The following is a 272943-nucleotide window of genomic DNA, read 5'->3' on the forward strand; positions in this document are numbered from 1 at the left end:
TATCAAGTGTGATACAGGTCTGGGGAGCCTTCCTTAGCAGACCCCCTAGGGTCCTATGTCACTGGTTTGAGGAATCTACAGCATGCCCTAGCCCTGATCTTTGTAGGATGCCCACCCCTAGAGAGGGGAGCAGCAATGCTGAATTTCTTCCATTTCTAAACTTCCTGCCTGCTGTCTGAGCCTTTAAAATCCTTTTGTGACCTTTTCCGCTCATAATGAACAACTTTTCTTCTGAGGTCCTCTGAAATCTCATCTGATTGAGCAATACTGCACTTAAACATAATTCTGTTGTGAATAGCAGGTAACCAGAATTGTGTGTTTTCCTTTATACAGAAGGGCAGGTCAAACCCACATCGGAAATGATTGGAACACCTGACTCCAATTACCCTCTTTTCCAGAGGTCATCACCCTAGAGGTTCACACACTTTTTTCATCAATGATCTTCATTGTTTGAACTGTTTGTTCAATTAAGCTATGGCAGTGCAAAATGTTGTTTATTAAATAAGACTGTCTTCATTTATTATAATGACCACACTTTATGAAACTTTCGTGCAGAAATCCAGATTCCCAAACTGTTTCTCACAACTGTGTCAGTTTGTCAGCAGGGATTTTTGCGTAATGGTTTTGTAGTTGACGTGAAGTGCTCTTTAAATATTTTTGTTGAGGGGGAAGAAAATCTGTAACTTCCTTTCTGTTTTATTTGATATTAACACGTAGCTGATCCCCACATGGTGTTTGCTTGTTAGTTGTAGCCCATTTCATTAGTGTTACAACTGAGCTTGTTTATCAGGAGCAACCAGTCAGGATGAACCTCAGTTATTTCCCAACACCCCTGACCCCCAGTTGAACGGAAATGTTTTATCTGATTATCTGACAGAAATAAAAGTCAGCACCCCCCCGCAACTGTCAGTGTGCTTGATCCACTAGTCTATTTGGCAAGACTATTTTTAAGTGATGTTCTTGCTGTAAAAAAAGAACTGACATGAAACAGGCCAGAACTATTTATTTCACCCTGTCATCTCTGATACTCCGGGTTCTCACCGTTCAGATAGGAGTGATCCTACATTTTCTCTGGAATGATGTGGCCGATGTGTCAGATTAAATGTATTTTCTTTTTTATATATATATTTGGCCTTTGAATTTTATTGTGTCTTTTAGGTTTTTGGTTTTTTCGAGGTAAGAACCACAGCATAAAAATTGTTTTTTAAACTTTGTCGAATGCCAGAAGGCATTTTTACCTGAGCAGATAAAATGTGTAAAAGGATGAATCAAGCTGTTTTTCATGTGTTTCATAAAGATGGTTTCCTTTTACAGAAGGGACTATTATTGAATTGATGGGGAAATATGGAAAAACTCAAAGCGAGCTGCAGTGAGTATGCAGTTTGCACTAATATTTTCATGAAATGATGATTTTTTTTTTGTAAGAACGTGAACGTGAGTCAGGTTTAATTTCATACTGAATTGGAGTTTTTACAGATTACTCCCCACCCCTGCAATTCCTGTCAAATCATCTCCTCAGATGCACACCCTGATTGCAAGATCCTGAAGGGTTTGTGAGCCCAGTGTGTCATTTGGAAAACAACTACCTGACTGCTTTGTGGTTCTTAATGAAACGATTTGGGCAAGAATTAAGTCGATGTAGCTGAGCCCCTGTGAGCACATAGCTAAGAAAGAATGTTACGTTTACATTGTTTACATTATTTAATTTTTTTTACATCGTTTACATTGTTTACATTGTTGCATTGTTACACGGTGTGCAGCACTATTACATAATGCACTGTTGCACATGCATTAAAAATACTCCTTTGTTATTCCCTGGACTCACATTTCAAATTTACATATGGTTACTTTTAAGTATTGTTTATCACTAGCTGAGTCACCAAGACAATACTTGAATACAGAGAGTAGGGTCACAATTAAAAGGGAAATGACCATGAAAGACAGGAGGTTAATGCAGGAAAGCCTAAATTGCTAACCAATCACATCCCCTCTGGTATAAATGAAAAACAAACACGACATTCCAGTCACATTCAGGTCAGCATGAGAAATCAGCTGACTCAAGCTGTCTCTGACTCTTCTCCAATGTAATATGCAGGGTGCAGGATTTCTGATGTGATTTACTATGTAAAGCAATCTAACTGGTTTACCGCTAAAATAAAGACATCACATATAGCCCAAGGGACTAATCTGAAGTGGCACGACAGGATCAAACAGCTATATCTGATGACCAGGGAGGAGTTGATTGGCGTCGTGACGATGACGACTGGGGCTCCCCGCAGCTTGTGTGGGAATGAAAAAAGGGTCATGGGGGGGAGGGAGGGAGGGTAAAGACGCAGACCTGAGCTGTCAGGCACAGTCACCGGACAGCCATGTGTCCACTTCATTGACCAGAATAATGATTAACTATCTATACTGCTTATTTACACATTCAGCCAAAAAAAAATAGGCAGCTTTGGCAGTTAAGGGCACAAACTTCTTACCTGAAACTCTCACCTGATATAGTTCGCAAGAAGAGCTTTGATATATGACCCAGTGCTAGTAACTTAAACTAAATTTCTCCAATACAATATCCAGCATATAGGTCAAAATGTAAGCTTTGGATAAAAACCAACATAATAATACTAAATAACAGAAAATGAACAAAGACATTTACAAAAACAATAGGGATCTAGCACTTCTGGTGCCTGGACCCATAAAAATATACTACAAAAAGCCATGTCAGAGTCTTCAAATGCCCTTTTGGCTGGGCAGTTTATAGTTAGAGGCTGTGCAAAGTTGGATCCAACCTTTGATTGCAAGCAATCTCTTCGTTTAGCTCCCTGTCGTAGTCCTGGGGCCCAGGCTGTTTGGAGGGGTCCCTGAGGCGCGGAGAGGCCCTCCTCTTCGTCACCCAGTAGCCGAGGAGGACAACTACCACTACCCCCAGCAGCACACAGCCTGCCAAAGCACCCCAAACTACATACAAGCTGGAGCTAGCATGGCGGGCAGTGACCTCGCCCACATACAACAAGTGATGTGTTTGGCTTGCGATGCAGATCTCTTCGAAACCGCTGTCTGGCAGGTAATCTAGATCATAGCTGAATGGGTAGTCGCCATCGTCCAAGACTGCGCAAAAATACTCACCATGGTCTTCAACAGACAGATTGGAGAGTGAAAGCGAAAAATCGAGTTGGGACACGGTCACTCTGCCTCTCAGTTCCTCAGGGACCTGTGGATCCTTTGTGTCCAGAAGCAGTTCATCCATCTCTGGGCCTCTTCTATGGTACCACTGAACTCTATGTAGCTCCTTCAGGCCAGGATTGCAGATCAGAACAGCCTTGTCCCCATGCATGAAGGAGGTAGTGATGGGCTTTATCGTAGGGCAAACAGTCAAGGAGTATTCCTTGACTGGCAAGGGGGAGAAGCATTTATACTGCCCAGAATGTTCTTCTGAGAGCAAGGGGATGACAAAAGCGTAGTTGTCCTTATCAAATTTGTATGTCTTATGTATGCTGTCGGGGTCGTCTCTCTCAGGCATTTTGCTGGTCGCAGTCCCTGACTCCCAGTCAATAATTCCTAATGGAGTGTCCCAGAAGAGCAGCTCCGGAATGGTGTATTCAGAAGAACATGAGAACATGACTTCCTCCCCAGTCAGGCGGAGCACTGTTCTAACATCAGGTTCATTGATTAGTGGTAGCTGCATTTTTTGATAACTGAGGCAGTTGTCTCCCTCCAGCAGCATACAATAGAAATTCTTGCTGAACTTCAGTGCAGTGCTGGAAATATGTAGAGAGGAGCCATTGTTACACACCTGTAAATGGCCTTTTAGGTCCTCTTGAAGAGGTTCCATGGATTGACTTGTGTCCAAGAATAGAGTCCTTGTAAATTCGGGGTATGTTTCACGATACCAGCGGATAGTTCTTCCCTGACTGTTCGTTGTGTGATTGCAAAATAGCTCGGCATTGCCTCCAGGCAGTAGTCGGATGTCCAGAGGATCCATCTCATGAAGACAAACCGTCAGGTGATATTTCCCCTGTCTGCCGAGCTCCTCATCCTGCCAGCATTCTCGTCTGTAAACTCCGGAGTCAGGCAGTCTGAGGGAGCGGAGCTCCAGGCCGAGGAGTCCAGCGATGTCCGTGGTGAAGCTGACTCTGTCGCTCATGTTAGCGGGCAGCAGGGGCGAATGTCTGCGCGGCTCAGAGGAGTTGGCCAGCAGCAGGTCCCCATCCGAGCTGGATCTGTAAACCACAATGTAGTCCGCCCCGAAGCAGAAGCCCATTTCTATGGACCTACCCATGATTCGGAATGTTGGTTCTGGCTCCTCAGTTGCCTGAACTCCATTGAGCAGGAAAACCAAGAGAAGTCCCACCTGGTTGACAGTGTTCATGTTGTTTTCAAGTCTCGGTCCCTCAGGTGTGTGACACGTGCTGGAACTGTTTCTCTCCAGTGTCAGTCACTGCCACTTATGCGCTACAAACTCCACCCATGTTATGTCTCTCTCTCTCTCTCGGTATCATTCCTCCTGCCCGCATCTTTTATTCTGTGCAGTGTGTGTGTGTGTGTGTATGTGTGTGTGTGGATTAAGTTTATATTACATTGTGGGGAGCAAATTTCCTGAACAATGTAATAAAAACCGTTTTTTTTTGTTGTTGTGGGGACCATTTTTCAGGTTCCCACAAAGATCTGTGAACGCAATCAAATAAGTAAAAATTCCGAAAGTCTTGTATTTTGTTTGATTACTTATGGTTAAGGTTAAGGCCGGGTAGGCGTTAAGGTCGTCATGTTGTGATAATAGTTTTACCCATAGAAATGAAAGGAGAGTCCCCACAAAGATATAATTACAAACCTGTGCATGTGTGTGTTTGCGTGAGCGCATGTGTACACGTGTTCACTTGAAAAGTAGTAGCGTGCATATGTGCGTGCGTTTGTGCATGCATGCATTTCAGGGTGGGGTGCCATTGCGTGTTAGCCAACTGATATTTGTCAAAGTGATATTTCGCTATCTGGCTGTATTTCAGTGCTTGTGTAGGAGGCGTTCAACCTTACACGATGCAGGAATTATTTCATTTATGCTTATATTTTACACATGAGGCTTGAAAGCCTGCAGAGAACTTTGCAGAAAGACAGTTTCCCTAGAAAGGTTTGGTCCTGCCTCTAGATTTAGCCACAACATATCATAACATTGGCTGGTGCTTTTCTGGATGAAAGCACACACAAGGAAAAAACACTGTAAGTAGGACTAGAGATACAGATCAGCATCTTTCACAATCCAAAGCTGTTTTTAAGTTAATATGAGTTTACTTCTAAATAAATTTGTATTATGAGAATCTGAAGCTTTCTTGCATTATCAGAGAAGTGTAGAGTGACATTGTAACATATTTTCCTGATTTCAAATTATGCGTAAAACTGTATAAATGTAAAGAACAAAATCCTAGCATATTAAATAAACGGACTGCTATGTCATATATGTAATAAATGTTTACTGGTACAAAATGACATTCTTGGAGAAAGGTCCAATTCATCTAATTTTATGTGGCTAACTAAATATAATTAATCACTACAAGAGAATAAGGGAGGAGCTTGGATATTTTTTAGGTATTACACCAAAAAATTATACATTTATCTGTAGAATTAGAATGTTAACTAAAATACACTAAACTTCCGGAAGCTGATCCTGACCAAAGAGTTAGCACAAATCTCACCTCTGGGATGAATATATCTGAATGCACTAATTTATTTTGCAAATTATTTCAGAGTGATTTCTCTGTTTTTATGGAGGTGTAAATTACAGGTGTTTCTCTGTAAGCAGGCTGAGAGCAGAACTTGAGTAAGAGAATTTCCAGAATCAGCCACCAGGACTGTGATTAAATCCAGACTGTCCAAATATGTTCTCCGCTGAATTTGATTGCCCACCCTAATGCTGTTTATGGCGTTCAGCTGTTTGAGAATGGAGTCTTGGCAGTGTGGTCTAATTACAAGGAATCATTTATGGAGTGCTGTGTAAATCATAGCTTAATGGGGGTGGGGGGGGCTACTATGAGTGAGGGGACGAGGCAGTGGCTAGATCCCCTGCGACGGAACCACAAACCCCCGCAAAAAATATGCGTGACTGCAGATGCTGTGAGAGGTAACTGGAGGCGTCAAGCCTGAAATGTTTCCAAGTCGACCGTAGAATAAACACTCAGGAGCGTGTGCACACGCTCACACACGCACCTGTTCGGCAATGGCACGCCATGCAGGACTGCCAGGTAAACCCTCTTTAATGAACGCTGTCAGTCGCCTGTCACTTAAATCCCTATGATGCAAAAATAATGTTTTCCCTACACTTATTTAGCTTAGTTCAGGGAGACACTAATAAATCAAAAAAGGATACACTGGAAATGAATAACTAATAAGACCTGGGCGGGAACCTGTCAAGATCACACGGGTTGTGGGGGGGGGGGCTTGCACTTAACCTGGGTTTCATCAGGAAAAAATATTGCACTGTATACAGTAAACGGGCAAAAATATGAAAAGACTCTTTGAATAAAAGTGTCAGCTGAACAATAAAATAATAATAATGTCATGGCTGGTCTGGGAAGGTATTACTTTTTTATTGCCTGAACGGTGGGGTGTGTGTTGGGGAGGGGGGAGGGGTTCCTTCACTGCAAACACCTGCTCCTCATTCCTTATTCAGCAGTGGCCCGGTCCCTAGGTGTCTGTGCTTCTGATAACTAATAACGGTGGTCGTTACCATGACCACGTGTGCTTATCGTCTGTCACCATTATGAATATTTCACAACGTCCTCATTAGTACATTCTTTCCTCACCTGGTTTACTTTTTTTGTTGTAGCTTTCTTCTGAAGTCACTGTGTGCTGAAGAAAGTTTCAGATAACGGTACTGTTTTTTTCTTTTATATACAGATTCCAGGTTACCTAAGGTGACAGTAGGATTGGGGTTTATTGTTGAAAATCCCCTGTCATACATGTGGCCGTTTTAATTGCCAGTGTACAACCTTCCTAATATCTGTGCCACATCTAAGACATCTAAAATGTAAACTAGTTGTTGTTAAACAATGGCACGGTGGTGCATGTCGATGATCCAGCTGGGGCCCTGTATTTGGACCATTGATCACAGAACTTAATTGAAACTTACTGAAACTTAATCAGTCCAGTAGATCCATACATTGTCCGACCAATTACCAAGTACAGGGCTGCAGTGAGCCTGGAGCTTGTCCCAGGCAGCATAGGGCACACGGCAGTGGAACACACCGACCACACCGGGCCAGTTCATCACCCACAGACTTACATACTACAGGCCAGTGGTTATCAAATTATGGTACGTGGGGTCCCCTCTAATGGTGCATGAAGATATCAGTGTATATATGTATCTGTCTTTTATCTATCCCAGTGGGGAAATTCCCTCTTCATCTACCCCCAGTCGCCAACTTTTACCATTGCTGCCCTCATCCCCCACCTACCTCCAGTTGCCAACTTTTACAATGGGTACCCCCCCCCCCATGCACAGCCTAATGTTTTCTGAGGTGGTATGTTGTGTGAAAGATTTAAGATCCCACACTGTAGGCAACCTAATCACATTTTTTTACACTGTGGAAGGAAACCAGAGTACATGGGAAGAACATGCATCATGGGGAGAACATGTAAACATGCAACATGGGGAGAACATACAAACTGCATATACATGGAAGCAAAATTCATAGACATCATAATAAACTATCCATTGAGCCATGCTGATCCAGTAAATCTCATACAGGATAAACTGGTAAAATCATTTTGAATATTCACTGAAGTAAAATGAAATATCCCCCTGCTTGTTGTATTACTTGGCGTGGGCTGGTGTATCCTAGCTGGAAAAGTTACCTTGATACAAAGTTTTCCCCTCTGGCACTTTCTGTATCCGTATTCTGGCAGCCATCCCTCTTTCATGACGACCTTCGCTTACTATTCAGTGAGCTCCCTCTACCCCAGCCCTTTCCGTTTCATCTCCTCTGCAGGTGGGAAACAAGGGACTGGGGCCCAAACGTGCCCATTGCGGGATTTTACGTGTCCTGACGGCCTGCGCAACTTTTCAGGTCAACCTGCCCATGCCCTGGGGACTGAGAGAGCCGCATCGGGGCCTTGTGTGTTTTTCTTGCCGTACCGCGATTCCGTCTGTGCACCCCCTTCAACCAGCACCTCAGTCAAGAGTAATTAATCCGACAGAATGAAAAGAGACAAACATTACTAGACTGCGGCTCAGTAATGCTGGACTGGGAAGCCAGAAAGCCAGTCTGCCTCTTATAATTCAAGTGTTTCTTTAGCTATCATTAAATAAATGGAACTTTTTAATTTTTCAGCTGTAATAAGCATAGCTAGCTATGTAATGGTGCTGCTAAGCTAGTATGATGCTTTTTTTTCCATTTAAAAACTATAGTAGGAGTCAATAGCCATATTTAATCCAGCAAGAACAGAATTTTTGTACATCAGTTTATCCTCCAAAGCCATTTATCCAGTGAAGGGGTCTAGTGGGCTTGGGGCATCTCCCAAGAAGCAGAGGGCAGGGGTGCAGTCTGGTTACGATGCCAGCCTATTACACTGCAGACACACACTCACAGCTACATGTTATTGGAACACAAGAGGAAAGTATAGCCAGGAAATTAGAATCAATTCCAAAGCCTAAATGTGAGAGGCAACAGTGCTAGCTATCCAGCGATCTGCGGGTGCTGGCATGAACATGTGAAATGCAAACTAAAATACTCAAATCCTGAAGTGACACAGACCTAACCTCCTTACTGCCCTTTCTGTTTTTGTTTTTGAGAAGCTTACTGAGTGTCACGTCTCTGGTTTATGGAGAGGCGAAACAGGCACAGAATTCCAGGGAGTCGGGTGAACATGGGGTTTATTCAGGTAAGACACACTCAGGAGCACAGAACAACAGGATGGAATGACTTCAATGGCCAGACACTCACAGAAACTCACTTAAATACACTAGAACCAGCTGACAACACGGCAATTCCACATGAGGTAAATGAGGGGGCGTGGCACACAGGAGGATTGGTACGATCGGGGCATGACACTGAGGACTGGAAAATTTTCATTGAAGATCGAGACATTCAAACATTCCCTTATGTAACTTTCAGTGTATTCAAGGAAGTGTACACCATACATTACTCTAATGATCTAATGTTTGCAGTTCCTTTTCTAAATAGCCCATAAGAAGCACATGTCTTGGTATGCATATCAAGATTTTTTGGACAATTCTATGCTTCCAACGTTGTGGGAACAGGTTGGGGAAGGCCCTCTTCTGTTCCAGCATGACTGTATCCCAGTGCACAAAGCAAGGTCCATAAAGACATGGTTGAGTGAGTTTGATATGGAAGAACTTGTTTGGCCTGTACAGAGCCTTGACCTCACAAATGCTCTTCTTGATGAATGGGCAAAAATTCCAACAGACACACTCCAAAATCTTGTGGAAAACCTTCCCAGAAGAGTATCAGCTGTTATAGCATCAAAGGGAGGACCAACTCCATATTGATGTCTATGGACTTAGAATTGAATGTCATAAAAGTTCCTGCAGGTGTAATGGCCAGGTATCCCAATACTTTTGTCCATAAAGTGTATGAACAACCTCTCCCTCCCTGGACTTACTGCTTGTATAAACCCAGTATTAAAAATGATCAGTATATGTTTTCTGGTTTGCTTGATGGACCTCGTGTGTATTATAAATGATTATGAAGCGTATTAATACACACTGACGGGTCTTAATCCTAATGACTTTTTTAGAGTAACTGCCAGCTGGGTGGGTTATTATTAGAGATGAGTAAGTAAGTAAAAGTCTATCACGAGAGCTGTATCTGGACATGTGAGACATGTGAGACATGCTTACGTCCTGACTGCTGCTCCACTGCAGATCCTCTTTATGCCTGTGGAGATTTTTTTTTCTTTTGTTAATGTAACGTCTCTGTCTCATGAGCTGTTAGGTTTAAAGATGAGAGGATTCGCTCAGTGTTCTGTGTATCTGCTGACCCCCACAGAAATCTCTGCTAAATAAAGTTAATGTATTCATGCAGACTCAAGCTGTCAAATTTTATTACTGAATGAGATTGATAACTCTACTGTAATTTTCTTAGTATTATCTGCCAAAGCCTTCTGTGGACCGTTGTGCTTCTTGCTGGGGATCCTACTTAAGAAGTGATTTCTCAGTAAGGCTCAGGGGCGCCTTATGTCGATAGTCCTAAAGCACCCGGCAGGTCCAAAATCACTGCGCACTTGAATGACCATGAGTGTTCGACACTGGTCAAGCAGGGTAGAATATGCAGGTTTTCATCTGCCACAGGAAATGCTGTGGGTTTAATAAGTGAGCTGAATAAGGCAGGGTTGCCCAATCTTATCCAGAAAGGCCTGTTGTGAATGTGGGTTTTCGCTTCAACTCCCTAATTAGATTACTAAATAGAGGACTGATTGGCTGAGGAGTTCTTATGCCTGGGTTTGAACAGCTGACATAAAGGTGATCCCAAAAACCTGTATACACACTGGCCCTTTGCGGATAAGACTGGCCGCCCCTGAAATAAGGGGATGAATCTGTACCTTCTTCACCTTAACCAGAGCGTGGCACACTTTCATTTTGCCCAGGTCACCCACAAGTCTGGAGGTGTCATGTTCTGATAGGTAGTTCATTACCTGGACAAACCATTCCGTTAATTTGCTACCAATTTCTCAACCACAGTATATGACCCATTTAAATAAAGGATGAAAAGGATTAATATATATATATATATATATATATATATATAATTTTTTTTTCCCATCCTTACTTTGTTTTATTTGCCCTCTGGCTTTTTCAAATTAACTAGATTCAATGTGATCAAAGCTGTATCTGACTGTGAAAGTGGAACTGGAACATGAAAGTTGAAAAGATTTTCTTTAGTCTGGAAAAAGAAAAGTTTTTCTGAAAAAGTATAATCGCAAGACTGCAATCATGGCCTGCTCTTCTGGAAAGTGTGGCTTTGTGCTTCCATATGTAGGGGTCTGGACTGATTCAGGCGTCCATTTCCATCCCCTTGAGCCATTATGGACGCTCACTCTCCCTCGATAATAGTGCTGGCCTCCCAGAGGGCCATGTGTCACCGTAACTCGCTCACTGACATTTCTGTCGTGCCACCTTCTTACCTTCGCATGTCGGCGGGGCCCTCTCTTGCCCGCGAGGAAGGCGCTATGCAATTTCTTCTGCTTACTGACGTCAATCATGGTGACAGCCCCCCCCCCCCCCCCCAAGCGAGGACCCTCACAGCACATGTAAGAGATGTGTTTTGTTGTTACGTGCTTGGATATGGGTGTGTAGCTCAGTGGGTTGGACTCTGTGCCTGTGATCAGAAGGTCGTCGGTTTGAATTCTGTGATCAGTGGAATAGTTTCATTAGGCCCTTAACCTGGATATGGTGCCAGATAAATGAAGTGTTTGATGCTTCACTCTGACCTGCATGTATGTTTATGTCTTAAAGGAGAGCGAGACGGAATATGCAAAAACTGTCAGTAGTTCCAGAATACTTGTGCAATTAAAGGATCATTTTATATCCCTGTGCAGAGGGGCTTTCTCAGGTTTGATGTGGGGGAGTGCCGTGTGAGTGACAGGCCTGACATTGCCATGTGTAGAAGGTACACAGCTTGTACTGTGTGCCACAATTGTGCCAATGGCACCAGAATCCCGCCATCCATGCCAGCGACACATCTGGGCCCTGCCTGAAACCACCCACGTCTTGGCAGCCAAATAAAGATCGGGCTTCGATGTGAACTCTAGACCGGCACAAACACGTGCCATGCCCTTGCAGAACAATCAGAGCATGTGCAGACACACCCCACCCCCTTTGGGGAGCAATCGGTCTTGAACAGGTTATGTCAGACACACAGTGCTGTGTTCAGCCTGTTTATGTGGGAGAATAAGCCTAACCGAATAAGCCTAACCCTAACCTATTATCAGACCGCTTATCCTGAGCAGGGTCACGAGGAACCAGGAGCTTATCCCCAGCAGCACAGGGCACTGCGCTAGTCCACACCCTGGCCGGGACGTCAGGGGGAGAATTATTGCTTACAAATAAGTTTCTATACAGTTAAGGAGAAAACTGTGATTATAACAAAGAAATGTATATTGTATATGTACATATAATGTATGTAATAAAAAGCTCAAAAATCTGTGTCTGGCAAATGGAAAAAGAACATTCTTCATAATCCCATAGCAAAGCAGAAATGTGCCACCATCCGCTTTCCCTGGGGTCTAATCAGCACAAGAGTGACAGAGAACCTGAAGCCTGTCACAGGAACCCTCTGAATGGGATGCCAGTCCAGCTCAGGGCACAGTGTCACAGTATTAGCAACGTGGAGGTACCGATTAGCCTACCTACTCGCACAAACATGGAAGGAACATGCAATCACCACACACATAACAGGCAGGAATCGTACCCCTTATCCGGGGTGGGGGGGGGGGGGGGGGGGGGAGAGCGGAGTGCAACCCGCCTGGGTGAAAATAATTTTCTCCTCAAATTACTAATGCCGATTAAGTATAAGCAAGTTATTTAAAAAGACCTTCCAGACTTCCATGTGAGCAGCCTCTGTTTTGACAGCGGGTGCTAGTTTTAACAGGTTTTACCATAGCACTCCTAGACTGGTGTTCTCAGTGTTGACACGGAGACAGGTACGGTGCTACACTACATTCTCAGCATTCCTGAAAGGTTTTTTTTTTCACATGGCCAATGAGAGGCAACAAACAGGAGAATCCCACAGCCATACAAAGGAGTATTGGCTGCTTTTCTCAGGTGAAGTCATGGAGAACATCATTAATTCATACTAATGTAGTCTATACCCACCCCAGTTTACTGATTGACAAGTAGCTCACTAAAAAGGGTGTGAGGATCTCGCGTTCCTCAAGAATGGTCTGAACATTGCAAATTTAATTTTCACGCAACTAGCTTTTTATAAAAAGACATTGAGTACTGTTTTTTTTTTTTTTTTTTTTAAAAAGAGACAGTGCTCATCTACATTTTCAGATGCATTGTTGCTTATCTCTTAGGATTCCCTTACAGTTAACGTTTCTCGCATTGGCACCAGACTGTCCAGTTTGCATTTGCGCATGCATCAAGAGGATGCCCAGGACTTGGATGCAGAGATGCAGGAAACCCAGGATAGATTAATTCCCTCCAGGGAGTATTTAAAATGGGATCGAAGAATCAATAAATTCGCTTCTCAGTGCTTTGCAAATGTCTCCAGGTAAATTTTCAGTATTAGAAAAAAGTTTAAAAAGTTGTGGAAGTTCCTCCATGGCAGAATTTTAAGAAAAGACTTTAAGTGAGAGTTTTTAAAAGTTACTTCAGGGGAAGGGAAGTGCTTTTTAATTGGGCCACAGAAGAGCCGCTAATGCGTGAGCAGCTGCGAGTCGAGTCACGCAGACACATCTAATCGCATTTTTATTAGCGCCTAATGAAAAGTTCCCCGACTCAGCCAAGGCGTCGTGGGGGGGGGTGGGGGGGTGGATAATGCTTTTATCAGTTTGACTCCAAGTTCCACGGTGACATTTGCCAACATATTATTAAGCTGTCACTTAAAAGCTTCACCGGCCCTGGGATGTACTCTCAGGTGCTGAGACCCCCCCCCAGTTATTACCACCCCTCCTTAGAAGGACAGGTTTCCCACAGTGTGTCATTATGGGATACACAGTGTCTCTACTCTCCTTAGACTCCCTTTATTCGCTTGGAAGTTCCAGTATGGATGTGTGAGTTTGAGACTCAGTGCTCTGTGTTAGTGTGCAGTGCATTTAGAGAGAGCACAGGGAATTCCTCCATGAATAAACATCCGATTGACATTCCACAGCACTGCTATACTGTATATACTCATCATGTACAGTACTGTGAAAAAGTCTAAGAAAATTATACTTAAATGATCTTCATGTCAGTGTAAAACAATGATATTATGTCTGTCAAAGTGTGTCAGCTTAGCCACTTAAAAATCTCTACTAAAGTACAGCTCACGATGAACCCGCAGCATACAATACATCCATGTGTTTTTTTGACTTGACCACTACCCCACCTTGTATAGCTAATCAAATGACTTGCTTGAACTAATTAAATTAATTAACTGAGCTGACTGTGAGATGTAACAAATACATGGATTGGCTGGTGTGCCCCTGAGGAGAGGTTTGGGAACTGAAGTGGTGTTCATCTAACCATCCAACAAGTTATCAGTATATTTTTTGAAGAACTGGGGAAATTCATGTTAGTGTTTGTTGTTACTTTTAATTTTCATATGTTGTAATGTTAAATTGTGTTTTTCGTTCCAAGCACATGTACCCTTACTCCTTAGATAAATTACTTTAAACATTTCCTTTGACTGCCTAAGACTTTTGCATAGCATCATACATTTAAATACATGCAAATTCAGTACATGTTGATTCTGGTTTCCCAGTGAATGAGAAAAACTGACAAACAGGGAGGCAAGGCCTTGTGACTCAACCCACCATTCAGCATGTGGATTCTTCTGACATACAACCAGCCCATGCATGCAGGCTCCACCAGTCCATATAGAGATGAGGCTTAGGAGTTCCCATCCTTTGGTCATGTGGTTTATCTAGACCCCCACCCCAAAACACCATGCATCTACAGTGTAGGAAAAGCCTCCCTGGAGAGCTCTACATTTATAAGCCCCCCACCCCGGTGTGGGCTGCAATGTCCCAGTCTGCCTCATTCTCAGTTCCTGCCCTCTCGGCTGCCTCAAAAACTGAGAAAAGTGAGAGATGCATCTGGATCCAGAAGCGACCTAGACGGCAAGACCAGAAGTGAGAAACTATTGTACAAGACGAGCTGTGATGGATATAGAGTTGAAAGTATATGGTAATTAACTGTACTGATTCAAGCAGTTAACCATGTCAATAGCAGTTAAAACCTAAAAATCAATGACAGCTACAGTTAATTGCTAGATCAAACGCTGCCCCTAAGACAGTCTACAACTTAACTGGTCTGCATATTTTATTTAGTAATGCATTCTTAAGACAGTTTGTTTCTATTGACCTCACTATAGTTTATTTCATGTATTATATTGTGGCTTACTCACTTTTCCCCCTGTTTGGATATCACATTGTTTAATTACACATGCACCATAATCTGTCTTATTTGAGCTGCACCAGCTTCCTCCTGTACTGCTTACCAGAAATTTTGTTTCAGTTGAAGAACAGAGAATCCTGTTTACTTCCACGATTATCCACTGCATACTTTTATTCTGAGGTGTGCCAAGAATATTGTGCTAATGATTAATCACTGAGGCATGTTATTCTGTTCTAAGCCTGGCGCCCTAGGCTTGGCATTAAACAAAGATTATCCACGATTGTCTGCGAAGCATCTCCAATCGTTCACTTACACTTTCTGACTAGCTGTTTGTCATACTGTCTGGATGTTGCTGTTAGAGCTGATTGTACTTAAAAAATAGAAAAAAAGTGGTTCATACTCCTGTGTTGGGCATTTCATATGAAATGTGAAAGATATGGGCTGAATCCCCGTGGTGGGTGAGGGAAATGAGTAATCTGATGTGCAGATGAGTAGAACCGAAAAAAGACATAGAGCTGAGGACTTGGCGTTTTGTGCATAAAAACTGAGCAACGGAAAATTACCTAAAAGTGTATCATTATATTCCCATGCTGTAAGTCTGCAATTTCTGCTGTTATTCAATCACAGCTTTAGGATTATGCATTCAACCTCATCACATTTCACTTAAATAGGATATAGAAAATACTGCATTTTCGAATCTGAGGATTTATTTGTGTTTTGATGACGTAGCTCTGAGGGATTCTTTGGGCAGCTTGCGTGCAAAGCGGCTTACGGTTTTTACACAATATAGTGCAGTAATTCAGGTTATTTTTCTCCTCTCTTTTCACTGAATCTAGATTGGCTAATTACATTTCTCACACCCACAGAGGATGGCTGGGGGTTAGCGATCGGCGGCCGGCTTCTCATCACTCGGAAGGGCACGGGGCTCGCAAAGAGATGCGACACGCCACATGCATGATTCCACAGGCAGCATCGCAACACCCAGCTAACAGCAGGAGTCGCTGTGGAGGGACGGAGGGGGAGCCTGAGAGAGGGAGGGAGGGGGCTGCAGTGGCCTAACCCAGCCAATGTAGCGCGAGCAGGTCTTCACCTTCACTGGGCCTCTGTGCCACAGACGACTAATGTGCTGCAGCAGATCGTGGGGCTGCCTCCAACCGCCGAGTCACGAGGGAGACCCCCACGTTTCTGCTCTAATTGAACAGATGTTGCGGTTTCACTGCTATGCCGATCGACTGATTTCCTCCCCGCCATTAGAGATGCCCTATGCTGGGTGGATGGCCGGGCTCGTCAAACAAACGTGGAGGAAACCACAGGAATGCAGGACTGGGGTGTCTATTTGATAAACTTGGGAAATAAACAGAAAACAAAGAAATCTGAAAAATACTAAAAGGTATTTATTAAAGCAGAATCTCTCTTCTCTTTCTGACTCTTGATGCAATATTTTTCCATTTATACTCCTTTATGGGATTCACTTTCCTTCTTTGTATCCTCTCTCTCAATATATTGCCATTAGTCTTGTGATTAGAGAACATATGCACTCTGTCTCTCTCTAAGTAAAGAAAATACTCCAATAGGCGGAGCGATAACAAACAAAGGCTGATTCATCCATGGCAGCCTAATGAGATTTCCTCTGACAGGGGCATGCTTTCTGAGAGCAAATTCTAGCCAAAATGCTCCTTGATCGGGGGGGGAGGGAGGTGGCTGGTGTGACATGTGACAGAGCCGACCAGGATTTCGGCCTTTTTGAAAATGGCCCCCATTTTTCATTTTCCCATTTTCCAGACACACTCAGCCAGTCGGCTGGTCATGTAATTCTTCAACTCCGCATGAAAGACGCCACAGTTCCAGTTAGTGCTCAGAATGAAGAGGAAGGTGCCTCCTGTCGGACCGTCGATACCTCCCGCCTGTTAAGCAGGTAATTAGGAAACCCCCCCTTGCCTTTTGATGGGGGAGCCACTGGGGAAATGCTAGCTGTTTCAATGCCTCAGCTATATGTGACCATTTGTCAATTAGTGGGAGGTTCTCCGATAAAGAAACTCAGTGTTCAACTGCTGTCTGCAGTTAGCATAGCGGACACATTCCTCCAAGGTCCTCCGGAAGAGCTCATTATCGATCAGCATTTATGTAGAGCTGTCATTTGTGGTCATCTATAATATACAGTAAAGATTACATCATTCTCAACAGGGATGTGCCGAAGTTTTGGGGGGGCTTTTCTCCCTATTTTCTCCAAATGATTGAAATTGTTTCCCTTTTGAGGCCCTGACTCCTGAGTGCCTTTTTGTGATCACAGACGATCACACAAATTTTGCTGAAGGCTCCCCCAGTCATCACTGAGGTGCTGAGGGGAACCTCCCCCCCCCAGTCAAGCACCTGCCCAGTCAGTCATATATTGCCCTGGATTGATCCTTATATAGTCAGTTTTTTCGTTCATTGTAATGACCCATCAAATCGCAGCAACACAATCTTCTGTGATGGTGAACAGACCCACTAGACAATGGGATTGGAGATGGATTTTATGAGCACCCTCAGGGTAATATTGGCAGGCAATCTGAACCAACAAAACTAACGGGGTAAATTGTGAAGCCAGGAAAGCCAGACCACTACTTCCGGTCACTGTCTCTAACATATGCACCTTTAGACAATCAATTAGAAGTGAGTCGACCAACATTATCATCCCCCAAAATATCCACACCCGCCCAGTGTCGCAAGCCAAAACAATGTATGAAGAGATTCAGTTAAGAAATCTTTGTCCCCAACATTGCAGATCATCTGGTTAACAAGAGTTTTTCCAAATAATAGTAAAAAGCATAGCGTTTGGATTAAAAACCCTCTCTGAGGGAAAGTACAAGCAGAAAACAAAGACTCATACTGACTCCATGAGAGAGCAGGGATCTGGGCTTGTGGAGAGGAAATGGAGCGTCGGATGAGGTGCGGAGGTGGGAGCGCAGAGGCAGGGAGTCCTCGGGGAGAGGAGGCGTTCCTCCTTCTTCCATCTCCATCCCAGTTCCTGCTCGAAAACGGGCCTGTTGTCATGGTGAATGCCTGGCGATATGGAGACGTGCTCTTGAAGGTCAGGCTGGGTGGGATTGCATGGGAATATGAGAGGCTCTTCATGATGTCAGCAAGACGGTGCCTGGAATGAGCTAAAGTGACTCCTGGCCTCTGCACAGAGAGAGTATCTGCAGTTGCTGTAGGATACTTTCGGCATTAACCCTTTCAATGCAAATGGCCCTTTCAATTAAATCCCTATTCAAAACATTCTGGACCCTTTGCAGGTGACCAGCCACCAGTCTCAGGCACATGAGTGTTCATTAACATGCGTGTGCAGGCCCAGAACATCCCGATATATTAGACTGCAGAGTCTCAAATTACGGACTTGTCGGAAAGGCTGTAAGTTCATTGGCTAAACAAAAAAAGGGAAACAACAGAGATCCTGCAGGTGTAAATGACCTATATGAGGCGAAGATGAAGATCAGCGCTGTCTGAGCGGGCAGGTTTAGGCAGCCAGGAGGAGGAACACGGCTGGGGGGTGGGGGGGCGGCGTAGCTGGTAGGAGACATCTGTCACTTTAACCTGGAAAATCACGAGGCGGAAAGGTGCCCATTCGGGCGGCTCGGCCAAGAACACGTGTCCATTTACCACCTCGCTTGGTGTCACAGCAGACTTGCACGCTTTTCTGTTTTCCTCAAGCTTAGCTACTCCTCTCTCCTTAGTCAGCAGTAGGTGATCCTCGTTAGTGCTTCATATTTACATTAACGAGTCAATTAACCGCTCATTATGGCACCATCATCACTTTCCGTCGAGGGACATTTCTTACAGTGCTGGGTGTCATAAATCCGGCGCGTCAACACTTCTCCTGACCCCGGGATCCGTACCGGAAGTGAAAATGCACACAGAGTGCTGCTGAGAGAGCACGAAATGTACAACAATCCTGACAGTTTGCAGCAGCTCATTTGGAATTTTTATCACCCGCCTGTTTTTCCCCCGTTACTCAGAACATTCTGGTCCTTCAGAATACTCCAAGCCAGGAAAGCTTGAGGCCACGGGTTACCTGCTGAGGTCATGATGAGAACATAGCTACCAGTGATGGTCTGAACTTCCAGGGGTCAACCATTTCCTTTAGGCTGCTGAAGTTGAAACCACAAAAAAGTGGCTTTTCCTACGAAGAACCAGAGGAAAGAACCATGCGGTAATGGCATAATGGACAGTGTTTCCTACCAGTGAAGACGAGGGAGCACAGCCACTGTCAGTCTGCTGTAACCTAACCTAGAGCGACAAGCATTTAAAACTGCCACGTTGCATCTCGCACACACCAGGCAACAGGTCATTGCTTCTATTGCGATGACCGATCTCCTGTGAGCAATGAATCTTAAGGCACTGGAGGTTAATAACTGGAAATAAAACATTCTCTTTTTTAAAATTTAAACGCAGCACGAAGTATTATTACCAAGTGTTACACACTGGTTTAATTGCACATAACTCAATATGAAAATACAGGACACGTGCAATTAAAGTCTTAAATTTTCCCCCAGCAGAAAAAGCACTGTATTAAGGTGGTAAATATTCTATCTTCGGGGTCTTAATGCTCTGCTGAAATCGATCACGTAGCTCAACAGTTTCTCGCAGTTGGAGGGGCTGGGTCATGGTCACAGAGGGTTCTAACCCGTCAAACGGTGTCTCGCGTCATTGCTCGGGTTTTTGTCCCTCCAAAAAAGTCTAGAAGTTATCCGTGGACACTTAGCATTCTCGGAAAGGCTTGTGGAAATGCTCCGGATGAAACAGAGACCCCTGGGGGGGTTTGGCGACACGTGTTGGTGACACAGAGCGACTAGACGGGACCTACTGCGTCACTGTGTGGAAAACTTCACAACCGTGCAAGATGCCTTGAATAGAACATCACACCCTGCTGGGACCAAAAGAGACACAGCAGATACTGGAGAAATACAAAGGAACCATTGCAGGTTCATCCTATGAACCAGCCATCCTTCACTCCATTAACAAATTCACTTATCATTCTTACAACTGAAACCACTCCAGTGCTGTAATCTACACCCTATCTTCCATTGCCGAACCAGCAACACTCCAGAACTGTCGACTCGATTCTTGTGAAGTCAGTGCTTATAAATAGGGTGCAATCCTCGTTGTTGACTTTGTCCAATTACTGGGTTTAGGGTAAAGCGGATAACTAAAGATGGATCGAGAGAAAACAGAGCCTGACAACATGACACATCACCGATGACGGAAATGACTTCTGCTGACACACAAATGAGTTCATATGTTTGCCTCCATCTCTGCCGGTGTCATTTCTCTCCTAATTTACGGTTCACTGGAAATTGTGAACCTTACAGTCAGTTTTTTTAATACCTAATTCAGACAGTCATCTAACAGTATAAATCAAATAATAGCACATGCACTGCACATATGTGTACAGGCCTTCTGTCACGATCTATTTACATTCATAAGCCTTGCAGCTCATTTCAAAACAGTCACAGGCAGAGCCACTGATCTGGTGCAAGCCGCAAGAAAGCAGATAGGGAGGTGTGACTCCGCCCCCCGCCCCCCCCCCACTCCGGCCGATGCAGCACCGCATGGAAAGAGATGCTTCATCCCAATAGATCTGAGACCTTCAACAAGCTATTGAGGAATAATAGTGAGAGCTCTCACCTCCCACCTCACCTTAGCTCGCCATTGAGGTCCCAACCCCCCCACCCCCCCATCCGACTCCCATCCTCGTCTCGCTTCAATGCCCCCCCCCACACCCCAGCCTAAGGGCAAACCTTGAACCTCTGGCACATCCATCTCCCTCAATACCCTTCAGCTCCACATCATTCCTCAAACTGTCCTCTCTAGTAATATTGCTTATGAAATAGGCTAGTAGAAGATACATACTATATATATATACAGTGCATTTATAGAGCATATAAGAGCGTATATAACAAGTACATAGTCCCCAGTTTTAATTTCTCCAGTCTGTTGTAAAGATTTCGCAAAAAAATGGGCACAAGTGTTTTCACTTTTTATTTTTAAGCACTGTTGCATCACAGTTCCAAGGTCATGGCTCCAAATCTAGCTGGGTTTTCATAGCGGATTCCGCCTACAATCCTAAGGCATGCTGTGGAGAACTGGCAACTCTAACTTTCCCTTGGTGTGTCACTCCATGTGTATGTGTGAATATGTGAGTGCCCCGTGCAGTCCGCTGAGACTGGGAGCCAGATTACTGTAATCCAGACTGGAAATCTCTGGATGGATGTATTCTTGTAGTTCAGATTTTGGCCGTGGGTTATTTTATTCACCGTGTCTGATGTGAACTGGGCCTGGAGAATAACATTTACACGTTATGCTGAGAGCATTAGCATAATTAAGGCTCTCAGCACTATCGATACAACTGGCAGGTGAAGTAATCTGACAAGAAAGTGTGGACGTCAGCCACATTGGAGACTAAGATGCAATAGGAGTAAATGGATGAGCAAACAAGACTGCAGGACAAGCACCATCATTACTGCAGGGAATGGCTCTCTTCGGGAGATTACTCAAGAGCACAGACAAAAACTTTTAAAACTGGAACATGGACGAAAAACACGTATTAAGTCAATAAATTGTAACAAAAAAAATTATAACATAAATTAAAGGGCCAATGGTAGCAATTAATCTTCCCGGCCTGTCTTGGTCTTAAGCATTTATGCATTTTTTTATTTAATAGTGCTCTGAAAGTGTGAAAAGCCGCACTAAAATGTATTAAAATAGACAGGCAGAAGGTTAAATGTAAAAGTGACAGTACAGTCAGGTAAAAAAAAAAAATTAAGCTGTGGATTCTAGCTATAAAATCATTTATCACCCACGTACTGGAGTAGTTAGCAAAACACTTTGAATACTGATATAACTAACATTCCACAACTGGTTTCTCCGTGATCATACAAACTTCAAATTTCCATTCCACCCATATATCACGATAAGATAAGATAAGATAAGATAAGATAAGATAAGATAAGATAAGATAAGATAAGATAAGCCTTTATTAATCCCACAGCTGGGAAATTTGCATTGTTATAGCAGCCAGAGTCCTGCTGTAACAGGCAATGCATATTAAATCTGAACTGCATGCAATCCCACAATCCCATTTACAGCACCTGAGGGTTACAGTTCTATACATATTCACAGACGGACCTTATACATTTTGAACAACCCCCTCCTCCCACCCCACAACCCCACCTGCTGATGAAAAAAAAAAATCTTCATTCATTCCTTCATACATTCTCAGGTGGTGTAATTTGCACCTCACTAATCTATAATTGCATGTGACAGAAAAATGCATATGTCCTAAGTTCTATTTATTATCTTTGAAATTTTTACATTCAAACACCATGTTGTGAGCTGTGGTTTCAACTAAACCTGAAACTTTTGTCTGGAAGTTTTCTCAGCGCTCGTCAGACCTTTTAAACGCAGATGTTACAAAATATATAGCTTGGCGCCATCTAGTGGCGAACCGCAAGTACAACGACAAAGAAAGAATTCGCTTCTTGGATGTAGAAATCGTTTCACTGAACTAAAAATCGGGGGAAACAATATTTGTAGTCACCCTGGTAAAAACCAATAACAATAACCAATAACACGAAAATGGAGCCGAATCAAAATCACTATCACATTGATTCGACAAGCATATTAACCATTCATTCATAACGAATTTCCCTTGTGGTGATAAACATACAAAGTTATATATAAACATATAAAGTTATATATCAAAACATGTGGTATTTATTTAATCCATTGCTTTGCACCAACAGAACAAACTGGTATTATTATCCTCCTGCAAAAGTATATATGCTATTAAACTGGTGCAGAAGTTGTTTTGCTATGTATAGAAGAGGTTATAATTTACAGTAGTCTATACAAATTCTAACTACTTATCCTGGTTCGCGTCACACGGGGCCCCAGAGCTCATCGCAGGTAGCACAAGGCGAGGGTACACCGGGGACAGAACGCAGGGCAGTCCACCATAGGTCACACAGATGTATATCCGTTATCAGGCTAATTGCATGTCTTTAGCCTACTGGAGGAGCATTCAAACACTACACACAAAGACCAGATGTGGGACTCAAACCAGCAGCCCGGCTTCTATGAGGCAGCAGTACCACCTGCATACTGCATTCCACCCCCACATACTGCACTCCATATATGCACAAATTAGTAAAAAAGAAATGTTCCTTTTGCGGTGATGGGTTTAATGTGAGCAACAAGCATGCCATAATCCATGTATACTGTATAAACCATGAACATATACCTGGTAGTTGCATATCTAATTCTTTAATCACATTCCTTTACATTACATTGCATTCAGTTACTTGCCCTGGTTAATCCCATTGTTTCTGATGCTCAGATGAATGAAGCACCTGGAAATAGTGTCAGGGCACATTTTCCCATTTACCGTAAAAGTTAGATGGTACATTTATGATATTAAAATATCACGATGACAATACATCATTTCAAACATACTGCAAAATCAATCACCCAAGTTCAGCTTGCAATAACAGCCACCGTAAAAATTATTTTGAAGAAAAAATAATGTATGCAGATATTTATCATGCATGACTCATTTTTTAAGCATTTTAAAGTGTGCTGCTTTCTAAAGGCACCTACTGTTTAATTATTCAATCACACATATTGCATTAGTTATAGAATCTTTATATTACAAATATTGGTGCTACTTACTGATTGTTGTTTCATTTTCTGTAGTCTTACTGAATTCCCACAACAGTTGATCTTGGAGCTGGTATTGGTCAGTGTTTATATGAAAAGCTAAATCAAGGTTTTTTTTATAAGTTTTATTTTTTGAACTCTGAACTGCAAAGAATGTTTTGTGGGCTCCTCTTACTGTACACTGGATTCTGTTGATCAGTCTCAGTATTGTGTGTGATGCCCCAGTTACACACACGGCACCCCACAAACCACAGGACAGAACCCAGCTCCGGCTGAAAGTGCACTCCTGATTTTACCATAATTTACTGACCTCTAACTTTTGCAGGTGTTTCATAAGGGTGATTTCATAGGCCAGTTTCTGTCGGTATGTCAGAGTTGTTTACTTGTTGCTTTCTGGCTTACATAGACTCTTTTTAAAATAGCATTTTCATCCCCCCCCCCAGTCCCAAGGCCCTCCATATTCACCATGGAAGGAGACATTTAAAACAGAAATCCAGAGTGCTCTCTGACTCCATCACCGATTCCAACTTAGTAGCTGACAGCCAAAGCCCAGTTCTTCCACAGCTGGCACGCCAACCCCTTCGAACAGAAACAGCCAGAGACGAGTGGCACAGACGTTTAGGTTACTTGAATCCACAGTGATGTAATCATTCTCTTCCTCAAATGATGAACAGCGGCTGCACTTTCACAGACCAATTAGGGCAAGAGAAAAACACCGAGCTGTGCAGCTTTACAAGGTCCAGGTCAACAGACACTAAGATTTTCTCCAACGCCGCGATGTCTGATGTCTACTTCAGCACTTTCCACTGGAAACAGGTCTTATTCACTGGCCCTTTCGGTTAACCCTCCAACACCCAGTGCTGAATTTCTCCCAGTCTCCTCCAGGATACATCCTTTATTATCTACAAGGAATAGGAAGGCAATAACTAGCATTTACTGTAACTAACATTTGGCACATTTTCAGTGGCCCAGTGAGTAGAACAGTAGCCTCACACCTGCTCCCAGCTCTAGGTGTCTCTAGATGTGTAGCATTTGTTTGTTTCTCCGTTGTTGTGCAAGTTTCCTCCTGCATCACGATGAGCTGAATTTTGGTCTGTAAGTTGCCTATAATGTCTTTGATAGAACGGTATCTCATTGAGGTCCTTTCCTAGTTAATAGGGGCAGTGTGTGGCTTAGTGGGATAGGATGCTGTGCCTGTGAATGGATGGTCTCCAATTCAAATCCCCTGGTCAGCAAAGAGATTGACTGTTAGGTCCTTGAGCAAGGTGCCTTAACCACCGATTACCCCAGGAACTGGCTGGCCCTGTTTTCTCAATTGCATGTTGCTTTAGATTAGAGGCTTTGCCAAATAAATGAAATGTAACATGCAAATGTAGCCCGGCATAGGAGCTTGGGTGTCACGCCCAACATATTCTTTTCCCATTGTGGCTTTAACAAGCCACACCCGTTGCTAATTTGTCTTCCCTCTCGTTTCAGCCCTCGTGCCCTCAGCTCTGCCTGTCTCCTGAGGTGTCCTTTTCAAGAGGGTCCCGGTGAATTTCACCCATCTCCTAGGGTGTCTGAAATCCGCCCATCCCCCGAGGAGCTCCACCTACCCGCCGAGCTCCAGCCCGTCTCTAGTGCTGGCTGCCAATCTACCTGCTGACTCTCTGAAGCCCCCCGTTAGCTCCCGCTGCAGAAAGTGGAGACTAAGGGGGAGGGTGGGGCTGTGAGTGAGGCCTTTGCCTTCCCACAGGTGCCCCACTCTGTTTGTTCCTGGAAGCCCCGGTTCTGCACTGCCTGCCTCCAGAGGCACCCATTGAGCTCCGCTTGCCTCCCGACATCCCGGCTGTGCTCTGCCTGCGGCTCGCCTGCGGCCGCTGCCTCATCAGCCAACAAGCCTGACCCTCCACTGGCCTCCAGCCCTGAGCCCAACTTTCTGACTGCCTCCTACTCCGATAGGGTGAACCCTCCAGATGACCTGGAGTGGGACCCCTCTGGTCTGGCCCTGAGTTACGCACCGTGTACCCTGGTTCCCATCTCGAACCTGAACCACCCCTGTCCTCTGTCCCGAGGTGGCCTCCGGTGTCAATGGGGGTCCAAGAAGAAGACAGGGACATGCCATCCATGGCCATCGGGCTGGCCCCTCAGGGCCCTCTTGCCCAGCAGGCCCTCCCGGTTCCTGCCCCTTTCCCTCCTTCCTGCTCTTCAGGTTCCCCGTTACCCTCAGGTTCCTGCCCTGTGGTCCTGGCGACACCCCCTTATTCTACCCTGCAACTCCAATAGTGCCTCTCGACCCCAGTCCTACTGTCCCCTTGACTCCACCTGATCCTACTGGCCTCCCGAAGCTCGGGGGGGCTCATGTCCCAGGGTCCCAAGGGCCTCCTAACCCAATCCAGTTCCCCTTTGCCCAGTTTCACTTTTTGCCCCAGTACCCTGTCCCATCTTTCCCTCTCCCTGGTTTGTGGCTCAACCATGGCTCTTTATTTCTAACCTTCGTTCACTTGTCCTCCCTGTTCTGTTCTAGTCCTTGTTGTGTTCCATGGTTTCCGTGCTGTCCTTGGTCCCCTGTCTTGTCTTTTGCTTCTCCTGCTAGTCCCTGATCCTGCCTACGCCCACCCAGCATCTTTTCAGGTTACCCGGTCTCATCTTGGATGGGTTCCTCTCTGTCTCGTCCTCTCATGTCTGGTCTTGTCCTGGTTGTCACTCCACCTGTCTGTCCAGTTCTTGTCTGTGTTGTCTGCTGCCCCAAAAATGTAATTTCCATGCAGCGAGCGTATAGCATACCACATGCTGTGTTTACCTGGAACCAGGGTTTATGCTGAACACTCCATTTCTCCCTGCTCTAAAGAGAATGGTTATTTTATCATTTCTACCAGTTTGGGTGGATTACTGTAAGACGGAGTTTCACAACCTAGTCCTCAGGGACCCCCATACAGTCCAAATTTTTACTACCTCCGGGCTCCCAACACACCTGAATCAAACAATCAAGAACAATGAATATTTCATGCAGTTTTTGGAGCTGAAAATGAGTAAAAATGTGGACTGTTGAGGGGACCCCGAGGACAGGGTTGAAAAACACTGCGGTATAAAGTAGCCGCATACTTCAAACAATCTATGGAAGCGATGTCGCTTTAGCGATACGACATCATACGAATGGTGGTGATCAGTTTCAGCGCACCTACTGTGTAGTGCAGGGTCCCCCAGGCAAACCTTTTCATTTGTTCTAATCCCACCCACTGTCCACAATTGGCTGCCATAATATGACGCCGTAGGGTTGGACAGCAGGACTAATTATGCAGTTAGACATGATTTGCACCACATCACCCTTTAAATTAATATGTGTGTTAGTGTGTTTCTGCAAATAGTAAATATCATAACCATGCGATTGTGGAATGCATGTGTTTCATTAGCTTGTAACCGTGAAGATCGTGTAAACTGTTGGCTTAACTGTCTGTGCCGCTGCTAGTATTAAACCAATAGTGGCTGTTAATAAAGATGGAGACTTCCATTTTAAATGAGCTGTCATCTCCTTTATTAAAATGACTCTCAAACTCACCACAGTGCATTTATTTGCATTCAGTATGTGGGTCTGCTGCATCAAACACATTCTGCGCCCTCTGGGATTGTGGCGTCAGTGGTGCCCCCACCTGTACTCCAAATACACACACTGTGTATCCTATCTGCAGGGCTGGATTAAGTAGGAAGGAGGGCCCTGGGCTAGTGAATTTTTTGGGGCCTTACCTACACAGAATATTTTTGGTGTTCTACATATTAACATCAAGGTCTCAGAGTCAGTCAGAGTAAAATAAATGACTACTACAGAGTTTTAACTTTGAAACGAATGGCTGAAATCTGAAGCAAGGAAAAAATATGTATGTACTGTCTGAAATTATGAGGGACAGATATGCTGTATCAAAGCTTATATCTTTAATTAGCCATTGCTGCGCAGACCACAAGTGGCCCTGAGCTGCTAAACCATTACAAAGCCTATAACAAATTATCGATTTTTTTTCATTAAGCATGTATTTTAGGAGTGAAATGAGGATGAGAGACAAGGGTAAAAAAATTTAAATTATCATATGTATAGTATACTGCATAATAAAATTATATCTAAGTCATATTGTTTGGTGCTTTTAAAATTTTTATCACCATTTTCCTAGTTAATTATTGTTATAACCTTTTTATCACCATTTAAGCTGCTGAGACACAAACGGATACGACTGTACTGTATGGTACTGCGGACAATAGCCTGAGCACGAGATGAATTATGGTGCACATATAGACGGGGAAACGCTCGCGCTGCCAGACTCGGCCACATACTTGCGGTCTCGAAACGGTCGTAAGAGCGATCAGTCGCGATAAGTCGCATAGGTCATAAATCGACGACGACACGTAGTGTTTTTTGATAATGTAGCTTTTTGCCATGCTATATCGCTATTTGTAAAAAATATATACTTACAGTATATTTTTGCTGGAAGACCTACAGCTTTTTACAAGTAGCCTACTAGTACAGTAGGTCTATAATACTGATGATCTACTGAAAAAATGGAGTTAAGTTAGTAAAGTCGCTAATTGTATTATCTACTCCCGCCTTTTCAATAACACAGCAAAGAACACAAAATATTTGCATGCAAAAAATGGTCATTAGAATGGTCACGTTTAACTGCACCATTTTCAAGTAAATAGACCTACACTTTGAAATCCGCGTTTTTTTTTGTTATATACGGCAATTTTGAAGGGCTGTTTCTCATAATTTTCCCACAAAGCATAAACAAGTTTCATACCGTCTGAAAGGCAATTTTCAAGGTCAAACTTAAATTAAAAACCCAATGTGCATAAAACCATTAATTTCACTGTACATTTACTTTAAAAGTAAATTTAACCATTTTTTTCAGTACATCGCCTAGGACCTTGCCTTTCAAACAGTATACGACTTGTTTGTATACATTACGGGAAAATTCTGAGAAATGGCCTGCCAAACCTGGGACATTGAAAATGGTACAGTAAAAGCTGACCAGATTTTGTCTGGAAATAGCACAGGACCTTGCATTTCAGAAAGCATAAGACTTGATTATGCATTATATGGGACCGATAAGTAAGAATTTCATTGTATTTTAGTACATCGTGTACTTCATACATATGACAAATCTTGAACCATTTTCCTGTGCACGATCGCTTAAAGTCTATCATTTTCCTAAGTGCGATCTGACCGTAATTTTATGTCTATATGTGCACCATACATTTTAAGCGCGGATGATTTGACCATCATGTATTGGCAAAGCGCCTACTGCTTGAACGAAATTACCAGGCACAGTTGACAAGTCCTCATATTATTTGCGCTTGTTTTTCTGTAAGATCGCTGCAGGACAATGGCAAACCCGGGGTATTCTACACACCGCGATAACCACAACAGGGAAATTCATATACACAGTGCTTGAAGTGGGAAAAAATAAGTGCAGGAACTCTAATTTTCTCGGGCCACTGTCGCTGCGTCGGATCAGTTTCAGTAAGTACCGGAACGCAGAAAAAAGTGGCGGAACCCAAAAGACGAAAATACAGAAGTTCCGGAACTGCGTTCCGCTGCGTTCCGGCCCACTTCAAGCACTGCATATACATAAAGTGGTGACTGTGTGCAGTGTTGTCTTTTAGTTTCTGTTGCCCCCTTTCGACTTTTTTTCTTTAATTATTTAGAATTTAAATTTCGAAATATTTATGCATTGGTCTGTAACCGAAATATTGCGACTTTATTCTCGAAATCTATTCGCCTACATTTTTATAAATATATACATACATATATAAATATATATTTCACTAATACTAATATGAATCAATACACATTTAATATACTTTATACGCTTTAACCGCAAATTACACGAATATCATTGAAATATTACGGTTTGACTCGTAATCCGCGCATCACTGGTATGTACACCATGAAAGAGAAATCTGCGGGCGCCCCTGTGTGGCGTCACATAGAATGAGCTAGGTGGCGGCGTCCTTTTAAAAATGCGGTATTGATCATGCTGACGTGTTCGATTTCGATTTGTCTGAAAGTGTGCGGCCGCTTTAAGAGAACACACACACACACACACACACACACACCACTTTAAGACAACACGCACTAGGGACCTAGGGGCCCCAGGCAAAAAAAAAAAACAATACCCATGGAGCCCTCCTATACATCCCACTCAACTTGGTAAAAATCATGAGCATTATTTTAGCATACAATCTAGATTAATAATATCAACAAAGAGAATTTAATGAACACAATTGCCTGTCTTGTCCTATGGGAAATCTTGATAATTCTTATTAAAAAATTTACAGGGCATGATTAGCATGCTCACAGATGTCTGATGTAGTACTTACAAGTGCAATGGTGTTGTGATACAGAAACAGTCTGGCTTTTTTGTCACTGTCAAGTCAATTTCTAAATGAGTACATGGAGCCACACAATATGCTTACAAAATGTATCATAAACCAGGATGACTGCTACTAGGCCTGAGCATTTGTATTAGCATGCCAGCTAACTCAATGAATTATATCTGTATACTGAAGGTTGTGAGGTTGAATCCCATAGGTGATAGAATAATAACAGCACAGGTATAAATGCTCCAGGGAAGCTGCCTGACTGCTCTCTGACTCCAAGGTATCCTCACTTTCATGTGACTCTGATCAAAGAGTACCTGCTAAATTAATGTAAATGCATAAAGATGAACATCCATAGAAAAAGATACTGAAAATGGCCACTGAATACACTATAGTGCCAAAAGTATTGGGACACCCCTTCAAATCAATGAATTCAGGTGATCCAATCACTTCTATAGCCACAGGTGTATAAAATCAAGCACTTAGGCATATAGACTGTTTCCACAAACATTTGCGAAAGAATTGGTCGCTCTCAGGACCTCAATGAATTCAAGAATGTTATTGTGATAGGATGCCACCTGTGCAAAAGTCCACTCGTGGAATTTCCTTGCTACTAAATATTCCATGGTCAACTGTTAGTGGTATTATAACAAAGTGGAAGCAATTGGGTACAATTGCAACTAAGCCATGAAGTGGTAGGCCACTTAAAATCACAGAGGGGGTACAACGCATCCTGATGTGCACAGTGTGCAGAAGTCATCAACTGTCAGCAGAGTCGATAGATAGATAGATAGATAGATATAGAACAATAGGACAGCCAATAAAAATGAAATACTTCTTCCCGATGCAAAAATAATAAATAATCAATTAAACGTAAACGAAGAAAATGTACCTGGAACTGCACAATTAGTAATAACTCCTACCACCTTTCACAGCATGCATGGTCTCCCCCATCCTATAAGCTCTGATTGGCTCATCGACCTGTGACTGAGAAAGTATATCTGCCTCTCAATATGTATACATTAGGTAAATACCACTTATAAATCATACTTTGCCATACAAAGTTAGAAATCAATATTAAATATTAAATCAATAATAAATGCATTTAAATATTTCATCTTTGAGTTTTACAATGAAAAAAATCCATCATTGTTGCCTGTATTATTGTTGTGTTAGTGGTACACTTCATCCAGCTATCCAGCCAACACCAATAAATAAGAACCTCTGCAACACTTTTATGATAATAATTTATAACAAAAATAAACTGGCTCTTAAAAATCAGCAAATACACAGTATGTTTCAGATTGTAATTGTTTCACTCACATACACATGTTAAATGCTTCATCACACAATAGTAATCTCAGGAAAGCTACGATTAAATTAGCCAATGATAGGTAAACAGGGCAGGCTGTTTTTTTATATTACATTAGTGTCATTTATAGTCTTTTCACCGTGGTCTTCAGGCTGTACACTGGTCTGTAGTCCATTACTATTCACTTCCTGCTTTGATCTGTAGCCCAACTCCTTCTTGAAAACTTGGAATTTGTATCTGATGCCACATTCCTGTTGACACTCATCAGGTACACCTGGAAAACTACTCCAAGAAAATGGAGAAGAATTAGAAATGCAGTCAGTCCCCCCACGTCGGATCCATGGCTGGTTTTAAACACCTATCCCAAGTTAAGTGACAGTAAACTGATTTGATCTGAGGTGTTAGAACCCACTTTTATTCAAGGACAAAAAAGAAAAAGCAAACAGAATTCAATCATTTACTTTTAAAATCCAGAATGCTAGGTTTTATTTGAACATTTCTGCTATTTCATGGCAATGCAAGTACAGTGGTACCTCAGAACTCGAACTTAATCCGTTCAGAACTCCGGATCGAATCCTAAAAAATTCGAGTTCTGATCGAATTTTCCCCATAAGAAATAATGGAAAACCAATTAATTGGTTCCCGGCCCCAAAAAAATGACACCTAAATATGTTTTTTTTTTAGCATTTAAACACAAAATGAACAGGATAAAACAAGAGCATATACCGTACTAAACACATCTAAGCACATGTATCGAAACAGTAATTTGTAAAGTAAGAAAATAAATGTATCCAATGTGTAAAGTTAAAAAAAAAAAAACAATGTGTCCTGCTCCGATTGTCCACTCCTTCCGTGTGCCACGCCCCCTCATTAACCTCATGTATAATCCCAGTGTGATCAGCTGTTTCTGGTTGTTGTCATTAGTCCTCTGTATTTAGTCCGCGTTTCAGTTTGTTTCCCCAGTCTGGTCATTATATTGTCCGTATGCGTTTTGACTGCCTTACCTGTAATTAAACCCCGTATTCCCCGATACCCTGCCACCTGTGCCTTTATCTCCGTTCCGTCCCCGCTCGGCAGGACAATATTATTATAATTAAATGTATTAACGGTTTATTATTAATATTAAAATAATTAATATGAAATCTTTGTTTTTAAATGTATTTTATTATATAATATGATTACTGTTACTGTCTATCATTGTCTAAATGTATTTTTACTGTCTATATATATGTATTCAGCTAGTGTAAATATGCACGATGCAATCACAGCGAATGCGAGGCTGAGACTGAGGTGTTACCATATGTTTCCGCTGAGAGACGTGCCGCGTGACTCATTTCCCTGCACGTACAAGTTATCTTAGGTTGGCGTTCACGGTTCAACTTCTGAGATTCAGATCGAGTTCTAGGTAATTTTTTTTTTAACTGGTTGGTTCGACTTTTAGGAAATTCGAGTTCTGAGTTTGAGAACTGAGGTACCACTGTATTTAATACAATGACTGTCTGAATTTTTAAAAACAGAATAACAGCTCAGTTACTGTTGGACATACTTTTTACATGCAAGATGCTTATCAAAGCAAATTCTGACAAGATCAACGGAGGAACCTGAACACCGTCTGAAAGTGCGGAAGACGGACAGAAATGTTAAAGAGATGAGCAAGATGATGCAGATGAGAAATGAGAGAAACAGACAGAAACTTACTGGTCTTGCAGTCTGTAAACATTCCGGTCAAACCCTGGGAAGAAGGTATCACAGTCGAAGTTGGCCATAATGTCGGTGAGGTAGATCAGGTCACACCAGGGATGTGCCAGCGCCTTCTGTGCCAGATGAAGATCAGATGCACATCTGCTGAGTGCAAAGTACACCTATTTATGTACTATAGCTATAAATCCTGGACAGGGTGAGCAAGGTCACAAACAAGAGGCATCACTCACCATATGCATTGTGTAGAGTTCAAAGTAAGTTTTTTGGGTTATGTTTCAGTGTGAAGGTTCAAACGATGCGACAGATGAACCAAATCTTGCAATTAATGCTGTAGTTTTCACATTTAGCCACAATAAATGTGCCATCTACAGTATGATTTTTGTGGCATCAATGTCACCTTATTGTCAATGTACTGGAAGTAGTTTTACTTAAACAGATGACGTGGAACTGAAGACGGATGTTCACCTTGTAAATCTCGACCCCACCTAAGATCCAGATGGTCTCTACCACCTCATTAAGAGGCGGACTGGTGGCCAGGAGGACTGCGCTCTCAAAGTTGTTACAAAGGTAGTGTGCGTGCTTGGGTAAGGTGCTGAGGAGAATGAAATCATGGGTAGGTTCAGAAGCAAATCTGGGTTGTTTATGACATGACAAGAGGGCAGCATTAATGATTAATTCAATGGGGTTTTATAGGTTATAGTTTTAGGTTATTTTCTTCAATTAAAAGATACACAGACCCAGACATGCAATCAGCCAGGACAATTATTAGTGCATCCATTTGTCCACCATCTGCCACTTCCATGGCCCAGGTCACGGGGGCAGCAGTCTAAGCATGGATGCTCAGACCTCCCTCTCACTAGCCACCTCTTCCAGCTCCACCAGGGGGATACCAAGCTGTTCCCAGGCCAGCCGAGAGATATAATCTCTTCAGCATGCCCTGGGTCTGCCCTGGGGTCTCCTCCCAGTAGGATGTGCCTGAACCACCTCCCCAGGGAGCCGTCCAAGAGGCATCCTAGATAGATGCCCGAACCACCTCAACTGGCTCCTTTCAATGTGGCTCTACTTTGAGCTCCTCCTGAATGTCGGGGTTAATAGGTACTGCTTTATTTGCTTATTTAATACTCCAGATTGTTTTTTTCTTCCAACTTTAATCCTGCACACACATACAAGGTATCCACAGCTACAATCCTTCCACTGCAGACCAAAGAGACAGTAACAGGATTTTACCTGATTGTTCTGCTCAGAACCACATTGACAGCATTATCGATGGGGTGCAGGTTCTCAGGGGCGGAGAACCAGCAGATTCTCCCCCACACCAGCAGGTTCTTCTTACCTGCAGAAGAGGAATTCTCCTCAAACATCAATCAAAATTCTAACTGATTATCCTGGTCAGGGTTACCTCCAGCCTATCCCAGGCAACAAAGGACAAAAGGCAAGAGTATACTCCAGCCAGAATGTTACCACAAGGTACATACACACACTAACACACTATGGCAAACTTAGGGATGCCAGTTATTGTAAATGCATGTCTTTGGACTGTGTGTGGAAACCAGAGGATCCAGAGAAAACCCGCAAGATTCAAAAATGACATTAAGTGTTGGTGTGCAGCTCAATGGGCTAGGCCATTGTCCTTGGGATCAGAAGGTCACTGGTTCAAAGTCAGCCTCGGTTAGGGGAGAGTGGGGTGATTTGTGCCAGGGGGGAAGTTGTGCCACCCCCTGTTTCTAGGGAACCATAGAAGAAATTAGTCATGTGACAACACATTTTTGAAGGGTCAGTCATTTTACTCATCCTGCAAAGAAGAGAGCGTAATTGCATGAGAGGTAAACACATTTAAGTTCAAAAAACTGTTTTTTGCCTTACAAAGTAAAATTTCTATGATCAAGGTTTTTTGATTGTTGCGTCTGAACAGTTATACACAAGTTTTAAAACATTTCACACAAGCTACACTATGAGTCTATACAGCTAGCATGATGTTAGCTGAAAGCTGCTGGATGATGCATTTTTTCCAAAAGGATGGTGTTGGGGTGATTTGTGCCAAAGGGCCTGGGTTAAGTTGTGCCAACTTATGAATATTTTAAACATATTATTTTATTGTAATTGTACATTGTATTCTTACATTTTATCACTAAAACTATGTGGCATTCTTAATTTTATACCAAAAATAGAAATAGACCATCATGCCACGGAGTTATAAAAGGAAGACAGGCAGGGCTCCCACTCCTCTAGATGAGATGGACAGAGCAGTGAAAGAGGTGGAGAAGGGGAAGTAATGAGGTCTGTGGATGGAAAGCCCATCTTCACTTTCAAAGAAAACGATGAAGGACTCATCCCTATAGAAGATGCGCATAAGAAACTACCCACACCACAAAAACTTGGTGGTACAGCCAGAAGGGAGCAGAAATTTATATTCCCCTATAGCTTCAACAAGTGGGATATCATGTAGTAGTCCAGATCTGTGAAGAGAACTGCAGTCAATTTGGTCTTCATTTGAATTTCATTTTATTCTGAACATGTGCTCATGTGGCGCAATAGGCTTGTAGAAAATTGACCTTTGATGTTGTAAAATAACTTTAAATCAACCTTAAATGAGCAATTTTGTTTTGAATTTGTCTAGCTTTTATATAGAATTACAGTTTCTGAGATCAAAATATACTGTTTTACTTAAATAATCAATGGCACAATTTACCCCAATGTATTCTCTCCAAAGGCACAACTTACCCCACACCGGGGGCAAGTTGTGCCATGGGACCACTTTTTTTCAGAAACCTATATTTCTTAAATACTGTATTTCAGATCCAAAGTGATTGTTCCCAGGGATGCACCACACCCTGAAATATATGTACATATTTTAGTTTGAAGTATTACTGTCATGGCCTCGCTTTTAAGTCACTTTAAGTAAAAACTGGCACAACTCACCCCACTCTCCCCTAAGTATTTTTTTGTCTGTGGCTCATTGGGCACCATAGGGTAGTGTGACCTTCAAGCTTCTTATCACCTGTATAGAGAGCTAGGTGGGGCAAGGCATAGATGAACTTTCCCCACAAGGATTACTGAAGTATCTGTACTCTATTCTACCTCCATACACAGAGAACCTGTAGGTGTGAGCCAATGTGCAACCCCTATTTTCATCAAAATAATTTCATTGTTACCTTAGTATTGGATTGCAGGGTCTGCTTTGAATTCTGTGTATAATTAGCTGGAAACTAGTAAAGATCTAAAGGATCATAAGTGTTTCAAACTCCTGTAGAAACACCAACCAAGGTGAGGTGTGTTATCACATATCTCTGCTGCAAATGAGCCTTTGGATCAGATCCCTTCAATGCCATTATATATATTTCTGCATGTGACCAATTTCCTCAAAGCCCCTGACAGACTCCACAGGAAAGCACATTAGATAGGTGTAACAGTGATCAATTTTATATAGTAGCATCAACGTGGCAAAGAACTACAGAGAACAGGAAACAAAACCTGCTGGTAAACTGGCTGCCACTGCCCAAGATCACACAAACCTCATTCAACTCCAATATTGTTATGTAGGTGTTGATAGATCTGAAATTTGGATTTAATTAATTGTCTTCTGTTGAACCATCTGTAAGGACATCCATCATTAGTTGGAAAATCATCCGCACATTTGTCTAGTAAAACTCATGACAATCCATGCAACTCATTCAAATGCCTCTGAAATACAAACATCTGGATGCTGGCAATTTTATGCGGGGTTACGTTGACAGTTTTGGAATCTGCTGAGCTGTATACAGACGTTCCAAAAAGACAAAAATATGCCAAGGGACACCTGAGGCGGGTAAGTTACCTGGCCTGGAAACACTAGAGATCTTGTCCAGTAAGTACTGAAACTCCATCCTGTATATACGTGCAGGGGGGGAAACACAGGTATAAACACGTGTTCTGTTTGCTTGGTTTAAGGTCTGAAATTCAGGGGTTTTTACAACAGATATAACACGACAATTCTTTGTGTGTAACACTGGGTGCAATACAAGGTGCAGTAACAAGGTGGATAAGGGATATTAAAACTGATTCCGTCATAATCCTGCAGGGTTTCTGGCTCAGCGTTCAATGGACCCGCCTTTGGACTTTTACAAAACAATATAATAATCAATTGCACAAGGGAGCGAAATTAAAACCATGTGTCTCATCTCGTAGCCATTTTCGTTTTACACCGTATTTGACTTTGCATATTTCATATTTATACTGATTAACTTTATACGGTAAAATTTGTTAATATGTTGTTGTCAATTTGTTGTTAATTTTAATCTAAGATTCGTTGCTTTCTGTGATAAGTTACTGTAACAAAGGCGAAAATATTTTTAAATTCAATCCATCAACCGTTTATATTTTACATTCTTATCACTGAACTCTCCTCATAAACATCGCTGGATTCACGACAGGCTATTAGATCTTCTTCCCTCCAGTTGTAAGCCGATTTATCTCTAGAACATATCGGTGCAGAAAATGACTCACGGTAAGGTCCATGGAAGCCACCCGTTTTTGCCGATCCCCATGTTTTTGCACGCAGCGGCGATAAGCCTTATCGGTCTCCCTTGAACTTTCTCCTGACTGGCAAACATGTTTCCCGATCGTCAGCACCCAGCCGAGGTTTGCAATGTGTCTGTCCTCTTCCGCTGTTCATGCTGCTTTATACTCCCACAGATGAAACGCCCTTTGTATAAACTGGGGCGTATTGCATAACATCGCCAAGAAGGTTACAGTATATGCAAAAATGTCGTCCGTGGACCCCATATTCAAAATGATATGACACAAAATAACCACGATGAGCCGCTCTCTGTACCGTTAATAAAGTAAATATCTCCTTTTCATAAAAGACATCAAACCACACTCAGGTTGACAGCTAAGGGAGCATCATAAAAGTCCCTATAATCTAGTGCAACGTAGACGCTTTATTTTGCCAGTTTTAATTTAATAAATATCGTAAATGTATATAGTTAAGACATAACATATGTTATTAATAATGTCTGTAACGGTATAGGTGTATAACAACTACATTACCAAGAATCAGTAATGCAGCTGCATTCAGTTTACTGGAAAACAGAATTATCCAATGTCACTGTTATGTACATCATAATCAAGTGGTCATGTTCCACTGCAGTTCAAAGTTTGGGTCTTCAGCCTGAATTATAAAAACCTGGATTATAATGTATGAGGTTGATAAGGACTGTACAACAAAGTGGAGGTAATTGATAGTCATATCACAGACGAAGGCAGGAATCGGCACCAGACTCCCATAAACATCCACTTGAATTTGGCTTTTAGTGATGAACAAGGGCCTCTGTTGTTTTTGCAAAAGGCCCATTGTACCACACATCTTAACCACTCACTTTGCATGGCAGCAGCACATTTTTAAGGGCTTAATAGGCAATTCAATGGATTAAACTGTCTGGCACTCGAGCCAATATAACACCCAGCATCACAATAAATGGCTTACAAAACCAACAGCCATACGTGTGTCTCCAATCATAGTTATACTTTATGGATTCCAAAGGGAAAATGTAAATATGAACAATATACGTGGAGCCTGCAGAAAATGCTGGGGGGGGGGGGGACTTTGCTTTCGGGTAGCATGGTGATGCTATCTAGTCCTTTTACCTCACACCTCTGCAGACCGGGTTAGAGTCTCTGCCCTGGCTGTGTGTGTCGGGTTTCCTCCCCCACCCCACCCCGAAAAGCAAGACCAGGTAAACTGGAATTACCAAATGTCTGTCTGTGTGTGTGTGTGTGTGTGTGTGAGTGTGTGTGAGTGTGTGTCCACACGCCCTGCGAGGGGTTGGTGTCCCATCTTAGGTCATTCCTCGTTTTGTACCTGTAGCATCTGAGAAAGGCTGCAGAACTCTGTATAGCACAAGCGGATACAGAAAATGGGTGGAAATACATACTGTATTTACTCAGCCTGTCATTTTGCAACAACAAAATGTATCTTGTTCAGTTAATGGCAGCCTTGTATTCACTGGTTTTCTCCAGGTCACTACTGACAGTTTGAAAGTGACGTACTATGGAAAGCACTGCAGACTGAATACTAATGGACAGTGATATCGGTACCAAAGACAGGTGAACTGGGGCCACATGATCATAAAAGTTAGTTATGTCTTCTTTGTGTGGTCTTTGGCTGTGTAGGTTAGGACTTTGCCCGTGATCAGAAGGTCACCGTTTCTAATCCTGAGATTCCACTGCTGGGTCCTTGAGCAAGGCCCTTAACCCAAATCTCTCCAGGCACTGGCTGATCCTACCTTCTCCATTGTACATCATTTTGAATAAAAGCATCCATTGTCCTTACGTCTAAATGGCTATATTTTCACATACACCCCCCTCCCCCCCAAAACAAGACAAACCAAAGAAGCCATTTAATAACCCATATTTTAATAAAACAAGCACAATGTGAAAGGACAAAAAGCACAAAGCGCTGCGTTACATTCCGGCAGAGTACACGGTAACAGCGATAATACTGCGCAGAGACTACGGAAGAGAGGACAGATGGACACACAAAGACTCCAAACTTCCAGTACACTGACCAAGTTCGCCATCGATCAACCGTCTGAAAATATTTCTTATCAAAAATATATCAACAGGTGTATGACTACACATAAAAAGAAATGCATACAATAGCAAATATTTACAATCCGTATGAGAGCTGATTTAATCAAAGTCCTATATACACAAAGTTTGGTAATGTTTAAGTAATGTACAGTTTCAAATTTTCAAAAATAAAATAAAAAATGTTTACAGAAAGGACCACTCACTCCAGGGTAGCAAAGGCTGTTTCTCCTCTCTGAACATTAACTGACTGATTAAAAAAGAAAGAAAATAAACCATCAGAGGTCGTCTTCTACTCTACGTTGCAACATGATTCGATTTTCCAATGCCTGCAAGACAAAAAAAGAAGAAATGCAGAATTTTACAGATATTCAAGCACCAAGAGATTCCTTATACCAGTTTGTAATAAATTTAGCTATTCATAAAGCTGGATATTTTACGGTTCAAACAAATGTATAATTTTTTTAAACAAAAAAGAAAAACACATTACAAATACAAATAAAAACTGTTCTCTTTCAATATTCTATCAACTAGATTAGATTAAAACAGTGGTGCATCAATAATAATAATAATAATAATTATTATTATTATTATTATTATTATTATTATTATTATTATTATTATAAACTAGATTAGATTAAAACAGTGCTGTATCAGACAGACACCCTTGGTCAAAGGCACAGAAACAGTTCAGGTGCCTTAATCTGGGACCTTAAGCTTAGTGCCAGGGAAATTAAAACCAGGGAAATTAAATTTAAAGTAACATAATGTACATTCTGCTGGCGGCTTATGGGCTGCTTTCAAGTCAAAAAGCGAATGAATTAAGCATCATTATTTTTAAATACCAGGTAGAATGTAAGAGTGACCTCAAATCTATGAGTGTACAAAGAAGAACAGAACAGTTCTGAAACAGTGGTGCTCATACCTCTGATCAGAATAAAGTCTGATAAACCACATGTGGTGTAAAAACCACTCAAGTAGTTTGGAAACTGAAAATGATTAAAACGATGATCTAATGCAACACCTGTACAGTTAAGTCAGCAGCTAAACCGAGAGTTTTCCGTTTGTACCCCTGGGTATTTTTCTGAAGCTGTTCAGGATAGGTTCCTTCTTACGGGCACAGCAACCTCTGGGTGACGGATCAACATGATTACAGTTCCTGTAAAGTTCTCAGTTCCGCAGGGCCCCTACTCAGTGCCCTTGGCTGATGAGGGCTTCTTTTGGTGGGGGGCGGGGGGGCATACAGATCTTTGACTCCCATCCCATGGCCCAACACTCACCTGCTGGGCTAGTTGCTGCTCTGTCTCTGAACTTTGAAGACGACCCCCGGTGCAATCTCCTCACTGGGGCGCTTCACGGAGGTCAGCACGCTGCTGTGCTGACCACGTCCTGGTGGGGTGGGGGGGGGGGTCACAGAAGAATCACTTAATATTGCTGGTAACAATACAGGGACTAATATGGAATGGGCGGAGATCCTCACCGGGCTGCGACCCGGCCGTCTGTGATTGTGGACGCTCCTGATTGTAACACATGCTGAGTCCTGCAGGAACATCTGCGGAGAGACAGACAGGAAACGGATTCAGAAAAATAATGACACACAAAATGAACACGGTTGTGGTTTGGGGCTATCTGTACAGGAACAGCACTGCAGGGGGTCTGAGTTCTGACATTTGGCCAAGGCTTTATAGATCTTTAAACTGACTGTCCCCCCGCCCCCGCCCCCTCCACCCTGCCCAAACCAGCCAGTGTTCCCTTATGACCCAATGGTAGGAGGTGTACGGAGGGGTGTAACATTGCACACACTTTGCTGCGCCATGCTGCTGCTGCCCGGCTTGTTATCTCCCTGGGGGGGCGGTAGCATGCCAGCACACCAGTCTCCTGCAGGGTTTACAGGCACCTGGTACCCTATAAACACAGACACACAAAGCACCATGTAAATGCTGCCATGTGGATTTCATTCCACACCCTTAAGCCACATCTCCCCTTTATACCTTATCACAGGAAAACACACAGTGTATCTGTGCCCAGTCCACCAACTCATGCAGGTCTGATGGCCTGATCAGGTACCATCTGACCAGACGGGGAAGGTGTTGGTCCACAGAGAACATTGCAGAAACTCAGTTACACCTAAGGTCTAGCTGGAAGCTCCACATACCGGCATGAGCAGCGCTGTCCTGAGCTCCCTCGCGGAGGGGAAACCCCATGGCAGCACCGGCCTCATCGTTGCCACCACTGGGAGTGGAGGGAACCGTCGCCAGGAGCCCTGAAGAGGGGATGGGGAGATGCGCCCAGTCAGAGCCACCAGCGTAATGATTAGAAGGGACTAAGTCTCATTCGGTCCATTATCCCAGGTATTCTAACACTATGTCCTTACAACTCCTCATTGACTAGGCACGGTCATCATGGCATCTGTATCATCACAAACTATCCCTGAAGCAGAAGTCCATACACGCATTCCAGAGATCTTTCTCTCACACACATCCAGATACTGGACTATAGAGGTGGGAGAATCTGGCATCTCCATATTCTTCCTACAAAGCAGTGATGTTTCAGCATAAGAGTCTCCTCCCAGCTCTGAGAGTGGCTCCAGAACTCACCCAGGCCACGGTAGCAGGACAGCTGCTGGTAAATCTGCTTCATGCGCTCAATGTTGAGCCGGCTGGCCTCCGCGTGATGCACCATGGGTTTGGGGTAGTGTACGCCAATGATGCACTTGGCCATCTTCTGCACGCCCTCAGGGGCATTCCAGGGGTCGTAGATGTACTTTGCAGGGAAGCCTCTCAGGACTGGCAGGTAGCGTCTACAGACAGGCGGAAGCACACATTCATAAAAGACTGTTTTAATTACAATTGATTCATGCGTTGGTGAAGTATGGGCCTGCAGATTTGTTAATCCAAGACTTGATGTTGACTCTCAGAGACCATATAGACAGAATTCCACCAGGACTATTCATGTTTCCCCATGTCATATACATTGACTTACGTTCGAGCCCATCCATCTCATTGCTGCTCATCCTCTTCTTTTTCTACCTTTAACTTTTCCAAGCATTATGGTCTCTTCCAAATAAATAGGTCTTCTCATAAAGTCCCCAGAATATGCGTTTCAATCTGACCATTGGGGTTTCAAGTGACAGTTCAGTCTTGGTTTGGCTATACCTTGTGGTACAAGGTATCCTTAAAAGCTTACACCAGGAACAAAGTTCAGAGTCATCAATACTCTTCCTGTCCTGCTTCTTCAGTGGCCAGATTCCTCATCAATAAAGGCTCTGTTCACACCTGGCATTTACATGCATCTCCACTTGTAATCGGATCTCACTTTCCCACAACTTTAGATAAGTACGCAAATCACTTCCGTATGCAGAATCTGCCACGCATTAAAAGTAGGAGAAGAAATCAAAAGCTCTTTGCGCATTTCAGGGTAACCAAACTGTCTAAAATGTTTGTATGGAACACCATAATACTCAAAATGAAATTAAATTATCTATAAAAATAAATAAATATATATTTAAATAATTAATGTGTCCATTAATTTCTAAATAATTCCTAAAGGTAATATATTTCATAATGTTTGTCTTCTACGTATAATCTTTAAACTGTATTTCATAATAATGTTGTGATTTTCAATACAGTCATTATTATGAAATATGATTTCACATTGAATGTGATGACTTAAAAGAAAATCAAACTATAGGCTATTTCACAGTAAAGTTTGACTTTTCATGTCGTAGACATGTATGTAGGTGTGCGCACCAGTACATGTCACATAGTAAGAAGAGCCATAACCAGAGCCGAAGAGAAGAGAGACTGGTGGAGCTGCTGACCTGATGTAGTCACCGTTGGGGTCAGTGCGGCGGCCGAAGCCCACGGGGCAGTAGCAGTGGAAGAACTGCTGAAAGAAGGAGCTGCAGGAGAGCCACATCCAGCTGCCCGCGTTCACGCTCCAGTCGGCATCCAGCAGCAGCTCCTCGAACACCTTGGGAAAAGGGGGTGTTTGGTTAGCCACTGATAGAGACATCCGGTTACTGCATTCACACTCCAATCAACATCGCACAGCTCCTCAAACACCTTGGTAGGACAAGATGTTCATGTAGCAGTTAAGCAACACTGGCAGCCACATCTAGTTACTGTGTTCATGCTCTAATCAACGTTCAGCTCTGTATCCTGCAACCTTTTGGCCTCCATCCTCTGTTACCTTGACTTCAATCATAAGCCCTCTCCCCACTCCCCTCTCTCGTACCTTCATGCCCTCTTCCCAGCTGATCCACAGGTCCCCCCGGGTCAGGAAGCAGGCCACAGCGTGCCGGGCCAGGTGGTGAATCCAGCCCTCCTGACGCAGCTGGGTCATAATGGCATCGATCCAGGGGAAGCCGGTGCGCCCCTCAGCCCACTTGGCCAGGGCCTCGGGGTTGCGGTCCCAAGGAATCTGCACGCAGATGGGGTTTCCCTCCATCTTGTCGAAGCGCGGGTTGTTGGTGGCAGCGGCATAGAAGAACTCACGCCACAGCAGTTGGCCGTAGAGAGACAGTGGGGGGGAACTGTTCTTCTTCACCTGCGACACAGAGCACAGATGGTCTGAGCCTCGACTCATTGGCTCGAGTACAGAGACTACAGTTGTGGACATCCAGTCCCAAGCTTCAATTTCAGGATGACGACTAGACTGTTTCTCAGTATTTAGCGGTCAGTTTGAACACCACACCCAGTGGATAATACCAGGCAGACATGATTAAAGGCAAAGGAAACATTTTTAATGTGATGTCATTAGCATTAGCAGGTAATCCGAGTGCATTAGGATGAATTCACGGACGATTACATCACCCACGTGGAATGGAATTAATCCTTTTATTATAATGGGAAGTTGTAATTGTGGATTAATTCTGAAAGCGTGTGGACTGATCATCCTGAAATTCAGATCAATCGTCCATAATTGCTGAGGTGTTTTTTTCTGTTCCTACATTATACTCCCTACTGGAGTACAGTCTGGGGGCTGTTTTTTTTATTCTCCTCTTCTCTCCTCATGTAATTCTGTTTTCTCTGTTCTTCCTATATCCCCCGTCTTCCTGACCTGTCTACCCCCTATAATGTGATGTTTATATATGTATGGTCGGATTGATGGCCAGTTTTCGCTGGTACTTGTGACTAGTGACATGGTGTATTGCAACAGCAATAAAGTGTCATTCCATTCACCCCGAATGTTACCAAACTGCACGAACATGTTATTTACCGATCCCCTGTAAAAAAACCTATTTCACCATAAATAACAAATAAAAAGAAGCCAGGATGCAAATCTGGGCCGTTAGATCGGCATGCAGGATGCTTATCTTGGTTTCGGGAGACAACACCCTATATTGCCTTTTGGGGGGTAGGGAGGCATGGCGCAAATAAGGACATCGGGCGCAAGGACGCCTATCTTACTATATTATAGCAAGCAGCATCACTCGGACAAAAGGGGGAATTGGAGTACATATTGCCTGGCCAGCTTACCCCCTGCCCGCACGCAACACTAAATTTAGTATAAAGGAAAGGGGAGATCTCAGTGTTGACCGGAGCTCAGCCGTGGGATAAAGCATCGCCCGGCACTTTCTCGGGACTCACGTGTTGGTCTCCTGCCAGGGCTGAAAAGGGCTCCCCAGTCCGTGGGTGAAGGTGGGTGATGATGGTACGTCCGAGTGTAAATAGTTTTGCAGCTGCTTATGCGTTTATTTGATTACGGGGATTGATTATCAATTCTCGTGATAAAAATTAGCATTTTCTATATTTTATTGTTTCTTTTCTATATATAATCGTTCGTATGATATATATACGATTCTATATCCCTTGTAGTACGAGGTTATTTTGTATTACATTCGATACGATAGCTTGGTATTGATGTTAATGCGAGGTTATTTTGTATTACATTCGATACGATAGCTTGGTATTGATGTTAATGCGAGGTTATTTTGTATTACATTCGATACGATAGCTTGGTATTGATGTTAATGCGAGGTTATTTTGTATTACATTCGATACGATAGCTTGGTATTGATGTTAATGCGAGGTTATTTTGTATTACATTCGATACGATAGCTTGGTATTGATGTTAATGCGAGGTTATTTTGTATTACATTCGATACGATAGCTTGGTATTGATGTTAATGCGAGGTTATTTTGTATTACATTCGATACGATAGCTTGGTATTGATGTTAATGCGAGGTTATTTTGCACTACTTATTAGTGTTTTTTTGAGTGAACCTAAGCGTGCCTGTTTGTTCCTTCGAGAGCCTTATATCCCTCTCTCATCCAATTTTAATACATCCGAGACAGATGTTCATGCAGTGATGTGCCTGTGGATAAGGCGCCCCCTGCAGTTCACACAGCATCCTGCAACGTACCTTCTTGTAGAGGTCAGTCAGCTTGAAGTAGAAGAGGCGACAGGAGAGACAGCCGAAGCGGAGGTAGGGGCTGAGGCCGGTGGGGCTGGCCAGCAGGGAGTTGGCATTCATCCGAGGCCTCTCAAAGTTGGCCACCCAAGCCTGCGAGGGGAAAGCCCAGAGCAGAGCCACCTCAGTTCACACTTCAGCAGGGCTGAAGCAGCAGGCCTTATGGCGCTTCCTGGAGGTTTACCGTGATGCATTTATTAAATGCACAAAAATAAGCATTTATCTTTTTGAAACTTTACTAAGGATATTAATGGAGGTTATTGTAAAGAAACTAAATCCTCAATGGTGACAGAAAATACCAAACTGTATTAAAAAGATTTCACCCATATTTCTCCCATAAGTACAACAACAACCTTATATGGCACAGATAGACAGTGTAAAGCCAACTATCTTTGTGCAGGTCATACAGTAAGGAATAAGATATCTGTAATGAAACTGGCAACTAGTGTTAAGAATCCCACCCCCACAACCTTACACAGGATAAGACGTTTGTGATGGGTGGATCATCCTGGAGTCAGATGGAAAGGTGAGTCCCTCCCTTTATTTAGAACATACTTAAGCAGTAAAACTGTAGCTAAAATGAAATAACTGGTGATATAAAACACCAAACACAAAAGCTGCAAGCTGCAAATATTGATGATCTAGCTCTCCACTGCATTTTGGGTGCTGTGGGACATTTATATGCTGCTGGATTAAACGTGAGACATTTTAACAACCCCTTAAGGGTACAGAAACGTTTCTTAACTTCCACTTGTGACCTTCAGATGGCAATGTTGAATCAGTAAGGACTGCACACTGATGCATAACTGCACAACAGTAATGATTCAGCTGTATTAAGTGTCTATTTATTTTAATGTCTTATTTAAAAATATTCCTCTGCCTTTGTAAAGCACTTTGAATTTCATTGCGTCTGAATAGTGTTATATAAATAAACTTGCTTTGCTCATCAGTTTAGTGCACACAACCATTTTTATAAACGCTGTTCTTTATAATGTCATACAAGGTTTACAATAATTCAGTCATCTACCAAGCATTTATCCCACTCAGGGCCTATCCCACGCAGCACTGGACACAAGGCAAGGGAACACCAGTCCATCACAGGACACACATACACACATATGTAATTATACCTTTGTGGGGACTCTCCATTCATTTCTATGAGGAAAACTCTAATCCCAACATAACGACCATAACCCCTACACAGCCCTAACCTTAACCATAAGTAACCAAACAAAATAGCCTTTTTTGATTGCATTCACAGATCTTTGTGGGAACCTGACAAATGGTCCACACAATGAGAGAAAAAAAAAACAGTTTTATTATATTGTGGGGGACATTTGGTCCCCATAATGTAATATAAACATAATCCACATACACACAAACACAACTCAGAAATTCCAATTAGCCACGGTGACAATTTATGTTTAAAGAAGTTGTAATTGTGCCAGATAGTTAGCATATTACTCACTATTGATACTATACTGTGCTATGTGTCAGTATATGATGGTCAGCAATGACACAGGTGAGGGTGTTCAGTGAATGAGACTGCCCTCTGCTGTCACATACACAACCATTGGTCACATGACTGCTTCCCACTGGATGACAGCAGGAAGTGATTGACAGCACTCAGTAGTCCCACCCGCCATGGGATCTGAAACCACGCCAATACAAACGGGGGCCAGCAAGCCTGTGGAGTCTCACCTTTCTCTCTAGATGCCTCTCCAGCCGAGTGAGTGCCTCAGTCTCCCCTCCTGGCCACACGGCCGTGGAGAGACCCTCCGTGTTAAAGCCTGCAGGGCCAGGAAGGAGGCCCAAGGTTAGCATCAATACAGACGGCGAGAACAAGGCTCCAGCTCGAAGACGATCCATACGCACCAAGCTCCTCCAGGGAAGGCACCCCAAACTTGTCGTCATGGTCGTCTGACACGGGCGTGGCGCACTTGGCCACAACGTCGGCCGTGATGGGCTCCGCTGGAGTCTCCACCGCCTCCATGCAACTGATCAGGCTCTGAAAGCGCTTGTAGGTCAGGGGCGACTGCCCTCCATTCAGCTCGATGATCCTGCGCAGGGATTCGGCAGGTGAGGGGCCTAGCAAACAGCTTCTGGGCGTCCAGGGTCCGTTTGTTTATTTTTATTCACTGTCGGAATCACTCCCTGGAATCGTTTGTAAAACTAAAATGAACTGAATTTGAGCGATCATGACTTTCTCCTCCTGGAGACTCTACCGGTCTGCTCATTGACTCTCTTATTAGAGCTTGTTTTGACCCATAATTATGCAGCACTGCCGTGTTCATATGGGGAGGACACCACACCACACAATCTTCTGAAAGAACTATTGTGTTCATATGGCAGTTAAGCAGTAAATCAGTTTCTTTTCCTACAAAACTAAACAAAACCAGCCTGATTCGTCGTTGTGGAAGAAAGGATTTTTTTCCACATGTGTACAAGTATAAAATTTCACACTAGTCAGTGAGTGTACATGTGTTTATACATGACATATTGAAAGTCAGTGCATTATCCACCTTCAATGCCAGCGAATCACAGCCCACAGGGGGCGGGACTACGACTGAACTCACTTATCCAAATCGTAGAGCGTGTGTGAGATCCGCACAGTGACCTCCACTCCAGCCTCGCTGGCGAGCTTCCTGATGGCCGCGTCGCGCTCCTTCCCAAACGGCTCCGAGTCGTATTCGTACGACAGGCGGCTAATGTTCCATTCCTGAAGGGAGACGGGAATCAAAACAAACATTACATCGAAAAGAAAGCCTCTGATTCTTCAGCCATTTCTTCTATCTGTTCCATATTTATTAGGGGTGCACCGATCGATCGGCGCACCGATCGATCGGCCTCGATCACGTTAATTTGAGGGGATCAGAAATCGACCATATTCCCATGAGATCCACCGATCTTAGTTATATGCTTTTAACTCTTTGGGATCGAGTATGTCGTCGACGACATCGCGTACTTTTCGCGTACTTTTCGCGTCTATTTCAGTTTATAAATATCTCGCTGAAATCTTAATGTATAATCATGAAAAAAACGCTGGCTAAATCCGTAATCTGTCTTCTTTTCAAAACGTCCATTGGCGGAAGTATTAAAGTTTTTTTAATTAGGTTAAATCGGCAAAAAAGTAAACCATGTCATCTTACTTTGTTTTACCTGCATCGGGGGCGTGTAGTACCGCTCTCACCCGAAGATCGCTATTCACATTCTAAATAGCCGCATTAGCGCGTATTCAAATCGCATTCGCATGGTAATTTGATTAACAGCGCAACGGTGAAACGCGATCCAGATACATCCCCTTCAGCGCCATAAAAGGGGGTTGGGGACGTGGCCAGGTGACAATGGCTCATTCATACACATGAAAGTTGCTACATATTCAATGAAAGGAGCCAGAAATAGTTACATGAGTTAGGTTTTTCTTATTTATTTATCCAAATTAATGTTGCATCTACACCATTTAGTCATCTTCATGTAGCCAAGACTTTGGTGATCAGATATCTGGGATCAAAACAAACTGCCAGCATTGCTTACTATGTACTTTTATAATGTTTCTGCAAGTGTTCCAAACTGCATTTTGCAATGTCTATACTTTGATGTCAAATTTCAAACTTAACAAAAATCTGACATATTTACAATATATATTAAAATAAAGATGAGTGTAATGGCAAAACAAATATATAAGAAATAATTTATTTGCCATGAATTAAGTGTGATGAAATGTGTGATCATGCCCCAGTCAGTGAAAGTGTGTTTCCTACCCCTAGGCCCCAGAGGGTTAAATCAGCCTTTTCTCCCATTCCCAAGAGAGGTGCAGTGCAGGCTGCCTCCCTCCCTATTTTTTGGACAAGTGTGTCATAACAGCTATATATATATTTTTTTTTACAAAATTAGAGAAATTAAAGTCTGGAAGAAAAAATATGATTTTGTAGTTCAAACAGCAATGCTCATTTATATGTTCATTTATATTTGAGGACACTACCTCATGTTTTGTGAGTATTCATATCAATTTACTCAATAAAAATGGAAACATTGAAGTAACTGTCTTTTAGTTATGAAAGAAACAAGATCGGCAAAAAAAAATCGAGATCGGCAGGTAAGGTTGCCTAAGGATCGGTGATCGTTGATCGGCCAGAAAACTGCAATCGGTGCACCCCTAATATTTATTCCATGAAAACATCTCTCTGCAGCTCCTAGTACTGTCTACGCTGATGTTTTGCGAGTACCTTTGTTGTCTGCGCTATCAAATTCTACTACGTTACTGACTGGATGGCAAGAGAAAGAATTCCTCTATTTTGATGTACAAAAGGCAAATCAAGAATCATAAATCTTTATTTAAAAATGAGTAACTGATAAAATTTTTGTCTGCTAAAGCTAACAATATCTGAATTTTAACATGGGCGCCGAAATTTAAACAAGCCAAATCTGGAACCTTTTCTGAAAGTATTATTTGTGACAATTCCACCGATTCCACTATATAACATTACACTTATTCAGTAGATGCTTTTAACCAAAGTGATGCACATTTTTTGTGTGAGAGCGAGGTTAAACAGTTCCTGACAAATTTTAACTGACAAACTTCCAAATACATGCACAATGTCCAAACCCACTAAGCTACACCCCTGAAATCTCTCTCCCATCACCTTAAACAGCCTGGGGAAGACATCAGTCGGCTGGCCCCGGATGACAAACAGGCGTGAGTTGAGCTTACGGAGGCTGGTGTCCAGGTCCTCTAGACACTGCAGTAAAAACCTGGGAGGGTAGGCAAAACAGGGGAGGAGAGGGTTAAAAAAAACACCACTTCGAACCAATCAAGCCACCCCAGTACTTCCACAAGCTGTCTCCCATAATGTCACACAGAAACTCTCAAAGAATACCTCACTATCCCTCCTGTTTGACGCAGCTCTGTCTCTTTAAGACCTCTGAATTCAATCTAAGCATAGCTGAAATGGTACCAAGTTCAAAGATCCAGTCTGAGCAGTGAAACCGGATCGTACAGAATGTTCCAGGGCCTGAGAGGCATGGTGTACTCAAGGAGATGGCCGTGACGTGGAGGACATTTCTGAATGAAGATGAGAGCGCTCAAATCATGGGTGGGATGAGGGAGAAACCGGTAACACACAGCTTGAATAATGGCACGTCACCATGGAGATGTTTGGTGCTGAGTACAAAAAAAAATAACCTTGTTATTCTGTCTCAGTTCTCCTGAAGGACTGATTTGTTACCTGCTTAAAGTCAGCTTAGGGATATTAGGACTCAAAAGTATTATTTACTACTAATGCATCAGAACTTCCAAAGTGAAGAATCTTTTTTTAAATAGGAGAACCTAGCCTTTGGTTTGAGTGAATGCTGGTTATACAAGAGTAATAATGACACCACACATCACTGAACATGCTCCTCTTTTTGCGAGGAAAAGACTAAGCCGAGGCTTTAAAAAGCTATTGCAATAATGAATCATCCCACCATGAGTCAACTGACCTAGAAACCCAGATCAAGCTAGGCCCAATGCTTGTCACCACTCCTGGCACCCAGCAGGGGGCGACCAACCATGAACAGCATCAACTGAGGCAAGTCACTCCCACTACCTCCCATTGCCTTTTCACTGAAGAATACAAGGGAATTGTCTTCTGTTGGTGTTCTGTATGTGTAAATTAATGTAACTTGTTATGAAACTACCCACAAGACCAATGGGATTCAGTTGTATGTTATAAAATGCTGTGGGTGGCGCTACAGCTGCTAATTTGCTGTGCTCTGTTTGAGGCGCTCCTCTAATCTGAAGCCAAGCGGCAGCCGCAGGCCACTACCTCCCAGAGACGGTCGCTCGTCAAAGGCTGGCCATGATCCAGGAGCATGTGCGTCACCAAAAAAAAATTAAAAAGATGAAATAAAACGCATGAGTCAGTGAAAATTAACCAGGGCTGGCCAGGCCAGAGGAGAGAACATGCCAGTCTTACAGGCATGCAGTCTAGGATGGGATGGGACGCACGCAGGCAGAGGACGGCGTGGAAGAGCGCAGGTAAAACCGCAAGTGAACACCCAGCCCCAGCCGCAACTTTGTCATTTCCACAATAACTAAGATGGGCTCATCACTCAAGGACTGTGTAAAAACAGCTGTTTTTTTTTTGGAAAAACGTCCATATGGAACGATAAGAGGTAGGGACATGCAAAGACTTTACGACAGCTTTGGGTGTGTTCAGCTTTAATGGCAGAAAGCCATTTCATACAACAGAACCCCCCCCCCCCCGCCCCCATAACCCTCCTCTCCTCTGGCAGCAAACAGACATACGATCGGAAGGCCGCAGGCGCTGTACCAAAGCCATGAAGTACACACACAATGGGAGTCAATTCAGAAGAAACAACCAGCCATATAACTGTACTATTTCAGAGCAAAACTGTACACCGTGTTCCAGGGCTGCAGATTAATATGTATAATTATATCATTCACTTGAATATCCTGTAATCAACTCTGCTCTGAATGATCTGCTTCTGGTTTTAACGGCAGAGAGGAGAAGTCCTACAGTGGACTGGAATGCCATCCGGGGAATCTCCAATCCTGTGTCCCTGTAACAACCCTGTACTGATAAGCTGTGTTTAAAAGGAAGGATATACATATAAATTTAAGGTCACAAGCTGGGAAGGGAATACATGAAAATAGAGCAAGCAGGTTAAGCATCAATAAAACTGAACTATTATTCAGTAAAAATAACAAATACTATTTGACGGATTGGGTATCGGCCATGCGTGAACGATCCACATCCTATACTTACTTATTTAGTTTTTAGTAATCTCCAAATTCATAAATTTCATATTAAATCTATTTGTACAATCAATCGCACGCCAGCTCTTTCCCATTTTACATGTGTTTTTTGCGGCATTCAAATCGAACGCTATCGCTGCCCCTCAGTCTTTTTTGCTACTCAGTGGGTGTGAGGACAGTGACTTCCGCCTGCTGTGATGTCATGCGCATACCCTTCGCAGTACGAGGAGCGTAAGATAAGATGTGACGATCTGGTAGTATGTGACGCTTTTAAAAGAAACTAGTAGCACAGCGATTTGCAATCTTTGTAAAATTAAGTTTTGAGTCGTGGAAATACGGTTTAATGGACAATCCCACTTAAAGCGCACACAACTGTGCAAGACAAAAAGAGCAATGGATGATTTGGGAGTCCTAAACTTGGACTGAAAAAATGTGGATCACCCATCTCTACTAAATACTACAACCCAGTGTCCTCCCCCAGAAAATCTGTTAATGTTTTATCACAAACACCAACTGAGAACCAGATTAACACCAAATTAAAACATAACCAAAAAAACTCAAACAAATGACTGCAGAGGTACAATTCTGAGACTCCAATCTAGAGCTGGGCGATATGGCCTAAAAATAAAATTTCAGATTTTTTTCACAATAAATCCGATTTTCGATTTTAATCTATTTTCCCCTCCCCTACTCAAAATGTCAAACCATGACAAATACATGGTTCAAAACAAGTTTTAACTTTAACTCTCAAGTAAAAAAAATAAAATAAAAAAATAACTCACCACTGCAAGACTGAACAGAGCTCAACCGGAAACTGTGAAAGCTTTTTATCTAAAATCCTTCACTCAAAAAGAGACTGTAAATGGACTACAATATATAATGTATACATATTGTCTGCATGAGGTGGGAAAGTTTTCTGAAATGCCTGATATTTCATTGTATTGTTGCTTACAAAAATTCAATAAAAATTGTTGATCAAAAAGAAAAAAAAAACAAAGTGCAATCTGACAAGCCAAAAAAGATGCTTGTAAATGAGATGGAAGACCACGCCATTGTAAACACTTTTAGAAACTTGTAAAAACTTTTAGCATGTTAATGAATCCCGGCTTTTCCACAGTATGTATGGGCACCATGTCTTTTGCAATATACATCGCGACAGCGTTTGTTATCGCCTTCCACTGTGCCCGATTCTTATCATACGGCACATAGTTCGAAAACGTGTCAGGGATGGTTGCTTGCTTAACTTTGGATGTTGTGCTGGTGCTGCGGCTATTTTAATTTCGCTGGGAGCTGCACTTCTCCCACTCCGCTGTGTGCCTCTGCTTTAGGTGCTGGAATAAATTTGTCGTGCTGCTTCCTTTGGTTGCAACAGTTTTAAAACAGACTCTGCAACGAGTACTTGTTTAGTCTGTGTGTGACGGCGCAAAACCAAACCATTGCCATGTGGCAGTGGTGGCTTGATGGTTAGGGTAGCGCACTTGTAATTGAAAGATTGCAGGTTCGAATCCCCCACCAGCAAGTCACCACTGAGGTACCCTGAGCAAGGTATCGTCCCCAAGCACTGCTCCCCGGGCGCTGAATTAGCTGCCCCCTGCTATGTCACGAAAGTCACATATGGGTCAAATGCAGAGGTCACATTTCGTTGTTGCGCACTGTGTGCTGTGGTGTGTTGACAATGACCACTGATGACTAAATTCTAATTCTAATGTTGTTTGTGAATCCGCTACAGTGTTTGGGTGCGCTGCACTAATTTACCCATGAAGAACGGTGCTTCGCATTAGTTCCGCTTTTGGCGCTCGCGTGTAAAATAAGTAATAAAATCGATTTTCATAAAAACACATCGCCCTGAACTGTAAATTCGAAGTAATCGATAAAATCGATTTATCGCCCACCTCTACTCCAATCCTAAAAATTGCAATAAGACACTTTTGTTAAGAATAAACTCATTTATGGTTGAGTGCAGATGTGACATAAAACATTTAGCCACAAATACACCTTAAGAATAAAAACAGGTACTCTTCAGTCTTATTTAGTGGACAGGTTCTACACAATGAAGCCTGAATTAAAGAAAAAAGTTAGAGATGTCCTGATCCGATCAATTCAATATTTATATCTGCTGATTTTGAGTCTCAATCTGATCTTTTAAGTAATATTTAAATCTACATAGGCATATAGTATAGGCAGCGGTGCAGTCTTCATCTGAGATTCCACAGTATTCTTCCTTATGATGTTTCTGCAGTTTGTAGTTAAAGCTATGTGCCTCAGGTGTACTGCACAACTGCTAAAAAATTGCGTGGAAGTGGGAAATTTCATAGATCGGGAAGTGGGAGTGACTTGCCTCAGTTAATACTGTTCAGTACATTGGGGCCCATGTAGTTACAGTATTGTGCAAAAGTTTTAGGCAGTCGAAGAAAATGATGTTTAAATTATCTTCACGTTGGTGTAAAACTATGATATTATGTCTGGGCGAGTGTGCTAGCTTAGCCGTTTCTAATCCCCTCCGTCACCCCTGTATTTGCAGCAATCATCCTATTTTTTGACTCAACCACAACCGTACCTCATATGCCTAATTAATACTTCACTGACATTTAAAAATAATTTACTTAATGAATGAATGAAGTGAGCCGGCTGAGGTGCCGCTGAGCAGAGGTTTAGGAACCGAAGCAGTGCTCCTCCAGCCAAGCTATCAGCAACGTTTTGGAGAACAAGAAGTTCTTGTTTGTTTTTATTGTGTTACTCTTCATTTGAATATGTTCCTATGTTAAATTGTCATTTATATATACAAATATACACTGACTAAAATGTTTTCTGACAACCTAAGGTTTTTGCACAGTACTGTACAAGTGCTACTAGGCTAAGCGTGCAATGGGTGACTAGTAAAAAGTGCGAGTTAACTATAGGAATGAGAGCCATACAAACACTACATAAAAGCTAACAGACAAGCCATGCATATAATGGCGCTTTTCCACTGCATAGTACGGCACGACACGGTTCAGTTCAGCTCACTTTTGGGGGGTTTTCCACTGGGAACAGTACCTGGTACCTGGTCCTTTTTTTAGTACCACCTCAGCCGAGGTTCCAAGCGCGCCGAACCGTTACCAAAACGTGACGTGTAAACTCTACTGGTCACTGATTGGCCGGAGAAAATCGTCATTACTGCGTCACTGAACTTGCGACACGAGACACAACAGACCCGCTAGATTTTTAGCACAGCCAGCGAAGGTTCGGACGCACCATTTTGTTTTAACTAAAAATGGTCTTGCTGTTAAAAACATCCACATGCCGAAAATGAAGAACACCATTCCGTCGATATGCTCCATTGTTGTGTGTTTGTTTGTGGCGCATTTACGATGATGTCACGGCAATAGAGGCGGCGCAACTATAACGACACGTGAATAATCCCGCCCACTCTAAAGCGGCACTAAACTGCAGTCGAAATGCAAACTGAGCCAAACCAAGGTGAGCTGTACTGAACCGTGCTGTGCCGTACTATGCAGTGGAAAAGCGCCATAAGTAACAAGAAACACCAGCAGGAAACAGAGTAAATGATGTACAAAAACGGAGAATCCAGAAGAACCTCTTCCTTTCTTGATCTTAATCCGGTGATTAAAAATTACATTCAGCTTCTCATTGAACTGCTTCAGGCCTTTCTATGTAAGGGTCTGTATGGAAAATTTTATACCCAGATAAATGAGGAGACCCACTCTTTGTAGTGTTTGGACGGCTAACATATTTCGGGAATCTGAAGCACAACAGCGCTTGCAATAGGTCAGACCGTAACCATTTATATTACCACTGGAGGACACACATGCCACACCATGTGACCACCCAGTCAGCATCTGTCACACTTCAGGCAGAGGTAAGTCCTGTCTGAACAACATGTTATCCATAACAGCGGCGGACGGTGAGGGGTAGGGATTTGGCACAGACCAGGACACAGAAGGCGAGGTGGGAGCACATAGGCTGTGTCTGGGGCAGTGGGTCATGATGTACTCATGTAACATCACAAGCTCAATCCTCAGTGTACGTGAAACTTATGCAAGACAAGGGCTTGACCCAGCGTGGTAACAGAACATAGGTTCTGTTAGGGCAGATTTAAGTAGAACTACAGTACTATAAGCTATTTAATACTCTACTAGGCAAAACAGGATCACTCAAAAAAAATGCTCCCATTTCACAAAAATGCAGGGGTGTTACATTAGCTCCGTGGGAAGCCCAATTACCTCACATCTATAAAACTAACTTCATGGCTAGAGCAGAAAGCCTTTCTGTCTAACTTCAGCATTACCCATCTATGCTAGTTTGCATTTCATCTCCATTTGATCGCTATAGAAACATCAGTAGTCGACCAGCATCAGCACACAGTGTACTGCAATTCATTATTATTAAAGCTGGAAATGCCACCGGGTTTGTACGGTTGAAGTACAAGATAGCAGGTTTCACATACAGAATAAAAGGAGGATCCATCTGGTGCTGGGGAGGGGGGGTGTTCTCCAGTCCCTGGCACAGAGGATGATGTGGAGGGAGGTAATCAGAGGTCATCCCAAGGAGATAAAAGTGGGTCAGTGATAAAACCTGCTGTTGAGACCTGTCAGCACAGTGCCCTAGTTTCCCCATCAAAGCAGAAGGGAGGGAAAGACTTACATCACCCTGTTATGTAAGTGAGCAGCCCCGCCACTCCGGAGTCCCCTCCCTAAACTGCAATGCACGGGGACGTCACTGGAAGGAAATCACGACGAAAGGCGAGGTTTCAAGCTGCGCCGCTTCAGTAAGCTTCTCAAAACACACCCCACGGCAATATCCACACCCTCCTGCAGCTAAAAGCTCCACAGACATTCAGCTATACAGTCTTTGATGCCCAAATCCGGATGTCATTCTCTACAAGAATACATTTTCACAAATACCTTTCTCAACAGTCACATACCTTACAACAAAGCTTCATAATCATTAGCTGGAACAGGGAAAAAAATGACGTTTCTAGTTTGCTGCTATCTGGCTGACTTTCACTTTCTTCTGGAGCTGAACGTTTCACTGGAGCAATTGAATAAGCAAATAGTGGTTTCATGTCACAGAAGCCAAAATTTTATGGCACAAACTTGCAAATTCAATTAAAACAACACATTTTTTTTAAATGCAATCCACTCCTGTTCAGTGCACTAACTGCCATATTGCATTTGTACTGCTAAGGTAAACGTTTATTGAACAGTAAAAAAAAAAAAAAAAAAATGTGGTTTACTGAAAAAGACAATTTTGCTGCATTTAAGTCGCTTTTTGAATAAAGAAAATTGGCTGAGGTCAGGTTAAAAATCATAGTAGTAGTATTAAAATGTGCACATAAAATATTACTCAGACCAAAACCTGACGTTTATTGCACATCTCTGCTGTCCACACGACAGTCCAGAACAAAAATTTAAATATTTAAAAATATGGCAATAGATACTATTCCCATTTGTAGTTAGCAGTTATCTGTTGCTGCGATCATAATTAGCTGGTAACAGTTAGGTCCCCCAGTTTAAGGAGGCACTGTATTCAGCAATATTTTAAGATATTCATATTTTTACCATACCAGTGCTAGCAGACAGAATGAGAATTTTGCTGAGTGAGCAGCTTGGAACCTTCCAAATTTTAATGTCATTAAATGCGTTTCATTCCACACATTTCAACTTGAGAACTCACACAATAAATGTTTGGTTATGTTTGCACTGAATAACATTTTAATCTAATCTCAAGTTAAAATGCTCCCATGCTATTGATAGTTTCTGCCGTTTTCTATCCATCGTCTTTTTGCTCTTCCCCATTTCCGTTTCCTTCCATTACTCTTAACAACAACGCACTTCTCTATGAGAGCTCCGGTTAATATCATCCATGCATGAATTAAAGAGGACATGAATTCAAGCCAACTTGGTGGTAACAAGTGTAGTGATTGCAAATCTCTTCATGGATTGGGTCTTTTTTTGAGACATTACTGCACATCAGGTTGGGGGTCATTAAGAGGCACATTGGCTTTATTTTTAATTGTTTTTTTTAAGGTTGAGAGAATCATTGCAACTAATAATCCGAGACAATCTAATATTACAATAAATGAAAGCCAACAGATTTTCATAAGTTATGATCCCATGTAAGATAACTGGGTCGACGTTGATTAAAAAGAGACCCAAATCAGACCTGACAACAAACGGATTTCAGAAAATGAGTAGTGGTGCTATCAGAAGTTTATACATACTGGACACTATGGTTATGATCGGTAAAGAACGATACGAAAAAAGATTAATAATAATCCGCCTGGAATGTAATGTCTTTTACAAGTTTTATTAAAACATCACTGTGCAAAAATCATTTATATACTGCTAAGAGAAAAACATGGGTTTGCAGGATGCTAGTCTATAACGAAAGGTAAGACTCTCCAGGTGGTTCTCGGATATGCTGCCACCAAAGGGATGAATAAAAAACGCTGCCTTATAAGCAGTGAGCATAACGGCGGCACTTGAGCTCCGTTGCCCAGTTACAGGAAGTGCGGCGTTAGGAAATTTGCCACGTGTCTCTCCCATCTACACGAATGTGAGGCAGCTTCCCCACCATTTGCACTCTACTACTGCACAGAGACAATTACAGCATGTGTTACCCTCGGTACTACACATGCATACAATGAGTGACAAGCAGAGAGTTTCACAATACTTAAGTACATAGACACAGGACAGTGTGAAACAGGGGGCTGGGATAAGCTATTAATATGTTAGTTTCAGAGCTATTAGACAGGATCAGCCCTTGGCTGACAAAGCGGGAAGTGTCCCTGTGTGCCCTGGCATGTCTGGGACAGCAGGTCTCGCAGAGACATTGTGGGACAGAGGAAGACCCTCTCAGCACAAGGCACCTGGATTGGTCAAGGCCGAGAAAGCTCTTAAACAGCTGATTGTCAAGCAATTGCTATTGCATCCAGAAATGGAGAAGCCTGACTGTTCACGTTTTGGTTATCGTCTGGGTTATATTTATCAACTGCCATGAACAGAAATTCATGGCATGCAATGCCAGGATGAGAGGAGATATTATCCAGGCCAGAATTTAAATGTATCACACCCATTCTTCCTCTAATAGGCTAACAATGTCCCTGACATGCATGATTGCTACGGTCTTGTGGAAACTAAAGAACTGTAACCAGTTCAGAGTCAATCAAACATTAGTTTCAAGTCATGCATTACATACAGCCTGGCCCTGGACTGAAATCGTGTTTGCCAGAACTGCCAACATCACTGCAGTATCGAGAACAGAATCCCGGACCAAGAAGCCGGTCACAAAACTTTAATTCGTATTGAGCGGCAGATTGCCCAGGGAGCAGGACACACTGTTCTCACCAGGATTCCCAGCTGGAGACAGTGATTAGGGGAGAAGGACAGCTCTGGATCTGTCTAAGCTTGTCGTACCAGAACATGATGTGTACCGTATAAGGTGAAATTAAGAAAGCTGTGAAAACCAGACATTTGGTTAATAAACTGCGGTTGTCAAAGGAGTGTGCAAGGTGACACTGGCAATGACCCCTATGTCCAAGGGTTAGATAATCACTTGCATCACGAAGCCGTTTAGTATCACGGAAGTGAAAGTTTGTGGAGCTTTTTTGGATGAGATCATAGCCCTCTTCTTCATATCTCCTACTTACTCCTAGTCACATCCATGTCAAAAGCCTAAAGTAGAAGTTGTACTTGGGGGGGCGGGGGGGTGTTCAGTCCTAGTCTCCATATCCTTTTCAACTCATTGTTTCTCGACACAAAGCCAGCCATTGTTGTGTTATGAGATCACAGTACAGCAGCAGGCAGAATGGCATGCGAACACCATCCATTTTGTAAATACACATTAACTGTCGAAAGGCCAATCTTTTTTAGGCAAAGCATCCATGATTCAAGCAGTGCTGTCGAATGCACATCGTTTCACAAACAATAGGACCAGTCCCCCTAAAAGACCCAGGCACTGCAAATTATGCAGATCACCGTTATGTTGTATAATCTGAGGAGCCAAGTCTGACGCAAAAGGGCCGACTGAAATACCCTAACCATCATCTTTAAGCATCATAAAGCCCAGCTCCTGAAGCCTATTATAAATACTTTTTACAATTTAAATATAAAACTTATACATAATTGTAAAACACCCACATGCCAATTCTCGATAGTAGAGTAACGATACAACCAGCCTACATAACTTCACTAATGAAGTAACAATTTACTGCGTAATTCCAGTATGGATAGCTGTGAAAAGGTAAAGAATGTGGGTCAAAAGGCGTGACTATATTATATATAAAAATAAACGAGTATGCAATCGTGTAACCATTAGGATTTCTCCCGCTTACCTCCACCTGTTGATGCCAACGTTGGATGACCCCGCAAACCACGGATCTAGGATGTAAACGCAGCGCACGGTGTCCGCGCCCTGGATGGATTCTCTGAGTGAAGGATTGTCGTGGAGCCGTAAGCCCTTCCTGAACCAGTGGATCGTGTTTACTACCATTACTTACTGCAACTATTCCTTCTAGGGTGTACAGTCAACTAGTCTCCTATGTGGCAACTTCTGACCTCTGTCTAACAAGAACAATACAACTCAGCCACCAAAATCCCTGCAATAATTCACAGGTGTCTCGTCTATTATTACGCCCCCGGTCGAAAATGTTGAACTTAACCCTGCTCCAGAAGGACTTTCTCCATCGTGTTGAAGCTTTTGTATGCGGAGAGCTGCAACATTTGGACACGTGAACAGAGTGATTCCCTTTAAGACCAATACACGGCGGGTTTTAGGGCCTGGGCGGCGCACAAAAACGATCGTTGTATAACTTGCTTTGTCGAATAAAAAAAACTCAAATGCGAGATATGGAAAATCTCCTAAAAATACCGTTACTAATGACTGTAGTTCAGCTCAGACCCTACGCAGTATTTCTGACCGTTTACTCTGAATTACTGTTTCCTTTTCGCAACAATGCTTTCAACCCTACCGGCTGACGATTTACTCTACGGCTCCACCCGATCACGAAGACACGATTGCGGGGATGTTTTTTTTTATATCCGTAATGTAGATATCTTGGTGCTCCTCTTCATATTAAATGGAAAATATTCCGTCACGGCGTTAGCAACTACACGTCCAACGTTAACAGACTCCGCTTTAGAAACAGGATTATTCACTGGCCACGCCTAGGGGCGTCACGCGCACTGTAGTGTGCGCTGAATGGACGGAATTTCTACAGACGTCAGTGCCCCTCAGTCACGTTCCATTAGTGTGCTAACTGTCCATTCGCATTTTTTTCACAATTTATACATACTATACAAATCACTACAGTATGATATATCTTCTGGCAATGGAGAACGGTACACATTAATTCTACCGCTTATATTACAAAAAAAATGTTCTTCGAACTAAAAAGGTGACCGCCTGACTTGTGATTCGTTTGTGCACTCCCCCTTTTTTGATTGGTTAATCGTGGAGGACCCGGATGGTCACATGAAGGAAGGCAAGGAGAATCCACTAGAGCATCACGTGCGTTCATGTGTGCGTAGTAGTGCGCTAGGTGGCTGGTCGTGTTTTCTCGAGCTTTCAACATTTTAGTTGGAATAATCGTTCCTTCCTGTTTTTGTTTCCGGACGAACTGTAAATATTTTAGAGTTATCGGATCCGAGCTGAATAGTATTGCAAATCAATATTTTAAGTACAAACAAATTCACATGTTCGAATCACTTGCATAACTTGCATAATGCAAGTTTACTGTTGTACTGTACTTTAAAGAGTCTTCTAATTCTTAACACAAGGGGAGCCTCTTTATCTGTCATTGGAAGGTTGTCTGCTCAACATATGTCCTCAACAGAGTAGTTACATGCATGGGCGTAAATTACGGGAGGGGGGTTGTAGCCCCCCCAATAAATCAAAACCAGCTAATACAACGCCCCCAGTAATCATTTTTCTCCCGTAATGGGTGTATACCTCAACCCCCCCAATGTTCCAGTCAAAGTTACGCCCTTGGTCACATGACCCTGGATCCCAGAGTAAGGCCCTAAACCCCAGCTCCTGGAGCACTGCACACTGGCTGACCCTGCACTGTAACCCCCCAAGTCTGATGTCACCTGTATGCATCTCATGGAGTGCATGATGGGGAAAGAGAAGCATTCCAATGTACTTGTGCAAATGGTAAATAAGGGATGGTTTCATACTGCACATGGTGATAACCATGTGTATACATGTCTGAGCCTTTATAATACAGTGTCTCCCATTCCAGATTTATTCTTCTGTATTTTTTTAAAAATGAAACCTTTGCTCTGTGGTAATTTAATTACCATTTGCACATTTACATATTAGGTAGTTTTTTATGTTTTATGTTTATAAAGTTGGCTTTTAATTCTGTAACAATTTATTTACAACTAGTATTTGTGCACTTCAAAACTATATGTCAATGTCTTGACCACAGTCTCAAGATTCCAACTCCTGGCCACAAATAACTAAAACGTGAGCACAACTTCATGAATCTGAGAGCTCGAAATAGCATATTGAGAGCACGAAAAGAATAAATCATATGCACATTTTAGGGATTTTGCAAGCTTCATTTTGTGAGTCATGGGCACATTAAATAAATACTATATCATGCATGCATTGCATAGGCATTTGAACTGAACTACAAGTTTACCATTAAACTGAAAGAGTATTATTAGGTAGGTCCATTTAACTGTGACATTAATGGCATGTAGGGTTGTCATCCCAACCAATACTACACACCCTGACTCAGGCACAGATCATACTATTTTGGTAAAATTGGGACATATTTCAACTTTCATTGTGAATTTGTTATTTTGGAAATTCTCCACACTCATGTTAGTCAACACTCATCTTTCTGGAATAAAAAAACAAGGCTTCATTGGTCACCCAATTTTTATGCACCTTATGCTCAGCATTGATTGAATAAACAAAAGATCACATAACGGATTTACCCACTATTATTTATAGCAAACGGCAATTAAAACTTGCTGCAAGTGGAATTTTTTATTTTTTTTCTCAGTCATACATCGGTAACATTATTAATTTAATTATTTTATTTATTTATTTATTAATTTATTTTTCATTCAAGACCACGCTTTATTAGATGAAGCCTTCATTATCTTCTGAAAACTGATTTTCATTGCATATAAAATGTGTTTCTTGAATATTAGCATAGCAGTGCTATGGTCTGTCACATATCAGCCTCTGTCATCACCCCCCTCCCAACTTTCACCAGTAAAAGAGAAAAAGTAAAGTTATTACAGTATTTGCCTGTCAGACAGAGGTGTCATGCCATCTCACTTTTTGGTCCGTAGGTGACATGGTAGACGTTAATGCTGGGTGTTATATTAATATTGCAGTCTGTCTGTATCACTTAAGGCCTGTGGTGTTCAGGGTAGTAAATGCAACATTATCATTGGGTTTAAAGTTCTTTGTACCCCTCAACAGGATAAGTTGTTGAAAGATGAATGGATTGATGGATTGATTAACGCTGCCAGTGTTTGTGTATAATGTGCGGTCTCTGGTGTCTGGCAGTGATTCCTGGGTTTCTGGTGTCCCAAAATTTTTTTTTTTTTATTGCCCACCACCACCCCCCCTCTTTGGAGGACAACTTTATTTTACATTACATTCAAGAGCAAAGAGTGTGGCCGCTCCGAACTCACCGGTACCGTGGAAAAAGGAAAAAAAAAGAAAAACGGGGGGGGATACAGAAACAACAAACGTAACAATAACAGACATCAATCACCATGGGGAGACGGGGAGAAGAAAAGAAAAAGGTATACAGAAATAATAACACTAATAATGTAGGTGGGATGGAAAAAAATTAAGTATAGGGGAATACAGAATACAAACAACCATAAGAAACATAACACTCGTCAAACAACAAAAATTATAACAACATCAGTGATAATAATAATAATTAATACTATGACAAATCGGTATTATATATATGTAGCATACACACACGTGATCGTACCCTTATATATGTATATTTCAATTCCTAAATCTATAACATACCCTAAAAAGTAATAATAATAATGATATTGATCGCTCAACCATTCTTGTATGTATGTGCAAGTGTAGGTGTGAACTGATTTGTCATTGGATGTGCTGGCATTTGATGCCGTCAGGGGAGGTGACAGCACCCCCCCCACCCCCCACCCCCAAGCCCAAGACGAAGGCAGGAGAACCAGGCAACCAAGGCCACCCTAACGCCCCCCCCGGCACAAGGGCCCACAGCCACGCATCCCCGAGACAACCACCCGCCCAACCCGAGAGGGAGCCCGCGAGGGACTAAGGGGGCGCCAACCCCCGCACAGGGAGGCCCGCAGAGGGAGGACGGGCGGCGAGCCCCCCAGCCCCACCCGCAACCCCCCCACCGAGGCAGGCAAGTGGAAATTGATTCTGTACAGATCATCTTCCACATTTCTCAGCAGAATTTTTGTACTCTGTGAAACAGCATATATATATTGGAACCACGTTTAATCAGAAATCACTTACACCATTTTAAAATCTATTTTCCTCTTGTAAATAAACCATGACTGCATGGAGATACTGATAACCTGATTGGCTAGGCCAAACAGCAGGGCTGTGCAGAGGCATTTCGAGGGGGAGGTGCGTGATTGCCAGTGATTGAAAAAGGGCAATCAGGACCTCAAAGGGAGATACGTTCAATCGTTCAGGCAAAAATCCCTGTCAAACATTACAAAATTAACATTTTGGGCTAATCCTTTACCACTTTTAAAATCATTTAAGAGCTCCTTTTCCTGTTTTGGGCGCTGTGGGTCGGGGCTGGAAGGGCTTAAAATTTTCTTAAAGAAGGTCAGTTGAGGCTCATTTTTAGCAGAGCCCCTAAGCAGCACAATTCTCAGACGTCAAACACTTCACTGCTTTGTCTGCATTGTCTGCACACCCCAAAGCTAAAATTTTGAATCTGGGACCCAACAAAGTTCCCATTATAAGAACCGTTACAGACTCCATCCTGCATCATTTCCTTAAATTCTTCTGACAGGTATTACATACTATTTAGCTGTAATGTAGTTGGGCTTGGTGATGCATTCTGAAGAAAAGAATCTGAATATGTCAAATGGGAGGCACTGGGAATTTCTCTAGTCCTGGAAGTACTGTGGAGTTGATATGATACATGAAGTGTGTGTTTAATCTAATTATAAGCAGCTGGTGCAGATAATGTAAATGTCAGTATGCATACAGTGTATCTGCTCTAGTCTATGTGCTCCAGATTAGAGGTCCAGCGATTATAGTGATGGCTTCCTCTTGTGGCCACTAGAGGGCCACAAAACTGTCACACTGTATTAAAAATAGATTAATTGTACAGTACCAGTAGCTTGCAATGAGTTGGCCCCCCTGACCTGGGTTGTTCCCAGCCTTGCACCTATTGCTTCTGGGATATGCTTCTGCCCCCTGGGACCCTGCACAGGACAAGTGAGTATGGAAAATAGAAGGATGGATGGAGGAGTAGCTGTCACCCCCCACCACCAATACCAGGTCAAACAGTTACAAGAAGGTTGGATTTACATTACTACCATAGAAATGCAAGTGCTTAGCAAATCAAAAATAAAAACAAAGGAGTTAAGGTTTTCCGTATATCCTAAAAAGCCCATTGTCCTGATTGTTCAGTGGCATAGTATCACTAATGCATGGGGGGAAAATAATGGGTCTTATTAAGTAACCGGTTTCCATCCCCCCCCCCCCCCCCCAAAAAAAAAAAGGTTGTCCATGTAGTAGGCCTATAATGTAAAAGTACTGATGTGTCCACTGAGCACGTTTTGAATTAGTTAACAAAAGTCAACGAAGTATTGATTAGCCAAGGAGGGTGGGTTAATGATCAAAAGAAGTAAAAAAAAATCATGCATGGGAAAAATTAGCCCAAATAATTTCTGTCTCCACCAATATGTAGGCAAATCAATCAAGTAATTAATTATTAATATTAATTATTATGGTGAAATGGTTTCTTTCTCCAATGAACAATATTATGGAAGTCCCAATTGGTTTCAGTTACTGGAAGAGTTTGTTCCAGGATATGAATGGAATTCATTAATTACAGTGTAACTACTTAACCTGGATTAGAAAGTTCGTCCCGTGAACATAACTCTCCCAGGTATGTAGGAACTCTACACAGTGAAACTCTGCTCATGGTTGTAGAGTGAGTCTTGTGATACTTGAGGACAAGCTTGGGACTTCAGAAGTTTAGTAGCAATTTCGCATCAGTTTGAAACTACTTGATTTTGAGGCAATCATTCAGCCGGAGAGTCACAATGCATAAAAGGCACGAATTTATTTCTAACACTACAACTAACACACGACAGGCATTACACTTAACATAAAACCAACACAGAATAACAGAACAAAACAATAAAAATCAAAGAGCAGGATGGAATATGAGAAGGCAGTGACTTAATTTAAATGGGTACCCCTGAAGGTTAATACTGTTCTGCTCAGCATGCCCTTGATCCTAAAAGCGTGACCCAAAATTGTGAATCAGATAAACATTGTAGTGTATCCCGCGAATGTGTGTGTGTATATATGCAATGCCCACTAGATGGCAACGGTGTGTTCGAAAGTATTAAGATACAGAAGAAGAGTGTCATAATAGATCTGGCTTCGCAGAAAAACGTGTGCACCAGCAGGAATTTAATTAGTTAAAAAGTTTCACTTAAAAAAATCCTGCGACACTGCCCGGGTTATTTCAACATGACAGGTTAGATTAGATGGAGTTTGGGACTGGGGGCTTGGTCTAGAGCAGCTCTTTGCGCGGGGTGTCTTCAATGTCTTGTGGCTCCTTCTGTAGTTTTCGGGTTCCTCCCCCCTTTCTGTACAGCTGGTCTAAACGCAGGTACCCTCAGTTTTTCAGTTCTGCTCCACTACTAGAGTAATCCAAGGTGTGTGATTTTGAAGTCTAAATTAAGTCATTGATCATTCGGAATTCGACACCCGGACCAAAAACCGGGAACATCCGACTGGAGTCCTGGTCTAGGGGTCTGTATAGCGGTCCGATGGATTTACGACCCAAGTAACTTTAGAGCTGATTTCAATTAAAGTATTTAACTATAGATATATGCAATTACGTGATAATCCACGATCATATACGAGAATTTCTCCGTCCAATTTGATACCAGACATCATTGGCGGAGCGGGGGGGTGGCTTACGGGGCTTAAGTTAGCCTCATATTCGATATTCAGTTTTCTAGCTTCAATAACTTTTCACGGAAGTAAGGTGGGGCGTTTTTAGTGATAAAATCGTGTTGTCCAGTCCACAGACAACAATGCACACCGGTTATTTTGTCGCTTCAAACCATTTCGTGATTTGTGCAAAATCGCGTTAATAGCTCATAAAATAGGTCCTGTCAGCTGTAATGATATGGTCGGTTAGCATTTTGGGCTCATGGCGACTGTTGCACACCCCTTTGTTTCCCAGATTGCTTTACGTACGATTTTTAATTAATTTTTGAATGTTCGAACGTATCCGTATAATGTGCTATGGGACAATACATGAATGGGTTAATAACTTTAAAACTAGACGAGATAGGCACATCTAGTGAAGTGTGCTTTTATCAGTGGACTACAGGGAACAATGCACACCCCTTAGATTTTCAGAATAACTTTCACTCTAACAGTTATTAATTAATACATTGTATGCATATTACATGGCATAGGGGCAATGCAATAAAGGGTTAATAGCTCTGGAACAAGATGGGACAGCCATGTCCCATGAAGTGTGCATGGATCAGTGGACTCTGGGGGACAATGCACACCCCTTAGATTTTCAGAATAACCTTCTCTCTAACAGTTATTAATTAATACATTGTATGCATATTACATGGCATAGGGGCACTGCAATAAAGGGTTAATAGCTCTGGAGCAAAATGGGACAGCCACATTCTACCAAGTGTGCATGGATCAGGGGGACCTGGGGGACAATGCACACCCTTTAGATTTTCAGAATAACCTTCTCTCTAACAGTTATTAATTAATACATTGTATGCATATTACATGGCATAGGGGCAATGCACTAAAGGGTTAATAGCCTTGGAACAAGATGGGACAGCCATGTCCCATGAAGTGTGCCTTGATCAGGGGACTCTGGGGGACAATGCACACCCCTTAGATTTTCAGAATAACTTTCACTCTAACAGTTATTAATTAATACATTGTATGCATATTACATGGCATAGGGGCAATGCACTAAAGGGTTAATAGCCTTGGAACAAGATGGGACAGCCATGTCCCATGAAGTGTGCCTTGATCAGGGGACTCTGGGGGACAATGCACACCCCTTAGATTTTCAGAATAACTTTCACTCTAACAGTTATTAATTAATACATTGTATGCATATTACATGGCATAGGGGCAATGCACTAAAGGGTTAATAGCTTTGGAACAAAATGAGACAGCCATGTCCTGTGAAGTGTGCATTGATCAGGGGAACTTGGGGGACAATGCACACCCCTCACTTTTTCAGATTAGTTTTGTCTGTAATAGTTATTTTTTAATATATTGCATCCACTTAAAGTGCAATGGGGCAACACACTAAAGGGGTAATATCTCTGAAACAAAATGGGACAGTCATGTCCAATTGAGTGTGCTTTCATCAGTGGAGTCTGGGGGACAATGCACACCTCTTGGATTTTCAAGATCACTTTCTGTCTAGCAGTTATTAATTATTACATTGCATCCATTTTACATGCCATTGCTCCATTTCATACATATTGACAGTTAATTGATAACACAAATTTATCCATAAGTAAGTTGTAAAGTGTGAATTAGGCAGTGCACCGTGGAACAAAGCAAATGTATCGCAGCTGAATTGCTTGATTACGTGTTTCGTCACAATTAATACATTAGCATTAAGCATTTATCCATTGAACAAAAAAGAAAACAATAATTAAGGAGGGTTGTTTTTTTACTGAATGCTCTTCATCTGAAACTGAAGAAATGGAACGGACTTCATACTCAATCGTAGCATCCTGAGACGACCCCCAAAACAGGAATGGTTTAACAGGTGGGGGCCACTAACATTTTTCCCTCCTCATCTTTTCTGACTGTTTTTTCACTAGTTTTGCATTTGGCTACGGTCAGAGTCACTACTGGAAGCATGAGGCAATACCTGGTGAAAGCACACTCAATTGGACATGGCTGTCCCATTTTGTTTCAGAGATATTACCCCTTTAGTGTGTTGCCCCATTGCACTTTAAGTGGATGCAATATATTAAAAAATAACTATTACAGACAAAACTAATCTGAAAAAGTGAGGGGTGTGCATTGTCCCCAAAGTTCCCCTGATCAATGCACACTTCACAGGACATGGCTGTCTCAATTGGTTCCAGAGCTATTAACCCTTTATTGCACTGCCCCTATGCCATGTAATATGCATACAATGTATTAATTAATAGCTGTTAGAGTGAAAGTTATTCTGAAAAGCTAAGGGGTGTGCATTGTGCCCCAGAGTCCACTGATCCATGCACACTTCATGGGACATGGCTGTCCCATTTTGTTCCAAAGCTATTAACCCTTTAGTGCATTGCCCCTATGCCATGTAATATGCATACAATGTATTAATTAATAACTGTTAGAGTGAAAGTTATTCTGAAAATCTAAGGGGTGTGCATTGTCCCCCAGAGTCCCCTGATCAAGGCACACTTCATGGGACATGGCTGTCCCATTTCGTTCCAGAGCTATTAACCCTTTAGTGCATTGCCCCTATGCCATGTAATATGCATACAATGTATCAATTAATAACTATTAGAGTGAAAGTTATTCTGAAAATCTAAGGGGTGTGCATTGTCCGCCAGAGTCCACTGATCCATGCACACTTCATAGGACATGGCTGTCCCATTTTGTTCCAGAGCTATTAACCCTTTATTGCAGTGCCCCTATGCCATGTAATATGCATACAATGTATTAATTAATAACTGTTAGAGAGAAAGTTATTCTGAAAATCCAAGGGGTGTGCATTGTCCCCCAGAGTCCCCTGATCCATGCACACTTCACTAGAAGTGCCTGTCTTGTCTAGTTTTAAAGTTATTAACCCATTCATGCATTGTCCCATTTCGCATTACACGGATACATTCGAACATTCAAAAATTAATTAAAAATCGTACGTAAAGCAATCTGGGAAACAAAGGGGTGTGCATCAGTCGCCATGAGCCCAAAATGCTAAAGCACCATGTCATTACAGCTGACAGCACCTAATTTATTAGCTATTAACACGATTTTGCACAAATCACGAAATGGTTTGAAGCGCAAAAATAATCGGTGTGCATCTTAGCCTGCGTACTGGACAACACGATTCTGTGATTAATAACGCCCCACCTTACTTCCGTGAAAAGTTATTGAAGCTAGAAAACTGAATATCGAATATGAGGCTAACTTAACCGCGGTCTTAAACCCGGGTTGCTGTTTCAGAAGCCCAGGGTCTTTTGGAGAGTAATTTGTTTCATAATTAGATGCCTGACTGACAACTGTATAAAACAAAAACTACACACAATATTCGAAGCACATAGCGCACAGTCGTAAATTCCCCCTAATTTTGGTATGATCCGAGCTCAGGCACTAGGCGACTGAGCACAGCACTTACGCATGTGAGCTAGGGGGGAGAAGCTGCTGCCTGCGAATTTGCCGTAGGAGAAGTGCAGACAGGCAGACAGAGGAGAGCTTAAGTTTGACCAGGTACCAAAGCAAATCATTCCTACTGTACAAATAATGTAAATATGACGGTGTATCACAAAAGATTGATATCAAACTGATCACTTGACCCATATTACGTTACTTGCTGTTCGTGTGAATCAACAGATGGCGAAATGAAAAGCCGAACAACAATGCTGTTTTTTTAGAGTCTTTGCTTACATGTGTGTTTATTTCATATTTTCAGTTGTTACCCTCCACGGCTAAATAAAGCACTCTAAATTGGTTTCAGTTATGTACTGATGTACACAACAATGGACATAAGGGGCTTCTTTCAAAGAAAAAACTCAGGTAAATGTTATTTTATATATTATGCTTTGTATGTTATTCAATATATTTCTATGCAAAACAAGAGGAATTTCAATACACAGCAGTATATTCACAGTTGAAATCAGATATTTACAACATACACTTTAGGGAAAAAACATAAAAACATTTTTTTTTACTGTTAATCATCAAACTGTTTTGTTTTAGATAAATAAATATTGAAATATCTTTTGAATTAGTTAAATGTCAGAATAAAGAGAGAGAGAGAGATGTCTATTTTTTATCACTTTCATCAAATTTAGGAGTATATATACACTACGTTTATTGTGTCTTTAAGAAAACTCCAGACGATTCCATTCTGAGCTTAAGAAGCTTCTGATAGGTTAGTAGAGTCACAGCCTAATAAATCTTCAACTTCACAGCATGTTTTTCAGTCATTTCTAACCGCCCCCCCCCCCATTCCACATGCATACTACCCTTTGGGGCTAAGCCCCGGGTGTATAAAATGTCTGGCTCCGCCTCTGCCAGACATGACATTACATTCTGGAAGTTTACACATTGTACAATCTGGATTAATTAATTGATAATTTATATTACATCATACATGATGGTTAATTGCATTGGTTCATAGTGTTGCCCTCCCAAAGAGACACAATTCTGTCCTCCTTTTGGCCAGTTTATTATTCCCCGTTCAGCGCTGGAGTTCACATGAAGCACACACTGCTCACATCGATGTTATCACACTTTTTTTTCTTTTCCTCGCTCCGCACAATGACATCACACTCCACCTTTTTAACAATTCCCCCTTAACAGCTGCATAAATTAGAATACCTTATAAAACACTTACAAAATAAAAATACATTGAAAATAGTTTCCCTCCTGGACTTAATTTCTTTGAATTTATTTTTTATTTTATTTTTTTACTATAGGTAAGGGTATAAATTATGGGGTCGCAACACCCTCCCCCACTAAAAAAAAAAATGTTGCCAAACATTTTCTCTCCAACTATTCGACAATTCTGAACAATAGAACGTTTGGTGGAAAATGGGTAATCAAAGGAGTATCTTCACACACACTACACATCTCAGGATGGTCAGGTTGTACCATGCTTCGAGATTACTTTATCCATTCTTGACAAGTCTTTCATTGTCACAATACAAGGCTAAGTGTCTATAGTCATTCGTATTGCAGGGTGGATAGTCCACAGAAGTATTGGTGGGCCCCCCAATCTTCACAATGGGACAAGGAAAATACCACATACACCTAGCATTATGTGAATACACATTTTAGAACCATGCATTCAATAAACCCATAGTGTACTCACTACTGTCTTAACTACTGTCCTAGAATGGTAACCTCTTTCCGTTTGTTGTTGAAACAAATGCTCAGAGTACCTGTTTCTATTTTACTGTAATATGTGTCAATACCCAAATCACCATGAACTTTAACTTATATTTAAAGAACATTAAATTAAGTTATGAAATTCTGTGCTCCCTTCTATATCGACTCATCCTGAAAAGGATACATAGATGGTAATCTGGTCAAGGAGTTCCCGAAGGGGTGGTCACAGTGACATTGCAGGTCTTCAACTGGTGGAAGGTTGGCTGGCCTAGCTGGTCATATGCATAGACACGCCGGGGCTGTCTGACTCTCTTTAGCCTGTCCCTCCATGTTTCAACATTGCTCTGTTCATTCTCCGGCCCATCAGCTGATGCTTCAGTCTCTTTCTCTACCTCATGTCTCTCCTCCACCTGTTCCTCTTCAGGGTGCCCCTCGGTTTCAAATGTCATCTCCGGCCTCTCTCTTAATGATGCCCTCCTAGGACAGAATTCTTTTGCCTCAGCATTGAGGGGTGGATCAGCATGTGTGACTGCTCTCCACATGTTACATTCCTCCTCACTGGAACTGTCTGTGTCTGTCCGGTACATATGATGTTGGGTTTGATGATGTCTTGTTCCCTGTTTTTGTTTGCTCCCACCATTTTTCTTTTTCGGGTTGTTGTTTTTCTCACCAGGTCCACAAACCTCTGGCTTTTCCACCAGGTAAGGACATGGCAGAAGTAGGTTACGATGTAACACTCGCTTTCTTCCTATCCCCTGCAATGGCTCGACTACATATACTGGACTGTCAGAGCCTTTCCTTCCCCTGACGACATAGATCATATCTTCCCAGTAACTACGCAGTTTCCCAGGACCCCCTCTGGGTGTGAGGTTTCTCACCAGGACATGGTCACCTGGTTCAAGGGTAGAACTCCATGCGTGCCGATTGTAGTTTTTCTGTCCTTTTCTTGCACTCTTCTTCATATTCTGCATTGCAATAGTATAGGCTTCCTGCATAACCTCTGCATAACACAGCAACACACCTGAGTAATGTAGTGTTCCATCTCCTGTCTCATCTTAGGCCAGAAGAAGCGCTTCCTGGCAAGAGCCACCATCCGGTCTGCACCTAAGTGTCCCATTTCCTCATGTAGGTGTTTATAGACAATGGGTTTTAGCGAATCTGGAACAACTAACTGTCTTCTTGTTGTGGTCTCTCTTCTAAGAATTCCATCTCCATCTATCTTCAGACGAGGCCACTCCCTGAGAAGCTGCTTGACTGTCCCATCCTCTGCCAGCTTGTCCCTATACTTCAAGTAGTTATGTGTTCTTTTCAGGACCAAAACTCTATTTATGGCTAAATCCGTGTTCTGGGCATCTCTGATGGCTTCAACTGCAAGATGCTGAATTGGCTCTGAGATGCTACATGCTTCTGGTAGTGCATCTATATTACAGGTGACAGCGGAGATCCAATCAACTTCTCCTGCTCTCTCTCTCTCTAGAGCTTCCCCAATGCATTCAATTACATCCTGTTGCCACCCTTCATTGCACTCTTCCATGATTTCCTCAATGGGATTTGCTCTTCGGGACAAGAAATCTGCATCTTGATTTGCTGTTCCAGGCCTGACCTTGAGCGTGAACCGATAATCTGCCAACTCCGCCACCCAGCGGTGTCCAGCTGCATTGAGCTTCCCTGACTTTGTGACATATGTCAGAGGGTTATTGTCACTATATACAGTGAAATGAGGCGCATGGAACAGGTATTCACGAAAGCGTTCTGTTATGGCCCATTTCAGTGCAAGGAATTGCCAGAGTGTAACTTGTAATTCTTTTCTGCCACTGTCAATGTCCGTGACCCATATCCTATGACTCTAAGAACACCCTCTTGGCACTGCTACAAAACTGCACCTAAACCGTCTTCTGAGGCATCCACATGCAGCACAAAGGGTTTCTCTAGATCTGGATATGCCATCACTGGTGGGTTCGTCAGCTGGTTAACAAGTTCATTTAATATTTCTTGGTGGACTATTGTCCACTGGACTGGGTGGGAGGGTGGTCGCTGTGCGAATTTACGGTTCCTCCCCCTTTTCTTTTCACTTTGTTTTTGTTCAGACAGGTTTTGCCAATAGTTCATAAAGGGGTTTGGCTGTCCTGGAGAAGTCTTGTACATAGGCTCTGTAATAACTGAGGAAACCCATCAACTTTCTCACTTCTCTCACGGTGGACGGTCTCTCATGCTTCAGTGCTTGCACTGCTTCCATTTCTTTGGGATTCATTCTGTATCCCTCAGCAGAAACCCACATAACAGACCTCCCGTTTGAAAAAGTCACACTTCTCTGGCCTTAGCCTGATGCCACATTCTCTTTGTCGCTGCAATACTTTCCTCACATTTTGGAGGTGTCGGTCGAAGCTAGAGCAAAAGACGAGCACATCGTCCAAGTATGGGACACAAACTTCATCTCGGAGATCCCCCAGGCATCCCTCCATGTAGCGCTGAAAAGCTGCCGGTGCGTTAGTGAGACCAAATGGAATCCTTATCCATTCATAGAGTCCCCATGGTGTTATACAGTAAATGCGTTAAAGGGTCTGCTTTTCTTGCTCATGAAACCCTGGTGATAAGCCTTCCCTTGATCCAACACTGTGAACCAAGAGTTGCCTCCCAAATTTTCCAGGATTTCCTGTATCCTCGGGATTGGATGCCGGTCAGGCAGTGTCTTCCCATTCAGCAGTCTATAATCTACGCACAAGCGGAGACCTCCATCTTTCTTCCTGACGCATACCACAGGTGAAGAATATGAAGAACAGGACTTCTGAATCCAGCCTCGGTTGAGCAAGTCCTGTATATGTGTTTTCACTTCTTGATAAAGATGCCTAGGGATTGCGTTGTATGTTTTTTGCAGAGGCACATTGTCCTTTAGCTGTATATCCGTCTCCAAATCCTTAATGCATCCTGTATCCCAATCGTCCTTTGCAAAAACATCACATTCCTCTCTGAGCATTTTCTTTACCTGCTGCTGTTGGTCGTTCGTCAAGTGACACAAGTCCACTGGTGGATCCCAGGGCTCAGCTTGTATCATCCCACTGGACTGCTGGCTATGTGGGTAAACACTACTGTCCGATGACCAGAGCACCTGATTCTCCACGTATTTTGATTGCAGTGGGTAGATGGCATCAACCTGGTGTAACCAGCCCAGTATAGTGCGGCCACAAAGCATAATGTCCCCATCAGTCATATTTTCAACAGTCACCTCAACTCCAGGAGCCGACACCTAGAGCTTAGATCGGGCCCAAAAAATTAAACCCGACCCTACCCGAGCCCGTGCACCTTGTGTCCGAGCCCGACCCGGTCCGACACATTAACTGTAATTATGAGCCCGAGCCCGATTTAAACCCGACTATTTTTTAATACGTGAGCCGTTGTAACAGACGTTCTCAACTACAATTCTAAGTTGTTTGAACTACAGAAATTAGTTTAGATTTATCTTAATGAAAAATGCAACAAGGACGAAGCATGTAAACTGCATTGTTTGTTTATTCAGAATGGATTTTTGAGACACGTTTAGAAGAAAAGCACGTTTTCACTTATCCAGTTCGCTTGCTGCTGGAACCAGTTTGTGTGCTCGGCATCGAACTTTAAGTAAAGGGTTAAGAAAAAGGTTAAATCCTTCCGTAAGCAGCCAACGAGGTATGTGTTAATTAAGTTTTAGTTAAGTTTGTTGTATTTAGCCATGTAAATGTAAATGCTAACTGAGGTTCGTGTTAACTGTATATGAATTCTCTAAGCTGTCTTTATTGTTATTTATGTTTATATTTCATTTGAATTTCAATGTTTGTTAGCTAATATTGTAAGTAAATGTGCTTGATTTTGTGTTTCCGTATCTGTATTTAGTTCTCACGTCTGCCATGATGGTGATAATAACGAAGCCACTGTCTTTCGAATAAACCGTCGGCTCAGTTAAATGCAAAGGACTCTTGTGCTCGTGTCTTACGGGAGGGAGCTACATTTATAATTATGGCATAGCTCTCCACCCAATTAGGCTAATTAAGTAATGATTTAAAAAAAAAAAAACCACACACAAATGCTTGATCATGGCCCCGCCCGGCCCAGCCCGGCCCGAAGATAGTGGCAGGAAATATCGGCCCGACCCGGCCCACGGGTCGGGTCGGGTCGGGTCGGGTCTGGGCTCGGGCTCGGGCAGAGAATCTAAACTCTACCGACACCTTATCGTGGTGGAGGGGTTTGCGTGTTCCAGTGATCCCAGGAGCTAAGTTGCCCGGGGCTTTATGCCCCTGGTAGGGTCACCCAAGGCAAACAGGTCCGGGGTGAGGAACCAGACAAAGTTCGGCTCAAAAGACCCCATATGATGAAAAAGATTTTGGAAACACGTTTTCCCTTGCCCGGACGCGGGTCACCGGGGCCCCCCCCCTGGAGCCAGGCCTGGGGTTGGGGCTCGATGGCGAGCGCCTGGTGGCCAGGCCTATACCCATGGGGCCTGGTCGGGCACAGCCCGAACAAGGCACGTGGGTCCCCCTTCCAATGGGCTCACCACCCGTAGGAGGGGCCATAGGGGTCGGGTGCATTGTGAGCTGGGCAGTAGCCAAAGGCGGGGACCTTGGCGGTCCGATCCTCGGCTGCAGAAGCTAGCTCTTGGGACATGGAATGTCACCTCTCTGATGGGGAAGGAGCCTGAGCTGGTGCGCGAGGTTGTGAAATTCCGGCTAGATATAGTCGGGCTCACCTCGACGCACGGCTTGGGCTCTGGAACCAGTCTCCTTGAAGGGGGTTGGACCCTTTTCCACTCTGGAGTTGCCTGCGGGGAGAGGCGCCGAGCGGGGGTGGGCATACTTATTGCCCCCTGGCTGGGCGCCTGTACATTGGGGTTTACCGCGGTGGACAAGAGGGTAGCCTCCCTTCGCCTTCGGGTGGGGGGACGGGTTCTGACTGTTGTTTGCGCTTATGCGCCGAGCGGCAGTTCAGAGTACCCACCCTTTTTAGAGTCTCTGGAAGGGGTGTTGGAGAGCATTCCTTCTGGGGACTCTCTTGTTCTGCTAGGGGACTTCAATGCTCACGTGGGCAATGACAGTGAGACCTGGAGTGGCGTGATTGGGAGGAACGGCCCCCCCGATCTGAACCCGAGTGGTGTTCTGTTGTTGGACTTCTGTGCTCGCCACGGATTGTCCATAATGAACACCATGTTCAGGCATAAGGGTGTTCATATGTGCACTTGGCACCAGGACACCCTAGGCCGCAGTTCGATGATCGACTTTGTAGTCGTGTCGTCGGACTTGCGGCCGCATGTCTTGGACACTCGGGTGAAGAGAGGGGCGGAGCTGTCAACTGATCACTACCTGGTGGTGGGTTGGCTCCGCTGGTGGGGGAGGAAGCCGGCCAGGCCTGGCAGGCCCAAGCGTATAGTGAGGGTCTGCTGGGAACGTCTGGCTGAATCCCCTGTCAGGAGGAGTTTCAACTCCTACCTCCGGCAGAACTTTTCCCATGTCCCGGGGGAGGCGGGGGACATTGAGTCCGAATGGGCCATGTTCCGTGCCTCCATTGTGGAGGCGGCTGACCGGAGCTGTGGCCGTAAGGTAGTCGGTGCCTGTCGCGGCGGCAATCCGCGAACCCGCTGGTGGACACCAGTGGTGAGGGATGCCGTCAAGCTGAAGAAGGAGTCTTATCGGGCCTATTTAGCCTGTGGGACTCTAGAGGCAGCTGACGGGTACCGGCAGGCCAAGCGGGATGCGGCTTTGGCGGTCGCTGAGGCAAAAACTCGGGTTTGGGAGGAGTTTGGTGAGGCCATGGAAAACGACTCCCGGACGGCTTCGAGGCGATTCTGGTCCACCATCCGGCGGCTCCGGGTGGGAAAGCGGTGCAACATCAACACTGTTTATGGTGGGGATGGGGTGCTGCTGACCTCAACCCGGGACGTTTTGGGTCGGTGGAAGGAATACTTCGAAGACCTCCTCAATCCCACCGACACGTCTTCCGATGTGGAAGCAGAGTATGGGGACTTGGGTGTGGACTCCCCTATCTCGGGGGCGGAGGTCGCTGAGGTGGTTAAAAAGCTCCTCGGTGGCCGAGCCCCGGGGGTGGATGAGATCCGCCCAGAGTTCCTGAAGGCTCTGGATGCTGTAGGGCAGTCTTGGTTGACACGCATCTGCAGCATCGCGTGGACATCGGGGGCAGTGCCTCTGGACTGGCAGACCGGGGTGGTGGTCCCCCTCTTCAAGAAAGGGGACCAGAGGGTGTGCTCCAACTATAGGGGGATCACACTCCTCAGCCTCCCTGGTAAGGTCTATTCGGGGGTTCTGGAGAGGAGGGTCCACCGGATTGTCGAACCTCGGATTCAGGAGGAGCAGTGTGGTTTTCGCCCCGGCCGTGGAACAGTGGACCAGCTCTATACTCTCCGCAGGATTCTGGAGGGTTCATTGCCCAACCAGTCTACATGTGTTTTGTGGACTTGGAGAAGGCATTCGACCGTGTCCCTCGGGCAGTCCTGTGGGGGGTGCTCCGGGAGTATGGGGTGCCGGGCTTCCTTTTAAGGGCTGTTCGGTCCCTGTATGACCGGTGCCAGAGTCTGAGCGGCAATAAGTCGGACTTGTTTCCGGTGAGGGTTGGACTCCGTCAGGGCTGTCCTTTGTCACCGATTCTGTTCATAACTTTTATGGACAGAATTTCTAGGCGCAGCCAGGGCGTTGAGGGTGTCCGGTTTGGTGACCTCAGGATTAGGTCTCTGCTTTTTGCAGATGATGTGGTCCTGTTGGCCTCATCAGACCGTGACCTTCGGCTCTCGCTGGGACAGTTCGCAGCCGAGTGTGAAGCGGCTGGGATGAGAATCAGCACCTCCAAATCCGAGACCATGGTCCTCAGCCGGAAAAGGGTAGAATGCTCTCTCCGGGTCGGGGATGGGATCCTTCCCCAAGTGGAGGAGTTTAAGTATCTCGGGGTCTTGTTCACGAGTGGGGGGACGATGGAGCGGGAGGTCGACAGGCGGATCGGTGCGGCGTCCGCAGTGATGCGGGCGCTGCATCGGTCTGTCATGGTGAAGAAGGAGCTGAGCCAAAAGGTGAAGCTCTCGATTTACCAGTCGATCTACGTTCCTACCCTCACCTATGGTCACGAGCTGTGGGTAGTGACCGAAAGAACGAGATCGCGAGTGCAAGCGGCCGAAATGAGTTTCCTCCGCAGGGTGGCTGGGCTCTCCCTTAGAGATAGGGTGAGGAGCTCGGTCATTCGGGAGGGACTCAGAGTAGAGCCGCTGCTCCTCCGCATTGAGAGGAGTCAACTGATGTGGCTCGGGCATCTGATTAGGATGCCTCCTGGGCGCCTCCCTGGTGAGGTGTTCCGGGCATGTCCCACTGGGAGGAGGCCCCGGGGAAGACCCAGGACACGCTGGAGGGACTATGTCTCTTGGCTGGCCTGGGAACGCCTCGGGATTCCCCCAGAGGAGCTGGAGGAAGTGGCCGGGGAGAGGGAAGTCTGGGTTTCCCTGCTGAGACTGCTGCCCCCGCGACCCGACCTCGGATAAGCGGGAGAAAATGGATGGATGGATGGACCTCAACTCTACTTTTACCTTCTGGAGGCAGCTGAATTAACTGTTCTCTGATGGCTAAGCCCGTTGGCCATGGCACCTCCTGATTTGGCTCCAGCACTACCTGCGGTGCGTTCCACACCCCCTTGTTCAACTAACCACACTGCACTGTCGTCATTTTGTTCTTCGGGATGGTCACTGGTCTTCCGCCTATTCTGGCCATGTGGGGTTGGCTTTCAGGCTTCCGCCTCTTTAAGATAGATAAGATAGCTCTTGCGGTCTTGCATCCCACTTCCAGTGTGGAGCACAATCTCTTTATCATGTGACCTGGAGGGGTACAGTCTTCAGATGTGCCATTTCGTAGTGCTAGTTCTTCAATCACATTAAATCCGATGATGGGCCGTTCAATTTCACCACTGGCAACCAGAATGGGGACCAGGACTGGTTTGTCGCTCATTCCGGCCACAGCATTTTTAAACAGGGTGAATTCAGTCTCCATCCATCCTTCATACGGGATTGTCTGTATGTTCCATTTGCAGCTGAGATCTCCAATGCCCCTTCCTCAAACAGCTCCTCCACTGGTCTCACCTCAGCATCAGGCAGGTACTTCTTCTTCCAGTTCGTTCCCACTATTGATACTTGGGAGCCGGTGTCCCACAGTATTGTAGTGTCAACGCCCCCCAAGGAGGCACGAACTAGACACCTCTTCCCTACCAACTTAGCCGTTTGTCGCTGTTTACCAGTGAGGGGTGCTCCAAGGCAGAACAGGTCTGCTTAGTCCATCTTTTCTTCCAGATGAGGCAGGATTTCGATCTTACCTGTACTGGCTGAGACATTTTTCATTCGACAACCTGATGCCCAGTGTTCTGTACTGCCACACTTTAAACAATGATCACACCTCCCTTCCGGGTTGGACAGTCTACACTTCTGGCATTGTTTGCCATTTGTCCTCTTGGGCAGTGATTGATGTTTTCTGTCTGACTGTTCACTCAATCTCCTAGGTGGGAACTTAGCAGTTTGGTGAAGAGTGGCAATTTCAGTGGTGAGGTTCTGGATAGCTTCACATATAGCGTTGTTGCCTTGGTCGACCTTTTCCATCAGCGTATCTCGTTTTGTTGCTTCACAGTATTTGTTCTTACTGTTTGGTTTGTGCACGCAGTTTTCCCTTCCGATGTCCTCATTTTCTTCCCTTACTGCTGCAACTTTAATCATCCTTGCCTTTGACATAGCTGACAGCTTATTCTTTCTTTCCATCTCCAGGCTGTATGCAGCCGTCATTTTTTCCAGAAGGGCTTCATCTGTAACCTTGGGATTTTGTAAGTATGGCCTTACGTCTGCTCGGATGGTGTCATCATGGAGGCCAGTGAGAACAGTTTGAAGAAACTGATTCTGGATGAGCTCTGTACTATACTTCAGACCTGACTTAGCTCTTTCCGAAGCAAAGATGATTTGTTGTCTCAGGTCCATAGCCCGCACCAGAAATTGAATGGGTGTTTCTTTTGACTCTTGTACAGCTTGTGTGAGGGAGTGGTACAACTCTGTGGCATCTTTCTCAATGTAATGAGTCCGTAACACTTGCCTGAGAGCTTGTAGTGTCAAATCAACTCTACTTTCTAGATAACTCTTTAGTTTTGTGCCCGGAGCTATAGCTTGAATGACTGCCTCAACCACTTCTCCTTCATCATATCCCTTTTTCAATGCCCTTTGAATTTGTCTTTCCAGGCTGGTGTATGTTAAGTTGTCCTTTTGATTAGATTCTCCAATTTGTCCAGTTATTTTCAAATCTCTTCGGTACAGTGTGTGCATTAAAGGAACACTCTGTCTGGTGACCGGAGCTGCTTCTATTACTTTTGGTACAGAAACATTCAGAATACTGGAAGCGATTCCACTTTCATCCACAAGGTGGTGTTCTTGCGGTACTTGTTGAGGCAAGAATTCGCTACTTTCGCTGTTTTTCTCTTTAACTTCGTCAATTTGATCATTTAGCTCTAATAACAGAGACATCCCTTCATCTTCCAGCGAAGTAATATCCTCTCCCTCTAAATATTGGAGAATACGCCGCCTCAACTTATGAGGTAAATCTTTCTCGCTTTTATCCACAGTTACACGGAGTACTGCGCAGATATCGTTCAGATCTGGTACTGATAATGTCAGTAACTTTCCTTCTATCTCCCCAATAACTTTCTCCCAGTCAGGCGACATTTGTTGTATTTTGGACATGACAGAAAACTTTTACCTTCTCCACTTCGCTCGTTGCCTTAATAGTAGTTCTGTCGACGTCGGTGTTCGTGATTATCAGTTAGCGGTGGCTGATCACTTGTGGCTCGTCTTGCTTCACGGTGAAACAAACTCCAACCGGGCGGAAACACCAAGTTTATGTTGCCCTCCCAAAGAGACACAATTCTGTCCTCCTTTTGGCCAGTTTATTATTCCCCGTTCAGCGCTGGAGTTCACATGAAGCACACACTGCTCACATCGATGTTACCACACTTTTTTTTCTCTTACTCGCACCGCACAATGACATCACACTCCACCTTTTTAACAATTCCCCCTTAACAGCTGCATAAATTAGAATACCTTATAAAACAATTCCAAAATAAAAATACATTGAAAATAGTTTCCCTCCTGGACTTCATTTAAATTTTTTTTTTTTTTTACTATAGGTAAGGGTATAAATTATGGGGCCGCAACACCCTCCCCCACTAAACAAAAAAATGTTGCCAAACATTTTCTCTCCAACTATTGGTTATGTTACACATCATCAGATATTGACACTTTCACATAAGTTTTATGGAAGTTCTATTGTAAATTGCAAACTATCATGGTCAGTGTTAGAGCCATTTTTTTGTGCTGTAATTATATATGCACATTTGATTGTTTGAGTTTGATATTTTAGTAATAGTTGAATTTTGAGTTATATTTTTGTTATAATGTAGAGTTAGGAACCTTAGGACGTAGTTGCCACGTGATGCAATTTGATTGGCTGCTGAGTTTGTTATAAAAGCGTAAGGACGCATAATACAGCGGAAGCCTTGTGTCCAGGAGCATCACAGTTTTTGACCGTCACATCGTGTAATGTATTTTTATAGAGAGTGGGAATTCGCCTTTTGTTTTGTTAGTTTTAAGTGTACAGTAAAAATATAAGCCATACGAAAAGATCGGATTCAAGACCTTTTATTTATTCAGAGATGATGCCACCATGCAGTGATGGCATTGGAGATGTGTCGCGTATAAAAATTACTTCGAGGTCAGCACGCTGCACTCACATTCAAAGTAAAAAACACTTGCTCAAAGTTAAAAGACGTACCTTGCGTCGGCTGAATCAAGCTTTCCCCGAACCAGGTCTGATATTCTCTCCTACTTTATATTAGCCTGCGGGCAACGCTAGCTAGTTAGCTAGCCAGCGGAGGAACGGAAAGTAATTATCCAGCCCAGAAAGTGAGGGAATAATTAATAAAATAAAGGGAATGATTCTATAAGGCTGTAACTAATCAAAACAAGAACTGACTGGCGCCCCGGCAAGGCAAGGCTACCTAATCGGAACAGATAGGGAGGGCGACAGAGAATATCAGCGGCCCCTACTTATCTTTTAGCCTTCCAGAAGGACAACTACTGTACGAGCCGGCTAGAATCACACATGTGGTTGTCACGTAGACGGAAGGTACCGAGAAGGGGGGGAGAGATGCCCAAAGGGCTTTAAAAGGGATACAGCTGATACATATGGCAGAGCCTCCTCCTGTACATGCTGAATGTATGTCAGACGGCCGCTCCCTGATTATAATCAGTCAAGACAATAAACCGGTGATTTGCAGCTTCTCCCCGTGTCAGCTGTGAATCTCTTCTCATCCACGGACCCGGTGGAGACGCCGTGCTCCAACAATTTCGGGGCTCGTCCGGGATCCCCAGGAGATTCGCAGGATTCGGCTAAGGGTTGACGCGGCCTACTTGGACACAGAGAACTGCAGGGCCCAACCAGAAGAGGTGAGCAGAGCCTGTTATATCAAAATCTGCACATTGGATATGTCAAATTGAGCAGTTTGAAGTGTCCAGGGGCCCGTCGATAAATTAAGACGGAGGAGAGGTTGCACGCACTGTGTTTATATATTGGGTATGTCTATGTATTGTGTATGCATTGGGTCTAGGTATCGTGCGCAGAGAAATAGAACCTTAAGCAGCGGAGGGTACGGGACCCCCGCAGGGAATAGAACCTTAAGGAGCGGAGGGTACGGGACCCCCGCAGGGAAATTGAATTTTAAGGAGCGGAGGGTACGGGACCCCCGCAGGGAAATAGAATTTTAAGGAGCGGAGGGTACGGGACCCCCGCAGGGAAATAGAATTTTAGGGAGCAGAGGGTACGGGACCCCTGCATTGTCCTTAGTGGGGCAACCCCACTATTTGCTGACGAGCAGTAGAAAAGCTGGGTGGGAGACCCAGGGAATTCAGGACCCCGAACTCTAGATTGGGAGGAGGGAATAAGGTCCCCCTTCTCTAACTAAAAAATAAATAAAATAAAAAAAAAGAAGGGGTGAATCAAAGCACCAGCTTGGGTGCAGTTGGACTGCTCTCAACAGCGCCCCCGGCCCATATGTGCCCCATGATTAATGTGACAGGAGGAACCCTCCACATTCGAACACAGGATACTCAGGAAGTCTCAGACTGTGCCCAGTCTGGGAAGACAGAGGAGGAGTCAGACAGGGACTCAGACGTAGGATCTGAGTGCTCTAGTCAAGTGAAAAGAGATAGGTCAGATGTCCATGAAAATACAAGGGCACAAGAGCAGCCAGTATTTGGTAACAGAGTATTGAGGGAACAGGCAGAAAACCTAGGGGGAGGGGGATGTGCTAAACCCGTCACACCAGGGAGAGAGCTAGGCCCCAGCGGCCGGACGCAGAAGAAAGTAGAGGTGCTGGGCCAGTTGTTAGGGTTACTTGAGGAGGAGGAGACAGAAGTGGCCCTACAGATAGACGGACTCAGCGAGGAATACATAGAGGGACTGCCAGGCCCGTCTGGAAATAGATACGGCCTGCGCTCCAGAGGCAAGCAGCTCCCCCTATTGGGGGGAGCAGGCAGTGGAAGGGAAAGGTATAAACCTTTCTCTATAGGAGATGTGCAGGCCTTGGCAGATGAAATGCCCCCCCCCCGGCAGAGGGGGGAGGACAGTGGATGGAGAAGTTAGACCAACTCACTCAGGGTATGACGCTTGCACTGGGTGATTTCCGGGCGGTGGCAGCCCGCTGCTTGAATAAACATTCCCTACAGGGCGTAGAAGACAGAGCAGGGACTATTACATAGACAATATGTGTCTGACGATGGTGGTGATGCGCTTGGGTGACGCCATGCGGGAGATGTTCCCCGCCCCTAGTGGAGCAGCCGTCCCAAAGTTTACATGGGATCCTAAGGTTCACCCTAGAGAATATTTGGATAAATGTAAAGAGGATTGGACCCGTCGAACCGGGTGCCACCCGGGGCAGGAAGGGGTACAGCGGGAGTGGTTTAGGCGGGCAGTAATGGAGGGGGTCCCAGAGGCAGTTAGGTCAGCTATACTGGGCAGCCCGGAACTCCCGGGAGCAGACTCCCATGTGTGGGACCGGCATGTACTACACCATTTGCAGAGGGCACAAGAGGAAGCAGAAAAGGAAAAGAGCGACCTTAAGGAACTACAGACACAATTACTGAAGCTGCAGGTGGGCAAAGCGAGGCAAAAGGCTAATGAAGCTAAAAGGAAAGAGCAGGGAAAGCAGATGGTGGCGGGGGTGTCCCCAGGGGGACCACCCATATACCCGCCCGGCCATTGGAACGGGCCACCCACCTCCCAACAGGGAGGGTGGGGCCAGCAATGGGGAAGGGGCCGAGGCGGTTGGCGCCGGGGATACAGGGCCGGGGCTGGGGAAGGGGTGCTCCACAAAGGGGACCGCCGTCAGGTGTCTGTTTCAGGTGCGGGGTGGAAGGACACTGGGCCAGGACTTGCCCAGCAGCGGTCCCAGCCAATGTCCACGGCAGGGGAGGCCCTCTTGGAAAGCAGGTGATGGCCCCCAACCCCCAAGCGGCTCCCACAGCAGGACAATATCCGGCAGTGGAGTGGGACTGGTACCCCTCCTCACCATGACGGTTCCCGCGAGCGGCCCGGGACGCAAGGGAGGCAGACCCTATGCTGTCCCTTATGGTCATGGACAAAGAACTGCCATTTCTGGTAGACACGGGAGCCACGTATTCCACTCTTAACGTGGTGCCACAACAACATCATCTGTCTACCTCAACAGTGACCGTTGTGGGCTTCTCGGGGGAAGAACAGAGACTGCCAGTGACTAAACCGGTGAAGGTTGCGGTGGGAAAACAGACCTTTCTCCACCCGTTAGTGGTGTCTTCATCTGTTCCAGTGAACCTCCTGGGACGGGACATGCTGGTGAAGCTGGGGGCCTCGATCCTGTGTAGTGCAGACGGACTGGTGGTCACCCTGCCGGAGGGCACTCGCCTGCGGTGCGACGCCCGCACCGCAGGCACGGGACAGTGGCTGGTACAGCCGGTCCAGAGTCAGGCCCTAGCAGACATCTATTGGGGCCTACTAGAACCCAGCCTGGCTGGCATCCTGGCGGCCTACTCAGCGTGGCGGCCCTAGATCTCGCTCCTAGAGCCCTATGTACCCCCACCTGACCCTCTTCATGTAACCCTTTCCTACGACAGGGATAGTACTGATTGGTATGAGGAACTGTTTGCTGAGCAACTAGAAGGCCAGCAGTGGCAAGTTGCCTCTGAGAACTTATATGTGGGTCCCGAAGGGGTAGCCTCAGCCACACTGCTCACCCCAGAACAGCTGCCCTGGTACATGATGGGACAGGAGGCTGTCCCACATGTCTCTCTGGCCCTCCATCCTAAACACCAGGCCAAGGATTTGGGCCCGATGGTGAAACGGGCCAGAGAAACTGAGGACTGGGTACAGACCCAGATCCCACAGGTCTCCTTCTCGCCCTCCTGCAGTACCTATCGCATACAGGTCACAACAGAGGACACAGCCCTCCTGCAACATGAGCAGATAGCTAGAGATCACGGGTGTGAAAAGATGGACCACCCAAAGGCGGCGGCCCTTCTGGCGTCTCTGCCAGATTCGCTGTGGTCCACCAGCCCCACAGATGTAGGTCTAATAACCTGCACGCCAGTGCAGTTCCAACTTCAATCAGGGGAGGGTCCCCTCTGGCTCAAACAGTACCCGCACAAGCCGGCGGCGGAGGAAGGGATAGCTGAGACTATAGAGGGCCTCTTGCGGGCTGGGGTGTTAGAGCCCTCCACGTCTCAGTGGAGCACCCCCATCCTCCCAGTGGCAAAACCCGGCACAGGCAAATATCGGATGGCCCACGACTTACGCGCCATAAACAACCTCCTGCTGACCCCTACTGTTCCAGTTCCAAACCCATATGTTGCCCTAACTAATCTGACCCCGCAACAAAAATGGTTCACATGCATTGATCTAGCAAATGCTTTTTTCTGTTTGCCCCTAGCAGAGGAGTGTAGGGACATATTCTCATTCACTTACAGGGGCTGCCAGCTGCGGTACACCCGCCTGCCTCAAGGGTTTGCCCTTTCTCCAGGTATCTTTAACCAGGTCCTGAAGCAGGCTTTGCAGGGGTGTCCTCTCCCGGACGGTGTCACCCTCGTCCAATACGTGGACGATCTTTTGATCGCGGCCCCAACAGCGGAGGCGGCCCTACAGGCCACCCAGTCAGTGCTGCGCCTTCTGTCAGAAAAAGGCTTTAAGGTCAGTAAAGACAAATTGCAGATTGCTAGGACAGTAGTGACCTTCCTAGGACGAGTGTTGTCGGGGGCAGGAACAGGCCTCTCCCCAGCTCATCGGTCGGCTATCTTGCATTACCCAAAGCCCATCACAGTAAAAGACATGCTATCTTTCCTAGGGCTCACATTGTACAGTCGCACCTACATTCCAGATTACACGGGACTTACACAGCCCCTGAGGGCGCTTGTCCGAGAACACGGCCTACGTAACCTCAGGGCACCCCTTAACTGGGACCAAGCATCTGAGGAGGCGTTTATCACCTTAAAGCAGAGGCTAGCACAGGCCGCAGACCTAGCCCTCCCAGATTACTCTCTCCCGTTTCACTTGGATGTTTCGGAAACAGGAGATGTTGTAAACGGCATCCTGTTTCAGAAAAAAGGGGGGGAGAGGAGAGTGCTGATGTACGTCAGCATAAAACTCGATACTACAGAAAAAAGACACCCCGCATGCACAAGGCACGTGGCGGGAGTGGCCAAAATTATTCAGAAAACAGCACACATAGTGATGGGACATCCGCTGCACATTCTGACCTCGCACAGTGTGGTGGCTTATGTGAATTCACAGACGTTTATCATGACGTCACTCAGGCAACAGAGACTTAGTAAAATACTAGAGGCACAATTTTTCTCACGAAGGGATCAACATGGCAGACCACATGAGCGGGGGAGAACCACACGAGTGTGAGTACCGAGTTCAGAAGGAGGAGAAAGTCAGACCAGACTTAGGGGCAGAAAAAATAGAGAAGACAGACGATTGGTTTACAGATGGGTGTTGTTTTAGAACAGACACAGGAGGTTTGCAGGCAGGGTATGCAGTGGTGGCCAGACAAGGCCAGGATTATGTAACCTTGAAGGCAGACAGGCTGGGGGGAGCCCAGTCAACCCAGAGAGCCGAGGTGATAGCGGTTATCGAGGCCCTGAAATTAGCAGAAGGGAAAGAAGTTATCATATACTCAGACTCAGCATACGCTGTAGGCGCAGTGCATGTGGAACTCAGCCAATGGCTGAGGGCAGGATTCTTGACCGCGGGAAACAAGCCAATAAAACACGAAGCAGAAATGAGGGAATTGGCAAAGGCCTTGACGCTTCCCAAAAGAGTGGCAGTGGTCAAGTGCAAGGGACATGAAGGGTCAGGAACAATGGTAGCGAAAGGAAATCAGGCTGCAGATGAGGAAGCAAAGAGGGTCACAGGGTACGTGGTGTCCAAACAGATGATCACAGTAGAGGAGGAAGTTCACCAGAATTACCGACTGACCCTAGAGAAAGTTAAGCACGAACAGGACAAGGCCTCCCCAGAGGAGAAAACGATGTGGAGAGAGAAAGGGGGGCACAAGAAGGAGGGGCTATGGCAGAGTAAGGAAGGGAAGCCAGCCCTTCCCCCAGGCCTTCGCCAGACAATCTTGGCAGAAGGCCACGGGGTGGGTCATGCAGGGGTGAGACAAATGTTAGAGAATCTGACAAGCTGGTGGCATCCATTTATGAAAGAGATGGTGTGGGGATATGTACGGAGTTGCGCTACCTGTACCTTGTATAACTCGCGACCCACAGTCAAGCCTGAGAAAGGACAGTTTCCAATGTGTACCAGGTCAGGGCAAGAAATCGTTATAGATTATACAGACATGGTGATTCCAGTGAGAGGGTTCAGATATGTGTTGATGTGTGTGGACGCATTCTCTGGGTGGCCAGAAGCATGGCCCACAAAGAAGGAGGATGGGGTATCCGTGATAAAGTTTCTGATTAATCAGTATATACCACGACACGGGTTTCCCAACAGGATTCGGTCAGACAATGGATCCCACTTTAAGAACGAGGACCTCCGGACGGTAGAGAAAGCGTTGGGATTGAGACATGCGTTTGGAACTGTGTATCATCCGCAGTCCCAGGGAAAAGTGGAGCGAATGAACCAAACAATAAAACAAAAATTGGCAAAAATCTGTGCACAGACCAAAATGAATTGGGTTGACGCTTTACCACTGGCAATGATGTCAGTGAGGTGTTCCATAAACAGGGGGACCGGGTTCACCCCCTTTGAGCTCCAGACAGGCAGGCAGTTCCCAGGACCCCAGAAAGGGTTAACCTGGACCCCCGACGAGGAGGGGGAGCAAAATCCAAGGGCATATTATGATTGTTTGCAAGGTCTCGTTGCAGATTTTTCTAAACAGATCCAGGAGGCGAGACCAGAGAACAAGCCAGCCAAACCACACACGGCGGAGTGGGTCCTCCTGAAAGTCATCAAACGGAAGTGGTCAGAGCCCAGGTGGATGGGCCCCTTTCAGGTCACTGAGAGGACGTCACACGCGGTTCGTCTGAAAGGCAAAGGCGACACGTGGTTTCACTGGAGCCAGTGCACGGCTGCGGAGGAGCCAGGGAGAACCGCGGCAGAGATCCAGGAGGCCCTGAGGGAAGGAATCCAGGGCGTCAGTTCGGCTGAACTAGACGCAACTCAGGTCTCCACAGAAGGGGCAGAATAATCCCCTGACCTGAGCAACCGGAGCAGGGTAGTCCACCCCTGCTCCAACGACCAGAAAGAACAAAAGCACCTCATCCACTGCCAGACAACACTAGGACCAGGATGAAGATCAAGATAAAAAGGGGAATGTTGGGGGAAACAAGTGTGTTATGTGTGATGCTTAAAATGCTTAAAGTGTTAATGATTAGTGGTTTGTGAGCCATGCCAGCCATGGACCCCGCGCCTGTGGCGGGCTGGGAGTGGAATTTCCCTGAAGCTCAGGGTTTTTGCCCTCCTTCCTAGGCTGGATGGACAGGATTGTGTGTGGAACTCTTTGGAGTCCTAAAGGGGGGAGTGTGCACTATGTTCGAGGAAGTATGCTGTACTTACATTCCCAATAACACAGCACCAGACGGCTCAGTGACCAGGGCACTCGAGGGTCTCCGGACCCTCTCCAGAACGATGCATGCACACTCCGGGATCAATAACATCTGGGATGCTTGGCTGACCTCAGCGTTCGGACAGTGGAAAGGCTTAATGGGCTCGCTTTTATTATCCTTTGCTACTTCTGCTGCAATTTTAGTTACTTGCGGGTGTTGTTGTATTCCCTGCCTGCGCGCACTGTCAGTTCGTCTCATCACTACCGTGATAGAGAAGCGGGATGGCACCTATGCGCAGATGATGCCTCTCCTGCCTGTCGGCCCGGAAAGGGGCACAGGTCATTTGGACAGCTTTGAACTACGACTCCCCCACCAATAGGGTGATCTCCTTGCGGAGACCAAAAGGGGGAATGCAAAATTTCATAAATAAGGGAAAAAATTACTAATCAACATAATCAGGGTGATCTGCTTGCGGAGATCAAAAGGGGGAATTGAGGGAATAATTAATAAAATAAAGGGAATGATTCTATAAGGCTGTAACTAATCAAAACAAGAACTGACTGGCGCCCCGGCAAGGCAAGGCTACCTAATCGGAACAGATAGGGAGGGCGACAGAGAATATCAGCGGCCCCTACTTATCTTTTAGCCTTCCAGAAGGACAACTACTGTACGAGCCGGCTAGAATCACACATGTGGTTGTCACGTAGACGGAAGGTACCGAGAAGGGGGGGAGAGATGCCCAAAGGGCTTTAAAAGGGATACAGCTGATACATATGGCAGAGCCTCCTCCTGTACATGCTGAATGTATGTCAGACGGCCGCTCCCTGATTATAATCAGTCAAGACAATAAACCGGTGATTTGCAACTTCTCCCCGTGTCAGCTGTGAATCTCTTCTCATCCACGGACCCGGTGGAGATGCCGTGCTCCAACAAAAGCCATTGCGTTTTTTATGTCAAACGATCCAACACATCCAGTAACCCTTTTTTACAAGTGGCTGTGAATTTATTGGAAGAATTTAGAAGCCATGAAGAATTGGTGGAATCGTCACGGTTTATATGTGTAGATCGCGATTGAAATAAAATGGCCGAAAAGGATGTGGGTGCGTTTGTTGACCACAAGAGGGCGCCAAAGCCTACGGAAAAGGCTCTAGAGGAGAAAATAAATAGACTAAAAGGCGAGAGAAGGGGAAAGCTGGCAGTTAACCAAGGAAAGGAATGACATAAAAAAATCGAAGCAAGATGAATGCAATGTTGATATCGTTAAAGAAGAAGCTTTGCTGAAGTTTGAAAGATATTTTGGAGAGTATGAACGTCTTAATGAGGAATTATGTGAGCTGTTGAGTGAAGATGATCGAAAGGATGATCAGGAAACATATGAAAGCAGACATGCAGACTTAAAGGTGTTCATACAGGAAACCAATAAATGGATTGCCAATGTTAAAAGAGGCTTGCAAGAGGAGGAAGATGATGTTAGACCTCATGATAGTGTCTCTAAAGCCAAATCTGTCACAAGTCGTGCATCTCGGTTATCTAGCACCAGCTCGGCACGGTTGAAACTTAAAGCAGAACATGAAGCACTGTTAGCAAGAGCAGCAGCTATGAAAATAAAGGAAGAACTTGAACGGGAAGAAGTTCGCTTGAGAGCAAAAAAGGAACAGTTGCAAATAGAAATTGAGCTTGCCGTGTCAAATGCTAAATTAAAAGTTTATGAAGAGTATGAAGAAGTGCGTGAGTCTATGGATGATTTCTTAGAATCATTTACAAGGCCAAGAGCTGGGTCTAAGTATTTGGCTGGTAGAAAAGAAAAGTGTGCCAGTGATAATTATGAGCATCATGGAGCTGGTAAGCCATTGTCTGTTGTCAGTGTAAAGCCAGCTGCATTAGTTGTTTCTTCAATCAGTAGAAATTCTCCATCAAGGCCTGTGACAGATAAGCATTCTGATTCTAATGATGACCTGTATCAAGTATTGCAGCGTCAAAACGAGGTCACTGAGATTCTCATCAAGCAGCAAAGTCTGTCCCAACTGCCTCACAGAGACATTCCAGTGTTCGCAGGAGATCCCCTTACTTACAGATCTTTCATAAGAGCCTTTGAGCACGCCATTGATAGCAAAACGGACAGCCAGCAAGATCGGTTGTATTACCTAGAACAGTTTACGAGTGGGGAGCCACTTGATCTCATTCGTAACTGTGAGCACATGAGGCCAGACAAGGCTTACAGAGAAGCCAGAGCATTGCTTGATCGTCACTATGGGGACGAACTGACAATTGCCAATGCCTATATCAAGAAGGCAATGGACTGGCCTCAGATAAAGCCAGAAGACAGAAAAGGATTGAATGCATTTGCTTTGTTCCTGATTGGATGTTGTAACACAGTGAATGATGTGGACTACATGGACGAGATGAACAATCCTACCAACATGAAGTGCATCTTATCCAAACTTCCATTTAAGCTGAAAGAGAAATGGAGAAGTTTTGCATACGACATTCAAGAAAAAAGAAGAAAACGAGCCAGGTTTCCTGATCTAGTGGACTTTGTTTACCATCAAGCTAAGGTTGCCAATGATCCGCTGTTTGGAGATATCCTGGATGTTACTTCAAGTAGCCAGGGAAGCTCAAAGAAGAAGGCCAGTTCAAGAAAAGATGAGTTTAAAAGGAGAAGCTACGCTGTGAGTGTGTCTGCTACTGATAAGGATGCCAATAAAGGCCAACTGGAAAAGAAACCTCCATCAGTTAAGTCAGCCAGTGCTTTCCAAGGTCCCTGTTTGTACTGTAAAAAAAAATCACGCTCTGAACGTGTGTAACAGGATAAAAGATCGGCCTTTGAAGGAAAGAATTGAGTTCTTGAAGTCACATGGACTTTGTTTCGGGTGCCTTACTGTAGGTCATCTGTCTAAGGACTGCAAAAAAAGGACCTTATGCTCAGACTGTTCCCTTAAGCATCCTGCTATCTTACACATACAGTAGTAAAGGAAGATACTACTTCAGAGAAGAACAGTGCAGATGACAGCTCGCAAGGCACAGCTGAAGTAACAAATGCGCTTTTGTCGGCAGGGTGTGGAAGAGGTGAGCATACTGGGGCCGGGAATAATGTATGTATACTTCCCATCGTACCTGTGCAGATAAAACACAAGAAAGGCACAAAAATCATCAAAACTTATGCATTCCTGGATCAAGGAAGCACAGCAACTTTCTGCAGTGATGACTTAGCGAGGAAGTTGAACATCCGAGGCAGAAAAATAGAGTTCCTTCTTCACACCATGGCACAAGACCAGAAATTGAGCAGTTATGTTTTAACAGATTTGGAGGTGCGTGGCTTAGATGGACAAGACTACATCAAGCTGCCAAATGTGTATACGCACCCAGACATACCTGCAAAGAAAGCCAGTATACCACAGAGGAAAGATTTGGAGAAGTGGTCTTACCTGAATCGAGCCCATCTCCCAAAACTAGTGTCGGACATTTGTCTTCTCATTGGTGCCAATGCCTACAAGGCTATGGAGCCATGGGAAATAATTAACAGCCGGAACAACGGACCATATGCTGTGAAGACTGCTCTGGGCTGGGCAGTCAATGGGCCAATCAGCAGGTGTCAAGAGACAGAATCTGATGATGCTGAAGGACAGAGTTTCTTTGTCAACCGCATCTCTGTATTGAGCATTGAGGACATGTTGAAGAGGCACTATGATGCCGATTTTCCAGAACGCCGGTGTGAGGACAAGCGAGAGCCATCACAGCATGATAAGCAGTTCATGCATGTTGTAACAACGTCAGCACAGCTTACATTACAAATGGCCATTACTGCATTAAGCTAGCTCTGAAGGATGATAAGGTGAAGATGCCATGTAACTGTGGTATAGCAGAACAAAGGCTTAACTCCTCGAAGAGGAAGTTCAGTAGAAATCCAGACTTCTTTCAGGAGTATAAAGGATTTATGGACAGCATCCTTGAAAAGGGCTATGCCACAAAGGTTCCGGTAGAGCAGGTGAGTCGCAGTAATGGTAGAGTATGGTTCATCCCGCATCACGGGGTGTATCATCCAAAAAAGAGAAAGCTGAGGCTCGTGTTTGACTGTGCGGCAACTTACCAGGGAGTGTTGCTGAATGACCAACTGCTACAAGGGCCTGACCTAACAAACACCCTTATTGGAGTCCTGCTGAGGTTCAGGCAGGATGATGAGATATCTGACCCCTCCCTGAACTGTTGGTAAGCTGTCACATTTTTGCCTATAAAAGATGTAAGCACTGAGAGAAATCAGACTCTTAAATTAATCGACTTTGTCCAAACTTCTACCACAAAGAACTAGGGATGGGTATCGTTTGATTTTTTTCGATTCCGATTCTGGTTCTGGTTCTGCTTAATCGATTCCGGTTCTTATCGATTCCCTATTTCGATTCCAAAAAGGTAAAAAAAAAAAACAAAAACAAAAAAAAGAGGACAACTGTTTAAATAACAGAACAAACTTTATTCAGAATGATTCAAACCAAACAGTCAACTGATTTGTTAACAATAAATGCAATTTAACAGTTCTTTTTGAGGAAAATTAGCATATCTGCCTTTTCTGGTAGTATTTTTGATCTTTCTGGGCATACAGTGTCCCCTGCGGTTGAGAAAACTCTCATTTGGGGCTGAGGAGGCCTGCACACATAAATATGAAAAAGCTACCTCTGACAGCAGAGGATATGTGGATCTGTTGTTCCACCACCAGGCAGCAGGGTCATCAGATGTCATTGTTGGGGGCATCTCTTTGTACATCTGAAGCTCTTTGTCAGTCTGAACAGAGATGGACATTAGTTGTTCTTGGTTGCTTGCAAAAGCTTTTACCTTTAGGTCATCCTCAGCAGCAAATAGCTCCTCAAGTGGAGACATTAAAGACTTCTTGGGAGGTGGCTGCTCCTCTTCCTCATTCACCTCTCTATCTTCCTTGTTCTCTATTTCCTGTCCTTTTTCCAGCTCTGACTGTGTTTGACCATCTTCTGTTGGTTGTTCAGGCTCGGTCAGCTGTCCTGTCATCATTTTCTGCCTGACCCGGTCCCAAACAGTGTTATCTTCCACATTCTGCTTAAACCGAGGGTCCAATGCAGTGGCCTCTTCAAGGAAGTGTCTGATGCCTTCACTCTGGTACCACTTGGAAAGGTTTGCCCAGATAGTCTGTTTAAGGTTATGCACAAACATTGTGTCTTCCTCCACAACAGTGAAATGCTTCTTAAGCTTTTGGAGAATTGGAAGAATTTGACTACATGTAGGGCTCTTTTCAGAAGAAACACAAAGAGTTGATGTGTACTGTATAACACTTTGATTAAATGGACAAACTCCTCTGCCTTCCGAAAGTCATCATCAATCAGTCGAGCAAGACGGTCCCTCTCCATTGGCCTTCTCAGATGCTGATCCAAGCTGGCTGCTTGAATGGCTGGATATTGTTCAAGGAATCGCTCAATCAACTGGTAGAGGGAATTCCAGCGAGTTCTTACATCTAGAATTAGGGAGTGCTGAGGCAGATCTGTGACACAAATAAATTCACATATGAAATTAAAACTGATAAGGCACAGAACAATTTTCTTTTAACAGGGTTAACATTTTAAACAATGTTTTACTGTGTGCTTTATATTTAAGAATATGCATTGTTTTATTTTCTTGTTTAGTCTTATTAAAAGAGAATTTCTGTTATTTTATGATGTATGTGGTATCTTATTCTTTATAAGAAGATACAGTATTTTAATGTAGTATACTTAGACATGATATCTATGTGATACTTGCACTGTGTTAACAAAGTTTAAGACATTTAAAATATAAAATGCACTGTTGGGTTTTGGTGATTGAAAACTTGGTGATGCTTACTTGGGATGTGTTGTTTCTCTTGGAGCACAGTCTTCGCCATGGATGACCTCTTCATCCAGACAACAACATCCCTGATCTTGGCAGTCCATTTTGTCACTGCTGACATGGAGTACACACTTTGTGCCCCAAGATTTAATGTGTGTGCAAAACATCCTAACTTTATGTATTGCAGCCTTTTAATTGCCACATCCATGTTTGTGGCATTGTCAACTGTGACAGCAACTATCTTATTGATTATTCGAAATTCTTGCAAAATCTCACTAATATCTTCAGCAACTGCAGCTCCTGTTTGTGCTGTATATACTGCTTTTGTTTTGAGCACATTTTGTTTCATCTTTCCCTCAACGACATAATGTGCTGTCACTGTGAGATAGAGATCTTGGGATATGCTTGTCCAGCAGTCACTGGTCAGTGCAACTTTGCTAACATTATTTAGCTGTGATATAATATTTGCCTTTTCCATTTTGTACCAGGCAGGAATCAATACATTGGACAAGTTGTCTCTGGAGGGAGGTCTGTACTTAGGATTTAGGGCTTTGGTCATCTCCCTGCAATTATAGATTAAACATAAATTACATTAATTTTTATTTTTTGTTAGTAGTATTATATTTAAAAATTGACAAGCTTGTTTTTATCATATACATACCTAAATGACGGAGATTCGACAACTGAAAACGGATGTAGACCTTGTTGATAAATGTATGATTGAATGTAACTGTACCTACACTTGGCCAATAGGTGGCAGTGTTTGTTAGGTGTGTTTTTGGCGCCACCCCCTATATAAGGGAATGTCTTTTTTTCTCTCTCTCTCTCTTGGCACTTGGCTCATGGAGAGCGGTGTACCTGTTCGTGTCATTAATAAACTACGCCGGTAATGGCTGAAGATAAAAGTGGCTATACTGATCATTAGAATTATTATCCCGCTGCAAGAAGGCAAGGTAATGCACTGTGGACGTAATTCTGCTAACAGGTTATGGGCCCAGGAAATGGCGGACATGTGCGATAGCACGCCAAGAAATAGCTAGTTAGCTGAAAGTGATAGCTAGTTTAGCGGCGAGAGAACCGGAAAGCTAAATGTAAGCCGAAACGGGAGTTAGGCTAAGCTACAAACACAGAAAGCCATGACGAACAGAAGCAAGACCAAATGGCCCACGTTCGACGGGAGAGCAGAGGAGTATGAGCTCTGGGAAGAAAGGATGTTGTGCTGCATGCACAGTGTCGGCCTGAAACTGACAATCCTGAACGAGCCTGCTGCACCTCTGACGGTGGAGGAACAAGCCCAAGAGGACAAGCTTAATGCGGATGCATATTGCGCGCTCGCGCCATTACTCGACAATACGAGCTTGGGACTGATATTCAGAGACACTAAAGACAAAGGCAGAGAGAGTCTCAGAGTGTTACGAGAACACTACATCGGTAAAGGTAGGCCACGAATTGTCTCCCTGTACATAACACTTACCTCACTGAAGAAAACGGACACAGAGACCGTAACCGAATACATTATCAGAGCAGAGCAAATCATTACGGCGCTCAGAGGTGCAGGTGAAGCACCAAGTGAGGGACTGATGATGGCGATGGTTATGAGGGGACTACCAGAAAAGTACAAGCCGTTCACGCTGATGGTTACACATGGTTCAGCGGATATGAAGTTGGGAGAGTTCAAAGCCAAGTTGCGAAACTTTGAGGCATCGGAAGATTCAGACCCAACCGCCGAGGAAGCGGGAGAGCGAGTCCTGAAGGCCCAAGCGGCGCCAAAGAAGAAGGACGCATACGTGACGGACATAGTGTGTTGGCGATGCGGAGAAAAGGGCCACCGGAAAAATAACTGCACAAAGAAAGCTTGGTGTAGTTTCTGCAAAATAACAGGACACACAGATAAAGTGTGTAGAAAGAAGGAACGTGCACAGGGCTCTCGGTGCGCGTGTGCCCAAGATACCGGCCGTGGCGACGACACCCGTAAAGCCAGTCGCGGGCGAGATGGCGTGCCGGGAGCCGCGGGGAGAGAAGACTTCACGTTCGGGGTGCAGTCAGAAGAGGCCAACCGGTCAGGACAACAGCAACCGATCCAGAGAAAAGGGCTGCTCGTTGACACGGGCGCGTCATCCCACATCATCAACGACAGGAGCCGGTTCAAGAACTTTGATATCACCTTCAAGCCCGAGAGGCACAGCATGGAGCTGGCAGACGGGAAGCGCACCTTCGGGTTGGCACAGGGCAGGGGAGACGCACAGGTATACCTCATCGACAGCGAGGGGCGCCGGTGTACAGTGACGTTAAAAAACGCCCTCTACATCCCTTCCTTCCCACAAGAACTTTTCTCAGTTAAAAGTGCCACCGCTAATGGTGCCAAGGTGTTCTTTAACGAAGGTAAAAATGTTCTTGTAGCGCCTGGTGGCGCGAGGTTTAACATTCATGTGTGTAAGAGAATGTACTACTTGCAAACTGAGGGTGATGAAAATGATGTGTGTAATGTCAGCCATGATATCCAGACATGGCATGAGATCATGGGCCATTGTAACTACGAGGACATATTGAAATTGCAGGAAGTAACAATAGGCATGCATATTAAAGGTGCAAAGCGTAGGCCTGATAAAGAATGTAGTGTATGCATAGAGGGTAAGTTTACTCAAACAAGAAACAGAGAGCCAACCGACAAAGTAAAGGCATCACTTGAGCTGGTAAACACGGATCTAGCTGGTCCAGTAAGCAATGGATCAATAGAAGGTTTCAAGTATATGCAATCTTTCACAGATGTATGCACAGGGGCGGTGTTTGTTTACTTTCTCAAAGCAAAGAGTGATTCAGTTCAGGCCACTGAGAAGTTCCTGGCCGATGTAGCGCCTTACGGCACTGTAAAATGCATTCGATCAGATAACGGGACTGAGTTCACCAATAGAGAGTTTCAAACACTACTGAGACAGAATAAAATCAAACACGAGACATCTTGTCCCTACTCGCCACACCAGAACGGGATAGCAGAGAGGGAGGGACGCACTCTTTTCGAAATGGCAAGGTGTAAGCTCATTGACAGTGGTCTGCCCAAAAGCCTTTGGCATTATGCCATTCAGGAAGCTGCCTACACCAGAAATCGGTGCTTTAATAAGCACGCGGGTACTACACCTTATACAGCACTGACGGGGAAGAAGTGTGATCTAGCCAAGATGCACAAGTTTGGGTCAGTGTGTTATGCCTATCAGCCAGACAGGGGTAAATTAGATTCTAGGTGCGAGAAGGGACTGTTCGTAGGACATGACAAGGGTAGCCCTGCCTTCCTAGTCTACCACCCCGGTAAACAGAAAGTACAAAAGCACAGATTAGTAAAGTTTGTCACAAAGACAACCTGCGAAAACGAGACTCAGACTAAGGAACTAGAAGTGGACCCCATAGTGAATAGTGAGAATAGACAGACACCACTGTCTAGTACCCTCAACACTGATATACAGACTGATAATCCACAGTCGGTGGAGGATGATGACGAGAAGCACCCTAGGGTGACATCACAGGCCTCAAGTAGAGGGAAATATCCCATCAGAGAGCGTAAACCTCCAGGGTATCTGAAGGATTATAGTCAGGAAGATAGTGACGAGGATGACAGCACACTCACTAGCATGGACTATTGCTACCGAGCTGTTTGTGGTATTCCACTAAGCTTTAAAGAGGCTATGGTATCAACTGAGTCAGAAGAGTGGAGGAGAGCAATGGATGAGGAGTTTCAGTCTTTAGAGGACAACCAGACCTTTACCTTGACTACGTTACCAGAGGGCAGAGAGACAGTGGGAGGTAGATGGGTATATTCAATTAAGGAGGGCAGTGACGGACGTCACCAATACAAGGCTAGATTCGTAGCCAAAGGATATAGTCAGAAGGCAGGGATAGATTATGGCGAGACATTCTCACCTACAGCCAATCTGACCAGTGTGCGCGTAGTGATGCAGAAGGCAGTCCAAGACAACTTGATATTACATCAAATGGACGTAAAAACAGCCTATCTGCACGCACCCATCGATCGTGACATCTATATGGAACAGCCTGAGGGTTACGAGAAGGGAGGAAAGGAGCTTGTGTGCAAGTTAAAAAGGTCCATTTACGGCTTGAAACAGTCAGGACGTAATTGGAACGAGATGCTTCACGCATGTCTAGTTGATGATGGTTTCATACAGAACCCAGCAGACTACTGCGTGTACACAAAGGAATCCAAACAAACAGGTAAAGTAATAGTTGTTATTTGGGTGGATGATCTTATCATCGCAGCCAACAGCACCAAGAGTCTGGGGCAGGTGAAGACCATGCTTTCCACTAGGTTTAAGATGAAGGATCTAGGCAAGTTAAAGCATTTCCTAGGCATGGACTTTGACCAATCTGATGGTTGCATAACAATGTCGCAAGAGAAGTATGTTGGAAAGATCTTGAATCGTTTTGACATGCAGGAGTGTAGAACTAGGGAAACACCATGTGACCAAAAGATAGACTATTCTGTGAATGCACCTAAAATGACTGATGTAAAGAAGTACAGAGAGGCTGTTGGCGGCCTCATATATTTAACTACCTGTACACGACCTGACCTATGTTTCGTGGTAAGCAAGTTATCACAGCATTTTGCGAACCCCACAGACGAGCACTGGGTTACAGTGAAACATGTTTTGCGTTATCTCAAGGGGACTGCAGACAGACAGCTCTGTTTTAGAAAGAGCGGCGAAGGTTTAGGCCTCATAGCATACAGCGACGCAGACTGGGGGGCAGACACCAGTGACAGGCGTAGCATGAGCGGCTATTGTGTGAGTATGGCTAAAGACAGTTCATTGGTCTCTTGGAAAACCAAAAAGCAACCCACAGTAGCCCTGTCAACATGTGAAGCCGAATACATGGCTCTAGCTCTAACAATACAGGAGTGTATTTATTTGGAGCAACTGCTGAAAGGAATAGATACCCATGTATACATGAAAACAGTTGTTTATGAGGACAACCAGGGAACTATTGCGCTTGTTAGGAATCCTGTGTCCAGGCAAAGGTGTAAACATGTGGACATCAAATATCATTTTATTAGGTCCACCATAAGGAACGAGGAGATGACACTTGCTTACTGTCCCACAGATGACATGGTTGCAGATGCTATGACCAAACCTGTCTCCAAACTTAGGCAAACGAAATTTGCAAGAGTCATGTTTGGTGTGTAAATGCTTGACTTTTGATTGCCATTTTTGTTTGCTTATTTGACTATGTTAAAGTTATACAGTTTACAAGTCAATCATAAGTGGGAGTGTTGATAAATGTATGATTGCATGTAACTGTACCTACACTTGGCCAATAGGTGGCAGTGTTTGTTAGGTGTGTTTTTGGCGCCACCCCCTATATAAGGGAATGTCTTTTTTTCTCTCTCTCTCTCGGCACTTGGCTCATGGAGAGCGGTGTACCTGTTCGTGTCATTAATAAACTACGCCGGTAATGGCTGAAGATAAAAGTGGCTATACTGATCATTAGAATTATTATCCCGCTGCAAGAAGGCAAGGTAATGCACTGTGGACGTAATTCTGCTAACAGACCTTTCACCACAAATGCGGTAACTGCTCTGTGACACTCCTCAATTTTTTCTTTGGTCATGTTGCCTTTTATTGCTAACGTGAATGGTGTGTCGCGGCTAGTACTCCGTGATTGCGGATTGGTAGTGATATCGCTAGCTGAAGAGGGCTTTCTCGTGTTCGGAGACTGCAAGACATCAAACACTGTACACTCTTTGAGATCGATCCCGTGCTGCCTTAAATGTTTAGTGAGGTTGGATGTACAGCCCTTTGAGCTAGTGATGGGAACTCCGGCTCTTTTCAAAGCTTCGGCTCTTTTGGATCGGCTCCCTTTAAAGAGCGGGCTCTTACGGCTCCCGAATGGCTCTTCGTTTAGTATCACTTGGATGCTTATATTTTCACCCAATTAAGCAATTATGAATGGTTTGTGTATAAGCAATTTCTTATTCATTGTTTTCAGACATTACGTATTTTTATGCATTTTTTCATTACAAAAAATACACAGTTACTCCTCCAGTTGCACGGATGGGTGGGTGGTTCTTATATGTCTGTGCAGGTTTGTTGTTGACCCTTCTCTAAAGGATATATTAGATATTAGATAAGGATCATATTACAAATTCTGCACTTTGCTTTGCAGTGTCCAATATCACTGAAATGCAACCAGATGCTGCTTCTTTTTCGGCTTTCACTCATTTCTTCACTCCTTTTTTTCTTCACGATGCGCTTGCATTTAAATCTGGCTCCTTGTCTGTCGCAGTGACAGGTGCACAGAGCGACAGTGTCCCGTACCAACACTCGCTGTCTTCGGAGCGTCTGCCCCCTTCCTTCTTTCACATAATGGTACGATCCTAGTCCGATGTGTCGTTCGTGAAGGAAACGGCATTATGAGCCAATGTTCTGTGTGCCCATATAAATAAAGTCCCGCCCCTGCCGAATGGATTTTCAGCAGAGCCGAGCAGGAGCGGCTGAAGTTTCGACTCCTCTCGTTCGCTTCAAAGCATCGGCTCTTAGAGCCGGCTCGTTCGCGAACGACACATCACTACTTTGAGCAACTTATCAATTTTGTGCATATGTTGCACGCTGCCTTATCGTTTCCCTTTTTAGTGTAGTGAAGCCACACTTTTGATCGTTTGCGATCCATGTCGAACACTGCTAGCACTCTTCTTCTCTGGCAGTAATGTTTAGTGGTGACGTTAGGCATGCGCTATTTTCATTTAAACAATTTGCAATTAAAAAAAAAAAAAAAAAAACTAGCGAATCTCAACTAAAACAGGTCCTGGCAGATAACCACACACGTCCTAGCAGATGCGGTGTTTAAGAACCGATTTACAGATCCGAAATTTAAAAAAACCGAGTGGGTACCCGGTACCGGGCATTTTCGAATCGGTTCTTATTTGGAACCTAATTTCGGTACCCATCCCTACAAAGAACACATGTAATACTCGGCTTCAGGTGTATTGTCTGGCCCCATAGGTATGGCTAAGTTCTTACTGTTATGAACAGGTGCTGAGTGTAAACTATAAACTATTAAATATAATGTCTGATTAGTACGTCTTCCTTTCTGTGCCACTAATTACACTGTGCTGAATTGTTTTTAATAATAGCTTTTACACATTGTTCCTGCAGAAGAAAAGTATGTACAGTACAGTAGTGGAGCAAAAAAAAGAAATGGAAACAGTTAAAAAAAGCTGAGGAAAATATTAGAAAGTCTCAAGAGAAACAGAAGGAGGCATATTCCAGGAGAGTAATGAAGAAGTACAAAAATTTAAAGTACAGTGTTGGAGATGAGGTACTAATTTGTGCAATATGAGGAAGCGAGGAAGGAAGGGAGGCAGGATTGAAGCAGACTTCTCTGGCCCTTACTTTATTCAGACTATCAGCAGTAAACTTGTTACTCTTAGTACACCTTAAGGAGCTATGCTAAAAAACAAGTACAATTTGGACCACATAAAACCTTATAAAAGAAGCCCAACTGCAGACGTACCAGGCCAGAAAGTCCCAATGCCTAATCAAGTTGAGAACATGATGACAGTTGATGTGTCTCCTGAAATCCACCCTCCAGATTTACCTCCACAATCTGAACAGCCTTCTGTTATTCAGTTTTGTGTGAAAATGCCAACAGAACACATTAATACAGATAAACAGGTAAAAAAAGATGGTAGCTGAAAGGAAGGAAATGGACATGATGCCATCAAAGATTAAACGCGGCATTCAGCAAGAAGATCTGATTTCTGCAGTGAACTTGGTTCTTGAGTTTTGACCCGTTGGTCAAACCTCTTCCACTGGTTTGTCCTTTATGTGGTGGAGATTTTGGCTGTTCTGCTTGAGGTTAGCCTGTTGGCTATTTTGATCTGCTTCTAACAAGACAATGAGGTGGCTAGGCAAGTGTAAAGTCATTATTACACTTTTATTAATACCCCCCACGTACCAACTACATGTTTTACATTTTGTTAATGTATCCGCCTCCTTGTCTGTGCTAGTTCAACATCTTGTTCTAGATGTTTTTTTAGGGGGATGGTCTTGCTCCTTTTTGTTCCTTTGTCCCATTTATTTTCATAAAGTTGATAAATGTTTTTCACAACACATTTCTTTATGTCTTTGTTTTTAGTAAAGGAACTCTGGGCAGCAAAACACAACGGACAAGTGGAAGCAGTGGTTGGACCATATAATTTGTACAACTCCTCTTTCCGTACTCTGCAAGGGGCAGAATGGCTTTCTGATGAAGTAATACATGATTACTTTCGTTGAATAGCAAAATGTTTATTGCTTTATTAGTTTTGTTTTTTGATTTGTTTGTTTTCTCTTTTTTCCAGGTTATTGATGCTCATATTCACCTCTTGCTCAAAAAACAAAAGGTTTGTGTTACTTTTGAATGGAAATTACTTGGCATGGTATATGGATGAACTTTGGCACTAAATATGTTGATTGTTTTTAACAGAAGGCCATATTCCATCTCAGTGCCATTGTTTCAAGCTCCTTGTTTAATGGACAGTTTAGAAGTCTCCTTAAGGTAATTTACCTATTAAGAAAGTCATTCCTTTTGACTAATATATATATATATATTAGGGGTGCACCGATTGCAGTTTTCTGGCCGATCAACGATCACCGATCCTTAGGCAACCTTACCTGCCGATCTCGATTTTTTTTTGCCGATCTTGTTTCTTTCATAACTAAAAGACAGTTACTTCAATGTTTCCATTTTTATTGAGTAAATTGATATGAATACTCACAAAACATGAGGTAGTGTCCTCAAATATAAATGAACATATAAATGAGCATTGCTGTTTGAACTACAAAATCATATTTTTTCTTCCAGACTTTAATTTCTCTAATTTTGTAAAAAAAAATATATATATATATAGCTGTTATGACACACTTGTCCAAAAAATAGGGAGGGAGGCAGCCTGCACTGCACCTCTCTCGGGAATGGGAGAAAAGGCTGATTTAACCCTCTGGGGCCTAGGGGTAGGAAACACACTTTCACTGACTGGGGCATGATCACACATTTCATCACACTTAATTCATGGCAAATAAATTATTTCTTATATATTTGTTTTGCCATTACACTCATCTTTATTTTAATATATATTGTAAATATGTCAGATTTTTGTTAAGTTTGAAATTTGACATCAAAGTATAGACATTGCAAAATGCAGTTTGGAACACTTGCAGAAACATTATAAAAGTACATAGTAAGCAATGCTGGCAGTTTGTTTTGATCCCAGATATCTGATCACCAAAGTCTTGGCTACATGAAGATGACTAAATGGTGTAGATGCAACATTAATTTGGATAAATAAATAAGAAAAACCTAACTCATGTAACTATTTCTGGCTCCTTTCATTGAATATGTAGCAACTTTCATGTGTATGAATGAGCCATTGTCACCTGGCCACGTCCCCAACCCCCTTTTATGGCGCTGAAGGGGATGTATCTGGATCGCGTTTCACCGTTGCGCTGTTAATCAAATTACCATGCGAATGCGATTTGAATACGCGCTAATGCGGCTATTTAGAATGTGAATAGCGATCTTCGGGTGAGAGCGGTACTACACGCCCCCGATGCAGGTAAAACAAAGTAAGATGACATGGTTTACTTTTTTGCCGATTTAACCTAATTAAAAAAACTTTAATACTTCCGACAATGGACGTTTTGAAAAGAAGACAGATTACGGATTTAGCCAGCGTTTTTTTCATGATTATACATTAAGATTTCAGCGAGATATTTATAAACTGAAATAGACGCGAAAAGTACGCGATGTCGTCGACGACATACTCGACCCCAAAGAGTTAAAAGCATATAACTAAGATCGGTGGATCTCATGGGAATATGGTCGATTTCTGATCCCCTCAAATTAACGTGATCGAGGCCGATCGATCGGTGCACCCCTAATATATATATATATAATCTGTTATATTTAACTGTTACAGATGAAGTTACCAGCTGAGGATGTTTGGCTGTGTCCTGTAAATGTTACTGCACATTGGATTCTTGTGGTATGTTTCTGAAAGATTTGTTTATATTTCTTTTCTGATGGTTCTTCAATACTTTGACAGATTTTCTGCCTTTTGTTATGTTGACAGATTTGAAACTAAGTCCTTGAATTGCTTAGATAAGTTAAGCAATCTGTGCATGTGTTTACAGAACAATCATTCAGCATTGTAAGGGAAGTCCTTTATAAATTGTTTTATTGAGCCTGTTATTCATATAATATTCTAAATGATTTAAATTTAGATTGTGAACATGGCAGAGAAGATGGTCATTGTAATTGACCCAATGGGAAATGAGGATGCCTACAAAAGGAAGATTCTGTGGAACAAGCGGTAACTAATATTACACACTGTGACGCCCGGCTCGTCCGATCCTCGTATGTGCCACACCCCCCTCGTTACCTCGTGTTAATTCCTGATTGTATTCACCTGTCGCTTGTTTAAGTCAGTCTGTATTGTGTATATTAGTCCACGTCTGCCTTGGTTTCCCAGATCCGTCATTGTTGTTTGTCGCGTTGTGCTGTTCTTTCCTGTTAACATTGAATAAACCCTGTTTATTCATATTTCCGGCTACGTTCGCCTGTTTCCCCGGTCGCCTTGCATGCCCAGCGTCACACACACACACACGCACACATATATTTATAAAAAATATATGATTTTTATATCTTTTATAAGAATTAAGGCTTTAAGAATTCTTTTAATGCTGTATATGAACGCATATATTTTACATGGCAATAGAAACTTTTTGAGGATGAGGGCAAGTAAGGAGTCCAAAGGTGTGTGGACAGTGCAGACCATGAACCACAAGAAACAGATGGATGGCAGCAGTTGTGGAATTCTAGTGCTGAAGGTACTATTTACATACACATTTAGGTATTTCGAGGATTCAGTTAATAGTGTTTCATTGTAGTGATGATATTCAATGATATGTGTCCAAACTATGAAATATGGTAACCAATGAGCACCGAAATAGCAAAACAGTTAAGCATTACATTTAAGAAAACAATAAAATGTTGTGCAGTCTCATAGAAAACAAAGGAATTTACTCTAAAATGAATAGTGGAATTTTTTGTCTCATATAACCACATAAGCCACATCCAGTGTATTTTATCCCTTATCACACCTCTTCTTCCACTCACTCTTTGACTTGACCCCACTCTTTACCCCATGTATTCCTCTGCAGAACATCACCTATTCTTCTAGGTATTTCCAGCCACTTATGTTTGACCATACTGACTCCTACTTGGTTACACCTGCTACTCTACATCTTAACCCCAATTATTCAACTATGTAACCAAGTCCATTCATTACACATGCCCATGCCCACTCCACTGTATGACCCATTATACATGAGCACACTTACTCCTCTACATTACCCCACCCTCCTAATACCACAGCTGTTCATCATGACTCCACCCACCATCTGCATGACTATGCCCTCAACATAACCACATTTCTCTGTGATTCACCTGACCGCCTTGCATGACTCTTCCCACTCCTACACTTAACCCCACTCTACTCATTCATCCACCTAATAAAAGTCCTCTACCTGCATCCACTCTTCCATGTGCCTTCACCTACTTCAACAGATATCTCCCTCTTCTCCTTCTCCTGTACCCACACCATACTTCCTAATACTAGGTTATACTAGAACTAATACTAGAACTAATTAGCAAACGGTGTTTACTGAACTGATTGATAAAACGTTGATCTGCTTTCCATCTGTGAAGATCAGATAATATGATTTCAGGTGAAGAAAAGTGATCAGATGCAACTGAGAACTGTGCAGAGATCTTAAGTCAAGAAAAACTGTAGTCATAAAGCTCACATTAAACATGCCTGTATATTATATAAATGTAGTAAATCAATCACAAATTTACATTCATAATTAATTTTACAGTATGCTGAAGAATTCCTTCTGAGTGGAAACATGTGCCATGTACAAACAACACCAGGAGCAGTAAGTGGACATAGGTTGGACATAGCCTGTTCGCTACTGGAAGGTGGAGGTAAATGATAAAAAAAATCCTTTCTCTATGCAAAGACTACATTTTATCCCAAGACACATTATATTGGAACACGCATGAATATATGATCCTTTCTGTTGCCATTTCTGAAAATATCAGTTTTCTGAAGAATCATGGGTTATAAGAGTTTTATATTTTCTCTTTTACAAGTACGTGCTGCTTTGTGTAACATTATTAAATTTCCTCTATTTTCAGGTGCTGTGTAACTAATGAAGCTAGTGGGGACATTGTGATTGGACTAAAAAAAAACATTATTCCAGTTAATTAAATAACAACTTAATTAGTAAAACCTGTGTGATCCATTTATTGCTGTTCTTTTTTAAGGATATTCTTTATATTTATTTATATGCAGTGTATTCTATACTCTAGACCAGGACTCTTCAAATCTGGACCTTGATTCCAAATCCAGGCCTTGTTTTCAGTTCTCCCAGGTAGTTTAATAATTACTGATTCTGATTGGTCAGAGGCTTCACATCTGGCTCACAGGTAAAGGAAGGCTGGAAAACCAGCAGTGCTCAGACCTCGAGGACCGTGATTTGAATAATAGGGCTCTACACAGTGGTCATCTTATATGAAATATTCACATTCCCAAATGTTTTAAATATGAAATGGACCTGCTGGTCTAATGAGTAGGGATGGGTTAGGATACTCAGAGATACATTCACTAAAGGAAAAAACATGGACATTTAAAGATTAACTATGACAATATGAAAGATAACTATAGCTATATTTCTGTATCTTTAATAATGTCCTACCACCCTTAACAGAGAGGGGAGCAGATATTTATGGAGTGTTTGCATCTATAATAATGTCCTACCACCCTTAACAGAGAGGGGAGCAGATATTTATGAAGTGTTTACATCTATAATAATATCCTACCACCCTTAACAGAGAGAGGAGCAGATATTTATGGAGTGTTTACATCTATAATAATGTCCTACCACCCTTAACAGAGAGGGGAGCAGATATTTATGGAGTGTTTATATCTATAATAATGTCCTACCACCATTAACAGAGAGGGGAGCAGATATTTATGAAGTGTTTACCTCTATAATAATATCCTACCACCCTTAACAGAGAGGGGAGCAGATATTTATGGAGTGTTTGCATCTATAATAATGTCCTACCACCCTTACCAGAGAGGGCAGCAGATATTTATGGAGTGTTTGCATCTATAATAATGTCCTACCACCCTTAACAGAGAGAGGAGCAGATATTTATGCTGGTAGGATATTATCACAAGGTAGGACAAAATAACAGATATGCTTACAAATTTCCGCTACGGGTAGGAAAATATTTTAGGTAGGAAAAAATTTCAGAACACTCTTCCCAAAACTCAAAATTTCAAGTGAACAGGAGAAGAACATTTAAACAGACTGTGCTTCTACATACTGACGGCTTTTTAAAGAATGAAGTTATTTTAAACAATCTGTGATTCAGTTCATGGAAAGGGTAGTTAATTCCTTGAGCTCAGAGAAAACCTTAAAGGAAACTAAAGAATGAGGGAAGGTTACGTGAGGCTAATTCACATGGAACATAAACACCCTCTACAGCACCCTCTCGTGGCCACATTCATTAACTGCAGAATACTCTGAGCAGATGTGTTGTTTTTGTATCACCTTAGAAATCATAAGTGAACAAATTTCGTCCGACGGAACGATCTTTTGGGAATCTGTTCCCACACAGTCTTTGCTTTAAAATGAATGGCTAAAATGTGAAAAACAAAGAAATATAGCTGTCGGCTTGTGTGGCAGGCTCATGCACACTGCTTATGGCAGGTGAATGCCTCTCCCTGGCCCCCTGCTGCACAGGCCTCACCCAGCTGGAGCCGCTCCGGGTCCCAGACCTCCCTCCACTCACAGTAGAGGTGCAGCGCCCAGTGAGCTGTCCTGACAGTGAAGGGCAGGTCACACAGGTATTACTTGGCATACCAGATGGAAAGCACCCCTCCAGCAGCTCCCTATGGGTGATGCAGTAGCGATGCTCCACCTTGTTAAACCTGCAGCTATAGTTCGCGATCACCCTCTCTCCATCCAGCCCCCACTGGCATCAGTGTCTAGGATAAAGAGCAGGGTCAAGCACCAGGCCCTCAGTCAGGGCCTTTTGCAGATTCCACAAGGTTTCCTGCCACTGTGGTGACCAGACAAACTGCCTGTCCCTCTGCAGCAGCTGGAATAGAAGGGGAGCCTTTAATGGAAGGCCAGACCCAGGGAGCTCTTGATCTGCTCCAGGGTGGTGGGAGTGGGCCAGCTCACAACAGCCTGCACTTTGTCCTCCATAGTGCCAATGCAGTCCCCCGCATGGTGTACCCCAGGACCGTCACCCCTCACATGGAGTTTGAGGCCTGCTGCTCTCACGCTCTCCAGCACGAGTCACAGGGACCTCAGGGCAGAATCAAAGAGGCACCGTGCAGCAGGGTGTCCCCCAGGTAGACCAGACACTCCTGACGGGAGACGCCCACCAGCAGTCTGCCCATCAGCCTGGTGAAGGTGGCAGGCGCATTACACAGCCCATAGCTTAGAATGAATTAATGCTTTATTACTGTGTTTTGCACATTCTGCCCCCAGTCAACACAGGCTTCTGAGACACCAGAATCATAATAGCTTTTTCTGTGCTAAGGGGTCTTTTGTACATTTAGCCAAATGGAAAAAGAAAAAAAAAGTTCTTATTTTACACAATGTATATAAACTAAAACAAAAGAATGCTTCAATAACATTAATATATTACATATTAGAAAATAAAATAACAGGCAGAATTTGCATGGGGCTGTGCAAGATCCTGAGGACTGTCAGTCCCAGCTGCACTAACTGCCTGAGCATGGGGGGGTGTGGTGGGGGGGATGACCACAGGGGCCATGGTGATGGTGGGCCCTCCCTGAAAAGTCAAATTCCCACACTGTAGGTCTAGCCAGCAACCTGTAGGTCTAGCCAGCAACCTGTAGCCCTGAGGACGTCTCACCCCAGTATGCAGGGGTACCCCAGGCTGCATTTCAGTCAGACGTTTGATGGTCTATGTTTTTAATACTCTAAGTACTTTATCACATGGAACAAAACACAAGCAAAGAGTATAGCAGCAGCTTTTGTCAGTGCTTCCTTTAGAAACTGGAAAAAACGCTAGAAAAATTTAGCCAAAATAATAAGTCAGATGGCCACAAAGTTGCCCTTTTATCTGCAACGTATGAAAACCGATCAGTCAGTGATCAGCCGAGCAGTGCCCACATTGAACAACAGAAAGGAAAATCTGCTAAAAGGTTCTGGTGGTGAGATGTTTCTAGCAAGTCAGGGCTTGGCCTTTAGGGGGCATGATCACTGAAAAGGGAAACTACCTGTAAACCAGCTTTTAAGATGAGGACATCCGATCTTAAAGCAGGTGGCTGTCTGGCAAGATGGAGGTATAGACCTCCTAGTACTGTCAGAATGAGTTAATCAGTTTGATGGGCTCATCATTTGTCAGGATAATCACAGATGACATCAAGGCCATGTCTACATTGCAGTATTCAGTAATAATGGACGGGACACAGGACGCGTCAGGTGCTAAACAGGAGGCCCTGTGGCTCCAAGATGTTGTCCTTGATTTGGTGGTGCATGAGGAGTTCATTGGCTTATATGAGACGACTTCAACAACTGTGAAAACCTCACCAAGATTATCTTAGACATAGTGCTGAGGCTGAATTTGCCAGTATCAGGCCTTGGAGTTCAGGCCTACGATGGTGCAGTGAATATGACTGCGAAATATTCAGGTGCATCATCTGTCAAACACAGGCATATGTACATTGTGGCCCCCACTTAGTTACACAGTAGATTAGCTCAGCATCTCCTGTTGTGTGAAATGCACTTCAGTGTACAGGAGCTATTCACATTCCTTGCTTAGTCTGGCAATTTAAAGAATACATTTAAATGTCAAACAGGCCTTTAAGACCCGACAGGTGGACTGTGTGGTCATCTGCCATTCATGCTGTGCTGCCCCATTACAAGCAGTAAACTTATGCAGTGTTTCCTGACTCATCGCTGGCGTCATATATCCCTGCAGTGTGTGTATTCTCTGTACAGGTGCCCCATGGTGTGATGCTGCAGTGAGACTGTGTAGTAATGTTTATTTTATAGCATTGGGCTTGGATACAGTACAAGAATGAAGTATTGTTTGTTTCATATAGAGGACGTACAACACTTTGTGAAGGTCAAGCATGATGTAAATTATTCCATGATCTTGTTTGCAACAGTATTTTTGTTGCAGATAAGGCCAGTCAATTCTCTGGTGACATCGGCGCCCCCCTGGGTTCCATCTTGTGATTGGCTGCTGACCTGGGCGCTGAAGTTTCCCATATATAACCCTGGGGCCTCCTCGCCATCTGCAGGTCAGTTTAATGCCCAGTCTGCTCCATTAGTGAATGTTTTAACCCAGTTAATTCTGTCTGCTCCATTAGTGAACCCAGTACATGAGTACATGAGTTTGTGTTTGGTTCCCTGTTCAGGGCTGTGCCCGGTGGTTTGGTTTTATTTGATTAAAACCTCCACATTGGCACTTGCATCATGTCCCCTGCTTGCCAAACCCGTGCACAACATTACAATGTCTATGAACCAGTGTGTAAGTAATATGCACTGTCATGGCATGAAATGGAATGGGAAATTCCTGCTCGCCTACTTAGGGGAGGACTGGGCAGAACCAAACACATTCTGGCTTTGGCCAAATAATTTAAAAAATGTTTGCTTAGATTAATTATTTATAGCTATATTAAATTATTTAATGCAAGCAAAATACACATTTCTGCTACAAATGAACACTTGCAGTTTGTTTCATGGGTTAATTGTAACAATCAAACCTAAAAAACTGCAGTTTGATGCTTTGGCAATATTGTTCTTGAAACCTTCATGCCAATAAAGCCTTTTGAATTGAATTGAAAATAGCTGTTTTATTTCATTTTCATTATACATTATGGGTGCAACACAGTTTCACAACTAACTACTTTCTCTGGAGTTTTTCTCAAGCCTGGCTAACACTTGCTGTGAGATGGTTACATGTTTCATGTTTTAGGCAATAAGACAGTTAAGGTCATACAAGACTGGATTCAGTGACTCACACACAGCTCAGTAATCGAAAAATAATTGATAAAGAAATTTACTTTCATGCAGTGAATATAGTCTTTGCTGTACATCTCCACGAAAACACATCCAAATTCTCTGAAAATTTGCAGGAGACCATCTACTGGTAAATTGACCAGTAGCATGTCCTGCTTTACCCAGTCATACTATGTAAAAGGTCAGTGTTACATTTAACCCCTCGTTAGCTTGTGCCCTGTGGTCCCCTACCCATTTGAGGTGTGACACACTGACCACCCCTGTCCATCTCACCCGGTCTAATAGTGCATTTTGGAGAAATACATGTTAAGTGTGCATGTTGTCATGTTGTAGAAAGTGCGTGAGGACAGAAAACCGACAAAACCGACAAGTACTTCAAATGGGCTAAAAATCATAGCAATGACAGAACACGTTTGAGTGCAATTTCTTCAGTGACCCCCAAGCTTTCTCTCACCTGTAGGGCTGAGGCAGTGAACATATTTCCCCTGCAGTGACTTAGGGTGACTCAACAGTGCAATATGTGATATTATCATCATTTTTTTGCTGATTACTTCATTTACCCCAATTTTAGTGCAATATAAATAAGCTTTATTGTTAGGCTATTATTAGGTATATTATTGCTTTTTCCATATGAGTGTTCTAGGACCCCTCACTGGTCCTGGAAGTTGCTCATAAATGTAAATGTCACGCCCACGTCTGTCACGCCCACAGGGGCGGATCAGACAGGTGCGGGGCATCAGGGACTGATTACCTCCTCAATATAAGGAGAGTACCTCACACAAACAAACCGCGAAGTATTGCGCTATGTACAGCCTTACTGAGCGTTAGTCTGTCCTCTGTCTCCCTTTAATCCCGGCCCTTGCCTGTCTGCCTGTTGTACAATCCTTACCTCCTCAGTCCAGCTCCCATCCTTGATCCGCCTGTCCTGCTGAGCCCGGCTTCCCCTGTTGTCCAGCCCGCCTGTTCCCCAGTCCTGTGTGTGCCTGTTGGACTGACTCCCCGGCTTTCGACCCCTGCTCCTGTTTTACAACCACGATTTCCGCTCGCCGTCTCTCTGGACTTGTTTGCCTGATTAAAGCTCTGTTTCCCCGTACTTCTGGATCCGTGTCTCCCTTATCTACCCGGTGTGACAGTAAACATACCCAAAAACAATTTCCCCAAGGGGATCAATAAAGTATCAATTATTATTATTTTTATTATTATCCATCCATCCATTCATTTTCTGAAACTGCTTGTCCTATTCTGGGTCATGGGGGGTCCAGAGCCTATCCCAGAAACTACAGGTGCAAGGCAGAGAACAACCCAGGATGGAGCACCAACCCACAGGGGACACTCACACCGATGGGCAATTTGGAAACTCCAATTAGCCTCAGCATGTTTTTGGACTGTGGGGGGAAACCAGACAACCCAGAGAACTATGGTGGCCCTGAAGGCCCAGAGCATGTCATCATTAACACAATGCAAAATAATTAAGAAAATGCAAAAACAAAAAGACGACACAAAAGCATCGACAAAAAATTAAGCCAATTTAATTTTTAAGTATTGTATTTGCAATTTTCAAAACAGATGTGCTCAACGCATTCAACTTTCAATATTGTGCCTGTGACACCAATATCTACGGTAGCTGTTTAGTGTCAATGGGCTACAAGTTCAGAAAACACTTACCTACGAGTGAAATAGGTTTTACATTTAGATTAACAGAAAAAACCCTTCAGCTTGTGTTTTGAGAGCAGTGTCATAAACGGACAAAAATTTGTCATAGTGGACGTATGGAATCATAGTTGAGTGAATCGCTTTTATGTCATTGCTGCTTTATTTAACCCATGCAACAGATACAGGTATACATTGATTTTTGTCTTTATTTTGAGACTTGTGTTCGGAATAAAGAGAATGTCTATAGTGAATAGCTATATTTGGAAACAGGAAAAAAGCCCAGACATTGTTTTAAGCATGGGATCTATACAGTTGGCAGAATAAATTACACTCTGAATTCGTTTCTGACACCCCGTGTTCCCCTTATTTTTCTGGTTCTCCCTTTGTGTTCTGCTGTGTGTAATAAAACTTTGTTTGTCTGAGAGCCGCTGTGTGGATTGTCATTCCCCACCATAACAGGTGATCACGACAGCCCTACTCACCTGTCTGTCAGTGAGGCCAAACTGCTTATTGTAAGTGACTTTGGACTTTATTTATTTGTTTGTCTGTTTAATTATTTATTTATTGAAGTTGCTTATAATTCCATTGAATTGGGGGTTGTGATTTTTTGGGACTGTTCTTATTTTGAGGTTGTCGTTTTAAGGCTTTGTAATCTAATCTGAATTCTTATAATAAATTAATGATCTGAAAAAGTCAAATATTAATGACAATTGTAATAGAGGCCCAGCCCATCATTGCCCAAAGGATTGACACTGGACAGCTGACACAGGCTTACATGCATAAAATAACTTAAAACTTAAATGACATCATGCCATCCAATGCTGTCTTTGGTTTACGGTATGTGTAACTATGCTGGGGTAGTAATTTTCCCACTGGGATCAATAAAGTTAATCTTTTTTAATTTTGCATACTGTCTGTCATGCTTGGAAGGGACAGAGACTCGGAGAGCCAGAGGTTGAATTAATAGGGTTTTGTTAGAGAGATCAGGTAATCAAAGTGAAATCAGCAGGCAGGTCTCGGAGTAGGGGGTCATGGATCCAAAGAGATCGAAAGCCTAGAAGATCAACCCTAAACAGGCAGGAGGGATGGGAGAGAAACGCACGGTAAGTACCAGGGCAGTGGGGGCAAAGGAGGAAGGTAAACAGGGAGCTGGGGAGACAAGAGACTGGAGAGAAACACTCAGTAGGCACCATGAATGGAAGCAGTGCTTTGCACTCAGTGTGAGGGGAAGCAGGAATTTAAAGGGCACAGAAAAGGTGCAGGCAAGTCACTAAGCGGGGTAAACGGGAGGATCCATCACGCAGGGCATAACACCGTAATAATGTCCATATATTATATCGCGGTATATGGTAATCTGACTGTATTTTATTTGTCTAAAAGCAAGGTTATTTATTCTGTGAGCGGAGGGCGGTCCCATGAGAAATCCAAAACAGTGTCCAGAATGTGCTTTTCAGGTTGTTGTGAGTTACTGTATCACCATTCTTTTTCTGATTCACTAATTTCCTTGCTGGTTAGTTTCAGTCATTTTGGCTAGCTCAGTGAATTTAAGAATTTACATAATTCACTTTACATTTACATTTCGTATTGAATGAGTGGTTAAAGCGGTTATTAAGAGTTCTTATGCAATCCAATAATCTGTGCAAAAGTACAAAGGACCATATTTAGTTTAGGGCAACCGATAAGGAGTTATTTACTGTTTTACTGACAAAAGAAAATGATAAATTAACATTTTAGAACAATGCCACCAGTATTTCAGTTACTGTTGTATGCATGTTATATTTACAAGGAGCACTTGTGTATACTGGGCTAATTTGGAATTGATTTCTCCATCTAACTTTGCACAGTGGGCTTATATTGGGCTTGTTTTCAGGGATGAGGTTGCTTGTATGTCTCATGAAACTCAGAAACACTGCTGTCTGTGTGTCTCACAGAGCACAAGGTGGGGTAGGCAAAAAGAGAATTTCCCCACAGGGACTAATGAAGTATCACTATTCTGTTCTGTGTTTGGTCATGATTAATGTTATTGTGCTTTTAACCTGAATGATACTGGAAGTAGGTACAGAAACAGACACAGTTGTATGTTCAGTATTTATATATGTAAATGTACTGTAATAAGCACACAGCTCAGTTCCCCCATTGACTGGAGCTGGTGAGGATGGTGCTGAAGGACAGCTCTCATTATTTACTCAGGGCTCACACTGCTGTCTGCTCTGTGTTTACAGCCACAGAGGCACCAGGACAGCAGCAGCAGACCCTCTAAACATCAGCACACCTGACACACAAACTACTTCCTGTTTCAGTCTTGGAAGAATGGAACAACAAACTCCATCAGTGTCCTGAGACCCCTGTGCTCATCCATCCACCCATCTTCCATACCACTAATCTGACAGCGAACCTGGAACCTTTCTCAGGCAGCACAGGAGAAAAGGCAGAGGAACACCTTGGACAGGATGCCAATCAGCGTTTCTAATATTGCATATTTCTGATCTGACTTTATGATGTCACTGCAGATAAAAGTCTATCTAGCAGCTTTTTTATCTGTATATATAACTACATTTATTTTTATCTAACCATGTGATTGAGCTCAGACACCACATGGGGGCCTCATTGCTGCATAGCTGTAAAGTCCTCAGGGAGAGAGAGAAACCAGCCAATAAGGAGGAAGAGGATGTTGCTGGTAAGACTGTCAGTTAGCTTGTGTGGGCGTGAGCATTAGCTGCTCTAACCCCACACATCCTGTCTCTTCTCAGTCTGAGAGGCATCAGCAGAGGAAACTTCATGCAGCGTCTCCCTGAGCACAGGATGGACTTTCTGCTTCACAGGACGTGTCCTCTCTGAGGAGCTGCCCTCTGGGTATGAAGATGTGGAGGACAGTGAAGGAGACCCTATCTCAGGTAGGGGGCTGAGGTCTGTGGATGTGGGGTTTAGGGCAGTGCTTACAGTGGGATTCTGGAAGAAGCACATAATCTATTCTTCATTGATACAAAACTAGTGAACGTTACTTTTAAAATTGCTGGATTTTTATGTATTTGTTTGTTATAAGAAATGGATTAGCTAACATTATGATGGAATGTATGGTTTTATAGAAAAATGTCTTTAATGTTGAAGGATTTTGTAGGTCTGTTAGGATCACAGTTTACCTCAGGGGAACCAGAAGGAGAGGAGATGATAGAGCAGTACAGTGATTCTGTCTTTGTGGAGAAGATTTCTGATGGTCTATTATGTGGATCTGTGTATTTTAGTCTGGTTTATCCCAGTGCTTTGTTACTACTCAGTATATCTTTTGACCTCTTATTACATGCTTATTACAATGTCATGCAGACACATTAAATAAACAGTTCAGTTGTAGCTGCATGTGTAGCACTGTCACCTCCCACCTCCAGTGTAGGGGGGGTAAATCCTGCCCTAGATCTAAGTTTCGATGCTCTTGCTGCAGCTACAGCAGTCTGTTCTGGACACTCTGGTTTCCTCCTGCAGTCCAATATCATGCACTCAGGCAAACCGTTGTCTCTAAATTGCCCATAATGTCTTGTTGTTAGTGTGTCCTGTGATGGAATGGTACCCTGTTCTGGCTGTTCCTCTGCCATGTGCCCTACACCACCTGTGATAGGCTCCAGTCTTGCCCTGATCCTGTACTGCATGATTTATTGGAATATGGCTGGTTTTTCATACTGTGACAAGGAAGCTTGTGAGAAAAGATCCACAGGGGATGATGGAGTTACTTTTGGGCAGAACTCAGGCAGTTTGTTTATTAAATTATAACATTAATTTGACATCAGGTTAATATACTAAAATTACAGTAAAAACCTTCTTTACTGTTTCATGTTGATGGTGACAGGAGACACAGCAGAGGACTATGATGATGTAGATGGTATAGAGCAGGGTCCACATGTTATATAGGGTCAGTTTCTCTTTACACAGAAGTAATGCAGTGAATCACAGCCTGTCACACCACAGTGTTCCTCTCAGATGGTTATATAAGTTCCTTTTATTTTTATGTGCTATTTCTCAATCAAAGACATCAGTTACAGATCATGCTCTATACGCAAATCACTTCCCTAATAAACATTATTTACTCATAAATATAGTGACTCTCATTTATATTCAGTCTCACTAACCTGTGTCCCCTCCTCTGTCCCTGTAGGTGAGAGAGCCTTGACCACACTGCCCCCTGGGGACGGCCCCCCTGAACCTGACCAGACTGACTATGATGATGTGGGGGAGGAGGGACTGACAGTCCTGCCTGAGGAAGCTCCTGTCCAAAGGTTCACATAAAAGGGCCACATTGGCTTCATATTTTATATAAACCCCATCAATAATTCAGTTTCTGTAAATTCATCTGTTTCTCTTTTTAAAATGGACATTATCCTTTATTAAATACCATATCTTTGTATTGTTATTCATGAGAAATGAAATAAACATACATTGGTTTCAAATACTTTGAGTCTGAGTACAAGCATACCTAAAATTCCAGCAACACTGACCAAGAGAAAGAGTTCAGTCTATCAATCTATAGTAATTATTAACTGATTAATATTTTATCCCTGAAAGAATGTGTAAGAGAGGGAGGTACAGCATGGACCAGACTCCAGGCACTCAGATGTACACACATTCACTCACTCACACACTAATGAAACCTCACAGCCAATTTACCTGAATATTTTGGATATCAGGTGGGAACTCTAGGACCCGGAACCCAAAGTTCAATATGTCTGTCCATCAGTCTTCCATAACCATTATCCAGTACAGGGCTGTAGTGACTCTGGGACCCACTCTGGAAGCATGAGGCAGGGGACACCCTGGGCAGGATGCCAGTCAGTCACAGGGCACACAGACACACACTATGGGCAGCTTAGTGTCACCAGTTAAGCTAACTGCATGTTTTTGGACCGAGGAAGAAAACTGGAGACGTGGACACAGTGAGGACATGCAAACTCCACACACATAAATTGGGGGGGCTTGTTTGGACCTCCAATCCTGAGAGTGTGACACTGGAGCAGTGCCTAGTGAGCCACTTGACTTGTAACTACACTTGTGGGTAAATTCAATTTTTAAGTATGTAAATATCTGCCATTATTCAGAAATGTGTCAGTAAAATAAGCATCTTACCTCTGAACATCATTTTCTATACTATGAAATGTGATGGGTAAGGGTGTAAGATCCAGTTAAGTTAGTATGTATGTGTAGGTTTAATTCCATATGTTAATTTACTGCTCTCTGTAAATTGTTAGCAAGTAAAATTTATTTGTAAAGCGTCTTTCATAGACAAGAGTTCACAAAGCGCAGTACAGCACTAAGCAATTACAGCAACAAAAAAAAATGTGCCCTCTGCTCACAGGAAAAATATCCTGGCTCACTCTGACAAAGGAAGTAGCAGTCTGTCCAAAATATGGTGACATTTATAAATATATGGACCAAGTATTAATTTTTATATTATTGGTTCCTAGTAAACCCTGTTGCTTTCCTGCTGATTATACATTATTTCATCATCTGGGCAGGTTTACTGCTGAGAGGAGGAGTCCCGACTCACATCACCACTACTGTGTGTGTATATTTGGAGAAAATGAGCTTAGAGCCCTCTGATTTGTCACTGGGCCTGTTTGATGTTTTCCTGTAGTTCCTCTGATAAGGCAGCACTGAGTGTGATTGGTGGGTGGGGGCGTGTTCACTCTGAGGGGCAGGATGGTATAAAGACCCTCACTGAGAGCTCAGAGGTGAAGGTTGGAGTCTCAGCTCTGGGGAGAGCTGGTTTGTCCTGATGAAGATGGAGATCTGCCTGTTCATCCTCCCTCTCTCATGCCTGCTTCTGCTCACCACAGCCAGTAAGTACCATGATCTTCCTCTGCTCCTGTGGTCCACTCTCAGCCAGCAGAGGTCAGGGGTTATTAATTGGGTCTGAAATATTTGTGGTTTATTGCATGGCAGGGTCTGTGTGCTGAAAGGTACCCAGTACTCTGACTCTGACTATATGTAACATTTACTAATAATGGTACTAATAATCACTGTCAGATTTTGAAATAATTTAAGTGTCTGGACTATATTCAGGAATAAATTGCTCATTTAAAATATAAGCTATATCCTTTTTAAAAAATTACCAAAAACACTAATTGCTTTGAATTTTATTTTTATTTTTTTATCACAGCTGCGTATTCCACTTTGGATTTTTGCTACTGTGGTAACAGACTACATTTCTTAATAATGCTGAAATTAAACATTTATAATCCGATTTTACACAGTAACATGACACTCAGTATTCTTAAAAACCATTATGGGTTCATAAGCACATATTTTACATATATCTGTTACGGCCTCTACAGAACTATTACCCCTGTAGGCCTATCAGAATCGGCATTAAAGATTCACCAAGGAAAATTTCAGTTTAAATGTAAGTGTAATATGTTAATGCTTTGACTTGATCTGATTAATTGTATATTTCATACAATTAACTCATAATCAGTGTGTAATACTATATTGCTGGTTTTTCTAAACTGAGACTAAGGACAGATTTACAATTTATGAAGTTCAATACGCCTATAAGTAAAAAGGATAGAACATTAGAGCTACAGCATATCAAAACTTCATTATTCATAAAAATTATAATGAATTACAGAATAATTTTTGATCAATGATTTATTAATGAAATTTACGGAATTGGCCTATAATGAAATATGACTATAAATAAAATATGAAGAATTTGTTTGCTACTTATATGTCCGGAAATTTACATTAATTATACCAAATTAGTCATAGCAATATTTTTATCATTTAAATTGTCATAATTCATAATTGTGATTAAAAATAAAAATACTTTTTATTCGTATCGAGCAATCATTTCTTTGTCATAAAGCTTCTCCGTCCTTCTAACAGATTATTACAAGGCGTCGGAAGGCTCCGGTCCGCGGAAAGCTGGACGCTGGTTCATTTACAAACGTAAAATATAAATTAAACTTAAAGGCCGCGTCTTTTTAACGACCCCAGACCAGCCAGCGATCTGATCGCATCTGGAAAAAAATGGGAACGTAAAGTTATTAAATATTTCTCGCCGAGATTTACGTGGTATTTTGGCACAACGTGATCCGGTCCGCGGCTGGGATCCCCGTCGGTTATTATCGAGCCAAGCAGAGACTTTTTTTTTTTTGGGGGGGGGGGGGGTCAAAAAACATAAAATGGGATGAAGTGAGGCACTTAATATTTCGGACAAAGGGGGGCAGGACCCCTCTGTGCACGCGCCTGGTTGCTTGGCGGGAAAAGTGGGGGGGTGGGGGTTACTGGGTTAATAGAACAAAAAGTCCACAGTGCCTTTACAAGGAAACACTTTTCAATATTTTGGGCAAAAGGGGGGCAGGAGATGAAACATCTGTTTTATAAACGCGCCTGGTTATTAGACATAAATCATTTTCAGAGCGTTTAACCGCCAGATATTCCATCACATATTCACTAACCAGGCACCCAGTTTGACTGTTTTAATTTGATTTATTTTTGGTAACACTTTATAATAGTTCCGTAGTTAACAGGTAAATATGCAGGAAGTAAGCAGCAACAAAGGAGTAGCGCTTCATTAACACCTAAATTGGTACTATTAACTACTAAGGAGTTATGCTTAATTACTCAATAGGTAATAGTGAACTGATTATTATAGTAGTTCTCTATTACTTCATTAGGAACTATTGAGTATTGCTGGTCTCATTGGGAATTATGTACTAACTGGATTATTTCTAATAACTACTAGTTCATTACTCATCAAATGAACAGTGCTTTTTTTTGGACTAACAGGAACTTACAGGCTACTGTTCTGAATGGTTTTTGCCATTTTTTTTCCTTTTGGAATAACAGGCTTCTTTCTTCCTACTTGTTTGTATGACATACAACTTATTCTACAAAATATTACTGCCTAAAATATGTATACAGTACCTACATTTTAATTATTTACCTCACTTCAGTCCGTGTGCCAGTGTTCTTCAAACTGTGCTTTGAAGTCCAACTGAAGGAATGGTCAAACAGAGACTCGTGTTTTGCCACATGATGTGCTCCACCACATATTGTTGATCTTTTCTAAACATTAAGAAATTAATGTATGCATTTTAAATAAGGAATGAAGTCTTACTAATGACCTAAATAAAACTAATTGTAACTCATTAGTAATGAATGTGGTGTTAGAGTAAGCTATTTCTTTCACAAATATTTACTGAGTTCTTTTTAAGCGGTTAATAAGAACAATGAATGTTAACATAGCTTATTTGTTTCACTTAAACATTCATGTAACACTTCATGACATAACAGCATAAGTTCATTTTAAACATTTAATTTGAAGCACGTTATATTAACATCACAACTTAATTTTTTAAATCAAATTACTTTACACTGATTACACATCCATCCCATTAAAACTATTTACACAGGGTATTGCTTTCTGCATGTAACAAACTTCCAAGTGGTCCATCCTTGTGTTTTTGGTCCAGCCAGCAGGTCCACTCAATCGGTCTTTGTCCGCTGACGTCACATATTATCTTTGGTAAGATGGGACACTCGTGCAGTGTGAAAGGCTGCGAATATCAACTTTAGAAGACATGCATATTCAGTAATATTACTTAAACAAAAAACATCTTAGTTGCCTTTATAAAAATGCCGAGAGCAAACACGCATGAAGGGAGATATCGTGTTGAAAGTGATCTTCCGTCTTACCGCTGCAACCCAGGCCACGCGACGCCTCTTTGTTACCTCCATTATCTGCTGTCCCTATCCTCCTTTCCAAGTGGGAAACCGAAAAAAAATCTAATGTTCTGGTCCACCTTTCTGCTATTTCTACCATGTGATTTAATATGACAGCCTTTCACACTGCACGAGTACCCCATCTTACCAAAGATAATACCGGACGCAAATGCTCGCTCTTGCGTTGTATACAATCAAAATGGCGATTTGACCCACAATACACTGCGGCTATAGCGAGTGTGACGTCAGCGGACAAAGACCGATTGAGTGGACCTGCTGGCTGGACCAAAAACACAAGGATGGACCACTTGGAAGTTTGTTACATGCAGAAAGCAATACCCTGTGTAAATAGTTTTAATGGGATGGATGTGTAATCAGTGTAAAGTAATTTGATTTAAAAAATTAAGTTGTGATGTTAATATAACGTGCTTCAAATTAAATGTTTAAAATGAACTTATGCTGTTATGTCATGAAGTGTTACATGAATGTTTAAGTGAAACAAATAAGCTATGTTAACATTCATTGTTCTTATTAACCGCTTAAAAAGAACTCAGTAAATATTTGTGAAAGAAATAGCTTACTCTAACACCACATTCATTACTAATGAGTTAGTTTCACTTTATACTGTTCTTGTTCTTTAGTAACTACTATGGAAGAAGTCAGTAACGCCACATTCATTACTAATGAGTTACAATTAGTTTTATTTAGGTCATTAGTAAGACTTCATTCCTTATTTAAAATGCATACATTAATTTCTTAATGTTTAGAAAAGATCAACAATATGTGGTGGAGCACATCATGTGGCAAAACACGAGTCTCTGTTTGACCATCCCTTCAGTTGGACTTCAAAGCACAGTTTGAAGAACACTGGCACACGGACTGAAGTGAGGTAAATAATTAAAATGTAGGTACTGTATACATATTTTAGGCAGTAATATTTTGTAGAATAAGTTGTATGTCATACAAACAAGTAGGAAGAAAGAAGCCTGTTATTCCAAAAGGAAAAAAAAATGGCAAAAACCATTCAGAACAGTAGCCTGTAAGTTCCTGTTAGTCCAAAAAAAAGCACTGTTCATTTGATGAGTAATGAACTAGCAGTTATTAGAAATAATCCATAGTTAGTACATAATTCCCAGAGACCAGTAATACTCAATAGTTCCTAATGAAGTAATAGCTAGAGAACTACTATAATAATCAGTTCACTATTACCTATTGAGTAATTAAGCATAACTCCTTAGTAGTTAAAAGTACCAATTTAGGTGTTAATGAAGCGCTACTCCTTTGTTGCTGCTTACTTCCTGCATATTTACCTGTTAACTACGGAACAGTATTATAAAGTGTTACCTTATTTTTAAATAGCTGTGAATGTGAAGCTTATATCATGTGTCATATACTGTATGAGTGTGACACTGAACTGCAGTGACTTACAGTGACTGTCCTGCGCTTCCAGACAGTGACGTCAGGCTGGTGGGTGGCGGCGATTCCTGTGCTGGGAGAGTGGAGGTTCTTCATCAAGGAGAGTGGGGCACGGTGTGTGATGATGACTGGGGTATAGAGGATGCTGCAGTGGTGTGTAGGCAGATGTTCTGTGGAGATGCTGTAGCTGCACCCTGCTGTGCTCACTTTGGAGCAGGAACAGGGACCATCTGGATGAGTAATGTGGCCTGTGGAGAGTCAGAGTCGACACTGAAGGACTGTGGACCCAGACAGAGAGTATATAGCTGTGGTCATGATGAGGACGCTGGAGTCGTCTGCTCAGGTAGGACACATGTACTGATCAGTAAACATGCTGCGCAAAGTCAGTTGACTCAGTTTGCTCACTTTAAATCAAGAAACAAAAATGAAAAAGTTTATCAGAAAAGCTGTTAATAGTGCAGCTCTGTGTGTTACTGTGAATGTCAGTTTAGAATGACTCAGTGGGTCTTAGTTTTATATTTATTTACATTCATAAATGATAGCTTCACTAATCTGTAAAATTATGTGCACAGGAGAAATCACCATTAGAGACTTAATAAAGTTATTTTGTCATACAGGCTAGTTTTATATTCTATTGTGTACATTTATTACACTTTTATTAAGAAAATAATATATCATCATTTTTGTCCCACTAAATAAATTAAATCTTCTGTCTGCTAACTGCTTATGCTGGTGAAGCTGGCGGGGGCTTGGAGCCGATCCCAGGCAGCACAGGGCACAAGGCAGGGGGACACCCAGGGCGGGATGCCAGGCAAATAGATAAATGCTGTGATTAATCAATTACTGCAAGCCTGTCTGAGTAAAATCTGTGTGCTTTACTTTTTGGTTTCCTTTCATGAAGGAGAAATACACCACAAATAGATATAGTCGGCAACTCAAAATAGTAAACAAAATCTTACCTGACTTTCTTAAAATTCATTAGATATTTATTCAAACATGTTGTTCCTTGACACTTTGGCTTCCATTAGTTCATGGTCACATGTTTTTTAATCCATGCTGACAGAGAAAAAGGTAATAAAATTACAGGAAGTTTAGCTGTATTTTATACACATAAATACAGAGAGCCTGTGAAGCCTGATTCTATTCTTATTTTTGTTCTGATTTAGCTGGAAGCTTTCAATGTGCTTAAAACAGTGATAAATCATAGTGTTTTATACTATTGTGAAATGTAGGTGAATACATTATTATCCTCTTATTATTATTATTAGGATATTGTTTATTGACACTGCTAAGGTGCAGCCAGTGACCCACAGCAGAGAATGGGACCCTAACTTCACCACCAAAGGTGTTTAGTGAGGCTACTAGTCTGACCACCCCCTCCTATACACAGTCTTATGCTGGACCAGCTGTAACAAAAGCCACACTCAGGGAAACACACCACCAGCCACTGTGTGTTACTATGAATTTCAGTTTAGAATGACTCAGTGGGTGTTTTATGATGGAGGAGAGACTATAATTGCTACTGGGTTATCATAAGAAAGAATGCAGCTGTTTTTACTTCAGGGATGTCTATAAATCTGTTTAATTTTGCTGTTTGTCTTTTTTAAATTAAGGGACTAAAATGCGGCTGACAAGAGGACCTCATCCATGCTCTGGGAGACTAGAATTTCAACATGGAGACTCATGGTACACAGTGTGTGATCCTGATTTTGACCTGCAGGATGCAAAGGTCGTGTGCCGGCAGCAGGGCTGTGGGATCCCTGTGGAGGAGCCCAGGGGGGCTGCATTTGGGAAGGGGGGTGGGCAGGTGTGGTCAAAGAAGATTAACTGCAAAAGGGATGAACCTGATTTTGGTCAGTGTTTGAGATCATCCACAGAGGAACAGAACTGCAACCATGACACTGACGTGGGACTGAAGTGCTTCTGTAAGTTAATTTACTGTGCTGGAAAGTGATTTACTAACATATACATACTAGACAATTTGCTATTATTACTGAATGTTGCTAATTATACTCTTCAAATCTCACTAAGGTAATATAAACACCTCACATGAAATAAATAAATGCTGTTACATGGTGATATTCCGTATTTGCTTATTTCTTTCTCTGTTGTTCCACATCCATGCTGTTTGCAGGGTACACAGACTCCAGGCTGGTGGGTGGCCCTGACTCCTGCTCCGGGAGGGTGGAGCTGCAGTACCTCAGTGAGTGGGGGACAGTGTGTGATGCATCCTGGGATATGAGAGCAGCCAGTGTCCTCTGTCGGCAGCTGCAGTGTGGGAGCGCTGTGGCAGTGCCAGGACAGGCCTGGTTTGGAGAGGGGAGGGGCCGCATCTGGGCTGATGTGTTTGAGTGCCAGGGGAATGAGACACACCTCTCCCAGTGTGCTGTGTCCTCATGGAGTCGAGCTGCATGCTCTCATGGACGGGATGCAGGACTCATCTGTGAAGGTGAGGACTGTACTACAGCTGACACTTGTTCAAGCAATGGACTAGTAATTTGGGTTTTTTTTTATTATGAATCAATAATCATTATGATTATACAAATCAGGACAGCCTTGTTTCATAAAAAATCCATCAAACTTCTATGTTACTTAAACCACTGAGAAATGTGGGGCTCTTGATGAAAAAAAATTTACGTAAATATTTCAATGCCAACATTTGACATGAATGGGTGACTTAAATTTACCCAGTAGAAGGTAAAATTCACATCCACAGACCAAACTCCAGCAGTTTGTATAATATCAATTGAATGCAGAGTAGCTGAGTCAAAGCTGTGTTTCTAACATGCACATCTGACAAACACTGACAGTGACTGATGTATCCACAGGATCTAAATCTCTCTCAGCTCTCAATGGGACAGTAAGACTGGCTGGAGAGAGTGGCTGTGAGGGTCAGGTGGAGGTTTACTACCAGCTGACCTGGAGCAGAGTTCTCATGGACACCTGGAGCTTCAGGGAGGCCTCTGTGGTCTGCAGGCAGCTGGGCTGTGGCTCTGCAGTGAGGCTGTACAGCTCCTCCCAGTCTGGGACAGGGGACAGTGATGTGTGTCTGACAGGGTATCAGTGCTCTGGGAATGAATCTCACCTGGTGAACTGCAGTGATCCACAGAGACTGAGCTGCAGCTCTGGTCCACAGGTGTCCATAGAGTGTTCCAGTGAGTACAGAATAGTTATGGTAACACATTTAGAAAATCACATTTGGGATAAAGTCTAAAACATCATGTAGATTAACAGCTCTGATGCTGGATGGATGGATGGATGGATGTGCAATTATGACATGAATGACAAGAAACAACTAACCTCCCTCTGTACCTCCTTCTCCCAGAGCACAGGTCCATCAGGCTGGTGGGTGATGCTGGGGGCTGTGCAGGGAGGCTGGAGGTGCTCCACCAGGGCTCCTGGGGGACAGTGTGTGGAGACTCCTGGGACCTGAAGGATGCTCAGGTGGTGTGCAGACAGCTCCAGTGTGGGACGGCTCTCAGCGCCCCAGTGCCCACCTTCTTTGGACCAGGAACTGGATCCATCTGGCTGGATGAGGTGGACTGTGAGGGGAATGAGACGTCTCTGTGGGACTGTCCTTCAGCACAGAGGGGACAGAATGACTGTGTCCATAAAGAGGACGTAGGAGTTGTGTGTTCAGGTGTGAATATTTTACATCAGGGCTCTTCATCTTAATAAAGGGAAACAAATCTGAAATGATGGAACCTAAAGACTGACAGCAGTAACAAAATACTGAAGTACTGACTTTTATAGTTTATTTGTATTACTTTAGATTAAGGCTTCTGATCATTTAAATAATGACCAACATTTATGCAAGCAATTTAATGTTTCATTCCACGTCTGCAAGTTATGTATCATTTCAAAAATTTCAGTGTTACTCTCTGAATATAAATCATTTTAAGTTATTCCTTTGAACTCTTCTTAGAATATAAAGACATCAGACTGGCTGATGGCTGCTCTGGGCAGTTGGAGGTTTTCTACAATGGCACCTGGGGAAATGTGTGCTTCAATCAAATGGACACAAACACAGCCAGTCTGATATGTCAGCACCTCAACTGTGGAAAGAATGGGACTGTTTCTTACTCATGGTCTCGACTGAAAGGAGCTCTGAACTGGCTTGATTACCTGAAATGTCGCCCACAAGACTCCACACTGTGGCAGTGCCCGTCCTCTAACTGGGGAGACAATAAATGTGATGAAGGTGAAGTGGCTCAGATCACCTGTGAAGGTAACTTACTGTGTTCAGTATCTTTACTGGCCCACAATGCGTTTAGGTTTATTATTTTGCATGATTTCATGCTAACACATAGTTTATTTTTCATTTCCTTAATATTGCATAACAATAAGAACTTTTCATTAATTCTTTCTTCATTCTTTCCTTGTGAAAGGATGTTCTGCTGCTGCCAAGGACAGACCATGTTCACGTAAGTTCAGTTATTACCTGCCCAGTGTTACGTGTTTGTCAGTCAGTAACATCAGTGAGAAATCAGTCCCAGCTCTTCACTGAACTCTGTCATCCTCACATGTGTCCTCTGCCTTCTGCATTGCTGATAAATCACAGTCTTTACTTGCCCCCTAGGCCACCCCCCCATGAGACTGTGGGGGGGCAGTAGCGAGTGCTCAGGCGGGGTGGAACTGTGGTATAACGACTCCTGGGGGACAGTCTGTGACGACTCCTGGGACCTCAGAGACGCCCAGGTGGTCTGCAGACAGCTGGGCTGTGGGACAGCACTGGAGGCTCATGGGAACTCTGCCTTTAGACGAGGAAATGGCACCATTTGGCTGAATGAGGTGAACTGCAGGGGTGATGAGCTCCACCTGTGGGACTGTCCTCACTCTCTACAGGAGCAGAGGAGCTGCAGCCACAAGGAGGATGCTGGTGTTACCTGTGCAGGTGGGACTGGGGCTGCAGACAGACTGTAACCTCAACATTATGGCCATTTGGCTTTTAGAACAAATAAAACTCTAGAAAAAAATTTTTAAACTCACAGAATGTTTATCAATAACCTTCAATGCTTCAATTTCACAGGTTCATCACTGCTTAAGGCCACTACAGGTGAAGTTGATGTATTTAATGTATGATGCTGAGGAGATCATCAAATGTAGGATTAATTCTGTTTATATATCGATATCTATTTACTCTTTCAGAGTTTTCATCAACATCCACAACAACAAAAAAAGGTATCATTTTTATATTCTGTTATATAGCATAAGTTCTTATGGGGGAGAAATTTAAATGCCTCTGCATTTCTGTACCTCTGCAGCCCTGACCATCACTAGTGGTCAGAACATGGATGTTCCCCATTTTTTAAAAACAATAAAGTTTTAGTTATTACAATCACGGCTTTTCATTTCATACCATGTTATTTTCTAAAATCAGCACAATATATGTTTGCATGTTTAATTAGTACAATCATTCTGCACTGTCAGACACATTTTATACTGAAGTCTCTCTGTTAGTTCCTTCTCCAGTTGTACCCCTTTCCATTCCTTTTGTGGTCTTCCTGGTACTGGGAGCTCTTCTCTTCCTGCTGCTGGTGATAACAGCTGTCCAGTTGTACCAGAACAGAGTGCTGAAGAGAGGTACAGAAGTATAGAGCTGTAGGGTGACTCACATTATGGTGTATCTGCATGGTTCATATTAAGTCTGTATTATCTCCTACATTTTCCATTGTTTGCTTCAGTGGTAGACAGACGGGGGTCAGGGGTCACGTTATACAGGGAATAAGCCAATAGCAACAGCCTAATTTAGAAATATTTTGCTCTTAGATTTATTTGATGATGGGGTGGGATTGAGGTAAAACTACAGAAAATGAAATAAAGAGCTACTCAACTGCTGACAAATACAGAGACACTTCATATAAAACAGGAAAGGACACTATTGTTCCCATGATTATTTAATAAGCCATAATAATACACAGATTTACAGAAATGTGGGCTTTTGATTAGAGTGAGAAATGTAGCCTGGACTGTCAGCTGTGTCTCTGTATGTCCACCTCCACAGCTCTGTACCAGGAGTGTCTCACCCCTCTGCACGAGGCCATTTATGAGGAGATAGAGTACAATCTGACCAGGGGGGAGACCTACAGAGCCCCTCGCAAGGGTGAGTTCATCTTCTCGACCTCCGCAGAAACAGAAAAATAAAGTTTTGCAGTCACATGGTCACACATATATTAAAATGGGGTAACAATGAATGTCCAATAGAGGTATATTTTTAATACAAATTAGATTTCTGTAGAAAAATATGTGTATCTGTTTCCTCCCTGCTAATTTTTTCATCTCAAACTGTATGATTAGACCTCACACACCACATGTGGGCCTCATAGCTGCATTGCTGTAAAACCCTGAGGGTGAGAGAGAAACCAGCCAATAGGGAGAAAGAGGATGTGGACAATATGAGTGTCAGTCAGCTTGCCTGGGCATGAGCATTAGCTACTCTAACCCCACACATCCTGTCTTCTCAGTCTGAGAGACATAAGCAGAGGAAACTTCACGCAGAGTCTCCCTGAGCACAGGACTGACTGTCTCTCTCCTTCACAGGAAGTGTCCTCTCTGAGGAGCTGCCCTCTGGGTATGAAGATGTGGAGGACAGTGAAGGAGACCCTCTCTCAGGTAGGGGGCTGAGGTCTGTGAATTTGTTACGGTTAACGTTTAGTAATAGGAACCCTCTTTTAACACTATGAAGGGCATCATTAGTCTTTAATGATTATGTTTTACCTCAGAGAAATCAGAGAGAGAAGTGAAGGATGGTGATGACGATGCTGTCATTACAGAAAAGATTGCTGATAATCTATCAGGTGGGTGTTTACCCTGGTTTACCTCAGTTCATTATTTTATCTCAGTATCAGATTGAATATCTTTATCCTTATAAGTATATTTGATGTCCTCCAAGGCTAATATTAATTATACCAGCATAATAATTTGAGTTATGTAAAGTCTACAGTGATGCATGTCTGATACACAGAACCAGCTTCTCTGTGTCTGATACAGGGGATCTGGTGATAAAAGACACACCAGCAGACTATGATGATGCTGGGACTGTTGGGCAGGACTCAGGACATTTCTTTGGTAAATTATAACATTCACTGTGTTTCTCGTATGGGTCCATGGTTATTTATATGTTCAGTTATTTATATATCTTTCATATTTAATTTTCAACCATAATGTTTAAACACATTGCACTGTAATATTTGGAAAGTAATGCTTGCATAAAACCACAAACATTGTTATGATGTTGTGGACTTTTAAAGACTTTCAGAGTAAATTGTTTGCAATGAGACAAGCAGTAACAGTCAACTGGCTCCTGTGTACTGAGGTCTCTCTTTTTCCCAGGTTCAGGGTTGATGGTAACAGGAGACGCACCAGAGGACTATGATGATGTTGAGGGTATAGAGCAGAGCCCACATGTTTTAACAGGTCAGTTTCTCTTTATACACAACTAATGGAGCAAAGTATCTCTCACACCATATTCCTTTTCTCAGATGGTTTGATCACCTGTATGCTTATCTTTACATATTTATAATCTTTTATTGTTTTTGATTTATTTATTTATAATTTATTTATAATATTCATTTGAGTGTGACTGACATGGAATGACATTTGAATTACTTTATGTGTGTCTGCCACAACTAACTAATAAACATTTTTGTTTTACATACAACCCAGTTACAGTTTGTCAATACCCTTTGCCCCTTACTCTGTCCCTGTAGGTGAGAGAGCCTTGACCACACTGCCCCCGGGGGACGGCCCCCCTGAACCCGACCAGACTGACTATGATGATGTGGGGGAGGAGGGACTGACAGTCCTGCCTGAGGAAGCTCCTGTCCAAAGGTTCATGAAGTTATTCTTCAAATGAGCTTCATGACAGCAGCATCTACCACATTGTCATTGTGATTCACCATTTTATGGATTTTCAAGGTCTTAAGATATTTATTTAAGATAAAGGCAATTTAATAATATGCTCGTATATATTAAAAACAACTTTTGACCATCTGTAAAATATATCTTCCAAACGGTTACTGCCTGCAACAAACCACATAAATATTTATCTCTAGCACTTACAACATTATTACACCGTTTAGACATTGTGTATTTTTGCCTAATTTTTAAAGCCTTAAATACCTGTAGTCCTTAACAGAAGTAGTTTTAGTTACCTGATTAATGTCCCGTGTTCACTATGCTAGTCAGACATTTGCATTTATTTTATTTAGCAGACAGTTTTGTCCAAAGCGATGTTCCAGTGAGACAAATAGCACATCTGTGACAAACAGCTGTCAAGGATTTGATTGGGCATAAGTGCAGTTAGACTGAACTTCCAATGGATGCCCAGGTACAAGTGTAAGCAGTATTGGTGCAAAACCAAGAGCTAGACAGCATCTTACTAGCAAAGCAAGAACCTAATATGTCCAATATGTCAGGAGACACTGTAACTTTAAGAGGATCCAGAAAACATCTCTCATTAATTCGTAAACTTATGAGCCTCGGGATCCACTAACATTAGCAGAGGATCAGTTTCCTCATCCATGCAGAGACCCTGTTTGGATGGAGATGTACTGCCACTGGCTCACAGGCTGTTAGATCATTGCTGTTCTTCAATTCACACCCTCTTCTGTTCAGTCTCTGAATTTATATTGCAGCCGTTTTTCTGGGATGGGGAATGGAAATTTTTCACACATTTTCCACAGACTGGGAGCCGCTACCGTAGTCGACACGGCCAACTCTAGCACACGCACATGAATGAGGTATCGATTTCATCAATCATTAAGGTTTTCATATTATGTCCAGAATAATTTACACATTTTTTTAAGATAAAAATAAATATTTTGTATGTAAAAAAACATTTATTTGTAAATGTTTTGTAATAAAATTTCATAATTATTTAAAATACCCTTTATGCATTTCTGTTTCTTCTAATAATATTTATAGGCATGTTCATAGGAAAAATTATTTATATGAAAATAACTTACACCACAAACACTTGAGCAACCACATGAAATGAATCTTAGTTAAATCTGATGGATGGAGATGGGAGGACCAGGGTATGGAGAAACCCTCATGAGTGTCATGCGCACCAGTCAGGTGATTGCCACTAGGACCCAGAAGTAGGTGATCGTCCGGAAGATAAATAGTGGAGCTTCACAGTCTCTCGCCGCTCAGTCATTGCTAAATGACCCAAGCCTCTTCTACCTCCATCGCCGGTACTGTGAGTACTTCAGCCTTTGATTCCAGCAGTCTGATTGTGTGTATATATAGAACGGGGATTCCGGTGGGTATTAAGGAGCGTTCTTAGATTAATCGCGTGGTTATCCTACCCTTTTCGTGTACACTCCGCGTCTGGGTTACCTTCCACGCTACATTAATATCCGCTGTCTTCCGATCTTCGCCGTGTTTTGCTACGGGAATTCCTGACAGAATGACTGAGCCCGGTGCGGTTAACCCAGCGGAGTTCGCCGCCATCTGCGACGCCGTCACAAACCAGTCGGTACTGCTCGATCAGCTCCAGCGTGAGGTCGCGGAATTACGCCAAAGCACTCAAATCCAAGCTGCGTCTCGCGGCGAGGTGGAGGCGCTGCGGCAGGAGGTCGCGAGCCTTCGCGAAGCAGTTCGGGAGCTGGCTGGCGAGCGGCACGCACCGCGGGCGGCGGCTCGTCTTTCTTCCCCTGTTGTTGACTCCCATCTTTCACTGCCTGAGAAATGGAATGGGGTAGACGGGAAGTGCGATGTATTTCTCACTGCGTTAGATTTAGTGTTTGAGTTCCAACCTACCCGATACTCCACAGATAGACAGCGCATTGCACTTCTCGTCTCCCTTCTTACCGGACAAGCAGCGGAGTGGGCTACGGCCATTATTCGGTCCGGATCCGACATAGGGCACTCTTATCCCGAGTTCATTTATCAACTCCGTGCTACGTTTTGCCATCCGGATAGTGAGGTGGAGACCGATTCAAGATTGTACCATCTGCGGCAGGGGGGCTCGCCCGTAAGCCATTATACAGCGGATTTTCGCACCCTCGCAGTACAAACCACCTGGGGTGATTCCGCTCTCCGGACGGCCTACTATGAGGGGTTGGCTCCCCGTATTCGGGATGAGCTTGCCGGTAGGGAGCTCCCCGCCACTTAGGAGGGTCTCATTCAACTGGCCCTCCGGATCGACCAACGGATGAGCTCACGTCCGAGGCAAATCCCCCGTAACCTGCCACCCACATCGTCTCCTTATCCACCTGCTGCTTTCCCAACATCTGCAGGGGCTATCACCCCACCTCGATCCGTGGACCACCCGGGAGCTGGAGAACCCATGCAATTAGGGCGTGCCTCTCTGACCACAGCGGAGTGGGAGAGGCGTTATAGGGAAGGTCTGTGTGCCTACTGTGCCTCCCCCAAGCACCATCGCGCCGTCTGTCCCCTCCGTCCGGGAAATGGTCAGACCCGGTGAGTCCTGGGAAGAGCTCACCGGGTCCCTTACATCTTTTCTCCACTACTACGGCGGTTTCCCGCCTCACAGTTCCGGTACACCTCCAGTTTGACCACAAACGGGTTAAGACCTCGGCTTTTATTGATTCTGGAGCCGCAGGGAACTTTATTGATCTAACCTATGTCAAACAACTAGGGATGGAGCTGGTGGCGTTACCTCAGCCGGTTTCGATCACTGCGGTGGACGGTCGACCTCTGACCACCAGTCCTATTACTCACCAGACTCAATTTATCTCCCTCAGCATCGGTCGACACCATGAACGTATCCAGTTCCTTGTCACATCCATCCACTCACCTCCCATCATCCTAGGGCACCCTTGGCTCTTTCAGCACGACCCCCTCATCACCTGGACCCAACAGCGGATTCTTCAGTGGGGGTCGACCTGCTCTGAACTGTGTCTACAGACGACAGCGGGGGCGTGTGTCGGGGAGTCCGAGGTCCCCGATGTCGACCCAGAGGCCATCCCCCCTTCATACCGTGACCTAGCGGAAGTCTTCTGCAAGAAACGGGCCGTTAAATTACCTCCTCACCGGCCCTATGACCTCGCCATAGACCTCTTACCAGGTGCAACGCCACCCCGCGGCAGACTTTTTTCCCTTTCCCCCATAGAGACCAAGGCGATGGAGGAATATGTTGCTGACGCTCTCCGTCAGGGCACTATCAGGCCCTCTTCCTCACCCGCGGCCGCGGGATTCTTCTTCATGAAGAAGAAAGACGGTGGTCTCCGTCCCTGCGTCGACTATCGGGGGCTCAACAACATCACCGTGAAGAACCGTCATCCACTTCCGCTGACCAACACCACCCTGGACGCTCTATCCGGTGCTACCTACTTCACCAAGTTGGACCTCCGGAGCGCATACAACTTGGTGCGCATCAGGGAAGGCGACGAGTGGAAGATGGCTTTTATCACTCCCACTGGTCACTACGAGAGTCTAGTGATGCCCTTCGGTCTGTGCAATGCCCCCGCTGCCTTCCAACAATTTATTAACGATGTGTTACGGGACATCCTAGATCGTTGGGCATTCGTCTACCTCGACGACATCCTCATCTACTCCCATACCCTAGAAGAGCACATCCAACATGTTCGGGCGGTCCTCAGGCGGTTACTCGATCATCAGCTGTACTGTAAGTTGGAGAAATGCGCTTTCCACCAGCGCTCCACCACGTTCCTGGGTTTTGTCATTTCACCCCAGGGCGTGGCCATGGATCCCCAGAAGCTGGAAGCTGTGCGTCATTGGCCCCTACCCAGGGCGCTTAAGCAGCTGCAGCGTTTTCTGGGGTTCGCCAATTTCTATCGGCGTTTTATCCGGGACTTCAGTACAGTTGCTGCGCCTCTCACCGCTCTAACCCGTCCTTCCACGCATCCTTACAGTCTCACTCCGGATGCCATCAACGCATTCCAGAAGCTATGTCACTTTTTTACTACTGCCCCTATTCTTCTTCACCCAGATGCCACCAAACCCTTCGTGGTGGAGGTGGACGCCTCAGACGTAGGCGTCGGAGCGATCCTCTCTCAGCGGGGTCTGGACCAGAAACTGCATCCGTGTAGTTTTTTCTCCAGGAAGTTCAACCCCACTCAGCAGCGTTACGGGGTGGGGGACCATGAACTGCTGGCCATTAAGTGGGCCCTGGAAGAATGGCGTCACTGGCTCCAGGGTGGCAGCGAACCATTCCTGGTCTGGACGGACCACCAGAATCTCATCACCATCCAACACGTCAAACAGCTCAACCCTCGACAGGCACGATGGGCCCTGTTCTTTGAACAATTCAACTTCCACATTTCATATCGGCCGGGGTCCAAGAACACCAAGGCTGACGCTCTCTCCCGCCAACACGAGGCCGATGCTCCTCGGATGGATCCGGAACCGGTGGTGCCCACCGCTCGAATCGTCGCCCCTCTCCATTGGGATCTGGAGACTAGAGTGCGCCAAGCCCAGACCACGGAGCCCGCTCCGGCAGATTCTCCACCCGGCCGGCTCTATGTTCCCACGTCCATCCGGCCGGAAGTCCTTTCTTGGGCTCACTCCTCTGCCCTGGCAGGCCACCCCGGTACCAAAAGAACCTTCCAGTACCTCCAGCACGCTTTCTGGTGGCCTGCCATGGATCGGGATGTCCGAGAATTCGTGCGAGCCTGTCCGGTGTGCGCCAGGGCCAATACCAACAATCAACCGTCTCCGGGTGGACTTCAACCCCTCCCGGTTCCTCCTCGGCCCTGGTCACACATCAGCCTGGACTTTGTCACTGGCCTGCCGGAGTCGGAGGGGAAAACTACGATTCTCACTATCGTAGACCGTTTCTCCAAGGCGGTGCACTTGGTGGCCCTAGCTGGACTTCCATCGGGTAAAACTACCGCTGAACTGATTTTAGAACACGTGGTCCGTTTGCATGGGTTCCCCAGGGACATCGTCTCGGACAGAGGGCCTCAATTCACCGCCAGGTTCTGGAAGGCTTTTTGCCGCATGATCAACTCCTCTTGCAGTCTGTCTTCAGGTTACCACCCTCAAACCAACGGTCAGACGGAGCGGACTAACCAACAACTGGAACGCTACCTGAGATGCTTTGTTGCGGATAAACAGCATTCCTGGGCGCGCTACCTCATTTGGGCTGAACTGTCTCACAACCTGCACACTTCCGCCGCAACTGGTCTCAGTCCGTTCGAGGTGTGCAACGGTTTCCAACCCCCTATGTTCGACTATCAAGAACCGGAGGTGGATGTCCCATCGGCCCAACGGTTGGTCTGTCGATGTCGCAAGCTCTGGACGCAGGCACATTTTGCCATCAAGAGGGCTAATCGTCAGTACATTGCCCAACACCGTCGTCGGCACCCCCCGGGTCGGTTGTTCAATGTGGGTGACAAGGTCTGGCTTTCCACCCAGAACCTTCGCCTCCGCACCGACTCACGGAAACTCACCTCCCGTTTCATCGGGCCGTACCGTATCACCCACTGTCTTAATCCTGTCACCTATCGTCTCCTGCTGCCTGGGACTCTTCGGGTTCATCCAGTGTTCCATGTTTCTCAGCTCAAGCCCTTTGTTACTTCTACCATGGTTCCGCCGTCCCCCGCCCCCCCTCTGCCCCGTATCATTGCTGGTGGTCCAGCTTACACTGTGCGCCGGATCCTCGATGCGCGCCCTCGGGGTCGCGGGACTCAATACCTTGTTGATTGGGAGGGTTACGGCCCTGAGGATCGCTCTTGGGTTCCGGCTCGGTTTATTCTGGATCCTTCCTTGGTCCGGGATTTCCGCCAGCGGCTGTCCTCCCGGCCGGGTCCTGGAGGGGGGGGTACTGTCATGCGCACCAGTCAGGTGATCGCTACTAGGACCCGGAAGTAGGTGATCGTCCGGAAGATAAATAGCGGAGCTTCACAGTCTCTCGCCGCTCAGTCATTGCTAAATGACCCAAGCCTCTTCTACCTCCATCGCCGGTACTGTGAGTACTTCAGCCTTTGATTCCAGCAGTCTGATTGTGTGTATATATAGAACGGGGATTCCGGTGGGAATTCCTACGCGTTAGTTAAGGAGCATTCTTAGATTAATCGCGTGGTTATCCTACCCTTTTCGTGTACACTCCGCATCTGGGTTACCTTCCACGCTACATTAATATCTGCTGTCTTCCGATCTTCGCCGTGTTTTGCTACGGGAATTCCTGACAATGAGTCTATGAGTCAATCAGCCTATGTGTCAGCACTGCTGGCTGGGGGTGGTGGTGTGATGGTGTCGGGCACATTCATGGCACACATTGGGCTCCCTGATTAAAGTGCAGCATGGCTTGAATGCTACAGAATATCTGAACATCATCACCAGTCAGGTGCCTCCTTCATGGCATCATTATGCCCAAAACAGCGATAATACTGGTTTTTAGTGACAGGGAAAGGGCTTCATGGCCTCACTCTTCCTTTCCTGAGACTGGTGTAGGCTGCTTCTGATCAGAAAGCGAATGGGATGCTTTGCCCAGCTCTCAGTTCTCATACTCACAAAGTTACTGAAAGACAATGTCTATCAGCCTCCAGAAGGCACCAGGTGCCCCACAGAACACAGAATTGCCAGTGACCACTGGGGGTGCTGAAGGCCATCTTCTCTGTGGCAGCCAGGCTGAGAGGTAACTAGTATTACCCTTTCATGAGGTCCATGCTGGATTTTAAGCAGGTCTTCCACTAGTTCATCCACCTCTGACATGGGGTAGCTGTCAAACTGGGAAACCTCATTTATCTGGTAGATGATGTTGCAAAACCAAAGGGATACATCTATCTTGAGGACCATTAAAATAGGACTGAACCATGGGTTGTGCGATTTATTGATTATTCTCAGTTACCACATCTTCTCATTTTCTCCTCTGCAGCTTGTAAACTGGCTCTATGTCTGTGTAGAGTTTGCATGTTCTCCCTGTCTTGTTGTGGTGTTTCCTCCACGTTTTTCGGTTTCTCCCCACAGTCCAAAAACATGCTATGGTGAAATTGGAGTTACCAAATTGCCCAAAGATGTGTGTGTGTGTGTGTGTGTGTTCATACCCACCCCCTACGATGGGCTGACACCACATCTTGGGTATAGAAAATGGATGGATAGATGGAAAGAATGTACAAAAGAGGGTCAGTAAGGAGGCTGAAGTCCTTTCAAGGCAGTTATCCTCCAAGATTCCTGCATACATCCACAGCTGATTTTCCCTTTTTCTCTTCCAGCACTGTTACCCCAGTATAGGCTGCAAGCTGCAATGGGGAAGACAGTCCTGGTCCATAATTGGGGCAGTTAGCTTCCCATCAGCAGCTGGTGGCCCACAGTGTGGTTTATCATGAGGAAACAGCAGCTCAAAGTAGATTTTTTTTTTTATCTCAAGAGGTTCAACTGCTAAGAGGATGAGTGCTGTCTAACATCACTGCTGCTGACTGTATATATGGAGAAAATGAGAACATGAGTCTTCTGATTTGTCACTGCGGCTACTTGGTGTTTTCCGGGACTTCCTTTGATAGGGCATTTCTGTGTGTGATTGGTGGGTGGGGGCGTATCCTCTCTGAGGGGCAGGATGATACAAAGAGACTCAAACTGAGAGCTCAGAGGTGAAGGTCGGCGTCTCAGATTTGCTCTGAGTCGGTTTGTCCTGATGAAGATGGAGGTAAAAGTTGAGTTATCTGTAACTTCAAAAACAGGCAGAAAAATGGAATTACAGTAACATTTCATTGTGCCCTTATGCTGTATAGAACAGGCTCCAGTCTCCTTATACGATCCTATACCTGATAGGCAGGTAACAGATGGCTGGATGGGTGGATACATCTGATATAACTATTACAGCCACCTTAACAGATTGCCACTGTTTAATATGATTACGGTACTGGTATTTTTAACCAATTTTTACTGTTTCTGTTTGTTTATGCATGAATGTCATATGTATTATATTTCTGAAGCTGTCATTCAGCTAAAACACTCTTCTGAATATCCCTGTAAGCCATGGAGCATATAAATCCTGGTTTAGACCCAGATCCAGACAAATATAAGGAGAACAAGCAGCTTCTCTCCTGGCCAAGCAGAATGACCTTCAGAAACTCATGCTGCTCACACTGACATCCAGTGGCAAGAAAGAGTATTGTTTCTGGAAGTTTGTACATTTATGTCAATATACAGCTTAGTATATGGGAATAAAGAAATAGATGCAAATTTGCCACAAGATTTAAATTTAGAGCTCTTAACTGCTGAAACTTCAGCTTTACTAGCCAGCTTTGCCGAATCTACTGTATTTCTGTCTTTCTGATGCATAAATGGCAGATAAAAATAAAAATAGACACGTGAATACAAACTTCCGTGGTTTCCTTCTGTAGCAGGTATGTAGCTGTGATCCGCTCAGAAACCACACGGGGGTCTTACACATGCAGTCAGGCTCTCAGGATGAGGGGAGACGCACTCAGTACGAAAAGAAGGAAGATGATGTAACTGATAGCCAGACCACAGAAAGACTGAACTCCATCACAACATCCGCCTGTGCTGCAATCTGCCTGCTACCTCTACTGTTCCAGTGCTGTTATCTGGAATAAAATCAAAGGGATTTATTAGCGAGTGACACCCACACGCTGACAAGTTAGCGAGTAGCCTGCTCACTATTTTAAATTTATCATAACTGAAATCTGCAGGTGGATGGCAGCAAGTGGATGTTTTTTTTTCCATTTCCCGATTAATCTGTGTTAGAAAGAAAAAAACATGTAAATACAGATCATGTGTTTAAAATTATTAATGGATAAAGGGGTAAACAGCAGAAAACTGCTTGTTGTTTTGTTCATATCACTGCACACATCATTACAATTTCAGAGACCTCTGACTTTTCTCATTTTCCTGATCCTCTTAATGTATCATAACACTCAGGAACTTTCAGGACACTTTCTGGTTATCAGCTTCATTTTCATGAGAGCTGTGATAACAGTTACTTGGACACTAAAGGCTTTTATCTATGATTTATATAAAACATTTTTAAAAATTGAATGTTTCAGCCTCATGTCTAATCGGTTAAACAGCATTTATAATGGCACAGTTTCTGCACACCTGAAATAGAAATGCTGTCTACTTGTACTGGGTAAGTCTGCCTCTTTGTCCTGCTGTCTTTACAGCAGAATCTTATGGCTAAATAGGCCTACTGCATATTGCCGCCATCTGCTGGAATTTATGGAGAACAGAACATAAAATAACTAAACACTATCTTCTCATCCTTTGGCATCACTAGTTCATCTGACCAGCAAGTTTTTGAACAAGCTGTTATTAATATATTTTAGTTATATCAAACACAAAAGAAATTACAAACAAACAAAAAAATGAAAAACAGCAACGACCCCATCTCCCACCCCCCTCAGCCCACCCCAGGCAGCCCTGGAATCCCCGCACCCCAGACCAGCTCCGCCAAAGACGTCACTCATAAGCAGACATGCATGAAATATGAGTTACATCCAGAGAGAGAGATAACTAAGGCCAGTCCCTTGATTTATGTAACAGATAAAGATCTGATAACAGCGGCAGCCTCATCCCAAGACTCTATAGCCGAAGTCTGAGCCCTATACTGTTTGGCAGTAGACATCCTGAAAATACCGTAACCATGTTGTTAGAAAAAGGATGTGTGATTTAATCCATCTATGAACAATCAGTTTTAACTGCTGTCAAGCCCACTAACAACAGACGACACTGTGTTCTACTGACCAACAGATCTTTGGAATGTGGCAGGAGATCAGAGGAATTTCAAGTGAACACGAGAAGAACATTCAAACAGACCGTGCTTCTACATACTGAAAGCTAATTCACAATTCAAATCAACTGTTTCAACAGCACCCTCTCGTGGCCACATTTATTAACTGCATTCTACTCAGATGTGTTGTTTTTGTACCACCTTAAAAATCATACGTGAACAAAGTCGTACCACATTTCAATAATTCTCAAGGTTTGTGGTATCATTCCACTAAATGGGAACTTTAAAAAAATGTATTATTAGTAAACTATCGATTCAAGGTACAATGTGAATCTGTTTAACGATACAAAGCTTTTCCATCCATCCATCTTACAGCTGTTTACCCTGGATTCAGTCATGGGGGTGAATTGGTAATACTCCTGTGTTACTTACATACTCTCATCTTTATCGTATCTGTTATTTTTTCTAACAGTTATCATAGAACAGTGGCAGGATGTGTACCTGCACCTGGATGAAGATCTGGGTCTTTTCCAGACTCAACAAAAAGTGGCCTGTTTCCTGAGAACAGAAAATGCTGCCCAATATGCATACCACTGATCGGTGTGTTGGACGTTTACCTCATCCTCAGGAAGAGGGCAAGCTGCATTACACAGACAAAATTGGAAAATTGAGAACGCATTGCCATAGGGGAGGGGTGAGCCTGGCCAGCTCGTCCCCTGCCCGCACGCAGCGCTAAAATTAGTATAAAGGAAGGGGGAGATCTCAGTGTTGACCGGAGCTCAGCCGTGGGATAAAGCATCGCCCGGCACTTTCTAGGGACTCACATGTTGGTCTCCTGCCAGGACTTTAAGGGGCTCCCCAGTCTAAGTCTAAGAGTGAAGGTGTGTAATGATAGCATGTCCGAGTGTAAATAGCTTTCTGCATTTTATTGATTATCTGGATTACTTATCACAGTTTATGACATATATAATACTGTAACAGTGGGTCGCTTAGCCATGCTCGCAATATTTATCCGGCAGAGCCAGTGGAATACACTACTTTGTATTCTTCGGACTAACTATTGTTCATAATTAACATGCAATGGTTTGTACTTGTAATACTGCAGCACCGGCGGGGCGCATGTCCCAGCATGCCCCACGTGCAGTTGTAATTAGCCCTTGTTGTGTTGTTGTTAATGGTTACATTTCTTTATTGTTGCGCATGTGTTTACCCGTGTCTTGCGTGTACCCTGTCTGATCCCCGTGTGTATTTAGCTTACGTAAATCTCCCACCGTGTGCATCTTACAGTTTGGCGTCTGACAACCTTGTGTTTCCTATATGTATTTGGTTCGGTGCTCATTGCATGGTAATGCTACAGTACGTGTCTGTCTTGTATTACAACGGAACGGTGGGCAGGGACTCCCAAACACGAAGATAGCGTGCGAACTCCACACAGAAAAGACTTGGGACCGAACCCAAGACCTTCTTGCTGTGAGGCAGCAGCGGTAACCACTGCGCCAGCCTTGTATGCTTTTATTAATGAAGTATTTTGATAGTGAAATGATACTGAAAGGTTAAAAAGGCAGCATAATGACAAGCAACAATTATTGTAAAAGCAATATGAAAGATGCCATTCACCACATACTATTTCAGTGCTGTGTGGCTTAAAGAAAGACTAAGTACTGTCACTAACAGAGGTTTGAAAACAATCAACTCTAGCACCCTATTGAAATAGCCTACGAAAACCAGAACATCAAATACTGCATAAGCTATACTGTATATTATCACAGACAGATGCTTGTTTTTTACATTTTTACTGTTCTGGATTTCTGTGCAGCAAAGTCCTTGATCAAATCACAACAATTTCAAATTTTTGTGATCTGGTTTAGATGTAAAACACATCCCAGTTTCAGACTATGGCAAGAATGATACCACTCAACTGGTCCCATCATCTCTCAAGGTGCAAGGAAGACATCCACCCAGACTCTCCTCTGTTTTGGCACCAATGTGGTGGAAAGAACTTCCCCTAGATGTCCAAACAGCTGAGTAATTGGGTGCCTACAAGCAACGACTAACAACCTACCGTTTTCGGAAGTACAGACGCTCGTCTACTTGCGAATGAATTACATTCCGAACGGCCGTTCGTAACATGAAATGTTCATAAATTGTTATTCAACTTCATTTTAAGGGTATACGCAAGTACAGATAACTAGGATATGCTTTGAGTACGCATGCTACGCTGCTGCGTGGCGGGAGTAGCAGCCAGAAGTCGTACTAGGCGGAATTGGCGCGCAGAAAAAAAAATTGATGTTGCGGACAGGAAACGGGAGCCCAAGGAACACAATTTGGACTTGCAGTCCGCTTCGTTCGTATGTCTGAAAGTTCGTAAGTTGAAAGTTCGTAAGTACAGGAGCGTCTGTACTAGGATTAGCACTTCCAAGGTTCTTATTTTAAAAAAAGAAAAGAATATATATGTATATTACTCACCAACAGAGTTTTTTAGAGTACTAGTATTCTAAGCCGCGTTCTGTTGAACCAGTATCATAATGCATTCACTAATGAGACGTCTAAGCACTTATGTAAGTCACTCTGGCTAAGGGCATCTGCAAAATGCAGTAAATGTGAATGATGCTCTTATATCAACAGTATACCTAGCAGTAATGCTAACTGTTGAATTTGTTTCAGTTTCAATAACAGTTTGAGGCTATGAGAAAGATGATGGTCCTGTTCACCATTGGTTGGTTTAAAAATATCCTGTGAACTTAAATGTCTTCTTTAGCTCCTCTTTCTTGCGTTCGTCTTTTTTTTATTTCTTCTGTCTGTTCTCTGCTATCGGTTTCCATCATGAGGATATCTCTGGACAAAACTGAACACTCGTCCCTCACACAGCCTTGTAACCTTCCCACTAAATAACATTAAAATCAGTTAACAAGCAGGGGTGACAGACGTACATGTAAACAAACACTTTCCAACAGATTAACCAACTAAGACTTCATCCACACTGCTATTTTCAAACAAAAATCCACTCATTGATTCCCATTCCAGGTCCCGCCTCCACCTGCTGCACTGCCCCCCGAGTCGTCAGGGGTTCCTGCAGTGCTCCTGGAGGTTCCAGCTCCGCTCACTCTGGTTGCGTCCTCCGAGGTCCCGACGCCTTCCCCGTTTCCATCTGAGGTCACTGCTGCAGCTACGCCCGCTGTCCCGGCTCCACCCACAGCGCCCGAGGCTCCTAGGCCTCCACCACTACCCGAGATCCCGGCGCTGCTGACGCCTACAGCTCCGCCCGCGCCCGAGGCTCCTGCTGTCCCGCCTCCAGCTCCTGCTCCACCCGTCCTGCCTGTCTGTACCGTTCTGCTTGCCCAGGTCATGCTGGAAGGGCCTGACCAGCCAGTCCTGGTCGCTGCGCCCTTGGAGGCCCCTGCCATGCTGCCACCCATTCCGACTGCGCACATGCACGACGCCCGCCAGCCTGCTGCTGCAGTGCCCAAGCTCCCGGCTGTGGCTGCCGCCACACCCAAGGTAGCTGCGCCTCCTCTGCCTCCTGCTCCGCCCGAGGCTCCTCCGAGGGCTCGTCGGTCGCCTTTAGTTCCGCCTCCACCGCCTAGTCGGTCACCTACGGGTCCCCCTCCAGGAGCTCGTCGTCCGACGGTGGCCCCCCTCCGACACCTCGTCCCTCTGTGTCTCCTCTGTTCCCTCCTGGTCCCTTTGTCCCTCCTGTCTCTGCTCCTGTTCCCCTTGAGTCTCCTTTCTTGGTCTGTCTGTCTGCGTTTCCAGACAGATCTTGTTGTGGTTTTTGCCCCTGTGCCAGTTCTGTGTCTCTGTTTTGTTCCCTGTTCTTCGTTGATGGTTTTGTCTTGTTTTTCAGGTCCTGTTTTTCCGGTCTCGTCCTGTCCGTCGCTCCCCTTGAGGCATGCCCGGAGTGCCCGCTTCAGGGGGGGGTTCTATCACATCCCTCCGTCCAGCCCTCTCGTGGACCACGCCCACCTCTTTACCTACGTGTGACTTCCCATCGTACCAGCTGTCTTGTGTTTATTCTGATGTCATGTCCTGTATTTAGTCCGCGTTCAAGTCAGTTTCCCCAGGTCTGTCATTGACGTTGTGTCCTAAGTTGTGGTCTGTCTGCCCCAAATAAACCCAAACTTTTGGATTTCCGCCTGTCCGATTCGTCCTTCGCCCAGTCCAACCTGCTTGCCTAACGCAGGTCATAACAGTGAGAAAGATAAGGCAAGAACGATAGGAGTAAAGTAGAAAGCACATAGTCTCCAATTGCTGCATCTGTAAATGAGAGGGAAGGAAAAAAAAGGCAAAAGATCAACAGCATCTGAAAGAAGTGCAAAAATCGATAAGTACATAAACACCAATAAAGAATAAAGAAAGTAACACAGCTATACAAACATACAAAATTGTTGTGTGTGCTTGAAGGGGTGCATGCAAGTGTATGTACATGCGTGCTCAATTGTGTAGGCGAGATGTGCGGGCTTATGTGCGTGTGTTGTGTGTGTGTGTGTTGTGTGCGTGTGTTTTCCACATGGAACATACTAAATAGCGAGGGGGGGAGGCTGCAACCACACCCCACAAGAGCCAGAGGTCGGCGGAGACAGACCCAGGATGTCCGCAGCCCCCGAAGAACACGGAAGAACCGGGACCCCACGTCTCAACGACAGCCGCGCCCCCCACTCCAGCCGGGGGAGGAGGGAGGTCCCAGACGCAGCCAAAAGGGCATGAGCCCCAGAGAACCAGAGGCAACAGGGAGCCGACACCGCGAGGGGGCGGCCGCTCCTGTACAAGCCAAGGCCAGAGCCCCTAGGACTCCAGACGGCTGGGGGCCGATCAGCCCCTGGTAGAAAGCCCCGCCCACGTCAGATAGGCCCAAGCCCCCCCCCCCGGGCCACCACCCCAAGGAAAGGGGCCAGCAACCATGCCCAGGCCCCCACCCGCCACACATACACCCCACAGACACACCTCTCAGCAATGCACATAAACCATACACACATCCCCACAACATACACAGACACCCACACACAGAGACAAAAAGACATAAGCCCATCCACTCCAGACTGCCCTCCAATGTGCGGGAGAATGGACGCGACTCCCTGCGCCAGCCGTGACCCCAGGGCACCGCCAGCCGAGCGACCACCCCGGCGCAGGTAGGCACCCACCGAGGACACGGCCAGGCTGCTGGGCGCCAGAGCCCCCGACCCTGTACCCAGGCCCGCACCGAAGAGGCCAACCACCCATCCCAGGGCCAGCCCCTGCCACCACCAGCACTCCAGACCCCACGCCCCATGACCGCCAGGCAGCACCCGCCCAAGCTCCCACCCACCACCACCAGCCAGGGCAGATACCCAGGCATCACAAGACGGCAGCCACAGCCCCAAGAAGCCACTAGACGCCCATAGCTCGAGGGCCCAACCCCACCACCTGCCAGGACCACGAGGAGATGAGACCACAGCCGACCACCCCCCCTATATAATGGAATTGGTCAGTGTGGACCAGAGAGAATCCAATTCACCTAATTGATTTTTTCGGAAAGAAGCAGACATTCTTTCCAGACTTATGTGATCTAAAAGTAATTTTCTATAATGAGTAATACATTATTTTTTGATTTCCAGTTCATGAAGTCAGTTTTCTTTGCAATGCCTAAGGCAGTAAGGATTATGTGCACCTTATTTTCTTCCATATCTAATTCACTTGCATCACCTAAAATGCACAATGTGGGTGAGGTTGGGATATGACAATTAAACCTTATTGATACATCTTCACATATCCTCTGCCAGAACTTCTGCACCGATGTGCAGGACCATATGGCATGCATGTAGTTCTCCACAAAGTTACCTGAGCAATGGGTGCATAAGTTTGAGTGTATAAGGCCCATTTGGAACATCCTTTGTCCTGTGTAGTATTTCCTATGGAGAGTTTTGTATTGTATGAGTTGTAAATTGGGACTTTTAGTCATTTTGAAAGTGTTTAAACATATTTGTTTCCAAAAGTTTTGCTCTGGATCGATGGATAGATCTTGCTCCCATTTTGAGGTTGGAAGGGAAATTGAGTCATCTATTTTTGACAATAATAATAAAATTTTGATAATAATTTGGGGCAAGAGAGATTTAAAAATTTGAGTACCCATGGAGGTATTTCTAAATTAAGCTGATTAGGACTGAACCTTGCCTGAATAATGGACTTCACTTGTTGATACTCAAGAAATTTACTGTTGCTAATTCCATATTTTGAGACAAGTTCATTGAATGGGATAACTTTCCTGTTTTGAATAACATGTTCTAGATTTATAATCACTTTATCGCACCATAAGGGAAAGTTCAATGTTTTCTTTTTCAGGCAAATATCTAGATTATTCCAAATGGGTGTTAGTTTACAGGGGATAAGTGCAGACCTAGTTATTTTTTTAAATTCCCACCAGGCTGTCAAGGAGGTGTTAATGCTAAAGCTTTTAAAACAGTTATAATGCTTAATGCCAGGACTTATAAAGGGTAGATCAGAGATTTTTACTTCTTCGCAGATTGCTTGTTCTAAGTCCAGCCATGGACTGTCTACTGAGTTTGATTTAATCCAGTTTGATACGTACTGCAATCTGTTTGCTAAGAAGTAGTGATAAAAATTTGGTAGTTCTAGACCACCATTACCTTTAGCTTTTTGTAGAGTTTTTAAGCTTATTCTCGATGGTTTGTTCTTCCATAAAAATGACGAGATGCTTGAGTCTAGTGATTTATACCAAGCAATAGAGGGTTTATTAGGGATCAGTGAGAACAAGTAATTGATTTTAGGCAGGACCATCATTTTAATGATGGCAATTCTACCCATGATTGATATAGGAAGAGATTTCCATCTCATGAGATCATCTTCTACCTTTTTTAATACTGGAATGTGATTCATCTGTACTAGATCTGAGAGCCTGGTGAAAAAAAAATCTGCCTAAGTATCTAAGGTTACCTGACTGTAAAGGACTAGTAGTTGTGTTTTGGAAACTACAATTCAAAGGCAAAACTGTTGATTTGCTCCAGTTGACGGAGTAGTCTGATATAGATGAGAACTTATCTATAAGTGATATTGTCTTCAGAAGAGAGGTTGGTGAGTTCCTAAGAAAGAATAATTCGTCATCTGCATAAAGACTTATCTATTTTTTCTGTTTGAATTCCTTTAATATCTACATTTTGTCTAATTGTCGCTGCTAGAGGCTCAATGAAGATAACAAAAAGCAAGGGAGAGAGCGGGCAGCCCTGCCTGGTGCCCCTCTGCAAACGGAAGCTTTGAGAAATTAGTTAATTTGTCCTAACACGTGCATTTGGAGAGCTGTATAGTGTTTTGATCCAGTTCATGAATGATGAACCAAATCCAAATTTATGTAGAACTGCAAATAGAAATTTCCAATTTACTTTGTCATATGCTTTCTCTGCATCTAGAGATATAACCGTGTTTTCTAATTTGTTAATGGAGCAGTAGTCTATAACATTTATTAGTCTATGTGTATTATTGGCTGAGTGTCTACCCTTGATAAAACCTGTTTGGTCAGGATGTATAAGAAATGGAGTGACTTTCTGTAATCTTTTGGCAAGGACTTTGCAAATTATTTTGAGGTCTATGTTTATGAGTGAGATTGGGCGGTAGCTGGATGTCAGTGTTTGGTCTTTGCCAGGTTTCAGAAGCAGGCTAATATTGGCACAGTTCATGTTTGGAGATAGCGACTGATCATTCTGAATTTGAGTAACCATTCTGATAAAAAATGGGTGCTACCATTGGCCAGAATACTTTGTAGAATTCTGCTGGGAAACCATCAGGACCTGGGGCTTTCTTATTTGGAAGATACTCTACGGCTTCATTGAATTCAGATATTGATAGAGTAGAGTCTAAAACTCTAATCTGTTCAACATTTAGCTTTGGCAGATTTATATTGCTAAGAAATTTGTTGATGTCAGCATCAGATACATTATTCTGTGATGAGTATAAAGCTTCATAAAATTCTGTAAAAGATTTATTAATTTGTTGGGGATCATGAGTTATATTCCCCATAGATTCTTTAATAGAACAAATTGTTGATTTTTCTTTATTTAGTTTTAACTGGTTAGCCAGGAATTTTCCAGATGTATTGCCTTGTTCAAAGTTCCCCAATCGCAGTCTTTCTACTAGAAATTGTATCTTCTTACCATTTAGTTCATTCAATTCCAGTTTTAGTTTTCTCAAGTTGCTAATTACATGCTCTTGTGGTGAGGAAGTATAAACTGTTTCTAATGATTTAATTTTCTGTTCTAATTCTGCTACATGTGTTTTTTTCTTTATTTTTTTCTATGTGAGCAATAAGATATTATTTTCCCTCTCATCACTGCCTTTCCTGCTTCCCAGATAACACATGGTGTGTCAGGGTCAGCCCCTGCTGTGGTCCTTCCGTGTCCCTTCCCCGTTTGACCAGCAGGTGTTGCTGGTCATCCCGTTCTTTATGTTAGTCTTTGTTCTCCCCTGTTGCCTGTCTGGTCATGTGGCTCAATGTGTGGAGCATGTGGTTGTCGGTGTACCCTTCTGTCCTGTGTTCAAGTCCTGCCTCCTCTGTTTTTGTATTTTGTTTTTGTGTTTCTTTTGAGTTTCGTTAGTTCTTGTGTCTGATTTTGTAGTTGGTTTTGGTTTTGTTCCTTGTGCCCCTGCTTGTGTCTTTACCTGTTTAATTCCCTAGTGTTGGTTTATGTTTCCTTGGTTAGTTCTTAGTTTCCCTGTTTTTTAGTTCCTTTGAGTTTATTAGTTTCACCTGTGCCCTGTTCCCCTTGTCTTTGTTAATTAGTCTCACCTGTCCTGTGTTAGTCTCGTTACCCCTTTAGTATTTTAGTTCCTGCTTCTGTTCAGTTCCCCAGTGGTTCATTGTCTATGTGTGGTTTGTTGCTTGTCTTGGTTAGAGCTGCATCCTGTTTTCCTTCCTAGTTTTCGTTTTGTAATATTGAGTCTTTAATTTTCCCCTTTAGTTTTGACCCCTCGTGGTCTTTTTGGTTTCATTGTGTTTATAGTGTTTTCTGTTTTATTTAATAAACCCCCGTCTGTCTCTGAGCTGCAAGTGGGTTGTCCGTCATCCTTTCTGTGCCTGCACCATGCCTCGTTCTTGCACCCGAGCCGCCCGGATCCATGACATGGTGAGACTTCTGGTAGACAGTGGTGGAATGTAATGAAGTATTTGTACTTCATTACTGTACTTAAGTACATTTTTATGTATCTGTACTTTAATTAAGTAAAAATAATAATGCATACTTTTTATTTTACTCCATTACATTTTGTGGCAACTATCTGTATTTTCTACTCCACTACATTTCTACAATTTATGCCGTTAGTCGTTACATTTTATGAACACAATTTCCTCAAAATCTTGCATGAAAAAAGTTAGCCTATTGCGTTCTGGTGTTTGCCATTTCCTACCAATCAGGTGGCTTTATTAGCTCCAATGATGGCAGAGCGTGCGTCAATTAGCAGCAGGAGCTGGTAGACTGGCTTGATTTCAAGAAGACGAGACATTCAACATGGTTGATCTTAATGGTGTATTAGTGGGTAATACCTAGTAGATAACTTGTCATCCACATAATTCTAAGTTAGGGTACACACAGTATTGCAGAGTACACGCACAACAAGCACACCAAACCTTCCAATACACATATACTGTATAGTTCCTTGTAATTATTACGAGCAATGACATCGGTAGAGGCGTAAGTCAGTATATCTACTATTCTTTTACAAAATGGCACACCTGAGACCTTGAGACAAACCATTGTGTGAGTACTTTTACTTAAGTAAGATTGTTGATGTAGCACTTCTACTTTTACTTGAGTACATATTTTGCAGGATATTTGTACTTTTACTTAAGTACTAAGCTTCAGTACTTCCTCCACCACTGCTGGTAGATCATTGTTTTCCAAATATGTTGCCCATTCATTTTTGAAATAAAGATGTATTGAATCTCCAGTTCCTGCTTGGTGGTGTGACTCTGTCCTTAACCAAAGAGATAGACACTGGTGAGTGATCACTGATAAGGATAGAGTGTATCTGAGTTTCTGTGATGTTCCTCATCATGGAGCTGCTAATTAAAAAATAATCTAAGAGGGAATGTGAGTGGTGTACTGGTGAAAAGGTGTAATCCCTGGAAGTGGGGTGATGCCGGGCTGAGCCTGTCAATTTCTGGGTTCAATGGCATCTCCTTTCCTGAGGAATGAAATTATGCAGGTACTGGCTGCCTCACGAACGTTTTGCCCAGGGGCCCACACAACCCATAATCCGTCCCTGCCCACACTGAACACCTATAAACACTGCACACTGTGCATTTATCCGTCATGCAGGGAAGAAACACCAGCACTGAGTAGCTGCCCCACTGGGGGCCGACTTCATAACAAAAAATAAAGGGAACAACTAAATAAAACACTTGTGCAAAGTTAAAACAATACAGCCATTACTCCCATGTACTGTAGTTGCGGCAAAGCAGTTATCAAAATCAGTACAATGCTAAGAAACAGCAGCCAGACTGCATAAGAGTAGGGAAGCTCAAATTAAACCAATGGCAATGAAAGACAACAGCAACATGAAGCAAAAACATTGCCAAATAAAAATGGAACAAAACAGAAAAACTTCCACCAGAACTCTTTCCAATGGGCCCCCTACAGGAAGCTTCTGAAGCTGGGCGAGTGACCTGCCTGTAGGGCCCTTCCATGCCATGATGATGAAAGAAGTCCTTGACCTACCTCCTGCACTGGCCCTAGTAGAAACCTTGGTAACCTCAAACTGGCCAGACCCTATAGCCCTGTGCATAGCCTGGAGCACGACCACTTGCAGTACCCTGGGGACCACCACCGGCCAGCTCCCCTCACTAGTGGCTGGCTCCCTCCATGCTCACTGCAGCACGCCATCACAAAGGTGCTGGGCCTCAACCCACTGCAGAACTGGTGCTTAGTATCTTGCTCCTGTTGCTGCCTGAAGCTCATGGCAGGTGAATGCCTCTCCCTGACCCCCTGCTGCACAGACCTCACCCAGCAGGAGTCGCTCCGGGTCCCAGACCTCCCTCCACTCACAGTAGAGGCCCCCATCTCCAGCACAATGGTGGCATGAAAGGGTGTCTAAGTTGGAGTATCAGGTGCCCGCTCTGTGCACGACTGTACATTTGTACGCTTGGAGCTCCTCTAGCCCTGACAACCTGCCCATCGGGCTCCCTGAAGGACATGAGCCACTGCAGGGCCCAGTGGGCCGTCCTGACAGTGAAGGGCAGGCCACACAGGTATTACTTGACCTACCTGATGGAAAGCACCCCGCCAGCAGCTCGCTACGGGTGATACAGTAGCGACGCTCCACCTTGTTAAACCTGCAGCTATAGTTTGCGATCATCCTCTCTCCATCCAGCCCCCACTGGCATCAGTGTCTAGGATAAAGGGCAGAGTCGAGTCAGCAGGGTCCAGCACCAAGCCCTCAGTTAGGGCCTTTCGCAGATTCTGCAAGGTCCCCTGGCACTGTGGTGACCAGACAAACTGCCTGTCCCTCTGCAGCAGCTGTAACAGAAGGGGAGCCTTTAATGGAAGGCCAGACCCAGGGAGCTATTGAGCTGCTCCAGGGTGGTGGGAGTGGGCCAGCTCACAACAGCCTGCACTTTGTCCTCCATATTGCCAATGCAGTCCCCCGCATGGTGTACCCCAGGACCGTCACCCCTCACATGGAGCTTGAGGCCTGCTGCTCTCACCCTCTCCAGCACGAGTCACAGGGACCTCAGGGCAGAATCAAAGAGGCACCGTGCAGCAGGGTGTCCCCCAGGTAGACCAGACACTCCTGACGGGAGACGCCCACCAGCAGTCTGCCCATCAGCCTGGTGAAGGTGGCAGGCGCATTACACAGCCCATAGCTTAGAATGAATTAATGCTTTATTACTGTGTCTTGCACATTCTGCCCCCAGTCAACACAGGCTTCTGAGACACCAGTATCATAACTTTTTATTTAAGGGGTCTTTTGTACATTTAGCCAAATAACAAAAAAAAGTTATTTTACACAATGTATATAAACTAAAACAAAAGAATGCTTCAATTACATTAATATATTACATATTAGAAAATAAAATAACACTCATAAAGTAGTAATAGCATAATAAATACCCATAACAGGCTGGAAGGACAGGCAGGCTTTGCACGGGGCTGTGTGAGACGTCGTGGACTGTCAGTCTGAGTCCCAGCTGCACTGACTGCCTGAGCATGAGGGGTGTGGTGGGGGGGACGACCACAGGGGCCATGGTGATGGTGGGCCCTCCCTGAAAAATCAAATTCCCACACTGCAGGTCTAGCCAGCAGCCTGTAGCCCTGAGGACGTCTCACCCCAGTATGCAGGGCTACCCCAGGCTGCATTTCAGTCAGACGTTTGATGGTCTATGTTTTACTGCTCTAAATAATTTATGACAGGGAACAAACCAAAAGCAAAAAGTATAGCAGAAGCTTTTGTCAGTGCTTCCTTTAAAACTGGGAAAAAAACGCTAGAAAAATTTAGCCAAAATAATAAGTCCGATGGCCACAAAGTCGCCCTTTTATCTGCAACGTATGAAAACCGATCAGTCAGTGATCAGCTGAGCAGTGCCCACATTGAACAACAGAAAGGAAAATCTGCTAAAAGGTTCTGGTGGTGAGATGGTTCTAGCAAGTCAGGGCTTGGCCTTTAGGGGGCATGATCACTGGAAAGGGAAACTAAACCAGCTTTTAAGATGAGGACATCCGATCTTAAAGCAGGTGGCTGTCTGCCAAGATGGAGGTATAGACCTCCTGGGACTGACAGAATGAGTTAATCAGTTTGATGGGCTCATCATTTGCCAGGATAATCACAGATGAAATGAGACGACTTCAACAACTGTGATTATCTTAGACATAGTGCTGAGGCTGAATTTGCCAGTGTCAGGCCTTGGAGTTCAGGCCTACGATGCTGCAATGAATATGACTGCGAAATATTCAGGTGCATCATCTGCCAAACACAGGCATATGTACATTGTGGACCCCACTTAGTTACACAGTAGATTAGCTCAGCGTCTCCTGTTGTGTGAAATGCACTTCAGTGTACAGGAGCTATTCACATTCCTTGCTTAGTCTGGCAATTTAAAGAATACATTTAAATGTCAAACAGGCCTTTAAGACCCACCAGGTGGACTGTGTGGTCATCTGCCATTCGTACTGTGCTGCCCCAGTACAAGCAGTAAACTTATGCAGTGTTTCCTGACTCATCACTGGCTTCGTATATCCCTGCAGTGTGTATATTCTCTGTACAGGTGCCGCATGGTGTGATGCTGCAGTGAGACTGTGTAGTAATGTTTATTTTATAGCATTGGGCTTGGATACAGTACAAGAATGAAGTATTGTTCGTTTCATGTAGAAGATGTACAACAGTTTGTGAAGGTGAAGCATGATGTAAATTATTCCATGATCTTGTTTGCAACAGTATTTTTGTTGCCGATAAGGCCAGTCAATTCTATGGTGACATAGGCGCCCCCTGGGTTCCATATTCTGATTGGCTGCTGACCTGGGCGCTGAAGTTTCCTGTAACCCCTGACTCACGTTAAGTAGTGTAGAACAAGCCAAACGTATAGACCAGTTGCTAGGTTCGACAGGATTACATCAGACAATTGAGGTGAATACGGAATGAAATAGCTGGAGGCAGGAAATGAGCAAGAATAAATTTTCTACAAAAATATAACTATTAAAATTAAATAAAAGATACCATTTAACAATTTCAACAATAGTAATAACAATAAGCCGGCATAACAAAAGAAACAGCCCTATTGAGCTCGATAATTCAGTTTGTCCTTTTTGGTCATTAGTCAAGACAAAATCCTGTTTAGTGCAGTTTTTATTTCTTCTTTTTTGTTTTTGGTTTAGTGATTTGAGTTGTTACCAGTTTGGTGTTTCTCTGGAGAGAAGAATGAGGTTCTTCAAACGAGGGTTTGGTTCAATTTGGGCACAGGCTCGCCATCTCCATCCGGAGAGAATCCAGGAATCCGTCCCAGTGTCTTTTTCAGCACCAAAAATAAAACCTAGCCTACACAACAATAATGATATTATCGCATACAGCCAGATAAAACCCACTCTACCATTTCTTCTCACAGCTATAGCTTAATCTGCAATTCTCATATTACCACAGTAATATATTAAATGCATGGTTTTTAACTAAAAATATCCTTAGTTGTACATGAAATTATATTTAACCATGTAAAACAAATAAATGAACTTCTCTTTGTTTTTATCCCTTTAAACTCGTTTAACCATGCAATTATGATTAATATTTATAACCAATTAAATTATTGATTTTTAAGTCATCCTTTAAGCTTTTGTAAATCATGAAATGAAGTACAACCAACATATCACTCCGTATCAGTAAACCATAACAGAGCTACTGGGTTTATCATTCCATAGAATTTACTGTAAACTTTCGCACAGTAAACCATCAAAATATACATTTAACATCGAAACGAACATTACATTTGACCAAAAAAAGAGTGCATACACATTTTAAACAGAAATAGCATTTTCATTGCTTTTAAACAGAAAGAAAGGAAGGAAAAACACTCACGATTTAGCGTTAACAAAATGCTAATTTTAGCATGACACTAGCACGGTTGTTTAGCAAGTACTGTACTGTATATGGTCTCAACTCACCAAAATGAGGTATCGGCGCGAACACTGCAAGGAACGCAGCCACACGGCCTCTCTAGTTCGTGCTCCCATCGACAAGGCAACCCATATACTGTAGTTCAGCATGAACTATGTGCAGCCCGTCTTGTTCATTCTCAGTGCAAAAAGGCCGAGAGCTAATACGTACCGGTACTTTTGGTCCACTGCTCGGAAGGCAGGACTAATATTGGTCTAATCAAATGAAATTATTAGCAGCAAACGTGACCGCGAAACGTAAAAAATAATAAAAGTTAGAGACAGGATCACACTTCCTCTTTTCAAAATAAAAGTTCTTCAAAATAAAAGACTGCAATTGCATTGATAGAAATAAAAAAATGAACGTTTTCTTTACTGGGTTACATTCCCATATGTAACCCTGGGGCCTCCTTGCTCTCTGCAGGTCAGGCTAATGCCCAGTCTGCTCCATTACTGAATGTTTTAACCCAATTAATTCTGTCTGCTCCATTAGTGAACCCAGCAGTTTACATGAGTTTGTGTTTGGTTCCTTGTTCAGGGCTGTGCCCGGTGGTTTGGTTTTATTTGATTAAAAGCTCTACATTGGCACTTGCATCATGTCCCCTGCTTGCCAAAGCCATGCACAACATAACAATGTCTATGAACCAGACAGTTAAGGTCATACAAGATTGGATTCAGTGACTCACACACAGCTCAGTAATCGAAAAATAATTGATAAAGAAATTTACTTTCATGCAGTGAATACAGTCTTTGCTGTACATCTCCACGAAAACACATCCAAATTCTCTGAAAATTTGCAGGAGACCATCTGCTGGTAAACTGACCAGTAGAATGTCCTGCTTTACCCAGTGGTACCATGTAAAAGGTCAGTGTCACATTTAACCCCTCGTTAGCTTGTGCCCTGTGGTTCCCTACAAATTTGAGGTGTGACACACTGATCACCCCTGTCCATCTCACCCGGTCTAATAGTGCATTTTGGAGAAATAGAAATGTTAAGTGTGCATGTTGTCATGCTGTAGAGTGAGGACAGAAAACAGACAAGTACTTCAAATGGGCTAAAAATCATAGCAATGACAGAACAATTTCTTCAGTGACCCCCAAGCTTGCTCTCACCTGTAGGGCTGAGGCAGTGAACATATTTCCCCTGCAGTGACTTAGGGTGACTCAACAGTGCAATATGTGATATCACCATTTTTTTGCTGATTACTTCATTTATCCCAATTTTAGTGCAATATAAATAAGCTTTATTGTTAGGCTATTTTTAGGTATATTATTGTTTTTTCCATATGAGTGTTCTAGGACCCCTCACTGGTCCTGGAAGTTGCTCATAAATGTAAACATACCCAAAAACAATTTCCCCAAGGGGATCAATAAAGTATCAATTATTATTATTATTATTTTTATTATATATTTATTATCAGCCGGAAAAGGGTGGAGTGCTCTCTCCAGGTCGGGGAGGAGGTCCTTCCTCAAGTGGAGGAGTTTAAGTATCTCGGGGTCTTGTTCACGAGTGAGGGAAGGATGGAGCGGGAGATCGACAGGCGGATCGGTGCGGCGTCAGCAGTGATGCGGGCGCTGCATCGGTCTGTCGTGGTGAAGAAGGAGCTGAGCCAAAAGGCAAAGCTCTCGATTTACCGGTCAATCTACGTTCCTACCCTCACCTATGGTCATGAGCTGTGGGTAGTGACCGAAAGAATGAGATCGCGAGTGCAAGCGGCCGAAATGGGTTTTCTCCGCAGGGTGGCTGGGCTCTCCGTTAGAGACAGGGTGAGGAGCTCGGTCATTCGGGAGGGACTCAGAGTAGAGCCGCTGTTCCTCCGCATTGAGAGGAGCCAGATGAGGTGGCTCGGGCATCTGCTCAGGATGCCTCCTGGACGCCTCCCTGGTGAGGTGTTCCGGGCATGTCCCACTGGGAGGAGGCCCCGGGGAAGACCCAGGACACGCTGGAGGGACTATGTCTCTCGGCTGGCCTGGGAACGCCTCGGGATCCCCCCAGAGGAGCTGGAGGAAGTGGCCGGGGAGAGGGAAGTCTGGGTTTCCCTGCTGAGACTGCTGCCCCCGCGACCCGACCTCGGATAAGCGGAAGTAAATGGATGGATGGATGGATTATTATCCACCCATCCATTCATTTTCTGAAACTGCTTGTCCTATTCTGGGTCATGGGGGGGTCCAGAGCCTATCCCAGAAACTACAGGTGCAAGGCAGAGAACAACCCAGGATGGAGCACCAACCCACCACAGGGGACACTCACACCAATGGGCAATTTGGAAACTCCAATTAGCCTCAGCATGTTTTTGGACTGTGGGGGGAAACCAGACAACCCAGAGAAAACTATGGTGGCCCTGAAGGCCCAGAGCACGTCAACATTAACACAATGCAAAATAATTAAGAAAATGCAAAAACAAAAAGACGACACAAAAGCATCAAGACAAAAAATTAAGCCAATTAAATTTTTAAGTATTGTATTTGCAATTTTCAAAACAGATGTGCTCAACGCATTCAACTTTCAATATTGTGCCTGTGACACCAATATCTACGGTAGCTGTTTAGTGTCAATGGGCTACAAGTTCAGAAAACACTTACCCACGAGTGAAATAGGTTTTACATTTAGATTAACAGAAAAAAACGTTCAGCTTGTGTTTTGAGAGCAGTGTCATAAACGGACAAAAATTTGTCATAGTGGACGTATGGAATCATAGTTGAGTGAATCGCTTTTATGTCATTGCTGCTTTATTTAACCCATGCAACAGATACAGGTATACATTGATTTTTGTCTTTATTTTGAGACTTGTGTTCGGAATAAAGAGAATGTCTATAGTGAATAGCTGTGGTATATTTGGAAACAGGAAAAAAGCCCAGACATTGTTTTAAGCATGGGATCTATACAGTTGGCAGAATAAATTACACTCTGAATTCGTTTCTGAGACCCCGTGTTCAACCTTATTTTTCTGGTCCTTCCTTTGTGTTCTGTTGTGTGTAATAAAACCTTGTTTGTTTGAGAGCCGCTGTGTGGATTGTCATTCCCCACCATAACAGGTGGTCATGACAGCCCTACTCACCTGTCTGTCAGTGAGGCCAAACTGCTTATTGTAAGTGACTTTGGACTTTATTTATTTGTTTGTCTGTTTAATTATTTATTTATTGAAGTTGCTTATAATTCCATTGAATTGGAGGTTGTGATTTTTTGGGCTTGTTCTTATTTTGAGGTTGTCGTTTTAAGGCTTTGTAATCTAATCTGAATTCTTATAATAAATTAATGATCTGAAAAAGTCAAATATTAATGACAATTGTAATAGATGCCCAGCCCATCATTGCCCAAAGGATTGAAACTGGACAGCTGACACAGGCTTACATGCATAAAATAACTAAAAACTAAAAACTTAAATGACATCATGCCATCCAATACTGTCTTTGGTTTACGGTATGTGTAACTATGCTGGGGTAGTAATTTTCCCACTGGGATCAATAAAGTTAATCTTTTTAAATTTTGCATACTGTCTGTCATGCTTGGAAGGGACAGAGATTCGGAGAGCCAGAGGTTGAATTAATAAGGTTTTGTTAGAGAGATCAGGTAATCAGAAGTGAAATCAGCAGGCAGGTCTCAGAGTAGGGGGTCATGGATCCAAAGAGGTCAAAAGCCTAGAAGATCAACCCTAAACAGGCAGGAGGGATGGGAGAGAAACGCACGGTAAATACCAGGGCAGTGGGGACAACGGAGGACAGGAACAGAGAAGGTAAAGAGGGAGCTGGAGAGATAAGAGACTGGAGAGAAACACTCAGTAGGCACCATGAATGGAAGCAGTGCTTTGCACTCAGTGTGAGGGCAAGCAGGAATAGGGCACAGAAAAGGTGCAGGCAAGTCACTAAGCGGGGCAAACGGGAGGGTCTGTCACACAGGGCGTAACACCGTAATAATGTCCATATATTATATCGCGGTATATGGTATTTTGACAGTATTTTGTTTGTGAAAAAGCAAAGCTATTTATTCTGTGAGTGGAGGGCGGTCCCATGAGAAATCCAAAACAGTGTACAGAATGTGCTTTTCAGGTTGTTGTGAGTTACTGTATAACTATTCTTTTTCTGATTCACACATTAATTCACTAATTTATTTGCTGGTTAGTTTCAGTCATTTTGGCTATCTCAGTTAATTTAAACATTTACATAATTCACTTTACATTTACATTTCGTATTGAATGAGTGGTTAAAAGGGTTATTAAGAGTTCTTATGCAATCCAATAATCTGTGTAAAAGTACAAAGGACCATATTTAGTTTAGGGCAACCGATAAGGAGTTATTTACTGTTTTACTGACAAAAGAAAATGATAAATTAACATTTTAGAACAATGCCACCAGTATTTCAGTTACTGTTGTATGCATGTTATATTTACAAGGAGCACTTGTGTATACTGGGCTAATTTGGAATTGATTTCTCCATCTAACTTTGCACAGTGGGCTTATTTTGGGCTTGTTTTCAGGGGTGAGGTTGCTTGTATGTCTCCTGAAACTTAGAAACACTGCTGTCTGTGTGTCTCACGGAGCGCAAGGTAGGGCAGGCAAAAAGAGAATTTCCCCACAGGGACTAATGAAGTATCACTATTCTGTTCTGTGTTCGGTCATGATTAATGTTATTGTGCTTTTAACCTGAATGATACTGGAAGTACGAACAGAAACAGACGCAGTTGTATGTTCAGTATTTATATATGTAAATGTACTGAAATAAGCACACAGCTCAGCTCCCCCATTGACTGCAGCTGGTGAGGATGGTGCTGAAGGACAGCTCTCATTATTTACTCAGGGCTCACACTGCTGTCTGCTCTGTGTTTACAGCCACAGAGGCACCAGGACAGCAGCAGCAGACCCTCTAAACATCAGCACACCTGACACACAAACTACTTCCTGTTTCAGTCTTGGAAGAATGGAATAACATACTCCATCAGTGTCCTGAGACCCCTGTGTTCATCCATCCACCCATCTTCCATACCACAGCAAACCTGGAACCTTTCTGATCTGACTTTATGATGTCACTGCAGGTAAAAGTCTATCAAGCAGCTTTTTTATCTGTATATTTAACTAAATTAATTTTTATCTAATCATGTGATTGAGCTCAGACACCACATGGGGGCCTCATTGCTGCATAGCTGTAAAGCCCTCAGGGAGAGAGAGAAACCAGCCAATAAGGAGGAAGAAGATGTTGCTGGTAAGACTGTCAGTTAGCTTGTGTGGGTGTGAGCATTAGCTGCTCTAACCCCACACATCCTGTCTTCTCTCAGTCTGAGAGGCACCAGCAGAGGAAACTTCATGCAGCGTCTCCCTGAGCACATGATGGACTTTCTGTTTCACAGGACGTGTCCTCTCTGAGGAGCTGCCCTTCGGTATGAAGATGTGGAGGACAGTGAGGGAGACCCTCTCTCAGGTAGGGGGCTGAGGTCTGTGGATGTGGGGTTAGTGCAGTGCTTACAGTGGGATTCTGGAAGAAGCACATAATCTATTCTTCATTGTTACAAAACTAGTGAAAGTTACTTTGTTAAAATTGCTGTATTTTATGTATTTGTTTGTTATACGAAATTAATTAGCTAGCATTATGATGGAATGTATGATTTTATAGCAAAACATCTTTCATGTTGAAGGATTTTGTAGGTCTGTTAGGATCACAGTTTATCTCAGAGGAACCAGAAGGAGAGGAGATGATAGAGCAGTACAGTGATTCTGTCTTTGTGGAGAAGATTTCTGATGGTCTATTATGTGGATCTGTGTGTTTTAGTCTAGTTTATCCCAGTGCTTTGTTCCTACTCAGTATATCTTTTGACCTCTGCTTACATGCTTATTACAATGTCATACAGACACATTAAATAAACAGATCAGTCATAGCTCCGTGTGTATCAATGTCACCTCCCACCTCCAGTGTTTGAAGTTTCAATGCTGTTGCTGCAGCTACACCAGTCTTCTCTGGACACTCCGGTTTCCTCCTGCAGTCCAATATCATGCATTTAGGCAAACCATTGTCTCTAAATTACCCATAATGTCATGTTGTTTTTGTGCCCTGTGATGGGTTGGTACCCTGTTCTGGCTGTTCCCCTGCCATGTGCCCTACACCACCTGTGATAGGATCCAGTCTTGCCTTGATCCTGTACTGCATGATTCATTGGAATATGGCTGATTTTTATACTGTGACAAGGAAGCTTGTGAGAAAAGACCCACAGGGGATGATGGGGATACTGCTGGGCAGAACTCAGGCAGTTTGGTAAATTATAACATTAGTTTGACATCAGGTTAATATACAAAAATTACAGTAAAAACCTTCTTTACTGTTTCATGTTGATGGTGACAGGAGACACAGCAGAGGACTATGATGATGTAGATGGTATAGAGCAGGGTCCACATGTTATACAGGGTCAGTTTCTCTTTACAGAAAAGTAATGCAGTGAATCACAGCCTGTCACACCACAGTGTTCCTCTCAGATGGTTATATAAGTTCCTTTTATTTTTATGTGCTATTTCTCAATCAAAGACATCAGTTACAGATCATGCTCTATACGCAAATCAGTTCCCTAATAAACATTATTTACTCATAAATATAGTGACTCTCATTTATATTCAGTCTCACTAACCTGTGTCCCCTCCTCTGTCCCTGTAGGTGAGAGAGCCTTGACCACACTGCCCCCTGGGGACGGCCCCCCTGAACCCGACCAGACTGACTATGAGGATGTGGGGGAGGAGGGACTGACAGTCCTGCCTGAGGAAGCTCCTGTCCAAAGGTTCTCATAAAAGGGCCACATTGGCTTCATATTTTATATAAACTGCATCAATAGTTCAGTTTCTGTAAATTCACCTGTTTCTCTTTTTAAAATGGACATTATCCTTTATTAAATACCAGATCTTTGTATTGTTATTCATGAGAAATGAAATAAACATACATTGGATTCAAATACTTTGAGTCTGAGTACAAGCATGCTTCAAATTCCAGCAACACTGACCAAGAGAAAGAGTTCAGTCTATCAATCTGTAGTAATTATTAACTGATTAACATTAAATCCCTGAAAGAATGAGTAAGACAGGGAGGTACAGCATGGACCAGACTCCAGGTACTCAGATGTACACACAGTCACTCACTCACACACTAATGAAACCTCACAGCCAATTTACCTGAATATTTTGGATATTAGGTGGGAACTCTAGGACCCGGAACCCAAAGTTCAATATGTCTGTCTATCAATCTTCCATAACCATTATCCAGCACAGGGCTGCAGTGAGCCTGGGACCCACACAGGAAGCATGGGGGGCACCCTGGGCAGGATGCCAGTCAGTCACAGGGCACACAGACACTCACTATGGGCAGCTTAGTGTCACCAGTTAAGCTAACTGCATGTTTTTGGACTGAGGAAGGAAACTGGAGACGTGGACACAGTGAGAACATGCAAACTCCACACACATACATCGGGGGGGGGGGGGGGGGGGGGGGGGTTCAGTCCTCCAATCCTGAGAGTGTGACACTGGAGCAGTGCCTAGTGAGCAACTTGACTTGTAACTACACTTTTGGGTAAATTCAATTTTTAAGTATGTAAATATCTGCCATTATTCAGAAATGTGGCAGTAAAATAAGCATCTTACCTCTGAACATCATTTTCTTATACTATGAAATGTGATGGGTAAGGGTGTAAGATCCAGTTAAGTTAGTGTTTCTGTGTGTATGTGTAGGTTTAATTCCATATGTTAATTTACTGCTCTCTGTAAATTGTTAGCAAGTAAAATTTATTTGTAAAGCATCTTTCATAGACAAGTGGTCACAAAGCGCAGTACAGCACTAATCAATTACAGCAACTAAAAAAGTGTGTCCTCTGTTCCCAGGAAAAATATCCTGGCTCATTCTGACAAAGGAAGCAGCAGTGTGTCCAAAATATGGTGACATTTATAAATATATAGACCAAGTATTAATTTTTATATTATTGGTTCCTAGTAAAACCTGTTGCTTTCCTGCTGATTATACATTATTTCATCATCTGGGCAGGTTTACTGCTGAGAGGAGGAGTCCCGACTCACATCACCACTACTGTGTGTGTATATTTGGAGAAAATGAGCTTAGAGCCCTCTGATTTGTCACTGGGCCTCTTTGATGTTTTCCTGTAGTTCCTCTGATAAGGCAGTGCTGAGTGTGATTGGTGGGTGGGGGCGTGTTCACTCTGAGGGGCAGGATGGTATAAAGACCCTCACTGAGAGCTCAGAGGTGAAGGTTGGAGTCTCAGCTCTGGGGAGAGCTGGTTTGTCCTGATGAAGATGGAGATCTGCCTGTTCATCCTCCCTCTCTCATGTCTGCTTCTGCTCACCACAGCCAGTAAGTACCATGATCTTCCTCTGCTCCAGTGGTCCACTCTCAGCCAGCAGAGGTCAGGGGTCATTATTTGGGTCTGAAATATTTGTGGTTTATTGCATGGCAGGGTCTGTGTGCTGTGTGTTAAAAACAAACAAACTGAAAGGTACCCAGTATTCTGACCCTGATTATATATAACATTTACTAATAATGGTAATACACCATTATAATCACTGTCAGATTTTGAAATAATTTAAGTGTCTGGACTATATTCAGGAATAAATTGCTCATTTAAAATATAAACTATATCCTTTTTTAAAAATTACCAAAAACACTAATTGCTTTGAATTTTATTAATTTTTTTTTTTTATCGCAGCTGCGTATTCCACTTTGGATTTTTGCTACTGTGGTAACAGACTACATTTCTTAATAATGAAAAATTTATAATCCGATTTTACACAGTAACATGACACTCAGTATTCTTAAAAACAATTATGGGTTTATAAGCACATATTTTACATATATCTGTTAAGGCCTGTCAGAATCGGCATTAAAGATTCACCATAATCAGTGTGTAATACTATATTACTGTTTTTTCTAAATTGAGACAAAGGACAGATTTACATTTTATGACGTTTAATACACCTATAAGTAAAAAGGATAGAACATTAGAGCTACAGCATATCAAAACTGCATTATTCATAAAAATTATAATTAATTACAGAATAATTTTTGATCAATGATTTATTAATGAAATTTACGGAATTGGCCTATAATGAAATGCGACTATAAATAAAATATGAAGAATTTGTTTGCTACTTATACTGTATGTCCGGAAATTTACATTAATTATACCAAATTAGTCATAGCAATTTTTTTTATCATTTAAATTGTCATAATTCATAATTGTGATTAAAAATAAAAATACTTTTTATTTGTATCGAGCAATCGCTTCTTTGTCATAAAGCTTCTCCGTCCTTCTAGCAGATTATTACAAGGCGTCGGCAGGCTCCGGTCCGCGGAAAGCTGGACGCTGGTTCATTTACAAACATAAAATATAAATTAAACTTAAAGGCCGCGTCTTTTTAACGACCCCAGACCAGCCAGCGATCTGATCGCATCTGGAAAAAAATGGGAACGTAAAGTTATTAAATATTTCTCGCCGAGATTTACGTGGTATTTTAGCACAACGTGATCCAGTCCGCGGCTGGGTTCGCCGTCGGTTATTATCGAGCCAAGCGGGGACTTTTTTTTTTTGGGTTGGGTCAAAAAGCATAAAACGTGATGAAGGGGGGCAGGATGTCAGGCACCCCTCTGCACGCGCCTGGTTGCTCGGCGGGAAAAGTTTCTGGCGGGGGGGGGGGGTTACTGGGTTAATAGAACAAAAAGTCCACGGTGCCTTTTCAATATTTCTGGCAAAGGGGGGCAGGAGATGAAATAGCTGTGGCATAAACGCACCTGGTTAACCTGATTTTACGTCACATATTGACTGTTTTAATTTGATTTATTTTTTAATAGCTGTGAATGTGAAGCTTATATCATGTGTCATATACCGTATGAGTGTGACACTGAACTGCAGTGACTTACAGTGACTGTCCTGCGCTTCCAGACAGTGACGTCAGGCTGGTGGGTGGCGACGGTCCCTGTGCTGGGAGAGTGGAGGTTCTTCATCAAGGACAGTGGGGCACAGTGTGTGATTATAACTGGGATGTGAAGGATGCTGAAGTGGTGTGTAGGCAGATGTTCTGTGGAGATGCTGTAGTAGCACCACGGTATGCTCACTTTGGAGCAGGAACAGGGAAGATCTGGATGGCTGGTGTGTCCTGTGGAGGGTCAGAGTCGACACTGAAGGACTGTGGACAGAATGAATGGATAATTCAGCACTGTCGTCACCATGAGGATGCTGGAGTCGTCTGCTCAGGTAGGACACATGTACTGATCAGTAAACATGCTACACAAAGTCAGTTTGCTCACTTTTAATCAAGAAACAAATATTAAAAAGTCTCTCAGAAAAGGTTTTGTAGTGGAGCTCTGTGTGTTACTTTGAATGTCAGTTTAGAATGACTCACTCGGTTTTTATATGTATTTTGGTTCATAAATTATAATGTTATAATTTGTGAGATTATGAGCAGAGGAGAAATCACCATTAGAGGCTTTATAGAGTTATTTATCACACAGGCTAGTTTTATATTCTATTGTGTACATTTATTACACTTTTATTAAGAAAATAATATGCCATTATTTTTGTCCAACTAAATAAATTAAATCTTCTGTCTGCTAACTGCTTATGCTGGTGAAGCTGGCGGGGGCTTGGAGCCGATCCCAGGCAGCACAGGGCACAAGGCAGGGGGACACCCTGGGCGGGATGCCAGGCAAATAGATAAATGCTGTGATTTAATCAATTACTGCAAGCCTGTCAGAGTAAAATCTGTGTGATTTAATTTTTGGTTTTCTTTGATGAAGGAGAAACACCCCACAAATAGATATGGTCGGCAACTCAGCAAAATCAAAATAGTAAACAAAATCTTACCTGACTTTCTTAAAATTCACAAGATATTTATTCAATCATGTTGTTCCTGGACACTATAACCTCCATTAGCTCATGGTCACATGGTTTTTAGTCCATGTTGACAAAGAGAAAAAGGTAATAAAATTACAGGAAGTTTAGCTGTATTTTATACACAGAAACACAGAGAGCCTGTGAAGCCTGACTCTATTCTTATTTTTGTTCTGATTTAGCCTGAAGCTTTCAATGTGCTTAAAACAGTGATAAATCATAGTGTTTTATACTATTGTGAAATGTAGGTGAATACATTATTATCCTCTTATTATTATTATTAGGATATTGTTTATTGACACTGCTAAGGTGCAGCCAGTGACCCGCAGCAGAGATTGGGACCCTAACCTCACCACCAAAGGTGTTTAGTGAGGCGACTAGTCTGACCACCCCCTCCTATACACAGTCTAATGCTGGACCAGCTGTAACAAAAGCCACACTCAGGGAAACACACCACCAGCCTTACTCCCCATGTGCAGGTTACCTTGTCCTGCTCCTGACACTAATGTAGCGACTCCATCAGGGTCAGTAACCTTAACAACATCACTGATAGCCCGAAACCACAGGGCCACCTGCCCCCCGATGTCTTCAGTACAGAGAACCTGACTACAGCTGAGCAAAGGTGAAGGAAAGACCAGTCAGTATGCAGCCACTGGCATGCAGCAGCCATCTGCTCAGACGTGTCTAGGAACGGCTCTGGGTTATTGTCAGGGTCCATCTTTGGGATGTGCACATGCACAGGGACATATAACAGAAGGACTCCTTAAACACTGCTGGCCCTTAAAGTGATTAATGCTTATGATTATGAGGGGGAGACTATCATTGCAACAGGGTTATCATAGGAAATAATGTAGCTGCTTTTACTTCAGTGATGTCTATAAATCTGTTTCATTTTGATCTTTGTCTACTTTTAACTGAAGGAAATTTTGAAATGCAGCTGACAGGAGGACCTCATCCATGCTCTGGGAGACTGGAATTTAAACATGGAGGCTCATGGTACACAGTGTGTGATCCTGATTTTGACCTGCAGGATGCAAAGGTCGTGTGTCGTCAGCTGGGCTGTGGGATCCCTGTGGAGGAGCCCAGGGGGGCTGCATTTGGGAAGGGGGGCGGGCAGGTGTGGTCAAAGAAGATTAACTGCAAAGGGGATGAATCTGATTTTGGTCAGTGTTTGAGATCCTCCACAGAGGAACAGAACTGCAACCATGACACTGACGTGGGACTGAAGTGCTTCTGTAAGTTAAATTACCGTGCTGGGAAATGGTTTAGTAACATATAGGTACTAGACAATTTGCTAGTATTATTGAATGTTACTAATTATACTCTTCCCTCTAAAGTAATATAAATACACCAAATGAAAAAAATAAATGCTGTTACATGGTGATATTCTGTATTTGCTTATTTGTTTTTCTGTTATTCCACATCCATGCTGTATACAGGGTACACAGACTCCAGGCTGGTGGGCGGCCCTGACTCCTGCTCCGGGAGGGTGGAGCTGCAGTACCTCAGTGAGTGGGGGACAGTGTGTGATGCATCCTGGGATATGAGAGCAGCCAGTGTCCTCTGTCGGCAGCTGCAGTGTGGGAGCGCTGTGGCAGTGCCAGGACAGGCCTGGTTTGGAGAGGGGAGGGGCCGCATCTGGGCTGATGTGTTTGAGTGCCAGGGGAATGAGACACACCTCTCCCAGTGTGCTGTGTCCTCATGGAGTCGAGCTGCATGCTCTCATGGACGGGATGCAGGACTCATCTGTGAGGGTGAGGACTGTACTACAGCTGACACTTGTTCAAACTATGGATTAGTAATTTGGGCTTTTTCATAAATTATGATCAAATAAACATTATTTTTATGCATCATTAATTGAACTGTTAATACAAACTCAGGACAGTCTAGTTTCATAGAAAATCCACCAATGCTCTGTACCACTTATACCATTGAAAACTGTGTGGCTGTTATTGGCATTTTAATGGCAATATTTGAAAAGGATGGATGACTCAATAGAATTTACTCAGTAGAAGGAATTATTCATATCAGCAACCAAAACTCCAGCAGTTAATACAATAATTAAGTAAATGTAGATCTACAAGCTGTTTTTCTAACATGCACATCTGACAAACATTGACAGTGACTGATCTATCCACAGGGTCTAAATCTCTCTCAGCTCTCAATGGGACAGTACGACTGTCTGGAGAGAGTGGCTGTGAGGGTCAGGTGGAGGTTTACTACCAGCTAACCTGGAGCAGAGTTCTCATGGACTCCTGGAGCTTCAGGGAGGCCTCTGTGGTCTGCAGACAGCTGGGCTGTGGCTCTGCAGTGAGGCTGTACAGCTCCTCCCTGTCTGGGACAGGGGACAGTGATGTGTGTCTGACAGGGTATCAGTGCTCTGGGAGTGAATCTCACCTGTTGAACTGCAGTGATCCACAGAGACTGAGCTGCAGCTCTGGTCCACAAGTGTCCATAGAGTGTTCCAGTGAGTACAGAATAGTTATGGTAACACATTTAGAAAATCACATTTGGGATAAAGTCTAAAACATCTTGTAGATTAACAGCTCTCATGCTGGATGGATGGATGGATGGATGTGCAATTATGACATGAATGACAAGAAACAACTAACCTCCCTCTGTCCCTCCTTCTCCCAGAGCACAGGTCCATCAGGCTGGTGGGTGATGCTGGGGGCTGTGCAGGGAGGCTGGAGGTGCTCCACCAGGGCTCCTGGGGGACAGTGTGTGGAGACTCCTGGGACCTGAAAGATGCTCAGGTGGTGTGCAGACAGCTCCAGTGTGGGACGGCTCTCCGTGATCAAGTGCCCACCTTCTTTGGACCAGGAACTGGACCCATCTGGCTGGATGAGGTGGACTGTGAGGGGAATGAGACGTCTCTGTGGGACTGTCCATCAGCACCGAGGGGAAAGAGGACATAGGAGTTGTGTGTTCAGGTGTGAATATTTTACATTAGGGCTCTTCATCTTAATAAAGGGAAACAAATCTGAAATGATGGAACCTAAAGACTGACAGCAGTAACGAATTGTCAGTACTGACTGTTATAGTTAATTTGTATTACTTTAGGTTAAGGCTTCTGATAATTTAAATAATGAGCAACATTTATGCAAGCAATTTAATGTTTCATTCCACGTCTGCAAGTTATGTATCATTTCAAAAATTTCAGTGTTACTCTCTGAATATAAATCGTTTTAAGATATTCCTTTGAACTCTTCTTAGAATATAAAGAGATCAGACTGGCCAATGGCTGCTCTGGGCAGTTGGAGGTTTTCTACAATGTCACCTGGGGAAATGTGTGCTTCAATCAAATGGACACAAACACAGCCAACCTGATATGTCAGCATCTCAACTGTGGAAAGAGTAAGACTGTTTCTAACTCATGGTCTCGACTGAAAGGAGCTCTGAACTGGCTTGATAACCTGAAATGTCGCCCACATGACTCCACACTGTGGCAGTGCCCGTCCTCTAACTGGGGAGACAATAAATGTGATGAAGGTGAAGTGGCTCAGATCACCTGTGAAGGTAACTTACTTTGTTCAGTATCTTTACTGGCCCACAATGCGTTTAGGTTTATTATTTTGCATGATTTCATGCTAAGACATAGTTTATTTTTCATTTCCTTAATATTGCATAACAATAAGAACTTTTCATTAATTCTTTCTTCATTCTTTCCTTGTGAAAGGATGTTCTGCTGCTGCAAAGGACAGACCATGTTCACCTAAGTTCAGTTATTACCTGTTTCATGTTTATCAGTCAGTAACATCAGTGAGAAATCAGTCCCAGCTCTTCACTGAACTCTGTCATCCTCACATGTGTCCTCTGCCTTCTGCAGTGCTGATAAATCACAGTCTTTACTTGCCCCCTAGGCCACCCCCCCATGAGACTGTGGGGGGGCAGTAGCGAGTGCTCAGGGAGGGTGGAGCTGTGGCATAACGGCTCCTGGGGGACAGTCTGTGACGACTCCTGGGACCTGAGAGACGCCCAGGTGGTCTGCAGACAGCTGGGCTGTGGGACAGCACTGGAGGCTCATGGGAACTCTGCATGTGGACGAGGAAATGGCACCATTTGGCTGAATGAGGTGAACTGCAGGGGTGATGAGCTCCACCTGTGGGACTGTCCTCACTCTCTGCAGGAGCAGAGGAGCTGCAGCCACAAGGAGGATGCTGGTGTTACCTGTGCAGGTGGGACTGGGGCTGTAGACAGACTTTAATCTGAACATTATAGCCATTTAGCTTTGAGAACAAATACAATTCTAGAAAACAAATGTAAAACTGACAGAACATTTATCAATAACCTTCAATGCTTCAATTTCACAGGTTCATCGCTGCTTAAGGCCACTACAGGTGAAGTTGATGTATTTAATGTATAGTGTTGAGGAGTTTATCAAATATAGGATTAATTCTGTTTATATGTCGATATCTATTTACTCTTTCAGAGTTTTCATCAACATCCACAACAACAAAAAAAGGTATCATATTTATATTCTGTTATATAGCAAGTTCTTATGGGGGAGTAATTTAAATATATTTCTGTAACTCTGCAGCCCTGACCATGACAAGTGCTCAGAACATGGATGTTCCCGATTTATTTTAAAAATAAAGTTTTAGTTATTACAGCCACGGCTTTTCATTTCCAACCATTTTATTTTGAAAATCAGCGCAAACTATGTTTGGATGTTTAATTAGTACAATCATTCTGCACTGTCAGACACATTTTATACTGAGTCTCTCTGTTAGTTCCTCCTCCAGTTGTACCCCTTTCCATTCCTTTTGTGGTCTTCCTGGTACTGGGAGCTCTTCTCTTCCTGCTGCTGGTGATAACAGCTGTCCAGTTGTACCAGAACAGAGTGCTGAAGAGAGGTACAGAAGTATATAGCTGTAGGGTGGCTCACATTAAGAATGGTGTATCTGAATGGTTCATATTAAGTCTGTATTATCTCCTACATTTTCCATTGTTGGCTTCAGTGATAGACAGATGGGGGTCAGGGGTCACGTTATACAGGGAATAAACCAATAGCAACAGCCTAATTTAGAAATATTTTGCTCTTAGATTTATTTGATGATACGGTGGGATTGAGATAAAACTACAGAAAATGAAATAAAGAGCTACTCAACTGCTCACAAATACAGAGACACTTCATATACAACAGCAAAGGACACTATTGTTCCCATGATTATTTAATAAGCCATAATAATACACAGATTTATGGGAAATGTGGGCTTTTGATTAGAGTGAGAAATGTAGCCTGGACTGTCAGCTGTGTCTCTGTATGTCCACCTCCACAGCTCTGTACCAGGAGGGTGTCACCCCTCTGCATGAGGCCATTTATGAGGAGATAGAGTACAATCTGACCCGGGGGGAGACCTACAGAGCCCCTCGCAAGGGTGAGTTCATCTTCTCGACCTCCGCAGAAACAGAAAAATAAACTTTTATATTCATATGGACACACGTACATTAAAATGGGGTAACAATGAATGTCCATTAGAGGTATATTTTTAATACAAATTAGATTTCTGTAGAGAAATATGTGTATCTTTTTCCTCCCTGCTAATTTTTTCATCTCAAACTGTATGATTAGACCTCACAAACCACATGTGGGCCTCATAGCTGCATTGCTGTAAAACCCTGAGGGTGAGAGAGAAACCAGCCAATAGGGAGAAAGAGGATGTGGACAATATGAGTGTCAGTCAGCTTGCATGGGCATGAGCATTAGCTGCTCTAACCCCACACATCCTGTCTTCTCAGTCTGAGAGACATACTGTAAGCAGAGGAAATTTCATGCAGAGTCTCCCTGAGCACAGGACTGACTGTCTCTCTCCTTCACAGGAAGTGTCCTCTCTGAGGAGCTGCCCTCTGGGTATGAAGATGTGGAGGACAGTGAGGGAGACCTTCTCTCAGTTAGGGGGCTGAGGTCTGTGAATTTGGTACAATTAATGTTTAGTAATAGGAACCCTCTTTTAACACTATGAAGGGCATCATTAGTCTTTAATGATTATGTTTTACCTCAGAGAAATCAGAGAGAGAAGTGAAACACGGTGATGATGATGCTGTCATTACAGAAAAGATTGCTGATAATCTATCAGGTGGGTGTTTACCCTGGTTTACCTCAGTTCATTATTTTATCTCATTATCAGATTGAATATCTTTATCCTTATTAGTATATTTGATGTCCTCCAAGGCTAATATTAATTATACCACATAATAATTTGAGTTAAGTAAAGTCTACAGTGATGCATGTCTGATACACAGAAGCAGCTTTTCTGTGTCTGATACAGGGGATCTGGTGATAAAAGACACACCAGCAGACTATGATGATGCTGGGACTGTTGGGCAGGACTCAGGACATTTTTTTGGTAAATTATAACATTCACCATGTTTCTCGTATGGGTCCATGCTTATTTATATGTTCAGTAATCTTTCATATTTAATTTTCAACCATAATGTTTAAACACATTGCACTGTAATATTTGGAAGGTAATGCTTGCATAAAACCACAAACATTGTTATGATGTTGTGGACTTTTAAAGACTTTCAGAGTAACTCTAACAGTCAACTGGCTCCCGTGTTCTGAGGTCTCTCTTTTTCCAGGTTCAGGATTGATGGAGACAGGAGACACACCAGAGGACTATGATGATGTTGAGGGTATAGAGCAGAGCCCACATGTTTTACCAGGTCAGTTTCTCTTTATACACAACTATTGGATCAAAGTATCTCTCACACCATATTCCTTTTCTCAGATGGTTTGATCACCTGTATGCTTATCTTTACATATTTATAATATTTTATTGTTTTTGATTTATTTATTTATAATTTATTTATAATATTCATTTGAGTGTGACTGACATGGAATGACATTTTAATTACTTTATGTGTGTCTGCCACAACTAACTAATAAACATTTTTGTTTTACATACAACCCAGTTACAGTTTGTCAATACCCTGTGCCCCTTACACTGTCCCTGTAGGTGAGAGAGCCTTGACCACACTGCCCCCTGGGGAGGGCCCCCCTGAACCCGACCAGACTGACTATGATGATGTGGGGGAGGAGGGACTGACAGTCCTTCCTGAGGAAGCTCCTGTCCAAAGGTTCATGAAGTTGTTCTTCAAATGAGCTTCATGACAGCAGCATCTACCACATTGTCATTGTGATTCACCATTTTATGGATTTTCAAGGTCTTAAGATATTTATTTAAGATAAAGGCAATTTAATAATATGCTCGTATATATTAAAAACAACTTTTGTCCACATGTAAAATATATCTTCCAAACGGTTACTGCCTGCAACAAGCCACATAAATATTTATCTCTAGCACTTACAACATTATTACACCGTTTATGTCACATTCGGAGACGGAGGCAAGCAGGGAAGCAGGAGCGCAAGCCAGGACGTCAGGTAAACAGGGTTTAATGAGTGAAATTCGGACACGGACGGACTGAACACGACAATACAATGACAGATCTGGGGAAGACAGACTGAGACTCGGACTAAATACAAAAGACTAGGCAGAAACAACAAGACACAGATGATCACAATTGGTAATCACACGAGGTAACGAGGTGGGCGTGGCACACATCGGGATCGAACGGAGCGGATCGTGACAGTTTAGACATTGTGTATTTTTGCCTAATTTTTAAAGCCTTAAATACCTGTAGTCCTTAACAGAAGTAGTTTTAGTTACCTGATTAATGTCCTGTGTTCACTATGCTAGTCAGACATTTGCATTTATTTTATTTAGCAGACACTTTTGTCCAAAGCGATGTTCCAGTGACACAAATAGCACATCTGTGACGAACAGCTGTCAAGGATTTGATTGGGCATAAGTGCAGTTAGACTGAACTTTCAATAGATGCCCAGGTACAAGTGTAAGCAGTATTGGTGCAAAACCAAGAGCTATACAGCATCTTACGAGCAAAGCAAGAACCTAATATGTCCAATATGTCAGCAGACACTGTAACTTTAAGAGGATCCAGAAAACATCTCTCATTACTTCGTACACTTATGAGCCTCGGGATCCACTAACATTAGCAGAGGATCAGTTTCCCCATCCATGCAGAGACCCTGTTTGGATGGAGATGTACTGCCACTGGCTCACAGGCTGTTAGATCATTGCTGTTCTTCAATTCACACCCTCTTCTGTTCAGTCTCTGAATTTATATTGCAGCCGTTTTTCTGGGATGGGGAATGGAAATTTTTCCCACATTTTCCACAGACTGGGAGCCCCTACCATAGTCCACACGGCCAACTCCAGCACACGCACATGAATGAGGTATCGATTTCATCAGTCATTAAGGTTTTCATATTATGTCCAAAATAATTTACACATTTTATTAAGATAAAAATAAATATTTTGTATGTAAAAAAACATTAATTTGTAAATGTTTTGTAATAAAATTTCATAATTATTTAAAATACCTTTATGCATTTTCTGTTTCTTTTAATAATATTTATAGGCATGTTCATAGGAAAAATCATTTTTATGAAAACTACTTACACCACAAACACTTGAGCAACCCCATGAAATGAATCTTAGCTAAATTCGTTGCATGGAGATGGGAGGACCAGGGTATGGAGAAACCCTCATGAGTCTATGAGTCAATCAGCCTGTGTGTCAGCACTGCTGGCTGGGGGTGGTGGTGTGATGGTGTGGGGCACATTCATGGCACACATTGGGCTCCCTGATAAAAGTGCAGCATGGCTTGAATGCTACAGAATATCTGAACATCATCACCAGTCAGGTGCCTCCTTCATGGCATCATGCACATTATGCCCAAAACAGCGATAATACCGGTTTTTAGTGACAGGGAAAGGGCTTCATGGCCTCACTCTTCTTTTTCTGAGGCTGGCATAGGCCGCTTCTGATCAGAAAGTGATTGGGATGCTTTGCCCAGCTCTCAGTTCTCTAGGTAGGCTGTCGCTTACTCACAAAGTTACTGAAAGACAATGTCTATCAGCCTCCAGAAGGCACCAGGTGCCCCACAGAACTGCCAGTGACCACTGGGGGTGCTCAAGGCCATCTTCTCTGTGGCAGCTAGGCTGAGAGGTACCTAGGATTACCCTTTCATGAGGTCCATGCTGGATTTTAAGCAGGTCTTCCACTAGTTCATCCACCTCTGACATGGGGTAGCTGTCAAACTGGGAAACCTCATTTATCTGGTAGATGATGTTGCAAAACCAAAGGGATCCATCTATCTTGAGGACCATTAAAATGGGGCTGGACTATGGGTTGTGCGATTTATTGATCATTCTCAGTTACTACATCTTCTCATTTTCTCCTCTGCAGCTTGTAAACTGGCTCTATGTCTGTGTAGAGTTTGCATGTTCTCCCTGTTATTTTGTGGGGTTTCCTACGCGTTTTTAGGTTTCTCCCCACAGTCCAAGAACATGCTATGGTGAAATTGGAGTTACCAAATTGCCTAAAGATGTGTGTGTGTGTGTGTTCATGCCCACCCCCTACGATAGGCTGACACCCCGTCTTGGGTATAGAAAATGGATGGATAGATGGAAAAAATGTACAAAAGAGGGTCAGTAAGGAGGCTGAAGACCTTTCAAGGCAGTTATCCTCCAAGATTCCTGTATGCATCCACAGATGGTTTTCCCTTTTTCTCTTCCAGCACTGTTACCCCAGTATAGGCTGCAAGCTGCAATGGGGAAGACAGTCCTGGTCCATAATTGGGGCAGTTAGCTTCCCATCAGCAGCTGGTGGCCCACAGTGTGGTTGATCATGAGGAAACAGCAGCTCAAAGTAGATTTTTTTTTATCTCAAGAGGTTCAACTGCTAAGAGAATGAGTGCTGTCTAACATCACTGCTGCTGACTCTGTATATATGGAGAAAATGAGAACATGAGTCTTCTGATTTGTCACTGCGGCTCCTTGGTGTTTTCCGGAACTTCCTTTGATAGGGCATTTCTGTGTGTGGCTGGGGGCGTGTCCTCTCTGAGGGGCAGGATGATACAAAGAGACTCAAACTGAGAGCTCAGAGGTGAAGGTCGGCGTCTCAGATTTGCTCTGAGTCGGTTTGTCCTGATGTGTCATGGATAGCACTAGGGAACCCTCTTCGTCGTCTCAGCCACGCCCCTCCGGGGATCCCGGTCGATAGGGCTTCCCCGAGGTGTTTGCGTCCTGTCAACCAGTTGTTCTGGCCGTACCGGTTGCTCCCGTTTCTGACACTCTTCTCCCAGCTGTGTCTCGTTTTCCCCAGTTTCAGTGTTACTATATCAGGCAACTCGGCTCTCTGATCAGTGCGAGATCTTCATGGTTTGCCCTGAGTTCGAGCGTTTTTTCCGGTGTGTGTTTCCCTGTGTTCTGACCTCTGCTACGTTTTCTAGACTCCGAGTTTCTGCCTGCCCCCTTTCTGGACCGACGCCGATCGCCCGACCACTGCCTGGACCCTTGACTGTGTTTTTCGTCTTTGCCCCTTTCTGGACCGACGCCGATCGCCCGATCCCTGCCTGGATTTCCGACCGTGTTTTTCGCCTCTTCCCCGTTTGTACCGAAGCCGATCGACCTGCCTCCCCGCCTGAGTTTCAGCCACGCTCTCGGGCTTGGTCCTGGGAACTTCTGATCTTCCTACAAGAAGAAAATAATAAACGATCAGGACTTACAGCTTGCCGCGTCAGTGTCCGTCTTCTTGCACCCACAACAGAAGATCTCGCCTGTAAGATGGACCCAACGGATCACGATGGTGTCCAGCGCGTCACGGACGCTCTGGGAAAGCAGGGGATTCTCCTGGGACAGCATCAGGCCGAATTGACGTCGATCGGGGAATCCCTGGAGTCGTTCCACGCGGGCTTGACGGGATTAGCCTCCCAGGTCCAGCAGCTTCATTCCGGTGCTTTCGCCGCTTCAATAACTCGACCGACGAACGAGCCTCGCCTATCACCTCCCAGTCAGTACGATGGGGATCCGGGTTCATGCCGGTCCTTTTTGTCTCAATGCTCAATTGTGTTTGAACTGCAGCCCTCCACATTTCCGACCGAGCGCTCCAGGGTTGCTTATGTAATTACGCTGCTCACCGGACCGGCGAGGGAGTGGGGGACTGCAGCCTGGGATACCGGAGCTCCGTTCTGCTCCGGCTTCTCCTGCTTCGCGGAAGAGATGAGGCGCGTTTTTGATCGCTCCAAGTCCGGCAGAGAAGCAGCGCGTGAGTTAATGCAGCTTCGCCAAGGCCGTCGCTCCGTCTCTGAGTATTCCATCCGTTTTCGCACCCTGGCTATGTCTTGCGGATGGGGACGGACCGCTCAGTTTGATGCGTTTTACCAGGGATTGTCCGAAGGCATTAAGGATGAGCTGGCCACTCGCGATCTTCCTGACCAGTTAGAGGATCTCATCGACTTGGCTCTCCGTGTAGATAACCGGCTGTCCCAACGCGAGAGAGAACGGCGGGACGGGGCACGTGTTTCTCGACCTGCGGAATCCACTGTTAGCCCCCTAGAGGCCATGCCCGAGCCTATGCAGGTTGACAGGGCTCGGTTGTCACCTGCCGAACGGCAGCGGCGTTTTTCCTCCCGGGCATGCCTGTATTGCGGGAAGATGGGACATTTCGTCGCGTCGTGTCCAGTAAAAGGACGCGCCCACCAGTAAGGAGGAGGGTACTGGTGGGCGTGGCTTCGGGTTTGCCCTCTTCTCCCCAGCGCCCCATAGTGTCTGCTGTGCTGTCATGGGGGAGTCAGCAGCAGTCGTTAGCTGCTCTTATTGACTCCGGGGCAGAGGACAGTTTTATTGACGCCACCCTGGTTCAGCAGTGGAGGATACCTACAACACCTATTCAAGTACCCCTGGTGGCTCAATCCCTCACGGGACGAAGAATGGCAACGGTGACCCACGCTACTGTTCCGGTGAGTCTCCGTCTATCTGGCAACCATATTGAGAAGATTTCTCTGTTTATTATTGATACACCACAGGTTCCGTTAGTATTAGGTCACCCTTGGCTCCTCAGGCATAACCCTCAGATTGATTGGAGAAGGGGTTATATCACCGCCTGGGGTCCAACGTGCTATTCCCAGTGTCTACGTTCTGCCCGGTCACCTGTGGCGTCTACAGCTCCGGGGGAGACCCCGGACCTGTCTAAGATACCCGCAGAATACCAGGACCTTCAGGAGGTGTTTAGTAAGTCCCGGGCAGCGGCCCTTCCGCCTCATCGTCCTTTCGATTGTCCCATCGAGTTGCTTCCGGGTACTAGTCCCCCTAGGGGACGTCTATATTCCCTTTCTGCTCCTGAGAGGACAGCCATGGAGGAATACATAGGACAGTCCTTAGCAGCTGGCATAATTCGACCATCCTCATCACCCGCGGGGGCGGGTTTCTTTTTCGTTGGCAAGAAGGACGGTTCGCTCCGCCCTTGTATTGATTATAGGGGCTTGAATGAGATTACTGTTAAGAACCGTTACCCCCTGCCGTTGTTATCTTCTGTTCTGGATCAGTTACAGGGGGCACGGTTCTTCACGAAACTGGACTTGAGGAACGCCTACCATCTTATCAGGATCAGGGAGGGTGACGAGTGGAAGACAGCATTTAACACGCCCACTGGTCACTATGAGTATCTGGTGATGCCTTTTGGGCTTACTAATGCTCCTGCTGTGTTCCAGAACCTGGTCAACGAGGTCCTTCGGGATATGCTTAACCGCTTCGTGTTCGTGTACCTGGATGACATACTGATCTTTTCCCGGAATGAGAGGGATCATGTGCAGCATGTACGCGAGGTCCTGCAGAGGCTCCTTGTGAATGGTTTATTTGTGAAAGCTGAGAAGTGTGAGTTCCATCAACGCACCATCTCCTTTTTGGGTTTCATTCTTGCAGAGGGCACGGTCAGAATGGATTCCGCCAAGGTGAGGGCGGTCAGTCAATGGCCGCAGCCTCGCACACGGAAGGATCTGCAGCGTTTTTTAGGGTTCGCTAATTTTTACCGACGTTTTATCCAGGGTTATAGTATGGTAGCTGCTCCTCTCACGGCTCTCACGTCGTCCAAGGTTCCTTTCCAGTGGACTCCTGCTGCCCAAGACTCCTTCACTAACCTACGGAATACGTTTACATCTGCTCCCATTTTGCAGTTACCTGATCCATCTCGCCAGTTCATCGTCGAGGTAGATGCCTCGGGTTCAGGAGTTGGGGCCATTTTATCCCAGCGTTCCGTTGAGGATAACAAGGTGCACCCCTGTGCCTTTTTTTCCCGTAAACTGTCGGCGGCCGAAAGGAATTACGACATCGGTAACCGTGAACTGCTGGCGGTGAAGCTGGCTCTGGAGGAATGGAGGCACTGGTTGGAGGGGACAACGGATCCGTTCCTGGTCTTGACCGACCATAAGAACCTCGCGTACTTACGCACCGCTAAACGCCTGAATGCCCGCCAGGCTAGGTGGTCTCTGTTTTTTGCTCGTTTTCACTTTCTGTTTTCATTTAGACCAGGAGCGGGTACAGGGTTATCTGTTGGGGCAGTAATGCTGTGAGATCTCGCGAGAGCTGTGCGTAATCCAACATGGCAGCGTCCTACTAAAAAAAAAAAAACAAAACAAAACTTACTTCGATAGCCAACTTAACCAAGCCAAAATATTAATAATAGTATTTATAGTACTTTATCGGATAAATAAGTTCACTCATTTACATCCTGGACGAAGAAAGCTTGGAAGATTTACAGGATTACGTGGACGAGTGTTACGAACGACTCATCATGAAGAAGAACCAAGCGACTCCGTCCACGAAGAGAACACGCTCGGACTGTACCTCAAACAGCCCCTCAAGTAGCCCTTCATCGCCTGATAAGGAATACGGAGATATCCTAGAGTCCATTAACAACAAACTTTCCAGTTTTGACGCCCGACTGGCACTTGTAGAAATCCTACACAAGGAATTTCAAGCATTACGGGAATCTCTGGAGTACAGTCAACAACAGGTGGAATCGCTAGCATCCGAAAACAAGATTCTCAGAGACTCCGTAACATCCCTCACGGAAGGTATGGCGAAACTCTCCACAGAACATAAGCGCATGAAAGAGTCCCTGCTTGATATTCAAGCAAGAAGTATGCGGGACAATTTAGTGTTCGCCGGAATTCCGGAGCGCGCAGAGGAAGACGCAGAAGCTACCATCAGAAACTTCATGCAACAAGAACTTAAACTTCCTCGGGACACCGTCAGCAACATCACGTTTCATCGGGTCCACCGCATAGGAGGGGTGAGGAAAGAAGCTCAGCGTCCAAGACCTATCGTGGCCAAGTTTGAACATTTCAAGCAAAAGGAACTGGTGAAAAGCCGAGGCAGGGAGCTCAGAGGAACGGACTTCAGCATCAACGACCAATTTCCCAAAGAAATCCTGGATCGTCGCAGAATCCTGTTCCAGCTCAGGAAAAAATTCATTGCGGAGGGAGCCCGAGCTGTCATCGCGGTAGACAGACTGTATGTTAATGGACAACTATTTCGCGACCAGAACACCACTGCTTGGCTCTACTGAATCCACTTCCGACTAAGGTAACACGCATTTAACAAACTGACTTTAAAGTTTGGCAGTTAATACAGGTTTTTAGCGCACGCCGCACACTAGACGGCTTTGTCTAAAGACTATTAAGGCTGGTTCACTTTATATCCCTTACTGTTCCTCAACCCCCTTGTTTAATGTCTCACTACAGTCGCAGTTGTTGTTGTTGTTGTTATTGTTATGGCCATCATTGTCAATTTGGTTGTTATGTTAATTGTTGCATATCGATATTGACGCTCAAAAATGTTTTATCTGGAAGCAGTCTACCAGATACTATACACCCACACCGACACGTAGGTAGTCACACACTCGCATGCATAGATGCCCACTCAAACATACACGCACCCCCTCATCTTAACATCACACATGTATGCATTCATACACTCACATATACACATGCCCACTCAAGCTCAGACAGATCTCCTCACCTTAATAACACACATGGAGGCATTCACACATTGATATTTGCACACACACTAATCCTGACATATTCAGACTCATTCACACAGAGTCTTTCACATACACACACATCCATCCATTTTAACATTAGATTGCACTCAGGGGGTCTAAGTTAGGACAGCATGAATTCACTACGCTTTGTCACTTGGAACGTGCGTGGTATTGGCTCAATTGCTAAGAGACATAAAATCTTAGAATATCTAACAACATTACAGGCAGACATTGTCCTACTGCAGGAAACTCACTTAGCCAAAACAGGACAGTGTACATTAAATTCACCAGAATTTCCACACGTATACTTAGCTAGTTATAATTCAAAACAGAGAGGTGTAGCAATTTTAATCAACAAAAGAATATGTTTCAACTGTAAAGACACTATCGCAGACCCAGAAGGTAGATTCATAATTATTAAAATTTCAGCATATAACAAAGAGATATGTATTGCCAATATATACGGTCCAAATAGTGATGACCCCTCCTTCTTCCACCACCTTTTTGCTGAAATATCATCGCACTCAGACACAGAACTTATACTGGGAGGGGACTTCAACTTAGTACTTAACCCAGAATCTGACAGACGTAGTACAGCAGCTAGTTACCGTACTTGCCAATCATCTGAAACAGTAAAACAATATATGAATGATTTCGGCCTATGCGATGTCTGGCGTACTTTTCACACCACGCTCAGAGAATACACGTTTTTCTCACCAGTCCATCATTCTTACTCCCGGATAGACTTTTTTCTTACGAGCAATACAGTTATGAAAAATATATCTGACACACAAATTCACCCTATAACAATCAGTGACCACGCACCTGTCACTATGACGGTCACTGTAAAAGTTAGTGCACCACCTTTTAAACGGTGGAGACTGAATACATCATTACTAACGGACTCAGAGTTTCTAGTAGTTATTAAAAAAGATTGGACAACATTTATTGAAACAAATGACCTGCCAGGTATCTCTGCGTGCATTCTCTGGGAGACAGCAAAGGCTGTAATACGAGGCAGAATAATTTCATATTCAGTACATAAAAAAAAGAAAGAAAAAGCACTCGAAACTGAACTAGAACAGAAAATTAAAACTTTGGAATCAGCACATGTTGCCTCCCAAGAAAAACACCTTCTGAATGACCTGAGAAAAAATAGAATTAAATTGCAAGAATTAAGAGACAAAAAAACTCAGTTTTACATACAGAGATTACGCTTGGACAATTTTGAACATAGTAATAAATCAAGTAAATTTTTAGCAAACCAACTAAAACAGAATAAGGAGAAGGCAGCAATCTCTTCAGTTACAGACCCCAATGGGAAGGCAACTCATAGCCTAGGAGAGATAAATAGGATATTTAGGGACTTCTATAAAAAATTATACTCACCTGATATTAATCCAACCAATTCTGAAATAGAAGAGTTCTTAAATAACATCGACCTACCAATATTAAATAATGAACAAATAACGGCATTAGAGTTACCTCTCTCAATAGTGGAACTTCATGATGCACTACAATGTATGCCTAACGGGAAAGCCCCAGGTCCAGATGGATTTCCAGCAGAATTCTACAAAACATTTTGGCCTCTGCTAGCACCACTCTTCCATAGAATGGTTATAGAAATTAAAGAAACTGGCAGCATCCCTCCAAATATGAATTGTGCAGACATTAACCTGCTCCTCAAACCTGACAAAGATCCTGCTCTCCCCTCTAGCTATCGACCAATATCACTTATAAATGCGGACCTTAAAATCATCAGCAAGGCACTGGCTAGTAGAATTGAAAAAGTGACACCTTATATAATACATCCAGATCAAACGGGTTTCATTAAAGGCAGACAGTCCACTAACAACATGAGGAGACTAATTGGCGTAATAGACTACTGCAACATTCAAAATAAGGAAGCCATAATCATGTCATTGGACGCAGAAAAGGCTTTTGACAGGGTCAACTGGAAATTTCTAATGGCAACCTTACTAAAATTTGGATTTCGTGAGAACTTCGTAACCTGGATTAAAATTTTATACAGTTCACCTAAAGCCTGTGTAAAAACGAATGATCAAATCTCCCCAAGCTTCACTCTCAGAAGGGGCACTAGGCAAGGTTGTCCACTTTCTCCATCACTATTTTCTATATTTATTGAACCATTGGCAGCAGCAATTCGGAATAATAATAATATCAAAGGTATTCAAACAGCAAGTATAACCCATAAAATTAGTCTTTATGCAGATGATGTATTACTTTTTCTTCAAAATACACAGGGTTCCCTCACGGAGACGATAAGACTTATAGATAAATTCTCCTCCATATCAGATTACTCTATTAATTGGAACAAGTCGACTACTCTTCCAATATCTTGTGACTTCCAGTCCAATCCAACTATCCCACTTCAATCTGGGAACATTAGATATCTGGGTATTAACATTTCTGCCAAGCTGTCAGATCTGACGCGATTAAATTATAGTCCGCTGCTTAAAAAGATAGAAGATGACCTTGCACGGTGGAACAATCTACCCACATCACTTCTGGGAAGAGTAGCTACAATCAAAATGATGATCCTACCAAAAATTAACTACATGTTCTCAATGGTTCCGAGTCAACCTCCGCGGACTTGGTTTAAATCATTGGACTCCTTAGTTTCAAAATATCTATGGAAATCCAAACCACCACGAATAAGTTTAAAAACTTTACAGAAATCCAAAAACTGTGGGGGTTTGGAGCTTCCCAATTTCTACAACTACTTTCTTGCCAATAGATTGATATATGTCCTAAAATGGACTACGCAAAATAACTTAGACCTTAACTGGTTGGATATTGAGCAAACTTTCTGTAATGATATTCGAGTCGAGGACCTGCCATTTATCAGTCATATACTTAAACGACATTGCTGTTTTAAGAGCATCAACATCAGCACATCGCTGACAGCCTGGTGGGAATTTCTTAGAATAAACCAAACTTCAGTGGTCCCATGCAAACTGACACCCATCTGGAACAACCCTGACATCCTGTTAAATAAAAAAGTGATAAACTTCCTGGCTTGGCATAATAAAGGAATCAAGCGCCTCGAACATATAATCCAAGACAATTGCATGATATCATTTGACAAAATTACAGAAACTTATAACATTGAGAAAAATAAATACTTAGAATATCTTCAACTTAAATCAATAATACACAATAGATGGTGCCGTAAGCAATTAGATCTGGAGCTTTCACCTAAAATAGCAAACTTCTTAATAACTCCAACTAAAAAACTACTGTCTAGGATTTACGTGCATCTAGCAGAATCTGATACAACGCTCTCACTCCCTACCCACAAATGGGAAAGGGATTTACTTATCAATCAAGACACTAACTTCTGGAGGCAAATTTGCTTGAATACCTTTCGAATGAATCGGAACTCCAACCTGCAGCTTTTACAATACAAAATTTTACACAGAACACACTACACAGGGCAGAGGATGTTCCAGATGGGTATCAGAGATACTGACATATGCCTAACTTGTAAGACGGATGCACCAGATAATTACCTGCATGCTTTCTGGTATTGCACACCGGTCAACGAATTCTGGCAAAGGATTTGTGAAGACTTATCGACACACCTAGGGCATCCCATCCCACCCTCCCCCTCACTCTGCCTGCTTGGGGACCTCACTGACACTAATATGGACATGAATAAATCTTGCATGCTTCTCACAGTACTAACCATTGCTAAGAAAACAATCCTTCTGAACTGGAAGTCAAAAGAGAATTTAAACATAAATCTGTTCAAAAATCTACTCTGGGATTATGTTTCCATGGAGAGGATGTCTGCCTGTAAGAAAAATCAATTGATCGATTTTGAAGACAGTTGGACTCCAATAATGAATTTTTTAACGTAATGTCGTCAGGGGTGGTGGGGCCTTGCCGTCACCGTCCCAGGTTGGGGGCTGGGGGTGGGGGTCCTCTGGTGTTTCTCTTGGCTGAGGGCGCGTGGTCAGTGTCTCTGGGTGGCCGCTGGCCTGGCCTGGTGGGGGCGGTGCGGGGGGTGGGGGGGTTCTGCCCCCGCGGGGTGGGTGGTGCGCTGGGGGGGGATCGGGGGGTGGGGCCTCTGGGTTCCGCCTGGGCCGCTGCGCTGGGGTGCGTGGGTTTGGGGGCGTGGGCTCTATCTGCTGGGGCCGCTGCTCCGGCTCCCGGGCGGGTGGTCGCCCGCATGCTGGGGGGCCTGGTCTGCCCGGGCCCGTTGCCTGGTGGGGACGGGTCGTTGTCTGCCGTTGGCGATTCCGGCGCGGGGCCCTCGGGCGCTGTGGGGTGGTTTGGGGGGGGCGGTGGGGGGAGCCTCTGCCTCGCCTGGGGGGGGGCCTGGGGTGGCCGGGGGGCGGGGGTCACCCCGCCTGGCTGGTCCGGCTCCCCGTTTGCCGGGGGGGTCTGGGGTTGTCCCGTCCTTGGCCGCTAGCTGGGGTCTCATCGGGCGTGGTGGGGTGGGTCTCTCCCGGTCTGCGCCTGGGGGGGGGGGGGCGTTCCCTGCTGCTGGGCTGCCTGTGCCGCCCCTGAACACCTCGGTTGGCCGTCCCTGCCGGCTGTGCGGGGTCAGGGATGGGGACTAATCGGGGCCAGTCGGGGATCTGGCCCCGGTGCCGGGGGGGGCCCACTCCTGGCACGCCCTTATTGCTCCCCTGGGTCCAACACCACATTTCACACAACACTAGGGCCTTGAGGGGCGGTGGGGAGGTGCGCCGAGACACTGCCCCTCAATTTTTACTTACATGTTAGACACCACATGACACTAGGGCTGAGGAGGTGGGTTGAGGCAGGTGGGGCTCTGCCGTCTGCCAGCGGTGGGGTGCCCATGCCTCAACTGCTCGCCCACTTTTTGCACCTTAGTCATATACGCAGTCCATATTACATTAGGGCCTTGGGGGTGCGGGGAGGGGGATGGGGGACTCTGCCATCTGCCAGTGGTGGGGCCCTCATACCCGAACTGCACCCACTAATTTTAATGCATAGTAGACATAAACACACAACTCTCTCACACATGTACATGCACACTTCACACCAACATGGGTCAGGGAGGGGATGGGGGCTGAGGGGCCCCCCCTAACTCTCTGTCTCTGGCCCTGTGCTGGTGGGGTGGCCCGCCGGGGGGAAGACCCATCATGGGGGGGTTCGGGTGGCCCTGGCGGGTATGGGCGGCCTCCTCTCTTGGGCCGCGGGCCGGGTGGTGCTTGGCTCTGCTGCGCCGTGGTGGGGCCCTGGCGGGCGGTCCGGGGAATCTTGGGACGCTCTGGGCCCTGCTAGGCGGATTGGGGGGTTCGGTCTGGGCTGGGCGGGGTGTCTGCCGCTCCCCGGTCGCCGCGGGTCCGCTCTCGGGTGGGGGGGGGGCTCTTTGTATGGGCCCCCCTTGGATCATCCTGCAGTGTTGGGGGGGAGGCGTGCCGGGTCGCTGCGGTGGGCGGCGGCCCGTCCTCCCGGGGGACGGGCTGGGGGGGCTGGGGCTCCCCCGGTGTGTGGGGGGCCGTCCGCCGGGGGGTGGGGGGGGTGGTCCCGGTGGGTGGGGCCCTTCGGCCCTGGACCCGCCTGCCCCGGTGGGTTGGTTGCGGGTGGGGCTGGGGGGCTCGCCGCCCGTCCTCCCTCTGCGGGCCTCCCTGTGCGGGGGTTGGCGCCCCCTTAGTCCCTCGCGGGCTCCCTCTCGGGTTGGGCGGGTGGTTGTCTCTGGGATGCGTGGCTGTGGGCCCTTGTGCCGGGGGGGCAGTAGGGTGGCTTCGGTTGCCTGGTTCTCCTGCCTTCGCCTTGGGCCTGGGGGGGGGGGGGGTGCTGCCGCCTCCCCTGACGGCATTAAATGCCAGCACATCCAATGACAAATCAGGTCACACCTACACTTGCACATGCATACAAGACTGGTTGAGCGATCAATATCATTATTATTATTACTTTTTAGGGTATGTTATAGATTTAGGAATTGAAATATACATATATAACGGTACGATTACGTGTGTGTATGCTACATATATATAATACCGATTTGTATTAATTATTATTAGTATCACTGATGTTGTTATAATTCTTGTTGTTTGATGAGTGTTATGTTTCTTATGGTTGTTTGTATTCTGTATTCCCCTATACTTCATCTTTTTTCCATCCCGCCTACATTATTAGTGTTATTATTTCTGTATACCTTTTTTTTTTTTTCTTTTCTCTCTCCCCCTCTCCCCATGGTGATTGATGTCTGTTATTGTTACGCTTGTTGTTTTTGTACCCCCCCTGTTTTTCTCCTTTTCCACGGTACTGGTGAGTTCGGAGCGGCCACAATCTTTACTCTTGAATGTAATGTAAAATAAAGTTGTCCTCCGAAGAGGGGGGGTGGTGGTGGGCAATAAAAAAAAAAAAAAAAAAAAAAAAAAAAAAAAGACCAGGAGCGAAGAACGGCAAGCCGGACGCACTTTCTCGTCAGTTCGAGGGGGAGACTCGTAATGACGACCCCGGTCCCATCCTGCCTCCCAGCCGTTTCATCGGAGCCGTAGCCTGGGGTATTGAGGAGGCCGTCCAGGCAGTCCAGCGATTCTTCCGTCCTCCTGCAGGGGGGCCTCCAAACAGGCTCTATGTACCCAAGTTTCTACGTTCTCGAACACTCCAGTGGGGACATGCGTCTCTCTTAGCTTGCCACCCAGGAGTTCGGGGAACTGTCGCCCTCCTTAAGCAACGTTTTTGGTGGCCCACAATGCTTCGGGACGTTCGGAGCTACATCGCTGCTTGCCAGGTTTGTGCGCGAAACAAGACTCCGTCCCGGTCCCCAGCTGGTCTATTGCAACCCCTACCTGTTCCTCGGCGACCCTGGTCACACATTGCTGTGGATTTCGTGACTGGCCTTCCTATATCAGCGGGGAACACAGGCGTTCTTACGGTGGTTGACCGATTCTCCAAGGCTGTTCACTTTATCCCCATCCCTAAACTCCCTTCTGCAAGTGAGACTGCTCTACTACTGGTCGACAATGTATTCAAGCTTCATGGCTTGCCTACTAACATTGTTTCCGACAAGGGTCCTCAGTTCGTGTCTCGTTTTTGGCAGGAGTTCTGCAAGTTACTCGGTGCCACCGCAAGCTTGTCTTCAGGTTTTCACCCTCAGACTAATGGTCAGACGGAACGTGCCAACCAGGATTTGGAGCGCATGTTGCGCTGTCTGGCTTCTGACTCTCCCAGTTCATGGAGTAGATACCTCTCTTGGATTGAATATGCGCACAATTCCCTACCTGTGTCTGCTACAGGGTTGTCTCCTTTCCAGTGCTGCCTGGGATACCAGCCTCCTCTGTTTCCGGCCCTAGAAGAAGAGGTCACGGTACCTGCGGTGCATCGGTTCCTGCAACGCTGTCGTCGCACGTGGCGCCTGGCCCGTTCTTCGTTGCTTCGATCCAGAGCACGGATGGAACGTTATGCGAATAAACGCCGGTCACGCGCACCTGTCTACCGGGTTGGGCAGAAGGTTTGGTTGAGCACCCGTTACCTACCTCTACACGTCCAGTCCCGTAAGCTGGCTCCTCGTTTTGTTGGTCCATTTCCAGTCTCTAAGGTGGTTAGTCCCTCAGTGTTGCGGTTGCAGCTTCCACGCTCCATGCGGCGCATCCATCCGGCTTTTCATGTGTCTCTGCTTCGACCTCATGCGACCAGTCCTCTGGCTTCCCCGAGTCTGCCTCCGCCCCCGCCCCGGTTGGTGGATGGAGGCGAGGTGTTCACAGTCCGCCGTCTGTTGGATGCGCGCCGCAGGGGACGGGGTCTCCAGTACCTGGTGAACTGGGAGGGTTATGGCCCAGAGGAACGCTCCTGGGTGCCGGCCCGTTTTGTTCTTGATCCTTCGTTGATAGCGGACCTTCATTGTCGTCGTCCTGACCTCCCGTCTCGTCCGCCTGGAGGCGGTTGTCGGGGGGGGGGTACTGTCATGGATAGCACTAGGGAACCCTCTTCGTCGTCTCAGCCACGCCCCTCCGGGGATCCCGGTCGATAGGGCTTCCCCGAGGTGTTTGCGTCCTGTCAACCAGTTGTTCTGGCCGTACCGGTTGCTCCCGTTTCTGACACTCTTCTCCCAGCTGTGTCTCGTTTTCCCCAGTTTCGGTGTTACTATATCAGGCAACTCGGCTCTCTGATCAGTGCGAGATCTTCATGGTTTGCCCTGAGTTCGAGCGTTTTTTCCGGTGTGTGTTTCCCTGTGTTCTGACCTCTGCTACGTTTTCTAGACTCCGAGTTTCTGCCTGCCCCCTTTCTGGACCGACGCCGATCGCCCGACCACTGCCTGGACCCTTGACTGTGTTTTTCGTCTTTGCCCCTTTCTGGACCGACACCGATCGCCCGATCCCTGCCTGGATTTCCGACCGTGTTTTTCGCCTCTTCCCCGTTTGTACCGAAGCCGATCGACCTGCCTCCCCGCCTGAGTTTCAGCCACGCTCTCGGGCTTGGTCCTGGGAACTTCTGATCTTCCTACAAGAAGAAAATAATAAACGATCAGGACTTACAGCTTGCCGCGTCAGTGTCCGTCTTCTTGCACCCACAACATGATGAAGATGGAGGTAAAAGTTGAGTTATCTGTAACTTCAAAAACAGGCAGAAAAATGGAATTACAGTAACATTTCTTTGTGCCCTTATGCTGGATGGAACAGGCTCCAGTCTCCTTATACGACCCTATACCTGATAGGCAGGTAACAGATGGCTGGATGGGTGGATACATCTGATATAACTATTACAGCCACCTTAACAGATTACCACTGTTTAATATGATTACTTGTATTTTTAACCAATTTTTACTGTTTCTGTTTGTTTGTGCATGCATGTCATATGTATTATATTTCTGAAGCTGTCATTCAGCTAAAACACTCTTCTGAATATCCCTTAGTGTTGTAGTCAAGACCGCCTAAACCGAGACCAAGACATTGCCGAGACCGGAGGGTATCAAAACCAAGACACTGCCGAGACTTGAGGGTACCAAGACCAAGACCAAGTCCAAGATCAAGACCAAGACACACTAAGGCGAGACCAAGACCAAGACTGGTCGAGACCAAGACCAAAAACAGACTAGGGCTAGAATCGACATCACATTACCCAGATCAACTGTAGAGAAAAAAGGCATTGCTGTAAAGTGTCATTACTCATTAAATCAAATTCATGTTATCTTTTCAATTATATTGAATTGAGGCGCGTAATAAATAATGATACTGTTCTGTGAGGATGTGCAGTTTTCCCTTTTTTCCCCATCCCATCGAGACCGCTATGTCAGAGACCAAGACAAGACCGAGACCAAATAGAGTCTAGACCAAGACAAGACCGAGACCAAATAGAGTCGAGACCAAGACAAGACCGAGACCACAAAAAATTGGTCTCGAGACCGGTCTCGAGACCAAGACTGGTCTCGAGAACTACAACACTAATATCCCTGTAAGCCATTGGGCATGTAAATCCTGGTTTAGACCCAGATCCAGACAAATATAAGGAGAACAAGCAGCTTCTCTCCTGGCCAAGCAGAATGACCTTCAGAAACTCATGCTGCTCACACTGACATCCAGTGGCAAGAAAGAGTATTGTTTCTGGAAGTTTGTACATTTATGTCAATATACAGCTTAGTATATGGGAATAAAGAAATAGATACAAATTTGCCACAAGATTTAAATTTAGAGCTCTTAACTGCTTTACTAGCCAACTTTGCAGACTCTACTGAATTTCTGCCTTTCTGATGCATAAATAGCAGATAAAAATAAAAATAGACGCATGTGAATACAAACTTCCGTGGTTTCCTTCCGTAGCAGGTATGTTGCTGTGATCCGCTCAGAAACCACACGGGGGTCTTACACATGCAGTCAGGCTCTCAGGACGAGGGGAGACGCACTCAGTACGAAAAGAAGGAAGGTGATGCAACTGATAGCCAGACCACAGAAAGGCTGAACTCCATCACAACATCCGCCTGTGCTGCAATCTGCCTGCTACCTTTACTGTTCCACTGCTGCTATCTGGAATAAAATCAAAGGGATTTATTAGCAAGTGACACCCACACGCTGACAAGTTAGCGAGCAGCCTGCTCACTATTATAAATTTATCATAACTGAAATCTGGAGGTGGATGGTAGCAAATGAATGTTTTTTTTTTTAATCTGTGTTAGAAAGAAAAAAACATGTAAATACAGATCATGTGTTTAAAGTTATTAATGGTTAAAAGGGTAAACAGCAGAAAACTACTTATTGTTTTGTTCATATCACTCCACACATCATTAGAATTTCAGAGACCTCTGAGTTTTCTCATTTTCCTGATCCTCTTAATGTATCATAACACTCAGGAACTTTCAGGACACTTTCTGGTTATCAGCTTCATTTTCATGAGAGCTGTGATAACAGTTACGTGGACACTAAAGGCTTTTATCTATGATCTATATAAAGCATTAAAATAAATTGAATGTTTCAGTCTCATGTCTAACCTGTTAAACAACATTTATAATGGCACAGTTTCTAAACACCTGAAATAGAAATGCTGTCTACTTGTACTGGGTAAGTCTGTCTCTTGGTCCTGCTGTCTTTACAGCAGAATCTTGTGGCTAAATAGGCCAATTGCATATTGCTGCCATCTACTGGAATTAATGGAGAACATAAAATAACTGAACACTATCTTCTCATCCTTTGGCGTCACTAGTTCATCTGACCAGCAAGTTTTTGAACAAGCTGTTATTAATATATTTTAGTTATAACAAACACAAAAGAAATTCCAAACAAAAAAAAAAATCAAACATAGCAACGACCCTATCTCCCACCCTCCTCAGCCCACCCCAGGCAGCCCTGGAATCCTTGCACCCCAGACCAGCTCCCCCAAAGACGTCACATAAGCAGACACCCATAAAATATGAGTCACATCCAGAGAGAGATAACTAAGGCCAATCCCTTGATTTATGTAACAGATAAAGACCTGATAACAGCAGCACTCCCGCTGCACTCTCCGAGGAGCCCCGTCTCCCTTCCGCTGCACTCTCCGAGGAGCCCCGTCACCCTCCCGCTGCACTCTCCGAGGAGCCCCGTCTCCCTCCCTCTGCACTCCCCGAGGAGCCCCGTCTCCCTCCCTCTGCACTCTCCGAGGAGCCCCGTCTCCCTCCCTCTGCACTCTCCGAGGAGCCCCGTCTCCCTCCCTCTGCACTCTCCCAGGAGCCCCGTCTCCCTCCCTCTGCACTCTCCCAGGAGCCCCGTCACCCTCCCGATGTCCTCTTTCCAGTGTCTAAACAGTCTTCTGAACCTTTGGTAGAACATTCATATGCTCTACCCTCTATGCTTAATGAAACTGTGGCTTATGGGAAGTCAATAAGAATGAAATGCCCTCACTGTGGTCTTAGTCTTCTTAAAAAAAACTTAAAGGCTCACATGATGAGGAGGCATTCAAACAGATCACTGGATGTTTACCTGGCCTGTCATCTGCAGTGTGTTTGTGTAGATGAGACTACTGGCTTATTTGCTGTGCAGAGAACTGGCCATGGGTTTTCTGTGCCAGTTCACGTTCAGAGGAAAACATGGGGGAGATCTCACAATGTCAGATGTGAGCTGGAGGAATGTCAGCAATATCAGTTGCTGGCTCAGCGGAGCGGACTAGGCTACAGTTTATGTGAGCACATTCACTCACTAGATTACTGTAGAGAAACTGTGAAAGAGGTATTTCTTCAAGAAGCTATTTTGATGGAAATGGTGGTCCTGAAATTCTTCGGAGAGGACAAGGCTGCGGCATGCTTAAGGAGACAGAAGGCTGCCCAGATGACACATGTTTCACTTTGTGTGAGGGTAGATTTTGGTGGATCCTCCTCACAGATATGTTTCTCTGTACTTGAGCCTGAAATACACAGTTTCTGCCGTCTTGGCAGAATATTTGTGACTTACAATGCTCAGAGGAATATCTGGCATTGTGCTTGTGCAAAGCCATGAATATCAAGCCCTCATAAAAGCATTGCTAAATGGCATCTCTTTCAGACAGAGAGAGACCTCTTCCAGTCAAATGTGCCACTATCATCAGGCCCCCCATCACTGATGACTCAGGAGGGTTCTTCCTGTGAGGATAATGCTGCTGCGGAAAGGAGTATCCGCTATATATTTAAAGAGAAAAAAATTCCTCAATCTCTTCCAGAAGATGTCATGTCACAGAAAATGGAACATCAGACACAGCTCATTCCTTTTGAAACTCTGTGCCAGGTGTGCCCAGACTACCCTAAACTTGATGAGGCTGTTCTAATTACTAATAAAGCAAGGATTGTCAGCATGATGGGAATGATTGAGAGTAAGTTGTAATGAATCAGATTAAATCTCAGTGTGGAATTATGACTTATAATTGCTCCTATACTAATACCATACCATACCATACCAACTTTATTTATAAAGCACTTTACAAACCCACACTGGACCAAAGTGCTGTACAGAATCAAATACTAATGTTTTGAAATTAATGTTGTTTGTCTTTAACAGATGTTTCAACATACCATAGATTGTGTCCTCAGTGCCACATGGTGTACAGATACCAGGAGTGGACGGATGGGCTTCATAACTTTGACAACCACATCGTTTTATCTCTTGAACTCTGCCTTTTTCTGAGAGAAAATTTACAGGTGAGGATCACAAATAAATTGTACTCATCTGATGATTTCTTAAAATGTGTTTGTGTGTGTGAGTATGCTATGTTGTTGTATGCATACATTTGTGCCTAAATCTAAATATCTGTCTAATCACAATCTTCAATCTATTGTCATATTTCAGAACCATGTATCCGTGTCAAGGGTCATTGACTCATTGGAGGGCTTAAGAAGGGTGAAGTTTCCTTCTAGGGATACCATATTTCATGGTTATTGCCATTCTGAGGCTTTGACTGACACAGATTACATGTACTCCTGCATAAACTGTGGATTTCACCCCCCTGTGGTAGTTATGGACTTACACAGAAAAGGGGTGTTCAACTTAGCAGGTAAGTTTTATGTACATTTGTGTTTATAGTTCATGGAGTACGTACATGTTCCTGACTAGTCATTGTTATTATAGTGAGTGACCTCAAAGCCCCCCCTGAAGACTTCAGTGGTGAACATGACATTGAAGGTTTTTGGAACTCTATTCACCTGGAGATGATAAGCCGTGAGTTTTTTCCAAGTAAGTGATGGCAAAAACTTATTTACAGTCATTCAGTGTTTTAACGTAATTTAGACTGTAAATAAAAACATACAATTTCTCTGTAGGCAGCGTGAAGAATCCATTTTCAGTTCCACCAACTTACACGCACTGGGCACCATGGATCGGGAGTGAAACTCGAAAGAGTGACATGGTGGTGGGCAATAAAAAAAAAAAGAAAAAAAAAAAAAAGAAAGAGTGACATTGTGCTTAACACTGAGTTTAAACAAGTAAGAACAAGCAGTTCACATGAAGCACAGCTTAGCAGTGTCACAGAGGAGCGTCTGTTTGATGAACTCACCAAACAAAACGTAACATTGCTTTGAAGTTTTTAGAATATGTACAATAAAGCTCAGTGGTTGTTCCATTTACAGTTTTCCCTAATTACTGTCAGGTTGGAGTGGTGAGAAAATTGTGCAAAGCCTGCAACATCGACTCCAAAGGCTCCCGCTTTGATCTCATCACCAGACTGAGGGAGAAGATGAAGAGCAGGCAGACATATGATAAGGTCTTTCAAAGCATATGGGGTGCCTCTGGTAAGTATCACTTAGTGATTATAAGAAGTAGCATTAAATTTTTGATTTACAATCACAGACACCTTGTTTAATCTTTTCTCGCAGGTGGATGGTCTGTAATACTATGTCCGCATGGCATTGTATGCAGTATTAAATTTAATCTTCGTGCTGAAAGTCCCAGGGATTTTGCTGACCTTCTCCTGTCCTGGAAGCACATACCAAACATCTGCGTGTATGATTTTGCGAGGGGTTTGGCGGCACACACCAACTTGCGGGTTCCAAATCGAGTGCCATTTCATCCACATGAAGGTCGACTGGCTGAGCCCACTGAGGAAAATGTCAAGGCTGCACGGGATGGAAAATTGCGAGTGAATCTTCCATGGCTACATGAAAGGATGGACAGTGTAAATGAAAATCCTCATCCTATCACTGGATCATCCGACCATCATGTCCTGTATGACAGATTTCATGAGGGAAATACAAAAGATCCCAAGGACATACAGTATTACGTAGAATTCAACTTGTCCCAGAGCTGAAAGGTTGGCTGAACAGTCAAGTTGTTGAACAGTTCTTTGCAAGCATGAGGAAAAATAATTACTTTTTAAATAATATGAGTCCATCCACACATGTGATTTTGATGAGAAATATAATTCATCATCATAACACTGTCACCAACAAGAAACTTCTGGAGAGGCAGTTAAGACATGGTCGACTTGGACAGATCAATATCTCATTGTCTGCACTGGGTCAAGCTGTCGTAGGTAAATGATACATGGATTTTCAAAAGACCAGAAAGCTGTCATTGTTCACGGATTACATTTGTTCCTCACTGTGTGTATATTGCTGTTTTCTTTGTGTCCCTAGCCCTACAGTGCAGTAAACCCAGAGAAACCACAGAAACTGTGTTGAACCAAGCACCTTCAATTTCTGGTAACACTGGTACAATTTCTTATTTTGAATAGTGTTTGTTATATATAGGTGAAATGATAATCTTGCATTCGTTATATTGTTAGAGTTGAGGGCTCATAACAGATTTCCTTACCTGCTGTTTTAAATGCATTCCCTTCTTATATAAATAGTGCTTGTTTTTCTTGCATGTGTGTTCTTTAATATGCATTCTATGTAGTGTTTTGTATAAAACCTGTGGAAATCCCTATAGAACCTCTGGTACCAGTTGACGACAAGAAAAGCAATAGAACGTCAACAGATGCAACTCTTCCTGACCTGTGTGGACCACCGTGTAAAGCTCTGACAAAGCCTGAGAACATTTTGGCCAGCCGTTCATCGTGGTCTTTTGTACTGCACCTTGGTCAACAACAGCTTGTATGTTAAAGTTTGAGTTTTCACATGTCACAAAGTAGTACTTTTAGTGCTTATTTGCTTTTCTCATCCACAGTGTATGATACTTATTTATTTTTTAGCTCAACTATGTTCTGGACATCAGCAGACCCAAAGATGAGCTGATTGTTGAAAAGTCTACTGGATGTCTCACACGGGCTGATTTTTGGACACTGGGTTTAAACGAACAAATGGAATCTACAGTAAGTATTTTTTATTTGGTCTGTAAATATATAATAATAAAGTGTACATTAATTTTCAATCTATATTTTTTTCAGGTTGGGAATGGCTGTTTTGAGCTTATCACCAAAATTGTTCAGTCAAAGGTACTGTATGTTGTATATGAAGATTTTTAAGCTTTATTTTAAAGAGTGGTTGTTTTAAATGTGCTATTTCACATTTTCTAGGGGATAAGCATTTACATTGAAAATCTTTATGTCACCCGGACTTGGCTTGCACCCTATGGCTGTGATCCATTGCAGTCTGTTCCTGTAAGTGTACCATCCTTTAAAAAAAAAACAAGTGATCATAATGAATTTTTATAGAAACTTAGCAAGAGTTTATATACTGAATACTTAAAAATATGATTCTGTTTCAGACTGATGCTCAGTGGATGGACATCATAGTTCTCCCTCTCTGGACACCTGGCCACTTCCAGTTGTGTGTAAGTCTTATTTTTTTGCCACATACTAAAATTTTGCTGTGTGTCTGTGATCTATTCAAATTTAGATGACACATTTTCAAAAGTATTTCTTTACTGTATTGTTTATGATCTCTTGCAATGACATTGTTTGCAAGTTTGAAGTCCTGAGCAACTGTCTTTTAGGTACTGCAGCCACGTACAGTAAAAGAGAAATCTTCTTTCTTGACCCATTAAACACAAAGGCAGGATTTGGTGGCCAACAATATGTTTCACTTTTGAGGTCACATTTTTATATTAGCTTGTTTGGTTTGTTCCAGAGTTTTCAGGAACCTGTTCAGTGTTCCAGGTTAAGTGCATCCCAGATCATGTTCTATTGATCTAGAGTGTTCACACATACAGTACATCCACATGCTTGCTTATAAACTATATCAGCAGGATGCATCACCTCTTGATTCTTTTTCTCATCTTCACATTCTGTTCAAATCAATGATGCTGTCTTTAGATGAGTTTCACACATTAATAGGCTTTTCAAAATCTTCTAGTGTTTAAGATAAAACACGATTAAAAATCAGTTTATAAATTATGCCAACCTGAAAATAAAACTGAAATTGCTATGTATGACACACTTTAACCAACTGCGAGCATGTGACTGTACTTTTACATTTTGTTGTGTCGAGGCCGTGTTCCTAAGGCCGTGTTCCTAAGGTTTGTACTTAAAGTTGGTGCTATTAGCAAATAGCATTTCACACCCATCATGATAATGTCTGTTAACTTGTGAATGTAATTGTCTTGGAAAAAGGAATCTTGCAGTGAAGATCATTCCAGGGCAGTGGTCAGAAAAAAATAGGTTTGACTTGAAGGTATGTAATGGTGTGAGTGTATGGTGAATTACATGAATTATGCTAGTCGTCTTTTAAGGGATTTTATTAATGAACCTTTATTTTCTCTGTAATAAAGGGTTTTCCGAGCCAAGACTTTGGAATTGACTGTGGGATCTTCATGCTAATGGTTATTTTTCTGTTATTCAGTTTTCCTTGAGATTCATACAAAAGTTAAATTAAGCTCCAAAACAATGTAATTTTTATTTTTTGTCCCAAACAGTCTGCTCTCTACGTGGAACTGGATGCACCATTTGATTATACTATAGTAAGTATCCTATTTCATTTGAGAGCAATGGAGTCTTGAATCTTTTGAAAGTTGTTAAACATGTTTCATATTGATATTTTACAGTCAGACATGCCCTACTTGCGGAAATGGTGGTGCTTGCTGTTGATGGAGAACTTTGATCTCAGGAGGTATTTATATTTTGGCTTCTGTGCTATGTTGTCTCAAGGTTTAGACACATTAACAATATCAAAATTTTCTGTTAAGCTATGGCAAGCTTTTTGCACACTGGAGAGAGGACGCCAAAGTTGTGCTTCAAGGACAACATGTGCCCATTTTCAGACTGAAAAAGCGCAAGTTACCGGAAGTCAGTCAGGTCAGTATTCACTTTAAACATTAGTGTAATTAAATGGTTAGTGACTTGACTCACTGTTAAAATAACCGTTCTGCTTCAGAGAATACAGTATCTAAATTTTTATCCCCATTTGCTTGACACAGGAGCCAGCAGTTGTTCAAGATCTGCATACTGCTGTGCAGTGGGTTGTCCAAAATAAGGCGCTTTTCCATGAACACGTAACCATGCCAAAATATCTGTCCTTAAATAAAGAGGACCAGCAGAGGTGTCATGATCCGCTCCGTCCGCTCCTGATGTGTGCCACGCCCACCTCGGTACCTCGTCGGAGTCAGTCTTCCCCAGACGTGTCATTGTATTGTCCGTGGATGTCCGTGCCTGTTCTCCGTTTGCCCAATGAAACCCCTTTACCGGACTTCCTGGCTTCGCTCACCTGCTTTCCTGCTCGCCCTCCCCGCGAGAGTGACAAGAGGGTCTTAAGAGAGATGCTGGAGGAAGAAGACACTGAAGCAAGGGACTTCTTCATCTTTGTTTTTCAGTGTGCGGAGGACATGGAGCTCTTTCTACAGGCATGTGTTGACGAGCAGGGGCTAAGGGTCAATGCTATGTTTGAAAAATAATGGACGGAGGAAGGCACTGGCTGTTTGTTTTTTTTAATGTGTTGTTTTTTTCAATGTAAATAAAAAATTACAATTAAACTTATTTCAAAATTTTGTTCACTTGTTTCCATGTTCATACTTATAGTTGAACTTTATTGATCCCCATGGGGAAATTATACTACTACAATTTAAAATAAAAGATTACAGTGCAAATGTAACAGCATTGTTTATACTTGTAACATAAAAAAGCTTAGTTGCTATTAACAGTAATGTATTAGCTTGTAATCAATAATATTTTTATACATTTTATGAATTAAAAACACTTAATTAGAACCATGTTTATTTCTGAGCAATGTCAGCATCATCAACAGTAACAAAAACGCAATTTAGTTTTCGCTGTCAAAGTCTATTGTTATTAATTTGTCTATTTTAAGTACATCCTATATTTTTTAAACCTTTTATTCCAATATATTGCAATAACGGGATACAACACAAAAACATTTCTCGTGCGACGTAACTGTGTTCAAATTTGAAGTCACGTGTTTCCGCTTATTGTGGAGCTCCACAGTGTCTGCAGCCAGACCCTTCTCCGAGATCCCGGCGCTGCTGACGCCTACAGCTCCGCCCGCGCCCGAGGCTCCTGCTGTCCCGCCTCCAGCTCCTGCTCCGCCCATCCTGCCTATCTGTACCGTTCTGCTTGCCCAGGTCATGCCGGAAGGGCCTGACCAGCCAGTCCCGGTTGCTGTGCCCTTGGAGGCCCCTGCCATGCTGCCACCCATTCCGACTGCGCACATGCACGACGCCCGCCAGCCTGCTGCTGCAGTGCCCAAGCTCCCGGCTGTGGCTGCCGCCACGCCCAAGGTAGCTGCGCCTCCTCTGCCTCCTGCTCCGCCCGAGGCCCTGGCTCCAGAAGCACCAGTATCAGTGGCTGCAGCAGGACCCCCTGGAGCCCCAGCTCAGCCTGACCTGCCTGTTCCAGGCCCACCTGATCAGCTAGTCCCAGGGGCTGGGGCGCTGCTCAGTGAGGTTCCACACCCTCCAGCACCTCCAGTTCCCTGCTACGCCCCCTCAGCCGCCGCTTGAGGTTGCTGCACCCCCGCCCAACGCTAATTCGTCCGCAGTGCCTTCGCCCGCTCTGGCACCGCCTCCCTCCACTGCTACGCCTGAGGCTCGTAGGCCTCTGCCGCTGGCACCGCCCATCTCAGCTCCGCCTCCTCCTATGACGAAAGTCCTGGCTCCTTCTCTGGCTCTGACGGGGGTCCTGGTTGTATCTCTGCCTCCTGCTCTACCCGTCTCCGCTCCTTCCACGCCCGACATCCCAGTCTCTCAGGTGGTCCCAGACTGTGAAACCATTGCTCCTTCTCCATTGTTAGAAGGAGTGGAGGAGCTTGAATGGGACCCCTCAGGGATCTTCCTCATGGCCCCAATGAACTCCTCCGAGAGATGTACTCCTCTGCCATCGCCCCAGCAGTGTCGACCCAGGCCAGGGTCCCGCCTTTGAGTGTCCCGTAAAGGGAGGGGACACAGGCGAAGGAGTCGGGTTCCTCCCTTGCTGCCTCCTGGCTCGCCCTCGCTCTCCCCGGCTGTGGTTTGGGGGCTGCCTGCGGGACCCCTCCGAGGGCTCGTCGGTCGCCTTTAGTTCCGCCTCCACCGGTCACCTACGGGTCCCCCTCCAGGAGCTCGTCGTCCGACGGTGGCCCCCCTCCGACACCTCGTCCCTCTGTGTCTCCTCTGTTCCCTCCTGGTCCCTTTGTCCCTCCTGTCTCTGCTCCTGTTCCCCTTGAGTCTCCTTTCTTGGTCTGTCTGTCTGCGTTTCCAGACAGATCTTGTTGTGGTTTTTGCCCCTGTGCCAGTTCTGTGTCTCTGTTTTGTTCCCTGTTCTTCATTGATGGTTTTGTCTTGCTTTTCAGGTCCTGTTTTCCCGGTCTCGTCCTGTCCGTCGCTCCCCTTGAGGCATGCCCGGAGTGCCTGCCTTAGGGGGGGGTTCTATCACATCCCTCCGTCCAGCCCTCTCGTGGACCACGCCCACCTCTTTACCTACGTGTGACTTCCCATCATACCAGCTGTCTTGTGTTTATTCTGATGTCATGTCCTGTATTTAGTCCGCGTTCAAGTCAGTTTCCCCAGGTCTGTCATTGACGTTGTGTCCTAAGTTGAGGCCTGTCTGCCCCAAATAAACCCCAACTTTTGGATTTCCGCCTGTGCGATTCGTTCTTCGCCCATCCAACCTGCTTGCCTAACGCAGGTCATAACAGTGAGAAAGATAAGCCAAGAACGATAGGAGTAAAGTAGAAAGCACATAGTCTCCAATTGCTGCATCTGTAAATGAGGGAAGAAAAAAAAAAGGCAAAAGATCAACAGCATCTGAAAGAAGTGCAAAAATCGATAAGTACATAAACACCAATAAAGAATAAAGAAAGTAACACAGCTATACAAACATACAAAATTGTTGTGTGTGCTTGAAGGGATGCGTGCAAGTGTATGTACATGCGTGCTCAATTGTGTAGGCGAGATGTGCGGGCTTGGGTGCGTGTGTTGTGTGCGTGTGTTTTCCACATGGAACATACTAAATAGCGAGGGGGGGAGGCTGCAACCACACCCCACAAGAGCCAGAGGTCGGCGGAGACAGACCCAGGATGTCCGCAGCCCCCGATAAGCACGGAAGAGCCAGGACCCCACGTCTCAACGACAGCCGCGCCCCCCACTCTAGCCGGGGGAGGAGGGAGGTCCCAGACGCAGTCAAAAGGGCATGAGCCCCAGAGAACCAGAGGCAACAGGGAGCCGACACCGCGAGGGGGCGGCCGCTCCTGTACAAGCCAAGGCCAGGGTCCCTAGGACTCCAAACGGCCGGGGGCCGACCAGCCCCTGGTAGAGAGCCCCGCCCACGTCAGATAGGCCCAAGCCCCCCCCCCCCCCCCCCCCGGGCCACCACCCCAAGGACAGGGGCCAGCAACCATGCCCAGGAGGCCAACCGCGCCCCGGACGGAGCAGCAAGCCCCGGACGCAGGCCCCCACCAGCCACACAGACACCCCGCACACACACCTCTCAGCAATGCACATAAACCATACACACATCCCCACAACATACACAGACACCCACACACAGAGACAAAAAGACATAAGCCCATCCACTCCAGACTGCCCTCTGATGTGCGGGAGAATGGACGCGACTCCCTGCGCCAGCCGTGACCCCAGGGCACCGCCAGCCGAGCGACCACCCCAGCGCAGGTAGGCACCCACCGAGGACACGGCCAGGCCGCTGGGCGCCAGAGCCCCCGACCCTGTACCCAGGCCCGCACCGAAGAGGCCAACCACCCATCCCAGGGCCAGCCCCTGCCACCACCAGCACTCCAGACCCCACACCCCATGACCGCCAGGCAGCACCCGCCCAAGCTCCCACCCACCACCACCAGCCAGGGCAGACACCCAGGCATCACAAGACGGCCGCCACAGCCCCCCAGCCCCAAGAAGCCACTAGACACCCATAGCTTGAGGGCCCAACCCCACCACCTGCCAGGACCACGAGGAGATGAGACCTCAGCCGACCACCCCCCCTATATAATGGAATTGGTCATTGTGGACCAGAGAGAATCCAATTCACCTAATTGATTTTTTCAGAAAGAAGCAGACATTCTCTCCAGACTTATGTGATCTAAAAGTAATTTTCCATAATGAGTAATACATTATTTTTTGATTTCCAGTTCATGAACTCAGTTTTCTTTGCAATGCCTAAGGCAGTAAGGATTATGTGCACCTTATTTTCTTCCATATCTAATTCACTTGCATCACCTAAAATGCACAATGTGGGTGAGGTTGGGATATGACAATTAAACCTTATTGATAGATCTTCACATATCTTCTGCCAGAACTTCTACACCGGTGTGTAGGACCATATGGCATGCATGTAGTTCTCCACAAAGTTACCTGAGCAATGGGTGCATAAGTTTGAGTGTATAAGGCCCATTTGGAACATCCTTTGTCCTGTGTAGTATTTTCTATGGAGAGTTTTGTATTGTATGAGTTGTAAATTGGGACTTTTAGTCATTTTGAAAGTGTTTAAACATATTTGTTTCCAAAAGTTTTGCTCTGGATCGATGGATAGATCTTGCTCCCATTTTGAGGTTGGAAGGGAAATTGAGTCATCTATTTTTGACAATAATAATACAATTTTGATAATAATTTGGGGCAAGAGAGATTTAAAAATTCGAGTACCCATGGAGGTATTTCTAAATTAAGCTGATTAGGATTGAACCTTGCCTGAATAATGGACTTCACTTGTTGATACTCAAGAAATTTACTGTTGCTAATTCCATATTTTGAGACAAGTTCATTGAATGGGATAACTTTCCTGTTTTGAATAACATGTTCTAGATTTATAATCACTTTATCGCACCATAAGGGAAAGTTCAATGTTTTCTTTTTCAGGCAAATATCTAGATTATTCCAAATGGGTGTTAGTTTACAGGGGATAAGTGCAGACCTAGTTATTTTTAAAAATTCCCACCAGGCTGTCAAGGAGTTGTTAATACTAAAGCTTTTAAAACAGTTATAACGCTTAATGCCAGGACTTATAAAGGGTAGATCAGAGATTTTTACTTCTCCGCAGATTGCTTGTTCTAAGTCCAGCCATGGACTGTCTACTGAGTTTGATTTAATCCAGTTTGATACGTACTGCAATCTGTTGGCTAAGAAGTAGTGATAAAAATTTGGTAGTTCTAGACCACCATTACCTTTAGCTTTTTGTAGAGTTTTTAAGCTTATTCTCGATGGTTTGTTCTTCCATAAAAATGATGAGATGCTTGAGTCTAGTGATTTATACCAAGCAATAGAGGGTTTATTAGGGATCAGTGAGAACAAGTAATTGATTTTAGGCAGGACCATCATTTTAATGATGGCAATTCTACCCATGATTGATATAGGAAGAGATTTCCATCTCATGAGATCATCTTCTACCTTTTTTAATACTGGAATGTGATTCATCTGTACTAGATCTGAGAGCCTGGTGAAAAAAATTATGCCTAAGTATCTAAGGTTACCTGACTGTAAAGGACTAGTAGTTGTGTTTTGGAAACTACAATTCAAAGGCAAAACTGTTGATTTGCTCCAGTTGATGGAGTAGTCTGATATAGATGAGAACTTATCTATAAGTGATATTGTCTTAAGAAGAGAGGTCGGTGAGTTCCTAGGAAAGAGTAATTCGTCATCTGCATTTGGAGAGCTGTATAGTGTTTTGATTCAGTTCATGAATGATGAACCAAATCCAAATTTATGTAGAACTGCAAATAGAAATTTCCAATTTACTTTGTCATATGCTTTCTCTGCATCTAGAGATATAACCATGTTTTCTAATTTGTTAATGGAGCAGTAGTCTATAACATTCATTAGTCTATGTGTATTATTGGCTGAGTGTCTACCCTTGATAAAACCTGTTTGGTCAGGATGTATAAGAAATGGAGTGACTTTCTGTAATCTTTTGGCAAGGACTTTGCAAATTATTTTAAGGTCTATGTTTATGAGTGAGATTGGGCGGTAGCTGGATGTCAGTGTTTGGTCTTTGCCAGGTTTCAGAAGCAGGCTAATATTGGCACAGTTCATGTTTGGAGATAGCGACTGATCATTCTGAATTTGAGTAACCATTCTGATAAAAAATGGGTGCTAACGTTGGGAAAAATACTTTGTAGAATTCTGCTGGGAAACCATCAGGACCTGGGGCTTTCTTATTTGGAAGATATTCTACGGCTTCATTGAATTCAGATATTGATAGAGTAGAGTCTAAAACTCTAATCTGTTCAACATTTAGCTTTGGCAGATTTATATTGCTAAGAAATTTGTTGATGACAGCATCAGATACATTATTCTGTGATGAGTATAAAGCTTAATAAAATTCTGTAAAAGATTTATTAATTTGTTGGGGATCATGAGTTATATTCCCCATTGAGTCTTTAATAGAACAAATTGTTGATTTTTCTTCATTTAGTTTTAACTGGTTAGCCAGGAATTTTCCAGATTTATTGCCTTGTTCAAAGTTCTCCAATCGCAATCTTTCTACTAGAAATTGTATCTTCTTATCATTTAGTTCATTCAATTCCAGTTTTAGTTTTCTCAAGTTGCTAATTACATGCTCTTGTGGTGAGGAAGCATAAACTGTTTCTAATGATTTAATTTTCTATTCTAATTCTGCTACATGTGTTTTTTTTTTTTTTTTTTTCTATGTGAGCAATAAGATATTATTTTTCCTCTCATTACTGCCTTTCCTGCTTGCCAGATAACACATGGTGAGACTTCTGGTAGACAGTGGTGGAATGTATCAAAGTATTTGTACTTCGTTACTGTACTTAAGTACATTTTTACGTATCTGTACTTTACTTAAGTAAAAATAATAATGCACACTTTTTATTTTACTCCATTACATTTTGTGGCAACTATCTTTACTTTCTACTCCACTACATTTCTACAATTTATGCCGTTAGTCGTTACATTTTATGAACACAATTTCCTCAAAATCTTGCATGAAAAAATAGTTAGCCTATTGCGTTCTGGTGTTGTTTGCCATTTCCTACCAATCAGGTGGCTTTATTAGCTCCAATGATGGCAGAGCGTGCGTCAATTAGCAGCACGAGCTGGTAGACTGACTTGATTTCAAGAAGACGAGACATTCAACATGGATCCATTCAACATGGTTTATCTTAATGGTATATTAGTGGGTAATACCTAGTAGATAACTTGTCATCCACATAATTCTAAGTTAGGGTACACACAGTATTGCAGAGTGCACACACAATAAGCACACCAAACTTTCCAATACACATATACTGTGTAGTTCCTTATAATTATTATGAGCAATGACATCGGTAGAGTCGTAAGTCAGTATATCTACTATTCTTTTACAAAATGGCACACCTGAGACCTTGAGACAAACCATTGTGTGAGTACTTTTACTTAAAAAAATACTTTAAAGTAAATTTAAAAGTAAGTACTTAGTACTTTCTGTCACGATCAGCTCCGAACGATCCTCGTGTGTGCCACACCCCCTCATTACCTCATGTCAACTCCTGATTGTTCCCACCTGTGTCTAGTTAATTCCAGCCTGTCCTGTGTACTTAGTCCGCGTCAGAGTCCAGTCCTGTCAGATCAGTCATTGAAGTTTTGTGTATTGTCATGTTTGATGTCTCCCCGGATCCCTTAATAAAGATGTATTGAATCTCCAGTTCCTGCTTGGTGGTGTGACTCTGTCCTTAACCAAAGAGATAGACACCGGTGAGTGATCACTGATAAGGATAGAGTGTATCTGAGTTTCTGTGATGTTCCTCATCATGGAGCTGCTAATTAAAAAATAAGTGGGGTGATGCCGTGCTGAGCCTGTCAGTTTCTGGGTTCAATACCATCAATGGCATCTCCTTTCCTGAGGAATGAAATTATGCAGGTACTGGCTGCCGCAGGAACCTCGGCCAGGGACGGTCCTGTATAGGACCTGGGAAGTTATCAGGACCCAACAGCCAAATTGCAGCCCTTCACAGACACACACACAAGTTTGTAATTATATCTTTGTGGGGACTCTCAATTCATTTCTATGGGGAAAACTCTAATCACAACATGACGACCTTAATCATAAGTAACCAGACTAAATACAAAACTTTCAGCATTTTTACTTTTACTTTCATTATTGTGGGGACCTGAAAAATGGTTTTGACAACGTCAAAACACATACACAAATGCACATATATATTTATGAGCTACAACTACCCATGAAAAAAAAAATAATCCAAACAAAAAGACCAGCAGTTCAGGGCTTACCTTTGGAGGCAGGCTAGCTGAGAAGGGCGCTTCACGTCCCACACTGAATACCTATAAACACATTTACCCGTCATGCAGGGAAGGAACACCAGCACTGTGAGTAGCTGCCCCACTGGGGGCCGACTTCATAACAAAAAATAAAGGGAACAATTAAATAAACACCTGTGCAAAGTTAAAACAATACAGCCATTACTCCCATGTACTGTAGTTGCGGCAAAGCAGTTATCAAAATCAGTACAATGCTAAGAAACAGCAGCCAGACTGCATAAAAGAGTAGGGAAGCTCAAATTAAACCAATGGCAATGAAAGACAAAAACAACAGCAACATGAAGCAAAAACATTGCCAAATAAAAACGGAACAGAACACAAAACAGAAAAAAACTTCCACCAGAACTCTTTCCATTGGGGCCCCTACAGGAAGCTTCTGAAGCTGGGGACCTGCCTGTAGGGCCCTTCCATGCCATGATGATGAAAGAAGTCCTCGACATACCTCCTGTACTGGCCCTAGTAGAAACCTTGGTAACCTCAAACTGGCCAGACCCTATAGCCCTGTGCATAGCCTGGAGTACGACCACTTGCAGCGCCCTGTGGACCACCACCGGCCAGCTCTCCTCACTGGAGGCTGGCTCCCTCCAAGCTCACTGCAGCAAGCCATCGCAAAGGTGCTGGGCCTCCACCCACTGCAGCACTGGTGCTTAGTATCTTGCTGCTGTTGCTGCCTGAAGCTCATGGCAGGTGAATGCCTCTCCCTGGCCCCCTGCTGCACAGGCCTCACCCAGCAGGAGTCGCTCCGGGTCCCAGACCTCCCTCCACTCACAGTAGAGGCCCCCATCTCCAGCACAATGGTGGCATGAAAGGGTGTCTAAGTTGGAGTATCAGGTGCCCGCTCTGTGCACGACTGTACATTTGTACGCTTGGAGCTCCTCTAGCCCTGGCAACCTGCCCATCGGGCTCCCTGAAGGACATGAGCCACTGCAGGGCCCAGTGGGCCATCCTGACAGTGAAGGGCAGGCCACACAGGTAATACTTGACCTACCTGATGGAAAGCACCCCGCCAGCAGCTCGCTACGGGTGATACAGTAGCGACGCTCCACCTTGTTAAACCTGCAACTATAGTTCGCGATCACCCTCTCTCCATCCAGCCCCCACTGGCATCAGTGTCTAGGATAAAGGGCAGGGTCGAGTCAGCAGGGTCCAGCACCAGGCCCTCAGTTAGGGCCTTTCGCAGATTCTGCAAGGTCCCTTGAGACTGTGGTGACCAGACAAACTGCCTGTCCCTCTGCAGCAGCTGGAACAGAAGGGGGGCCTTTAATGGAAGGTCAGACCCAGGGAGCTACTGAGCTGCTCCAGGGTGGTGGGAGTGGGCCAGCTCACAACAGCCTGCACTTTGTCCTCCATAGCGCCAATGCAGTCCCCCACATGGTGTACCCCAGGACCGTCACCCCTCACATGGAGCTTGAGGCCTGCTGCTCTCACCCTCTCCAGCACGAGTCACAGGGACCTCAGGGCAGAATTCAAAGAGGCACCGTGCAGCAGGGTGTCCCCCAGGTAGACCAGACACTCCTGACGGGAGACGCCCACCAGCAGTCTGCCCATCAGCCTGGTGAAGGTGGCAGGCGCATTACACAGCCCATAGCTTAGAATGAATTAATGCTTTATTACTGTGTCTTGTACATTCTGCCCCCAGTCAACACAGGCTTCTGAAACACCAGTATCATAACTTTTTATTTAAGGGGTCTTTTGTACATTTAGCCAAATAACAAAAAAAAGTTATTTTACACAATGTATATAAACTAAAACAAAAGAATGCTTCAATTACATTAATATATTACATATTAGAAACTAAAATAACACTCATAAAGTAGTAATAGCATAATAAATACCCATAACAGGCTGGAAGGACAGGCAGGCTTTGCACGGGGCTGTGTGAGACGTCGTGGACTGTCAGTCTGAGTCCCAGCTGCACTGACTGCCTGAGCATGGGGGGTGTGGTTGGGGGATGACCACAGGGGCCATGGTGATGGTGGGCCCTCCCTGAAAAATCAAATTCCCACACTGTAGGTCTAGCCAGCAGCCTGTAGCCCTGAGGACGTCTCACCCCAGTATGCAGGGCTACCCCAGGCTGCATTTCAGTCAGACGTTTGATGGTCTATGTTTTTACTGCTCTAAATAATTTATCACAGGGAACAAAACACAAGCAAACAGGAAACTTTTGTCAGTGCTTCCTTTAAAAACTGGAAAAAAAGCTAGAAAAATTTAGCCAAAATAAGAAGTCAGATGGCCACTAGGGGTGTGCAAAGCAGCCGATATTTGTATCTGTATTTGTATTTGTTGAGGGGGGAAAAGTATTTGTATTTGTATTCGAGTAAAATTCAAAATAGGCGTAAAAATTCAGTTTTTTTGCGTGGCACTTCTAATTTACGTTATAGTGTAAGTATTCTTTGATTATATCCATTATAATAATTATGGTAATGCAGTAGACAGAGTAACTTAAACGTACCATATAACTCCTACAAATGCATACAATTCGTCACAACTACACAAGCATTGTTTTAACCTTTTTAACCAAACGTTAACGTTACTCTGTCAACAGCCTATTGTCTAAATTACCGAGCTAACAGAGCTACGTAAACAGAGCGAACATGAGAGCACCTGACTGCAGACGTCAATAACGCAGCGTAATGGAATAATCTCCCGATCAAACTCCGCTTCCCGAAAGTTATAAACTGCCTCCGGAACCCAGTTAAGGTACAAAAATCTATTCAACAAAAATAGTGATACAGTTAAGTCTTTTTTTCGTTCAGCCGAGCCTTCTCTGTTGCTGTGTGGAGCAGCCTGTGTCAGTCACCTCTTTTACTCCCCCCCCGACTCCTGAACTCACTCACTCTCTCACTCATCCGGGCATGCACTGCGGTCTCAAGAGGAAACGCAGCTTTTTGATATAAAGTTTTTCTTGTTCCCGAATACAAATATTTTTTAAAGTATTTGTTCGAAATAAGTATTCGTAAAAAACACATTATTTGTGCCTTTCCGAATACCGTATTTGGGTTCGGCTCCACCCCTAATGGCCACAAAGTTGCCCTTTTATCTGCAACGTATGAAAACCGATCAGTCAGTGATCAGCCGAGCAGCGCCCACATTGAACAACTGAAAGGAAAATCTGCTAAGAGGTTCTGGTGCTGAGATGTTTCTAGCAAGTCAGGGCTTGGCCTTTAGGGGGCATGATCACTGAAAAGGGAAACTAAACCAGCTTTTAAGATGAGGACATCCGATCTTAAAGCAGGTGGCTGTCTGCCAAGATGGAGGTATAGACCTGATGGTACTGTCAGAATGAGTTAATCAGTTTGATGGGCTCATCATTTGCCAGGATAATCACAGATGAAATCCAGGCCATGTCTACATTGCAGTATTCAGTAATAATGGACGGGACACAGGACGTGTCAGGTGCTAAACAGGAGGCCCTGTGACTCCACCATGTTGTCCTTGATTTGGTGGTGCATGAGGAGATCATTGGCTTAAATGAGACGACTTCAACAACTGTGAAAACCTCACCAAGATTATCTTAGACATAGTGCTGAGGCTGAATTTGCCAGTGTCAGGCCTTGGAGTTCAGGCCTATGATGCTGCAGTGAATATGACTGCGAAATATTCAGGTGCATCATCTGCCAAACACAGGCATATGTACATTGTGGCCCCCACTTAGTTACACAGTAGATTAGCTCAGCATCTCCTGTTGTGTGAAATGCACTTCAGTGTACAGGAGCTATTCACATTCCTTGCTTAGTCTGGCAATTTAAAGAATACATTTAAATGTCAAACAGGCCTTTAAGACCCACCAGGTGGACTGTGTGGTCATCTGCCATTCGTGCTGTGCTGCCCCAGTACAAGCAGTAAACTTATGCAGTGTTTCCTGGCTCATCACTGGCTTCGTATATCCCTGCAGTGTGTATATTCTCTGTACTGGTGCCGCATGGTGTGATGCTGCAGTGAGACTGTGTAGTAATGTTTATTTTATAGCACTGGGCTTGGATACAGTACAAGAATGAAGTATTGTTCGTTTCATGTAGAGGATGTACAACACTTTGTGAAGGTCAAGCATGATGTAAATTATTCCATGATCTTGTTTGCAACAGTATTTTTGTTGCACATAAGCCCAGTCAATTCTATGGTGACATAGGCGCCCCCTGGGTTCCATCTTCTGATTGGCTGCTGACCTGAGCGCTGAAGTTTCCCATATGTAACCCTGGGGCCTCCTTGCTCTCTGCAGCTCAGGTTAATGCCCAGTCCGCTCCATTAGTGAATGTTTTAACCCAATTAATTCTGTCTGCTCCATTAGTGAACCCAGCAGTTTACATGAGTTTGTGTTTGGTTCCCTGTTCAGGGCTGTGCCCAGGGGTTTGGTTTGGTTTTATTTGATTAAAAGCTCTACATTGGCACTTGCATCATGTCCCCTGCTTGCCAAACCCATGCACAACATAACAATGTCTATGAACCAGACAGTTAAGGTCATATAAGACTGGATTCAGTGACTCACACACAGCTCAGTAATCGAAAAATAATTGATAATGAAATTCACTTTCATGCAGTGAATACAGTCTTTGCTGTACACCTCCAAGAAAACACATCGAAATTCTCTGAAAATTTGCAGGAGACCATCTGCTGGTAAATTGACCAGTAGAATGTCCTGCTTTACCCAGTCATACTATGTAAAAGGTCAGTGTCACATTTAACCCCTCGTTAGCTTGTGCCCTGTGGTCCCCTACCCATTTGAGGTGTGACACACTGACCAACATTTTGGAGAAATAGAAATGTTAAGTGTGCATGTTGTCATGCTGTAGAGTGAGGACAGAAAACAGAAAAGTACTTCAAATGGGCTAAAAATCATAGCAATGACAGAACACGTTTGAGTGCAATTTCTTCAGTTCTTCAGTGACCCCCAAGCTTGCTCTCACCTGTAGGGCTGAGGCAGTGAACATATTTCCCCTGCAGTGACTTAGGGTGACTCAACAGTGCAATATGTGATATCACCATTTTTTTTGCTGATTACTTCATTTACCCCAATTTTAGTGCAATATAAATAAGCTTTATTGTTAGGCTATTATTAGGTATATTATTGCTTTTTCCATGTGAGTGTTCTAGGACCACCCACTGGTCCTGGAAGTTGCTCATAAATGTAAACATACCCAAAAACAATTTCCCCACGGGGATCAATAAAGTATCAATTATTATTATTATTATTATCCATCCATCCATCCATCCATCCATCCATTTTCTGAAACTGCTTGTCCTATTCTGGGTCATGGGGGGTTCAGAGCCTATCCCAGAAACTACAATTGCAAGGCAGAGAACAACCCAGAATGGAGCACCAACCCACAGGGGACACTCACACCGATGGGCAATTTGGTAACTCCAATTAGCCTCAGCATGTTTTTGGACTGTGGGGGGAAACCAGACAACCCAGAGAAAACTACGGTGGCCCTGAAGGCCCAGAGCACATCAACATTAACACAATGCAAAATAATTAAGAAAATGCAAAAACAAAAAGGCGACACAAAAGCATCAAGACAAAAAATTAAGCCAATTTAATTTTTAAGTATTGTGTTTGCAATTTTCAAAACAGATGTGCTCAACGCATTCAACTTTCAATATTGTGCCTGTGACACCAGTATCTACGGTAGCTGTTTAGTGTCAATGGGCTACAAGTTCAGAAAACACTTACTGTACCCACGAGTGAAATAGGTTTTACATTTAGATTAACAGAAAAAACCCTTCACCTTGTGTTTTGAGAGCAGTGTCATAAACGGACTTTATTTATTTGTTTGTCTGTTTAATTATTTATTTATTGAAATTGCTTATAATTCCATTGAATTGGGGGTTGTGATTTTTTGGGCTTGTTCTTATTTTGAGGTTGTCGATTTAAGGCTTTGTAATCTAATCTTAATTCTTATAATAAATTAATGATCTGGAAAAAGTCAAATATTAATGACAATTGTAATAGAGGCCCAGCCCATCATTTCCCAAAGGATTGAAACTGGACAGCTGACACAGGCTTACATGCATAAAATGGATTAAAACTTAAATGACATCATGTCATCCAATGCTGTCTTTGGTTTACGGTATGTGTAACTATGCTGGGGTAGTAATTTTCCCACTGGGATCAATAAAGTTAATCTTTTTTAATTTTCTGTCTGTCATGCTTGGAAGGGACAGAGACTCGGAGAGCCAGAGGTTGAATTAATAGGGTTTTGTTAGAGAGATCAGGTAATCAGAAGTGGAATCAGCAGGCAGGTCTCGGAGTAGGGGGTCATGGATCCAAAGAGGTCAAAAGCCGAGAAGATCAACCCTAAACAGGCAGGAGGGATGGGAGAGAAACACACGGTAAGTACCAGGGCAGTGGGGACAAAGGAGGACAGGAACAGAGAAGGTAAACAGGGAGCTGGGGAGACAAGAGACTGGAGAGAAACACTCAGTAGGCACCATGAATGGAAGCAGTGCTTTAAAGGGCCAGAACAGGTGCAGGCAAGTCACTTAGCGGGGCCAATGGGAAGGGTCTGTCACACAGGGTGTAACACCGTCATAATGTCCATATATTATATCGTGGTATATGGTAATCTGACTGTATTTTGTTTGTCTAAAATTAAAGCTATTTATTCTGTGAGCGGAGGGCGGTCCCATGAGAATATATGTATATTCACTTTACATTTACATTTGATATTGAATGAGTGGTTAAAAGGGTTATTAAGAGTTCTTATGCAATCCAATAATCTGTGTAAAAGTACAAAGGACCATATTTAGTTTAGGGCAACCCATAAGGAGTTATTTACTGTTTTACTGACAAAAGAAAATGATAAATTAACATTTTAGAACAATGCCACCAGTATTTCAGTTACTGTTGTATGCATGTTATATTTACAAGGAGCACTTGTGTATACTGGGCTAATTTGGAATTGATTTCTCCATCTAACTTTGCACAGTGGGCTTATTTTGGGCTTGTTTTCAGGGGTGAGGTTGCTTGTATGTCTCCTGAAACTTAGAAACACTGCTGTCTGTGTGTCTCACGGAGCGCAAGGTGGGGTAGGCAAAAAGAGAATTTCCCTACAGGGACTAATGAAGTGTCACTATTCTGTTCTGTGTTTGGTCATGATTAATGTTATTGTGCTTTTAATTTGACTGATACTGGAAGTAGGTACATAAACAGACACAGTTGTATGTTCAGTATTTATATATGTAAATGTACTGAAATAAGCACACAGCTCAGCTCCCCCATTGACTGGGGCTGGTGAGGATGGTGCTGAAGGACAGCTCTCATTATTTACTCAGGGCTCACACTGCTGTCTGCTCTGTGTTTACAGCCACAGAGGCACCAGGACAGCAGCAGCAGACCCTCTAAACATCAGCACACCTGACACACAAACTACTTCCTGTTTCAGTCTTGGAAGAATGGAACAACATACTCCATCAGTGTCCTGAGACCCCTGTGCTCATCCATCCACCCATCTTCCATACCACTAATCTGACAGCGAACCTGGAACCTTTCCCAGGCAGCATAGGGCACTAGGCAGGGGAACACCTTGGACAGGACGGCAATCAGTGTTTCCAATATTGCATATTTCTGATCTGACTTTATGATGTCACTGCAGGTAAAAGTCTATCAAGCAGCTTTTTTATCTGTATATTTAACTAAATTTATTTTTATCTAACCATGTGATTGAGCTCAGACACCACATGGGGGCCTCATTGCTGCATAGCTGTAAAGCCCTCAGGGAGAGAGAGAAACCAGCCAATAAGGAGGAAGAGGATGTTGCTGGTAAGACTGTCAGTTTGCTTGTGTGGGTGTGAGCATTAGCTGCTCTAACCCCACACATCCTGTCTCCTCTCAGTCTGAGAGGCATCAGCAGAGGAAACTTCATGCAGCGTCTCCCTGAGCACAGGATGGACTTTCTGCTTCACAGGATGTGTCCTCTCTGAGGAGCTGCCCTCTGGGTATGAAGATGTGGAGGACAATGAGGGAGACCCTCTCTCAGGTAGGGGGCTGAGGTCTGTGGATGTGGGGTTAGGGCAATGCTTACAGTGGGATTCTGGAAGAAGCACATAATCTATTCTTCATTGTTACAAAACTAGTGAAAGTTACTTTGTAGGTCTGTTAGAATCACAGTTTACCTCAAGGGAACCAGAAGGAGAGGAGATGATAGAGCAGTACAGTGATTCTGTCTTTGTGGAGAAGATTTCTGATGGTGTATTATGTGGATCTGTGTATTTTAGTCTGGTTTATCCCAGTGCTTTGTTCCTACTCAGTATATCTTTTAACCTCTTATTACATGCTTATTACAATGTCATGCAGACACATTAAATAAACAGTTCAGTTGTAGCTGCATGTGTAGCATTGTCACCTCCCACCTCCAGTGTAGGGGGGTTAAATCCTGCCCCCAGTTTCGATTCTCTTGCTGCAGCTACACCAGTCTCTTCTGGACACTCCGGTTTCCTCCTGCAGTCCAATATCATGCATTTAGGCAAACCGTTGTCTCTAAATTGCCCATAATGTCTTGTTGTTTTTGTGTCCTGTGATGGATTGGTACCCTGTTCTGGCTGTTACCCCTGCCATGTGCCCTACGCCACCTGTGATAGGCTCCAGTCTTACCCTGATCCTGTACTGCATGATTCATTGGAATATGGCTGGTTTTTCATACTGTGACAAGGAAGCTTGTGAGAAAAGACCCACAGAGGATGATGGGGATACTGCTGAGCAGAACTCAGGCAGTTTGTTTCACATCAGGCTAATGTACCATAATTACACTAAACTATCTTTACTGTTTCAGGTTCAGCGTTGATGGTGACAGGAGACACAGCAGAGGACTATGATGATGTAGATGGTATAGAGCAGGGTCCACATGTTATACAGGGTCAGTTTCTCTTACACAGAAGTAATGCAGTGAATCACAGCCTGTCACACCACAGTGTTCCTCTCAGATGGTTATATAAGTTTTATTTTTATGTGCTATTTCTCAATCAAAGACATCAGTTACAGATCATGCTCTATATGCAAATCACTTCCCCAATAAACATTATTTACTCATAAATATAGTGACTCTCATTTATATTCAGTCTCACTAACCTGTGTCCCCTCCTCTGTCCCTGTAGGTGAGAGAGCCTTGACCACACTGCCCCCTGGGGACGGCCCCCCTGAACCCGACCAGACTGACTATGATGATGTGGGGGAGGAGGGACTGACAGTCCTGCCTGAGGAAGCTCCTGGCCAAAGGTTCTCATAAAAGGGCCACATTGGCTTCATATTTTATATAAACCGCATCAATAGTATAGTTTCTGTAAATTCATCTGTTTCTCTTCTTAAAATGGACATTATCCTTTATTAAATACCATATCTTTGTATTGTTATTCATGAGAAATGAAATAAACATACATTGGATTCAAATACTTTGAGTCTGAGTACAAGCATACTTCAAATTCCAGCAACACTGACCAGGAGAAAGAGTTCAGTCTATCAATCTATAGTAATTATTAACTGATTAACATTAAATCCCTGAAAGAATGAGTAAGACAGGGAGGTACAGCATGGACCAGACTCCAGACACTCAGATGTACACACAGTCACTCACTCACACAATAATGAAACCTCACAGCCAATTTACCTGAATATTTTGGATATCAGGTGGGAACTCTAGGACCCGGATCCCAAAGTTCAATATGTCTGTCTGTCAATCTTCCATAACCATTATCCAGCACAGGGCTGCAGTGAGCCTGGGACCCACACAGGAAGGATGAGGCAGGGGGCACCCTGGGCAGGATGCCAGTCAGTCACAGGGCGCACAGACACACACTATGGGCAGCTTAGTGTCACCAGTTAACCTAACTGCATGTTTTTGGACTGAGGAAGGAAACTGGAGACACGGACACAGTGAGAACATGCAAACTCCACACACATACATCGGGGGGGGGGGGGGGGGGGACCTCCAACCCTGCGAGTGTGAGACTGGAGCAGTGCCTAGTGAGCCACTTGACTTGTAACTACACTTGTGGGTAAATTCAATTTTTAAGTATGTAAATATCTGCCATTATTCAGAAATGTGGCAGTAAAATAAGCATCTTACCGCTGAACATCAGTTTCTTATACTATGAAATGTGATGGGTAAGGGTGTAAGATCCAGTTAAGTTAGTGGTTCTGTGTGTATGTGTAGGTTTAATTCCATATGTTAATTTACTGCTCTCTGTAAATTGTTAGCAAGTAAAATTTATTTGTAAAGCGTCTTTCATAGACAAGTGATCACAAAGCGCTGTACAGCACTAAGCAATTACAGCAACTAAAAAAGTGTGTCCTCTGTTCCCAGGAAAAATATCCTGGCTCAGTCTGACAAAGGAAGCAGCAGTCTGTCCAAAATATGGTGACATTTATAAATATATCAAATTTCTATTATTGGTTCCTAGTAAAGCCTGTTGCTTTCCTACTGATTATACTTTATTTCATCATCTGGGCAGGTTTACTGCTGAGAGGAGGAGTCCCGACTCACATCACCACTACTGTGTGTGTATATTTGGAGAAAATGAGCTTAGAGCCCTCTGATTTGTCACTGGGCCTGTTTGATGTTTTCCTGTAGTTCCTCTGATAAGGCAGTGCTGAGTGTGATTGGTGGGTGGGGGCGTGTTCACTCTGAGGGGCAGGATTGTATAAAGACCCTCGCTGAGAGCTCAGAGGTGAAGGTTGGAGTCTCAGCTCTGGGGAGAGCTGGTTTGTCCTGATGAAGATGGAGATCTGCCTGTTCATCCTCCTTCTCTCATGCCTGCTTCTGCTCACCACAGCCAGTAAGTACCATGATCTTCCTCTGCTCCAGTGGTCCACTCTCAGCCAGCAGAGGTCAAGGGTCATTATTTGGGTCTGAAATATTTGTGGTTTATTGCATGCAGGGTCTTTGTGCTGTGTGTTAAAAACAAACAAACTGAAAGGTGCCCAGTACTCTGACCCTGATTATATATAACATTTACTAATAATGGTAATACATCATTATAATCACTGTCAGATTTTGAAATAATTTAAGTGTCTGGACTATATTCAGGAATAAATTGCTCATTTAAAATATAAACTATATCCTTTTTTAAAAATTACCAAAAACACTAATTGCTTTGAATTTTATAAAAAAAAATTATCGCAGCTGCGTATTCCACTTTGGATTTTTGCTACTGTGGTAACAGACTACATTTCTTAATAATGCCGAAATGAAAAATTTATAATCCGATTTTACACAGTAACATGGCACTCAGTATTCTTAAAAACAATTATGGGTTCATAAGCACATTTTTTACATACATCTGTTATGGCCTCTACAGAACTATTACCCCTGTAGGCCTATCAGAATCGGCATTAAAGATGCACCAAGGAAAATTTCAGTTTAAATGTAAGTGTAATATGTTAATGCTTTGACTTGATCTGATTAATTGTATATTTCATACAATTAACTCATAATCAGTGTGTAATACTATATTACTGGTTTTTCTAAACTGAGACTAAGGACAGTTTTATATTTTATGAAGTTCAATACACCTATAAGTAAAAAGGATAGAACATTAGAGCTACAGTATATCAAAACTGCATTATTCATAAAAATTATAATTACAGAATAATTTTTGATCAATGATTTATTAATGAAATTTACGGAATTGGCCTATAATGAAATACGACTATAAATAAAATATGAAGAATATGTTTGCTACTTATATGTCCAGAAATTTACATTAATTATACCAAAGTAGTCATAGCAATTTTTTTTATCATTTAAATTGTCATAATTCATAATTGTGATTAAAAATAAAAATACTTTTTATTTGTATCGAGCAATCACATCTTTGTCATAAAGCTTCTCCGTCCTTCTAGCAGATTATTACAAAGCGTCGGCAGGCTCCGGTCCGCGGAAAGCTGGACGCTGGTTCATTGACAAACATAAAATATAAATTAAACTTAAAGGCCGCGTCTTTTTAACGACCCTAGACCAGCCAGCGATCTGATCGCATCTGGAAAAAAATGGGAACGTAAAGTTATTAAATATTTCTCGCCGAGATTTACGTGGTATTTTGGCACAACGTGATCCGGTCCGCGGCTGGGATCCCCGTCGGTTATTATCGAGCCAAGCAGAGACTTTTTTTTCTTTTCTTTTTTTGGGGGGGGTCAAAAAGCATAAAATGGGATGAAGGGAGGCACTTAATATTTAGGAGAAAGGGGGGCAGGATGTCAGGCACCCCTCTGTGCACGCGCCTGGTTGCTTGCCGGGAAAAGTTGCTGGCTAGGGGTAGGGGGGGGGGCGGTTACTGGGTTAAAAGAACAAAAAGTCCACGGTGCCTTTACAAGGAAACACTTTTCAATATTTTGGGCAAAAGGGGGGCAGGAGATGAAACAGCTGTGTTATAAACGCGCCTGGTTATTAGACATAAATCATTTTTAGAGCGTTTAACCGCCAGATCTTCCGTCACATATTAACTAACCAGGCACCCAGTTTGACTGTTTTAATTTGATTTATTTTTTAATAGCTGTGAATGTGAAGCTTATATCATGTGTCATATACCGTATGAGTGTGACACTGAACTGCAGTGACTTACAGTGACTGTCTCGCGCTTCCAGACAGTGACGTCAGGCTGGTGGGTGGCGACGGTCCCTGTGCTGGGAGAGTGGAGGTTCTCCATCAAGGACAGTGGGGCACAGTGTGTGGTTTTGACTGGGATATGAAGGATGCTGCAGTGGTGTGTAAGCAGATGTTCTGTGGAGATGCTGTAGCAGCACCACAATATGGTTACTTTGGAGCAGGAACAGGGAGCATCTGGATGGCTGTTGTGTCCTGTGGAGGGTCAGAGTCGACACTGAAGGACTGTGGACAGAATGAACGGATACTTCAGCAATGTCGTCATGAATATGATGCTGGAGTCGTCTGCTCAGGTAGGACACATGTACTGATCAGTAAACATGCTGCACAAAGTCAGTTTGCTCACTTTTAATTAAGAAACAAATATTAAAAAGTCTCTCAGAAAAGCTTTTAATAGTGCAGCTCTGTGTGTTACTTTGAATGTCAGTTTAGAATGACTCAGTGGGTCTTAGTTTTATATTTATTTATGTTCATAAATTATAATGGTATAACTTGTGAGATTATGTGCAGAGGAGAAATCACCATTAGAGGCTTTAAAGAGTTATTTGTCACACAGACTAGTTTTATATTCTATTGCGTACATTTATTAAACTTTTATTAAGAAAAAAAATATATCATAATTTTTGGCCCACTAAATAAATTAAATCTTCTGCCTTCTAACTAATTGCTTATCCTGGTGAAGCTGGCGGGGGCTTGGAGCCGATCCCAGGCAGCACAGGGCACAAGGCAGGGGGACACCCTGGGCGGGATGCCAGGCAAATAGATAAATGGTGTGATTAATCAATTACTGCAAGCCTGTCAGAGTAAAATCTGTGTGCTTTAATTTTTGGTTTTCTTTGATGAAGGAGAAACACACCACAAATAGATATGGTCAGCAACTCAGCAAAATCAAAATAGTAAACAAAATTACCTGACATTCTTAAAATTCACAAGATATTTATTCAAACGTGTTGTTCCTAGACACTATAGCCTCCATTAGCTCATGGCCACATGGTTTTTAATCCATGCTGACAAAGAGAAAAAGGTAATAAATATTACAGGAAGTTCAGCTGTATTTTATACACAGAAACACAGAGAGCCTGTGAAGCCTGATTCTATTCTTATGTTTGCTCTGATTTAGCAGGAAGCTTTCAATGTGCTTAAAACAGTGATTAATTGTAGTATTTTATACTATTATGAAATGTAGGCGAATACATTATTATCCTCTTATTATTATTATTATTAGGATATTGTTTATTGACACTGCTAAGGTGCAGCCAGTGACCCACAGCAGAGAATGGGACCCTAACCTCACCACCAAAGGTGTTTAGTGAGGCGACTAGTCTGACCACCCCCTCCTATACACAGTCTTATGCTGGACCAACAGTAACAAAAGCCACACTCAGGGAAACACACCACCAGCCTTACTCCCCATGTGCAGGTTACCTTGTCCTGCTCCTGACACTAATGTAGCGACTCCATCAGGGTCAGTAACCTGAACGACATCACCGATAGCCGAAACCACAGGGCCACCTGTCCCCTGATGTCTTCAGTGCAGAGAACCTCTGACTACAGCTGAGCAAAGGTGAAGGAAAGACCAGTCAGTGTGCAGCCACTGGCATGCAGCAGCCATCTGCTCAGACGTGTCTAGGAACGGCTCTGGGTTATTGTCAGGGTCCATCTTTGGGATGTGCACATGCACAGGGACCCATAACAGAAGGACTCCTTAAACACTGCTGGCCCTTAAAGTGATTAATGCTTATGATTACGAGGGGGAGACTATCATTGCAACAGGGTTATCATAGGAAATAATGTAGCTGCTTTTACTTCTGTGATGTCTATAAATCTGTTTCATTTTGATCTCTGTTTACTTTTAATTTAAGGAAATTTTGAAATGCAGCTGACAGGAGGACCTCATCTGTGCTCTGGGAGACTGGAATTTCCTCTTGGAGACTCAGGGTACACAGTGTGTGATCCTGACTTTGACCTGCAGGATGCAAAGGTTGTGTGTCGGCAGCTGGGCTGTGGGATCCCTATGGAGGAGCCCAGGGGGGCTGCATTTGGGAAGGGGGGCGGGCAGGTGTGGTCAAAGAAGATTAACTGCAAAGGGGATGAACCTGATTTTGGTCAGTGTTTGAGATCATCCACAGAGGAACAGAACTGCAATCATGAGACTGACGTGGGACTGAAGTGCTTCTGTGAGTTAATTTACCGTGCTGGGAAATGGTTTAGTAACATATAGATACTAGACAATTTGCTAGTATTATTACATGTTACTGATTATTATTTCTCTGAAGTAATATAAACACACCAAATTAAATAAAAAATTGCTACTACATGGTGATATTCTGTATTTGCTTATTTCTTTCTCTGTTTTTGCACATCCATGCTGATTGCAGGGTACACAGACTCCAGGCTGGTGGGCGGCCCTGACTCCTGCTCCGGGAGGGTGGAGCTGCAGTACCTCAGTGAGTGGGGGACAGTGTGTGATGCATCCTGGGATATGAGACCAGCCAGTGTCCTCTGTCAGCAGCTGCAGTGTGGGAGCGCTGTGGCAGTGCCAGGACAGGCCTGGTTTGGAGAGGGGAGGGGCCGCATCTGGGCTGATGTGTTTGAGTGCCAGGGGAATGAGACACACCTCTCCCAGTGTGCTGTGTCCTCATGGAGTCGAGCTGCATGCTCTCATGGACGGGATGCAGGACTCATCTGTGAGGGTGAGGACTGTACTACAGCTGACACTTGTTCAAACATTGGACTAGTTATTTGTTTTTTTTAAAGAATAATGAACCAATATACATTATGATTATACAAATCAGGACACCCTTGTTTGATGTTTAATGCTACTTAAGCCAGTGAGTAATGTGGGTCTCTTGAAGATTAAAAGCAGTTTATGTAAGAATTTTATTGCCAACTTTAGAAAAGAATGTGTGATATTATTTACCCAGTAAAAGGTAAATATTCACATCAGTAGCAAAACCTTCAACAGATTGTAAAATAATTAATTGAAAGCAGAGTAGCTGAGTCAAAGCTGTGTTTCTAATATGCACATCTGACAAGCACTGACAGTGACTGATCTATCCACAGGGTCTAAATCTCTCTCAGCTCTCAATGGGACAGTGAGACTGGCTGGAGAGAGTGGCTGTGAGGGTCAGGTGGAGGTTTACTACCAGCTGACCTGGAGCAGAGTTCTCATGGACTCCTGGAGCTTCAGGGAGACCTCTGTGGTCTGCAGGCAGCTGGGCTGTGGCTCTGCAGTGAGGCTGTACAGCTCCTCCCAGTCTGGGACAGGGGACAGTGATGTGTGTCTGACAGGGTATCAGTGCTCTGGGAGTGAATCTCACCTGGTGAACTGCAGTGATCCACAGAGACTGAACTGCAGCTCTAGTCCACAGGTGTCCATAGAGTGTTCCAGTGAGTATAGAATAGTAATGATAACACATATTTAGATAGTCACATTTAAGATGAAGTCTAAAACATCTTATATATAAACAGCTCTGACATCAGATGGATGGATGGATGGAAGGATGGATGTGCAATTATGACATGAAAGACAAGAAGCAAACAACCTCCCTCTGTACCTCCTTCTCCCAGAGCACAGGTCCATCAGGCTGGTGGGTGATGCCGGGGGCTGTGCAGGGAGGCTGGAGGTGCTCCACCAGGGCTCCTGGGGGACAGTGTGTGGAGACTCCTGGGACCCGAAGGATGCTCAGGTGGTGTGCAGACAGCTCCAGTGTGGGACGGCTCTCCGTGACCCAGTGCCCACCTTCTTTGGACCAGGAACTGGACCCATCTGGCTGGATGAGGTGGACTGTGAGGGGAATGAGACGTCTCTGTGGGACTGTCCTTCAGCATCGAGGGGACAGAATGACTGTGTCCATAAAGAGGATGTAGGAGTTGTGTGTTCAGGTGTGAATATTTTACATCAGGGCTCTTCATATTAATGAAGAGAAACAAATCTGATATGATGGAACCTAAAGACTGACAGCAGGAACGAATTGTCATTTATGTTACTTTAGGTTAAGGCTTCTGATAAGTTAAATAATGACCAACATTTAGGCAAGCAATTTAATGTTTCATTCCACATCTACAAGTTATGTATCATTTCAAAAATTTCAGTGGTACTCTCTGAATATAAATCATTTCCTTTTAACTCCCTGTAGACTTTAAAGAGATCAGACTAGCTGAAGGCTGCTCTGGGCAGTTGGAGGTTTTCTACAATGGCACCTGGGGAAATGTGTGCTTCAATCAAATGGACACAAACACAGCCAGCCTGATATGTCAGCATCTCAACTGTGGAGACAGTCGGAGTATTTTTAGTGCAAAGTCTCGGCTAAAAGGTGCTCTAAACTGGCTTGATTACCTGAAATGTCGCCCACATGACTCCACACTGTGGCAGTGCCCGTCCTCTAACTGGGGAGACAATAAATGTGATGAAGGTGAAGTGGCTCAGATCACCTGTGAAGGTAACTTACTGTGTTCAGTATCTTTACTGGCCCACAATGTGTTTAGGTTTATTATTTTGCATGATTTCATGCTAACACAGTTTATTTTTCATTTCCTTAATATTGCATAACAATAAGAACTTTTCATTAATTCTTTCTTCATTCTTTCCTTGTGAAAGGATGTTCTGCTGCTGCCAAGGACAGACCATGTTCACGTAAGTTCAGTTATTACCTGCCCAGTGTTACGTGTTTGTCAGTCAGTAACATCAGTGAGAAATCAGTCGCAGCTCTTCACTGAACTCTGTCATCCTCACATGTGTCCTTTGCCTTCTGCAGTGCTGATAAATCACAGTCTTTACTTGCCCCCTAGGCCACCCCCCCATGAGACTGCGGGGGGGCAGTAGCGAGTGCTCAGGGAGGGTGGAGCTGTGGCATAACGGCTCCTGGGGGACGGTCTGTGACGACTCCTGGGACCTGAGAGACGCCCAGGTGGTCTGCAGACAGCTGGGCTGTGGGACAGCACTGGAGGCTCATGGGAACTCTGCCTTTGAACGAGGAAACGGCAACATTTGGCTGAATGAGATGAACTGCAGGGGTGATGAGCTCCACCTGTGGGACTGTCCTCACTCTCTACAGGAGCAGAGCAGCTGCAGCCACAAGGAGGATGCTGGTGTTACCTGTGCAGGTGGGACTGGGGCTGCAGACAGACTGTAACCTCAACATTATGGCCATTTGACTTTTAGAACAAATACAATTCTGGAAAAAAATGTAAAACTCACAGAACATTTATCAATAACCTTCAATGCTTCAATTTTACAGGTTCATCGCTGCTTAAGGCCACTACAGGTGAAGTTATATGTATTTAATGTATAATGCTGAGGGGTTTATCAGATGTAGGATTAATTCTGTTTATATATACAGTAGATATCTATTTACTCTTTCAGAGTTTTCATCAACATCCACAACAACAAAAAAAGGTAGCATTTTTATATTCTGTTATATAGCATAAGTTCTTATGGGGGAGAAATTGAAATATATTTCTGTAACTCTGCAGCCCTGACCATCACAAGTGGTCAGAACATGGATGTTCCCCATTTTTTTTAAAACAATAAAGTTTTAGTTATTACAATCACGGCTTTTCATTTCCTACCATGTTATTTTCTAAAATCAGCACAAGATATGTTTGCATGTTTAATTAGTACAATCATTCTGCACTGTCAGACTCATTTTATACTGAGTCTCTCTGTCAGTTCCTCCTCCAGTTGTACCCCTTTCCATTCCTTTTGTGGTCTTCCTGGTACTGGGAGCTCTTCTCTTCCTGCTGCTGGTGATAACAGCTGTCCAGTTGTACCAGAACAGAGTGCTGAAGAGAGGTACAGAAGTATATAGCTGTAGGGTGACTCACATTAAGAATGGTGTATCTGAATGGTTCATATGAAGTTTGTGTTATTCTCTACATTTTCCATTGTTGGCTTTAGTGATAGACAGACAGGGGGTCAGGGGTCACGTGACATAGGGAATAAGCCTATAGGAACAGCCTAATTTGCAAATATTTTGTTCTTAGATTTATTTGATAATGGAGTGGGATTGAGATAAAACTACAGAAAATGAAACAAAGAGCTACTCAACTGCTGACAAATACGGAGAGACTTCATATACACCAGCAAAGGAGACTGTTGTTCCCATGATTATTTAATAAGCCATAATAATACACAGATTTATGGGAAATGTGGGCTTTAGATTAGAGTGAGAAATGTAGCCTGGACTGTCAGCTGTGTCTCTGTATGTCCACCTCCACAGCTCTGTACCAGGAGGGTCTCACCCCTCTGCACGAGGCCATTTATGAGGAGATAGAGTACAATCTGACCAGGGGGGAGACCTACAGAGCCCCTCGCAAGGGTGAGTTCATCTCCTCGACCTCCGCAGAAACAGAAAAATAAACTTTTATATTCATGTGGACACACATGTACATTAAAATGGGGTAACAGTGAATTTCCATTAGAGGTATATTTTTAATACGAATTTATGACGTTTCTGTAATAAAATATTGTGGCGTCGGGTGGACCGAGGCATCGCAGGAGCAGAGAGACAGGGAGACTCGCTTTCCAGGGAGAACACACTCTTTATTGGCAGCCCTGAAAAGGACTACATCAGGCACCCAACAAACACCGAACCAATTAAACACAGGAAACACAAGGTTGTCAGACACCGAACTGTAAGATGCACGCGGTGGGAGATTTACGTAAGCTAAATACACACGGGGATCGGACAGGGTACATACAAGACACGGGTAACCATTAACAACAACACAACAAGGGCTAATTACAACTGCACCTTTTCTCCATGCTGGGACATGCGCCCCGCCGGTGCTACAACATGTATCAGCCTGTGTATCTGTGTCCTCCCTGCTGATTTTTAATCTCAAACCGTGTGACTTGAGCTCAGAAACCACATGAGGGCCTCATAGCTGCATTGCTGTAAAGCCCTGAGGGTGAGAGAGAAACCAGCCAATAGGGAGAAAGAGGATGTGGACAATATGAGTGTCAGTCAGCTTGCCTGGGCATGAACATTAGCTACTCTAACCCCACACATCCTGTCTTCTCAGTCTGAGAGACATAAGCAGAGGAAACTTCATGCAGAGTCTCCCTGAGCACAGGACTGACTGTCTCTCTCCTTCACAGGAAGTGTCCTCTCTGAGGAGCTGCCCTCTGGGTATGAAGATGTGGAGGACAGTGAAGGAGACCTTCTCTCAGGTAGGGGGCTGAGGTCTGTGAATTTGGTACAATTAATGTTTAGTAATAGGAACCCTCTTTTAACACTATGAAGGGCATCATTAGTCTTTAACAATTATGTTTTGCCTCAGAGAAATCAGAGAGAGAAGTGAAGGACGGTGATGATGATGCTGTCATTACAGAAAAGATTGCTGATAATCTATCAGGTGGGTGTTTACCCTGGTTTACCTCAGTTCATTATTTTATTTTATATTATATTTTATTTTATCTCAGTATCAGATTGAATATCTTTATTCTTATAAGCATATTTGATGTCCCCCAAGGCTAATATTAATTATACCAGCATAATAATTTGAGTTAAGTAAAGTCTACAGTGATGCATGTCTGATACACAGAAGCAGCTTTTCTGTGTCTGATACAGGGGATCTGGTGATTAAAGACACACCAGCAGACTATGATGATGCTGGGACTGTTGGGCAGGACTCAGGACATTTCTTTGGTAAATTATAACATTCACCATGTTTCTCGTATGGGTCCATGGTTATTTATATGTTCAGTAATCTTTCATATTTAATTTACAACCATACTTTTTTTTGCACTGTAATATTTGGAATGTAATGCTTGTATAAAACCACAAACATTGTTATGATGTTGTGGACTTTTCAGAGTAAATTGTTTCAAATGAGACAAGCAGTAACAGTCAACTGGCTCCTGTGTACTGAGGTCTCTCTTTTTCCAGGTTCAGGGTTGATGGTGACAGGAGACACATCAGAGGACTATGATGATGTTGAGGGTATAGAGCAGAGCCCACATGTTTTACCAGGTAATTCTCTCTTTATACACATCTAATGGTCAAAGTCTCTCCATATTGCTCCTCTCAGATGGTTAGATCATCTGTATGCTTCTTTTTGCATATTTATAATCTTTCATTATTTTTGAGTAATAGGCTCCAGGCCCCCGTGCAACCTCAATTGCGACCAGACTGACTATGATGATGTGGGGGAGGAGGGACTGACAGTCCTGCCTGAGGAAGCTCCTGTCCAAAGAATCATGAAGTTGTTCTTCAAATGAGCTTCATGAAAGCAGCATCTACCACAGTATCATTGTTATTCACATTTTATGTTTTTTTTTAAGGTCTTTCGGTATTTATTTAAAATAAAGTCAATTTAAAAATATGCTCTTATATACTAATTTAAATACAAGTTAAGTCACAACTTTTGTCTACCTGTGTAATATATCTTCCAAATGTTTACTGCCTGCGACAAACCACAAATATTTATCGTTATCACTTACAACACCATTACGGCATTTAGATGTTTATTTTTGCCTAATTTTTAAAGCCTTAAATAGCTGTAGTCCTTATACAGAAGTAGTTTTTGTTACTTGATTAATGTCCTGTGTTCACTATGCTAGTCAGACATTTGCATTTATTTTATTTAGCAGAGACTTTTGTCCAAAGCGATGTTTCAGTGAGACAAATAGCACATCTGTGACGAACAGCTGTCAAGGATTTGATTGGGCAAAAGCGCAGCTAGACTGAACTTCCAATGGATGCCCAGGTACAAGTGTAAGCAGTATTGGTGCAAAACCAAGAGCTAGACAACATCTTACAAGCAAAGCAAGAACCTAATATGTCCACTATACAAATCAGCAGGAAGTGCAACTTTAAAAGGATCCAGAAAACATCATTCATTACTTATGAGCCTCAGGATCCACTAACATTAGCAGCGGATCAGCTTCCCCATCCATGCAGAGACCCTGTTTGGATGGAGATGTACTGCCTCTGGCTCACAGGCTGTTAGATCATTGCTGTTCTTCAATTCACACCCTCTTCTGTTCAGTCTGTTATATTACCACCGTTTTTCTAAGATGGGGAATGGAAATATGAGACAAATCACATATTTTTCACAGACTGGGAACCCCTACCATAGTCCACACGGCCAACTCCAGCACACGCACATGAATGAGGTATCGATTTCATCAATCGTTAAGGTTTTCATACTATGTCCAAAATAATCTATTCATTTTATTAAAATAGGAAATAAATATATTGTATGTAAAAAAACATTAATTTGTAAATGTTTTGTAATAAAATTTCATAATTATTTAAAATATCTTTACGCATTTCTGTTTCTTCTGATAATATTTATAGGCATGTTCATATGAAGAATCATTTATATGAAAATTACATAAACACTTGAGCAACCTCATGAAATTAATCTTAGTTAAATCCGTTGCATGGAGATGGGAGGACCAGGGTATGGAGAAACCATCATGAGTCTATGAGTCAATCAGCCTGTTTGTCAGCACTGCTGGCTGGGGGTGGTGGTGTGATGGTGTGGGGCACATTCATGGCACACATTGGGCTCCCTGATAAAAGTGCAGCATAGCTTGAATGCTACAGAATATCTGAAAACCAATCAGGTGCCTCCTTCATGGCATCATGGACGTTAAGCCCAAAACAGCGATAATACCCAGTCATTTCTAGGAAGGCCAGCACCTGGTTTTTAGTGACAGGGAAAGGGCTTCATGGCCTCACTATCCTGGCGTAGGCTGCTTCTGATCAGGAGGTGAACAAGATGTTTTGCCCAGCTCTCATTTCTCTAGATAGGCTGTTGCATTATAACAATGTCACTGAAACACAAAGTCTATCAGCCACCAGAAGGTAGCAGGTGCCCCATGCACCCCAAATGGGAGAACACAGAATTGCCAGTGATCACAGTGGGTACTAAAGGCCATCTTCTCCCTGGCAGCCAGGCTGAGAGGTACCTAGGATTACCCTTTCATGAGGTCCAGGCTGGATTTTAAGCAGGTCTTCCACTAGTTCATCCACCTCTGACATGAGGTAGCTGTCAAACTAAGAAACCTCATTCATCTGGTAGATGATGTTGCAAAACCATCCATCCATCCATCCATCATCTTCTGCTTGTCCGGGGTTCGGGTCACGGGGGTAGCAGCTTCAGGAGAGATACCCAGACCTCCCTCTCCCCAGCTACCTCTACCAGCTCCTCGGCAAGGATGCAGAGGCGTTCCCAGGCCAGCCGAGAGATATAATCCCTCCAGCGAGTCCTGGGTCTGCCCCGGGGCCTCCTCCCTGTAGGACATGCACGGAAAACCTCTCTAGGTAGTCGTCCAGGAGGCATCTGCACCAGATGTCCAAACCACCTCAACTGGCTCCTTTCGACGTGGAGGAGCAGCGGTTCTACTCTGAGGCTCTCTCGGATATCCGAACTTCTCACCCTATCCCTAAGGGAGCGCCCAGACACCCTGCGGAGAAACCTAATTTCGGCCGCCTGTATTCGCGATCTCATTCTTCGGTCATTACCGAAAGGGTACTAGGTACTCATGACCATAGGTGAGGGTAGGAACGAAGATGGACCAATAGATCGAGAGCTTTGTTTTTTGGCTCAGTTCTTTCTTAGCCACGACGAACCGGTTAAGTGCCTGCAAAACTGTAGACGCCGCTCTGATTCGTCAATCCAGCTCCCGATTTCGCCTACCCTCACTCGTGAACAAGACCCCGAGATACTTAAACTCCTCCACTTGAGGCAGTACATCTTCCCTGACCTGAAGAGGGCAATCCACCCGTTTCCGGCTGAGAACCATGATCTCAGACTTGGAGGTGCTAATCCTCATCCCTGCCGCTTCGCACAATAGTGGATCCCGGACCCTATACTCCCGAAGCATCCCCCGCAGAGCACCCCGGGGTACCCGGTCGTAAGCCTTTTCCAAATCCACAAAACACATGTAGACTGGATAGGCAAACTCCCAGGCCCCCTCCAGTACCCTTGCAAGGGTATAAAGCTGGTCCAGTGTTCCCCTCCAGTACCCTGGCATAGACCTTCCCAGGGAGGCTGAGAAGTGTGATCCCCCTATAGTTGGAACACACCCTCCGGTCCCCCTTCTTAAATAAGGGGACCACCACCCCGGTCTGCCAATCCAGCGGCACTGTCCCTGACCTCCATGCACTGTTGAGAAGGCGTGTCAGCCACGACAGCCCCACAACATCCAGAGCCTTCAGGTGCTCTGGGCGGATCTCGTCCACCCCCGGGGCCCGGCCACCACGTAGCTCTTTAACCACCGTGGCCACCTCAGCCCCAGTGATGGACAAGCCCCCCCCAGCACCCTCGGGCTCCGTGCCCTCAGATGTCTCAAAGGCAGTGTGCGCAGATGTATCTGAGGCAGGGTTGAAGAGGTCCTCAAAGTATTCCTGTGCCCAGGTGAGGTTAACAGCACCCCCCCCCCCCCACTATAAATAGTAGGAACCAGGAGCTGCTTCCCCTTCCTGATATTCCGGATGGTTTGCCAGAACCTTTTTGAGGCCAACCGAAAGTCACTTTCCATGTCCTCACCGAACTCCTCCCACGCCCGGGTTTTTGCTTCAGTGACCGCCCAAGCCGCATTCCGCTTGGCCTGCCGGTACCGGTCTGCTGACTCCGGAGACCCCCGGACTAATAATTCCCGGTAGGCCTCCTTCTTCAGCTTGATGGCCCCCCTCACTTCTGGTGTCCACCATGGGGTACGGGGGTTACCGCCACGACTGGCACCGACCACCCTGCAGCCACAACTCTGTACGGCCGCCTCCACAATGAAGGTCCGGAATAGTGTCCATTCAGACTCAATGTCCCCAACCTCCCCCGGTATGCAGTTGGAATTCTGCTGGAGGTGCGAGTTAAAGCTCCGGCGGACAGGAGCCTCTGCCAGATGTTCCCAGCAGACCCTCACTACACGTTTGGGCCTACCAGGTCTGACCGGCTTCCTCCCCCACCACCTGAGCCAACTCACCACCAGGTGGTGATCAGTTGACAGCTCTGCCCCTCTCTTTACCCAAGTGTCCAAGACATAAGGCCACAGGTCAGATGATACGATTATAAAATCGATCATCGACCTGTAGCCCCGGGCATGTTCGTACCATGTCCACTTATGGACACCCTTATGCTCGAACATGGTGTTCGTTATGGACAAACCATGCATTGCACAGAAGTCCAATAACAGAACACCACTCGGTTGCAAAACCAAAGGGATCCATCCAGCTTGGGGACCATCACAATGGGACTGGCCCAAGGGCTGTATGATTTACAGTATTGATCATTGCCAGTCACCACATCTACTCATTTCCTCATTTATAGCTTTTGAACTAGTCTTTGGTGAGATTCCACAGAACATTTGCCAGAAGGGATCCCAAGTCCTAAGACTAATAATAAAAAAAAAAGTCACAGGGACCTCCCCCAGTACCCTGGTATATCGACATTTCCATCCACATTTAGGAAAGAAGAAAATTAAAGAGGGGGCAGTACAGAGGTGCTGTGTTTAGCACAGTTGACTCAAGTCTCTGGAAACCAAGCTTTGAGTCTCCACCCTGGCCCTACTTGTGTGTAGAGTTTGCACATTCTCCTCATGTTGTTGTGGGGTTTCCTCTGGATTTTCTGGTTTCTCCCCACAGCCCAAAAATATGCTAAGGTAAACCGGAGTTCCAAATTACCCAAAGGTGTGTGTGTGTGTGTGCGTATACACCCCCTACAATGGGCTGGCACCCTGTGTTTCTGTGGTGCAGAAAATGGGCGAATAGATGGAAAGAATATGCAAAAGAGGGTCAGTAAGGAGGCTGAAGTCCTTTCAAGGCAGTTATCCTCCAAGATTCCTGCATACATCCACAGCTGGCTTTCCCTCTTCCTCCTCCAGCAACTTCACCCCAGTACAGACTGCAAGCTGCAATGGGGAAGACAATCCTGCCCCGGAATTAGGGCAGTTAGCGCCCATCAGCAACTGGTGGCCCTCATTGTGGTTGATCATGAGAAAACCACGGCTCAAAGCAGACTGCTAAGAGGAGGAGTGCTGATTAACATCACTGCTACTGACTGTATGGAGAAAATGAAAATATGAGTCTTCTGATTTGTTACTGCAGCTACATGGGGTTTTCGTTGATAGGGAGTTTCCGTGTGTGATTGGTGGGTGGTGGCGTGTCCTCTCTGAGGGGCAGGATGATACAAAGAGACTCAAACTGAAAGCTCAGAGGTGAAGGTCGGGGTTTCAGATTTGCTCTGAGGAGAGTTGGTTTGTCCTGATGAAGATGGAGGTCTGCGTGTTCATCACTCTAATCCCTGATCCTGCTCACCACAGCCAGTACTGTAAGTGCCATGCTCTACCTCCAGTGGTCCTTTGACAGGCAGAGTCATAGCTAAAATTCTTAAAAGATAATCACCAGTCAGAGATGCCATAAAGAGACTTACCAGTATAGCACACATTTAGTGAAAGTATGATTAAAATAATAGAAGAGATTTCTGTTGTTTGCTGTTGGCTTTGAATCAGCTTAAATGTAAGCATGTAAGGATACAAATAACAATAAGCAGAAGTGGAGATGTTATACTCAGGTGACACGAGACACAGGTCACAGTCCCAGGGCATGTGAGTGAATCCCCACACAAAAGGACAGAACAAATACACAGCTTTGACAAGTCAATTATTAATGTTAATTAGTTCACTGAAAGAAAACCTTTCATTTTACTCCATATTCAGTAAAAATGATCTGTACCTACAAAAAAAGGCAGATAAATGGAATTACAGTAACATTTCCTTGTGCTCTTACGCTGTATGGAACAAGCCCCAGTCTCCTTATACGACCCCGTACTTGACAGGCAGGTAACAGGTGGCTGGATGGGTGGATATATCTGATATAATTATTATGGCCACCTTAACAGATTACCATGGTTTAATATGATCACATGTATTATATAGCAGTTTTTACCGCTTCTGTTTATACATGTGTGTAACATGTATTCTATTTCTGAAGCTTTCATTCAGCTGGAACTTGTCTCAATATCTCTGTGAGTCATGGGGCATGTAAATCCTGGTTTAGACTCCATCATAGGGCAGAACTGCACTGTAGTTATGATAATGTGAGCTCACTGAAGGACCCAGAGCCACACAAACACAAGGAGAGCAGGCAGCTTCTCTCCTGGCAGAGCAGGAGCTGCAAGGGGGCAGAACGACCTTTAGAGACTCATGCTGCTCACACTGACATCCAGTGGCAAGAAATATTATTGCTTCTGGAAATCTTTGAATGTAAGTCAATGTACAGCTTAATATATCGGAGTAAAGAAACAGATTTTAAAAAGTGCCACAAGATTTACATTTTGAGCTCTTAACTGCTGAAACTTTAGCTTTACTAACCGGCTTTGCAGAATCTACTGTCTTTCTGTCTTTCTGATACATAAATAGCAGATAAAAATAGACTCATGTGAATACAAACTTCCGTGGTTTCCTTCTGTAGCAGGTATGTAGCTGTGATCCGCTCAGAAACCACACGGGGGTCTTACACATGCAGTCAGACTCTCAGGACAAGGGGAGACGCACTCAGTACGTAAAGAAGGAAGGTGATGCAACTGATAGCCAGACCACAGAAAGACTGAACTCCATAACAACATCCGCCTGTGCTGCAATCTGTCTGCTACCTTTACTGTTCCACTGCTGCAATATGGAATAAAATCAAAGGAATTTATTAGCGAGTGACACCCACACGCTGACAAGTTAGCGAGCAGCCTGCTCACTATTATAAATTTATCATAACTGAAATCTGCAGGTGGATGGTAGCAAATGGATGTTTTTTCCACTTCCCCATTTATCTGTGTTAGAAAGAAAAATTATGTAAATACAGATCATGTGTTTAAACTTATTAATGGATAAAGGGGTAAACAGCAGAAAACTGCTTATTTTTTTGTTCTTATCACTGCACACATCATTAGAATTTCAGAGACCTCTGAGTTTTCTCATTTTCCTGATCCTCTTAATGTATCGTAACACTCAGGAACTTTCAGGAAGCTTTCTGGTTATCAGCCCCATTTTGCTGAGAGCTGTAATGACAGAGTTATTGTTACATGGACACTGAAGGTTTTTATCTATGATTTATATAAAGCATTAAAATGAATTGAATGTTTCAGTCTCATGTCTAACCCATTAAACAGCATTTATAATGGCACAGGTCCCTGCCTTAGGGGTATCCACTCTGCGGGGGTGGGGGGGAATCCAATAGAGTAGGAGAATGGACCAAACCTGGGTGTCTATTGTCTCATGTAGTCTGGGAGTTGACTGAATGGTGGGGTGGGTGTAGTTTTTCCCTCTGTGGTGGGGTCTGGTTGGCTGCCCCGGGCTCTGCGGTGCCCGGTGGTGCCGCTGCTCTGGGCCCCCGGACTGGATGGGCCTCGGCTCTCCCGCCCTGGGTGGATTTCGGGGAACGGGGTTGCTTATGGGGGTCAGCGGGGGGGCTGGCTCCAGAGGGGGGGTACTTTGCCCCCCCCGATCCTTTCCTCCCCATCCCTAAATGCTTCCCTCCTCCCGCTCCGTCACCCCAACACACATGTAGGGCTTTGAGGTGCAGGTGCGTCGCTGGGATGCAGGGGAGGTATTCCTCCTCTGTCCCCCCGTGACCACCTGTGTCTCAATCACACATCACAACTTAGACACTCTCATTACTTACTCTATCATGACACATACATTTAGGGCCTTGGGGGTGGGCACAAGGAATGGCGTCCAGAGGGCGGTCTGTTCATTCAGCCTTACCTCTGGTGCCAGTGCCCACTTCTCAATTTTAAGTTGCACATAGACATTGAGGGTTCTGGGGAGGGGCCGAGCTGACACCAGCTGCTGATTGGCAGAGTGTGGTTAGCACCATGCCCTTCCCCTGTTTTAAAGCACTTTAGAACAACACACACCAACACCACATATGAGCGGGCGGAGGGAAGCATGGGGTCTTTTCACACCCCCGTTCTCTGTTCACCATCTGGGGCCGGGGGCTGGGAGGAGCTGGCCGCCCGGTCGGGGTCTGGGCTGGTGGGCTTCTCGGCTGCTGTGGGGTCCGGGGTGGTCTTCTTGTCCCCACGCCAGAGGAAAAAAGGGATCCATCTCCGAGGTCTGGTGGCGGATTGCCCCTCTGGGGGCGGTGGTGCCTAGATCTCGGAGTATAGAGTATATTTGGGGAGTGTGAGTGTGTGTACGGCATTCATTTCTGTGTCTTCATGTTGGGCGAATGGGTGAATATTTGTTTATGTGTGCATGAGGGTGGGAACGTATGCTTGTGTATGTGTACGCCTGTTTGTCTATACGTATGTGTCAGGCTGGGTCTTAGACTCCACCTGAAATAACATCTCAGGCTCTATTGCCCCCCGCCACACTCCCTGCTGGTGGATGAGGCCCCCGGCTGCCGATGCGTTGGTGGTTCTCGATGTCCGGGGCTGGATGCTCTGGTGTGTGCTGGCTCACTCTCGGCGGTTGCCTGCCGGGGCCTGGCCCTTCCGGCTCTGTCGGGGCCCCGGCTGGGGGGTGGGGGGGCCCTTGGATCTCTGGGCCCGGGGTCCGGTCTGCCCTGGTGTGGCCGGCCGCCGGCGGGGCCTGCGTGCTCGTCGCCACGGCCCCCTGGGGCTCCTGTGATGTGGCTGCCAGATGGCCCCCCTCCGGAGCGCTCCTCTGCCCTTTTCTCGGTGGGGGCTGCAATTGTCCCTGCGGTGGTCCTCCTGGGGTTCCCGTGCCCTGGGGGGCCTCTGGATGTCTGGGGCCCGGGTCTCCTCTGTGTCGGCTTCATGTCCTGAGTGGGTGGGGCTGTGGCTCCCCACACACACTACTAGACAATTACATGGAGAAACCTTAGGAACACCAGCGCGCTGACACACAGGTGTGCACACAGGTGCTCACGGACACGTGCTCACGGACACACACTGTCTTGATCGGCTGTTGTTTCTGGGCATGTGTTGTAATGCTGGTTGTGTGTGCTGTTCAACAACATTTAACGTTTGATGGTCGTTGTGATTAGTACAGATGTCGTATGTTGTCTTTCTCTTTTCAACAGACATGGAAGCAGATTATCTGTTTTTTTTTTTGTTTTTTTTTTGTATTTTCTTTTTCTTTCCACTCCTCTCTCTCCCTCTCTCCCTTCCCTCCTTCTCCTTTGTCCCCCCCCTGCCTCTCCTTCTTTTGAGGAAGTAAATGAAAATAAAAAATATAATAAAAATGTTTAAAAAAAAATTAAAATAAAATAAATAAATAATAAATAGATACAGATAAAGTAGTCCTCCGCAGAGGGGGGGTGGAGGAGGGAATATAAATATATATATATATATATAATGGCACAGTTTATAAACACCTGAAATAGAAATGCTGTCTACTTGTACTGGGTAAGTCTGCCTCTTGGTCCTGCTGTCTTTACAGCAGAATCTTGTGGCTAAATCGGCCAATTGCATATTGCTGCCATCTGCTGGAATTAATGGAGAACAGAACATAAAATAACTAAACACTATCTTCTCATCCTTTGGCGTCACTAGTTCATCTGACCAGCAGGTTTTTGAACAAGTTTAAATTAACATATTTTAGTTATAACAAAACACAAAAGAAATTATAAGCAGCAAATAATTCAAAAACAGCAGCGATCCCATCTCTCACCCCCCTCAGCCCACCCCAGGCAGCCCTGGAATCCTTGCACCCCAGACCAGCTCCCCCAAAGACGTCACATAAGCAGACATGCATGAAATATGAGTCACATCCAGAGGGAGAGATAACTGAGGCCAGTCCCTTGATTTATGTAACAGATAAAGACCTGATAACAGCAGCAGCCTCGTCCCGAAACTCAAAATTTCAAGTGAACAGAAGAACATTCAAACAGGCTGTGCTTCTACATACTGACGGCTTTTTAAAGAATGAACTTATTTTAAACAATCTGTGATTCAATTCGTAGAAAGGGTAGTTAATTCCTTGAGCTCAGAGAAAACCTTAAAAGAAACTAAAGAATGAGGGAAGGGTAATGAGGCTAATTCACATGGAACATAAACTGTTTCTACAGCACCCTCTCGTGGCCACATTCATTAACTGCAGACTACTCTGAGTAAATGTGTCGTTTTTGTACCACCTTAAGAATTCTAAGTGAACAAAGCCGTACCACATTTCAATAATTCTCAAGGTTTGTGGTATCATTCCACTAAATGGGAATTTAAAAAATGTATTATGAGTAAACTATTGATTCGGGATACAATGCGATACAAAGCTCTTCCATCCATCCATTTTACAGCTGTTTACCCTGGATTCGGTCATGGGGGTGAATTGGTAAAACTCCTGTGTTTCTCTTATCTTTATTTTATCTGTTATTTTTGCTAATAGTTATCATACAATAGTGGCAGGATGTGTACCTGCACCTGGATGAAGATCTGGGTCTTTTCCAGACTCAGCAAAAGGTGACCTGCTAATCTCCAGTGTCCTAGTTAAGTCTTATTTAGTTATTTACCTCAGTGTTTCCCCATCTGTTTATGACCCCTTGTGGTCCTTTATTTTTAAAGTATTGTTTTGTTAATAAATCCCATGTTTCTTGGAGCCATAAGTGGATTGTCGCCTTTTTCCCGTCTGCACTCTGCCATGACAGCTGTGGTGTGAGGATAGACTGCACTGCTGTGCCCTCGGCTGAGGTGGGTGAGTGTTCACGATCTGGCCGGCTGACAGGACGTCTCAGTCAGGGAAGAAGTGGGGTGGTGGTGTCTGCATCTTTCTCAATAAGCGGTGCTACATGAATATTAAAGTACACGACATTGTTTGTACTCCTCCTCCTAACGTGGAGATGCTTACTCTATCTGTACGCCCCTTCTACCTTCCGTGGGAATTCCCTACTGCAGTAATTATCTGTGTCTACATCCCACCAAGCGCCAACACCAAGGCGGCAGCGGAGATAGTGTCTGAGGACGCCAGCTCCACGATGGCAAAATATCCCGATGCCCCGGTGTTTATTGTCATGTTTTGCCATCTTTTTCATCAGTATGTGGATATTCCCACTAGGAAGGATAATACTCTGGACTTATGTTACGGTAACATCTCTGACGCCTTCATCATGCGCGTACATCCTCCACTCAGCCACTCTGACCACAGTGTTGTTTTCCTGCTACCTCACAACAAACCGGAACTGAAGTGCATCAAACCGCATGTGCATCACGCCACTGCAAAAGATATCCTAACTGCAAACCCTGGATCACTTCCCATATCAAGCACAGCTTGAAGGAAAAACACAAAGCATTTCTACACAAGGACTACTCTTCTGTAAAGTTTCTTAATAGTAAAAAATGAGATAATCCATGCCAAAGTCAAATATAAGCATAAACTGGGGCAGGAGTTCAGTACAATGAACACCAAATAGGCCTTCCATAAAGTAAAGTTACTCACTGCTCAAATACCCTGCCATGATCTTTATCCCATAGGCACTGATCTTACCACCTTTGCTGACTCCTTAAACTCCTTCTATACACGGTTCGACAACCAGGACTACTCTGCTGTCTGTGAAGAGCTGCTCAATGCCCTTCCTTCTGATGATCCTACACACCCTCCCTTTACTGTAGAGGACGTGAGGCAGCAGCTGAGCAGATGCAAAGCTGGCAAGGCAGCCGGGCCTGATGGTATACCAGCTAAAGTACTGAAGCTATGCACCACAGAACTAACTTCCATCCTCCATTCCACTCATATAGACTGGCAACCATTCCTACAATTTGGAAAACGTCTACCATCATCCCGGTACCTAAGAAACCTCGTCCCTCTGAGCTAAATCATTACCGGCTGGTAGCACTCACTCACATCCATAATAATGAAATGCCTAGAGAAACTAAATATAGTGGTACCTCGGTTCTCAAACTTAATCCGTTCCGGACTCCAGATCAAATCCTAAAAAGTTCGAGTTCTGATCAAATTTTCCCTATAAGAAATAATGGAAAACCAATTAATTGGTTCCCGGCCCCCAAAAATTACACGTGAATGTTATTATTTTTATTTTTTTTTAGCATTTAAACACAAAATGAACAAGATAAAACAAGAAGAGCATTTTTTTCTTAATGGCTTCCAAAATGATAAAGATCTTATCCCAACATTACCCCTGTCCTGCCCCGATCGTCCGCTCCTTCCGTGTGCCACGCCAGGTCTCACCCACCCTGCAGACCACTTGGCTTTGGCTTGGGGACTCTTGCGACCTTCCCGACGATTCTCTTGGATTATCCCCTCTGGCTTTGGCGATCTTGGCACTTATAATAAAGACTTGTTGCACCACATATTGGGGTCTGCTCCTGTTCGGTTCACCAATCATAACAAGGGTTTACCTTTGGAGGCAGGCTAGCTGAGAAGGGCGCTTCACATCCCACACTGAACACCTATAAACACAGTAACCCTTAAAGTGAAAACTGCACACGGTGCATTTACCCGTCATGCAGGGAAGGAACACCAGCACCCTGCGAGTAGCTGCCCCACTGGAGGCCGACTTCATAACAAAAAATAAAGGGAACAATTAAATAAACACCTGTGCAAAGTCGAAACAATAAAACCATTACTCCCATGTATTTGCGGCAAAGCAGTTATCAAAATCAGTACAATGCTTAGAAACAAAAGCAGCCAGACTGCATAAAACAGTAGGGAAGCTCAAATTAAACCAATGGCAAGGAAAGAAGAAAACGACAGCAACATGCATCAAAAAAACTACCAAATAAAAACAGAACAAAACACAAAACGGAAAAACAGCAGGAAAACCAATGAAAAAACAGGATCATGTCCTATATGGTCCATCAGGCAGGGCACCTATACGGCAAACCAGCCCTTGGCTGGGGGTCGGCTGCATACCCAAGTAGGAACAATCAGGGAAGCCAGCAGCCTGGCAAAGACCACAGATCAGCAACATCAGAGGGCATGAACCAGGAATGACAAACGTCAGTGACGCTTGCTGCTGTTTCTATCCACACCAGAAAAAATCGATTATACTAATAAAGACTACCAAAATGCTCCAAATGGAAGTAACTGGGAGGGACACACCCACCCCACTACACATGCCTTTCCCCAGATTGGTGGTTATAGACTGCATTTCATGCACAATGGACGCTACATTACCCCCCAACCACAAAGTTCCTTGTCTCTGAGGTAGTGAAATCTATCAAAACAAAAGAATACATTTTAATTAACCCTAGAGTCTTTCCTGGGCCGGTTGATCATACTTGTGCTTTTGGCACGTTCCAGCACTGTGCTTTTGGTCCTGGGAGAACACCAGTGCTGCCCTGAGATGATCCTGTAGTTTTCTCATGTATGCTGACCCAGGTGGTACAGCTCTTTCACCAAAATAAGGAGAGTGGAGGTGCAGGATGTGAAGTCCTGCACTGTAGAGCAACAGGCAATGAGCACTAGGGGCAGGTGTGTGTCCCAGTCACTCTGATGCTCTGCAGTAAGGATGACCAGCTGCTGCTCCTGGGTGCGATAAAACCTCCCCACCAGGTAATCACTCTAAGGCTGTAGTGGGGAGGTGTGAGTCTTCTGTAGGGCCAGTCAGTTGCACTGGGAAGCGAGCTGCAAATAACCAAAAATACCAAAGTTCATATTTTACACACTGTATATAAAAAACAAAAACAAATCAATGCTTCAATTACACCAATATATCAATATAATAATCAAAATAAAGTAACACTAATAGAGTAGTAATAGCATAATAAATACCCAAAACAGAAAGACTGGCAGGACAGGCAGGCTTTGCACGGTGCTGTGTGAGACATCGTGGACTGTCAGTCTGAGTCCCAGCTGCACTGACTGCCTGAGCATGGGGGGTGTGGTGGGGGGGGGGGACCACAGGGGCCATGGTGATGGTGAGCCCTCCCCGAAAGATCAAAATCCCACACTGTACAGTAGGTCTAGCCAACAACCTGTAGCGCTGTGGACGTCTCACCCCAGTATGTTTACCCTTCTCACACGAACAGTTTATCTATAACATAAATATGGATAAATAAATACTCCTGGGCTGTGCCTTCTATTGCTGAACTGCCATTAATCCCAGATGGCAGAGTACACCGGATTCGCCTCGGCCGAGAGGGCGATCCGCGGGTCTGTTACGTAGGACTCGGTTCAGAAGGTGGGAAATCCCTACAACGTAACACAATGTCAGCCTAGACAACCGTCAGACCCGGCGACCCATAACTCCTCAGCCGACATTTGGCGTATCAGAGCTTGTGAGTGCCTCAGAGGCTGGGCCGGACTTTGCCGTAACCCAGCATGTGCATGCCTCAGAGGCAGAGTCGGTCTTTTGCCTTAACTCAGCGTGTGTGTGCCTCAGAGGCAGAGCCGGTCCAATTCCTAAACTATACCATCCAATCAAAAACAATACAACAATTGCATACCTCAGCTGAGTGGACACCGAGTAACTGTGGAAAATATCTGATTACAGATGTAAATTCATGCAGCACTATGTGGGAGCTCTGATTACAGAGTGTCTCCCCTTGCTACTTTGGAGCTCTTCCTTAAGTATTTCAAACCAAGTGACATAATGTACCAAATATTGTGAATAGTGTGAGTTAGCGAGTGTAGGATGCATCTGTGTCTTGAGGCACCCAGGCCTTGACGATGGAATTTGGCTGCAGGGTTCTGGCCACCCAGTAGGGGTGAGGTGTCCCTTTTGATGTAGTGATTGGGTCTTGTCGGTGCCAGTGGACCTTTGCCTTAGGACACTGGGTGGAACATTGCAGGCTTGCAAGAGCTCAGACCAACGGGGTCTGCAAGGCCGGTGGCCCCATAGAAATTTTCTACAGGGCCTGTCTCACTCCAATCCAATTGCAGAAAAATGTCTCCTAATGTGTCTAATCTCTGTCCCAAATGTAAGATACACAAGAGCACTTTTTTCCATATAAGTGAACTTTATTGTCATTCACACCATACAACAATACACAATGGAGCCATAGGTGAAAGAAATTGCGTGTTTCCAGGCTCAATGTGCAGACATAAAAGACAAGTGCAAATAAAAAACATACAAATATTACAAAAAAAATCACCTTTTGTAAGACAGCATAAGGCAGCAGAGGACAGACATTAAATATGCAAAACAATATACATATGCAGAAATGTAAAACCAGTCATTGGTGAATATGCTGGAAGAAAAATATTGCACATCGTTTCACAGTGATTGTATTATTGCACTATGTACATACAGTATTCACAGTGATTATATTATTGCACTATATAAATAAAAAATAAACTTAATACCTGTTGTGGTAATAAAGTGCACAGAGAGTAAGAGAGTAGGGTTTCACATAAACCTATGTTCATTAGCGTTTAGTATCCTGACGGCTTGGGGGTAGAAGCAGTACTCGAGTTGAGGGGGGATGAGGAGGGATGTCATCCCCCCTGAAATAAAAACAGTCAAAATCATTCCCCTTCTAAAAAGAACATCCCCCCGTTCCATCCTTTGTGCTATTTTATCAATGAATGCATAGGTCTATTGAGTAAAATATCGTGAGCGAGAGGGCACGCGCGAATAATGCGCGTGCCAACTTTTTTTTTTTTTTTTTTAATTTACGTCAGTATGTGGCATAGCAGGTGAAGGTGTTAATGTGATTTTAACATCATGGCCAAACGGCATCGACAGCTCAATCTGAGGGACTTTCAAAGCACTTCATCATGATGGGTGTGAGTGCTATGGGGTGATAGTCATTCAGTGATGATGTTGGTGATTTCTTTGGCAGTGGAGTAATGGTAGTAGCTTTGAAGCACTGCGGAACAAAGGCTTGTCTCAGAGAAATGTTGTAAATATCTGAGAGAACATCTGTGAGTTGGTCAGCACAGTGCCTGAGTACACACCCTGGTATGCTGTCGGGATCCGCAGCTTTTCGTTGATTTACCCTGCGCAGGCTTCTCCGAACATCACTGTGGTGAGAGGGGCTTTTATTGCTGTTGTGTTGTTATTTTCCTCAAAGCTGCTAAAATAAGTGTTAAGTGTGTATTCTGGCCTTGTGTTAATTTACAGAAATTTTGGAAGGATCTGCATATTGTTATTCAACCTATGATCGAAAAACAATTTCTTTTGTCTCCAAAGTTTTATTTAATGGATGGTCTGGATGAGTCTATTTTCAATGATGATACAAAGTCCTTGCTTTATATTTTGTTTCTTCTTGCAGAAAAATGTATTTTACTGTTATGGTCCTCTCCGAATGTGCCAACCAATGATATGTGGCTAAATCAGCTTTTAGTTCTTTTTCCATTAGAAAAGTTAACTTATGATCTTTATCACAAGTCAAACAGTTTTACTAGGATTTGGTCTCCTGTCTGTTCATATCTGCAGAAACCAATTATCCAAATGTGTCAATTGTTCAAATTTTTCTATGGTGCCTCCTGGGGTGGGTTGTGTTCTTTTCGTCTCTTTCTATATTTGATTGTATTTGTAAAACGAAATAAAAAAAAATTAAAAAAGAACCCTTGTCCTCAACAGACATCTCTGTCTTCTCCCGAGATGCTACCTCATTATAATCTTGTTTATACTGAGCAATCCAAAGCTCCTCCAAAAATTCTATTCACATTCACAGCACTATCATCCTCAGTTCTCAGTGGTCCATTTACAACCCATCCCAATAGGGTTCTAACTGTGTAGGGGCCCCTGCCTTGGCAAAAAAAGGTTATGTGGTACCTTGGGCGGAGCTTAAAGCTCTCCCCCATCTATGACGTCATAAGCGGGATGTGGGCGTATCCTTTATTCTGATTGGTCGGGGGTTTTGGCCAATGGTATCATACATGCTTATGCCACGTGTTGCCGATAGGGGGTCGTATGGTTTGGGGGTTGTTAAACTTTAATAGAATAAAAATACATTACATGTATTTTATTAATGTTATTTTTAATTACGTTTTTAATAATAAAACATATAGCAGGATGAACGTAAGCTAGGGCAAAACTTTAGTATTACATTTAAAAAGAAAGAAAGAAAAGCAGGCGGAATTTAAACAAGTAGAGACATGCCCGAGCGAAACACCGTATTTTAAACAAACGACACAAGTCCCAAACTTTAACTTTTAAAAAGAAAGAAAGAAAAGCAGATGGAATTTAAACAAGTAGAGACATGCCCGAGCGAAACACTGTCAAGATAAAATACCGTATTTTAAGCACAAACGACATAAGTCCCAAATTTTAACTTTTAAACTAAAGACATACCCGAGCGAAACAAGCACAAAAGAGCAAATGCGAAACAAGCACAAACATTTTAAACCCATTACATGTAACCAACGTGTTTAAAGAAGAACAAGAAAAACTTTTAGCGATATTTACCAGTGTTAGGTTGAAGAAAACATTTAACCAGCAAACATTTTAGCACAAGTTTTTAAAAACGAGAAAAGCCGTAATCAGTTTAACAGTTTATTTCAATGTAAAAGAGAAAAAGCATTTTCACCAAACGCGAAGATCCATCGATAGCGACTCTGGGTTCCGTCAGTGTAGCAAGGCGGCCATTATCCCGCAACGGAGCGAAGCCGGCATGCTGCTGACCTGTTCAAAACTTGCGCGACAAATGATCGACCACTGGGGGAAGGGGAGGGGCGTAAACACGTTCAAAATGGCGACGGCTGAAATTGTAATCGCTAGCCCATGGCCCTAAATTGTGTGAGCACGCCACCATCCTGACAGAATGCGCATTAACTCTATTTGTTAATCTGACTTATTTGTAAATAGTATAAATAATATATTTCTAAATTAAATAAAAGTCGATTTGTAATAGCATTTTTAAATAGACAAAATGCATGCACATCTACCAGGGTGGCCGAGTGGTTAAGGTGTTGGACTTAAGCTCCAATGGACGTATACCCGCATGGGTTCAAACCCCACCCCAGGTGAACCCATTTCTGGGCAGTAGGACCTCGCCTAGCCGCTGGTAATCCTTGTTAAAATGAACGCATGCTCTCTCGCTCTCCACGTAGAGACACTTAAAGCAGCATTGCTGTCAAATCGGTGACAAAAATGGCAACCGGCGGACAAATTGTTTCCGATCTCATGCAGACAGAGCCCGCAAGGAATTCGACGACGACACCTACCCGTAACTTGATACTGCTAAACCCGACTTGGGCTCCACGCAAGCCGCCGAGACATCGCAAGCACGGAGCACTGTGCAGCATATTCTCGCATAAAGAATGTATCTGTATAAAACTTGAGAAAAAATTTTGAACAAAGTGTGGTCGGTGGGGGGGGGTCGGCCCACTTCTGGTGATGACGACCAATGAGATGAGAGAAGACCATGTTGAAAACGTATTAAAACCCCACCATCCTGTGAGCAAGCACTCACGACGATCTCCCAGCAAGCAATGGCGAGCGAACTGACATCTCCTGAAGCCGTCCTGCTGGAGCCTGCACCGCCTTCTGGCCAGCGAATGGGTGATACAGACCCGTACCTTCAGCGGTTCCCATCATTGCCTCAGGCATCAACTTTTGAACTGCGACTGGACACCCCGCCACAGCTTCCTCAGCTCATGCAGCGGTGGCCCGCATCATGGTGGCCGTCTGGGGATCCGATCCTGCCGCCAGCACCTCCTTCTAGCCCGACCTGGGCTGTGTGGCCGGGATCACAACAGCAACCTCCGCAGGAGACCTCCGACCTAATGGGCACATCGCTACCCCCTTTGCTGATGATGGATGAGCTCAGCGATCGTTTTGCGGGATTGTCATTATCTGAAGATGCTGTGGATGGGAGCATCACCGACTCTGCCATGAAGATAATCAAAGGGGCACTGGCCTGTATTCTGGACCGGATCCTTGAAGATGACATGCAGGAGAATTGTATCGGTTGTTCTGTGAAACACCCGAGCCAGCGGAGGCACACGTGTCTCTACGAACCTGAAGCGTTTTATTTCTTTAACAATTTTGAAAAGCTGATGGAAAAAACTGTATAGACCATGGTTTAAATATATTATCACAAAAGCGGTCGCGATGTTTCACCCTCACCCCCCACCTGTCAAGGTCCAAGGTGCAGTCGAGGCAGTAATTTCTGAACCGAAATTAACCGAAATTAATGTACGGGAAAAATTACGTGAGCTGAAACGTGATGTTGAAGGGAAAGATTATGAGTGTGCTGTAGATGGTGCAATTAGTGATTTCTGGGATATGCACAAGTTCGAGCAGACTCTGGCTGGGGTGTAAACGCTGAACAACATCTGTCAAAATGTGATTGGCTGGCAATTTTTATATGCTTTCTAAATAAAATGAGTTGAGTCATGAAAACATTGTCATTATTGCTAGAGGTTCACGATGGATAACAAGCACTTGAAACATGTCTATTATACGCCATCAAACCCTGGTTCATTTGGTGGTGTCGATAGATTATACAGGGCACAGATAAATGACCAAAGTGGACATACTGTGGATAAGAAGCAACTTGCGACATGGCTGTCTGGTGAAGATGCATATACATTACATAAACCGATCAGATTTAACTTCAAAAGGAATAGAGTCTTTGTGACTAATATCGATTCTCAATGGCAAGCTGACTTGGTGGATACAGTATGTCGGCTTATGCGGACATTTGCCATGAATTAAGTTTATGATATTTGAAGAAATGTGTGATCATGCCCCAGTCAGTGACAGTGTGTTTCCTACCCCTAGACCCCAGAGGGTTAAAAACGAACTCCCCGCGCGGGTTCCACGCGGTGACGGCAGAGTTTTCAAGCATTTTACCCATCATATATTCAACCTTTTTCTTGTTACGCGGTGCGGCATTTTTTACAACATCATCCATGATTATGTCACCATCAACAGTGGCGCGTGCTGTCTCTTCAGTGGCGCGTGCCGTCTCTTCAGTGGGAAGTGTCAAAGATAACGGCTCATTATCACCTTGCCTGGCCAGATTCAAATATCTCTGTAGCACCTCTGTGTACAAGCAGACCTTTTCGTGATCAGCAACATCCGTTCTTGATAAAATGTTGCGTATTGCAATGTCCAGCTCGCTTTCGGCAGTCTGTCTTATCGTATCTTTAGGAGCTGTGGCATCATGCAGTTTTTCAAGTTGTGACTTCGGGACCAGATACATTTTCCTAGCGTAATCCATTTTACTTAGCCCCGATGAAAAAGACTGGTGAGAAACGGTATAGCGATGCTTAAAAGGGGTAGAATGAAGCCCCCACCTGCTTGGTTAATAGCCTTCTTCTTTCTTTTTAGCGATGCCCGTTTGCTCGCAAGTAGTTTAATACCACTTTTTTGCTTTTTAAGTCTTGCAGTCTGTGATTTGGTTAGCGGGATGTCACCGCACAGTACGTTCAAAGCTATTTCACAAAGAGAGTTCAGCAAACCCGGCGATGCCGTCTTTAAAATTTTCTTTCTCTGTCTGGTGTTACTGTCAAATAAAGCTTTCAGGCCACTCCAGTTTCTTTTTATACGAGCCGACATCGTTAATATTTTTTCTTGAGAACGTAAGCAACAGGCATCTCCGGTCAAAGCAAACCAGATCTGAGTCTGCAGTCCTCGGGTGTCATGGCTTTTAAATCCACGAGCAGGTACCCATAAGGGACTTTTGTGGCGTCTTCGAAAGCTTCTAGAAAAAATTTTGAATGCCGCGGGTACATCTGACGTGCCAGTACACTCGTCTGTAATTTATCTCTGGGGTTTTTAAATAATACGATGTAATTGGCATTCAGATTGACGGTCCGACTTTTCTTACCTTGGAAGAAGAGATTCTGCACCAGATAAATAACACTCAGATTTCTGTGATGCGTGTACTTGGTGAAAGCTTCTTCAACTTCGTTATTGTCGCAGGCTTTTTCCATAAGATCGTCAATTATGATTAGGTTGATTTTATTTGGAAGCAAAAGTTCATCGTCACACAGAGACTCTGGAATTCCTTCCACAAATTTAATGTTCTTTATTTTGCACAGCAATTCATCATACAGCGGTTGCCAGCAAGAATAGCACCATACAACATTTTCAGGAACTCTGGATAATGTACAATCCACATTTTCCAACAGTCTTTTAATGAAATATGACTTGCCAGAGTTACTCGGTCCCGATATAATACAAGAGAACGGATGCTGAAGTCTATTGTCGAACCCTTCACTAGTAGCCATAAGGTAAGGTCGTGTAGTCAGACTGAAGCTGCCGCTTAGTGTACACGACCTTGAAACATTTGCTGACTGTCTTATTTTTAAGGTTACCTACATAGTGCTGAACCAATCCTGTTAGAGATGCAATATTGACAACTTTTGAATTGGTGTTATGCAACGTGATCCCCTTCACTTTCATGCTCGTTTTGCCCTTTGCCGTTCTGTACCCATAAGTTTTGGGTCCCCCTGAGACAAATTCCACAATGTGATCATCTGGGTCCAGCTCGCTTGTTAGTTCACCGAGAAAATCGCCCAGAGGGGGCGCCCAGTCACCCGGCTTGCTGATAAAAATGACAGAGTCTGTATCATGATACAGCGTGCGCCGCCCCAAGCGGTCCATGAGATTGTACAGCTCAAGCCTAGCATACGCGGTAGTGAATGCGGCAATAAAAACATTGACGTGCCGCGGCATGCTAGGGTAACCCTTTATGTGCCGCCATTGGACTATCGCCACATTGTCATTCAGGAAGGAAAAGTGAGACACATTGACCAGCTTTTGAACACATTGAACAGGGTTTTAATGGTAAGACGATGGCTGACAGGCACAAACACCAAGACAATACAATGACGGATCTGGGGAAGACTGACTCAGACGAGGACTAAATACAAAAGACGAGCTAGACATAACAGGACTCAGGTGATCACAATCAGGGCTGAACACGAGGTAACGAGGTGGGCGTGGCACACATCAGGAGCGGACAGAGCGGATCATGACACTCCACCACTGCTGGTAGATCATTGTTTTCCAAATATGTTGCCCATTCATTTTTGAAATAAAGATGTATTGAGTCTCCAGTTCCTGCTTGGTGGTGTGACTCTTCCCTTAACCAAAGAGACACCGGTGAGTGATCACTGATAAGGATAGAGTGTATCTGAGTTTCTGTGATGTTCCTCATCATGGAGCTGCTAATTAAAAAATAATCTAAGAGGGAATGTGAGTGGTGTACTGGTGAAAAGGTGTAATCCCTGGAAGTGGGGTGATGCTGTGCTGAGCCTGTCAATTTCTGGGTTCAATACCATCAATGGCATCTCCTTTCCTGAGGAATGAAGTTATGCAGGTACTGGCTGCCGCAGGAACCTCGGCCAGGGACGGTCCTGTATAGGACCTGGGAAGTTATCAGGACCCAACAGCCAAATTGCAGCCCTTCACAGACACACACACAAGTTTGTAATTATATCTTTGTGGGGACTCTCCATTCATTTCTATGGGGAAAACTCTAATCACAACATGACAAATTTAATCATAAGTAACCAGAATAAATACAAAACTTTTAGCATTTTTACTTTTTTTTTTTGATTGCATTCATTATTGTGGGGACCTGAAAAATGCTTCCGACAACGTCAAAACACACACACACACACACACACACACACACACACACACACACACATTTATGAGCTACAACTACCCATGAAAAAAAAAATAATCCAAACAAAAAGACCAGCAGTTCAGGGCTTACCTTTGGAGGCAGGCTAGCTGAGAAGGGCGCTTCACATCCCACAAACTCCACATGGTGCACTTACCCGTCATGCAGTGAAGGAACACCAGCACTGTGAGTAGCTGCCCCACTGGGGGCTGACTTCATAACAAAAAAATAAAGGGAACAATTAAATAAACACCTGTGCAAAGTTAAAACAATACAGCCATTACTCCCATGTACTGTAGTTGCGGCAAAGCAGTTATCAAAATCAGTACAATGCTAAGAAACAGCAGCCAGACTACATAAAAGAGTAGGGAAGCTCAAATTAAACCAATGGCAATGAAAGACAAAAACAACAGCAACATGAAGCAAAAACATTGCCAAATAAAAACGGAACAGAAAACAAAAGAGAAAAACAGCAGGAAAACCAATGAAAAAACAGCATCATGTCCTATATGGTCCAGCAGCTCTAATCACCCATCAGCCAGGGCACCCATACGGCAAACCAGCCCTTGGCTGGGGGTCGGCTACATACCCAAGTAGGAACAATCAGGGAAGCCAGCAGCCTGCCAAAGACCACAGATCAGCAACATCAGAGGGCATGATCCAGAAATGACAAACGTCAGTGACGCTTGCTGCTGTTTCTATCCACACCAGAAAAAATCAATTATACTAATAAAGACTGCCAAAATACTCCAAATGGAAGTAACTGGGAGGGACACCCCCACCCCACTACACATGCCCTTCCCCAGATTGGTGGTTATAGACTGCATTTCATGCACAATGGACGCTACATTACCCCCCAACCACAAAGTTCCTTGTCCCTGAGGTAGTGAAATCTATCAAAACAAAAGAATATATTTTTTTCCCAGCTAAATAAGGTTGGGGGGGATTAACCCTAGAGTCTTTCCTGGGCTGGTTGATAGTAAGTTGCTTTTGGTCCTGGGAGAACCCCAGTGCTGCCCCGAGATGATCCTGTAGCTTCCTCGTGTATGCTGACCCGGAAGGTACAGCCGGGGAATGAGGGGGCCGATTGAAGGCCAACTCAGCTGGGGTGTGGAGCTCTTTCAGCAAAATGAGGAGAGCGGGGGTGCAGGATGAGAACAAGGGGCAGGTGTGTGTCCCAGTCACTCTGCTGCTCTGTGACATGGATGGTCAGCGGCTGCTCCTGGGTGCGATGAAACCTCCCCACCAGGTTATCACTCTGAGGCTGTAGTGGGGAGGTGTAAGTCCTGTATACGGCCACTGAAGTGAACGCAGCAGACTCAAAACTCCTCCCCTGGTTACTATGCAGGGTCTCCCTAAATCTGCTGAACATGCTCTCCACCAGGACATCTGTGACTGTCTTGGCCTCCTGGTCAGGCAGGGCTTAGGCTTCTGGCCACTGGGTGAAGTAATCCATTAACATGAACATGTACCTGCTGCCCCCATCAGAACGGGGAAGTGGGCCCAAAACTTCCACCAGAAGGGGCCCCTACAGGAAGCTTCTGAAGTGACCTGCCTGTAGGGCCCTTCCATGCCATGATGATGAAAGAAGTCCTCGACATACCTCCTGTACTGGCCCTAGTAGAACCCTTGGTAACCTCAAACTGGCCAGACCCTATAGCCCTGTGCATAGCCTGGAGCACGACCACTTGCAGCGCCCTGGGGACCACCACCGGCCAGCTCTCCTCACTGGAGGCTGGCTCCCTCCATGCTCACTGCAGCACGCCATCGCAAAGGTGCTCAGCCTCAACCCACTGCAGCACTGGTGCTTAGTATCTTGCTCCTGTTGCTGCCTGAAGCTCATGGCAGGTGAATGCCTCTCCCTGGCCCCCTGCTGCACAGGCCTCACCCAGCAGGAGCCGCTCCGGGTCCCAGACCTCCCTCCACTCACAGTAGAGGTCCCCATCTCCAGCACAATGGTGGCATGAAAGGGTGTCTAAGTTGGAGTATCAGGTGCCCGCTCTGTGCACGACTGTACATTTGTACGCTTGGAGCTCCTCTAGCCCTGGCAACCTGCCCATCGGGCTCCCTGAAGGACATAAGCCACTAGACCCCAGAGGGTTAAATCTCTTCCTTTCATTTACTGTATAATTTCAGTCAGATTAAGTCAGTATCTAACAATCCAATTATTTATAACACATTACTGGTTTGGAGAGATGTAAAGAAATTTTTGAAAATATCAAAATCAGTCTCATTATGGTCTCCGATTGCTCTCAACCTGAATCTGATTTTTTTTTTTTTGGCTGATAGATTGGATGTCTAAGGGTCTCGTTAATTTCTCAGATTTGTTTGTCCAAGAAACTCTGAAGTCTTTCAAAGAAATCTCTTTGGCATATGGTCTTTCGAACAGTGATATTTTTTTTTATTTCTCCAGATCAGACATTTCTTGGATTCTTCATTAAAGGAAAATAAAATCCTTCTTGAGTTGTGTGAAATAGAGGGCCGATTATTAAACTCTACTACTGTTAAAGGAAAAATTTCACATTATATACCTTATTGTTTGACAAGGTTCCTTCTTCTTGGGATGCCTTGAAATTGATCTGGGAACGTGATTTAGAAGAACCATTCAACGATTATCTGTACTGACATTTTTCCTAAATGCAATTTTCTCGATATACACAAACAAGATTTTAAAATTTTCCACAGGGCCTGTCTATTTTCAATGATGATACAAAGTCCTTGCTTTATATTTTGTTTCTTCTTGCAGGAAAATGTATTTTACTGTTATGGTCCTCTCCGAATGTGCCAACCAATGATATGTGGCTAAATCAGCTTTTAGTTCTTTTTCCATTAGAAAAGTTAACTTATGATCTTTATCACAAGTCGGACAGTTTTACTAGGATTTGGTCTCCTGTCTGTTCATATCTGCAGAAACCAATTGTTCAAATGTGTCCTTTTTTTCTTTCTTTCTCTATGGTGACTTCTGGGGTGGGTTGTGTTCTTTTCTTTCTATATTTGATTATATTTGCAAAACAAAATAAAAAAGAATAAAAAAAGAACCCTTGTCATCAAAAGACATCTGTTTTCTCCTGAGATACTACCTGTTGGGGAGCTGGAGGAAAGCGCCGTAGCTTTGACCCCCTCTCACCCTCACCTATGGAGGAAGCGCTGTCGCTTGCCACTCCACACATGCACTTCTGGGACTCAGGACTTAAAGAGACAGCACACTTCTTATCTTTTACTTGCGCAAGGGTGCCCACTCACTTAGATGCAACAGACAGTATCTGCGCCTCAGTTCAGTGTCACACCGGGCAGTCCCTTGGCTTCTTTATTTATACTTGGCGGGAGGGGCTTACATGGGGCGTAGTTTAAACTGTTAATACTGCTAGTACCTTTACAGACAAAGGTTTATCAGGAAACGCTACACAACCCAGGGTAGGCCTCCTTGGCCATGTTGACAAGCCTATTCCCCACCCAGAGTTATAGTTCCTGTTCTCTCATCCTTCGGCGTCTAGGGACCACTTTGTTCTGCCCTGTCTCTAGACGCAGGGGCTGATACATATATATCACATAATGCTAACACACATACTTAATATGATAAAAGTAATACATTTTCCACTCTAACAGTCCCTCCTGTTTATCATGTTAATTGTAAGAAGGCAGAATCACACTGAGGGTCCCCTCGAGCTTCAGGAGTGGTCCACGCCCTTTAGGTTTTCGGACCGTCCGTCATTGTGAGTTACACCTCTCCGGGCTCTTCTTCCATCTCCATATTTTAGGTAAGGGACAACAACATATTGTCTTGAGCTCGAAACGCGGAATGTAGAGCAGAATTAATCAGCATTTTCAAACATGGAATCACAGTGATACAGCAGCAGAAAAATAATATAAAAAACATCAGAAATGGTGCACATATTTTCATCAGAATGGTCCACCATGCTCCGGTGGTGAACCAGGACAACCACGAGAACCCTTGCTGGCTCTTTTCTTCGGTCATCACCGTCCGTAGATCTTTCAGCTTTTGCAAGGCGTTCGTCATGTTGGAAGAATGTACATTATCAGGAATATAGGTACAGCAGGTTTGATTCAGTAGTACACACACCCATTCTATTCTGTATCACCATCTGCCGGGTTATATCCAATTCTTTATTTTGTTGCTGCTCTATTATTATGGAAGCATTCATGAACAAACCTAATCTGTAGGTCAGAGTTTCTACGCGGAGCAGTAGTTTTCCTACTCCTACTTGTGGAAACAAGGCAAGTATTACTTTCTTCCCTTCGGACCACAACTTTTGATCGTCGGGGACATCTGTTCCCCACACGCTATCATGTTGTTTCACGGTTTCTTCCGTGCTGCGTTTACGTCGTTTAGTTGTGTCCTCGGTGCTTATTATATAGGTGTGATCTGAAACATAAATGGGTGCACAAACTCCGTACCAGCCGGGTGGTAACACAAAATAAGCACGGCTACCACACAACCAGGCTACGCCTTGCACCCAATAGGACCCATTGCTGGGGCCTGACATGTTGACTGGTGCTCCTTCACCTGAAACAGCAATTTGATCACAGTTTGTAGTGTTACCTAGGGGGGTTGTGCCATTCATTTGGTCATAGCACATAGTATGGTTGAATGTTCTCGGGTCTTTATTCATAAGGACCGGGAACGGGAATGAACTATTAGACTTGGTGACCTTGAAGTCAATCCAAAATAGTCAATCACAAGTGTTATTGTCGATCCCTGGGGCATATGGGTTTGTGTCATTTATTTTAATACCTATGTGCTGGTATCCGACACCTCCGAATGAGGAAGCACATTTAGCCTGGGATCTGTTCATAGGTTTCCCGGTTAAAGTTGGGCCTTCACTGTGGTGTGGCATGACAGAGCAAACATAACAGTTAGACAGATTCTTTTGTTTCACAGCGTCATGTACATATCTGTACCAGTAATTCTGTAGGAACGGATGTTGTGCATCTCCGTTTATACGGGTGAGGTGAATCCCATCCGGGGTCCACTTTTTCCCTACATCCACATTCTCATCTCCAAATTGTAATATCAGTATAATTAGTATAACGAAAAGACCTGTAATCAGACCTTTAGCCCACCAAGAACACCCTGTCAGAGCCATCCTAAAGGAGTGCAGTTCAGTTGGTTTCTTCACCGGGTTGAGACAGCGAAAACCTATTGTATTTCGTGCCTTTGTAGCGGACTTCCACTGCTACTCCGCGAGTGAGGCGTCTGGCAAGGGCTTTATGAGCTTACAGTGACTTTTGTGAATCCACGACGGTCTTTCCGCAATCTTCAGTGCGGTGGGTGTTGTCAGGAGTACTTGATATGGTCCGTCCCACCGGGGCGTAGTCCAATCCTTTCGTTGCAGGACTTTTATCAGTATCCAATCTCCAGGTTTCACAGAATCCTGCAACACAGACACAGATGCTTCTGGCAAATTACTAGGATGTTGAGAGCTTTGTTTAGCGAGCAGTCTGCTCATCCAATCCGCAAGCGTTTGCTCATGTCCCGCCTTCCCTACGTCAGTGGTTTCCCCTATCAACGGAAACGGTCTCCCGTATACTATTTCAAAGGGGGTCAGTCCACTGACCGCAGGCGTGATACGCATCCATAGTTTCACTAGTGACAAACATTCTGGCCATGGTCTGCCTGTTTCTTCCATGGTTTTCTTTAGCCTATTTTTTATTGTTCCATTAGTTCGCTCCACTAGACCTGCACTCTGGGGGTGGTATGCGCAATGATTTTTTAGTGTGAATCCTAGTGCTTGTGAGCATAAGTCTAGTACTTTATTTACAAAATGTGAGCCGTTATCTGATCGTATTATTTCGGGGATTCCATATGTCGGAAAGAATTGTCCCACTAAGCATTTAGCTACTGTGATTGCATCACAGTGTTTTGCTGGGTATATTTCTACCCACTTTGAAAAGGTGTCTATTATTACCAAACAGTATTTTGCACCTTGTGACCACGTCAATTCTATGAAATCCATGTGTATTGCTTGAAACGGCTGCTCCGGCATGGGGAACTGGCCTCGCTTGGGTCTCATGTTCCCTTGTGCGTTATGTTTACAACAAATCTGCAATAGTTTTTTGCAAAATCAGAAAAATTTATTGTGTAAAAGTGTTGTTGTATTATATGTACCATCCCTCCTGTTGAGACATGGGTTTTCCCATGGCTCACTAAAGCTGCTGTTTTATACAGACTCCGCGGAAGGACTGGCTTCCCGTCCACTTCATACACATTATCTTTTTCCTGTGCCCCCCTGTTAGTCCATCTCTGTTTTTCTGCCTTTGGGGCATTCTGCTGCGCGTCTCGTATTACATTAGTTTCTATGAGGAAGAGCCCATCGCTCTCTTCGAGCGGTGCGCTTTGGGCTGCTTCCTTAGCCGTTTGATCAGCGAAAGCATTCCCTTTCGCTTCCTCAGTTTCATTGGCCTGATGCGCTTTGCATTTGCAGAGTGCTAGTAGTTTTGGTTTCTGCACGACTTCTAACAGTCTTAGTAGTAATGCCGAATGAGTTAATGTGGTCCCTTGGGACGTCTTGAATCCTCTCGTTTTCCACACAGCGGCATGATGATGCACTGCTGAGAAAACGTACTGACTGTCTGTGTATATTGTAATTTCTTTCCCCTCATGTATTTCACAGGCTCGGATGACGGCATACAGTTCTGCAGCTTGTGCTGAACATGTCGGCGGCAACGCCTTTGCTTCTATCACTTTGTCTTGGGTTACTACTGCATACCCTACTCTGTTTTTGCCATACTGATCTTTAGATGCAGACCCGTCCACGAACAGGACTGTAGTCTGGGGTATGGGCGTTTGAGAGATGTCAGCTCGGGGTTTTGTTTGTTCTTCTATTATGGTTTTACATGAATGCGCGTCTCCCTCTGCCTGAGACGGCAGGAGGGTGCTGGGGTTTAATGGTCCACACCTCTGCAAGGTTATATTGGGCTGTGAAAGCAGAAGTGAGACCAGGGTCAGGTGTCTAGCGTGCGTTAAGAAGGGTAGTGGTGTCTGGAGCAATATCAGCGATACGGCATGTGGTACTTTCAGGGTCAGGGGGTGGCATAACACTAGCTCTGCTGATATTTTCACTGCTTCCGCTGCTGCTGCACATGCTTGCAGACAGCCTGGAAACCCTGCTGCCACAGCGTCTAGTCTTTTAGAGTAGAACGCTAATGGTCTGTGTTTAGTTCCAAACGGTTGTGTTAAAACAGCTTTCATATACCCTTCTTGTGCATCTACGCATAGGGTGAAAGGCAATACATAATTTGGTAAGGCCAAGACTACATCTGTCTGCAGCATGTGTTTCAGTTTCTCAAATGCTGCTTCTCCCTTGACGGTCCATTGTATTTGGTCTTTTAGTGTCATCTCCTTCCCATATATTAACTCCTGCAAAGGCTGTGCTAAGGTTGCATAGTCTGGTAACCATTCCCTACAGTAATTGCACAGTCCCAGGAAGGACATCATTTGTTTTTTTCCTTGGTTTAGGCGCTTCTCTAATCGCTTGTTTGCGAGTCTCTAGGAGCGCCTTCCCTTCCCCCGTAAGATAATGACCTAAATATATGACCTTCTTCTGGCAATATTGTAGCTTTTCTTTCGAGGCCTTATGTCCTGTCTTGTACAAATGTTGGAGCACAGCCAAGGTCGTCTGCCGGCAATGTTCCTTAGTATCGGCTGCGACTAGGATATCATCCACGTACAACAATACTTGGCTGTGTTCCAGCACTGGGCACGTTTGCATAGAGAAGCGGAGGGCCATTGTGTACACATGTGGGCTTTCAGAAAAACCTTGCGGTAATCTAGTATAAGTATATTTCTTCCCTTTGTAGGTGAACCCGAATAAATGTTGCGAGTCCTCATGTAGTGGCACTGAGAAAAAGGCATTACTCAAATCTATCACTGAGAACCACTTCTTATCTCCCGTGAGGGAGTTAAGCAGTAATAAATGCGGATTGGGAACATCTGGTGCCGCGTGCTGCACTATATTGTTTATGGGCCTTAAGTCCTGCACCATCCTCCACCTCCCCGTCTGGCCTTTTTGTACTGGAAAGATGGGGGTGTTGCAGGTGGCCTCGGGTGCTTCTCTTAGAATTCCTGACTTTAGCATATCTTGTATGACTGGCGCTATCCCTGCCTCGGCTTCAGGCTTCAACGGGTATTGCCTAACTATAGGTTCTTGTTGAGCTTTCAGATTTACCTTATGTGGAGGGAATCCTTTCACTATCCCTACGTCCGTGGGGGAGGAGGACCACAACTCTTTCGGTATTTCCGCTAATTCTTCGTTTTCTACCGTTGGAGTTGCTGCTATTAATCAAGCTGGGTCCTCCATGTGGGCAGTGGGTGTTATGGGTACTCTCCACCCTAGGGGAAATCGCCAAATATTTTTCCCCTTATTATAACTCCATTCTGTCCCTGGCTGCGTCGTATATTTAAGTTTTGGGTGTGATGCGCAGCTCACAAACTGTCCCAAGTCTTCCCATTTGTGATTTAGGACCTGTCTAAAACAGCGGAATAATTCTCTCCCATTAAGGTGAGAGCTGGCCTGTAGTTCCGTCATAGCTGTCCAGAACTCAGGCACACCGTCCTCTACGGCAGGGATGCCTTTCAGGGCGGCTGCCCTATCTTCTGCTGTCCATGGGCGGTAAACTAATATGGTGGCTGGTGGGGCTAAGCCATCTTCACCCAGGGCTACCCTTGGATTAGCCACTTCCACCATCGGGGCGAGAAGCTCATCTTCCTCATCTGATTCTATTGCATGCCACTGAACTCTCCGACTTTCAGGGTTTATGCGTTTTTGCAGTTGTGGATCTGTCGCCCTGGTTCCATGTAACCTTGGTCTCTCTCCCTCCGCTCCCTGAGCCGCTTGCAAAGGTGCAGGCTCGTTTTGATTATGATAGGGTGGTGGCTGTGGCCCTAGTGGCGCAGCCACAGGCACATGCGGGGGAGCAGTGGGCGATGTCTCCTCATCTATTTTAACCAATGCTGCTTGTAACTTCTCTTTTTTATTTTTCTGTTTCTCCTTCCTCGCTTTATCTCGGAGTTTGCTTTGCTCTAACCACGCTTCAGACAGCATGTATTCTCTCTTTTTCTGTATTTTATCTTTCTCTGAACGGCAACAGGCCAATATATCTAATTTTAACTCGGTCTGCAGTTTTAAAATGTCCCCTGTATTCAGATTTCCAGGAAATTTATATCTTTTCTGCCATTTCCGATTACTCACAACTCCTGCTCCTTTCTTGTATGTTTCCATAAATTTCTCATCTCCCGCCAATTCTACTTTGCTCTGACTCTGTCCCATTTTTCTACAAAAAACAACAACCCCTAGGTGCAAGTCCCTGGCATGAGACCTCAGGAGGACACTGACACGGCCTTCTACTGTATCCTATGGAGACAGCGGTATCAGTTTTCAGGGATGAAACCCGTCCTTTCTCCCTTGGTCACCAGTATGTTGTTGCACCCAGGCCAGACGTGCAGACCTTCTACTAGTCTCTTAATACACGTCTGTTTTCTATTCACGCTGCAGCGTCGTGCTTCTCACCTGATCCTTTCGCGAAGTGCTTCTAGTTCTTGTCCGGAGGCCCATCAGACGTCGCCCCAGCCGTCGGGAACGGTCCTAACCACCGGCCTGTAGACGAATTCACGTCACAGGTCTTTCACACACTCTCTGTGAGTGAGACTGTCGACAGTTTTCGGTGTTGTTCGTCGGCGGACTGGTCGGCGTCTTCTGGTTTCCTCTCGGATCCGACCAAGTTTTATGTTGGGGAGCTGGAGGAAAGCGCCGTAGCTTTGACCCCCTCTCACCCTCACCTATGGAGGAAGCGCTGTCGCTTGCCACTCCACACATGCACTTCTGGGACTCAGGACTTAAAGAGACAGCACACTTCTTATCTTTTACTTGCGCAAGGGTGCCCACTCACTTAGATGCAACAGACAGTATCTGCGCCTCAGTTCAGTGTCACACCGGGCAGTCCCTTGGCTTCTTTATTTATACATGGCGGGAGGGGCTTACATGGGGCGTAGTTTAAACTGTTAATGCTGTTAGTACCCTTACAGACAAAGGTTTATCAGGAAACGCTATACAACCCAGGGTAGGCCTCCTTGGCCATGTTGACAAGCCTATCCCCCACCCAGAGTTATAGTTCCTGTTCTCTCATCCCTCGGCGTCTAGGGACCACTTTGTTCTGCCCTGTCACTAGACGCAGGGGCTGATACATATATATTACAAAATGCTAACACACATACTTAATATGATAAAAGTAATACATTTTCCACTCTAACACTACCTCATTAAAATCTTGTTTATACTGAGCAATCAAAAGCTCCTCCAAAAATTCTATTCACAGTCACATTCACAGCACTATCACCCTCAGTTCTCAATGGTCTATGGTCCCAATAGGGTTCTAACTGTGTAGGGGCCCCTGCCTTGGCTGTTAATAACTTCCCATGGTAGAACATACAAAAGGAACTGTATTAAACTAAAAAGGGTAAAACAGCAAGCCAACAGAATCACAAGGGATCCAAAGCACGGGCATCGGAAAATATCTTTTAAAAACAGACAGTTGCTGTCAGTGTTACGGACTCACTCGACACAGACCAAGGAATCAGGCGAGTCGGGAATTCAGGTAACACGGGATTTTTTTTTTAAACTTTTATTTTTTTTATTTAGGTTTCTTACTAGCGACCAATAACAATCTGAGGAGGTACTTGTCTTGAGAATCGAATTCAGTTGGTATGTTTCCTAAATATATGGTACCAAAGCTATGATCAATCTCAAAGCCCAGTATTGATTCATTGTGTTGTTACTGTACATTGTCTCCAGCAAAAATCAGTTTCTGGGTTACCATTAGAATTATGTCTGCTTCCTTCTCCCATTTTTCTTTAACGTATAAGGTAGAGTGAGACTTAGAGGATTGTATATTTGAATATATTCTTGATACCAATTTCTTGTGAGTACCACACGGGATTTAATAGCGGACAAAAACACACTCAAAACAACCAATGATAATGACCTGGCAGCACAACATACTCAAACACGGATTTAAATACATAAGACTAATGACAACAACAAGAAACAGCTGGTAAACACAGGGAATCCACACAAAGTTAACGAGGGGGCGAGGCACACAGAAGGAGTGGACAAGCAGGGCATGACAGTCAGATGAAAAAACATCATTTTTGCACTCACTTTTTTGAGTGAATTTATCAATTTTTATGAGTAGAACAAACCCAAGTTTAGCAAATAATATGCCCAATGCCAATTAAGATAAAGGGCTCAGTTCAGCTTCTGATGCAATGTGGTTTCAGACATGATGCAACTGTCTTTGGCAGCATGAGCCTGATGCAGCTTCCTGTCCAGCTGGGAGTTAAGGGCTTTGCACAAAGGCCCATAGCCATGTGACTGTTCTGCTGAGGCTGGGCATGAACCAGTGACCTGATTACAGACCCAGAGGCTTAGTCTGCTGAGCCACATGCTGCCCCTCTGAGCAAGGGTGCACTGAAAGAAATGTGGTGTAGGATTTACTTTTAAAAAATCCTCGTAAGTTTTTCACTCGTTAGATTTAAGGACATTTACTGTTTTTTACATTTAGAGTATTGTTTATATTCATTATTGCCTTTTTAATATAAAACAATAAAAGAGATCTGACTTCACAAAACAAACATGACTGAATGTTGTGCCTATTTTTACAGGTTTTAAAATGGCCCATTTTAGCTGAGATGTCACAGAAATGTTTGGGAACCAAACTTTCTTACAACAGACAGTTGACCAGTGACTGTCCTGTCATGGCTGTCCCCCTCAATGCTTTGGAGCGGTTCCAGTAACTGTAGCTCATGCACCTGCAGTTCGCGACACCAGTGATTCTGTGAAGATTGGCAGACAGTCTATGACTCCTTGTATTAATCCATTCATATTCACCATTTTATTGATGCATTTTGCGCACAGGCTACCCAGTGTGTCTGATTGGAATTATCGGGGACAGTATTATTCTGGGGAAAATGGCATGGTAACACAGCATACAATTGGAGGGAATTGGCGCCAAGATTTTTCATTGGATCAGGGGTCACCAACCTTTTTGAAACTGAGAGCTACTTCACGGGTACTGAGCCATACGAAGGGCTACCAGTTTGAAACACCCTCTTTTATAATCAACATGTTTTAAATGCTTTGTTTTTAGATATTGTCATTTTCAAATCTATATAAATGCAAATGTGATTAAAGAAGAATAACAACAGGATAAAATTAAATTTTATACGCTGCTCATTGGTGAGTTGTGCTATTTTTAGAACAGGTCTGCAGGCGACTCGTGTGGTCCTTGGGGGCATCCTGGCACCATGTTGGTGAGCCCTGGTTTAGATCTAAGTCTTGGTCTAATAATACTTACAATATTCTTTCTATGCTCACTTTCTATGCGACTTCTAAATAGTCGCTAGATTTAGGGGATGCCATGTGATGGGGCACCTGGGTCTAGGCTGAACATGATCTAAAGGTGGGAAAATAAACAGCCTTCGATTTAAGATCGCAAGGCTGAGGCCTGGGTGCTGCTCTCAGGCAGGTAGGTAATTTACTTGCCATGTTTTGGGATAACATAAATGATCCACCCTAGCAAATTCAGCCCAAGAGCAGACCGTAAGATGCTGAAAGAAGTCCAAAAATCCTAAAATGCCATGATGGGACATACAGGAAGCTCTTGCCACAGTTGATGTCAAGGTACATGCATCTACCATCAGAAACAGACCACACAAGTTTGATTTACATGGTAGTTGTGCAAGGAGGAAACCCTTGCTGTCAAAAAAACATCGGGGCATTTGCCAGAGACAAACTATTTGTTAAATTGCTTCCAGTTAGGTGCTGCAATGCGTGTGCCCGTTTACACTTCTTCGGGATAATGGTGGGTTTTAAAACTAAGGAAAGAATGAGGTGTTGACACCTTAGGGGGTAGATTGACAGTTTCACAGGGGCAATGAAGATATTTAACACGCTGAGGGCGTTATTGCCGTATGTTTGGAGCAATGCAAACCTGGCCAGTACAATAATGATAAGTAAAACATTTATTCATTTAGCAGATGCTTTTAACCAAAGCGATTTACAACAAGGGAACAGAAACCCAGTCTCCCCGTGGAAGGTGAGAATTGGCCAATTGGACCAATGGAACAAATAATAATAATAATAATAGCAACAACTAATTTCACATTTTGCCATGTCAATATTCATTCTCCTTATTGGGAGACATCAACTCAAACTATTTCCAATCATCCCCTCCTTGGATTGCCACCTTATCGCGGTTGAGGGGTTTGCGTGCCTGAGCTTCTGCGTGAGGTTGAGAGATATTGACTAGATATAGTCGGGCTCACCTCAACGCATAGCGTGGGTTCTGGAACCAATCTCCTGGAGAGGGGCTGGACACTCTTTTCTTCTGGAGTTGCGGCAGGTGAGCAACGCCGGGCTGGGGTGGGGCTACTGGTGGCCCCACAGCTCGGTGTTTTAACAATGGAGTTTACCCCAGTGAATGAGAGGGCTGTTCCCTGCGCCTTCGGGTCGGGGATAGGTCTCTGACTGTCATCTGCGCTTATGCGCCGAATGTCGGTTCAGAGTACCCGGCCTTCTTGGATTCCCTTAGTGGTATGCTGGTTAGTGTGCCTTGAGGCGATTCCATCGTTTTGCTGGGGGACTTCAACGCTTACGTGGGCAATGACAGTGTGACCTGGAGGGGGGTGATTGGGAGGAACGGCGTCCCTGATCTGACCCTGAGTGGTGTTCTGTTATTGGACTTCTGTGCAATGCATGGTTTGTCCATAATGAACACCATGTTTGAGCATAAGGGTGTCCATAAATGGACATGGTACGAACATGCCCGGGGCTGCAGGTTGATGATCGATTTCATAATCGTATCATCTGATCTGCTGCCTTCCGTCTTGGACACTCGGGTAAAGAGAGGGGCAGAGCTGTCAACTGATCACCACCTGGTGCCGAGTTGGCTCAGGTGGCGGGGGAGGAAGCCGGTCAGACCTGGTAGGCCCAAGCACATAGTGAGGGTCTGCTGGGAACGTCTGGCAGAGGCTCCTGTTCGCTGGAGCTTTAACTTGCACCTCCAGCAGAATTCCAACTGCATACCGGGGGAGGTTGGGGACATTGAGTCTGAATGGACACTGTTCCGGACCTCCATTGTGGAGGTGGCCGTATGGAGCTGTGGCTGCAGGGTGGTCGGTGCCAGTCATGGCAGTAACCCCCGTACCCGATGGTGGACACCAGAGGTGAGGGGGGCTGTCAAGCTGAAGAAGGAGGCTTACCAGGAATTATTAGCCCGGGGGTCTCCGGAGACAGCTGACTGGTACCGGCTGGCCGGGCGGAACGTGGCTCGGGCAGTCGCAGAAGCAAAAACCCGGGCATGGGAGGAGTTTGGTGAGGCCATGGAAAGTGGCTTTCGGTCGGCCTCAAGAAGGTTCTGGCAAACCATCCGGAATATCAGGAGGGGGAAGCAGCTCCTGGTTCCTACTATTTATAGTGGGAGGGGGTGCTGTTGACCTCACCCGGGGACATCACCCAGAGGTGGAAGGAATATTTTGGGGACCTCCTCAACCCTGCCTCAGATACATCTACGCACACTGCCTTTGAGACATCTGAGGGCACAGAACCCGAGGGTGCTGGGGGGGTCTTGCCCATCACTGGGGCTGAGGTGGCCAGGGTGGTTAAAGAGCTACATGGTGGCCGGGCCCCGGGGGTGGACAAGATCCACCCAGAGTACCTGAAGGCTCTGGATGTTGTGGGGCTGTCGTGGCTGACACACCTTCTCAACAGTGCGTGGAGGTCAGGGACAGTGCAGCTGGATTGGCAGACTGGGGTTTTGGTCCCCTTATTTAAGAAGGGGGACTGGAGGGTGTGTTCCAACTACAGGGGGATCACACTTCTCAGCCTTCCTGGGAAAGTCTATTCCAGGGTACTGGAGAGGAGGGTGAGATTAATAGTCGAGTCTCGGATTCAGGAGGAACAATGCAGTTTTCGTCCTGGCCGTGGAACACTGGACCAGCTTTATACCCTTGCAAGGGTACTAGAGGGGGCCTGGGAGTTTGCCTACACTGAAAAAAGTGTCACAAGGGTGTAGCTGGTTTGACCTAAAATTTTCATGTAGGGTTGATGTATTATTTTCTGCCATGTGTTCAACTTAAGTTTTTTTGCTGAACAGTCCTCCTGTTGGCTTCATCTGCTGAGGATCTCCAGCATGTTCTGGGGCGGTTCGCAGCCGAGTACGAAGCGGCGGGGATGAAGATTAGCACCTCCAAGTCCGAGTCAAGGTTCTCAGCCATAGCTGGATTGCCCTCTTCAGGTCAGGGAAGACATACTGCCTCAAGTGGAGGAGGTCTTGTATCTCGGGGTCTTGTTCACGAGTGAGGATAGGTGGGATTGGGAGCTGGATAGACGAATCGGAGCGGAATCTACAATTTTGCAGGCGCTTAACCGGTTTGTCGTGGCTAAGAAAGAACTGAGCCTAAAAGCAAAGCTCTCGATCTATTGATCCATCTTCATCTCTACCCTCATCTATGGTCATGAGCTAGGGCTAATGACCGAAAGAATGAGATCGTGAATACAGGCGGCCGAAATGAGATTTCTCCGCAGGGTGTCTGGGCTCTCCCTTAGGGATAGGGTGAGAAGTTCGGACATCCGGGAGGGCCTCAGAGTAGAACCGCTGCTTCTTCACGTCAAAAGGAGCCAGTTGAGGTGGTTTGGACATCTGTTGCAGATGCCTCCTGGGCGGCTACCCAGAGAGGTTTTCCGTGCATGTCCTACAGGGAGGAGGCCCCGGGGCAGACCCAGGACACGCTGGAGGGATTATATTAGAGACCTATGCGTGACCCGCTCCCGCAAAAAATATTTATTATTTTTTCCCGCTCCAGCCTGCAGTATTCAAGTATTGTCCCGCTCCTGCCCGCAAAATACCGCAGGTAAACATATACTGTAAGTAGTTTTATTTTTACCGCTTCTTCCCGCTACTCTGTTATTTGTTTCACTTGCTTCCCTTTTGAGTATATATAAAAAATAAACGGAAAATAAACAAATATGTTTAGTTTTATTTTAGTTTAATTAAATGGAATGATGAACATGGACATGAACGAGGAGCTTTTCAGAACATGCCATCCTGTCCAAGCACCAGGCTGATTCCTTCTTGGGGTGTCCGGTTACGTCCCCCCGGCACTCAGAGCACGGCAATTGTAGTTTCTGTAGACGATTCGCCTGTAAATTGTTATTATTTTAATTTAGTCGTTCTTGTTGCTTTTGTGCAGTAGATAAATGAGTAGGCCTAATTGTTTTTAATAAATAAATCTTAAGATAATTACATTTTGCGGGAATCCCACGATTAATTCTATTCTCCTGCAACCCACACATACATGAGGACCTTACCACCCGCACCCGCATTCACCCATCAAATCTTGTCCCGCGCCGCACTCGGTGCGTTGGGTCCCGCGGGTCCTGCGGTGCTCCTGTGTGAGTGCAGGTCTCTACTCCACACCCACAACAGGAAGGGGGATGGATTCAAACATCTAACCCTGAGGATATGAGACTGGAGTACGCTTTACCCTTGTGGGAAAATATTATTTCTGAGTAGGAAGGTAACTGTTATCAGTAAAATAATTAGCTTACTTCTGAACACCATTTTCTTATATTATAAAATGGGTAATGTTGTAAGGTCCAGTTAGGTTGGTGCAGTGTGTCTGTGTCAGTGTGTAGCTTTAATTCCGCACGTTACCTGCTGTCTGTAAATTGTCTGTGTGTTATTTTCCAGGACAGGATTGGTCCCGACTTACATCACCACTACTATGTGTGTATACTTGGAGAAAATGAGCTTAGAGCCCTCTCACTTGTCACTGGGTCTGTTTGATGTTACCCTGTAGTTCCTCTGATAAGGCAGCACTGAGTGTGATTGGTGGGTGGGGGCGTGTTCACTCTGAGGGGCAGGATTGTATAAAGACCCTCGCTGAGAGCTCAGAGGTGAAGGTTGGAGTCTCAGCTCTGGGGAGAGCTGGTTTGTCCTGATGAAGATGGAGATCTGCCTGTTCATCCTCCTTCTCTCATGCCTGCTTCTGCTCACCACAGCCAGTAAGTACCATGATCTTCCTCTGCTCCAGTGGTCCACTCTCAGCCAGCAGAGGTCAGGGGTCATTATTTGGGTCCAAACTTTTTGTAGATTATTGCAAGGTTTGCTGTGTGTTAAAAACAAAGAAACTGAACGGTACCCAGTATTCTGACCCTGATTATATACTGTAAAACCTTTGCCAATAACGATAATACACCATCATAATCACAGTGAAATTTAATTTGTGTTAGTGTTGGGAGTATATTCAGGGCTGCATACTTCTATTAAAATATAAGCTATAACATCCTTTAAATATTACCGAAAACAGCAATTGTTTTTCATTTATTTATTTTCCTCTGTCACAACATCTGTATTCCACTTTTGAATCCACTACGTGTGTTAATAATGCCGAAGTAAAATTTTATAATCCCATTTTTACACAGTAACATGACACTCAGTATTCTTAAAAACCATTATTAGTTTATAAGCACATATTTTACATACATCTGTTACAGCCTCTAAAGAACTATTACCACTGAAGGCCTATCAGAATCAGCATTAAAGATGCACCAAGGAAAATGTCAGTTTAAATGTAAGTGTAATATTTTAGTATGTTGACTTAATCTGATTAATTGTACCTTTCATACAATAAATTCATAATTAGTTTGTAATGTAATATTACAAGGTTATTCTAAATTGAGTCTAAGGACAGATATATTCATGAAATTAAACGCAAGATTGCCCTATAATGAAATACTACGGTTTATGAAACTAAATAAAATAGTTTGTTTTCTAGTAGCATGTAATGATTAAATGATTTAAGAATCCTTTATCTTTTATATAGTCATAATTCAGAAGTCAAATTAGAAATTATTATGCTTTTGAAGTGCATAAAGTAATCACTCCTCTGATTTTCATAAAGCTTCCCTGTATTGTAAGCAGATTATTACAGGGCTTTGCCAGGCTCCGGTGCACGGAAAGCTGGAGGCTGGTTCAATTACAAATATAAACTATACAACTTAAAGCTGAGCCTTTTTAACGGCCCCCGACCAGCGCGCGATCTGATCGCATCTGAAAAACTGAAAACTTAAGGTTATTAAATCTGGCTCGCTGAGTATTACATGAAATTTTGATACAACGTAATCCGGTCCGTGCCCATCAAACGGCTGAGATCCCCGTCGGTAATTAGCGGGCTGAGCAGAGACTGTTTGTGGGGCAGGTGCGCGACGGGAAAAGTTACCGGCTGGGGGGGGGTGGTCTTTGCTAACTCGGTGAAAAGCACAGTGCCTTTAAAAGGACACATTTTTTAATATTTCGGGAAAAGGGGATGAGTCTCTCAGGCACCCCCAGCACCCACTTCTACACGCGCTGGTTATTAGACATAAATCATTTTCAAAGCGTTTAACCGGCAGATTTTCTGTCAAATATACACAGGGGCGCTGCTAAGGATTTTGGGCCCCATGAAAAGAATCTTGACAGGGCCCCCAACACAGCTGAGACAATTTTATTGGGGGCTTCTCTGGGCCCCCTCTCAGTCATGGGCCCTGAGAATCGTCATCGTTTACCCCCCCTTTACAGCGCCCCTGAATATACACTAACCAGACACCAAGTTTGACTGTTTTAATTTTATTTATTTATTAATAGCTGTGAATGTGAAGCTTATACCATGTGTCATATACCGTATGAGTGTGACACTGAACTGCAGTGACTTACAGTGACTGTCCTGCGCTTCCAGACAGTGACGTCAGGCTGGTGGATGGCGACGGTCCCTGTGCTGGGAGAGTGGAGGTTCTCCATCAAGGACAGTGGGGCACAGTGTGTCATCATGACTGGGATATGGAGGATGCTGCAGTGGTGTGTAGACAGATGTTCTGTGGAGATGCTGTAGCCCCAACAGGGAATGCTAACTTTGGAGAAGGAACAGGGAGGATCTGGATGGCTGATGTGGCCTGTAGAGGGTCAGAGTCGACACTGAAGGACTGTGGACACAAAGGATGGGGAGATAATGACTGTGATCATTCCTGGGATGCTGGAGTCGTCTGCTCAGGTAGGGCACATGTACTGATCAGTAAACATGCTGTGCAAAGTCCATTTTTTTTTAATCAAAAAACAAATATTATTTTTTTTCTCTCAGAGAAGCTGTTAATAGTGCAGCTCTGTGTGTTACTTTGAATGTCAGTTTAAAATGACTCAGTGGGTCTTAGTTTTACATTTATTTACATTCATAAATAATAGCTTCAATAATTTGTGAGCACAGGAGAAATCACCATTACAGTCTTTATAGAGTTATTTGACATGCAGGCTAATTATTTTAATATTCCATTGTGTGATATTTAATGTAAGCTATTATTACAAAATCATAATTTTTGCCTCACTAAATAAATTAAATCTTCTGTCTGCTAACTACTTATCCTAGCTGGTGAAGCTGGTGGGGGCTTGGAACCGATCCCAGGCAGCACAGGGTACAAGGCAGGGGGACACCCTGGGCGGGATGCCAGGCAAATAGATAAATGCTGTGATTAATTAATTACTGAAAGTCTGTCAAAATAAAATCGATGTGCTTTACTTTTTGGGTTTATTTAATAAAGGAGAACTTCATAATAGATAGATATAGTGGGTCTGCTATGCCTGTTCAGGGTCACAGACCCACAGAGGGCCTGGAGCCCATCCTAGAGGCTAAGGGTGCAAGGCAAGGAACAACCCAGGATGGGGTGCCAACCCATCAGAGGGCATGTTCACACAGGCACACCTATGGATAATTTGACAACCGCAGTTATCCTCAGCATCTTTTTGGACTGTGGGGGGAACCCAGAGAAAACCCCACCACAACACAGGGAGAACATGCAAACTCCACACACATAGGACCCTGGCAGAGACTTGAAGCCAAGGCCCCAGAGGTGTGAGGTGACAGTGCTAACCACTGCACCACTGTGCCACCCCCAGATGTAGGGGGTGACTCCGCAAAATCAAAATATTTCTTAAACTAAAATCCAACCTGACATTCTTCAGGAATTTATTGAAATTCGTTGTTCCTGGACTCTATGAAAAAAGAGAAAAAGATAATAAGCAATAAACATAACAGGAAGTTCAGCTGTATTTAATCCACAGAAACATAGAGGGGTTTGTGAAGCCTGATTCTATTCTTATGTTTGTTCTGATTTACTTACTTCCCATGTACATGTAGCACCCCTTAGGCCTATCTCCTGGTACTAAAGGGCACTCCTGGGTTCTTTACTACTCCCAGGGATTTTATATTAAGTAATGGATTTATGGTCTTGTTGCTTTCTATTAATATTAAATGTCCCTACAATTTGTTCTATGTATGGTGTCAATAAAGGAGTTTTCTAGATAAAGAATAAGTAAGAGTGTTAACTAAT

The 272943-nt window shown here is 44.1% G+C and overlaps 6 protein-coding genes, 5 long non-coding RNA genes, 1 other non-coding gene and 1 pseudogene across 18 annotated transcripts; 11 read left to right on the forward strand and 2 right to left on the reverse strand.

The window, feature by feature from the left end:
• Positions 1-31315: 31315 nt before the first annotated feature.
• LOC111838706 (dihydrofolate reductase) lies at positions 31316-37937 on the reverse strand. Its single transcript, XM_023801942.2, has 6 exons — positions 37581-37937; positions 36913-36962; positions 34326-34431; positions 33564-33690; positions 33096-33211; positions 31316-31679 (listed from the first exon to the last, which is right to left on the reverse strand). The coding sequence occupies exons 1-6, from the start codon at positions 37685-37687 to the stop codon at positions 31502-31504; spliced, it is 684 nt and encodes a 227-aa protein (XP_023657710.2). The 5' UTR covers positions 37688-37937; the 3' UTR covers positions 31316-31501.
• A 1533-nt stretch (positions 37938-39470) lies between these two features.
• On the reverse strand, positions 39471-62243 carry cry1b (cryptochrome circadian regulator 1b). The gene is made up of 14 exons (XM_072710236.1): positions 61174-62243; positions 50725-50833; positions 48658-48800; positions 47957-48141; positions 47783-47871; positions 46034-46174; positions 43902-44213; positions 43486-43637; positions 42263-42465; positions 41821-41928; positions 41469-41570; positions 41146-41217; positions 40946-41054; positions 39471-39994 (listed from the first exon to the last, which is right to left on the reverse strand). Exons 1-13 carry the CDS (start codon positions 61329-61331, stop codon positions 40954-40956), a joined length of 1875 nt encoding a protein of 624 aa, XP_072566337.1. The 5' UTR covers positions 61332-62243; the 3' UTR covers positions 39471-39994; positions 40946-40953.
• A 41802-nt stretch (positions 62244-104045) lies between these two features.
• LOC111852568 (uncharacterized) lies at positions 104046-105627 on the forward strand. The gene is made up of 3 exons (XR_002840259.2): positions 104046-105341; positions 105431-105472; positions 105556-105627. It is a non-coding gene; the product is annotated as an uncharacterized lncRNA (long non-coding RNA).
• Positions 105628-107011: 1384 nt separating this feature from the next.
• On the forward strand, positions 107012-109284 carry LOC140588387 (uncharacterized). The gene is made up of 4 exons (XR_011989735.1): positions 107012-107113; positions 107352-107440; positions 107846-107957; positions 109008-109284. It is a non-coding gene; the product is annotated as an uncharacterized lncRNA (long non-coding RNA).
• Positions 109285-119636: 10352 nt separating this feature from the next.
• LOC140588303 (uncharacterized) lies at positions 119637-120298 on the forward strand. Its single transcript, XR_011989663.1, has 2 exons — positions 119637-119763; positions 120007-120298. It is a non-coding gene; the product is annotated as an uncharacterized lncRNA (long non-coding RNA).
• Positions 120299-127165: 6867 nt separating this feature from the next.
• LOC140577650 (scavenger receptor cysteine-rich type 1 protein M130-like) lies at positions 127166-128591 on the forward strand. The gene is made up of 2 exons (XM_072710352.1): positions 127166-127912; positions 128122-128591. Exons 1-2 carry the CDS (start codon positions 127609-127611, stop codon positions 128589-128591), a joined length of 774 nt encoding a protein of 257 aa, XP_072566453.1. The 5' UTR covers positions 127166-127608.
• Positions 128592-128787: 196 nt separating this feature from the next.
• On the forward strand, positions 128788-218909 carry LOC140588298 (antigen WC1.1-like). Its single transcript, XM_072710256.1, has 14 exons — positions 128788-129142; positions 129313-129627; positions 129913-130215; positions 130376-130411; positions 130567-130881; positions 131017-131043; positions 131136-131168; positions 131448-131570; positions 131992-132090; positions 132528-132594; positions 132705-132784; positions 132978-133055; positions 175673-175756; positions 218616-218909. The coding sequence occupies exons 1-14, from the start codon at positions 128923-128925 to the stop codon at positions 218744-218746; spliced, it is 1911 nt and encodes a 636-aa protein (XP_072566357.1). The 5' UTR covers positions 128788-128922; the 3' UTR covers positions 218747-218909.
• Positions 169059-175090, forward strand: LOC111851675 (antigen WC1.1-like; annotated as a pseudogene).
• LOC140588304 (uncharacterized) lies at positions 195931-196929 on the forward strand. The gene is made up of 3 exons (XR_011989664.1): positions 195931-196257; positions 196443-196582; positions 196731-196929. It is a non-coding gene; the product is annotated as an uncharacterized lncRNA (long non-coding RNA).
• LOC140588302 (uncharacterized) lies at positions 198290-198944 on the forward strand. Its single transcript, XR_011989662.1, has 3 exons — positions 198290-198408; positions 198512-198577; positions 198807-198944. It is a non-coding gene; the product is annotated as an uncharacterized lncRNA (long non-coding RNA).
• Positions 199625-201723, forward strand: LOC111842708 (structural maintenance of chromosomes protein 5-like). The gene is made up of 8 exons (XM_072710258.1): positions 199625-199649; positions 200428-200488; positions 200586-200636; positions 200730-200774; positions 200859-200923; positions 201000-201108; positions 201231-201352; positions 201557-201723. Exons 3-8 carry the CDS (start codon positions 200628-200630, stop codon positions 201702-201704), a joined length of 498 nt encoding a protein of 165 aa, XP_072566359.1. The 5' UTR covers positions 199625-199649; positions 200428-200488; positions 200586-200627; the 3' UTR covers positions 201705-201723.
• A 1070-nt stretch (positions 218910-219979) lies between the features above and the next one.
• Positions 219980-230135, forward strand: LOC140588296 (antigen WC1.1-like). 7 transcript variants are annotated; one of them, XM_072710243.1, is made up of 17 exons: positions 219986-220292; positions 222100-222411; positions 223981-224295; positions 224497-224811; positions 225182-225508; positions 225689-226003; positions 226258-226560; positions 226719-226754; positions 226910-227224; positions 227359-227385; positions 227484-227516; positions 227790-227912; positions 228340-228438; positions 229221-229292; positions 229412-229477; positions 229693-229770; positions 230011-230135. In XM_072710243.1, exons 1-17 carry the CDS (start codon positions 220229-220231, stop codon positions 230118-230120), a joined length of 2910 nt encoding a protein of 969 aa, XP_072566344.1. In that variant the 5' UTR covers positions 219986-220228; the 3' UTR covers positions 230121-230135. The 7 variants fall into 7 exon arrangements, with proteins under 7 accessions (XP_072566348.1, XP_072566347.1, XP_072566344.1 ...); XM_072710242.1 differs by having other exon boundaries at positions 219989-220292; positions 229403-229477; XM_072710247.1 differs by lacking the exon at positions 229693-229770 and having other exon boundaries at positions 219980-220292; positions 229403-229477.
• A 17677-nt stretch (positions 230136-247812) lies between these two features.
• trnal-uaa (transfer RNA leucine (anticodon UAA)) lies at positions 247813-247895 on the forward strand. Its single transcript has one exon. It is a non-coding gene; the product is annotated as a tRNA-Leu (tRNA).
• The last annotated feature ends 25048 nt before the right edge of the window (positions 247896-272943 follow it).

Source organism: Paramormyrops kingsleyae, chromosome 3 (assembly GCF_048594095.1).
Source record: "Paramormyrops kingsleyae isolate MSU_618 chromosome 3, PKINGS_0.4, whole genome shotgun sequence".
Lineage (NCBI taxonomy): Eukaryota > Metazoa > Chordata > Actinopteri > Osteoglossiformes > Mormyridae > Paramormyrops > Paramormyrops kingsleyae.

What these genes read in the sequence shown, in the direction of transcription:
- LOC111842708 (XM_072710258.1), top strand. An exon ending in CACCATTTGATTATACTATA is followed by an intron (nt 200,775 to 200,858) that starts GTAAGTATCCTA and finishes GATATTTTACAG; the next exon opens with TCAGACATGCCCTACTTGCG. An exon ending in GAGAACTTTGATCTCAGGAG is followed by an intron (nt 200,924 to 200,999) that starts GTATTTATATTT and finishes TTTTCTGTTAAG; the next exon opens with CTATGGCAAGCTTTTTGCAC.
- LOC140588298 (XM_072710256.1), top strand. Translation starts at nt 128,923, where the DNA reads ATGGACACCTGGAGCTTCAGGGAGGCCTCTGTGGTCTGCAGGCAGCTG. An exon ending in CAAGGACAGACCATGTTCAC is followed by an intron (nt 130,412 to 130,566) that starts GTAAGTTCAGTT and finishes CTTGCCCCCTAG; the next exon opens with GCCACCCCCCCATGAGACTG. An exon ending in GATTGCTGATAATCTATCAG is followed by an intron (nt 132,785 to 132,977) that starts GTGGGTGTTTAC and finishes TGTCTGATACAG; the next exon opens with GGGATCTGGTGATAAAAGAC.
- LOC111838706 (XM_023801942.2), bottom strand. Translation starts at nt 37,687, where the DNA reads ATGTTTGCCAGTCAGGAGAAAGTTCAAGGGAGACCGATAAGGCTTATC. An exon ending in CTCTAGTGTTTCCAGGCCAG is followed by an intron (nt 34,432 to 36,912) that starts GTAACTTACCCG and finishes CCTCTTCTGCAG; the next exon opens with GTAAGAAGAACCTGCTGGTG. An exon ending in GTTCTGAGCAGAACAATCAG is followed by an intron (nt 33,691 to 34,325) that starts GTAAAATCCTGT and finishes CATTCTCCTCAG; the next exon opens with CACCTTACCCAAGCACGCAC.
- LOC140588296 (XM_072710242.1), top strand. Translation starts at nt 220,229, where the DNA reads ATGAAGATGGAGATCTGCCTGTTCATCCTCCTTCTCTCATGCCTGCTT. An exon ending in TGCTGGAGTCGTCTGCTCAG is followed by an intron (nt 222,412 to 223,980) that starts GTAGGACACATG and finishes TTTTAATTTAAG; the next exon opens with GAAATTTTGAAATGCAGCTG. An exon ending in TGCTGGTGTTACCTGTGCAG is followed by an intron (nt 227,225 to 227,358) that starts GTGGGACTGGGG and finishes TCAATTTTACAG; the next exon opens with GTTCATCGCTGCTTAAGGCC.
- LOC140577650 (XM_072710352.1), top strand. Translation starts at nt 127,609, where the DNA reads ATGCGGCTGACAAGAGGACCTCATCCATGCTCTGGGAGACTAGAATTT. An exon ending in CGTGGGACTGAAGTGCTTCT is followed by an intron (nt 127,913 to 128,121) that starts GTAAGTTAATTT and finishes TGCTGTTTGCAG; the next exon opens with GGTACACAGACTCCAGGCTG.
- cry1b (XM_072710236.1), bottom strand. Translation starts at nt 61,331, where the DNA reads ATGGTAGTAAACACGATCCACTGGTTCAGGAAGGGCTTACGGCTCCAC. An exon ending in TCTTCCCCAGGCTGTTTAAG is followed by an intron (nt 48,801 to 50,724) that starts GTGATGGGAGAG and finishes GTCTCCCTTCAG; the next exon opens with GAATGGAACATTAGCCGCCT. An exon ending in CAGCAGCATGGCGCAGCAAA is followed by an intron (nt 41,218 to 41,468) that starts GTGTGTGCAATG and finishes GTCTCTCCGCAG; the next exon opens with ATGTTCCTGCAGGACTCAGC.